The sequence below is a fragment of the Diceros bicornis genome, chromosome 18 (assembly GCF_020826845.1).
Source record: "Diceros bicornis minor isolate mBicDic1 chromosome 18, mDicBic1.mat.cur, whole genome shotgun sequence".
NCBI classification, from domain to species: Eukaryota; Metazoa; Chordata; class Mammalia; order Perissodactyla; family Rhinocerotidae; genus Diceros; species Diceros bicornis.
The window spans coordinates 39,569,905-39,817,579 of NC_080757.1; the positions used below are offsets into that span (position 1 = coordinate 39,569,905).

The 247,675-nt window shown below is 48.2% G+C and overlaps 11 protein-coding genes and 1 non-coding gene across 21 annotated transcripts; 9 read left to right on the forward strand and 3 right to left on the reverse strand.

Annotated features, from left to right (window-relative positions):
- The first annotated feature begins 4,504 nt into the window (after positions 1 to 4,504).
- Positions 4,505 to 14,790, forward strand: GSDMA (gasdermin A). The gene is made up of 11 exons (XM_058560896.1): positions 4,505 to 4,718; positions 4,899 to 5,079; positions 8,489 to 8,654; positions 9,519 to 9,615; positions 10,122 to 10,169; positions 10,579 to 10,605; positions 11,127 to 11,147; positions 11,814 to 11,968; positions 12,434 to 12,548; positions 13,604 to 13,677; positions 14,191 to 14,790. Exons 1-11 carry the CDS (start codon positions 4,505 to 4,507, stop codon positions 14,431 to 14,433), a joined length of 1,341 nt encoding a protein of 446 aa, XP_058416879.1. The 3' UTR covers positions 14,434 to 14,790.
- Positions 14,791 to 17,704: 2,914 nt separating this feature from the next.
- PSMD3 (proteasome 26S subunit, non-ATPase 3) lies at positions 17,705 to 30,975 on the forward strand. 2 transcript variants are annotated; one of them, XM_058560889.1, is made up of 12 exons: positions 17,705 to 18,015; positions 20,491 to 20,681; positions 22,026 to 22,163; positions 23,402 to 23,538; positions 24,481 to 24,671; positions 24,838 to 24,941; positions 28,292 to 28,406; positions 28,510 to 28,629; positions 28,766 to 28,869; positions 29,144 to 29,299; positions 30,293 to 30,343; positions 30,532 to 30,975. In XM_058560889.1, the coding sequence occupies exons 1-12, from the start codon at positions 17,802 to 17,804 to the stop codon at positions 30,607 to 30,609; spliced, it is 1,599 nt and encodes a 532-aa protein (XP_058416872.1). In that variant the 5' UTR covers positions 17,705 to 17,801; the 3' UTR covers positions 30,610 to 30,975. The 2 variants fall into 2 exon arrangements, with proteins under 2 accessions (XP_058416872.1, XP_058416873.1); XM_058560890.1 differs by lacking the exon at positions 30,532 to 30,975 and having other exon boundaries at positions 30,208 to 30,295.
- Positions 30,976 to 36,870: 5,895 nt separating this feature from the next.
- On the forward strand, positions 36,871 to 38,718 carry CSF3 (colony stimulating factor 3). The gene is made up of 4 exons (XM_058560898.1): positions 36,871 to 37,315; positions 37,707 to 37,814; positions 37,957 to 38,103; positions 38,430 to 38,718. The coding sequence occupies exons 1-4, from the start codon at positions 37,106 to 37,108 to the stop codon at positions 38,592 to 38,594; spliced, it is 630 nt and encodes a 209-aa protein (XP_058416881.1). The 5' UTR covers positions 36,871 to 37,105; the 3' UTR covers positions 38,595 to 38,718.
- Positions 38,719 to 41,138: 2,420 nt separating this feature from the next.
- On the reverse strand, positions 41,139 to 65,088 carry MED24 (mediator complex subunit 24). 4 transcript variants are annotated; one of them, XR_009222717.1, is made up of 27 exons: positions 64,446 to 64,843; positions 64,274 to 64,356; positions 55,973 to 56,011; positions 55,553 to 55,626; positions 54,957 to 55,189; positions 54,756 to 54,812; positions 53,197 to 53,308; positions 52,888 to 53,038; positions 52,480 to 52,593; positions 51,884 to 51,931; positions 51,374 to 51,456; positions 50,996 to 51,082; positions 50,419 to 50,530; positions 49,774 to 49,916; positions 48,998 to 49,035; positions 48,475 to 48,557; positions 47,909 to 48,087; positions 47,692 to 47,791; positions 47,201 to 47,376; positions 44,993 to 45,257; positions 44,423 to 44,604; positions 44,152 to 44,242; positions 43,718 to 43,817; positions 42,717 to 42,797; positions 41,907 to 42,055; positions 41,525 to 41,746; positions 41,139 to 41,219 (listed from the first exon to the last, which is right to left on the reverse strand). XR_009222717.1 is itself a non-coding variant. In XM_058560883.1 (27 exons), exons 2-27 carry the CDS (start codon positions 64,573 to 64,575, stop codon positions 41,630 to 41,632), a joined length of 3,027 nt encoding a protein of 1,008 aa, XP_058416866.1. In that variant the 5' UTR covers positions 64,576 to 64,656; positions 65,048 to 65,088; the 3' UTR covers positions 41,247 to 41,629. The 4 variants fall into 4 exon arrangements, 3 of the variants coding, with proteins under 3 accessions (XP_058416866.1, XP_058416868.1, XP_058416869.1); XM_058560883.1 differs by lacking the exon at positions 41,139 to 41,219 and adding an exon at positions 65,048 to 65,088 and having other exon boundaries at positions 41,247 to 41,746; positions 64,446 to 64,656; XM_058560885.1 differs by lacking the exon at positions 41,139 to 41,219 and adding an exon at positions 65,048 to 65,080 and having other exon boundaries at positions 41,247 to 41,746; positions 64,446 to 64,634.
- On the reverse strand, positions 48,637 to 48,740 carry LOC131418004 (small nucleolar RNA SNORD124). The gene has a single exon (XR_009222801.1). It is a non-coding gene; the product is annotated as a small nucleolar RNA SNORD124 (small nucleolar RNA).
- An 8,521-nt stretch (positions 65,089 to 73,609) lies between the features above and the next one.
- THRA (thyroid hormone receptor alpha) lies at positions 73,610 to 94,853 on the forward strand. The gene is made up of 9 exons (XM_058560900.1): positions 73,610 to 73,761; positions 84,148 to 84,494; positions 86,877 to 86,944; positions 87,529 to 87,629; positions 89,532 to 89,679; positions 90,316 to 90,521; positions 91,520 to 91,666; positions 92,278 to 92,536; positions 93,090 to 94,853. The coding sequence occupies exons 2-9, from the start codon at positions 84,442 to 84,444 to the stop codon at positions 93,338 to 93,340; spliced, it is 1,233 nt and encodes a 410-aa protein (XP_058416883.1). The 5' UTR covers positions 73,610 to 73,761; positions 84,148 to 84,441; the 3' UTR covers positions 93,341 to 94,853.
- A 1,811-nt stretch (positions 94,854 to 96,664) lies between these two features.
- Positions 96,665 to 104,236, reverse strand: NR1D1 (nuclear receptor subfamily 1 group D member 1). Its single transcript, XM_058560899.1, has 8 exons — positions 103,641 to 104,236; positions 100,648 to 100,983; positions 100,278 to 100,366; positions 100,031 to 100,175; positions 99,016 to 99,659; positions 98,522 to 98,707; positions 97,800 to 98,010; positions 96,665 to 97,151 (listed from the first exon to the last, which is right to left on the reverse strand). Exons 1-8 carry the CDS (start codon positions 103,669 to 103,671, stop codon positions 96,952 to 96,954), a joined length of 1,842 nt encoding a protein of 613 aa, XP_058416882.1. The 5' UTR covers positions 103,672 to 104,236; the 3' UTR covers positions 96,665 to 96,951.
- Positions 104,237 to 121,359: 17,123 nt separating this feature from the next.
- Positions 121,360 to 133,568, forward strand: MSL1 (MSL complex subunit 1). Of its 3 annotated transcripts, none has more exons than XM_058560901.1 (9): positions 121,360 to 122,439; positions 124,998 to 125,221; positions 126,292 to 126,674; positions 128,587 to 128,634; positions 129,085 to 129,149; positions 129,798 to 129,865; positions 130,270 to 130,394; positions 130,563 to 130,635; positions 131,036 to 133,568. In XM_058560901.1, the coding sequence occupies exons 1-9, from the start codon at positions 121,672 to 121,674 to the stop codon at positions 131,124 to 131,126; spliced, it is 1,845 nt and encodes a 614-aa protein (XP_058416884.1). In that variant the 5' UTR covers positions 121,360 to 121,671; the 3' UTR covers positions 131,127 to 133,568. The 3 variants fall into 3 exon arrangements, with proteins under 3 accessions (XP_058416884.1, XP_058416885.1, XP_058416886.1); XM_058560903.1 differs by lacking the exon at positions 121,360 to 122,439 and adding an exon at positions 123,649 to 123,948; XM_058560902.1 differs by lacking the exon at positions 128,587 to 128,634.
- A 2,183-nt stretch (positions 133,569 to 135,751) lies between these two features.
- On the forward strand, positions 135,752 to 156,746 carry CASC3 (CASC3 exon junction complex subunit). The gene is made up of 14 exons (XM_058560904.1): positions 135,752 to 136,028; positions 136,395 to 136,422; positions 136,748 to 136,785; positions 148,053 to 148,211; positions 148,304 to 148,455; positions 148,994 to 149,170; positions 149,525 to 150,207; positions 151,495 to 151,559; positions 152,152 to 152,266; positions 152,506 to 152,604; positions 152,850 to 153,064; positions 154,016 to 154,138; positions 154,284 to 154,348; positions 155,011 to 156,746. The coding sequence occupies exons 1-13, from the start codon at positions 135,798 to 135,800 to the stop codon at positions 154,305 to 154,307; spliced, it is 2,109 nt and encodes a 702-aa protein (XP_058416887.1). The 5' UTR covers positions 135,752 to 135,797; the 3' UTR covers positions 154,308 to 154,348; positions 155,011 to 156,746.
- A 3,592-nt stretch (positions 156,747 to 160,338) lies between these two features.
- RAPGEFL1 (Rap guanine nucleotide exchange factor like 1) lies at positions 160,339 to 174,197 on the forward strand. Its single transcript, XM_058560905.1, has 15 exons — positions 160,339 to 161,029; positions 163,797 to 163,872; positions 164,776 to 164,917; positions 165,150 to 165,247; positions 167,238 to 167,350; positions 167,608 to 167,775; positions 168,868 to 168,965; positions 169,077 to 169,199; positions 169,773 to 169,951; positions 170,043 to 170,133; positions 170,706 to 170,756; positions 171,104 to 171,191; positions 171,379 to 171,443; positions 171,796 to 171,850; positions 172,069 to 174,197. The coding sequence occupies exons 1-15, from the start codon at positions 160,510 to 160,512 to the stop codon at positions 172,191 to 172,193; spliced, it is 1,992 nt and encodes a 663-aa protein (XP_058416888.1). The 5' UTR covers positions 160,339 to 160,509; the 3' UTR covers positions 172,194 to 174,197.
- Positions 174,198 to 185,956: 11,759 nt separating this feature from the next.
- Positions 185,957 to 228,155, forward strand: WIPF2 (WAS/WASL interacting protein family member 2). 3 transcript variants are annotated; one of them, XM_058560908.1, is made up of 8 exons: positions 185,957 to 186,125; positions 208,245 to 208,376; positions 215,214 to 215,346; positions 216,276 to 216,392; positions 216,736 to 217,392; positions 223,864 to 224,073; positions 225,405 to 225,506; positions 225,744 to 228,155. In XM_058560908.1, the coding sequence occupies exons 2-8, from the start codon at positions 208,314 to 208,316 to the stop codon at positions 225,782 to 225,784; spliced, it is 1,323 nt and encodes a 440-aa protein (XP_058416891.1). In that variant the 5' UTR covers positions 185,957 to 186,125; positions 208,245 to 208,313; the 3' UTR covers positions 225,785 to 228,155. The 3 variants fall into 3 exon arrangements, with proteins under 3 accessions (XP_058416891.1, XP_058416889.1, XP_058416890.1); XM_058560906.1 differs by having other exon boundaries at positions 185,957 to 186,100; XM_058560907.1 differs by lacking the exon at positions 185,957 to 186,125 and adding an exon at positions 186,344 to 186,427.
- A 5,464-nt stretch (positions 228,156 to 233,619) lies between these two features.
- CDC6 (cell division cycle 6) lies at positions 233,620 to 244,266 on the forward strand. Of its 2 annotated transcripts, none has more exons than XM_058560911.1 (12): positions 233,620 to 233,746; positions 234,554 to 234,744; positions 235,862 to 236,143; positions 236,268 to 236,467; positions 236,723 to 236,895; positions 237,294 to 237,400; positions 237,860 to 237,999; positions 238,790 to 238,890; positions 240,048 to 240,112; positions 242,497 to 242,699; positions 243,133 to 243,273; positions 243,576 to 244,266. In XM_058560911.1, the coding sequence occupies exons 2-12, from the start codon at positions 234,567 to 234,569 to the stop codon at positions 243,663 to 243,665; spliced, it is 1,680 nt and encodes a 559-aa protein (XP_058416894.1). In that variant the 5' UTR covers positions 233,620 to 233,746; positions 234,554 to 234,566; the 3' UTR covers positions 243,666 to 244,266. The 2 variants fall into 2 exon arrangements, with proteins under 2 accessions (XP_058416894.1, XP_058416893.1); XM_058560910.1 differs by having other exon boundaries at positions 233,621 to 233,746; positions 236,720 to 236,895.
- The last annotated feature ends 3,409 nt before the right edge of the window (positions 244,267 to 247,675 follow it).

Here is a 247,675-nt window from a genome sequence, read left to right on the forward strand (position 1 = left end):
CCCTTCTGAACTCCAGTAGCCCACCCCTCTCTCCTCTTTGGCTCCTTCTTGAGGAGAAACTCAACAATAATTAAAAGGAAAATGAGTAAGGAAGTAACACCCTGTCCCAATGTCTGTGTCTGTCTGCAGTGTCTGCAGAACACTCTGTGGGTCAGAAAGACATTCAGGTTCCCAGCCAACAGGTGGCTGGTGCTTTCTCCTCTAAGTCAATTCCCTTCCCAGATCCCCATCTCCTAGCAAAAACTCACAAATCGCAAGCTTGGTCCGCACATTCAGGGTTGATTATCGTCCATTACCTCCCGTGACTGACCACCAGAGGGAGATAGAGAGCAAAGCCTGCGGCCTGCATCAGCACCGTGCACCACCCAGCCTCCTGTTTCAATAATTGTCGCTTTTAATTAACCTAAAGAATTCTTACATCTTAGTCTAACTTAAATCTCTTCCAGTGCAATTTACATTCTGTCCCAGACTCCTCTGAACAAAACCCAGGACTCAGGAGAAGGAGGCTCTGAACCCTAAAGGGATTCTGTGGCCTATCTCTAAAACTATGGGAGTAGATGAAAAGAGGAGGGTGATGAAAAGACAGGGCATCCTGGATGGGCAGGAGAAGCAGCACAGGGACAAGTCTGAACATGGATATTTTCATTCCAAAATCACAAGACCTTCAACCTGGCTGACCCCACAAACCCTTCTCTCTTCTCTCTGCCTTGAACCCTCAAAGCCTCCTGCTTGGAACACCATTAGGTGGTTTGGAGGATGGTGCAATGGGACAGAGGCGGGGTGCAGGCAGGACGAGGAGAATGAGGACAGGCCTGGCAGAGTTCAGAGTGAATGAAGGAGGGCAAGGGAAATGAACCCAGCAAGCCTTCTGGGTCAGAGGAGAGAGAGCTGGCTAGATGGACTTTTTGGGTCCTCAGGGAGAGCAGATACACGTGTGGCTTCTTGAAACCACTGTCCACCAGATCTCAGAGGATGAGCATGACTGGAAACCTGTAACCAGTGGGAGGAGGGCAGACACCAGGAAGAAACTCCCAAGAGTCTGACTGAGGCAATGGTGGGCTGGTGAGAGGGTGGAGAGTGGGGCTGCCTTCTCTGGAGCTGAGGAAGGGATGGGAGACTGCACAGCCCAGGACAAATGCTGGGTTGCAGTGGTGTCACAACAATATGCTGATTAAGAGATACAGAGAGGACGAGACGGAAATCCAGGAAAACAGATAGAGCTGGAAAGCACATCACACATACAACATGTTTCTGCATACATGTGGACGTGTGACAGGGACCGAATGACTAATGACAACCTTCCTACATGCCCAAGCTCCCACTCTGCCTCTCCTAAGGAGGAGGGATGTTTGGTTAAGGTAATGATTAGAGCTGTGGAAGGAGGAGTATTAGAAAGCTGCACAGGGAGGGTATGGAGAGGATGGGGAGGGAGGAGAGCCAAAAGATAGGGGCAGGGCCCAGAGCCCCAGAGGGGCGAGGTCTTGTTTCATTTTGTTTGAAGACATAGAGAAGAGAGATTTGAGAGCAGCTGTCACATTGAATGAGACTTTGGGGACAGAGGTGGAGTCATAATTACATTTTTAGGGATTTTTGCTGAGTGTGATGTTGTCTGATCACTCCATTCACCACCAGCCCCTCAAGAGAACCTCCAGCGAAGAACTAACTTACTCTTCACAGCTTTCGAGGTGGCATCTCATTTTGGATGAGTGATGCTGAGGAGAGCCTCAAGGTGAGTGCTTGCAGGCTCGGTTGTATTCAGGTTACACATGCACATGTACACGCGTATCCCAACACTGTAAGAGCCTTGCTTGTAAAGGTCTTGATTTGTTGTCTAGAGACCTGACCATGTGTGTGAAGTCCCCTTTAAAATTCCTTCCAGGCAAGGGTTTAAGATAAGAGCAGGGGCCGGCCCCGTGGCTTAGCGGTTAAGTGCGCGCGCTCTGCTGCTGGCGGCCCGGGTTCAGATCCTGGGTGCACACCGATGCACCAATTCTCCGGCCATGCTGAGGCCGCGTCCCACATACAGCAACTAGAAGATTGTGCGGCTATGACATACAACTATCTACTGGGGCTTTGGGGGAAAATAAATAAATAAAAATTAAAAAAAAAAAAAGATAAGAGCAGGACCTGAGTGACCTATGGCGAGACATATGAATTTCCGCGGCAGACATGCATTTGGGGCTTTTCCACTAACTCTGCTATGCCTCTGTCTATGTACATGTGTGTATGTGTATGTACAATACTCCATGAGGAGCAGAGACGCTGAACAGGAAACAACAGAAAACCATTTGGTCTGTCTCCATCTCTGCCTACACAGACATATGCTTCTGGCGGTGCCATAGATATGCATATGGAGCTAAAACAAATGGAGTAAGGTAGGAAAATGCAGGCTGGCAAGCAAAAAGATGGAGGATAACTTTTTAGCTGCTCTGCTTTCTGCTGGAATCTGAAGATACACAGGATTTCTTATCCCCTGATCACATCCTCAAGGCCTCATCATGAGTCCTGGATGCTTCCTGATGACCGTGATGATGACAGAACAGAGATGCCTTCCCTCATCACACGCGCGCACACACACACACGCACACCAACTCCCACTGCATCTCTCTGCAGCCCCTCCCAAGGGTGCCTTCCTGCCTCTCCTCTCAGCCCATCAAGCCAACCTTCAGTTACCACCTCTCTCTCAGCCTTGGCTCCCCCCACCCACACTGGCCCCTGCCTGGCAGCTCCCCACCCACCCACCCGCAGCCCTCAGAAGGCCAGGGCCCAAGGCCTGGGGCAAAGCACATGTGGAACAGGTTGATGCTGTTCTCCCAGAAGTGGAGCAGGAGAGGGGTGGGGTCACTGGGGCAGGCGGGGTCTCTGGAGCCTACATCCTTGCTTCCACAGAGGCATAAAGCAACAGCCTGTCCTGGTGCGGGACAGTCACTCTCTCAACCCACAGACCGTGTGAGCCCGGGCCCTCATCCCAGACCCAGCGGCGGGACAGGACCTAGCATCACTCCCTGGTAAGGTGAAGCCAGCAGAGGAGGCAGGGGTGTTCTAGGGATGAACAAGAACATGAGTGGGACAAGAAGGGCCTAAGAGTCCCCTAGAGCCCAGTGGGGTGGTATCTTGATGGGCTTTGGGGAGGGAAGGGGAGCTGGCCCTGTGAGCACCTCTCTGGTGAGGAGGAGACAGCAATCACCTGAGCCCTTCCCAGGGGCATCCAGCTGGCCTGAGGAGGTTGTCCTGTCCCATCCTGGCCCTCTCAAGAATGAGGGGTAAAATAAGCACATTGGAGCTCATGTGGTTGGCAGAACGCCCCACACATCTGTGTGTGTGCCTCCTGCTTCCCTGACTCTGTGAGGTGTCCCGGGGGGAGGAGAGGCGGTTCCAGACCAGCTGGTGTGTCCTCTTCCACCCATGGGGATAATCCGGCTGTGCCAGCTGGCCACCCAGCCAGAGCACCTGGACTTGAACCTCCAAGACAGAGAACCAAGACCGTGAACCTCAGGCTCTCACAGGCCCCACATTCTCCAGGGCTCTCTCACCCTGGCATATGTCTCCCAGCTGCATTCATTCATTCATTTGTTCATTCATTCTTTCCACATATATTTGTCAAGCTCTAAGTCTCTGCCAGGCACTGTGTTTGGTGCTGATGCTACAGAGATGACTAAGACCCATTTCCTGCCCTCTGGGAGGTCACAGTCAAGTGGGCGAGACAGTCGGGTGAACGGATCATAACAACATGAGGTTGCAGGTGTTTCAGAAGGGCATGTACACAGTGCTTTGGGAACTCAAGGTGGAGTCACTGGCTACCTGAAGAGGAGAGGGAAGGGGTCACAGAGGAGGTGACCTGAATTGAGTCTTAAAGGATGAATAGGGATTCTTTAGATTGGGAGGGAGACATTATAAACAGAGGGAGCAAAGGCAAAGAGCATTAAAATGCCTGGATCTATTGGGCGGTACCTGGAGGGAAGTGGGTCTACCCACACCCGTGAGCCAGGAGGTGGGCACAAAGGAAGTAAGGGTAGAGGAAGTGAACCCCACCCAAAGAAAAGGCAGCTGAGGCAGATGAACGGCATCTGCCTCCCCAGACCCTTGGCACCAGTGGTGGCTACCTCCCTGCCCTGGCGTCCCCAGGTCCTGGCTGTCACAGTTCTCTGGGGAAGACAAGGCGGGCATAGCTGTGTGAAAGAAGTTTTACTTCCATCGCTAATGAAATGCTTCAGCCAGGCTCCAAGTCTGTGAGGAAAATGAGTGTGGAGTGAGAAAAGAGCCCTTGACTAAGAAAGGGGAGGTCTGGCTTCCCTAGACAGCTGTGTGACCTCGGGCAAGCTGTTTCAGCTCTCATCATAAAATGAAGACTCCTTTGGTTCCTTTCAGCTCTAATATTCTGAGAATCCAGGCATCTTTAAGGGCGCCCCTCCCCCAGACCTGGGTGATCTCTCTCTGCAGGGGCCTTACCGTGTCCTGGTCTCCCAGCTTGTCACTCTCCTGTCTCCCTCTTCCCACAGAGAAAATGACCTTGTTTGAAAATGTCACCCGGGCCCTGGCCAGACAATTGAACCCTCGAGGGGACCTGACACCCCTTGACAGCCTCATAGACTTCAAGCGCTTCCATCCCTTCTGCCTGGTGCTGAGGAAAAGGAAAAGCACGCTCTTCTGGGGTGCCCAGTATGTGCGCACTGATTACACCCTCCTGGATGTGCTTGAACCTGGCAGCTCACCTTCAGGTCAGCCTCGGGCATGGGGTCGGATACTGAGGGATGAGGGCCAGGCACCAGCCTACAAGGAGGACTCTGAAGCTCCTCTGCCCAGATGTGCTTAGGTGTCATCGAGCTCAAAGTTCTCACAGGAGGTGGGGGAAGAGGGATCCTCTCAGCCCAGACCCTTTCATCTTCTCCCTCCTGCAGACCCAACAGACTCTGGGAACTTTGGCTTTAAGAATATGCTGGATGCCCGAGTGGAGGGAGAGGTGGATGTGCCAAAGACAGTCAAGGTGACGGGGACTGCAGGGCTGTCCCAGAGCAGCACCCTGGAGGTCCAGACACTCAGTGTGTCTCCCAAGGCACTGGAGACCTTACACCAGGAGAGGTGAGAGTGGGCAGGGCTGGGGGCTACCGGGATGGGGTGGGTAGTGCATGGAAAGGGTGCTTTGGGCCCTGCATTAAAGAGTAGGGCCTTCACACTGACCTTTACCTGTGTGGTCACCACAGGGAAGCTCTTGAAGATAACCCTTCTGGCCTAAGGGTGCATCCAGGCCATTTCCTAACCACTCCCCTCACCGGCTTCTCACTACCTCCAGTACCACCTCCCTCTATCACACACACATGAGGATGAGTGTTTCACATTAACTTGCTGTGCGACCCTGGAAAAGTCACTTTTCCTCTTGAGACCTCAGTTTTCTTTCCTGAAGAATGATGAGGTTGCATGAATATCTCTAAGGCTCATTTTTAACCTAAAACTCTATGAAATACACTAAAAAGGGAAGGGGTCTTAACTGCTCTCTACTGCAGTTTGAGCACAGCGTTCTGCTCTCATAAATGAAGCCTCCGCCCGGCCCCATACACACACAGCAGGCAGCCCTCGGGAATGCTGCCCCAGCAGCACAAGGGGTGTGGCAGATGCCACGTTGATGCTGGGCACCTCAGATGTTTGGCTTGACTGGGAATTCACTTTTAAGTCGTTAAGTAGTAGTTGAAAGAAATAGGTGAGGACTGGGGAGACAGGAAGGAAGGGCGGGGGTGTTTGGGAAGTCATCCAGTAAACATTTATATCGCCTCACTGAATGCAAAGAACCCTACTAGGTGCTGGGGTGCACTAGAACATCTTGTCTAAGAATCTTGCGATCTAGAAATGTGAAGAAAAATGTACAACAGTAACTATAATCCAAGGCAAGCAGTGGGACGTGCCATAGGAGGGCTCTGCCTGAGTTTTGTGGCAGGTCAGAGGGGCTTCTGGCTGGGGAAATGAAGAAAGACCTCACGGAGGAGGCAGCCCATGATCTAGGCCTTGAAAGATGAGTAGAAATTGGACATGCAGGGCTAGGAGAAGGACATTACAAAGACACACAGGCGAGAAATCACAAAACCTATAGGGACCATGAATAGCCAGTTTGGCAGGAGCAGAGAGCTATGAGTAGAACGAGTGGGAGATGTAGGGTAGGCCTAGATCATCGAGGACCCAGGTGCCCAGTCAAGGACATGGAACTATTCTGTAGGCACCAGGGAAACCCTGACTTGTGTTATGGTTAATCTGGCCAGATGGGGGAAGCGTGTCAGATGGAGGATGAGGGACAGGGGTTTGAAGCAGGCAGACCAGGCAAGACACTGTTCCACTATCCATCAGAGAGTAAAATGAAGACCTGAGCTGGGAAGAGCAGTCAGAATGAAGAGGGAGGAAGGGATGCTAGGCCTCTGGGGCAACAGAATGGGCTGGACTTGGCAGCTGATTGAGGCTGAGGAAGAGGGTTTGTCAAAGATGACTCTGACAGAGCTCTAGTGTACAGCGTGATGACTATAGGTAGCAATTCTATATTACATCCTGGATATTTGCTAAGAGTAAATTTCAGGCAGCCTCACCACACTCAAAAAAATGGTAACTATGTGAGGAGACGCATATGTTAATTAGCTTGACTGTAGTAACCATTTCTCTATGTATGTGTATACCAAAACATCATATTGCGTACCTTAAATATATACAGTTTTTATTAAAATAAGTCAATAAAATGTATAAGAATTTAAAAAGGACTCTGAGATTTGACCCAAGTGATGACATTAATAGAAACAGGAAGACAGAGTTTAGAAGTGTCTTTGGAGAGAAAGATTGTGAATTCCTTTTGGACATTTTGAGTTTGTGGCTCCACTCAGACATCAGCTGAGAGTGTTCCAAAGAGAGTTGGGGTGAACTATAGTTAACAATATTTGTATTGTTTTTATTGTATTGTATATTTGTAAGTTGCTAAGGGAGTAGATCTTAAAAGTTCTCATCACAAGAAAAAATTTGTAACTGTGTGTGATGATGGATGTTAACTAAATTCATTATGGTGATCATTTCACAATATATTCATATATCAAATCATTATGGGCCGGCCCCGTGGCTTAGCGGTTAAGTGCGCGCGCTCTGCTGCTGGCAGCGCGGGTTCGGATCCCGGGCGCACACCCACGCACCACTTCTCCGGCCATGCTGAGGCCGCGTCCCACATACAGCAACTAGAAGGATGTGCAACTATGACATACAACTATCTACTGGGGCTTTGGGGAAAAAAAAAAAAGGAGGAGGATTGGCAATAGATGTTGGCTCAGAGCAGGTCTTCCTCAGCAAAAAGAGGAGGATTAGCACGGATATTAGCTCAGGGCTGATCTTCCTCACAAAATAAATAAATAAATAAACAAATAAATAAATAAATAAATAAATAAAAAGTACCTTTAAAAAAAATCATTATGTTGTACACCTAAAACTAATACAATGTTATATGTCAACTATAACTCAATTAAAAAAATTTTTTAAGGTAGTTGGAAGTGAGGGTATGGAGCAGCTCAGGAGAGAAGTCCAGGTGAAGTACACGTATGGTGATCAGCAACATAAAGAGGAAAACGATATGAATGGGGGAAAGCTGTTGGAGGGAGTTCAGAGAGCAGAGAACTGAGAACAGAATCTTAGAGAACATAAGATTTCAGGGAAGGAAAGAAACTAGAAAAAGAGATGCAGACAGAATGGATAGGATTTAGAAGCCGGAGAGATAGGGGCAGAACCAGGGTGGTCCAGTGTGATGGGAAGCCAGGAGGAGACTGTTGCACGACAGTCTTGGACAGCAGGGACCAGTGTTGCACAGTGTTAGAGAAGGTCTTTGAGTCTTGTGGGTGGGAGGTCGTTGTGATTTCCACTGAGGAGTGCAAATAGAAGCCAAATTATAAAGAATTTAGGAGTGAGCAGTGGGGAAGTAAAGACTGTGGGTATGAGCATATCCTTTGAGATATTTGCCAACGAAGTGAAGGAAAGAAGCAGAACGGTAATTTGAGAGAGGAGCAAGATCAAAGGACATGTTTTTATATATAAGTAAGTGGAGAGGAGGAACTGGTGTTAATAGCAAGAGAGATGATAAGAGATGGAGAAGAAGGACACCAGCAGAGAAGAACAGGGCTAAGAACAGGGAGCAAAGGGAGGGGAATCTACCCCCAGGCCGAGGGAAAAGGGAGACAGAAGTAACCAGAAGGCTTGTTCTGGGCCAGGTGCTCTGTCAGGTGATTACCCAGTTTCTCTCTCAACAACCCTGGAGGTAGGTGTCATTATCCCCATTTTAGAGATGAGGCAACCAGGAATAAGAGAAGCTGCCCTGCTGGTAAGTGGGAGACCTGGGTTTGCACCTGGGTCTCCCTCCAGAGTCCTCACCCTTCCCCTGACTCCACCATGCCTTGCTCCTGGGAATGGCAGAAGAAAAGAGAAGGGCACGGCCCAGGCAGGGAGAAGCTCTGAACGATCCCTTTCTGTTTCTCCTCCACAGGAAGTTGTCAGCAGAGCACCCGTTCCTGAAGGAGATGCGAAATCGAGGAGAGAACCTGTATGTGGTGATGGAGGTCGTGGAGACCGTGCAGGAGGTCACTCTGGAGAGAGCCGGCAAGGCAGAGGGTTGCTTCTCTCTCCCATTCTTCGCCCCGTTGGGGCTACAGGTTTGGCTCACACACACACACACACACACACACACACACACACACACTTACATTTACCATCTCCTCAGGGGCTACGTGAACTTTGCCCCATCAGTGCTCACCCAGGATACTGAAAAGGACCCACTCCTTCTCCCTGCTCTTCAAGATTCTGGCCCCAGTTGCCATACAAAAATCCCCTCTCTGGTCGATGGCGCCCAATGTGGACAGATCCCTGTGCCAGATGCCACAGGGAATATCGGGCAAGGGGAAACGCATAGTCGTGGGTCCCGCCCCGCCCCCCGCCGGTGCTCCCACCCTACAAGAGAGACATCCTTGCTCTCAGAAAGCTCTCAGTCGCATGCAGGAGACACATAGGCTAAACCCCAGAGAACACAGGCTTGGAAAATTCAACGTAAATAAGTAATGCTCTACATACCCATGTCTATTTTGTATAACTATTCAAGGGATGAGTTGGAACCAGGAATAGGGATTAGTCATGAAGGGCTTCCTGGAGGAGGTGAGCATGGGACAGATGGCAGAGAGAAAGAAGGAACCAGGGCGTGGATGGAAGCTCTAAGGTGGGACAGGGATGCACAGGCAGGTGATGGAGCAGGTCTGCCCAGTTCCTTCATGTCTGAACCACGAAGAGAGATCCAGAGGTTAGAGGGACGATCAGTGGAAATGAGCAGAAGGGCTTTGAAGCTCACTGCAGGGAGTGCAGACTGGGTGGGAAGGCAATCAGGGACACCAGTGGAGGGTTCCCAACTACTTATCTCCCCAAAGGTGCTCAGGCCTCGACTTCCACTTACCGCCCCCAACCCTCACTCCCCACGTCTCATACTTAGAATCTCTGTAGAGTCACAAATACTCATTGTCTAATCCTAGGGATCTATAAACCGCAAGGAGGCTGTAACCATCCCCAAGGGCTGCATCCTGGCCTTTCGAGTGAGACAGCTGATGGTCAAAGGCAAAGATGAGTGGGGTGAGCAGAGACCGGCATGTTCTCCCCTCACGACAAGAATTACCCTCACCAGTACTAAGGCATTCTGGTCCCCTCTTGTCGCAATGTCAGGGATTGAGTGAAGGAGTGTATTGTATTGTGGTTCAGCTGCCAGGTGCAGGGGCTGCTCTGGAGAGGGAGTGACGGGACTCCTGGGTCTGAGCATCTCCTGTGTGCTAGGAACTGTGTTAGCTGAGGGGAGGGGACAGAGATGAACAAGCACAGCCTCTGCTTTCAAGAAGTCTGTGGTCAGTGGAGGAAACAAACACAGACACCAGCACTAGAATGCAAGGGAGAAAATAGTGTTATCATAGGAAAGGATTTACAGAGGAAGAAAAGATTACTTCCAGAAATAGAGATACAGTAGGGGATTAGGTGAGGCGTTTGGGGGCGGGGTCCTTGCCCTTAGCAGAGCCCATGGACTTGAGACTAGAGAAGGAAAAGTGGGGCCGCTGTAAATGGTCCTCTCCCCTCCCCCCTCCTTACAGGTATTCCACATATCTACAATGATAGCATGCAAACCTTCCCTCCCGGAGGTAAGCGAAATTGCTTCCTGGCTCCCCACATCTTCTGCCCTACCCCTGACGTTATCTGCTAAAATCCTGCACCCGCTAATGCCATATACCATAATACCCCAAGGAGCCCCTGATTTTTTTCCAAAGTCCCTGAAAATATCTATCCTCAACTTTAGGAAAGACAGATAGAGGCATATAAATACTGCCCAAGAGAGACAGAGAAACAGAAAGACAGAGACCGAAAGCACAATGGGAGAAAGACATAAGACTTGGAGACAGTGTATGTTCCCAAATTGTGGGGGTGGATGAGCTAACAGAATCTCCATGTGTTTTTGTAATGATCACTGATAAAGCTGCCTTGACAACTGCTCTAGATAAAAAGGCACAAAGAGGTTTTATGCTAACATATGTGCGTTGTTTCTGTCTTCAGAAACGCCGGAAGAGGAGAAGATCATCCGTAAGTGTCCCCTGTCATTTCACTGCAACTTTCTTGACTCAGAATTTTAAAACTTCCACCTTTCTCCTCCCTTCTCCGTGGGACTGACAGGGAACATGGCTGAGCAGGTCTCAGCAAACAATTGTTCCTGAAACGTGCAGAAATTCTGACAGCTTAGGAAAAAGCAGTGGAAGGGGAATGTCTTTGGACAAGATACCCAGGTGGTCTGATGCTTCAGACCCCTGTCCTCGAGGGCCTAGCAGCTGTAACCTGTTATTCACACATCTGCAACTCTGCCACCCAGCGCAGGGGGTGGGAGCCGCTGAGTCACAGCGAGGCCAACTCAATCCAAGTGCCCCTTTTCACACTGCATTAGCTTCTCTCCTGACTCATTCCTGCCTCCCACAAATGGAGCAAGAATATCCTTAAGATGGCTAGGATATCCCAGAAGACAGGATCTATTTCCTAACCCCCATTAATGTCTCATCCCCTGAGTATGCCTACTGTTTTGGAGGATTACATTCTTATTTTTTTTTCCTCAGTTATCCAGGCATCTGATGTTGGTAAGGAATTTTGTGAGTTTCTCCCAAGGCGTTGGCATGAAGGCAGTGGAAGAAGCATTGGGATGGAGGGACGGGAAGACAAGTGCTGAGTCCCAGGTCCTGGGGACTGGAGCCACTTCCAGGAAGCCACTCTCTCCAAAGCAGGCTGAATGTATTCCTAGGATTCCACGCTCCTAGATGGTCAGGCCATCTAGGTTCAAGCTATCCCTGATCCACCCATATCCCTGGATAGAGACCCACTGCTCTCTGGAACAGTCCCATCCTGGCCTTCACTCAGTCACCAAAGTCATTCTTCTTTGCCAACTAACTCATGAGAAGGAGAAATAGATCTTCCTTCTCAAGGTTTAGCTGAAGTCTAAGAGAGAGGGAAGTCAATTGTCTACTGATACGGGACGGGGCCTGGGATCTCAGGGAGAATTAACTGCTGCCTTAGATGGTAATAGGGGTCCTGATCCACCTCCTCGCCCCCTCCCCCAAAACCTCAAGTCAAGGCTAGTGGATAAATTCATAACCACGTTCCTTGGTCAAGAAAAAAGAGAGATGAGGCTCAAGCTGGGAGCAGTGCAGGGGGACCTGAGGAGGACTGAGTGTCCTGCAGAGAGAATGCTGACTGAATGGGGAGGGTGCCAGATGGTGGTTTGTTTGCCCTGTTTACTGTCCCCATAGGGGAGGTACACAAGGACTTCAAGACACTGAAAGAAGAAGTTCAAAGAGAGACCCAAGAAGTGGAGAAGCTGAGCCAAGGAGGGCAAAGCTCCCTGCTCACCTCCCTCAGCAAACTTCTAGGGAAGAAAAAAGAGCTACAAGACCTGGAGCTCACAGTGAGGCCCAGCGGAAGGGTGGGAGGCATGGGAGAAGGCAGGTTTTGGTGGAGGTGTGGGCGGGGCGTTGCAACTGGGGGGGGATCTGACACTAACAGAAGGTGGATGTTAGTGGCCAAGGCTATCCCCCAGGCTGCCAGGCTGCTGCTGCTCACTTTGTGCCTCTGGAAAGGGGCCAACAGTGCAGATTTCCCCAAGGGTCCCTTTTAACATGCTCCCTCCTGAAGGACAGAGGGTAGGCAGCAGGCCCTCTCCTGAAAGGGGGCTGGAACCTTTCCTTTCCAGAGTCCAAGGCTTACAGACCAAAGAATCCAGGACTCCAATACTTTTCAGGACTTGATACCTTGAAACAGAAACAAGGAAATGGGAGCCAGTTAATACATCTCAGGGGATTGTTATGTGCCAGGCACAGTGCTGGGCCCCTCACTCATGTTATCTTAAATGGTCACCCACCTTTCCCCACAGCTTGAGGGGGCTCTGGACAAAGAACATGAAGTGACCCTGGAGGCACTCCCAAAAGATGTCCTACTATCAAAGGAGGCTATGGGTGCCATCCTCTATTTCCTTGGAGCCCTAACAGGTAAATGGAGAATAAGGTCAGTTACATACCTTTTCAGTGATAGGAATGAATCACTGAATGAATTCCCAAATATATGAATGAATGAGTAAGTGAATGAATGCCAGGCAAATTATACCACAGTTAGGTAGTTTATATCTACATTTAAAAAAATTTGTTTCAGGGGCCAGCCCCGTGGCTTAGTGGTTAAGTGCACGCACTCCACTACTGGTGGCCCAGGTTCAGATCCCCGGCACACACCAACGCACCGCTTGTCCAGCCATGCTGAGGCCGCGTCCCACATATAGCAGCTAGAAGGATGTGCAACTATGACATACAACTATCTACTGGGGCTTTGGGGAGAAAAAAAAGGGGGGGGAAGGAGGAGGATTGGCAATAGATGTTAGCTCAGGGCCAGTCTTCCTCAGCAAAAAGAGGAGGATTGACATGGATGTTAGCTCAGGGCTGATCTTCCTCCAAAAAAAAAAAAAATTTGTTTCATTCCTAAAGATTCACTCAGTCACCTTGGATAGTCTGAGAAGATGGCCTAGTCTTGTTAACAGAGGTTGGGAAATAACCCTAGTTTTATCAGCCACATATTTAAAACATCTACATATAGCTAAGCTCATCACTTGGATATCAATATTTGTTAGCTTTAATTTCAGAGGGTGACATCTTCTGATCTTGCCCCTGAATTCTCTTCTTCTCTCTGCATGAAACATTCCTCCACTTAGAAAAACTCTCTGGTCCTTCAGGTGAAGCTGAGACGTTTGTTCCCTTAAGGAGCATGCCCTCAAACGCCGAGACCAAAGCAGACCCCTCAGCTCTGGCTCCATTACCACCCTGTATTGTAACTGCACGTTGCTTTGTCTCCTCCACTAGACTACAAGTCCCTTGAGTGAAAGGAGTACGACTTTTACCTAACACACCTAGCAAAGCTGCTTGGCATAGAGCAGTTATTCAACCACGGAGGAATGTATGAATTAATTAATGCTGAAATTCTGGAAGTGCACCCATTTGGAATCTGTAGTCCCCTTTGCACCAACAACACACATCTCCTTCTCTACTTTTTCCTCCAGAGCTAAATGAAGCCCAACAGAAGCTGCTGGTAAAATCCATGGAGAAAAAGATCCTACCTGTGCAGCTAAAGCTGGTGAGAAAAAACGGCAGATGCTCAGGAGAGTGGGAGGGAGTCAGCTAGAACCAGTGGAAAGATAGAGATTTAGCCTAATGACAGAACCGTCCTAGAGGGACTCTGTCTCATCCCAGGAGCTCTTGCCCACTTCTCATTTCTCTCCATGTTTCTTCCTTTTTGCTATTTCACAACTAGAGGTAGAAGAGTGAATTCCTGGGCAATTATCTGGGTTTTTTAGCCTGATCTTGGGAAAAGAGACAGAAAACTCTAGCTTTGTTATTCCTAGCCAAGTGATGTGAGCAAATCTTTTAATGTCTCTGAGCCAGCCTCAATTCCCCGTTCTGTAAAATAGGGCTGAGATAAATGTGCTGCCCACTGTACAGGGTTGTTAAAAGGCCCCGATGGAGTTGTAATGTAATGTAATGAAAGGAGTTACAATAAAAGGTAGCCCTCTTTGTGGTTTCTATGAGTTAGGAGAAAGGAAGAGAGGTTTCCAGTTCTTTCTTTTCATGCTATTTTGGTTCCTTCCAGGTGGAGAGCACAATGGAACAGAATTTCCTACAGGATGAAGAGGGTGTTTTCCCCCTGCAACCTAACCTGCTCTCCTCCCTTGGAGAAGAGGAACTGACCCTCACAGAGGCCCTAGTGGGGCTGAGTGGCCTGGAAGTGCAGAGATCAGGCCCCGAGTACGTGTGGGACCCAGACACCCTCCCTCGCCTCTGTGCCCTTTACGCAGGCCTCTCCCTCCTGCAGCTGCTGACGAAGGCCTCCTAACTTTCCTTTTCCATCTGCTTCCTGCTTCCCTAATGCCTTCCCTACCTCATTGTGTTGTGTCCTTAACACCCAAGGGCATTTTAGAGCCATCAGGCTGAGGAAGCCCTACCTGAGCACCCAAGATAACCAATTTCCACTTGTCCAACTCTATATCTCCTCCTGCCCCTCCGGCTCTGCAACCTGATAAGCCCATCAGCTGATGCTTAAATCTTCTAAAAGTAGAAACACTCAAACTTTTAAAACTATGAACCCCTCCCAAAATTTAATTAATTAATAATCAATTTCTTATCTCAATCCCTCTCGCTTATGCTTCCAAAAATCAAGCTTTGCTGGCCTTAGTGGAAAATATTATTTCACTTTGGAAGAAATGTCTTTTGTTGTTTTTCTTTAAAGAATCTATCATAAGGGGGCCGGCCGCGTGGCGTAGCGGTTAAGTGTGCACGCTCCGCTGCTGTCGGCCCGGGTTTGGATCCCGGGCGCGCACCGACACACCACTTGTCAGGTCATGCTATGGCAGGCTCCCACATAAAGTGGAGGAAGATCGGCACAGATGTTAGCTCAGGGCCAGTCTTCCTCAGCAAAAAGAGGAGGAATGGCAGATGTTAGCTCAGGGCTGATCTTCCTCACAAAAAAGAAAAAAGAATCTATCATAAGGAAATTCTTAACTTGTGCCAGAAAAAAAAGACTTTATCATACTACATACAGATCATATGTACATGAGTACTATTATACCGTCTTCAGGCCAGCTGGAAAGTGCTCAGAGAAGAACTAGGAGGGTATAGAATGTGGAATCTAGATTCTAAAGTGAGAAGATCATCAAAGCAGATTGTCTTTAAAAAGGAGTCTTGGGGGTCCTCTGAACTTGGGTTGAAGGATTGGGAAAGGCAAAGACCTAGAGATACATGGTACAAGCCCAAAACAAGAATAAGACAACTTTCAAGTTTATTGAACAGAAAATGCAGATAAGACTTAACAAAAATAGTACCCCAAAAATAAGACTGACCCAAAACTTTTGAAAAGTAATTGTGATATTATCTTCTTATTTCACTTTTCCCTCTTGTGCCCTCAATCACGGTGGTTGTGGGAGGAAGTGATGTGGGTAGGCTTGGTAGATGGACCTGCAAATATGGATATTGTAATCTCATAAAACTGCTGGGTTCATACCATCCTCCTCCGCCTAAAGCTGGGTTTTAACATCTTTCACCAATCTCTTTTAAAATAGTTTTATAGGTGGAATAATTTCTCCAAGGTTTTAGGCCCCAGGAGTCAGACTCTCCCCCTTCTTAGCCACCCCCCTGCCCAGACTAGTTCCCTCACTCGCCAAGAATTCATGAGCAACTGCCAAAAGCTTTGTGTTCAGCCATCCTCCCCATTCTGGGGCACCTTCCAAGGTCTCACAATATTGCTCAAGGACATATGAGTAGTGATCTGCTGACTTGATTGTTTTTCTCTTGTGATGTAAACTTAATAAAGAGGTGAGCTAACACCCTAACTATCCAGATGGGTAACTTCATAAGGATGAACAACAAGGCTCGTCTGTTTTCTTCCTTTATCATTCTCACCCACCTTCAGTCACAGATGGTGTTAGGAAGAAGAGGCTTTAGCAAGTTTATTCCAGTGATGATTCAAAAGTCCTGTTATCCTTCCCCCAGCCCTAGGGGCAGGGGGACAGTTAGGGAGGAATTGGTCAAGGCAGTTTCCTAGGATTGGAGTTTCCTAAAAGTGGAGCACACATTTTTCTATTTAGCAAGTGGCTGTTTAGTGCAAGGAGCTATTTGCTGCAATAGTATGAAAAGGAAGATATAAAGAATATCCTCTCTTGGGACCAGCCTGGTGGCGTAGTGAAGTTCACGTGCTCTGCTTCAGCAGCCTGGGGTTCGCAGGTTCAGATCCCAGATGCTGACCTACCCACTGCTTACTAAGCCATGTTGTGCCAGGCGTAAAGTAGAGGAAGATGGGCATGGATGTTAGCCCAGGGCTAAACTTCCTCAGCAAAATAACAGGAAGACTGGCAACAGATGTTAGCCCAGGGCCAATCTTCCTCACCACACACACAAAAAAAATCCTCTCTCTACATAAATATACAAGAGAATATAGTCAAAACATATTCTCTGCCCTCTAGGACCTTACAACAGGACTAGATTATCTTGTAAGGTCTGACCTGGTCTAAAACTTAGGACTTTCATTTATGGAAGAAATAAAAATTCCAAGATAGGGAGAGAGCTTTTGTTTTGTGTCTTAAGAAATTGGGACCTGTATCCTCCTCCTGCAGAATCACTGGAGAATTCCTTTGAAAAATAAGTGGACAGGGTTCCGGTCCAATTTCCTCCCCCTGGGAGATTCTTAGGCTCTCCTTAGGTACACAGTTATTCTGTTCCCCATTTCACTACAGTGTCTGTCTGGATGCAGTATAGGCGTCCCAAGGGACTCCCTGAAGCCTCTGCCAATGGGAGCTTACACCCTCTCTCCTCTGGCCCCACAATACACGGCAGCCCAGAGCGGAGCTTCCAGCAGACTACATCCCGGAGCTGTCCCCCTACGCCCCCCAAAATGTGCTAGCCCTGGGCCGTATGGAGTAGGCCCGTATCTTTGATTAAAATGGAGTGATTATAGACAAACACACTCTACCCTCGAACCGCACTCCCAGGCTGCAGAGATTTTACGTCTTCTTTTCAGCACTAACTAAAATCTGACAAGGAAGTCTGAATCCTATAGGGTTCTTCCTACTCTCCAGTTCGGTTTTATTTTAAGCCCAACAACTTAGCTCGCAGCTTCTTTACTTCCCTCGCGCCGGATGCACATTGCACAGCCTTTCAGGACAAGCCTCATGGATCTCAAAGGCGACCACAGCCGGGGGCAAATTGAGCGAGTTTGGGCAGGAAACCCGCCCGGCAACTCATGATGTCATCGCGCCCTGCGCTCCGATAGGCCCAACCCACTCCACGCTGGGTGGGGTGCTTTTAGAGTCCAGTATAACCGAGATCGGAGTCTTGAGGGGACCTCTCACGGACGTACGCGGAAATGCACTTGAGAGGAACGTCAAAGAAAATCAACACCAGAGCGCTCCAAGAAAGTCCCACAAACCCTTACAGGCTCCTCCCCGCTCCTGCCTCGAAGATCCGCCTCCATCCTGCACCTCGGCTGTTGATTTCTTTCCCCTTTGTTGACTCGGCCATCGGCCCGCCGGGCCTGGCATTTCCCAGAAGGCCCAGCGCCGGGAAGGGGTTTGCAGCTGCTCCGTCATCGTGCGGCCCGACGCGAGCGAGCCCGCGCTTGTGTGCATTCCGGTTCAGTTCCTGGTCTCTGGTGCGAGGGTTCACTCGAGGCCCCGGCCTCGGTCTCCGGACTAGGCCGCGACCCCGGGCGCCATGAAGCAGGAGGGCTCGGCGCGGCGCCGCGGCGCGGACAAGGCAAAGCCGCCTCCCGGTGGAGGGGAACAAGAACCGCCGCCGCCCCCGGGCCCCCAGGACGTGGAGATGAAAGAGGAGGCGGCGACGGGTGGCGGGTCAACAGGGGAGGCCGACGGCAAGGCAGCGGCGGCTGAGCACTCCCAGCGAGAGCTGGACACTGTCACCTTGGAGGGTACGAGAGCCCGGGCCGGGGACGTGCCATGATCACGGGTGACAGCGTCCCGGTGATCCAGCCTCTCCTTGGGACCCCAGCGCAGCCTCCACCGTCCCCGCTTCCTTAGGATCACCGCTAGTGCCCGCCCCCGCTGCCCTGACACTCCCGACCCCAGCCCCAATAACAGTCTCTCCAGGCTCGGGACTCCTCCCTTCACACACACCTCCTCCCCCCACCTGGGGTTGCATCTAGAACTAGGTCTCACTGGGCCCTCTTCTAAGTCCTCTCCTCTGACCTACTCCATTTACATCCCACCAGACTGATTCTAGCTCCCCTAATGTATGATTGATCTCTCTAGAACCACCGGTGGTTGTACGTCTTCACGTGTGTAAAGGGAGCCCGGATGACGCAGAATACTGATCCCTGAGTTTTGAGAGTGTACAAAAAGTTTATGTTGTCTTGATTACCTTTAACAAACTCCCCTAAAGGAACCATTTCTACCGAGTAGCTTGCTTCCTTATTTCTCTGATTCCGGTGCCCAAACAATCCCATTGCTCTTTTCCTCTCCCTTCAAGCTCTTACTCCTACTTCTGTTTCTAAAGGGTTGAAGCACATGCCCACTTTCAGCTTTTTAGGTGTCATCTTTGTTTGAGTTCCCAGTACTCACCTTCGACCTAAACTATATACCAATCCCATTTCTTTTTTCCTAGGTGCCCATTCTCAATTTCCTACCTTCCTCTTGTTCCTCCAAGTTCATATGTCACTCTTCCTGCTTGGAGCCTCCTGCCCACATTTGGAGTGGGTAGAGTGAGAGCTTCCCAACGTCCCCCTGGTGCTATTTTCCCGGTTCTAGATCAAGTGGGACCTGACTATTTATTGGATTTTCTCTCTACTTAACTGCATGAGAAACTAGCTCAAAAACGTTGAGATAAGCCAAGTTATGCCCCTGGGTGGTGCTTTTGAGGATATGATAGTGATGTCTGCATCAGCTCCTACTCTCAAGTTGGGCAACAGGATCATATCTAATAAAGATCCTTTTATCTAAAATAATGTCAGCCAGTGGTAAAGGTGCCATGCAGCATTACTTACTGCGTATATACATACGTTTCTTTTAAACACTTCGTATTCTTATTGTAAAATCACTCGTTCATTTTAGAAATTTTGGAAAATATGAGAAGTCTTAAGTAGCAGGAAAAAAAAAAACCATGGTTAACATTTTTTTCCTGTGACTTTTTCCTGTGCTTTCTCATAATTGAGATTGATTTATATATACAGTTTGGAACAGGCATAACTAAATACAGATAATTTTGTGTGTTTTCATTTAACTCATCCATAAACAAAGCATTCAGTTATTCCAGAGACATTTATTGAATACCTGATATAGTGGTTAAGAATTCAAGTTCTGGAATTAGTTTCTTCATCTTTGTAAATGAGAGTAATGGTACCTATTTCACTGGTTTATTATGAAGAGTAAAATGCATAGAACTGTGTCTAGCACATGGTGAACACATAGTAAACTCTCCATAAATACTAGCTATTATTGTTATTATATCGTTAATGTGACCCAGGCATCCTGTGCTAAGTATACAAAGGTCACTAAGAAACTACCAATTGATTGCATTCCTTTATTCCTGGACGTTTAAGTTGTTTCCAGTTTCTTACTATTGTAAATAGTTCGCAACAGTTATCTTTGTGCCCAAGTTTTTAATTTACCTTTAATAAGTATTTCTTCAGTATAGATTCTCTATATGCCTGAATCAAAAGGGTGAACGTTTTTAAGGTTTTTGGTAGGTGTTGTCCAGAAAAACTGTACTGATTTATATTATACCAGCAGAAATGTCCTGTTCAGCCCTGTACTCAATCATTTTTAAAATATTACTAATTTATTAGTTGAAAAATGTTTCCATTTGCACTTACTCGAATCCCAGTGAAATGTATTTTTCATGTCTGTTACCTGTTTGTCATTTGTCTTTTTGTGTTGTCTGTGTTCATTTTTATTTGTCTTAACCATTTGTACAAGCTCCTTGTAGAATAAGAATATGAATCTTTGGTTGCATTTGTTGCAAATATTTTTCTTTTGTTTACACAATTATTCAGAAGGATTTTTTTATGAAGTTAAGGTCATCAGTCGTGTGTGTGTGTGTGTGTGTGTGTGTGTGTGTGTGTGTGTATGTATTTCTCCCGTTGCTTACATTTCGGAAGTCTTTTCCTGTTTAGAGATCTGACAAATCTTCACGTTTGTTTTATTTCTCATCTTTTTTCCTTTCTTCCTCTTTCTGTCACCCTCTACCCCTTCCCTCACCCCATCTTTATTTTTTGTTGTCTCCTAGGTCTTAAAATCAGTCTGTGGAATCCATAAGTGTTGCTTAATCTATTAGGGCAAAAGAGGTGATTGGCCACATAAGAGGCTCTCTAGAGCTACTTGCCTGGAGTGATGGGGGACTAGGAAGGCTTGGAAGTAACCATATTTTTTCCTTCTCTGGTCCTCCGCAGACATCAAGGAGCACGTGAAACAGTTGGAGAAAGCAGTTTCGGGCAAGGAGCCTCGATTCGTGCTGAGGGCCCTGCGGATGCTGCCTTCCACATCACGCCGCCTCAACCACTATGTTCTGTATAAGGCTGTGCATGGCTTCTTCACCTCAAATAATGCCACTCGAGACTTCTTGCTACCCTTTTTGGAAGAGGTTAGTGGGTCCAGCCAGCTTAAAGGGTGTGGGCTTGACCTGAGACCTCCCGGATGTAGCTGTTTCCCATCCTGAAGACCTGTCTTATTAGCTGCTGTCGCAGAGCAGTGAAGCAAAGCAGCCCATTTTATTACTCATTTGCCCACTAACAAGGGAAATCATCCTTCTGCCCTGTAGTGTCATTCTTCTGAGTCAGGGAAAGAAGCTAGGAATCAGGACCCTTCCAGCCAAACTCATTTACCACTACCCCCCAACATGGATGCTCTCCTCCAGTTGGGTGACGTCTCCGTTGCCAGCTCCTTTTTGCCTCCAGAGCTTCACCATGGAGGACGTATAGAACAGTGGTTAAGTGCACAGGTTTTGAAGATAGAGTTGAATTTGAATCCAAACTCTACCACTTGGTACCTGTGGGGCTTGGGCAAGTGACCTAACCTCCTTTTCTTCATTTGTTAAATGTGATGAACAGATCTTGAGGGCGAGGGGGGAGTGCATATAAAGCTGTTGGAACAGTGCCTGACACAAAATGAATGCCTCTGAAGTTAGTTTGACGGTGGTAGTGGTCTCCGTGCCAGGAGAGACCTCTCCTTTTCCTTTCTGCTGTGAAATCCCCCTCATCATTCGTGGTACAGTCCAAGTCCTGCCCAAACTTCATCAACCCTTCCAGCCACCTTCACCTCCCTAAAATCCTGTGTGCTTGCAGCCTGTTACATAGATGTAAAAACTCAGAAAATCCCTTGAGGTGGAACGAGGAAGAATTTATTGTCTGGAAAGGGGAAAGCGCCCTCCTCCAACCCCACCTGGAATGGTTTTAACCTTGACATCTGTAGATTCACCCAACATGATCACTTTTTGTGCTAACTATAACACATTATTCCAGTTTTGGTGACTAGATATGAAAATAAATACTATGTATATGTCAATTTCCTCTTTTCCCACCAAAAAAAATTTTTTTGTCTAGTTATTCTTGATCTCATTTCTAGAATTATATCACTTCATTAAACCCTGTCTGATAGAATTTGGAGTGGTTCCACGTGTGGTGGTTTAATCCCTCTCTTTGGATTGTAGGCTCTTTGAGGGATCCTTACATCATGCTTTCTGTTCCCATTATCATCTGTGAAGATGTCTATTATATTCCTGTAACCCTTTATTGTAGTTATTGTATTGCCAGCTTCCTTGACTCCCTAGAGAAAGAGATTGTGTCATCTTTACAAAATATCCCCAGCATCTAGAAAAATCTTGGCACATCATAGGCACTCAGTAAATATTTGTTAAAATACACAAGTGCTTAATAAATTCTGATTGACCTGACTGAGCTTTTGCACGGTAACTCACATCCTCTCCTAGCCCATGGACACAGAAGCCGATTTACAGTTCCGTCCTCGAACAGGAAAAGCTGCGTCGGCACCCCTCCTGCCTGAGGTGGAAGCCTATCTACAGCTCCTCATGGTCATCTTCCTGATGAACAGCAAGCGCTACAAAGAGGTATCCAGGACCAGTGGGAGCGTTAATGTGCCCCAGGCAGTGCGAGGGGTTTGCAGGGGAGGTTGTCTCTAGTGAAGAAATGGACATAATCACTGTGTTATTAACTGTCCCCTAGATTCTCCCTCCATGTGGCCTGACGGGGAACCCCTCAACTCTTGCCCGGGCACTGTGGGAAAGGGCTGGCACTGGTTACTCTGTACCTGTCTGTGGTACAATACCAGCATAGTTTATTCTTTTGGGAAAAGTAGGGGATTTGGAGACAGAAAGACCTGGCTTCAAATCCCAGCTGTACTTGAGGCAAATTAATTTCTCCTAGCTATATGTAAAATGGGGAAAAGTGTATAATTTACAAGGTGGTTATTAATATTCAATAAAATAATATGTTTAAAAATACTTAGCACAATGATCTGCAGATAGTAAGCTTTTACAATATTTTAATAAATGGCAGCTATTATTATGGGACTGAACACCTCCATTTTGGATACTACAAATACTTCCTCCACTCCTTCCAGCTGGGGCCAGCTTTTTTGTCAGCATAGCCACTGTCCCAAGAACACACTCAAGAAATGGCAGGTCCCACTCCTCAGTTCCCTATTTTGTTTTTTCCTTGCCTTGCCAACTGGTTGGTTTTTGTTTTTTTGTTTTAGATATAATTCAACTGCCTTTAAAGTGTACAGTTCAGTGGTTTTTGGTAAATTCACAAGGTTGTGCAACCATCATCACTGTCTAATTCCAGAACATTTTCATCACCCCAGAAAGAGGCACCATACCTATTAGTAGTCACTCCTCATTCTCCCCTCACCCCAAGCCCTGGCAACCACTAATCTACTTTCTCTCTCAGGCACTTTCCCTATCCTGGACATTTTGTATAAATGAAGTTATACAACACGTGGCCTTTTGTGTCTGGCTTCTTTCACTTAGCATAATGTTTTCAAGGTTTATCCATGTTGTAGCATTTATCTGTACTCCATTCCTTTTTGTGGATGAATAATATTCCATTGTATGGATATACCACATTTTATTTATCCATTCATTGGGTGATGGGCACTTGGGTTGTTTCTACTTTTTCGTTATTATGAATAATGCTGCTGTGAACATTTGTGTGCAAATTTTTGTGTGAACATGTTTTCAGTTCTTTAAGATACATACCTAGGAGGGGAATTACTGGCTCACATGATAGCTCCATGTTGAACTTTTTGAGGAATTGCCACTTAATTCTCTATGGGCTGCCTCCCCAGGCACAGAAGATCTCTGATGACCTGATGCAGAAGATCAGCACTCAGAACCGCCGGGCCCTGGACCTTGTGGCAGCCAAGTGTTACTATTATCACGCCCGGGTCTATGAGTTCCTGGACAAGCTGGATGTGGTGCGCAGGTACTGGTGATCAAAGGTCTCACTCGTGGCCCTTGGGGTCAGAGATGTGGTCAGTCACTGCCACAGAGTGTGGGCTTGCAGAGGGGGTAAGCTGGTAGATACCAGGTGCCCAGCAGGAAATGGGGGTAATGGTTAGCATGCCCTGAGCCATGAAGGGGTTGAGAGAGGGACTGAAGAAAGATGAAGAAATGGAGATAACCCCTGGGCTGTATGAACTGTCCCCAGCTCTTCCCTTCGCTGCACATCAAGGGAAGACTGATTGGTAGGTGAAGAGTGGAAGGACAGGCTGGAAAACATTTCACCCCTATGCTGAAACCCTGCAGTGCCTCCCCTTTTCCCTCAGGGCAAAGCCAAAGCCCTCAAGGCCTGACATGATCTGGCCCCTGTTGCTCCCTCCTTGACGTTATCTCCTACTGCTCCCGTGACTCGCTCTCAGCCACGCTGGCCTCCTGGCTCTTCCTTGGGCAAGCAGGCACACTATTCCTTAGAGTCTTCGCATGGCTTGTCCCTCTGCCAAGAATGCTCTTCTCCCTACGTCCTCCAGGTCTTTGCCTAACTGTTACTTTCTCAGTGACTCCTACCCTGACCAAGCTATTTAAAATCAACCCCATACTTCTCACCTCCTGTCGCCCCCATTGCACTTACCCTGATTTCTCCATAGCCCCTACCACCTTCGATCGTACGACGTAATACACCACTTACCATGATCGTTGTCTGGCTCCCCCACTAGAGTCCAAGTTCCCCAAGAGCAGAGTTTTGTCCTTTTCTGTGCACCTAGAATAGAGCTTCTCTCAGTAAGCGCTTGATAGTAGAATATTTAGTGAATAACCAGAAAAGCAGTTTGTATCACTTTTTAAGGAATTGAGAGAATAGAGAGGTCAAAGGCAGTGCAAAGAGTTGTGATTTGAGGCCTTTGACATCTTTTTTCTTTCCTTCTTGAAGCTTCTTGCATGCTCGGCTCCGGACAGCCACCCTTCGGCATGACGCGGACGGGCAGGCCACCCTGCTGAACCTCCTGCTGCGGAACTACCTACACTACAGCTTGTACGACCAGGCTGAGAAGCTGGTGTCCAAGTCCGTGTTCCCTGAGCAGGCCAACAACAATGAGTGGGCAAGGTACCTCTACTACACAGGTGAGCAGGGGCCCAGCCCCCAAGGCAGAGGGGTCTCAGGCTCGCTTGGTGCATATTTTCTAAAAGTGGGGTGCACTTGGTGCGTGAGGCCCACTTGGCACTCTGCTTTACAAGGGGGTTTGGATGACACCATTCTCTTGATCCACTCTGCTCCTCTCCACACCAGGGCGAATCAAAGCCATCCAGCTGGAGTACTCCGAGGCCCGGAGAACAATGACCAATGCCCTGCGCAAGGCTCCTCAGCACACAGCCGTCGGCTTCAAACAGACGGTGAGCGGCAGTTCTCGTCCCTTTGCCGCTTACTCACCTGCTACCACTTTAGTTCTGTTTCCCTGTATGAGGGGCCAGGGAAGCCCTCCTTAGTCTTCATTATCCAAGAGGTTGCATCACATGTCTGTCTGTGCATAACATTGTTCAGAGCTCATCAAGCAGACGTGATCCACATCTCTAGCAGTTTCTGTTCCGCATATTCTCCTTGGTAGATGGGTTTAGAATAGTCCTGATTCCCCAGCACTCCTTATAGTCATTCTAGGCGTGGGTCTGGATTGTGTTGATAAACCCCAGACTTGTAACTGGTCCCTCACATGCTCGTTTGGGAGCAGTGTTGTGTGTGGACAAGGTACCCAGAACATCTTCAGCTGGCTGACTGACTCAGGTGGAGATGAACGTTGGCCACCTAAGAGCTGTCAGTCACCATATAGTCTTTGAGTGAGGGATAGAAAAGAAGGATGAGAAGTGGTGTTTGCCCTTGAAGAAACAGATAAAGAACACTGACCCAAAGTCTGTGTAAAGTCACAGAGACTGGTAGGCAGAATTTGGACCCAGCTTTCCCAACTACAAACCTCTGCTCCCACCTTAATACGACATCCACCTCCTAGTGCCCTTGCCTGGAGCACAGGATGAAAATGTGCAATGATAGGTCGGTGTAGTAGGTTTGGTTTGTTTCTGTTCATAAGTTCAGAGACAGGCAGATTTGGTTTTGATCAAATAATTAGAGATCTTAAAGAAAAAAGTTGAATTTGGTCTGGTTTTTGAAAGATAGGAGGAATTTTCACAGAAAGGAATGGCTTTTGAGACACACAGGGTACATGTGTAAAATGTTAGATTGCTTACAATATAAGGCACACACTAAAGTTTCTTCTAAAAACACAAATAATTAACATATAGACTGTGTCATGTACCAGGGGAGAGGCATTGTGGGGTAAAGCAGTGTTTTCAAACCAGATTTTACTGCAGTTGGATAAGGTTTCAAAGTTTGCTGTGGTGGAGCCAGGTGGCAGGAAGGAGCAGAGAGAGCTGGAGTGAGGTCTTTGGCCTGTGGACTATTGGTGAAGGAGCCAGGAAAGAGATGGGATGGTTGCTTAAGAGGAGAAGCAGCAGAGTTGGGGGAACTTTCCACCCCGAGAGACTTAAGTAAATAGATGGTGGGCCAAGGCCTTGGAGGAGATAGGAGGGAATGAGATAAAGAGCACAGGTGGAGAAGCTAGCTTTAGGTAAAAACAGGGAGGGTGAGAATGGGTGAAGAGAGACATTAAGTTTAAAGTGGAGTCCACGATAGAATCCTTGGACAGCTTATCCATCCAGAGTAAAATCCACACTCTCCTTGGGTGATCTCACTTGCTTTCATAGCTCAACTCTCACCTCCATGATACTTCACCAAAGTCTGTTACTGACTGTCTAAGTCTACTCGGGCTGCCATAACAAGGTACCACAGACTGGGTGGCTTAACAAGAGAAATTTATTTCGTCACAGTTCTGAAGGCTAGAAGTCCAAGATCAGGGTGTCAGCATAGTTGGTTTCTTCTGAGGGCCTCTCTTTTGCTTGTAGATGGCCATCTTCTTCTAATGTCTTCAAATGGTCTTCCTGCTGTGCATGTCTGTATCTTAATTTCTTCTTATAAGGACACCAGTCATACTGGATTACGGCCCACTCATATGACCTCATTTTACCTTAATTACCTTTCTAAAGGCCCTATTTCCAAATATAGTTACATTATGAGGTACTGGGGGGTTAGGGATTTCAACATGAATTTGGGGTTCACAGTTCAGCCTGTAATACTAATTTTGAACCTGCTCATGAACACCAGACCTACAAATCCAACTTCCGCCACACATCTCTATACAGATACTCGCTGACTCCTCACACTCAGCTTGTCCAGAACAAACCCCCTTGGGCGCCCCTTACCAGTTGTTCCCATCCAGACGAGCCTCAGGATCATCTCCAACTCTTCCCCACCCCTCTTCCCCATTACTGAGTCATCTGTTGATTTGCCCCATGTCTTTTGTATTAGCCTCCACTCTGATATTGCCAGTGCCCTTATTCGAGCCCCTAACATTTCTGGTTCCGTACAACTGCCTAGCTAAGCAGAGCTCTAGGCCCGTCTTTGCCTTGCCCCGGAAGCTTGCATTGCTCTCCATTGCCTGCCCAGTAGAGTAGCATAAGTCTTGTGAGGTGGATAGGCCAGGTATTATTGTTATTATGCCCATTTTAGGGATGAGGAAACCAAGGACTCAGTTGCCCAGCATTTCCTAGCTATTGACTAGAGACTAAACCTCAGTATTCTGTCTCCAAGCTCTGAAGCCAGGCTGGCTTTCAAAACAGCGCATCCCCAGACTGGCCCCAGTCGTCTCTCCTGATAGCCCCCGTACTCCTCAAGGGGTATCCTCACCCTTGCCTGTCTCTCTTCCAGCCTGTTCCCTTGACTGAAACGTTCCCACTCCTTTCTCTGCTTCATCCTAATCCTTAAGGCACATATTAACTGCTACTGTTGCCATGGTTTTCTCCTCTCTTGTGGATTACTCCAAGGGACAGGGCAACTTCGTGGGTGTATGTGGAGGGGTGAGGAGTCCTTGCCCAGATGTGGACATGATCACCCACCACCGTTGGGTGATTTAACCCTTTACCTCCCTCGCAACACTTGCTATTGCATGATTCAGCTGTCCGTGTTCCTTTCCCTCCTACTTGGTGGGAAGCTCCTTAATTGCTGGGCATCATCCCCTCCACCATAGTTTTCCTTGCACAGTGCTGAATCCACGGTAAGCACTACTCAGAAACACTCACAGGTTTATGGAGGAGGAAGGCCTGATTGCCCAGCCAGCCCTCTAGGTCCATACACGGCTCGTTCACTGAGTTTCTGCCAGGCCCATTTCCTGTGCTTCTGCTTCTACCCAGATAACTAGGTCTACACAGTGTTCACCTCCTCTCCTCCAGGAACAATCCACTTCCCTAACTGGCATCTTTGGCTGACTCGCATTCCACTCCCTAGGCCTGTGGGCCCTGTTCCCTCACCTCTGAGCCGCAGAACCTGCCCACCTGACCTATACTTTAGAGCATTGCCCTTTCAGAGCAGTGTGTGCACTGACTGGCCAGATAAAATGGAGCTTAGGGCTGAGTGTGGTCAAGCCCTAATTCCCAGTAATTCCCACTACCTGGCTACAAAGGCAGGGCTTCGATGCCATGCCCAGCACAGGTGCTCAGGGTTTCTTCCTCTCTACATGGGTCTAATCACAATGCCACTTTCCCCATTTCTCAGTATGTCTGACTGAATCAAAGCCCCATTTCATTCTCTTCCACCTCGTGGGGCTCCTTGCCCACTGCATTCGTGTGTCACACTCTGCCAGGTGCACAAGCTTCTTATTGTGGTGGAGCTGTTGCTGGGGGAGATCCCGGACCGGCTGCAGTTCCGTCAGCCATCCCTCAAGCGCTCACTCATGCCCTACTTCCTTCTGACCCAAGGTAAGGTTGGTCCCCCTCCCAGAGCTTGCCAGACCCCCTGGCACTGCCTCTTTGATGTGTGTGCCCATTTGCATCATCTAATCCACTCCTCTCCCACCTGCAGCTGTCAGGACAGGAAACCTAGCCAAGTTCAACCAGGTCCTGGATCAGTTTGGGGAGAAGTTTCAAGCAGATGGGACCTACACCCTTATCATCCGGCTGCGGCACAACGTCATTAAGACAGGTCTGGATCAGAGTCTGAGGACCCCCTGGAAGAACAGGACCCAGACTAGGTTTCTCCAAGGGACAGGGACAACCCTGTGGGTGTCCGTGGGCAGGTGAAGGGTCTGTCCCCACCCCACTGCTCCTTCCTCTCCCAGGTGTGCGCATGATCAGCCTCTCCTATTCCCGAATCTCCCTGGCCGACATCGCCCAGAAGCTGCAATTGGACAGCCCAGAGGATGCAGAGTTCATTGTTGCCAAGGTGGGGCTGGTTCAGGCACCGCGGTGGCCCAGGTTGTCACCTTCTGCCTTAGTTCAGGGGTGGGAGTGGGTGGAGATTGGCCAAGGAGAGGATGGGTGAAGCAGTGGCATAGACTTTTCAGGGAGGTCCCATCTTCAGTGAAGCCAGGAGGTTGCCAGAGAGAGAGTATGAGGGTGTGTGTGAGAGTGGAAGGAGGACGAAGGGATGGGACAGGATGTTCTAGGACTTAGAAGATGGGCTTTCTGGTGACTTTTCCTCCCTTGGGGGCCTGCAGGCCATCCGGGATGGCGTCATCGAGGCCAGCATCAACCATGAGAAGGGCTACGTCCAGTCCAAGGAGATGATTGATATCTATTCCACCCGGGAGCCCCAGCTCGCCTTCCACCAGCGAATCTCCTTCTGCCTGGATATCCACAACATGTCCGTCAAGGTGAAACACCCTTGTGCAGAGGCGAGCTTGGAGCAACGTGCCCCTCCCTCCATACCTGGGGATTCCTCGGAGAAGATGGGCTTGGTTTGGGTCCAGTTCCCAGGCCATCTCTGTAAAATCATTGAATGGCAGTGCAGGGGGCCCAGAGGGAGCAAAGGACTTTGCTGTGGGACCACACACCTTTAAGAGGTCTGGTCACCAGAGAGGACAAGACAGGGATTCTGGGTGCAGGATTCTAGATCTGGCTCCAAATTTGAGGCATTTGCCTTCTCTGAGCCTCTTTCCCCATCTGTGAAGCTGATAATGAGATGTGACCTGCCCTGCCTGCTTCTCGGGTGACAAGCTTCAGTGAAATCACTGTTAGGGCACTTAGTGAAGTCTACACCGTGTAGAAGGTAGGGCTGGTATCTGGTTCCACAAAAGGCTATTAAGCCCTCGTCCTGTCAGGCAGTGAATTAGGCGCTGTTACTATTTGATTGCCGAAATTTTTCCTGGTCTCCTTCCCCCAGGAAACGAGGGATATTGCTCCCTTGCCTAAAATCAGCCGAATGCCGTGCTCCATGGGACACGCGAGGCCCTTTGTGATCTGTGCCCATGCCTCTAGCCTCACTTCCCATGACTCTCCCCACCGTTTCCTCCCCCACACACTGCCCCACTGGACCTGGCCAGGCCTTTTCACAAGTTGACTCCTCTTCTGGAATGCCTTTCCTCCATTACCACAACCAGTCCGTTCTTCCTCCTTTTCCTCCTCTCTGCAGTCCCCCTCCCTGCCCAGTCAAGAGGGTTGGTCATTCGTACCTCCAGATTCTCCTAATTTTCCTTTTTTAGCATTTACCGCATGGTGGTGTAATACTTAGTTTCCACGCCTGGCTCCCCAACTAGACTAAACCTATCTTGGTCCTATCTAGTGCGTGGTACACAGAAGGAGCACAATAAATGTATGTTAAGTTAATGCCTGCTCTTCATCTTGCTCCTGTCTCAACTGTGCTTCAGGCCATGAGGTTTCCTCCCAAATCGTACAACAAGGACTTGGAGTCTGCAGAGGTAAGCTGCCTTCTGCCCTGGGAAAGACTGAATGCAGAGAGGGAAGAGGGAGGTTTCTGGAAGGGCCGGGGGCAGCTTTGAAGCTTTGGCAGCCCCTGGCCTTGGGGTGGGCCAGGCTGGGTGAAGCACCAAGTGAGTGAGCGAGACGGCTAGTCCTCAGCAGCCCGCCCTCCCCCATCCTTCCCCAGGAACGGCGGGAGCGAGAGCAGCAGGACTTGGAGTTTGCCAAGGAGATGGCAGAGGATGACGACGACAGCTTCCCTTGAGCTGGGGGGCTGGGGAGGGGTGGGTGAGTGGGGACTGGCGTGTCGTCTTTCCCCCTTGGGGGTCCCCTGCCCAGCGAACTGGCCCCTTTTCCCACACACGGCTCACAGACTGCATGCATGCAGGGGCTGAGGGGAGCAGGGGGCCAGCCCCCCCGCCCCCCACCCAGGGCCCCTCCCCAGCCGGTGGCTTAGCACATGGTGGGCAGGAGGGCGGGGTCCTGGCTAGTGGTGTGGGCAGCAAGACGGGAGGGAGTAGCCCTGTGTCTCCCCCAGTGAGTAGAGGACTGGGATTGGGACGTGTGTTGGGTTGTACGTTTTTTGAAGCTTCAGTTATGATTTTTAAACAATAAAAAATTCTGCAGAGCTTTTTGTGCATCAGTTTATGACTGTACTTTGCTCTCACACCTGCTGTGTTGACAGGCTCTGATTTTGTTTCCTGGTCTTGGAGTACTAGCCCCAGGTGCAATATGGGGACCTGGTGCGGCTGCAGCTGAGGAGGAAGCCGAGGACTGGGTGAAGGACACTGAGCTGGGAGCAGAGGGGCCTGGGTTTACTCCGTTTCATACCTAACCGGCTCTCGAATATTGGGCAAATCACTAAACCTCTCGGGCTCCTTTCCCACATGGGTCAAGTAAAGGATTAGACTCAATGACCTCTGGCTCTAAATTTGGAATCTAGACTTCTAGAGGATCAAAGAAAAGGCAAGAGTCTGACCCTCGTGTGAGGTTCGCAGAGAGAATGGTCTGATGAGGCTGCAGTAGGTGGAGAGCAGGGTTTTGCCCAGTTGACCCTGATGGAATGGGAGATGGGCTCCTCCCTGAGAACAGAGTTGGGGTCAGGCAGCAGGGGGCTCCCTGTGGCCCCAGCCCACCTGCTCCAGCTGCGTATGGTGGGAAAGTGCACCTGCCCGGGTCTCGAGAGTCCCAGCCGCCAACGGCGATGCTCTCTGGGTTGGGTCACTAGGATTCTTCATGTGTTCTCCAGCTGGCCCCTGGGGCGTTGCGGTACCTGTGTTCTTTGTTCCTGCCGAGCTCTCTGTAATCTGAACGATGCCTTGTAGGTTTCGGCCTCCCCTGTCCTCCAGTGCTCTGAGCTCTCTGTAATCCGAACAATGCCTTGGTTTCGGCCTCCCCTGTCCTCCAGTGCTCTGAGCTCTCTGTAATCCGAACAATGCCTTGGTTTCGGCCTCCCCTGTCCTCCAGTGCTCTGAGCTCTCTGTAATCCGAACAATGCCTTGGTTTCGGCCTCCCCTGTCCTCCAGTGCTCTGCTCTCCAGCTTGCTGATTTCTACACAGCGTCCCGGCTTCCTGCCTCACAGTGATCTAACCCCCTGGCTTCTGGACCACTCACTCGATAATCACATACTTTTCTTAGGAGGTAGTTGGTGTGAAAGCTTTACCTTCCCAGCTAGTTTGTAAATTCTTAGTATAGGCCGTTTGTGTCCTCCTGGAGCCTGGCACTCTGGGTTCAGTGAAGTCTTGTTGGTAGAAAAGGCACTCTGTTCATACCAACTGAAGATTTTCATCCCGTCATGTCCCTCATTTCCATTAAAGGCCTGTTTGAGGTTGGCCTTGCTTTGGCTCCTGATCCCACCCCAGCCTTGGTTACAGTGATTTGGCATTGCCCGCTTCATTTAAGCTTCTGCCACCTCCCCATGTAATGAAACTCTTAAAAGAGTTTGCTTTGTGAAACAGCACTTTTTTCCCCAAATTCTCCCCTCAATCTTTGTGGAAGATGTTTTTATTCCAGCGTCCAAGCTTTTCATTTATTTTAAGGATTCCAATCCTTTCCTCATTTTCCAGGTGAATTCAGAAATCTAATAGGAGAGCTGTAATTCCCTTCCAGGAAGAGTGGGGCAGGGACTAATAGTGAGCACCCACTGCGTGCCCTTCCAGGAGGCGAGGACAGGCTTAGTGGGACATGAACCCTGGCCTACGTGATACCAAGTTCAGGTCACACTCTGTCAGGCTGTGCTGCCTTCCAGCCTCAGTCTGTGGTTCTGTTACCTGGTTAGTTGGTTTTTGTCTGCACATTGCTGTCCTTCTGGCCCTTGGCCACTTCACCTGACCTCTAAAACTGACTTTTTTTTTTTTTTTTTTTTTGCTGAGGAAGATTAGCACTGAGCTAATGTCTGTGCCAGTCTTCCTCTATTTTGTATGTGGGTCGCCACCACAGCATGGCTGATGAGTGTTGTAGGTCCATGCCCGGGATCCAAACCCACGAACCCAGGCTGCTGAAGCAGAGCATGCCAAACTTAACCAGTAGGCCATGGGGCTGACCCAAAAAAACTGACTTTCTTTTTGAGTGTGTGATAAGGAGACTTGTATACTGAGGGCTGGTACAGCTGCTTGAAGCTCTTTCTAACCTAAGTAACATGTCTCATTGGAATTAATACTATTCCCAATGATGCCCAACCTCGCATGAGGTTATAAATCTTAAAGTCAGCACCTAGCCTGAAGTGCCTCAGACCCTTTCTTGGTTGGTAACAGATTGGAGAGTGTATCACCCTGTTACAGAAAGTTGGGGTCGTTTGCCATGATTTCCTGGTTCTCACCCACCTTGAGTCTGTGAACCATTTTTTTGTCTGCTCGCTGTCTGGAAGTTTCCTGTAATTCATCCCCATTGGCTCGGCTTTCTTTTCCGGGAGAAGCTTAGTGTCATTTTTATGCTTGAGGGGTTCACTGTGTTCTCCACCTTCCAGTTTTGTTTTTTAATTAGAAAACTACAGAGAAGTACAAAGAATAACATAACAAATACCCATGTACTTTCCACCCAAGTTTAATAAATGTCAGCATTTTGTTATCTCAAGTTTTTTAATCCAAGAAAAAACATTACAGATAAATTGGAAACCCATCTGGTTCCTTTCCCAGGCCCTTCCCCTCCTTCCCTAGGGGCAGCCACACTGACGAAGTCAGTGGGTAGCCTTCCAGGTTATGTTTTTATACTTTTATTACAAAATATAGTATTGTTTTGAGTTTTTAAACCTTTGTAAATTGTGTGTCACAGGAATGTAACTTGTTCTTTTCACTCAATATTGGTTTTGGAATCTAATGTTGATACCCGTGCCCAGAGCTGTTCCAGGCACTGAGAATAGGACTGAATAAAACAGACCCCTTTCCTCATGGAATTTTCATTCCCGGGGGTATGGGGAGGCATATGAGGTATGAATGGACCGCAGTTTACTTGGCCATTCCCCAATTGGTGGGCTCAGGTTCACTATTACAAACGACACTACAGAGGACATCTCTCTGTGCCTCCTCGTGCTTCTGTACTGTGTACATCGTTTGCAAACTTTTCTTAAAGGGCCAAGAGTACATTTTTCAGGCTTGTAAGCCATAATGGTCTGTCACAACTACTCGCTTCTGCCCTTCTTGAAAGCTACTATAGACAGGATGTAAACAAATTATTTATGAACACCAGGGATTTAATTTCATATGATTTTTACATGTTGTAAAATATTCTTTTGAATTTTTTCCAACCGTTTAAAATTGTAAAACCCGTTCTTAACTTGGGGTGTACATATCTTGGCCCACAGGCCGAGTCTGCAACTAATGAGTTACTCCAGAGCATTTATAAAGGTGCTCCAGGGCCAGCCCAGTGGCATAGTGGTTAAGTTCAGTGCACTCTGCTTCAGCAGCCCGGGTGTGGTTCCTGGGTGCGGACCTACACCACTCATCGGCCATGCTGTGGCAGCGACCCACATACAAAATAGAGGAAGTTCAGCAACAGGTGTTAGCTCAGAGTGAATCTTCCTCAGCAAAAAAAAAAAGATGCTCTAGGCCCAGTGCCAGATGAAAACAGGAAGTGTGAGGGGAAGTTGCTGACCAGTTCTGACCATTGAGAAATACCTGGGAAAGCCCTTAGGAAGCTGGAAGGATGAATAACAATGAGGGGTCTCTGGAGCCAGGCCCTTTGCCGGAAGATCATTTTGGTCCAGCTCAGCCCATGTGTGTCATGACTGGTAACACTCTCTACTTGGTCTTTACTCTCCCAAGGGTGGGTCTGAAGTCTGGATTGAGCCATTATCCAAGAAGTATAGCTATCTGAACAGGAAGGTAGGGTAATGGGAATGGCAGGGGCTTGGGGAACCTGACAGCAAATCCTGCCTGGCTCCACCACTGACTGGTTCTATGATCTTGGGCAAAGCCCTTCACTTCTCTGAGGCCATCCCTTGTCTATAATGGGAATAATCCACACCATTCCACTTGGTAGGATGAAATGACAAAGTGTAATGGAAAGTACCTGACATAGATGAAGTGTCCAATAATTGCCAGCCAACACTTCCCGGAAGAGGCAGCTCACTTCCTGTGGAAGCAGCCCACTCCATCTTGAGCTGAACACTGGCTGGCTGTGGCTTCCTCTCCCTGTCCCACTTCTAGCCCTTGAGACCACGCAACAACCCCCTCCTCCTTTTCCCCAGACAAAACAATTTGCTTTCTTCATATCATGATTTTGACTCCTTTCACCATTCTGGCCACCTTTGTTAGAATTAACATATTTTCTGAACCAAATATCTGACACACTTAGACTGTAGGTGAAGATAAAAGTTTGGGTCTAGAGCTGGCCTGGTCATTGGCTAAGAGATTCGATGGTTAAGAGTTTAAGACTTGGGCACAGGGCAGGCCTTGGTTGTGCTACATGGGCCAGTTACTTGACCTCTCCGAAGTCAGGTCTGTCTTCTGCAAAAGGGGAAATGCTTCTATTACCTTCCTCATAGGCTTATTCAAAGGAATGCATTCGATAATGTATACAGAGTGCTCAGCACAACGTCTGGGGCAGGCTGAGTTCTCAGAGGTTCTTTGGGGGAGGGGAAAGGAGCATGTTTGCGAATGTGAATCTTCTTCCCTCTACAGTTCTGTTAAACCCTCCCCTCTACTCCCGCGGAGCTGGGCATGGAGCTGGGCTCAATCAGTGTGTGGTGGCCAATTGCCTAGCCTGAGATGGAGTAGCGGGCCAATGCCTCCGAGCAGGACGAGGACCAGAGGCTGGATGTGAATAGACCAGCAGGTGAAGTTGCTGCCAGCTCTGGCCACCAGAGGGCGCCCCTGCCCCAGAGATGGCCTAGCCCAGTCAGACACACCCACTCCTCGCCCAAAGATGTCTCTGTGCCTTGGCACGTTGTGGGGTAAATTGGGACAGAAAGTGACAGCCTTGGGTGCAGTCTGTCATACTGCCCTGGGCAGGCCCCACGGCCTGTGGAAAACTCTCAGGCCCAAGGCAAACGTCTGGGTGTATCTCTGACTCTATTACCTATGACCTTGGGCCAGGCACTTCCCGCCTTGGCCCAGTTCACAGAGTTGGAACAGACTCCAAGGTCCCTTCCAGCGCTAACTGCGTGGTTCTAGGATCCAAAGCCGGAGCAGTTTCTTCTTTCTCACCCCCAGCCCTTCTCCACCTCAGGGCAGCACACACACTCTGGCTGGCAGTGAACCTGACCAGGAAAGCCACATGTCACAGACCCCCAACTCCAAAGCCCTGGGCCACTGCTGGGGGAGGTGGGTAGTGTGGGAGGAGAAAGAAGAGAAAGGTCAGGTGAACCAAGAGCCTTGAAGGGTCTTGCTTCATTCAGCACAGACATCCGGTTTCCTCTGGTCTCTGCCAGGATTCCGGGGGCTTAGAGGAATGAGTCATGGGGGGATTGGGGAGTTCCCAGCTAACCAATTTGGAACAGGAACCTTGGATGGTGCCTATCAGAGCGTAGGGTGGGGACAGGAGGCATACCCCAATATCCCAATCTCAGGCCCCTGGCCCCACAGGAGAGGACTCAGGAAGGCAGCCTCCTGGGAGTTTGGGGATAGGAATGGGGGCAACTAGCTTCTTCCCTCTCAGAACTGGGGGGGCGGGGGGGGCAGGGAGGGGGCCTAGGAAGCAGGTGGCTTGAGAATCCCTAGAGAGAGTGCCAAAGGGAGCTGCCCCAGCAAGTCTCCCCAGGGAGGGAGGGAGGGGTCCCCTGGGGGCCTGCCTCTTCCCTGGTCAGTCTGACTCTGGCCTGCCTGGCTTGTATCAGAGGCTCAGTGCTCATTCAGCGGTTCTGTTCAAACACCCTGGGGCAATTCAGGCCTGGGTGGGGCTGAGGGGAGGAAGGGAGTTTGAGGGGGACAAGACGACGTCAAAGAAAGATCAGAGATTCCACAATTTCACAAAACTTTCGCAAACAGCTTTTTGTCTCAACCCCCCTGCGTTGTCCTGGACACCAAATTTGCATAAATCCTGGGAAGTTATTACTAAGCCTTAGTCTCAGCACCAGGTAATTTCCTCCCAGGCCTCCATGGGCTTATGTATAAAGGCCTCTGGGGCTCGTCCCTGACAGAGCCCAGAGCCTGCAGACCCACCTAGACCCTCTGCTGAGCCTGCTGCCCAGAGCCCCATGGAGCTGATAGGTGAGTGTCCTGGCCCAGGATGGCAGAGCGGCCTGCCCTGGGCATGGGAGGGAGGCTGGAGTGGCAGAGGGGCTTGGAGTCTCTGGGCCCCCAGAAAGGGACCCAGGTGAGAGCGGATGGCATGTCTCCTGAGCCTCCGCCTGCTCCCAGTCCTGCAGCTGCTGCTCTGGCACAGTGCACTCTGGACCGTGCAAGAAGCCGCCCCCCTGGCCCCTGCCAGCTCCCTGCCCCAGAGCTTCCTGCTTAAGTGTTTAGAGCAAGTGAGGAAGATCCAGGCTGATGGCGCAGCGCTGCAGGAGAGGCTGGTGAGTGAGGGAGGCTGGCGGGCAGAGAGACAGGGAGGGGACATAGATGCTGTGGCAGGGAGTGTGGAGGAAAGACCTAGAAGGCAGAGCTAAAAGGAGAGAGGAAGAGGGTAAGAGCTGAGGGAAGAGAAGGGAACCCTGCGGAGGACATCATCAGGAAGAGACTGGGAGAGGAGAGACATAGGGGAAACGGAAGAAAATTAGGAGAGGTGGAGCTGTGGGAGGCTGGGAAGGGACTGGGGAAAGAGAAGCTCTTGGGGACAGTGCTGGGAGGGGCTGGCTAGGGTGGCAGTAGAGGGTGGAATGAGGCTGAGAAGCCTGGCGGGACATGGAGTGAGGGGAAGACTCAGAGAAATAGGGGAGCAGCGTGGCCCTATCGGGTCCCCTCACTCACCACCCTTTCTATCCCCAGTGTGCCACCCACAAGCTGTGCCACCCTGAGGAGCTCATGCTGCTGGGGCATGCTCTGGGCATCCCCCAGGCTCTCCTGAGCAGCTGCTCCAGCCAGACCCTGCAGCTGGTGAGTGTCTGGAGGGGAGGAGAGCGATAGGGAGGGGGAAGGATGATCTGGAAAGTTCTCCAGATCTCCAGGCTCCAAGCTGGGGCCCTGAGAGGAGCATCCCAGGCTGCACCCCGTGACTCTCCTACTCTGTGCCCCCAAGACGGACTGCCTGAGCCAACTCCACAGCGGCCTCCTCCTCTACCAGGGCCTCCTGCAGGCCCTGGCAGGGATCTCCCCCGAGTTAGCCCCCACCTTGGACATGCTGCAGCTGGATGTCACCGACTTTGCCACCAACATCTGGCAGCAGGTAAGCCTCTTTGGGAGCAGCAAGTGTTAGGGGCCTAGACTGAGTTGGTCCACAAAGGTCGTGCTGCAGGCCTGGGGATCTGGAAGTTCTTTAGGGCTGGGGTGGGCGCATTCTAAGGGGCTGTATGTAGGGAGCTACCACCCCATCCCAGGACCCTCTTGCTGCTGGCCCTCCCCCACTCCCCGCTGCGGAGGACAGGAGCCCCATCACTGGACCATGAAGTCAACCTCATGATCTCCCGCAGCCCCTCAGCCCTTTGCATTTCCTCGTTTGTAATAACGTCCACTCAGCAGGGCCTGATTGCTGATCTCATCTTTCCCCCACAGATGGAAGACCTGGGGGTGGCCCCTGCGGTGCAGCCCACCCATGGCACCATTCCTACCTTCACTTCGGCCTTCCAGCGCCGGGCAGGAGGGGTCCTGGTTGCCTCCAACTTGCAGAGCTTCCTGGAGCTGGCGTACCGCGTTCTGCGCTACCTGGCAGAGCCCTGAGCAAAACCCTGCCCATCCAGTGTATTTATCTCTATTTAATATTTATGCTTATTTAAACTTAATATTTAAAGACAGGGAAGAGCGGAAAGGAGCCCTAGACTCCTGGGTCCTTCCCTCCACTTCCAAGTTGTTTTGTTCTCCTGCCTGTAGCAGGGAGAAAAAGCTCCTGTCTTCCTGTCCCCTGGACTGGGAGGTAGATAGGTAAATACCAAGTATTAATTCCTGTGACTGCTCCCTGGCCCGGCTCTGTGGTGGGCACTGGGAAGAGCCCCAGTGAACCCCCTACCCTGAGGTGGGGCCCTTGGAAGCATCAGGAAGTCTCCCACGTGGGAGACAAGACAGGCCTGTTTAATATTTAAACAGCAGTGTTCCCCAACTGGGTCCTCGCATCCCTGGCTCTGGCCTCAATTAGGCTTGTGTTTGCCAGGTCGGCCGGGCCTTGCCTCCCTCACGTCCTTCCCCACAGGCACTAAGCCCAGCAGAGGCGGCCAGAGCTGGGAGCCTTGACCCTGGGGCCCCATGAATTTGCTGGGGATTTTTTTTAAGATTTTTTGGATTATACAATGTTATAAACCAATGTTACTGCAATTTAAAAAAAAAAGATTTTGGGGGACATGTTTTGACTCCCAGCCTGGGAAGGCCAGGCATCAATGATGTCCCCCTTGCTTTTCTGGATGCCCTATAGAGACACCAACAGGCTTGTGACGCCTGCCCCACCCCCACTAGGGTCAGGATTCTGACTCCCTTTAGGGCTAGGCACACAGTCATCTCTCTGCCTTGCTGGACTGGGATTGGAAATGTGGGAGGGAAAAGATGAGGGGGAATTATGTGATGGGGTGTATGAGAGGGAAGCTCAACTGTTCACCCTCCACCTCTGCCCCCACTGCCTCATTGTGGCCAAACTTCACGATAATAAAGTGTTTGTCTCCAGTAAATGTCCTTCCTCCTTCTTGAGTCCAGCTGGTGCCTGGCCAGGGGTTGGGGGCGGGGCGTTGAATGGTGGGTGAGGCCAGAGGGAGGGAAAGAGGAGGGGCAGGGAGGAGAGAGGCAGTTCTCCAGCCCATCAACATTCATTTCTTAACCATGCATTTATCTTGCACCTACCGCGTGCAGACACTGGGCTAAGTGCTGGGAGCACAGCAATGAACAAGGCAGGCATGGTCGCTGCCCTCATGGGGAGACAGAAAGCAGATAGGTCACTGGTACCAAGACAGGAGAGAGCGTGGGGGTGGGGTGGGGGCCTAACAGGCTAGATGCAGACAGACACTGGCCTGAAGCAAGGGAGTATTTAATATTTGCACAGGGCTTGTCAGTGTACCATATTCTCTCAGCTTTAGCCCATCCACACTCGCAGATGCCCACCAAGACAGAATTATGAAGTGCCTTTTACAGATCAGGAAGCTGGGGCCAGCCTGGTGGCATAGTGGTTAAGTTTGCACGCTCTGCTTCGGTGGCCTGGGGTTCTCAGGTTCAGATCCCAGGCACAGACCTACGCATCACTTATCAAGCCATGCTGTGGCAATGTCCCGTATATAAAGTAGAGGAAGATGGGCATGGATATTTGCCCAGGGCCAATCTTCCTCAGCAAAAAGAGGAGGATTGGCAAGAGCCGTTAGCTCAGGGATAACCTTCCTCACCAAAAAAAAAAAAAATACAGATCAGAAAGCTGAGTTCAAGGTGACAGATTCGGTCAGAACTCAAATTTCAGGCTCTGCACGTCTCCCTCATCAAGCTCTGCCTCAGATCTGCAGGGAGCAGTCTCACACCAGCCTGTTCCTTCCTGCTTGTCTCAGCCTCATGGGCTGAAGAGATCTGAACTCACACCAGGGAGGGGTGAGACGTGGAGACTGGAGGTTCGAGGCATGGCTGTCTGTGCCCCCAGCTGAAGGTCCAAGGCTGCTTCCTGGCTGCCTCCACCAGCCCGTCTCCCTCCCACGTCTTCCCCATCCTCGGCTCCTCAGTCACCTCTCACTTCCCTGCCCCATCTGGCCTCTTAGAAAACAGGGTCTGGCTGAGCAGGGCTAGAACCCTCAGCTGTACGGCTCAGGGCTCCCTCTCTGGTTGGTCCTGAAGAAATCGGGGCTTGGAGATGTGGGAACAGGCAAGGAAGGGTTAAAGAGAGTATCTGCCCCTCATCCCCCAGGTCCTCTAGTGGAGAGGGCAGATCAAACTCTGAGATAGTCAGACTCAGTGGGGTTGGGCCCGGTTGGGGAGTGTCAGAAGAACAGGACACCCTAACCCCAGCACCAGTGGGGCCTTTAGCCAAAACCTCTCCCTTTTCAAAGTCTGACTTTGAGAGGGTGGGGGCAGGTGGCAGGTGGGCGGGTATTGACTCGTTATCACCCAACACAGACCTGAGGAAGGGAAGCTGTTCCCATTGCCCTGCCCTGCTCAGACTGAGCGGATGAACACAGGACTCTGAGCCCAGCCCTGCTCTGCACACCTCTCTCTCCCTCCTCACCCACAGGAGCCTCTCCCTGGGCCACAGCACAAGGGACTCCAAGGAGAGGACATTGTTCCCCGCCCCAGTCAGACACAGGCACTGACGGCATTTAAACAGTCAGAAAGGCATCCACAGGGATCTTTATTTACAAGTGAGCTGAGGTGAACTTCCCTCATGTATTACTAAAAAAAAAAAAAAAAAAAATATATATATATATATATATATACACACACACACACATACAGACACACACACACACATACTCTGCACCTGTAAAGTTCCTCAGAGGTAAATCTGCTCTTGGAAGGGGGTCACAACACATGAGAGGGGGGTGTAGTGTGACCGCCCTGAGCTAAGGAACCAGGCTGCTCATACTCTTCAGGTATTGGCAGCGGGGAGAGGAAATTATGAAAGAAATTGGGAGACGTCTTAGAGGTCAGAAGTCAGGAGTAGGGGAAAGATCTGGAAACTGACAGAGGACTCTTACATCATGTGGATATGAGCAATGATGTCTCATCTTTCCTCATTGTTCCCTTCTGAGGTGCCTGGGGCCAGGACCCCCCCGGCCTCCCCTGCGGCCACTCCAGGCCCCTCAGAGTGCAGCAATGGCTTTGGCAGCGACTTGGCGGCCCAGGGGCAGGCTGAGGTCCGTGATGGCCAGAACCACCTTTGGGCTGGACATGGTTGACACCTTCACCAGTTCCGATACCTGCCACAGACAGAGAGACAGACAAACAGCTGCTCACCGAGGCGAACTCGTGGTGGGTGCAAAGTTCCGGGAAGAAGGAGCCCCTCTACTCTGAGAGCTGGCTGCTGAACCCGGCTGGCCGAGAAAGTGGGCCAGCCCTGGCCCAGAGGCGAGTACTCACGGTGGTGAAAGGCATGAACTGCAGGATGCTGCCCCGGCTGCCCTGCTCCAGGCAGTCCACACATTCCTCCATGAACCATTGCACGAACTGAGTGTGCGGGCCAGCGGTCCGTGAGCCCAGGATGGAGGAAATGAGCAGGAACAAGTTGGCTGTGCAGAATGGGGGGAGGAGAAGGAGAATTCCAGGAGAAGGTTTTTTGTTTTTTTTTTTTTTGTGAGGAAGATCAGCCCTGAGCTAACATCCATGCCAATCCTCCTCTTTTTGCTGAGGAAGACTGGCCCTGGGCTAACATCTATTGCCAATCCTCCTCCTTTTTTTCCCTTTTTCCCCCCAAAGCCCCAGTAGATAGTTGTATGGCATAGCTGCACATCCTTCTAGTTGCTGTATGTGGGACGCAGCCTCAGCATGGCCAGACAAGCAGTGCGTCAGTGCGTGCCCGGGATCAGAACCCGGGCCGCCAGTGGCGGAGCGCGCGCACTTAACCGCTAAGCCACGGGGCTGGCCCCAGGAGAAGGTTTGAGAAGAGGTTAGACTCTGGGAGAAGGTGAGACTGAAAAGGGAATAGAAAGAAGTGCTAAGAGTGTCCCCCAAAGGTGGATGTCAAGAAGAGGAAGTGTCAAAGGAAAGTCGGGGCCGAGTCAGAAGAGGGACTAAATGGGAGCCTGGGTGGGACGGGAGAGCCGGCAATTAGGGGAGATGGAGGAAAGAAGTGGGGAAACATGGCAGAAGGGGCGAGGGGGCACCAGGAGGCCCCCTCCCAGCTGACGAAGTCTTCACCCCCAGTCCAGGAGCGGGGACGGAAGGACTCACCCAGGACTCGGTTCAGCGGGTCTCTCATGTTAACTGTGTGGAGCTGGGAGGCCGACAGGGAGCTGCTCATGGACCGGTCGGCTGCGGGGCCAAGCGGAGGGAGCACTGAGGAGATGGCCTTTCCCAAGGGAAGCCCTCCCCCATCAGGTGCAGAGGGCCCGCACGGAGAAGGTCATTGGATCCAGAGTCACAGAGGGCCCTCAAATACAGAGATCCCCGTGAGATGAGAGAGGAGAACTAACATTTGGTGAGCACCGCCAGGCAGGGGGTGCCAATCTGGGGGCTGTACATGGATTAAGCCACTTAATCTTCACATCTCCATTTTACAAAGGAAGAAACTGAGACTCAGATTTGCTAAGTAACTAGCCAAAGGTCACAGGGTTTGTAGGTGGCAGACCCAGCATCTCTCCTCTGCTCAAGCGCACAGTTGGTCCCCTAGTCCCTAAAAGGCCTCAGAGACACTTCTAGGCTCAGGAGAAATCTCTAGAAACAGAAAAAATTACATGCCACAGGAGGCCTTGGCAGGGAGAGGTAGTGACATCTAGGGAAGTCAGGTGGGGGAGGGGTGCTCTTCAGGCAGGAAGAGTTGGGAGCAGCCCCAAGTCCCAGCCCAGGCTGCTCCAGGCCTCAGGGCCTGTTTCAGGGGAAGGAAGGTCAGAGGAGGTGAGTCAACGGCACAGACTGTGCCTGAGGCAGTGGACTCACTTGGGTAGCTTGTCAGTCCCTCAACCTTGGGTAAGTAAGGGGTGGGGGAGGGACCATGGTGTGCCCCCGGCTGGGATGGGATCTGGGCAGCAGAGCTTCCACTCTCAGGGAGAGATCCACAGGAACCTTTGGTCTCTCCAGGGGTAGGAAACAGAGCAGCCGGAGGGGACAGAATGGGACAAACTCCTGCCACACCCTCTCTGACCAGCCAGCAAGGATGCCTGCGGCTGTGGACTTTCTTAGGGAAGAGTGAGTTCCCAGGAAGCTACCGCCAAGCCCCCCATCCACATGCTCACTGGGACTCGAAAGGATGTTGGCGTCCTCCTCATTGGAGCTCAGCAGGCGCATCAGCTTCGAGGGCTGCATGTCGTCCAAGGGGAAGAGGCTGATATAATCCTGGAGGGCGGGAGAGCCACTGTTAACCACCCCTGGGTCCCCACATTGCCCGTTATGGGGGGAAAAGGATGGAATTCAGATCAGCGTGGGGAAGAGCCACTCCCCACAGGCCTCAGGCAGCAGCTCCAGTGGGGTCATCTTTGTCTCCATCCCTCTCCTCACCCCTCCCACAAACCTAGTGAGACCCTCTGCAGATGCCTGACCAACTGATGCCTGACAAGGGCCAGGGACCATGCCTGATGGCCTTTGCCTGGGAAGGTGCCTCTTATCAGAAAAGTCTCGGTAAACATCTGCTGAACACACACACAAACAAGTGAATGGAGAGGTCCTCTACCTCGATGTCCTCACGGTGTCTCTTTTTTTGGCGGGAGGAAGCCTGTCCCTTGTGGGAGGAGTAGGAACTCAGGGCACACCAGACGGCTAGCCTGGCAAAGCGTTCCAGGAAGAGAGAGTATAATTAGAGGGGCCCCAAAGGGGGTTTCTGTGCCCATGCTGATTAGGCCCCATCCGACAGGGCTTCCCCACAGCCCAGCTTCCCAGGGTGACCCCAGGCGAGGGACGCCAACTCTGGCTGTGAGGACTTGAAGCTCTGCAGAGAATCCTACTTGGCAAGAGCAGTGCCAGGGGGGTCCATGAGGCTGTGCCACTTGGAAGAGTCGGTGAGCAGGCCAGGCAGGATGTGGCCCAGCAGGACCAGGGTCACTTGCTGCATGTCCAGACAGAAGATGGAGTAGAGCAGCTCCACCGCCCGCAGCGTGTGCTCCTTCCGCGTCTCCTTCAGTAGCTCCTGGATGGGCAGGGAAGGGGGCTTTTAGGAGCTCAGGGCCCTAAATGTGGGGCTCTGACATCCCTGCCATTCCAGCCCAGCTCTCTGGGAGGGCATACAAGGCGGGCCTCGTCCCTCCCTCCGCATCAGAGCCTCTGGCCAGAGCTACCTGAGGAGGAAGCAGAGGCCAGGAGCTCTTGAGGCGAGGACCAGCCTCTATATGCCAAGGAATCTTCTCACAGCCTTTAAGACGCCTCTCAAAGAAGCCCGGCTGACCAAGCTGGATGTGTGGAAGTCAGAGGACAGGACCAAGTTTGGTCCTGTCAGGTATGTTCTCAGAGGTCTCCTGGAGTCTGAGGATACTGACTCCCCCAGCCTATGTGTCTGGCCACATACCCACCCCAAGTACCTTAATCAGGTTGTTGCAGAACCAGTAGACACCTCCCATGTGCAACAGGGTGTCAAATATGTGGATGGAGCGGCTGTCCACCCATCCCTTCTCCAGCACTTTGGCAAATATGTCCGTCAGCACCTCCTTGATGGGTCGCTTGGGGGGCAGCAGGTTCCAGTAGGGCATGGTGTCCACGCCCGTGGACGGGAATTTGATCTGTGTGGCTGTCTGCTGCAGCACGTCAGCGCACATATGCTCCAGGATGGAGCTCATGATCACCACCCTGGGGGATGGGGAGAGGACCTGAGGTGCAGGCAACAGCAGGTTCAAGAGCCAGGGTGGGGAGGGGAGGAGACGCCCAGGCCACACTTTTCTCAGGATTTGGGTTACGGAAATATTCCTGGGGAATTAATCCCATTCTATGCTGAGGGAGGAGACAAAAGGAAGTTGCAAACCCCTAGCAGACCTGACGCTACCAGTCCTGCTCCTGGCAGGACTCTTACCTGCTGGGCACAAAGCCTATCAAGGGGGGTGGGGGGCGCTCTCCTCCCCCAGGTTATTCCAGCAATATATTCCTATTTTTTCCTCTCTCTCTCTCTCTCACCAACTTCCCCATCCCCCAGGCCTGGGCCCTGCCTACCTCTGGCATAAATAAATACAATCACTTCCCTCTGGGCTGAGCAATTGGGGGGGGGCCCCCATTCAGCCCTGGCCTCCTCCCAAAGTAAACTGTTACTTCCAGGACAGGGGCCCAAGGGCTGCCCCATAGGACTCTTCCCGGCCCCTGACAGCAGGGCAAATATAAGTGCATATCCAGGAATTTCCTCATGAAGTCTTTGACGGTGACTACAGACCTGGGTCTGAGTGCTAATCGTTCTGGAATTCTGAGCAGCTCTGGGAAAGTCGCTATGACTTTCAGAGGCACTTTTGCCACCTGCATGATGGAACCACAGATTTCTCACTGTTCCTTACCCAGATAGGGGTCAGAGTGCTTAGAGCAGATTACATCAGAGCAAACTCCATTACTCATGGGAAGAGGAGGATGAAGGAAGAAAGGAATAAAGGAGGCAGCAAGGGAAAAACAGGAGCGGTGAGTTTGCAGGCCCTCTCCCCTCAGTTCAGCTCAATGTATCCACTTCTCCCTTATAAGACATCCTGAGGGCTCCCCTGGGGTCATCACTCATAACTCATTGGTTGGTGCCTGTCCACGTTCATACACGTCCATGTTCAGCACTATTCACAATAGCCAAGAGGTAGAAGAAACCCAAGTGTCCATCAACCGATGAATGGATAAGCAAAACGGGGTGTATATACACACAATGGAATATTATTCGGCAGGAAAAAGGAAGGAAATTCTGACACTTGCTATAACATCGATGAACCTTGGGGACACTATGCTAAGTGAAATGTGCCATTCACAAAAAGACAAATATTGTATGATTCCACTTACATGGGGTATATAAAGTAGTCAAATTCATAGAAACAGAAAGTAGAATGGTGGTTACCAGAGGCTAGGGGGAGGGGAAAGGGGGAGTTGTTGCTTAATGGATACTGAGTTTCAGATTTACAAGATGAAAAAGTTCTGGAGATCTGCTTCATAACAATGTGAATATACTTAACACTACTAAACTGTACACTTAAAAATGGCTAAGATGGTAAATTTTATGTTATATATTTTTTACTACAATTAAAAAAGAAAAAGCTTATTGGATGGATAAATGAACCAACACCACTGAACCCAAAATAGCTAAGTGGCCAGGGTGGTCCTCCAAGCCCCTGAAAAGCCAGGGTAGGAAAATGTCACAAAAGACAGCCAGGTGGGGAGGTGACAGGGGTGGGTAGGCCCAAGGCCTCTAAAATCTACAGATGGGCTCATAGTTCCTAGAACAGTGATATAGCTAAGATGATCACTTTGTTCTTCTGGCAAGCTAGTTCTCTGGAACTTAAGCTCTTTGAGGGCAGGAATCATAGCTGTTTGAGGTGTGTATTTCTGTATAAACCAGTAGATGCTGGATTATAAATGCTTCTGGCACAGAGACACACACTAAATATTGCTGAGTCAGTGAATGATTACGTGAAAAAGAACATGAGTGAGCGAGGAAGTGAGTGAGTGGGTGAGCAGCGTGTTTGGGAAGGCAAGAGAAGAGGGGGATATTGGTTACTGGAGCTGTTAACTTCTCATGACAGACCTGCAGAGTTCCAGAAAGGAGGGGACGGGTTACTGACCTCTCATTGTAGAACTGCAGGGTGTTCTCGCTATACAGTGGCCCTGCCAGCTGGCGGATCATCTGCAGCGACTTCTCACGCTCATCCAGCCCCAGCATCCGCACGTGGGCGACAAGCCAAGCCACAGCACACACAGCCAGGCTGCACACCTTTCCCTTGATGTTATCTGTGATTTTCTGGGGGAGGGGAAAAGGGTACTCTAGCCACCATCTCCCCGTCCCTGGCCATCACTTTCCCTGGCCTCTGTGGGCAGCTAAGTGCAGCAAGTGGAGTCCTGGGTCACATTCCACACCTCTTTCTTCCACAAGTTTGATTTTCCCAAAGTTCGCTGGTGGGATGGAGTAGTTAAGACTATGATTAAAAGTAAGATCAATATCCAAACATGAGCTCCTGGATTAAGGGTCTTCTTGTTCTTACAAATTAGAACAAGCTATCAAAGATGGGCTCTGTGTCTCAGGGAAGAGGGAAGGCTGCTGGAGAGGTGGCGCTACCTGGATAGACTCGAAGGCCAGTACCCCATTCTCCCAGGCATTGAGGATTTCCAAGATGGCCGCTGAAATGCTGAGACAGGCTTCATGCCACTTCATCTGCCTACAGGGGGTGGGGATGGGAGAAGAATCACCATAGGGGCGTGTAGGATGGGAAAAGGGAGAGGGTCTTGGCCCTGCCCCCACCGCCACCCTTGGAGCAGGCACCCAGGCCACTGACACCAGCTTCATCTCTGAGGAGTTGTTGAGCAGGGCCACCAGGGACTCCACTTTGGTGGAATCGGGCCGGAAGCAGGGGTGATCAGGGTTCAGGATTTTGCCCTCCTCAGGCATGCAGGTCTGCATCCAGGTCTCAAAGAAGGGCACCTCTGCTCCAGTGCTTGACTCGGACAGAATCACCTGGGAAAGGAAAGGAGAATCATCAGCCGAGTGAGGAGGGCGCTGTGCCCTGCACCTCAGTTTCCTGCCCACAGCTTCTCCCTTCCAGGCCTGAGGAACTGGGAACAAATTGGTCTGAAGGAGAAAGACGGGGGGTATGCTGCCACCTAGTGGTCAGTGTGAATATGGCACTGAAGGATTCGGGATGTGACCAAGGGAACATCTATTGATTTTTCCCAGGGTGGGTGTGTGGGTGCCTGATTTTTGCAGCCAGCAAAACTAACTGGCTTGGGAGCCTGATGGGGGTGGGGGTGTTGACATGAGGTGGGGGAGAGTTACTGGTTGTTTCCTTCCTCTTGGCCCCACCCACTTGGTGCCCCTAATCCTGAGGGCTCTCCTCTCACTCACCTCTGAGCCATAGGTCTGGGCCACGTGGCACAGCATGAGGAAGGAGATGTCAAAGAGCAAGGCTCGAACTGAGGCTGCTTTGGCTGTGAAGGATAAGAAGGCTGACCCAGCAGCCTACAGCAGGGGCCCAAAGCCTTTGTCTGGGTTGGGAGGGCACCAGGATTTGCCTCAAGGAAGGTCAGGGACCAAGCGGCTCCTTCAAAGCTCTGAGGCTCAGAATCCTTTTCTTGAGTCTCAATTGGAACATCATCCCTTCCTTGAAATCAAAGACTCCTGACGCCCTCCTTCCCCCCAATACCCAACCAAATCATAAAAAGGGAGAGAAAGAGACAAACAGGTGGTTTTAGAAGAATCCTTTTCCCAGCATTACCCTCTCTCAAGCCTCCCCTTCAGTCAGTCATCACTCAGGGGAGAAAACAGCCCCCCAGGATGAGCAAAGATGTCCTTTTCCCTCCCCTGTTCTCTCCCTCTAGACCCCTCCTTCAGTGCCGGCCGGGTCTGGGGATGCACAGAGCTGACTTACTGCTTTCTCCACTGCCATGCGTCGTGAATTCATTCAAACTGTGGAAGGAAGGGAGACAGGTCACATCAACCAGGGCAAAGGTTGAGCAATAGCTGGGGTCAGGGGGCTACACCAGCTCAGAGACGTGCTCATGAAGTCTGAATTAGGGGCTAAACTTAAAATGAACACCAGTGCTAGTGGGCCGGCCCTGTGGCTTAGCGGTTAAGTGCGCATGCTCTGCTGCTGGCAGCCCGGGTTCGGATCCCAGGCGCGTACCGACGCACCGCTTCTCTGGCCATGCTGAGGCTGCGTCCCACATACAGCAACTAGAAGGATGTGCAGCTATGCCATACAACTATCTACTGGGGCTTTGGGGGAAAAATAAATAAAAATAAATAAAATTAAAAAAATAAAATAAAATAAAATGAACACCAGTGCTACAGAAAAAAGAACTCTATCTATTTTTAAAAGATTTCCAAGGCCTAGAGAATGGCTTACTGAATGAAACAATGTTCTATATATCAAAATCCAGGTCAACCAAAAAAGTCAGCAGAACTTGAGAGCCCCTTATTAGTAACACAGAATCCCTCCACGCCTACTGTTGAACACCTGGTCACCTCATCAAACTCCTCCACTTCATCCTCAGCTGAAGAGAAAAGACCACTTCACGTCCAGAGAACCAGCCCTTCCCCCAACGTCTCCAGCTGGGGAGACCCAGACACCAGGGCCTTGCCCCTTTCTGCTACCTCCTCCTCACACATGCCCCCCCACCCCGATCAGGTCTCTGCCTTCCTTACTTGATAAATTTCCGGGCGAAGGACTTAAGTTTCCCAGTGGCGGCAGCAGCAGCCAGCAGCAAGTCTAGACTCTTCCCAGACAGCATGTGGCCCAGGACCCCCAGCAGCCCCTCTGGGGACTTGGAGTGGTCTGCATCCATCGTCTGGGGACACGACAGGAAATCATGTCCTGAAGAACACTGAAGACCCCCCGAGACACAGCCTAGCCACCATTTCTCTCTCTGTGTGTCTCTGCTAAATGGGATACCACGACCTGCAACTTAATCTACATCTTTCTGACTCCAGTCTGGGAAACCATTCTTAAACTCTATGCCGGCTCTCTGACACATCCCTCTCGACTAAACTGGGAGAATGGCAGGGTTGGGGTGGGCGAGGTCACTGCTGTAAGATGCTCCGTCGTTTCCACCTGAGACAAGGATATACGTGAAAGCATCTGCCACAGAGCCTGGCTTACAAGTGATGCTCAGCAAATGTTAGTTTTCGATGGCGGCTTCCCTTGCCTTCCCCCTTTCTCTACTTCCAAAGTAACTATGTATAAAAGCCAGGAGACAGGGGTCTGTGGCCTCTGTTTATTTACCTGGAAGTAGAGGGAAAACTGGAAAGAGGGAAGAGATGACCCTGACGGCAAGGGAAGGACGCACTCACCTTGAGGATGTTCGTGACAGTGGGCTCCGCCCGGAGGATCAGCCCGGGATTGGGCTGAATGTTGGCATTCTCTGACGATTTCAGCTGGGGTACGTGCTTCCGGTCTGCTGCACTGCAGCCATAACCAGTTGGCCAAGAGAAGGGAAGAGGAATAGAGATAAGTTCCTGACACGCTCCCCAGTCCAGCCCCAGAAGCAGAGGCACAGAGAAGGTGGGAAGCACCTAAGAAGCCTTGGGGTTGGGGTGACGCTTATGAAAGCGTATCCAATATTGTAACTGGTTCAATTTGTCATTGGTCATTACATCTACTTTGAAAGTTCATTTAAGATTGAAGGAAGATTTAATATTTTTACTTTGATCACAAATGAGGGTGAGAGTTAAAGCACAGCACCTAAGAGTGCAAAACTCTGGCGCGCAGAAGTCAGTGTTTCCTGTCCCTGGTCACCCCAGGCATGGTCCCAGTCACCTGCAGCCCAGACTCTAGACACGGGGAGGAAAGGCACCCAGCAGCCCAATCTGGACATGAGAGAGGGAGGTCAAGGGGTCCTCAGGCCAGCCCAAGGGAGCTCACACTTACCGCTTGGCCACAAGGTTGTTTACACTGGCTTCAGACAGAAGGCCCTGCTTGCCACATTCCTGGAGTAGGAAGTCTGTACAGTCACAGCTGGGAGGGAAAAAGATGATGAGGGGACTGGGCATCCAGCAGGGGTTATTGAGGGGTGGGAGCAATGAGTCCCTGCCCAGGATCCTCCCTCCTGAGGATGAAGAACGTTTTGAGTGCCTGAGGGAAGGAAGAGGGGCTCGGGCACTCGGCAACTACGGGGCTGCTGCCTCCTGCCCCTGCCAAGGGGAGTGAACAAGGAGGCAGTCCCCAGGGGCTTATCTGGCACAGAAGAGCAGGGGAAGAGCCCAGAACACCTTCTAGGAAAGTGGGGGTGAGCAGGGGAGTCCGTACTTGTAGCGCTGGTCAGCTTTGTCCAGCAAGGGTGTGAGCTTCAGCAGGAACTCAAAAGCACAATTGACATCCTCAGTAAAGTCCTAAAAAGAGCCAGAAACTGCCACCTGGCTTCTAGGTCCTCCACTCCCCCACAGCCTGTGATGCAGGCTCACAAGGACACCCCGCTGGATGTAAAAGCCTACAAGTTGGCTGTGTCCACCACTGGCTTCCAGTGACTGGACGGGGAGAAGTATGGGCACCACTGCTCCCTGCACGGCCACCCCGGCCCCTGTCATCTTGGGCAACCTTGCCTCCTGAGCGGCCTGGCTGCCTTCTGTCTGGAGACGGTGCATGTGCGTGGATGCATGCAGGTGCTCAGGAACACGCACACTTCCGGCCTCCCCTGGGCACGAGAGTGCACTACTGCCCAGCTAGGGCCTAAGTGACCCTTCCCTTGCCCTTGTTTCTCCAGGGTGGAAACAAGGATTCACCTGCTCCCATGCGCCCCATCTCATTTCTTCAACTCACCTTGTCCCCATGAGAATATTTCTTCAACTTCACCAAAACCTGTGGGATCTAGAGAGTGAGGCAGGGGGAAAAACAAGAAGCTCAATTTCTCCTCTCTTTCACCCAGAACTAAAGGCATGCCCTCCATCCCCCTGCTCTGGGCAGAGAGACAGGAACACTCCCGCCCTGAAGTGAAAGCACTCTTAGAGCCAAATCAGACAGCTGACAGGTACTCAAGTGCCTGGTGCCCTCAGCCTACAGGACACAGGGACCCCTCACTTCTGCTGGCTCAACAAGGAAATGCCATAAGCAAAGGTGGAAGCCCTTCAAGGACTGGGGCCCGCTTCCTCGGCCCCTGAAAGTGCCCTGCACTAATCTGGCTGATGACTGAGTGAAACAGCACCTGTGTGCTAAGAAACAGCAGAGGCCTGCCAAGTGGGCTAAATATAGCCCTGGGACTTTCAGAGAAAAGAATCGATGGGAACTTGTGCTGGGGGACCTAGCAGGCTGGACATGATGCCAGCGGGGAGAAACATAGTGCAAAGGTCCGGGTTGTGCCCTCTTTTCCTGAGAACCATTCCTAGACTGGCTCTCTGCTGTTCCCATGTCCCAGGTACCTTGAGGAAGGTGAAAGCTGTCCACTTGAGCTCCTCTGTACCCTCAGGAGACTCGATGAGGCCCACGAAGCAAGCTTTCCAGATCTCCAGGACAAAAAGTGGGGTGGGGATATGCTGTGGGCAGATCCCAGGGTGAGGCATAAGAGCATGCCCCACCCCCTTTCATCTTCTGAAGGCCCCTGGGGATCAGGCTGGGTCACAGACTGCACAGCACAGGCACCTCCCCCACCCTAATGTGAGACCAGGGACGATAGGTGAAATGGCAGAACCACGCAGGACTGGGATCCACTTTCCACCCTGAATCAGAAGAAACCCTATTTCCCCCAAGAGGGACCAGGAGCATTCTCCCTTCTGCCCACAAATGGCCAGCCCACCTTGGGGACAGAGAATCAACCCTGGCCCTCCCACCTGCATGCGTTTCACCATCATCAGCTGTTCCACCAGGGGCTGCATCTCGCCTGTCAGGTTCATGGTGCCCTCGAGCAGGACCACTGCATGCACTGTGGGGAAGCCGGTCTTGTGCAGCTGCTCGGAGTGCACAGATAGCATCGTGGGGATGCTGAGGGGAACAGAAACACAGGGGACAGGAAGCTAGGGGAGCTAGGAAGAGCTGGAGAGGTGAGAGCACAGGGGTTGGGGCCAGGTGCCACATCTTCCCACCCACACTCAGGGCCTTTCCTCTCTCCCTTCACCAAGACCACCCTGGGAGCTGGGTACCTCCTAATGAGTGCGCCACATTGCTCAGCCTGGCTCCGGAGCTGAGGGTTGCTGAGATTGGCCAGGATCTCCCCAAGCTTCAAGAGAGAATGCTCAATGGCAGTCCAGGAGGCTGGCAGAGAAAAGAAAATGCAGAAACATGATGGGAAACAGAGGAGAAAGAGAGACTGGCCCCAAACTCCTCGACTTTGGCACCCGCTAGGCCCACAAAACCACGCAGGAAGGCTTCCCCTGAGGATGACAGGGAGGTGGGGGGCCTGAGGGCAGCATGCACCTTTCTAGAAGGGGAGTGAGCACCAATGGTGAAGCCCCTAGAAACGATTCCCAGAAACCAAGCTTCTAGGGGACGCACAAGGCTGACTTTAGAGACTAGGCACAGCTTAACACAGGCAGTGGCAGAGAGAGGCAGACGGGGGTTGGAGTCCAGTGGCTAGAACAGGTAGGGTGGCCACAAATCACTTCAGGTGTGGGCTAGCCTTGCAAGTGGCCATCACACTCCACTCCAGTCAAGCTAGGTTCCTTAACAGCCTTCTGTGTTCACCCACTCCCTGTCTGGGCCTTTGCTCTAATGTTCTCCCCTCTGAAATGCCGTCCTACCCATCTTCACCTCTCAAACCCTCACTATCCTTCAAGTCTCTGTTTAAGCCCCAGCTCCTTTAACAACTTACCCACCTGGTCCAACCCACTGATATCTCCTCCTACACGCCTGCACTCATGGTCTATACTGCATTAGTTATCACTTAAGTATAAGTCACTTATCCTAGTTACAATTCCAGAGGGTCAAATGATGAATAATGGTACCAACTAGCCCATTAACCTCCATGTAGCATAGGGAAAAAAACCCAAAAAGATAAGACCTGAGATCCACTAAAATTAAGTTAAAATTCATTCATTTTTCAGCCAATAAACATTTGTCAAGTGCTCAAGATAGGTAAGAAACTGTCAATAGCCCATTTTTACATAGTGATCATCTTTCTGGACTTTTCACAGGCAATAAAACATATTTTGAGAAGTAATAAATATACTAATCCTATAACAAGTTCTCCAACCAGGTCCTGAAGACCTGAGTGTAACCCATGCTAGCATTCTCATTACTGGAGAACAAGAGCTCCTTACGTGGTCCTAAGCCACAGCAAGACTGTACCCTTTGGGCCCCTTGTCCAGAAATACCAGAGTCTTCCCTCCCACGGGGTGATCTGTATGATCTCAGGGTCTGGGGCTCCAATATTTCACATCTGCACTTGAGTTAAGAGGTATATGGCACAACAGGCCTGACAGCAGACAGGTACCACGTTTAAAGGGACATTTTAAGAAACACTCAAACACAAGAGTCATTTGCTTTCAGATGATGAGTAACAAAGAGACAAACACAAGGACGGATGGTGTGCTCATCTTGTCCTCTAATTTTTTCCATGTATATTACGTACTAGTCTTGCTTCCCACTAGCATGTATGTTTGTTGAGGGCAGGGACCCTGCCACATGCTCCTTCGGTAGCCCCCCACCCCCCACCCCCAGCACCTGGCACAGTGCTGGGCATACAACAATGCTCAGTAAATACCTGTTGGTTGATTGGCTCGCGTGCCACCCTGCCCAAGTCCCTGGGATGTATGCAATGCTTATAGGGAGAAAAAAAAGGAAGTGGGATGATTTCAGATCCTCCTGGAAAGAAGTGGGATGGCAACCTGCCTCTCCCCTCTCAATCAAAGAACCGGCTATGGGAGCAGTGGCAGGTGGGGCTCAGGGAAACCAGGGGACATACAGGCCTCCTCTAGTTTGGCGATGTGGAGCAGGGCCCGGTTCTTGGTGCTGCTGAGGGTCTTCTCCAGGCGCTGTAGGCACATGGCAAGCTGCTTCTCCCCAGTGGCTGGATTGCCGGCCTCCAGCCCCTCCCGGAGCCGCTCTGCAGAGGCTGCGGTGCAGCGCAGCAGCCAGTGGAGGGCGCTGAGAAGGGCCCGGCACAGCCCGATGCACTCCTCCGCTTTCCCATGACAGCTAGGAAAAGGATGCAAAATCTGTCTCTGTTCCAAAGGCTGAAATCCGACCCACACCAATGTTCCCCAGAGGGCCCAGCACTCCCCTACTAGAGAAGAGAGTTGGGAAGCTAGCAAAGTCCTGGGGTAGAGAGCCCTGTCTGCTTCCACTGGAGAGGTTTCAAAAGAGCTACTCAAAATAGACAAGAGGCATTTTTGTCTGAAGGGAGTAAGTAGAAAAGGATGGGGATGTCTGGGTGCAGAAGAGCAGGTGGGAAGAAGAAGTGTGGGAACCCAGCAATTGGTCTCAATCTATGTGCTAGGAGCTTCCCCTTTACACTAAGATAATACTGGAAGGTTGCAAGTCCCCTACCCCTGCCATTACCTCAGTCGGTCACAAAACATGTCCATGATATCCAGCAAAGCCTGGACACACAGCTCCCGGGAAAAGTCATCAAACTGTGGAAAGAACAGCAGCGATGCTACGGAATGCCCCAGTCAACCCCAGGTCTCACACATGAGGCAGATGGTACGGTCAGGACTCCCGCTCATCTTTCCTCCAACCTCAGGTTTCAGATTCAGCATCCTTTCAACACTGGAAATCTGCTTCTAAATGCCAGCCCCCACTTCCCAGGATCCCCCTCCCTCCAATGGAAAGCGCAATGCCAGCCAGGGGCACTGGTGTGCTGCTGTCCAGCCTCAAAGGCACATGATGGGAGCAGTCAAGGAGATGGGGTCCCTTCTGTCACTACCATATCTCTGTCCCCCCGCCCTCCCCCTGGCTCGTGAGTGGCTGTGGTCATACCTTACTGATAGCTGTGAGGACAGAGGAGTAGGACACCATCTGGAGGGAAAGAAGAAAGATAAAGTTCAGACAACTAGTGTTCCACAGTTGAGAGGAACAAACACTGACACTTCAAGTTGCTGCAGCTCTCCTAAAACCTCAACCCCCTCAAGAGGCCTTTCTCAACCCACTAGAAGAGAGGCAGTAACACTAGGCATTGTCCCCATTCCTGCTTCTATCAGACTCACTGTAAATGATATCAGCATAAACCCACTGAGAAGATGATTCTGGAGTATTCAAAGGTGCCATGTTTCATGCTCACATGCCACTCATTGTCCACTACATAAAGATTTAACTGACTGCTAGTGGGCAGAAGAATGGACAAGTGAGATTACATTACTTTACTCCTACAACCTCTATCAAGAGTGATTTTATTTGGTCAAGAACCAAAGACAAACATTTCCTGCAATGAGTAAGTAGTACCCGCATCTTGACATAGGTAGTGAATTTCACTACACACACTCTTACTCACTCTCTAGGACTTAATCTCTAGGACTCCTCCAGGACACCTCCGATCAACACCAATCTCCCACCCAAAGCTGAAACCCTTCCTCTGTGCTCCAAGTCATCCCCTTAGACCCATCATGACGTAGTGGGTACCTGTTGCTCACACCAGACTAGGAGCTCCTTGAGGACAACGATGCTTTTAATCAGCGACCACCATAAACTTGTTGATAATGTTTATAGAATGAATAAGTAAAAACACACCCTTAGATCAGCTTTTCCCAAAGTAGCTTCCAAAGCTGCACTGTCCAATAGGGAGGCCACTAGCCACACGTGGCTGTTTAAATTTAAATTAAATTAAATTAAAAATTCAGTTCCTTAGTCATATTAGCCACATTTCAAGTGCTCAACAGCCAAATGTGGCTAGTGGCTATTGTACTAGACAGCATAGATATAGAACACTTCTATCATTGTAGAAAGTTCTATTGGATGATGTTGTTCCAAAGGTTCCTCAAGATGTTAAGAAATTTTACATGCACATAAACACACACGGAGCTTCTGTGTGATATGAATTTGAGAAACCCTGGAATAAATATATATAAAGAGCTTTCTTTAAAGTAAATGGTCCTGGGGCCGGCCCGGTGGCGCAAGCAGTTAGGTGCGCACGCTCCACTGCGGCGGCCCAGGGTTCGCCGGTTCAGATCCCGGGCGTGCACCGAAGTGCCACTTGTCGAGCCATGCTGTGGCAGCATCCCATGTAGAGCGGAGGAAGATGGGCATGGATGTTGCCCCAGGGCCAGTCTTCCTCAGCAAAAAAAGAGGAGGATTGGCAGATGTTAGCTCAGGGCTGATCTTTCTCACAAAAAAAATAAATAAAAATAAAGTAAATGGTCCTTTTAGTAAAGAGCTTTCTTTACTGTAGGACTTCTCTGAACCATAATACACTTGTATACAATGAGAATCTCTAAGATGACTGGAGAAGAAGCAAGCAATACTTTTCTAACTTACTTGACCAAGGAATCTCATTTAGTTAGTATTTCCAAAATACTTTTTGGGAAATTCTACCTGAACCGTGGACTCCTTGAGAACAGAAATAGTGTTGAATTTACATGTTTCTCTAGAACCTAGCCTGGGGCCTAGCACACAGTAGGTCCTCGGTAAGTTTTTATTGCTTCGGATTAATGAATTCTAGTAACTAGCATCCTGAAAAAAATTTACCTTAAAACAAATTTCTATTAGTAAAACCTATTCATCACCAACATAAGATTGGAGATGTAACTCAAAAAATTTAATTTGGCCTGAATGAAATTAAAGCCTACAGAAAGTCTCTTAAGTTGTCATATTTTTAAAAAATTAAAGGGTGCTGATAAAACATGAATAATACTATAGAAAACAGTTACAACTGTATACTCAAAATCAGTGGCAAAATACACCAAAATAAAAAAGCAGAATACAATGACAGAAACTGTCAAGATAATCACCTGCCTCATGGGTTATCTTCACTAGAGGAACAGAAATATCCAAAGATTTAAGAAGAAAGCCAAGTCAGCCTCAATGATCTTAGCATGGTGAATTTTACATGCATGGCAATGCCTTCCCTGTATAATTGCTCCATCACATGAACAGACTGCTCACTGTCAGGACATCTTTAACTAGTATTCTTGGATACACAGGAGCAAAACACACAGAGGACTTAAATATACAATTAGTGTTTAGTGCCACTCTCAGCGGAACGTACTGTGAAGCCATAGCTTGTGTCTGACAGCGATCAGAAAGTTGGGAGCCTGCCTGGGCAGGATGACCATAACGTTCCAGGCGAGTGTTTATTTATAACTGATGTCCCCATAGCAAGAGCTTGGCAGAGAACTGAACCTTGTTGGATACCAACCTGAAGGGGGAGCTGGATGTTCCCACTAGAAACTGACCCCAAACTACCAGGAGAAACAACCCCAATTCTGTATATTCTGAGGGATGCCATTGGTTACCATAAATTTATGGTCTCCAAATTCAGAACTCTGTTCAGTAAATTTTTGCTAACAGTATCGATAAAGCATTGCTACTCGAGAGACCTAAAAATACTTTCCACATGCTGAACTGTTTTACACGGCAGGATTCAACCTATTCCAGTCTTAATATATCTATCAACACAGAAGCTCTAAGTTACCACCAGCGTGAGGCTGGAGACTGTCTATGCAGCCTGATGCCCACCTGGCTGGCCCAGACTGACACTGCAGCTGCTCTCTAGTTTCCTCTGCTCTTCATATCAACACCCCCAACTACTCCTAAGTGCCCTCTACATGCAGAGCACTGGCACAAAGAGCCTCTTGACCCTGAAGGAAGAATAAATTCCTAATGTTGCATGGCACTTTACAAGTCATGAAGGTCTTTCATATATATTTATTTCACTCTCACTGTTATTTCACTATTACTTTCTCCCTCTTGCCTTTCCCATCAGTGTTTACACACCTTAAGATTCTTGTTTTTACAAGAACTTCCCACAGACCCCACATTTCTAAGTAACCACCACCCTCTCTCCTGCTCTTCACAGACATAAAAGAGTTCTCTACACTCTACCTCCCCATCTTCCATTCGCAATTCAATCCACTCCAATCACTTCTGTCCTTACCATTCCATGAATCTTCTCATTAAGCTCACCAACAAGCTCTTGTTGTTAAACCCCATGGATACTCCTCAGTTCTGATCTCACTGACTTCTGGGCAGCATCTAACCCCAGGAAACACTTCCTCATTCTTTAGTCCTCTCCTCCCTTGGCTTTTCCAGATACCACACTCTTTAGCTTTTCTTCTCTCCTCATTGACCCCTTCTTTTCAGACTCCTGCAAGGAATTCTTTTCCTATGTGTGTTCCTTAAATGTGACTGGCTCCTCAGGAATTTGGCGAGGGCTGCTTCTTTGCTCACTCTCCACCCTCTCTCTGGGCAATCTCACCCATGCCCATAGCTTCAATTACCAGCTGCAGCTGACGACTCCTAAATCAATAGCTCCAGTCTAGACCTCTCCTTCCAGTTCCACACATGTATGTTCAACTTCCTACTGAGTATCTTCTCTTTAGCAGCCCACACAGGCACCTTAAACTTAACAAGGCCCAAATCAAACATGTCATCTCCTCCCCTTACCTGCATCCCAACCCTAACAACAGTCCTACTCTACTCCCACTGTCTCTTTACGATCCCATCAGCCATCTAGTGGCCCAAACCAGAAACCTAGACACCAGCCTTGATTTCTTCCTCTCCCTCATACCCCTCATCCAGTTACTCACCAAATCCTTTCAATGCTACCTCCTAAGTTTTTCTTGAATTCAGCTTTTTTTCCTGCTGCCATTTCCCAAGTTTATGCTAACATCATCTCTTGCTTGAATTACTGCAATCGCCTAAATCAAGGGTTGGAAAACTATAGTTTGCAAGCCAAATGTGGTTCATCACCTTTTTTGTAAATGAAATTTTATCAGAACACAGGCATGCCCATTTATTTACATTTTGTCTATATCTGCTTTCAAGCTATAATGACAGAATAGTGGTGACAGAGACCATACGGCCTGCAAAGCGAAAAATATTTACTATCTGGTCCTTTACAGAAAAAATATGCCAGACTAAATGGTCTCCCTGCCTTCTCTCTCACCTCCCTCCAACTCATTCTTCAAACCACAACCAGAGTGATCTTTCTCAAATTAACCCACAAATTCCTCAAATCCACAAAGTCAAGGAAATCCAATCAAAATACAATAGGATTTTTTTACGGAACTTAAGTTGATTCTAAAATCTGTCTGGAAAAGAAAATGCCTGAAAACAGCCAAGAAATTTTTGAAAAAGAAAACAAAGGCAGGCCAGCCCCGTGGTTTAGCGGTTAAGCGCGCACACTCCACTACTGGCGGCCCGGGTTCGGATCCCGGGTGCGCACCGAGGCACCACTTCTCCAGCCGTGCTGAGGCCGCGTCCCACATACAGCAACTAGAAGGATGTGCAACTATGACATACAACTATCTACTGGGGCTTTGGGGGAAAAAAAGGAGGAGGATTGGCAATAGATGTTAGCTCAGAGCCGGTCTTCCTCAGCAAAAAGAAGAGGATTAACATGGATGTTAGCTCAGGGCTGATCTTCCTCACAAAAAAAAAAAAAAAAGAAAACAAAGGGAAGACTTGCCTAACCAGATATCAAACATGCTCTACAGGTATAGTAGTTAAAACAGTAAAGTATTGGTGTGAGAAAAGACAAAACTATCAATCAAACATACTAGAATGTCAAGAAACAATTTAGGATACAACAAAGAATGGCCTATTCAATAAAGGCAGTTGAGCCAACTGTCCATCTATTTGGAAAAATAAATAAATAAATATGGATCTCTTCTTCACACCTCAATAAAGTCTAAATGGATTAAACAAAATAAATATAAAAAAGAAAAGTAAAATGTTGGCAGAAATCAGAGAAGAATATATCTTGATCCTCAGAGCAGGGAGGCCCTCAAGCAAGACAAAGCCATATAATGGAAAAAAATGGTTAAATCTGACAACAAAAACATTAAAAATTTCTGCATGCTAAGAAAATAAAACCAACAAGTCAAAAAAAGTGATAGAAAATTTAAAACATATATAAAAGATAATGATTACAAGATAGATTATATTAATAGACACTTAAAAATCAGTAAGAATTCTTCTTGGGATGATGAAAATGTTCTAAATTGATTGTGGTGATGGTTGCACAAGTCTGAATACACTAAAAACCAGTGAATTGTATACTTTATATGCGTAAATGGTATAGTTTGTGATTTATATCTCAATAAAGCTGTTACCAAAATAAAGAAAACAAACAAATGACAGAAAAATGGGCAAATGATATACATAAGTAATTGACAGAAGATATACAGAGAGCCGATAAACATACGAAAAAATACGCTCAACATCGCAATCATGGAAATATGTATTATAATGTGATGTAATTTTTTGCCTCTCTGCAAAAGAGTTTTAAGAGATTCTATCCAGCACTGGAAAGGTGTGGGGAAATACTATCAAACACTATGGAGAGGGTATAAACTGATACAATCCTTTTTGGAGCACAATTTGTAGGACCTACTACAATTTAATGTGTGGGTACTCTTCAAATCAGCAATTCCATTTCTAGGTAGTTCCCTATCCTAGGGAAATATTCTCAGATATGCAGAAGGGTGAGGATAAGGTGAGTATAAGGATGTTCAGTGAAACATTGATTATAACAGTAAAAAATTAAAAAACAACCTAAATTACAGTACATATGGAACACTATGCAGCAGTTAAAAAGAATAAAGGACGTGAATATGTACTAACATGGAAAGCAGACATAACGCCAAGAGGAAAAAGGAAGTACGAGAACTACGTGCCAGCTGAAGAATACTACTCAGCAATTAAAAAAAAGGAAGTTCTGACATACACAACAACATAGATAAATCTCAAAAACATTTATGTTAAACAAAAGAAAACAGTATACAGAACATATATGATTCCATTTCTATGAAATCCAAATATTAGTCTATGGTGATAGAAAACACTTAGTGGTTATAAGAGGATGGACTAGAAAGGAGCACAAGAGAACTTTCTGGGAGAATGAAAATGTTCTGTATCTTATTTTGGATATCAGTGACATGGTATATACAATTGCTAAAACTCACTGAATTAATCTTAAGATCTGTGCATTTTATTGCATGTTAAATATATATATATCTCCTATCATACTATTCTTCCACTTAAAATCCTTTAAATGATTACTTGTCACCCTAGGATAAAGTCCAAACTCCTTAGCATCACTCACGGGTCCTTTATGACCTAATCTCTATCTCACTCTAAACCAGTGTCCTCCTTGAAGTGCTAGCCCAGCAGTTCTCAAAATATGGTCCAGGAACCCCTGGGGTCTGTGAGGTCAAAAAATAAATACGACTAAGATGTTATTTGCCTTTTTCACTCTCATTCTCTCACAACTGTACAAGGAGTGTCCCAGAGGCTCTATGATATGTGATGATATCATATAATTAAACGTGTCAACTGGAATATCTGTGTAACTCAGTAACGGATATTTTCCAAATGACCAATTCATGATATGATAAAATCATGCATGGGTAAAAGATATATTCAAAGTGCAAGAGAGAGACTAATGGATTTTAATGTAATGGAGTATAAAAAGTTGATTCATGTGGTTTCACATCACCTGTTGAATTTTAGTGTATCAAAGAAGAATATGCAATTATCTGAAAAGTTTATTAAAGTACTGCTCCCTTTCCAAACTAAATATTTGATGTGTGAGGGCAGATTTTCTTCATACACTTCAACCAAAATAGCCTATTGCAACAATTGAATGCACAAGATTTGAGAATTCAGGGGCCAGCCCCACGGAGTAGTGGTTAAGTGCGCACGCTCCACTGCTGGCGGCCCGGGGGGTTCGCAGGTTCGGATCCCGGGCAGGCACTGATGCACCACTTGTCAGGCCATGCTGTGGCGGCATCCCGTATAAAGTGGAGGAAGATGGGCACGGATGTTAGCCCAGGGCCAATCTTCCTCAGCAAAAAAAAAAAGAGGAGGACTGGCATGGATGTTAGCTCAGGGCTGATCTTCCTCACACACACAAAAAAAAAAGATTTGAGAATTCAGCTGTCTTTTATTAAACCAGACATTAAAGAGATTTGTAAAAACATAAAACAATGCCACTTTCCTCACTAATTTTTTTGTTTTGGAAAATACAGTTTTCATTAAAATGTTATTTATATTAACACGTAATGGCTTTATTTTTTGTTACTTTTAAATAAATTCATAAATATTTTTAAATTTCTGTTTTCATTCCTACACTGGTAAATATGGATAGATGAAAAACATATAAACAAAGCAGTCTCAATAATTTTTTTCTTGGAGTCTTTTCTTTGTTTCTTTGTTGGATTGTCACCGGGGACCTTTTCAGTTTTGCCCAGTGGATCAACAATTTTTAAGAGTATAAAAGGGTCCTCAGACCAAAACTGCTGCTCCAGCCATACTCAATTATTTTCATCATCATGCAACTTTTGCCTCCCAGCCTCTTCACATGCTCTCCTCCCTGCTTTGTACAGCCTCATCAACGCGCCTAGCTAACTCCTACTTACCATTCAGGTCTTGGTTTAAACATCATTTCCTCTAGAAAGCCTTCCCTGATTCCTCAGACTGGATCACGTACCCCTCCCATATACTCCCATACTACTGCCCTAACCTAGATCATAAACCCATCCTGCGACCGACTGCTTATTTATATATCTGTATCACCCACCAAATTCCTTCTGCGCTGGGATCAGGTCTTGTTCACAGCTATATCCCCGGAGTCTGCGGCACTGTCTAGCACATACAAGAATTCAGGAATACTTCTTGAGAGAATAAGTTAATGTAATATTCATCATAACCAACGAAGCGTTATCTTTTATTTTGTGTGTGTGTGAGGAAGATTAGCCCTGAGCTAACATCCGTTGCCTATCTTCCTCTTTTTGCTGAGGGAGATTGGCCCTCAGCTAACATGTGTGTCCATCTTCCTGTATTTTATATGTGGGACACCTGCCACAGTATGGCTTGATAAGTGGTGTGAAGGTGCACGCCCAGGATCCGAACCTGAGAACCCTGGGCCACAAAAGCAGAGCCAGGAACTTAACCACTACGCCACTGGGCCAGCCCCCAATGAAGCATTATTATTTTTACGAGAAAACTAGGGCTCAGAGAAGTGATGTATTCAAACAAATTCACCTAAAAAGTATGAGCTGACAATTGTACTCCGAGTCTTTTACCTTCAAACCCTCACTCTCTGGAATAGGTGGGGCAGTTTACCTGGGAACTAATGGCATACTTCAGGTAGGACAGGATGAGAGGATTGGGGGAAGGTCCAATCATAGCCTGCTCCAGTAGTGCTTCTGCAAGCGGAATAACAAAGCAAGACTGAGTGGTTACAACTTTTCTGAGTTTAGCCCTCCCATCCTTCCTTCCTATTTCACTTGAGAACCTGCTAAGTTGAGAATGTCCCAGGTGGCTCCCTTGGGAAAGAATTTCTTCATGTTGATTGCCCACTGGTAGTCACTCCATCGCTCCTTCCAGGCTTGCAAAATGGCTTGCTTCAGGTTCACCACCTTCATGATTTCACTCTGAGGAGGCGGGGCCGGTGGCGGTCACCTTTGAGGTGGGAGAAATCCAGCTGGAGAAGAGAAGAGGAGATTCTGAGGAAAAGAACAGGGGAGGGCAGAGTTAAATGCAACGGAGAAGATACAAGAAGATTTAAGGGAGGCAGAGGAACTAGAAAGGAAAAAAGGGGAAGGGGGCAAGGTAGGGATCCTGTCAAGTTCTTCCCTCCTGAACCATCCTTCCTTAAACTGAAGCACTAAGAAGAGGGTGTCAAACGGGCTTAATACAAAGAGTAAATAGGGCAACAAGGGGTTAAGCCAAATCCAGTTTCCTAATTACGCCCTTAGCTCCGGCTGCGTCCCTCAGCCAGCACCACCTCGAACGCACATTCCCTCCCCCCACCCCCATTTCCTCCACCTTCCCTAACCCTAAAACTACAACTCCATATTTCTTTTTCATCCACCACTTGCCCAAATGTAAGCCTACCGGACAATCAAGCCCTAGATCCTAGGTATCGCCATTTTGGCACTTATCAAAGGGCTAATTTTCTATTGGCTGGGAATAATAAACATGAACCAATAGGAATGTAGCAAGAGACCGGTCACGCCACGATGCCTTCTGGGAATTGTAGTTTCCTGGACTGGGCTAGCCAGGAAGCTAAGGGACTAAGCTAGTAACCGCGCATTGTTTCTCTCCTTTAGGGAAGGACAGGGAGAGGCTGAAGCATCACGGAGACTCAGACCGCTGAGCGGGGAGGGCTCTCGAAAAGCGGTTCGCGATCAGACGTGGCCCAATGACGTCACTGTCGACCCGGCCTTTAAATTATATTCCGACACCCTTTCGTTACCCGCTACTTAGTAGGCACAGCTAGTGTGTGGCGTTGATTCAGCAATACGTTTTCTTTTTCCTGGCCTTTTCTTGCTCTCCTAAACCCCTGCGCCTATCAGAGTTGTTCTCATTGCCACACCTGTATTCCAGAAGCGACACTGAGGCTTGGTCAGTTGCACACACATAACTACTTCACCCCCAAATTTGGCAGTCCTCCCAGAATCTCCTGGCCCTGCAACTGCTTGAATACAGGGAGAAGCAAGGAGGAAAGTAAGGAGGAAACTGAGGTTAAGGTTATCAAAAATAAGGAAAGTCTGAAAAACCGTCATAGCCAAGAGGGCCTAAGGAGACATGATGACTAAATGTAACTCGGTTCACTGGATGGGATCCTGGAACAGAAAAAGAACATTAGGTGAAAACTAAGAAATATAAATAAAGCATGGACATTAGTTAATAATAATGTATCAATATTGTTTCATTAATTGTAACAAATGTATCGTACTAATGTAAGATGTTTAAAAAAGGGGAAATTAGGTGTGGGGTATGTAGGGATCCTCTACTATCTTCAAATTTTTTCCTGTAAATCAAAAACTATTCCTAAAAATAATGTTTCTTAAAAACAATGTGATGTCTTGGGCTGGCCCCGTGGCTTAGCAGTTAAGTGTGCGCGCTCCGCTGCTGGCGGCCCGGGTTCGGATCCGGGCGCGCACCGACGCACAGCTTCTCCGGCAGTGCTGAGGCCGTGTCCCACATACTGCAACTAGAAAGATGTGCAGCTATGACATACAACTGTCTACTGGGGCTTTGAGGGAATAAATAAATAAATAAAATTAAAAAAAAAAAACAATGTGATGTCTCACTTATCCTTTGGAACCATATTGTAGATAATTATGTCCAGGGTTTAAGGCATTAGCTCTTGTTCCCCCACTTCCCACCCCACAGTGGGAAGCCCAAAAGCAAATGCTACCCACATCTGGCGCCAACATCTTTTTTTTTTTTTTAACTTTATTTATTTATTTTTCCCCCCAAAGCCCCAGTAGATAGCTGTATGTCATAGTTTCACATCCTTCTAGTTGCTGTACATGGGACTCGGCCTCAGCATGGCCAGAGAAGTGGCGCATCGGTGTGCGCCCGGGATCCAGGCCCGGGCCGCCAGCAGCGGAGCATGCGAACTTAACCGCTAAGGGACAGGGCCGGCCCTGGCTCCAACATCTGAGCCTCCCTATACACAGCCTTCATCCCTGCCCTGTCCTGTGGACAAGTCGTCCCTAACATTTACAACTACGGACAAGAATAATCATGGAGTCATCCGCCCAATGTCCTGCCACCCCTATTTTGAGCCTTCCCATCCCATACCCCCATGAGTCCAAGATCCATCCATATTCCCCAACGACCATTCTTTGGCCACCCTTTCAGTGGTAAAATCAGTCCTCAGAAGGATGAATCCGGGAGAGCAGCCTACTCAGGCTCTAGAAACAAACTTGTGGCCCTTAGGGCAGAGAATAACAGGATCCTGAGTATCTGGAGCATAGCCTAAACAGGGAGAAAAGGACTCCTGTTCTGAAGGGGAGACTGCAGCTGGAGGAGGGCCAAGTCACATCCCTCTAAGGTCATTACTGCCTATGGCCTTTTTCCCTCCCCATACACCCACCCATACCCCCCTCCATTCTGCTCCCTTTTGTGCCTGCCCAAGTGACACCAGTGGTGAATAGTGTTTATATAAAACAGCTGCCAAATATGTGTAGCCAAAGCTTCCAAAGCAGGAAGGAGGGAGAACCCATACTCCTCATATTTAACCTCCAAACTCCCCCAGCCACACAGACACACTTGAGACGCCACCAACCCTGTTTCTCTGCAGTCTCTCACAAATCTGGGCTCCCTTCTTCTCCCAGGCCCCTCACTCTACCTTGCCGGCTCTCTTCCTCTCATTCTTTTCCTGCTCCTGAAGCCAAGGGTCCCCTACCTTGAGTCATTCCTGGATCCTACAGCTCCTTTCCCATCCCTCATAGCCCAGACTGCCCCTCTTGGAGAGAGGCTGTCAACTTTGTGACTGTTCCTAACCGAGTTAGTAGGTGTTGGGTCCAGTCCACATGAGAGTGGGGAATACTTGGGCCCTGAGGATAGTGATATTCTGAGCTCAAACCATCCCCCTCTGACAGGAAGGGTGGTAGATCTCTGGGGGGGAGGATGCCTCTTCCCCACTTTACAGTGACAGGGAAGTGGCTTTTGTAGTCAGGCCATCTGCCTTCCCTGTCCCCCCACCTCTCACCAGTAGTCCTTTCTCTAGGCTTGGCAGGGTTTCCCCAAGGACTGGACTCCTAAGGGAGTACAAGGACTCTCTTAGTTCTGGGCAAGGGCCATTTTCAATTTCTCTACTTTGTCCTGACTATCTAGTCTGCAAATATCAGAGACAGCCTTTCCCGTACACCACCTCTTCCCTGCACAACACAATAGCTTCCTAGGACCCGCAAGCTCTCTGGCTTGCTGACCACAAAGACGGGACTCTATGATGATCCTCCACTGTGTGAGTGAAGAGATGCTGACATCCCTTTTGGCTATACAAGGAACTCTCCGCCCATACAGCCCCTCTCAAAAACCCCTCTTACTTACTCCACTTTCTTTTGCTGTCCATTTCTTCTCCCTCAGCACTGATAGCGGCTGAGCTCCCACCTCTGCTCTCTTAACCCTGAGCCCTACCCTCTTCATCTTGTTGGCTGATCTGGCTGGGGAAGGGGTCTGGCTAGAGAAGAAGCACAGGTGGAAACCAGCCAGCCAGAGTGACATGGCAACACTGGAGCAGTAGCAGCAGAGGAGCTAGGCCAGAGTGGGGACTTGGGTTGGGGTAAGAGGCTGGGAGGAACAGGGTTTTTTGTACTCAAGGGGACAGGGACATTCATTATCTAGGCTAGAAAGAAGTATCCATGGCAGATTGGTTCCAGGAACTCTCGCATATACCAAAATCCATGGATACTACACTTACACTATAAAATGGTGTAGTACATTGGGCTGGCCTGGTGGCGTAGTGGTTAAGTTCACGTGCTCCATTTCAGCGGCCCGGGGTTCGCAGGCCCAGATCCTGGGTGCAGACCTATGCACCACTCGTCAAGCCATGCTGTGGCAGGTGTCCCACATAAAATAAAGGAAGATGGGCACTGATGTTAGCTCAGGGCTAATCTTCCTCACCAAAAAAAAAAAAAGGTGTAGTACAATGAATACAGTCAGCGCTCTCTATCCTCGGGTTTCCCATCCTTGGATTCAACCAACCGCGGGTACTAAACCTGCGGACAACAAGGGTCAACTGTATAAGGAAAAGTGGCAAGAGTCTATACCCAGAAACACTGAAATACTTGGTAAGCATACAAGGCACAGAAGGTTTCAGCTTCCCTTCTCTCCACAGGGAAACTGAGTCATTCCCCTCCCCTAACTGGAACATTTTCCTTTGGAAGCTTGCCTGGGTCTCCCCACTATGGGATGGGGAGTTAATTGGCAGCAGGTGGATGGGGAAAGAAAGAGTCGTTCCCACACACTCATACACAGCTGGTTCCAAATCAGCTCCCTTCTCCCATCGGTCCCCACATCAATCCCTGCTTTCTCTCTATCTGGGGGAGAGGAGAATGGGGGAGAGACCTACATGGTGGCCCCACCTCAGGGACAGCTCCTGGACCCCCCAAGTTCCCTGTCTCTATCTTCCCACTGCCCCCACAGAAGAGCTCCAGAAAGAGACCAGCCAGGATGGTGAAAAAAAGAATTTGAACCAGTCCTTGGAGTATTTCTTCTCTAACACCCTGAAGGATGCCTTCCCTCTCCACATTCCCAGCGCAAAGAAGAAGTGAGGGGGCTGGCCCCGTGGCTTAGCGGTTAAGTGCGCGCGTTCCGCTGCTGGCAGCCTGGGTTCGGATCCCAGGCGCGCACTGACGCACCGCTTCTCCGGCCATGCTGAGGCCACGTCCCACATACAGCAACTAGAAGGATGTGCAGCTATGACACACAACTATCTACTGGGGCTTTGGGGGGGAAAATAAATAAATAAAATCTTTAAAAAAGAAGAAAAGAGGGGCTGCGATCCTGAGGACTGGACAGTGGCAGGGAAGGGAGGCCAGTCTGCCATTTCTTTTTTTTTTTTTTCTGAGGAAGATTAGCTCTGAGCTAACATCTGCCAATCCTCCTCTTTTTCCTGAGGAAGACTGGCCCTGGGCTAACATCCATGCCCATCTTCCTCTACTTTATATGGGACGCTGCTACGGCATGGCTTGACAAGCGGTGCGTTGGTGCGCACCAGGGATCCGAACCAGCGAACCCCAGGCCGCCGCAGCGGACCACGCGCACTTAACCGCTTGTGCCACAGGCCTGCCCAGGCTGCCATTTCTTTTGCACCACCTCTCCCTCCAGGCACTGAGAGCTACTCTATCCTCTTGGCCTCCACACCAGCCTGTCCCATCATCCCCTTTAACTGGACCGAGAGGGCTGCAGTGTGGTAAGGCCCAAACTCTATGGTAAAGGAGACTGCCCCCCGTCTCTCCTTTCATCTCTCCTCCTGGCAAAGGCAAAGTGAAACCAGAACCTGGCACATAATAAATGCTCAAAAAAATGAATGAATAAAAGTAGGAGAAACCCTGAAAGACAACCTGGAGAAGGTGTCGGCTTCTTTTTCCACTTCTTGCCTCAGCTATCAAAAACAAGGCTCAGCCAGGCCTGAGTCCCTTCCCTGGCTACCTCATTTGTGATTCATAACCAGGGCACCTGATGGGACAAAAGTGATTGACAGGGGGGCATTAAGTGGCCACTTTACTCTTAGCAGGGCAATTGTTGGCTAACTTCCCAGTCTTTCATCTTTGCTAGCCACTTGATCCCCAATTCCCATAAAATGGCCCCCCTTTCCTCCATTTCCACCATTTTTTCTTGATTGAAAGATCACTAAAGGGTGAAACACCTGGGTTTGAGGTTCTCTTAGCTGGTGGTTCCTCAGTTTCCTCTGTTGTCTTTTTTTTCCCCCCCAAAGCCCCAGTAGATAGTTGTATGTCATAGTTGCACATCTTTCTAGTTGCTGTATGTGGGACACAGCCTCAGCATGGCCGGAGAAGCAGTGCGTCGGTGTGCGCCCAGGATCCGAACCCGGGCTGCCAGCAGCAGAGCGTGTGCACTTAACCGCTAAGCCACGGGGCTGGCCCTCCTCTGCTGTCTTTCCAGAACTCCCCAATAAGGGGGGCTGTGTCTGCAGAGTCAAGGGGTGTCTGCTGGACACCTTATCACTTGCTGACATCACCCAGAGCCCAGGTGGTCAAGAGGAGATGGGGGAGGGGAATTATTGAGGCCCAGGCCACAGAGCTAGTTCCAGGGCAGGCTGGTAGAGGGACTGTCCCCTGTTCCCCCAAACTGCTTGGGGCTTATTGGCAGGGGTAGAGGATGCTGTGTGGGGTCTTGGCTTCCAGGCTTATAGGGGAAGCTTTTCAGGAAGATATCTGGATCCCCTGGTTTCTAGGGGTGGGAACATTGAGAAATCTTGGGGTGCTTCCTAGCAACAATCTGGGAGGGAGGGAAGGAAGAAGAAAGAGAAGGAGGGGCTTGGGCATAGCTGCTCCTATGGGAGCCCAGAGAACAGGCTGTTCCTGCTGCCTCCTTGGCAACCAAAATCTAAGAGGGAGAGGGCCAACAGGCATATCCCCTTGGAGGGTCTCTATCCATCCTCACTTGTGCCCCACCCTCCTGCTCTCCTGATGGACTCAGCCCTGAAGCAGAGGTTGGTGGGGGAGGGGGTGGAGAATGGGAGGAGACAGCTCTGGTGGGGTTTCACAGCAAGGAGAAAACACGAGCTGAGAATGAAATGGCTCTGAGAAGAGCTAGAAGCTTCAAGAAATGGGGGTAGGCAGGGCGAGTGGGGTGGAAATAGGGATGATGCAACACTGGCAGGGGCTATAAGCCCAGACCTGGGCTGGATCCTGGCATCTGGCCAGATGCCTGTTTTGGAGGCAGTGTGCCCTTCACTTTGCCCTTGCCCAGGTCTGTTAGCAGCCCATACTGGGAGCCAAGGAAAGGGAGAGAGATAAGGAAAAGATGGGAATGGTAAACTCTCGTCTTTGAGTTCAAGGCGCCCTATTCTGCCCCTGGGGTAAAAAAAGGTGGATCAGGAGGCACTTCATTTTCTATGGCTCTGGGTCTAGGATTTCAAAAAGTCTCCCTTACCCAATATCATTAGGGCCTTTTGTCAAAGAGAGATGTGGTGAGGGAAGCCAGAATGGAGAGGAGACAAACCATTACACTTTCATCTGCACCCTCTGGACTCTGTCACCCTGCCCTAATCCTCTGCTAGACCTCTCCATTGCCCCCTGGTTCTGCCTGATTGATGCAGAGCATAAATGTAGCTCATCTCATAAATGTATCCTACGCACTGGGATTCTGTCCCAACTACTTGGGCAGCCCAATCTCAAGAGACTATTTCCACACAGGGTAGAGCACGCACCCTGAGCATTGCACACGGCAGCCTTGCTCCCCAGGGTTTCAGCCAAACCTGGTCACCGAGGAGGTGGCATCGACTGGCAGACAGCCACCCTCAGTGCACCTCACAGTGCACACTGCCCTGACTCTACACGATGCAGCCTCCTGCCCCACACTGCAGCTGTTGCATGTCCACTGCAAGCCCAGGCTGAACCCACAGGTTCACTTACTACATGCTGACTCTGCACACTGCAGCCTCAATTCCCCGCTACGGCTGCCACTGCACAATGTAGGCTCCCTTCACCCACTGCATACCTCTTATCACCACCACTCTACTCTGCATCCCGTGGTTTTCATCCCAGCTGCCTTTCTCATCCCCATGATTCTGGGGATCCCAAGAGAAGCACTCCCTTCTCCCCCACGCATTGCAAACCCCAGTACCCCCTGTAAGAGAAGTGGCTCCAACAGAGCTGAGGATGCAGGTGGCTGAGACTAAGACGAGCAAGGGCAGCCCAACTCAGACAGGCTGTTGGTCAGAACGCCACACTAACGAACGGATTCTGCCCAGGATAATCTGGGCGACTGGTAGAGTAGTTCCCATTAACACACACATAACCCTCCCCAAGAGTGAATTGTGGAGACAGGGCCCCGCCCTGGGAGCCATGGGAAGGCTGTGGCCCCTGCTGGTAAAACTGGGCTAATGACAGCAGGGGAACCGGTGGGGCCAGGGGGGTGCTAGGGTAATTAGAGCTCTGCCTGGCGCTGGGAGATCCTGAGATGAAAGGGGCTGTGGCGTCCCTGGGATAGCTTTATGTCCATGAATGCAGGTGTGTGTGCGCACGGGGGGTGGGGCTGGCATGGTGGAGACCTGTCCTTTGGGGAAGGGGATCCATTTTTATGCAGCCTGCCATCCTCCTTAGATTGGCCCTGGTACCATTTGGATTTTGATGGGGGCAAACACGGAGGAAATACCACCTTTGTAAAGCTGAGACTGAGGGGATAGGGCAATCCTTGCCCCCTCCCCAGCTCAGCAAGGGGACCAGATTGTTGAGGAAATGGCTGGTGACAGTGAATAGAAAGAGCCTATATTGGAGGAGGGTGACATTTGAAAGGGGAGGCGGTGGATCAGGTAATGACGTTAGAACTGAGGGGGGAAGAGAGGTAATAGGGAGGAAACCTTCAAAAGGATTAAAAGCATAGGCTGATTGAAGTTAAAGGACCTCAGGGGTCACCTGCCCAGCCCTCACATTTTAAGGTTGAGGAAGCTCTGCCCCCAAGAGCAGTGGTGATCTACTCAAGGTCACAGTGAGTTACTGGCAGAGGAAAGACCCGAACTCAGAAACAAACTCTAAACCTCCTAGGGTTTGGTATTTAGACTTTCTCCCGGACTTAGAAGGTGCAGGAGGCTCATCGATACTCCCTTCTCCATCCGCATGGTGCAAACCCCAAAACCTCCAATTCTTCCAGCAAGCGAATGCTATTTTTTAAATGACATCTTTTCTAAAATATGTCACCAAGTACCACTCCTGCCGGAGACGCCTGGAGTGGGGAGGGCGTGTGCGAGGAGGGCGGGGGCAGAGGCGGCCGAGGGGCGGCCGGGCGCTGGCCGGGGTCCCGGGGCGCGGCAGGGGGCGGGGGGCGGGGGCCGGCGGCGGCGAGGCGGCCTGCAGGGAGCAGCCGAGAGCCGGCCGGGCGCGCGGAGCTCGAGCCCCAGCCCGAGCGGGGCGGGGGAGGGAGGAGCCAAGAGCGACCGCCGCCTCTGCCGGAGGAGCCGCGGGGCCGCCACACTCGCCCCCCGCCCCCCCCCGCGCTCACTCGCACTCACACCCGGGCGCAGGAGGCGGGCGGCCCGGGCCCCACCAGCCCTCCATGGACGCCCCCAGCACGGGGCGCTGAGACCCCGCGTCGCTGCCCAGCCTGGTCCAGCGCGCCACGCCGAGGTACGGGGGAGGGAGCGAGGGGGTATTAATATGCAAATGCATCGCGATTGATTATGCAAAGCCGCGGGGCTCTAGGGCCAGCTCCCAGGCGGGCTGGGGGCGCCCGGGGGTTACCCGCTGCCAGCCTCAGCTTTCCCCGGCGCCCCGGTGACCCTGTCACAGCCCGGGAGCTTGCAACTTACGCCCTGGGGAAGGGAGGTGTTGCTAGGAGGTCGGTGGGCCCCAAGGTTCGCCGGCGGAGATGGCGTCCAGGCCTCCCCCTCGAGGGCCCGCCCGGCCTCTGTCCGGCCCGTCCGCTGAGCCTTCCCGGGCCGGGCCCCGCTGCTGGCCGCCGGAGCTCCCCCGCCCGCCGCGCCGCGGTTTGTTTACGGTGCGCGGGAGGCCTGTCCCCCCAGCCCCCACCCCTAGCCTTCCAGGCCGAGGCCGAGTGGCCTTTGCAAAGCTGCCTCCAGCTGGGGAGGGCAATATGAGTGGGGTGGGGGGTGGACTTGCACGGGCCCCGGGAGAGGAACGTCCCCGTCCCCCCGCCAACCCCCCCCCCCCCGCCACTTCATCCGCCTCCCCAGTTGAGCATGGCTCTCTGGTTGCAACACTCCTAATTGCAAAAAACGCTGCTGGGGGTGAGGGAATGTATTTGAGGGTCCCTAGATGATTAGGGTTGCAAGCTAGGGTGGTTGGGAAAAGGGAGGGAGGAACGGCCCTGTGTTTTGTGTGCCCCCCCCTTTGTTTCCCCCCCCTTGCAACGTGTCTCTGGTGCCCCTTCTCTGGCTGGGGCCCTGCCTTGTCCGGTGTGAAAAAAAGGCATGGGGGTGGGGGGGATGATAGGGGCAATGGAGAGAGCCACCATTTCCAGGGGTGGGAGTCGCAGAAGGAAAGCCAGTGGGCTGGGAGCCCACCCCTCAATGCTGGCTCTGGCCGTAGGAGGAGGCAGGGAAGAAGGGGGCTGTTGTCCAAGATGAGGGGGGAAGCAAATGTGACATGCGGACACAGAGATATGCCCATACAGACAGCCACATGCACACCCAGGGACACCCAGGCAGACTCAAGGACAGGAGCCGCTGGACACACCCACATGGGGACAAGGGGAGAGGCAGGCTGCGGCTGCACGCGGGTGCTTGGAGGGGTGGGACACACCCATGGGAGACCAAGAGCAGGGAGACTGACCCATGCACATACCCACGAACAGGGTCACACAGAGATGCTGTCACACACAGAGACAAGAAGGAGTCACTGTCACCCACACAGAAAAAGTCACTATCGCACGCATGCATGAACACAGAGCAATTGCACACAGCCGCATATTACAAAAGACCCTGTCACTCACAGGCACACACGTGCTCGCATGAGCCCAGTCACACAGGCATCATCGCCTGCTGTGACAGTGATTGTCACTCAGTCAAATGCAAACGCAGTTACACATCAACACATGTATACACAACTTAGCAACAAGTATTTTCCTGGACTCGGTGAGGCGCCTAAGAAAATTAATCTGTCTGAATGAAAAGACTTTACTGCATAATGGTGCAAGGTATGCATTCACGATAACATTCTCGGTCTCCGTCACTTGTCATCCCACCCTGCTAGATGGTGAGCTCCTTGAGACCTGGGAGAATCACTGGAAGAGCTCTGGATCCCATCCAGAGCCTAGCACAGGAAGTGCTCTGTAAATACTTGTTAATTGATTGACTGTGGGAACTCCGGACACAGGTGCACTCATCTGCACACAGTCCCTGCACCCACGGACTCAGGTGCAGAAGGCATTCACAAGGCTCAAGTCCACACAGTCACAGGTCCACGCCAACAGTTGTGTCCAGACAACCCCAGATGCACACACTGTAGCTGTGCAGTCAGACACACCCCTAGATGCACACATAGTCATAGACTCTTTCCCCCAAGCTTCCTCCTGTCTTCTTCCTTTAGGCTCAGCTTTTTTTTTTTTGGAGGGAGTAGAAAGTAGAGCAAAGAGAGTAGGGGGGGCAGGGGGGTTCCAGAGGGCCGAGTCATGGGCCTGAGCAGTTTCCACTGACTTCCAGCAGCTGGGATTATCCTGGCTGCTGGGGGAGGGGGGTGTCGGGGAGAGCTGGCTCCTAGGGAGCGGTCCCTCTCCCCACCCTACAAGCAAACGAGGGGTCTAGCTGCCTCTGCTGGGGTCATTTGTCTGAGCCTTTCCTGGGGCTGCTCACTCGCCCCCAGCTGAGTTCCTGCCTCCCACCAAGAGTCTGGCCCCTCTTCCCACCTCTGCCCTCCTGTCTAAACTTGGAAGCCTTCTTTAGGAGGCCGTATGCTGGTGAGTGTCTGGGTGAGTGATGTGTATTTTTGACTTGGAATATCTCTCTAACGCTGTCTCTCTGCTGCTCTGTCTTGCTGTGTCTGATTCTCCCTCTCCTTGTTTCTCTGCCAGTCTGTAACTCGCTCTCACCCTGTCGCTACCCTGTTCTTGTCTCTGTTTCTGCCATAGTCTCCTTTCTCAGAGCTGGGAACTGGCAGTGATGGTCTTCATACTTTTCCAGTTGTTAATGCTCAAGCCCCACCCCTCGCCCCGCCTGCCCTGCCTCTGGGGTCACTGGGAGGCTGGGGTGGGGGGCGGGGGGCTCAGCTGGCTGCTCAGGACATCCTGCGCTTCCTCAGTGCTGCAGCTGCAGCCAGCAAGTTTTGGGGGCTGGGAATGGGGGGAAGGGAAGGGGGTCAGTTACACCTATGCTGACCTCTCAGGCTGGCAGGCTCAGCCAGGGGACACCAGCTCTGTGGAAGCCCTGGGTGTGCAGGCTGCAGCTAGCTAGCTCCTAAACAAGCCAGTGAGAGGCTCCCCACCATGCTGACCCGCTGGAAAATAATTGCCACCACGGGCAGTGGTGGGAGTTGGCAGGATCCAGCTGAGCTGGGTCCATGGCAGGACTCACAATGGCCTTTCTCCACACCCCTGGCAGCTGAGACCCACCTCAGAGAGGCCCAACAGCTGTGTCCTCTTTGCCCAGCTGCCCAGACTATGTGCAGGACAGAGCGAGGCCCTCTCCCATGAGTGCAGGCTCCAGCCCAGAGTGGCAAAATGGGCAACTCTTCCAGAGAGGGAATTTGAGCAGGGGGCACTGGGGCAGAAGGCCCAGAGCCTAGGGGGCACTGGGCATTTCTGGCCAAGCTCCCCTTGAGCCATGGCCTATTTGGTAATGATTCTACCATAGAGAATCCACGGGCTGCTACAAAAGGGAAACTGAGGATTGGTCACAGGGAACACATAGCTGGATGAGAGAAAAAGGGTATTGTTCCTCTAGCAGTTAATATGCTGTAATGGTTAAGAGCAGGGAATTTTTTTGGAGTTAGGCTGCCTGGGTTTGACTCTCAGCTCTGCCACTTGCTGATTGTATAACCTTGGGCAAGCAATTTAACCTCTCCCTTGCCTTATCTGTAAATTGGGGATAATAATACCTACCTCATTCAGCTTTTTGAGGATTAGAGGAGTTAGAACATGTAAGATGCTTTTAAAAAGTGCCTGGTGCGTAACAAGCACATCCATCCATACATTGTTAGCTGTTACAATGGGAGAGCCTGTGGGTCTGGGGTCCCTTGGATTTCTTGGAGAAGCTTGGTGGAGAATTGGATCTCCTAGACATCAGAGGAATGGGACGGGCCCAGGGGGTGGGGGGGGAAGCATAGTGAGTCCCTAATCTCCAGCTTCCTCACCCTTCATGTCACCTCTCTCTCCCCCACAAGTTTTGGTAACCTGGAGCCCCTCTGCCTTGCCTTCCTCTACCCTCCCCTTTAGCTGCTGCTTAAAAGGAGCCCTTGGCATCTCAGCCTGGGACATCCCTCCCCAGTTACGGCCATGTGCATCAATGTTTGGGTGTCACTGCATCTCTGTCGGGACAAGTCTGAGTACTGGGAGTAGGGGAGAGAAATAACAAGGAAAGCAGGCTCATCTCTCCAACCCCCCTCTCTTCTTATGTGTAGAGTACAGCACCCTTCCTCTCTCCTGGGGATGCAGCATCCCAGCTAGCTACCATCAGTCAATCAACCAGGACCCAGCCTTGGCTGACACCAGATTCCCTACCCCTGCCCAAGGGGGCATTAATGTGAAGGGCAGTGGCACTGAGTAAAGACCAGTGTGGTAGACATGGCACCTTGAGATCCAGGGTCTGTCCTGGGTTGCCTCTTTCCCTTTGTGAGTCTGGTGATAAGACTTCTCTCTTCCCCAAATCCCTTTTAATTCAGCCCCTCCCCTTCAAGGTGCAGCAAGGACAAGGGAGCGATGCTCTATGGTGGGCCACTGGGGAGCCTCTGGAATGGGGGTCTAATCTCAACTCTAGTTCTCCTGGTTGCAAAGGTGCTTGGGGGACTTATGTGCCTCTTGGGGAAGCGAGTCAAGCATGACCACAGTGGAAAGAGCACTGGCTGGGAGTTGGAGGCTGGGTTTCAGCCATTCACCAGTTGGTGACTTTGGGCCTGGGTTTTCATTATCTGGACACATTGATGCCTGCCTCACTCAGAGTGATGGTAAAGGACGTAACATGGGATAACACCTCTGTTCAACCCATGTCACATCCTGCGATGGGAAGCAATGCCTGTGGATTCTCCTCCCAGGGCCTGGCATGTTCCAGGGTGGGGATACACATGCCGCCTGGAACCAGAGAGGATTCTCAGTCTCTCACAGAGGCATCTGGAGCTGGTGTGTGGTGGGGGACATATGGTTTTCAGGAATATGGTGTTGCCCACCCTCCTCCCTGGCAGGCCAAGGCTGGGGTGCCAAAGGGGACCTCCCTTTGTGTGAGGTGGTCTAGAAATTCTCTGGGTAGACAAGGGGAGCAAGATGGAACTTACTGGTGCCTAGGAAATGCTATCCCTGCTCCCCAGCTTTGGGGGTGAGCACTCAGTGTGGGAGACCAAGGACTGGGGTTAAAGGTTAGGGCCAAAGGCGCAGCCACACCCCGAAGCAGTGGCAAAGAGCAACGTATCTGGCCAAGCCCCCAGCCCACCTCTTTCTCCTCTCCTCCTCTTGTAAGGAAGAGATGAGCTCTTGGCTCCCAGAGTCTTAGCTGCCTGTTTCATTTTCTCTTTTAGCCAGGAGCGTGGGCGGGAGAAGGAGAACGGGACCCGAGGCTTTGGTGGCTATCGGCGTTTTTGTACACATCAGTGAGTGGGTGTGTTGTGCGCGCAACCATGTGTGCGTGTGTTGTGCATGTGTGGGTTGGGGAGGGCTCAGAATATCCGCTGGAACCGGGTACTGGGAGCCCGTGGCTCTGCGCATGCGGAGTGAGTGTGTGTGTCTGCACGTGTCCGTGTGTGTGCCGATTCTCAGCTGCATTCACTTGCTCGCGCGCGCGCGCTCGCTCGCTCGCTCGCCCGCCTGCGCGCTCGGCTCTCGCTCTCTCACTCACACACACACACACAATTTTCAGTCTCTCTCTCTCCCCCTCTTCCTCCCTCTCTCTCTCCATTCCCTCCCTCTCCCCCCTTCCTCTCTTCCTCTCCCCCCTTCTCTCCCTCACTCTCCCTCTCTCCCTCTCCCCCTCTCCCAGGTTCGCTCTCTCTTCCTCTCTCTCCCTGCCTCTGCCACTTCTGCTCGGGTGGGGGCTAGCTCCCGCCTCCTTCGGGTGGCTGAGAGAACATCCTTGCCTTTCTTTTCCCCTCCATCATTCCCTTCCCTCCTGGGTGATGCTCCCCAGGGCTTGCAGACAACTCCTCTCTAAGTCCTCCCCTGGGAAGGGGGAAGTGGGGAAGGGAGGACCCCAAGCTCTGTGCCCATGATGCCATCTGCAGCAAGCGCCTTGGCCCCGTGACATTCATGCCTCTAGCATTCAGCTGCCCCAGCTCCCAGCTCCAATTACCCGCTGGCTGCTGGGGGTGGGGGGATGGGGAGAATGTGCCATGCCCAGCGTGGGGTGTTACTAACTCTGCCTTTTGGGCTTCTTGGATCTCCACCTCCATTCTTGAGAGGAATTGGGGCAGGGGGCATGAAGTTCTGTGGGCTGGCGGGGAAGGGGCTGAGCTTTGGGGTGTGGGTGTGGGTACAGCCGTGGTCACTGGGCATGGGGGATGGAGGTGACCTCCAGACCTGGGCACCCACCTTGATACCTGACTGGAGCTGGCCTGGGGTGGGCAGAGGGAAAGGAGAGCAGCAGGTGGGTGAGGTTTGGGGGGTGGGGGGAACACAGCCTTTGATGTTAATACTGGGCGTCTGGCCCAAGTCAAGGCTGCTGTTTATGTCTTTCTGTTTCTGACCTGCTGGGGGGAGTTTCCTGTTATATTCTTTTGGGGGAGAGGATCTTTTGTTTAAGTAACCAATCTCCCCCTTATGTCATATCCCCCACCCCCATCTCCCATTCTCTAGCCTCCAAGGCCCCACAGTGGCTAGGAGATCAGACTTAAGGGTCACTGCCCTTAAGCTCCAGAATCCCATCTCATGGGGGCCCAGTGAGAGCCCACCAAGGAGTGCTGCCTTCCTCCCTTCCCTCCCTCCCGCTTGCCAATCTGGTGCCTGCTCCTCTGTCATCTCACACCTGCCAAATAGTACCTTCCTTCCTGCCTTTACTCCTCTCTTTCCTGCACTAGGATAACAGCCAGTTGGGTGGGGTAGTCCCACTCTGTCCATACCTGAGAATGGAACAGGGGGATCTGGGGGAGGAGAAAGAGGTCCCAGCCCCGAGGAGCATCTACCCCTCAATGTAGGGGCCTCTGTTGCTGCTGCAGCCTCCACCGTCAAGACTCCCAGGGGCTGTTGGTGTTTGTGGCTGCCCACGGGAGCCCACGTTGGCATGGGCGGCAGTGTCTGCACACAGATGCCTGTGTTTGCCTGTGCATGCCCGTATGTGTGTTTGGGCTACAGTGGCCACCCGGGCCCCTTAGCATCACCCTTCTTGGCTCCTATAGTTTGGAGTCTGGACATCAATGTCACATAATTGGGAGTAGGGGGAAGTATCTCCCCCCACCCTAGCAGCAGGCAGAGGGGAAGGGGAGAGGGAGGTGTGAACCTACCCACAGCACTATTAATAGCCCACATGCCAGGCCACCAAGAACCAGCTGTCACCGTGGAAACCATTTCTATTCTCCCCTCCCCCCAGCCTCCATGGGGTGGGACTTAGGCGGGGCATGCAGCACCCCCCACCCATCTTTCTTTGTCACCTTTCTCTCTTTGTCTCCCCTCTCCTCCATTTGTCTCTCCTCCCCTTCTCTGTCCTCTCTACCTCACCCGTTCTCTCCCGGTCCTCCATCTCATTGTGGCCTTTCATCCTCTCCCTCTACTTCTTGTCATCCCTGCCCAACTCTTTGTTCTTGCCCCTCCTCCTCTTTCTTCTCCATCATCCCTTCTACCCCTTTCCTCCTCTTCCTCGCCTTCTCTCAGCTCCCTCCCTTGTGTGTGTGTCTTTCCCTCTGTAGTTGGCAAGAGGAGGCCTGAGCTTTCTTTAGAGCATTGAGGACAAAGTTCAGGGGCCCACACAGGAGGGGCCAAAGCTAAGAGGAGATACTCAGGGGAGTAGTGTGTGTAGAATTTGGGGCTAGATTCTGGGGGCTGGAATCCCCTCTGGCAGCCCCAGGAGTCCTTTGGGGGAGTTCCTTGGGTCTGCAGGACTATGGAGTGGGACAGTCCTGCAGTGGGAACCTGGCATGGTGCCTGTGGATGCTGCATTGGCCTCTTGTCTCTGTCCCCCCATTGCAGAAGCACTTAAGCTTAATGAAATGCTTCCCCCTTCGCGGGCACCTTGCCCACACTGCCAACCGGCAGCTCTTATCTGACAAAGAGGGATTTGGTGGCCAGGCCAGCCAACAGGTGGGTCTTGTGTCCAGCTGTTCAGCCTAGTCTCAGAACCCCATAGCTCCACTTTCTCCACTTCCTTGGGGCTGAGCCTCCGCCTCTGCAGGGGATGTGCCAGGAAGGAGCTTGGGGAATTAAGCTGGACTCCAGGAGGAGGGGAGAGAGGCCGCTGTTCAGGGTGGGTATCCTTGTCCCACCCCCTTCCATGCTGACCTTTTTCTGCCCACAGCTAGCACAGGCTCACGTGGTATGTGCCTCCCTGCATGCTGGGCCCTGTGCTTGCTCTCTGTGCCTCAGAGGCCCAGGTACGTCCCTAGAGAGATGATGAAGAGTCCCAAAGGGTTCCAGCCTCTTGCTAGGTGCCAGGTGAGGGTGCCCTCAGCAGTGAGGGCAGCACTTTAGTCCTCTACCCACTGCCAGGGGCTCAGCCTAGCCTGGGTTGCACGGACAGGCACCAGGGCACCATTCAGCTCAGCACAGAGGTGGGGCAGAGAAGGAGCCTGCCCCTCCCCCTAGCAGGCACGTGCAAGCCCTTGGCAGTGCCCAGACACATTTGGAGTTAAGGCTGGACTGGGGAGGGGGAAGGGAAAATAAACATGATGGCTTAGGTTGGCACTGCCCCAGGTGTGCCCTGTAGCAACTGGCAGTGGAAGGGGTACGTGGTGGAGGGAGTCCTCCAGAGCTATGGCCTGGGGCAGGAGCTGCCCATGCCATGTGGCTGCTGCTGGTGTTCCCTGCCCAGCTTCACCACAGCTGCTAATGCCCATTCCCACACACCATGACCCTCTTCGCCTGTCCCCAGGGCTTGCTCCCCAGGGTTGCCCCTCTCTCAGCATGCCCACTCCTGTGCCTGTCTCCTCCCCTCCCCGGGGGCGCTTGGGCCTCTGGCTGGCGAGTGGATTTTTCCAGCTTCTGTAAACAAGTGGTGGCAGCATGCCAGGTGGGCAGGAGACAGGCGGGGGCAGCACCGCAGCCAGGGTGTGCCAAGCACCGAGGCACAGCCTGGGGGGAGACAGGGAGACACTCAGACCCAGAGAGAGAGAGACATTCAGATGCAGACAGACAGACCAAAGGAAGCCTCGCTGGGCACAGATAGAAGTGGAAACAGAGGCGAGAGAAAATAGCCCTCTATTGTCCAGCCCAACCCCCACAACTGCTCTGGCCCCCTACCTCTCACTGCTCTGGCTGAGAGCAGCAGGCCCCACTGCCCAGTCCCTGGGCATCCCCACCCACTCCTTCTCCTCCCCCTACCTCCACCCCTAGGGCTGGCTACGCCATTATAAATTTATAACAGGAATTTCTCCACAAGCCAAGAAAAACTTGACCTACTTTCTTGACAGCTCCCTGGGCTAAGGCTCCCTGCTCGCGCCCCCCCCCCCCTCCAGCCCCCAGTGCCTAGTCCTTGTCTGTGGGGGTATCAGTGGCAGAATGGGCCACCCTTCTGTACTCCTGCCACGGTCCCCGCACTGGGGGCTCGCCTGAGTGCAGAGGCCCTGTCCCACTGCCCTGCCCAATGGCCTGACTTATCTCTCCCTTCCCCTCCCACCCTGGCTCCTTATCAGTTCCTGGAGGTGGGGCCGGGGGGCCCAGGGGCGAGGTCCCTGGTACAGTAGGCACGTGATGGAGGTTGTGTTTGGGGAGCTGCACCCTTTGTCCCCCTCTCACATACCCACACCTGCCTGTGTGTGCAGACAGTAAGCCTCAGGTCTGTAGCCTGTGGTCAGAGGTGCAGTGTAGAGGGAATGGTGGGCCCAGGTTGGTACTACGCTGGACCCCAGGTAGCGGAACACGGCTAGCATTCCAGGGAGGCTGCGAGGTTTTCATCCCTGAGTGACTTGCTTACTAGCTGTGTGAACTTGAGTGAATGATCAAGCTTTCTGAGACTCAGTTTCCTCATCTTTAAAGTTCTCATGCCCACTTTGGAGGGCACCTACTATCTACTCAGTTAATGAGTGTTAGTTTCCTTTCCCCTTCTCCTTGCCATCCCGATGGGTGACAGCTCAGCTAAACCAACTGGGAAGTCTGGTCCTCAGACTGGGAAGTGTGATTTGGGACCTTGAATGGGAAGCTCTGGCGTCTTTGAGGGGCTAGAGTTAGGGACCCACAACTCGGTGAGCAGCAGGGAGGTCAGCTCCCCACTATTTTCAATATCTCTCTCCCTTAAGGCACTTAGGTGGGCTCATGACCCCTGTGTGCTGCCCCCATGCCCCACCCTTCCTTCACATTACCCCCCATGCCTGAGCTGAAAACTGCTTCTCTCTGGTCCCCTTTTGCCCTATAATACTGATGAGTTTTGGGAAAACTTGGCTAGAGGGATGGTAACAATAGCTAACATTTAATGGACACTTATTAAGGGCCAGGCACTTGATCAAATGTGAAGATTGAGACATGGTATATGGATTACCTCATTCTTTCCCTCCATGCTTTTCCATGTCTGGGGCTTAGGATGTGGATCACCAGCCTTGCCTGCTGTACCTGTTGATCTGAGCGGTTAGCCTGGTCCTCTCCCTGTGCCTGCCCTCCATGCCCACCACCATCTTGTTATGAGCCCCAAGAGCCCAAAGTGTTGCCACCAAAGGAATCCTATCCACCCACCCCTGCCATGGTGCCACTTTATCCCTGCCTCTCTCCTCTCTCTGCAGGACATTTGGACAGGACAAGACTCTGAAACTACTCCCCCAGCCAAGCACCCCCCCACGGACCCAGCTTGCCCCCCAACCTTACCACCTGCCACTCCCTGGCCCCTCTCACCGCCCGCCCCCCTTGGGGCGCAGGGCATGGTGTGAAAGGCCAAGTGCTGAGGCAGGCACCATGGGTGCTGTGCCCTAGGGCCTGGGTGGCGGGGGGTGGGCGGCCTGTGGGTGTGTCGGGGGGGCCAGTGTGCCCACCCCAGTCTCTTGGCGTGCTGGAGGGCATCCTGGATGGAATTGAAGTGAATGGAACAGAAGCCAAGCAAGGTGGAGTGTGGGTCAGACCCAGAGGAGAACAGGTAATGGGTCCAGCAACGAGGTCGTGCCAATTCCAAGGCAGCAGGCATGGTCCCCTGGCTGGGCAAAGGAGAGCAAACTTGGGCCTTTTAAGCACCTCTAGGGGGATGGGCATGAGGCCAGCAAGCCTGCTGCCTACCTTTGCCCAGGAGATGAGGTCATATTCACATGTGGCAGGGAATTAGGCACCTGGAGTGTGAAATGCCCATTTCGGAGCCGGGAGGTGACGCAGAGCAGAGTAATTCAGGCAGCAGGCCCCCTTGACAGCGCCAGGCAGTATCCAGTGCCCTCAGTGTCCCCTCAGCCACCCTCACCTGAGCATATAGAATGCAGACAGCTTGCCATTTTCCTCCTCTCCCACCAGCCCGTTCATATCTGACCACTAGTGTGCCATCCATAAGCCATGGTGCATGTGACGTGACGTTTCAGGCACGTGCACCAGTAACTATTGGTCACAGCCCGCACTTATATTGGGAACCTATTGGGAGCCCCACAAGCTCTTCCTTGTTCATGGGCAAGGGCGGGCACTGCCATGGGACTCCTCCCAGGAAGTGGAAGTGAATGCCAAGTATGAAGGTTTTACTCACACATGGAAGAAGCATCAGCCCTGCACGCAAAACTGGGGGTGGGTTACTTATGACCTGCATTGCCCTTGAGAGCCCTGAGGGTCTCTGCCTCTCCCATGGGCTCCAAGTGGCACAGAGCTCTGTGCCAGTTGGCGTGGTGCCCCGAGATCTGGGTACAGCCTGTGCCTATGGCCAGGGAGAGGGTGGGGGGAGGGGGTGCTCTGGGGAGCAGTGTGGCTGTTGCCTAGGAGACCAGATCCTGAGCCAGGAGGCCGGAGGCCTGGCCAGGCAAAGCCCTGGGGCCCAAGACTGGGTCCCTGGAGGGGTGGAGGATGTGGGTGGATGGGGCTGGCAGTTGGGTAGGGCACCTGGGGTACCCCCGCAAAGCATTACCCCAGGGGGGGACTCTGAAAAAGATGAAGCCTATCACTGCGTAGCTCTCGCTTGCAGCCTCTGTACCTCCCTGCCCAGACTTCTGTGAGTCTGGGAGAGTCTGCTCAGAGAAAGGCGGGAATGCCAGTTCCTGGTCCCCCAGAGCTGCAGCCCCTCCCCTGTTTTCCTCCCCTCCCCCATCTCCCTGCACCACCTTGTGGCTTTCCCTGGGACTGCACCCAGAGGCTGTGAGTCTAGTTAATTGCTGAAGACTGCCAGCTCAACTGGAGCCTTGGTGGCCAGGAGATCCTCCACACCCACCACTCCTGGAGGCGGGATTGAGATCTGACCCTCCAACCATTATAGAAATCAGACAAGGGTAATCTCCAGGGTGTGTGGAACATAGAGCTGTCTGTGACTGTGACCCTGGCCAAGGTCACTGTGTCAGTGTGTTGGGAGCTGCTTTGGGCTCCAGGGGGAGGGGCCCTGCAACATGCACACTCAGGTTATGTGTGGGAGGTTATACAATCTGTGCATGCATGTAGAAGGCTGTGTAACTTGTGTGTGCTACAGTTATGTAACACATGTGGAGAGGCTGGTGACATGTATGTGCAGTGGCTGAGGATTGCTATTACCTTGCATGGAGGGGCCCAGGGTCCTTGTCCTGGCTCAGACTCCAGTGCCCAGTGTCACCAGGTTTGCTGCTCTGTTAAATGGAGGCTGTGGACACGGACTCTGGAAGTCCCTTCCTATTCTCATATTGTTCGTTCTAGCTTCCAGTTGCTAGGCACTATATGTTTTCAATCACTGTGGTTATTTAGCATGTGTGCATGACCTGGAAATCAAGCAACATGTTCACTGGGGGTGGGGGATGGTATTATTAGATGCCTGTCCATAGGGTTGTGTAACACATGGGCATATTCTAGAGGTCATATACCACATTTGAGAATGCCCTGAAAGTTGTACAGATATGTAGATCCTGGTGCTTAATTCCCGTGCTTGGGTTAATATTGAAGGCTACATAGTTATTCATATGCGCTGGTCTTATATTGCACATATGTGTGCGTGTTCTAAAGATTATACAGCTTTAAGCATGACTTGAAGATTCTTTCTGCATATGTGTCATGTAATGAAGGCTTAAATATGTGGATATCTTGTGGATTATGAGTGTTTAGGACTTTATAATGCGTGTGTGTGTATGTGTGTGTGTGTATTGGGGCCCTAGAACATGCTTGTGCCCCAGCCAAGCCCCTTATCTCTCTCCCCAAAGCTTCTAGATAACTGGATCCTTCTCAGTTTTGTCAGCTGACCTGGGTTGGGAATGGGAGGTAGAATGAGGACACCAGATGGAAGGAGTTGGGCCTGGGGGATTCTATAAGCCTATTGGATGAGGAGGGGGCTGCCCAAAGACTGCTCTGTGATTCTGCCCACTTTGCCCCCACCCAGTGCCAGGTCACCAGATGGAAAGCGAAAAAGAAAGAACGGCCAATGTTCCCTGAAAACCAGCATGTCAGGTGAGCCTGGCTATGTGTGCCCTTTCTCCCTGCCCTCAACCCCACCAAACCAGGCCTGGGCTCTGCTGGGGCCTGGGCGCATACCAGCAGCTCCTGTATCCTGTGGGGAGAGCCTCCTAGAGGGCTTGGGATGGATTTGTCTGGAGGTGAGAGGGGTGATGTGGGCATGCCCCAGCCTTTGAGGATGGATTGGGTCAGGAAGGGCCTCTTCCCTTCTCCTATAACGCCCTCGCCTGAGCCCCGCCCCCCGAATCAGGGCCTGGGCTAAAGGGCCGAAGGGCTATATTCCCCTGAGATGAGCTGCTGACGTTTGCTTCTCCTTCTCCCACATCCCCTGCCCCTTTGATGCAGCAAGAGAAAAGCCCTGAATGGGCAGTCAGAACTGGGATTCTCCATATTCTTAGGGAAGGGGATGGACAAGATGACCTCTGATGTGTCTCCAGGATTCTAACTGGACACAAAGAACCCTTCAGGGAGGCTGGGCTAGGGAATGGGCCAGGAAGGAAAAGTTGGGGGTTGGAGAAAGTGTAGGAGCCTCTCTGCTGGGGGCCCAAGCCATGCCTGCCTCCGTTCCTCCCTCCCAGGGTATATCCCTAGTTACCTGGACAAAGACGAGCAGTGTGTCGTGTGTGGGGACAAGGCAACCGGTTATCACTACCGCTGCATCACTTGTGAGGGCTGCAAGGTATGGACCAGCCAGCTCCTGCCCCTCCCTCACCACCACCCCATCTCACTCCCTTTAAGGCCCCCACAACCTGGCACAACAGACAGCTCTATAAACATGTAACCTAAAGCCCACTGTTACATCATCATTTCTCTTCTCTTTTTCATTCATTCATTTATTCACTCATAATCCCTGCTCTGCCACTCATAGGTAAGATGCTTAATCTCTCTGATCCTCAGTTTCTTCATCTGTAAAATGAAGATAATCATACTACCTACCTCATAGAGTTGTTGGGAGAATTAAATGAGATAATTCACATAGTGTATTTACAATAGTGATAGGCACATAGGAAGCACTCAATAAATGTCAGCTATCATCCATCCATTTGGTGTATTAGGTGTGAGGGGTGTGGTGTATGCCCTGCCCTCAAGCTGCTCACAGCCAACCAGAGAGAGACAAACATCAGCTGAAACCAACATCAGTGTTTTTCAAAATGTGGTTCATGGACCACCTGCAGTACTAGTTAAATGCAGATCCCCAGAATTCATCCCAACACTACTCAATCAGAACCTTTTGTGGTGGAGCCCAGGAATCTGCCTTGGAAGAGGCTCCCCAGTTGCTTCCACTGCACCTGGAAGGGTGAGAACCAGTGCTGGGGAACATGGTGGGGTGCAGAGGAGAAGAGGATGGCAGAGTCTCCTTGGGCAGAGGGGACAAGATCGTAGACTTGGGGAGGCTTAATTAGATTTCGCTTTGGACATTTCAACCTGCATGGTTTTTCCAGGATCATCATCACCTCCTGAAAATGTAAGACCTTTCAAGAAACAGAAATATTTAAAAATACGTTAAGGCTTCAAGTTCCTTTCTTTCTTAGTATCAACCAAACCAAGACCACCAGAGATTTAGAGTCCCAGAGCAGTGTTCCTGGAAGCAATACAAGCAGTGTAACATAGAGCAAGGAGCCTCACCCTCAAGGACGTCTGAGTCCCAGAGGAGCATCCCAAAAGGACAGAGATGCCTTGGCCCCCACACTAGAGTTCAATGTTGTAGGTCTAGAGTGAGTCCCAGGAATCCGTATTTGTGGTAAGTCCCCCAGGTGATTTTAATGCACCCCAGAATCTGAGAGCTCAGACCTTGGTGTCCATACCTCAGGTCCAGTTCTGGCTCTGCTCCCCATTTATTCATATGACTTTGGACAAATCGCTTAGTCCCTCGAAGCTTCAGTTTCCTAGTTGGCAAAATGGAGATAGTAACAGTTCCTCCCCATGGGGTTGACACGAGTGTTAAATGGCATGATGCATGAAAGAAAAGGCTTCTAAGGGCCTGGCACATATGAGGCATTCAGCAGATACTAGCTCTTCATGTTAATACTACCGTCTTGATTCCTGAGGTTTTTCCTTTAAAAGTAAAGACTAAACGTGATACATAGAATTGAAAATTTTCTTTTAAAGCTACCAGAGTTCATACCCAATGCCTTTTCTTGACTTTTTTACCCCCTATTTCATGAATTCCACCTGTATGGGCAGCAGGCAGCATGTATGAGGATGGTTTTTGGGTCAATGTTGTTTTTAGAGTCATTTAGCAAGATGGAAAATAAGGTATTAATTGGACTTTGAAAGCTGCTATTCTTCAAGCCTCGCAGCCCCTCACACCATCTCAGGCCCCAATCTTCCTACTGTGGTCGTGATCCTTACTTCCACCACCACCACCACGCATGTACCCCCACCCCTCAGCGGCCTGGGGGCTGAGGGCATGTGTTTCTAAGGTCCTTCTAAGTCCTGGCAGAGCCCAGTGACCCTGGGCTTGCTGTGTCAGGAGGACGCCAGGTTCCCTCACTAATTCCCTTCCCCTCTAGTGAACTGCATGGTTGATTCAGGAGGGGGGAGATCATGATCACAGCATGCTTGTCTCCCCCTACCCCAGGGCTTCTTTCGCCGCACAATCCAGAAGAACCTCCATCCCACCTACTCCTGCAAATATGACAGCTGCTGTGTCATCGACAAGATCACCCGCAATCAGTGCCAGCTGTGCCGCTTCAAGAAGTGCATCGCCGTGGGCATGGCCATGGACTGTAAGGGGATCGGGAGAGGGTCGGGCCAGGTGGCTGCGAGTGGGAGTGAATTCAGATATGGCAGCTCCCTTCCAGGGTACCCTCAGGACCCCCAGGGCAGAGGGACAATCCAGGTCAGGCCGATGGCCGAATGAATGTTGAGAATCTTGGTCCCTGCTGCCCTCGTCTTTGGGGAAGAAGAAACGAGATTCTTCTGTGGGCCCTGCACACAGGCCCCAGTGCTTACCTGCCTTGCACCACTCCAGGGCCTTAGAGGGAGTTGTTAGGTAGAAAAAAGTCCTGAGCACCCCACCCCACCCTAGCACAGTTCCTAACTGCCAGAGAAGGCACCCCACTTTGGGGTGAGAGAGGGCATCTTTCATTGGCTAGGGATTGGATGGCAGGGTCATCTAGTAACTACTGTCACCATAACCCTTTAGACCAGAACGTGCAGTTCCTCTGGATCAGCCCAAATTGGAGTTGATGTGGTCCCAGTGATTATCATGGTCCAGGTTGTGCCACCCAACTGCTAGGTGATTTGGGAAGTCACTTAACCTCTCTGGCCCTCAGTTTCCCCAACCTGTACACTGGGAAGAGTAGTTCCTGAGAGATTGTGGAGAGTGTCATGCACACTTTGTGTCTGTCTGTTGTTGACAGTGGTTCTAGATGACTCGAAGCGGGTGGCCAAGCGCAAACTGATTGAGCAGAACCGGGAGCGGCGACGGAAGGAGGAGATGATCCGATCACTGCAGCAGCGACCAGAGCCCACTCCCGAAGAGTGGGATCTGATCCATGTTGCCACGGAGGCCCATCGTAGCACAAATGCGCAGGGCAGCCATTGGAAGCAGAGGCGGAAATTCCTGGTAAGGGGAGAGGGGACGTGGGGAGAGCGGCAGCCAGGTGGCTGAGAGAGGAGAGCAAGCTCAGAGTCTTGACTCCTCCGGGAAGCCGCCTTAGTTTAATCTGACCCAAAGCTGACACTTTTCACACCTTGGTGGTCCTGATTCATACACCTGTATATGTGTCGCTACTGTCTGGGTCCTGCCTATTCCATCTGATTGGAAGCTCCGTGAGGACAGGACCCTGCCTTCCTCATCGAATTTCCAGTGAGCAGGGGCAACCTCTCCCTCTTTTTCCTGCCCACAGTGACTGGGCGGAGAGGGTGAGGACACAGTCGTGTAACAGTATTTTTGGGCACCTGCTGGATGCCAGGCATTGTGTTAGTCCCTGGCAAAACTGAGTACCAAGTGAACAGTCAGCTTGGGAGGAGCTGGACAGTTGGTCATATCTGGTGGGGGAAGCTAGAAGCATCTGGTTCCTGGTGGAGTATGCCAGGGGGTAGAACAGTGCACTGTTAAGAGCATGGGCTCCAATACCAAGCAGATGTGTGTGTCAGAAGTGAGACAGCCTGGGTTCAAATCTTGGTTCTGCCACTTACTAGTCATGTGACCTTGGGCTTATTAGCTGCACTATGCCTCAGCTTCCTCGTCTGTGAAATGGAAATAATTATAATATCTTCCTTATAGGGTTGTGGTGAGGGTTAAATGAGATAATGTGTGTAAAACATGTAGCCTAATGCCTGGCCACATATTAAATACCCATTATAGCTTCTATTATTACGACATTACTTCAACTACTGTTATGATTATTATTACTAGCAGACTTGGAGCTCTGGCTCTCTTCTATTCTCTGCCCCAAGGTGAAGGAGAAGCCTTAGGCCTGGGACACAGCAGTCCCGAGCTACGGTCCTGGCGGCCCCCGTTCCCCAAGCTGCCTTGGAGCTCCCCCTGGTGGGCAGGGAGCCTCAGTGAGAGGTTGAAAGGGGTCTGCAGCCCCAGCTGACCCCCATCTCTCCCTCTAGCCGGATGACATTGGCCAGTCACCCATCGTCTCCATGCCAGATGGAGACAAGGTGGACCTAGAGGCCTTCAGCGAGTTTACCAAGATCATCACCCCGGCCATCACTCGTGTGGTGGACTTTGCCAAAAAACTGCCCATGTTCTCCGAGGTGAGTAGCTGGTGGGAGGAGACATGGTGCCACACTGGAGGGAGACCTGGCACTGCTCCTCATGTCACCCAGTCCCAGCACGTGCTCATCTGAGGTTCTCTGAACAGGGAGCAATTCCTGTAGGTCAACACACCCAGGGTGTGCACACACATACACACACACACAAACACACACTCACTCTCTGGGCTACCTGATTCCTAAGAAACCAGCAGGCTCCAAGTACCCAGTCTCTCCAGCCCCTCCTGGGCCCTCCCTGCCCCTCTCCCTGCCAAGGGTACGTGGCCACCCCAACTCTAGGCAGCTTGAAAGTTCTCCTCATCTTAGGGCACTAACTCTGGGAACAGCTGCCCTACTATCTGTGTGACCTGGGCCATGTTTTCCAACTCCCCTACCTCAGTTTCCTCATCTGCAGTGGGGATGGAGATAATGATAGGACCTAACTCACAGCATAATTGTGAGGTTTAATGAAATAGGGCAGCACAAGGTTAGCTATTCAGAGTACACATTACTGGCTGAGGCCAGCAGTGGCCTCGCAGCTCTCAGAGGGCACTCATGGGGATACTGGTGGTGAGGGGCATGCTGAGTGTTCCTGTGGCCCTGCTGCTTTGCAGCTGCCTTGCGAAGACCAGATCATCCTCCTGAAGGGGTGCTGCATGGAGATCATGTCCCTACGGGCGGCTGTCCGCTATGACCCTGAGAGTGACACCCTGACGCTGAGTGGGGAGATGGCTGTCAAGCGGGAGCAGCTCAAGAATGGCGGCCTGGGCGTAGTCTCCGACGCCATCTTTGAATTGGGCAAGTCACTCTCTGCCTTTAACCTGGATGACACGGAAGTGGCTCTGCTGCAGGCTGTGCTGCTAATGTCAACAGGTACCTGCCGATTGGCTGGGAGGGCTGTCGCTCTCTTCCTTCCTTAATCCTACAGTCTCTCTCTGCTCCTCAGCTTCTCTGCCCCCAAGCTTACCTCTGTCATTCAGGCCATATCTGTCACCCAGGCCCATCCTCTGTCCCCTCTCCCCTGCTCTGTCACCTATTCCCCTATCTGTTCTGCTCCCCAGGCGCATCTCTTGCCTCCTTATCTCTCCCCTGCTCCTTATCCTGTCTTCGCCCTGTTCTCTCTCTGCCCCTCATCCCCTCTCTACCCCCATTCCCACCCCACCTCTCTGACTGCCAACCCTGCTCTCTGCCCCCTAGTCCTGTCCTGTCTCCAAGTTTCCTCTGTTCCCAGGCTACCATTTCTCTGTCGTTCTGTCCGTCTGTCCTCTTATCCCTCCATACCCTGTCCCCTCACTCTTCTCCCTCTGCCCTGCCGTTGCTCCTACACCCACCTCCCACTGTGTTTTTCTTCCCTCGCTCTTCTAGCCTCTCCGCCTCGGGCTCCCTTCACCCACTCCCCCTCACGCCCTTCCTTCCTTCCCTGCAGACCGCTCGGGCCTGCTGTGTGTGGACAAGATCGAGAAGAGTCAGGAGGCGTACCTGCTGGCGTTCGAGCACTACGTCAACCACCGCAAACACAACATTCCGCACTTCTGGCCCAAGCTGCTGATGAAGGTGACTGACCTCCGCATGATCGGGGCCTGCCACGCCAGCCGCTTCCTCCACATGAAAGTCGAGTGCCCCACCGAACTTTTCCCCCCTCTCTTCCTCGAGGTCTTTGAGGATCAGGAAGTCTAAAGCCTCAGGCGGCCAGAGGGTGTGCGGAGCTGGTGGGGAGGAGCCTGGAGAGAAGGGGCAGAGCTGGGGGCTGAGGGAGACCCCCCACACCTCTTCTCTCCTCCCTCTCATCCTCGGATAGATTCAGCTCCCACACACCCCTGCACTGCCCCGTCCCTCCTCAGAACCTCCAGCCCTGGGACAGGGCAAACCAATGAACTTGCTATGAAAAGGACAGTGTCAAGGCTGGGGGGCTGTGTCCTCTGAGAAGGTAGGGCAAGGGAGGGAGAGCTAAGAGAGGACAAGCCATCTTGACCGTAGGGGACAGAGGATTGTGGGGTGGGGGAAGATACCCTCAACTCACCCCCTACACACACACAAGAGAGAGCCCCCTGCCCAGTTCCTTGGCCTAGGTTCCCCCTCCAGGCTAAGAGCCTCTCTGTTTCCCCAGATGCCTGGGTGCAAAGGAAGGCTTGGCTTGGCTCCTTCCCTGGAAGTTAAAAATTATAGTCATTCTAACTGCACTTTGGAAACCAGGCAAGGGGAGAAGATAAATGAAGAAAAACTAGACAGAAAAAGAAACAAAGAGAACGAGCAATTGATAGAGAGATGATATTAAGTTATTAACTGAGGCTGGCCAGAGGGGAGGACCCCCCTACCACCCCCATGCACTTTGAGAACTGCCCCTCCTCCCCCCAAATCAGAGAGAACTGCCCCCCACACCAGGTCCCAAGGGCAGGGCTGCCAATCAGAGCTGTGAGTTAACACCACAGGGTCCTGGCCACCCCCTCTTGCCTTGCCCCTCCCTCTGTGCCCCTTTGGCACCCCCACCCCAGTACTCCTCTGCTCTCTGCCACTCGTGCCCGCTGAGTTCCATCTACCTCTCACGCTGGATGCCAGCTGGCCCCTCACCAGCCTGCCCTGCTGCCCGCACAGCTCCCCTTTCAGGTGCCCAGCCCCAGGGGCCTTCCCTGTCCCCTCCACTCCGTCTGCACCTTGGCACCCACACAGGAAAAACTGTGGCTCAGGCTCCCGCCCTCTTCACATCCTGCAGTATTAGCTACAAGCCAGATGCTGCTGCACTGGGGGGCAGGGGGGGTGTGTGTGAGCCTCTCCCAGAGCCTCCGCCCCCTTAGGACCCTGTTTCCCATCTGTCTCCTGGGCTCTCTCTAACCTCTGCCCTCCTCTTTTCCCACTCCCGCACAATGCACTAACCCAGACTCTGGGTGGGCAGGCACCGGAATGGGGGTGCTTAGATAAATGGCACTTAGCTGGGGCCCCAGGGGAAGGGGCGGTTGGTGCTCCTCCTTTTTTCTTTGAAGCTCTTTAGGCCAGCCGCCCTTCTGCCCTTGGGACCCCTTTCCCCTCTTCTTTTCTCTAATTCAGGGACTTTGGCTTGAGCCACCCCCCACCCTCCTGGGGAGGAGTGCTCTGTGGGTCTGCATGTGGGTGAGCTGCCCTCCTCTTCCTCCTCTTGACTGTTGCCCACTCCGCAGGGGAGAGAGGGAGAGAGGAGGTGGCCCTCCCGTGGGTGGGGGAGGGGCGGGTGGGGAGGGACAGCGCAGACCAGAGGGCCCTGGGCTCAGGGCTGCATGTCGGCAGGGATGGATGGGTGGACACAGATGCCCCCGGAAGCCATGGGGAATGGGGCAGGGGGCGGGGGGAAGGGTGCCAGGGCTTCCTGCGCTTTGCACTATTGGGGCAAAAATGTCTTAAGCAGTGGGGAACCTGCCACCCCACCCTGACCCTCAGCCTGCCACAGCCCCTACACATATGCACGTGTGCGCACATACACACATGCGCGCACACACACACACATACACACATACACACACACGGGAAGGCAATGCTATGCTGCCCATCTGGGCATGTCCTTCCCCCACTGTTCAGGTGTTCCGACAGGGGTGGAGGGTCTGGAAGAGCATCCGCTGTCACCTGTGCATGTGCCTGCCCCTTCCCTCTTGGGCTTGTGGGCTGCCCGTGCTGTCTTTGTCTCTATCCTCTCTCTCTCCTGGGGTACTGATTCCTGTATTACTCCAGTCCCATGGATAAGCCCTCTTGTACCCTCGTTCTGCCCCTGGGGGCCCAGTGGAATTCCTGACCTGTCTGCTGCCTCCCCCATCCCTCCATCCCCACCTCTACCCCTCCATCCCCATTCTCAGCCATGGACATGGTGGAGAAAAGGCCTTGAAGAGGCTTGGCCTCATACAGGCACTTGGAAATCCCCCCACCCCTCCCAATCATATGAGCTGTGATCCCCCACTCTGACCCCTGACCCCTCCCCCCCCACTCTCAGTGATCTGGAGTGTATGTATGCGTTTCTCTGCGTGAATGTGTGAGCAAGTACACGTGGTGGGGGAGGAGCCAGGGGGACTCAGGAGCGCCACGCACCTGCTCTAGAGAGGCAGCTGTCCCAGTCCCTGCTTTGGAAGTGAGGGACAGGGCCCTCTCCTGGGGGCCATTGGTGCTAATGAGGGGGATGGCCTTGATGTGGGTGCTTAGCATGCCTCCCCCAGTATTGGCCCGGGGCACTAGGGCAGGCAGGGTGGGGCAGCAGGTGCAGTATTGGTGGGGGGAGGGGCTGCTGGGAATAGGATGAGGGGGGCCAGGCCAGGACAAGGGGGTGCCAGAGCCATGACCACTACCCCGCCCCCACCACCCGCCTCTCCATCTCAGTATTCCCCCTCCCATCACTCATAACACACATACCTCATCCAGCCTCCTCCCTGCTCAGACTTGGGGAGGGTGGGGGTAGAGGAGCCCCTACCCCTTCCCCTGGTGGCGGGTCTACAGGGCTGGGAGAGGGCAGGGCGTGTGACATAGACACCGTCCATAAGGGGGACAGTAATTCCTGCCCTGGGAACTCCTGGGTGGGGGGAGGAGGACACTTCCCTGGAGGCGCTACTGAATGTATGAGAAGCTGGTGCTGGGGTGGGGGGAGGGGGGTTGTGGCCAGAAACAGGGGCGGAGGTAGGTCCCTTCCCTAGGGAGAGGTGGGGCCGGTAGGGATGACTTGGAGGGGCTCCTACTCCTGCCCCACGTTGACAATCAGTATGTCTGTTATGTGCGATTTTTCACCCCGTTGTGTTTTGGGTCAGGATTTTAAAGAAAGATATTTTTATGGTAATTGTTGCTCGTCTATTTTACTATATATTTATGTAATAAATATATGATGAAAATAACCCCCTTGGGCACCCCCCTTAGACTTGCGTGATGTTTCCCTGTATCCTCCCATCTGCTGGCAGAGTACCCACCCCACAAACTGACCAGATGGAGAGGTGTGCCCCCAGCCTTGGCAGTATTTCCACCCCCACCCCCAAACGAGCACACACCACAGAAGCCAGCTCAGCTGTGAACTACTGGATTTGAGACAGGAATAGAACAAATCGGGGGGCTAGAGAACGAGGAGGGGAGAGAGTGGTTTAAATAGGGGAGGACGGGGAGGTTCAGTGATGGGGGAGGGAGGCAGGTATTTACAAGAAGGCTCGGGGGGCCAGAGGCTCATCTTGGAATATTTTATAACAATATAAATAAGATTCTGGTTTGCTTTTCCTTTTCGTCTCGTAAAGGAGAGAGAAGTGCAGAGTTCGATTCTGTACAAGGGGGCAGCGGCAGAAGGCCGGCCGGGCGGGTCACTGGGCGTCCACCCGGAAGGACAGCAGCTTCTCGGAATGCATGTTGTTCAGGGTCCGCAGGTCCGGCAGCTTGAGCAGCAGCTTGGTGAAGCGGGAAGTCTCCGAGGGCCGGTTCTTCAGCACCAGAGCCCGAAGAGCCCGCAGCAGCGTCTCCTGGAGCTGCTCCACCGAAGCGGAGTTCTCCATGCCCGAGCGGTCTGTGGGGAAGACGACAGCAGTGAGGCAGGCTCCCTGAGCTCCTCTGACGAGGAACCGGAGGTCTGCGAGGACGTGGCAGGCAATGCAGCCTCTCTCCTGGAAGCCCCTCAGAGGGCTGATGGGGAAGGAGGAGGGAGGGAGCACAACTCCCTCTCCCAGGCCTCTGCCCCAGGAGCAGGAGGTGTCTGAGAGCTGGGAGCACGGGCTCAGCAGGGCTGGTCACCTCCCATCCCACCAGGCCACTCTCCTTCTCTGAACAGGCCAAACATGTCCAGGCTCCCTTGCTCTTTGCTCCGTAGTTCCCTCTGCCTGGGATGCCCTTCCCCCTCTCTCTGCCTGGCAATATCTCACTTACCCTTTGAGGCCCCACTCAAGTATCACCTCCTTCCCCAACTCCCCCAGGCAGAAATAGTTGTCTGTGTTTCCAAAGCCCTTGGTTCATGCTTCTACTGTGACACTTATCTCACTGTTTTATAATTAGTTGGGCATGAGTCTGTCTCCCAAGCTAGACTGTGTCTGAATTATGTCTGTATCCCCAGTGCCCGGTGCAGGGCCTGGCCTAGAGTAGGTACTCCATAAAAGGTGTGTTGAATTGAACTGCGTCCGCCTCCTCCCCCGGGTCGGGCTCAGGCGAGAGTTTGACCTACCTGCAGAGACGAGCACCACCGCGGTGAAGAGACCCAGCTCCTCCTCGGTAAGCGCCAAGGAGTTGAGCTTCTCGCTGAAGTCGAACATGGCATTGAGCAGGTCTCCCATGCCCATGGCACCAAGCTCCTGCAGGCTGTAGGTGGTGCGGCTCAGGAACATCACTGTCTGATCCTTCACGTTGAACAGCGATGCGAAGCGCACCATCAGCACCTAAAGGGGGGATAGCCATCCTGGGTGGGGTGGGAGGACCACTTGCCAAATCGCCCCTAAAGTTTTTCAAAGGGTTTGCTGGTGCTGCCTTATATTTCTAAAGAATGGGGTAGTTTCTGAATGGGGAATGGGGGGTTGGAAGGATGGGGAATATCCCACTGGCTTTGGAATCCAGCAGGCCTGAATCTGACCTCAACTTGGTCACTACCTGTGACCTTGGCACTTGACTGAAGTGAATTTGCTTATGCCTAGAATGGGGGTAGCAATGTACCCTAAGGTGTTATTTTAGGGTGATGGGATGTGATTAGACCCCAGCTGAGATGACAGAAGTCCCAGCCATCCTGAGGCAGGAATGGGAGGGATTCTGCCCTCTCCTTCCTCAGTCAGAGTCTGTAAGGACAAAGATACTGGGGACCCAAAGCCTTTCAGAGCCCCTGCCTACCCCAGACACCAAGCCTTTCTGCTGGATCCTTCCCAAAGTCAAGAGCAGGGAGCACAAAGGGTCACTCACCTCAAAGGTGCCAGCCTTAAGCAGGGTGACCTGGTCATGCTGAGAAAGATCACGGAAGCCGGGGATGTGCTTGGCAAACTCTACCACCTCCCGCACAGCGGGTGTGAAGCTCATGGAGAAATCCTCCCAGATCTCTTGCACGGTTCGCCCACTGCGTCCGTGCGGGTACATGTTCATGGGACATGCCTGGAGGAGGGAAGGATTTGGGGAGGGAAGTATCAGCCAGGCTGGCTCAGATGGGCTCCCCCAGCAGGGATGGGCCCCAGATTCTGCCTGGGTTCGGGGCTGTGGCCCTGGAGGATGGGTCTTTCAAGTAAAGGAGCAATCAGGTGCCAGTTGGAGATCAGGGATTCCCAGGTAGAGCCCTGACTGCAGGGCTGAGCATCCTCCCCTGGGAAGAGAATATCCTGCACTTAGCCTCCAGGCACTCCCAGCTGCCCTATGCTAAATCCAGTCTTCCAGGCCCCCTGCCCACCTCTCCCCAGTGCCCTCACCAGCAGAACATTCTTGGAGTTGCCCTGTCGTGGACTGTTGGCAGGTGCTTCGTCTCCTGGGGCTGGGTACACGTGGGTGGGGCATAGACGGTGCCCGTTGCTGTTGGGCTGGTGGCAGCTGCGGTGGGCAGGGCCAGGGGGCCAGGCGGGAGGGTAGGAGGAGGGAGCCTGGTGTAAACCATTCAGGGCCTCATTATGACGCTGGGCAGCCATGATGTTGTTGTCATTGGGGGCAGGCGGGCAGCCCTGACTTTCCCAGCGATGTGGGATGGTGGCCGGAGGGCTGCCTGACACACGGTTGGCATTGAAGTTGCCAGGTGAGGTGCCCAGCTTGTCATGGGCGTAGGTGAAGATTTCTCGGTGGGCCCGGGCCACCTGGGATATCACATCCTCCACTGTGGGCTCAGGACTTGGGGACCGGGGAGGCGTCAGCTGTTGTGGGAACTGGGAGAAGCCTACCAAGGGTGAGGGGGCCGGAGCTGGAGGTGGGGAGGGGCCCATGGGACCTGGGGTCGGGTGCTGGGTGGGTGAGGTCTCCAGTGGGCACTGGCTGCTCAGCTGGTTGTTGGCTAGGTTCATGGCACTCTGCATCTCAGCAAGCATCCGCTGCTTCTCTCGTTTGGGGATGCGCCCAAAACGCACAGCTGTGACAGGATGAGAGCAGTGTCAGGAAGTTTTCATACACACTCACATGCTTCTCTTCCTTCCTTCCTCCTGAAAGAGCAAGACCCTAAAGGCTTGGGGTTCCACATCAGAACTAAAACCAGCAAGGCCACACCCATCGAGGGGGTTTTCCAAGTAGGGACTGCAGTAGGAGGTGACCGGAGGCACTAATGGGAAAGAAGCGTGTGTTTACCCAAGAGGATGAAATGTGGGCATCCCCTATGCAAATGAGACTCACAGTATGATGTGTCTCCATTTGGGACTTTTTTTTAAGGGAGGGATTAATTCAGAAACTGGGTGCAAGGAAGGGAGAGGGCGTGGGGCTGGGTATGGGACGACAGTGCCGCCTCACCATCTCGAGACATGCCCACGGAGAGACACTTCTTGAAGCGACACTGCTGGCAGCGGTTTCTATTGATGCGGACGATGGAGCAGTTCTCATTTTTTAGACACCTTTTGTACTGGATGTTCTGCTGGATGCTCCGACGGAAAAAGCCCTGGAGGGCAGGGGCAGCGAGTGAGCATCTCCGTTTAGGCCAGGCCTATGCGTCCTGTGCGAGGAGGTCACCTGCCCCTGCCCTTACCCCCACCGGCCTTACCTTGCAGCCCTCACAGGCATGCACACCGTAGTGGAAGCCCGAGGCAACGTCCCCACACACTTTACACAGTAGCACCATGCCATTCAGCTCTGTGGGAAGAGAGGGGCAGCGGGTGAGCAGGAGGGCTGTCTGAGTGGCCGGGGATGGAGGTTTCTTGGGCTGGAGATTCTGGAGGAAAAGCTGAGGAGGAGCTCCAATATCTAGGGGGCACTCGAATGACCAGACTGGGCTGGACAGGGGCTGGTGCAACTCTAGGAGAAATCCCCAAGGCCAGGGTGGGCCCTGTGAATAACTGTGTCACATGAACCCCAACTCCCAGCCTAGGCCTGGCCACCTTCCCTTCCCCTAAATCAGCTGGAAATTTACTCACTGGTGATGTTGCTGGTGCTCTTGCTGGGGGACACTCGGCTGCTGTCTTCCAGGGCCACTTGTAGACCCCCTGGGGGGCTTCCATTATAAAAGGATGAGGAGGACGACGACGAGGAAGATGAAGAAGGGGAGCCATCATCGCTCAAGCTGGGTGGAATGCTCCCAAAGGAGCGGGCTGGGTCCTGGGTGAGGGAGCCAGTGGGTGACGGTGGGAAGTAGGCGGGGCAGCCTTGGGTCAGGGACTGGAAGCTGCCATTCGAGCTGTCACTGTAGAGGGACTCAGGGCTGGTACGGCTGGGGGAGGAGCCACTGGAGCCAATGTAGGTGATGACACCACCTGGCAGAAGAACACAAGAGAAGGGGGTGTCAGCCGCCATATATCTGTGGTCCTAGGGCACCACCCTGCTCACTCCCCACCTGCTTCCCCCAAACACTGCAGGACACTCAGAAGTTAACCATGTGGAACCCTGAATCGTCGAGTCCCCAGAAGAGCCACAATAAGCAACTCTCCAACACATAGCACACATGGCATGGCCAACCAATACCCATGACCCTTTGCAGGGTACATTCAGCTTCTGCCTTGGATGTGAGGTAGCTTCTTAGAGGATGACCCCTGTGGGCATCTCACATATGTGCCCCCTGCCTTAGATGCCTTCCTTGGGAATACTGACTGCAGCTAATGACTGACTTGCCAGCAGCAGACCAGGGGATGGGATGAGCAGCTGAGACCCATTCATAATGCCCAGTCTTCCAAAAAAAACAGCTGCCGATTTTAACACAAAGACCATTCCAGGGATGAGACCATGGAGGGGCAGCTAGCCAACAGTGAGGAGAATGGAGGTCTTACAAGAGTAAGACAGTCACATTCCCCCAAAACTGAAGGTACTCAACCTGGCCTCCAAGAGCATCAGTCCAAGAAAGACTTAGCAGTACAAGTTGCAGGAGGTGGAAGTGAAGAACAAATTGTTCAGCCTAAGGCTTTGGAATTCCCCCCTTCCAGATCTCTCAGCCTGTGACAACGACCTTGGCTCTCTGGCCACTCAGGAACTTTGGCCCTCTGGTTACATTGCCAAGTAGGTGGCTGTGTTCCCGTGGTATTAGCAGGAGATAAAGGTGACCTGCTTGCCACACCCTTGCCAAGCACCTAGTTTGGCGTGCCATGGGCGGAGTGGGAGAAGGGAGGATCCCAGGACACGTGTGAGCTGATACAGGCCATACCACCATGTTTCCAGAGGCACATGTCTTGCTCACCCACTGACACACACTAAGCTGGGCAGGGCAGCCCTAAAATAGCTCAAGGTTGGTCAGGGTGAACCCAGCTCCCTGTAAATAGTTGCACAACAGATCATCAGCTCCTACAGTTTCAGGGCTGAGGCTGGGAGATGGGATATTTTTTTGGTGGTAAATGAACTTGACCTAGTTCACTCATCCTGAAAAGGGGAGTAAGACCTTCATCTGAAGAGACTTCGAACCTGGAAATGAGAGGACACTCAAAAGAGCCTAGTTCTAGATCTAGGTCTATCACCAACAACTTGATTTGTGACCTAGAGGAAATCAACACCCCTCTAGGAGTCTCAGTTTTCCTTTCTGTGAAAAAAAAAAAAGATGAAAGAGACTTAATATTCTTTCAGCTATGATTCTGGGATATAGTTGTTTGAAGAAGTCCTTAAGAGGCAAACTGCTGCTTGTTCGGTGGGGGTGGGGGTAAGACAGTGTTTGCAGGACTAAGGAAAGAGATGCTTGGGGAACAGAAAGAATTTGGAATGTGGAGAAGCTGAGTCTAAAGGCAGTACAGTGAAGTAGGTGCAAACAGAATAAAGAGGAAAGGAGTGAGGAGAAGGCTGGCTACACATGAGGTCCCTTTGAGGAGTGTAAACATGAGGCCAGGAGAGGTCAGGGATGGCTCCATCTTACTCTGCTTGGGTGATGGGGAGGAGGTAGGGCCCGGGCAGGCGGACAGGAAAAGGAGGTAGGCGGGGGCAGTGAGTCAGCCCAGCTTCACCCAGATCTCGGCGGGGCGGGGCGGGAGCCGAGCCCTCAGCCGGCCTCACGTCGCCGCTCCACGTGTGCCTTTTGCACGTGGCTCCCCAACGAGGAACCCGAACTCGAGGCCCCGCCCTCTCCACTTCCCGTCAATCCGGAGCAGCAGCCCCGTCCCCGTCCCGCCTCTCCCCGGCGACCGGGTTGTGGGGTGGGCCCCGAAGGCGAGCCGGGCCGGGACTTCTGAGGGGAGGAGAGAATGGGACACGCGTTGCCCGGGCGACCGGGGGGGCGGAGCTCATTATGTAACGGGACCGGAAAGCAACGACCAATGGGGTGGCGGCCACGGGTTCTGCTGAATGAAAACAAACGCAGCACGTGGGCCCGGCTCCGCGGCCATGTGAGCCCTCCGGGACTCCCGGGTGCTGTGGGTGTCCTCCCTGGGGCCAAGCACCACTCTCCCGGCTCCTCCAGTGCCGCTCCCTACTGTCACTGAGGATACCCCAGTGAGATCCGACCCATTCCCCCAGCCCCTCCTGCCTGGAGCCCCGATCGCCCCACTGCTTCTCAGGTTCCCTCGAGCCTGCAGGAACTAGGGGAAGAGGAAGAGAGGAAGGAGCGGGTTCTCTTTCCGAGAAGGCCAGGCATGTCACAGCTGCAGGAGGTGGACAGATGGGGGCGTCTGGGGGCACTGCTCCAAAGCTCTCAGTCCCTCTAAATTGTTCATCTCACTACACGTACCGGCTCTTCATTTCCTCCTGCCCGTGATCCGAGTCCTTCGGGCTCAAGGGAGCTTTGGGACTCTGAGAGGCGGTGGTGGGGCGCCTCTGGGCGCATTCCCAGGCCGAACAGCCTGCGCTGGAAATCCCAGCCTATGGCCCCTCAGCACGCTAGCAAATCACCGGGCCGAGGGAGTCCCCAGTCCCTTACAAAGTTCCTATTGTTCTAAGGCATAGATGGGAGTGAGGAGACAGTGACAGAGAAAGGATCACGAGGATAAAAGAATCTCAGTACCTGTGTTGTTGTTGGAGTCCAGGGTCGTCATGTCTTCACCGGCTGAGAGCGGTCATTCAAACGGGACCTTGACACAAACTAGAGGTTGCAATTGCCGCTGTCGCCCCTTGGGCACTGGCTGAGGGCGAGGAGTGGACCCCGCAGCGCACGATCAGGATCCGAGGCACCAGCAAGCTCTTGGGGTGGCCGGACTGCAGCCCTGCAGAAGGGGAGGACGCTGAGGCAACGGAGGTCTGCTTTGCATGGGAAGAGCAGAGAGTGTGGGGGAGGAGGAGAGAGGGGAATCAGCCTGCAGTAGTTCTGGTTAGAAGATAGCAAGGAGGGTCAGGTCTCTGCAGTGCACGGGGTGCCACTGCCTGACGGCTCCGCAGCGCTGCAGGGTAGCGAATCTGGAGTTCCCAGTGCAAAAGTCCCAGAGGGAGAGAGGTTGCAGTCAGGAAGTAGGTAATGGAGAGAAACGGGGCACCCAGGCGCAAGAAGCGAGACGTGTGCTCTGCTACGTCCCCTCGGCAGCAATATTTCACTCTGCCAATCTCAGCCGCCTTTTGCCCCAGCCTTTTTCCCTCGGACAGAGGGCTCTGCGCAGGCGCCAGCAACCCAGGGTTCCCGGGCCGCACGCGGCACTGGAGCAGGTACCATGTGATCCCAGGGAGCGCCTCGTGCCCCAGTGACACACTTTTCCAGCAGCAGGCACGTTGAGCTCCGTGCGCCTGCGTAACGCCAAGGCTATTGGGATTTGTAGTCCACTGGCAAAGTGGGCGGATTGCGTATATTTTCCCCTTTCTGTCTTGCAAAAGCCGTTGCTGAGACCGGGGAGGAGCTGAGAGCGGGGTGGGGTGCACTGAAGAGTCAGGGTGGAGTGTTTGGAAAGCCTGTATGGCAGAGGCATGTGAATTCCTGGGGAGGGGCTGGCAAGCACGTCTGCTCCCTGGGAGATCAAAGCTAACAGGCACTTTCTGCAAACCTTGCAAACGTGAGGGCTTCGCGTGATGGCAGGACTGACCTCGCCTTGAGGTTACTGGTGACACGGGGAGAGACGACAAGTAGGGGAGGGAGATATCCCTGGAGTCAGGAGCTTGAGCTGAACTTCTGCTGCAGGGCCAAGTCCTGAGACCAAAAGGAAATGTGACCCCATTTCCCTTCTACTGCCCTTAGGGAGAACACCCCCAGGGAAAGGAGTTGCCATGGGAGTGAGGATGTCCCTAGGGACTCCCTGTTTGCTTGTATGACACCACCCCACCCACTCGAGGTGACTTTGGGGTGAGTCATTTCCCTTTGTCTGGGAAATAAAAAGGACAAGGGAGGGGAACTTTATGGTGAAAGTGCTTTGAGGTCCCAAAGTAGTGTGGCCAGAGGTGAGGCAGGGGCCTGGGGCAGAGTGACACCCCTGTTCCCCTACCCCCAGTGCTTGAGGGTAGCAGGTAACTAAGAAAGGAACATGAAGATCATCTTAACCCTCCCTCCTTTACTGATGGGGAAAAGGAGGCTTAGAAGTGACTGGCCCAAGGTCAGACATCCATTGCCAGTTTCACCCACCCACCCTAATCATCAGGGAGATGGGCAGATGTGCCCGTGAAACACTGAACAGGGGTCAGAAATAGCCAGCATCTCCCTTCAGAGCAGCAATTGCCCCATTGGTGAAAACAGGTCTCAAGCAGAGGTCTTCTTGTTTGAGGATTTGGGTTGTGGAGAGAGATGGGAGCCTCTTCAAGCAGCCAAGTGAGCCTGAGCCACCTGCTGCTTCATGGTAATACTTCCTCAGTCCCAGAGCTTCTAGGGAGGATACCCACCCCCCCCCCCACACACACAGGAGGCCCTTCTCCACTTGTTCACAGGCCTGGGCAGCACTGATGGATGCCTGGAAACACGACAGCCACCAAAGAGGTAGAGAAAAAGAGTGTGGGCACCAAGGAAGGAGGAAGCTGGATAGTGAGAAAGCTGAGAGGACACTGAGGTAGACTGAAGGGGAGGCAGCAGCTGGGCAGCTGGCCTGACCACCGACCCTCTGACTCCTGACAGAAGACAGGCTCCCTAGAATGGCCTGGGCTTTAGCTTTGTTCTCCTGCTCCCAAAAAAGTGGGAGAGAGAGGGCAGTGGGCTCCTCCCTGGCCTGCGCTGGCCTTTTGGCCCAGAGCTGAGAAGCTGCAGCAGAGCGTGGGAGGGACTGGGAGGGGCTAGGACAAACAAGGAAAGAGGCTTTTCAGGAAAACTTGGTTCTGAACTCAGCCTCCACCCCCTCTCCTTCCTCCGGCTGGGCTCTGGAGGGAAAGCTGGGAGGTGAGCTGCCATGTCTGGCGCTGCATGCTCTCTGCGCCCTTCCTGACTCTCCATCACAGCCAGGGCCAGAGCCCAGGGATCTGCCAGAGCTGGACTCAAAGTCAGGGCCCTTGGCAGGAACTCTCGCTCCCCCCCAGCCCCAGCACCACCACTGGCACCTCCCTTTAGTTGCCCTGGATCCTCCCCAAGGCCCAAAGCTTTGTTTGCTGCTGTGGTGATCCTGTCCACCCCCTGTTCTACTTGCTGGTGTTTATCCCTAAAGGGGGAGGGCCAGAGGTCAAAACTCCCTCCCTGAGTTTGCAGCCAGTGAGAGCGAGGAGGAAGCAGAGGCAGCGAGAGCTGAAATTCAGTCAGCCTAATCTTGGCAAGAAGCTGGGTTGTTTTGCAGTCTGTGTGAGGTATGAAGGCAGAGGCTGGGAGGGAGGAGGCAAAGGAGGGGGGTTGCCTCTGCTCCCTCCTTCCTCTGCACTTCTTATAGGGGCCCTCCTCTTCTCCCTGACAAAGAAGTAACTTTGGGATCCTCCTGGAGAGAAGGATACAGAAGAATGAAGAGGCAGGACTTTCCCTTGGCACCAGAAGCTTCTAGTCTATCCACCCTGCTCCTCTCTCTGCCAACAGCTGCTGGAAGAAGGACAGAGACTATGGAACCCAGAGCCACCAAAGGGAGGGAGAAAGGCTGAGTTGTCTGGCCCTTGGGGACCTGGAGTAGAATCTAGCTTTGGCCTCTCTTTGACTTCAACCTTGACCTTAAGACAACAGGTGCATCCCAATACAGCCTCCCACCCCTCCTGCCAGCTGGACATTCCAGTTCACTTCTACACACACACACACCATTCTTCCCATAGCCAAATTCAGCCCAAGAAGGAACAGGACCCTTAATAAACAGTACTCAGATTGGAACCGTGTGGAACGGATGCGTATCAAAGACCTAGCACAGCAAGGAACAGCCTTGGCTCCATGCTGCACACACTTCTACTCAGATTCCTCAGAGTCTGGGATTCTGTGGACTGACCTCACCATTTAGGGCAGGGTTGGTTAGATCCTGTGTGTGTGTGTGTGTGTGTGTGTGTGTGTGTGTGTTTCCAAATATGTCTTTAATTCTCCTGGATTTCTCTGGACTGGGGAGGACAGCAGAGTTAGAGTAGAGGGAGGAAAAGGCTTGAGAGCTCTAAGGTCTGGCCAGAGTGTGTGTGTGATCTTATGATTGTGAGTGAGAGACTACATGTGTGAGTAAGTGTGAATGGTGTGTGTGTGTGAGTGTACGTGTTTGATCCCAGATCTATTCTCCTTGACAGTAGGTTGTTCTGGGTAACAGGGCAACACCCTGTACAACTCCTGGGTGGCCTAAATCTTGGGCTGACTGCTTGACTGACTGACTGACTGACTGACTGAAGGTGGGTCCTTGCTGGAAACCAGGTCAGGCTTCCATAGGTGCCTTCCCTTCCCCCTCCGTTCTCACCAAGCGAACCACTGCCCAGGGGAATAACCTACCTTCCCAGGTGATGCAAACCTGGGATAGAAACCCTGGGGATGCCCCAGAATCAGGGAACCAGCCCTGTGACTGAGAGAGACTCATTCCCTGCCCTTCTAGATTCTTTTCCTATTCTCTAAAAGGTCAGCTAGCTTTCCCTAACCCACCCAGGGCCTTGATGTCTTGGGGAGGGTTAAAGTGAGAGAATTTGTTCTTTGGGAGAGATGGAGAAAGAGAGGGTGAGGCATGATCCAGGGCTGAGTTCCATGGATGTCGGTTCTATCTTTCTCACTAATCCTTTTTCCAAGGAAAGGAAATAATAAATATGTGTTAAGTACCAACTGTATGCCAGGCACTGTGCTAAGTGCATTACACACATTATCTCCTTGAATATCCACAACAACCCTATGCTGTAGGTCTCACTCTTATTTTAGAGATGGGGAATCTGAGACTTAGAGATTTTTATTAACTTGCCCAGGATGCTACAGAGACTAGGCGATTTGTTTTGAAGTTGTATTTGCGTAGTACTTTACTTAAGATTGAGAAGATATCACATCAAAGAATGGTGGAGTTAATGGAGGTTACTGAAGGGGCTAAAGCTTCCCCAGCTCTCTATTGGAACATCCACTATCAATGGGACAATGAAAATGGCAATGTTGAGAATTCAACCCCAGGCCTGTGGATAAAGCTCTTTCCACTAGCAAGACTGCCCTTCCTGGAGGGAATGATTACATCGGGCGGAATGTCTGAGCAGCGGGCTCATCCTCGTGTTTCCTAAGAAATGATGGTGCTTGGAATTGAGAAGAGAAGTCTGAAGCACCTTGCTCCTGCCCCTTGCTCCTGCCCCCACAAGGACCTCAGCTTCCCAGACCCTCTTTTAACTCTAACCACATTTTCTCTTTCTTTAAACTCCTCCCTCTCTCCCTCCTACATTCCCCTCTTCTGATCGTAAAGGTGGAAAGGGGCCAGAATAGGATGCAACAAACAAACAAACTGCCACATAAACTGCTACAGAGGTGATAACTGAAGTAGGCATCTGAACTCTCTTCGCTGCCAGACCCCGACTTTGCGATCTGAAGCTGGTGACGAGGGGAGGGTGGCAGGTAGGTCTGGGCCCTTTAAAGCACCATGGTGCTTCCTTCCAGGGACTGTATTAAGAAAGGACTGGTTCGGGCTGGCCCTGTGGCCTAGTGGTTGAATTCGGCACGCTCCACTTTGACAGCCCAAGTTGGGTTCCCAGGCACAGAACTACACCACTCGTCGACAGCCATACTGTGGCAGTAACCCACATACAAAATAGAGGAAGACTGGCACAGATGTTAGCTCAGGGTGAATCTTCCTCAGCAAAAAAAAAAAAAAAAAAATGGATTGGCTCAATGAGAGTGTGGAAGGCCACCAAGGACAGACAGAAGTTGTGTAAAAAGCCCTAAGGAAACAGCATCCTGCTTCCCCATTCACCTCCTTGAGCAATGGGCACCTCTAAAAACAGCCCTCCAAAAGCCATCCATTATCCTGGGCCAGTCCTGCTTTAGCAGATGCTTTGGGGAAGGAATCCAAAGAAGGGTCCCCCTGTCAGAGCCCAGGATCCCAGCCACATCACAGGATCCAAGAGGTGGCATGGACTGTCCTTGGCAGTGGAATACTAAGCTCCAGATAGCCTTCTTTCTGGCATGGGGTCCCTCCTCCATGGGGGTGGTGGCATCCAGCATATGCTATGCCAAGGCCATCCTGTTCAACTTTTGCTATGCTGCTGCTGGAACCCACTGGTGGTGTCACCTTCCAGGTCCCTGCACCTGCCCATTGGCTGTCCTTGAGCCTCTCTAGGACTGAGATGCACGGGAATGTGTGTGTGTGTGTGGGGGGGGGGCGTGCCTGTGTACCTGCCTCAGTCTCTACCCCTTACCCCAGGCTCTATCGCAAACTCTCTCCTTATCTAGCGTCTCCCCATTCCTTGAGCCTCTGCAGATCTCCATGCAGCTGCCTGGGGAGGCCAGAGACTCATGACAGTCCTCGTGAGCAGGATGGACTTCGGAGGAGCCTCGGCCTGGGCAGGCATTAGGGGCCATGTGTAGCTTCTGGGAGGCTTACATAAACACTGGCTGGGATGGGGAGGGAAAGGGGGTTGCAACGGGCTGCCCAGTAAAAAAAGCAACCCCCGCCCCGCCAGCTCAGCCTATGTGGAAAGAAGGAACAAGGCTCATTTTCCCTCCTCCCATCCCTCTCCCCGGGTCTGCAGCTGTTAGTTGGGCTGGAAAGACTGCAGTATCTTGGGGGGGGGGAGGCAGGGGAAGGAGAGAGAAGATGGGACTTTACAAATTTGGGATCCCTCCCCTTCTTCTAAATTGGGGGGGAGGGGGGAGAAGCAATTTGCCAAAGAGACTTTCAATGCCGCAGGAAGGAGCTTTGGCTCATTAGAATGCGCAGTTTGCACCCTGAAAAAAAAATCTGTGCTGGTTGCAAAAATGCAGACGTGTGTAGGGGCCCAGTGGAGATTAAAAAAAAAAAAAAAGCGCTAGCTCTGCAATGCAGGATCTGCGAAGTTTTGGTGCGATGAGGAAATGTGGGTCGTGCTCATTTCATTTGCTTGTTCCTGCTAACCTACTGTCCGCCTGACTCCAGCACAGTCTCACATCCCAGCAAGAGGCATCGCTGCTCAGAAACGGGGTCACAGGCAGGGGGCTGGAGCAGAGGGCTAGAAGTAGGGGTCTGGGGTTAGAGTGCTGAGAGAAGGACTCTATGGGGCTGGGAGGGCTGGGCGGATGGGAGGGGACACTTCCATGAGGGATGGAAGCTGAACTTGTCTTTGGCACCTCGTTTGTTCTCCAGCTGGACCCGAGTTAGTGGGAAGTTCTTCCAGATCTCCCCCAGCCCCCCACCGGCCCGCCCTCAGCTCCTCCCTATCCCCAGTCGGTAGAAAGACTTTCTCCTTCCTGTCCACTAACCCCACAAACCACTGCTGCAGAAAGAACCCTTGCTTCATGTCCCTGACCCACAAATCCCTGAATGCTCCTTCTAATCCTGGAATGGGCACTTGCTGCATCTCTGTGTGGCATCTTCCTTCCTAGAAAGAGGGGACCAGGCAGCCTGATTAGGGGAGCCCAGGCTGCAGGGAAACCAAGTCTTGGCTCCAGGCTGACATTAGACATCAACAGAAGGGCTGGTGCAGACCATTCTGTGCTCTTGGCTTGGGGAGGCCCTTTGTTCATGCGGGGCCTAGGGCTCTGGGTTGTGTAAGCGCCAAGGGGCTGCCTGGAAGGAGAATATGCCTGGGGAAACTGTGTTTCTTTCCTGGGTGTTTGCTCCCCTGGTGGCTCGGGAGAGACAAAAGGAGACAGCAGCAGGATAAAGAGACAGGAGACAAGGAGAAGGGAGCCCAGTGCCCTTTCACCCCTTCCCCATCTTTCCTCCTGTTTCTCCGGCCGGCTGAGGACAGGGCCCAGTGTGTTTGTGTCGGCTCGAGGCTCACGCGGGCTGCCGGGGTCACATGGCCTGGGCATGTGCAGCCTGCTCCATTTCTACCACAACAACTCGCTCATAAACAGCCCGGCTGCTGCGGCGGTGGCGGCGGAGACATGTGCAAGCGAGGGGGTGGGGCACGTGGCCCTGCCCGAGCCAAGGGAAGGCGCTCGCTCAGCACTGCCTCTCCCCTCCCCATGCTGGCGCTGCCTCGCCACAGGAAATTCCTAGTGCTCCGCTGCTGCTGCAAAACATGTTTTTGGGAAGTGACTTTCAATAAGGATGGAGTCAAAGGACTATTTGAAAAGAGATAGAACGGATAATCAGTCCGGGACCGACTTCTGCTCGCCTTTGCCCTATCTTTCTTAGATCCCCGTACACGTTGGGGTGGAGGGCTGAACAGGAGTCACTTGTTCTTACTTCTCACCTGTTTCTTCCTCCTAAACTATATAAAATTGAAACCAACCAGGTGCCCATGGTGCGCATTGGGGTGAAGGGCTGTCGTTCCCTAAGACAGTGGTTCTCAGGATCCCCTGGTGGTGCCAGGATTAGTAGCAGGGTCAGCAGCATGGGTTCTAACAGGGGAACCTGTTAGAATGCAAATTCTCAGGCCCCATCCCAGGCTGACTGAATCAGAAACTCTAGCGGTAGAGTCCAGCAATCTGAGTTTTAACCAGCCCTCCAGGCGATGATGATGAGCGCTGAAGTCTGAGAACCACTGCTCTAAGGTCTTTGTTCCCCAGCAATCAGTCCTGTAGGAGAATCTAGCCCGGGGTCTCGGGAATGTCCGCTTTCATTGAGAGAGCATAAACAGATTCAGTTTGACTCAATGTAAAAAGCATTTATTGAGTGCATACTGTGTGCAAGAGTCTGGAAATAAGAGCATGAGTAATGGGAGGATGAGGAGCTGAAATCTGAAAGGGGAGGGGAAGGTATTGGGGGAAGAATGAGAGGAAGAGAAAGCTAGGACTGTAATTATTTATCCTTTCTCCACCTTACCTACTTTTCTTCCTGTCCTGAGTCTCCTATTAGAACAATTGATTGTGACTTAAATTGTTTTGAGGCTGGAGGTAGAAACTGGTCCCTTGTCCATTTCTGCTGGCCATGGGGACCCCAAGCCAGTTACAGCCATAGGTTCTTGACCCCCCTGCATAACTAAGAGAATATGATCGCCATGCACACACACACACACACACACACACACACTTTCTCTCTCTCTCTCTCTCTCTCCTTGGGATCTTGGAGGCAGGGATAGGGAGAGCCAAGAAAAGGAATGAGGTCCCAAAGGGTTGGAAGTACCCTGGGCGAAATGAGTTTAACAGATAACAAGCAGGAAAAGTCTTTCAATGGGGGAGGGTGGGGACAACCCTGGCCTACTCCAGCTTCCTGAGACCCAGAAACTGTGACCAGAGGAAGCAGAGGGTCTCTAAGGCAAATCACAAAGACTCCTGAGAATGAAACCTGAGCCTGCAAAGCAAAGCGACTGGAGAATGGGATTTGGACACCAGATCAGAAGGGTTCCCTTACACAGGCAAACAGAGCAGGGTGGTGCCTGCAGGGAAAGCCAGGGATGGGAGCCATGCTCAGCCCCTCTCCTCTGGCCTTCCCTTGTTCATCACATGCAGCCCCTTAGGAGCAGAGCTCCCATTACTGTCTTAAGTGTGACCAGTTGCCCCTGGCCTCTCCCTGCTGCATTTTTTGAGGAATATGCTTTCCTCTGATTCTGACCCTTTCTCTCACTTCTCTGTAAGTTTTCCTCTCTGTGCCTGAAAGGCTCTGGGCTCAAGGAGCAGACAGCCCTGCAGGCTCAGCTGCAGTGACCTACATTGGCTCTCCCCTAGGCCCTGGGTGTGGAGGCTGAGGTTTCAAGATAGGAACTTGGGAATCTGGCACAGGTCTACAGATGACGACGTCAGGGAAACAGGCTGCAAAAGTGGCATTGAGGGACCTCGAGGCAGGGGGCGCCACAAGACCAAGTTCTCACCCTGTCTTTTGTGGACAGTATCAGAAGACTCTCCAACCCCTAAATGCAAAAATATTTCTGAGCAGTGACCCCTTGGATAGGAGCCAGAGGTCTCTGACAGGCCTGGCCTCTATTCATTAGATTTGGGAGTGGTTTCTGCCTGCTCCCTGTTCTTGCTGAATCTACCTCAGTCTGCTGCAGCTGGCTGGAAAGATTTCCTCGGCCTTGATGTGGACCAGGGAGTTCAGATTGCAGCTGATTTATTTCAGGGACATGGAGGCTGAGTAGAGGTGGTCAGATATGAAGAAATTCACTCCCAGGCTTTACTATACAGAGATCTGCATACTTCGTTAGAACTAAGGGTTCTCAGAAGGATCCAGAAGGAGCCCCAGAGCAGAATTACCATTTACAAACCCTTTATTTCAGGACTCTGGGAGCTGAATCTCTCCTTTCAGCTACAAGCTTTCTGGAACAGGGAAGGCAGGTTCTGAAATAGGTGCTTCCCCTCCCTCATGATAAACCACTCTGTTTAGGATGCCCACTGCCTCCAGATTGTGGATGTTTTGCTCTGGCAAGGAAATCTTATTGTGGGGGGGAGGAAATTAGGTGGGTGGTGACAAAGAATGATAAATGAGCCTTTTTGCTTACCAGACAGAGAGAGCGCGCGAAAGAGAGCGCGAGGGCTGGAGAGAGCAGGCTGTACAGGACTGGGTGGCTCTCCTGTCCAAAGGGCTTCCCCTTGGCCAAGCCCCACCCCAAAGCCCAGGAAGTCCACAGCTTGGCACCTAGCCAGGGTGAGAACATTCCTCAGGACTCTGATAGGCTGGGGGGGGATGGTGGTGGTGTTCCCACCACCAGGATGGGGGAGGGGAAGGAAACGTGCAAGGGAGGAAATGATCACAGAGAAGAGGGCGAGGGTAAGAAGGGGGGAGCTAGTTCCCACTGCCACAAGTCCCTTTTAGAGAGAAGGGTTGAGGCTGCGTGCCTTCCCAACGGCAATGCGAAGGGTCTGCATCTTCAGAGCAGATGACCCCTAGGTCACCTCTCTGCTCACGGTCGTCACTGACGTCCCACACTGTCCTCTGGAGATTCTCGCTCCCTCTCTTACTCCGGGGCTGTGGTTGAGCTCGGGAGCCCCCGAGTGGCGAAAATCTGGAACTGCAGCTGGGCTGGGGGAGGAGCCCATCGGGTCTCCTGTCTCTCCACTAGGGCCCCTCCCTTTTCCTCCACTAGGCCGAGGACTCTGGAAATAGCACCTGGCAATGGGAGCGCTGACAGATGCTGAGTTATAGGAGAGCAAGTGTCCCTAAGTCCTTAACGTTCTAGCTTGATGGCTTTTGGGCTGTTTCCCTTGAAACAGGACTCTAGGACTCCTCCCATTCCCTTCTGCACATTGCTCCTTAACATGCCCCTGGGTAGTGTGCTTCTTGGCTACAATGAGGTCTCCCTCCAGAAGCCCCAAAACTTGTATCTCTTGGGTTATCTACTACAATCTACACGACCTGTGTGGCTTTGGAGGGACAAATGGCCCCGCGATAATTCTGATTTTCAATTTACTCGTCCCTACCTTTCCTCCTCTGAGCACTGCCTGAGGTACAACTCTTTCTCCCAGTCAGCCTGTAACCACACACCTTCCATCACCCCAATTCCCTACCCAATCTCTCAACCCCACATCTCAAGTGGGCAAAAGGAGTGAGGAGGAAAATGAAGAAAGCATAGGGCAGATTTTTTCCCAAGGAAACCAGTTCCCTCTGTTTGACTTCACTTGACCTATTTTCTAGCTTTTCCTGGTTAGTCCTCTTGTTCTATGCATCAAGCCTTCCCACTGGACTAATTTTTGCTGTCCTGCTCACTCCCCCTTCCTCCAACATGCTCTCCTGGGACTCTTTCCATCCAGGGCAAATGTTCCCAATGCTGAGAGAGGAAGAGACTCCGTTTCGGAAATAATTTACGTCATCTTGAAGAATATGAGCCAATAGAGGGAGAACTGCTTCCAGGGTTGTTGGGGAAGGGGAGGTGGTGACGGAGGCAAGAAGCAGAACACGCACCCTAGGCAAGGCCATGTTCCCATTATCCAGCCCATAATTAAAGAACTTTTGATTCTTGTCTGGTAGATGAGGATCTCAGAGAGCTCTGCCAACATGATGAAGAACTCTAGGAGAAATAGATTTGGAGTAGAGGTAACTAACTTTGCAGCTTAGGGACTAAAACTTTACCCAACTCCACCCGTAAAGTAGTTTTCTTAGATAGTATCCCTTCTCTTGAATTTGCCTCATCTTTTGTGTGAACCTTAGTGTTATTAACCAGAGTTATGTGAATATGAAATCATTTCAAGCAGAAGCAGCCACGTTCCCCTATTGTACTCCAGCTCTCAATCCACTTTCCTCTCCTCCCCAGGCTGCCACCCCACATTCACCCTGAAGGGGGCACTTTTGTTCAGTCGTTGGTTGGTGCCAGCGAAAAGGGAGCCCCAGGAAGGAAGCATAACAGTTGGTCACGTGTTGGGGGTGGGTTTCTCGCAGGGGTTGCTGGGACAGGGAAGGGAGGTCCACGTGGAGTGGGCGGAGCCCGCTGAAAGTTTTGGCGGGGTTAGCAAAGGGAGAAAAATACCCAAATTTGAGTTGTGATTTGATTTAAAGACAAAAAAAAGGCAGTAGGGAGGGTGTGTCCTGCCCTCAGAGAGGTCCTCGCAGGAGAGAGAAAGAGAAGAGCGCACGAGCATCCTAATCGCGGAGACCTGGAACGCAGGGCAGGGTTTCTGCCAGAAAGAGCTCTGAGCCGGGGCCGGGCTTCGGAGCCGGAAACCTCTGTGGCTCCATGCTGGTTCCCCATCCCCCAGCCTCCCAAAGAAGGGAAAGGTGGCCTCTCCACCCGTGGTCTCATTTCGGTGCCATGTGGGGCTGGGCTGATGCCAGCCACGCAACCCCACCTTTCCAAGGGTCTCAGGAGGCCGCCCAGATGAATCCTCTCTCCCTTGGAAGAAGCCGAAACAAGCCTCTTTTTTACTACATAGTTATGCCCCACTGTTAGCAGGAAAACACAGCTTCATACTGTCTTTAAGCCGGAAAGGGCTTTAAAGATGATCTATTTCAATTTTCTTTTTGGTCTGGGGAAACCAAGACCCAGACAGGTAAAAGGGCTTGCTTGCTGCATGCTCTCTGCACACGATAGGCATTCCCTTCAAAGAATGTAGGTCATAGAAATGGAATCCCACCATTCTAGAAGCCTTAGAGGAATGGTGAAAGTGTTGGCTTTAACTCCAACCATACCTTTAGCCAGAGGGCAAAAGGGACTGGTCATTATCTCATTAGGGATAAAATAGGCAGAGAAGTGTTAGGGACTGAATTTATGGGTCCCTCCGTTTTCCTAGGCTCCCTCACAGCTAGCAGCTCCACATTCTCCCTCTTGGTCTTTACTCTTTGATATGGCTCATCCTTATATTCTTTAGTTCAGGGATTACTACAGTTGAAAACCTAATGGTTTGGAAGCAAGAATTCTCTTCCCTTCTTAGAAGAGCTTCTCTTCCCAGGTTTCAGTTTTCCAGTCATTTATCCACCTCATCCTGTGAATTGAGATCAAGATCAGACCTCCAATCCAAAAATTCCAGCCTTTTGGCTTTGGGGGAGAAAAGCATGTTTACTTAGTCTGGAGCAGTGAAATCCTAGACTTTGGATTTCAGAGCTGTAAAGTTTCCAGAAAAAAAAATGTGGGGGACTGATGTAGGTTGCTAGCTTTTGTTTTTGCCAAGTAAGGACATTAAAAAACTACCACTACCAATTGCTATTTACTATCACCATTTCACAAAAGAAAGTCCATTTTAATACACACAAAATGGGAAGCATGTAGTCTCAGAATAAATAACAGTTCTAAGCTACCCTGCATTGACATACATGGGTACTATATAGTGCCTTTTTCTTCTTGTTCATTTTGTTGTAGGTAGGCTCCAGTTTGGTCTGTTGGTCTCTAGACCAGGGGTAGGCAAACTACAGCCTGAGTGCCAAATGCAGCCCAATGCCTGTTTGTGTATGTGCCACAGCTAAGAATTTTTAATAGTTGAAAAATCTATAATAAAATTTCATGACACATGAAAATTATATGAAATTCAAATTTCAGTGTCCCTAAGTAAAATTTTATAAAATAGTGGAGTCTTACACAAGAGCCTTTGCTTTTAACCATTGAGTCTCTCACCTGACATTCCATCTATATCCCCACACCACTAGCAACTTAGGTTAACCACTCATCATTAGCCATACTCACTCATTTATATATTGTCTTTTGTGCTACAATGGCAGAGTTGAATAGTGTGAGAGACCCTGTGGTTATCAAAGCCTAAAATATTTACTATCTGGCCCTTTAAGAATAGGTGTGCCAACCCCTGGTATAGACTCCAAAGCAGTGGTTCTCAAACTTGAGGTGCATCAGAATCACTTGGAAGACTTGTTAAAATACAGACTCCTGAGTCCCACCCCAGTTTCTGATTCATTAGGTCTAGAGTGGGGCCCGAGAATTTGCATTCCTAACAAGTTGCCAGGTGATGCTGATGATGCTGGTCCAGGACTACACTTGAGGAAGAAAACATGTGCAATTTGCTCACGGAATTGCCATCTGTCCAGCCTTAGAAATTTTGACCACAAAGTCCTCCTTGTCCCTCACCCCCTCCCCACACTTTTCTATTGATCAACAAATTCTGCCTATTAATAATAATGTGATAACTACACTATCAAGCATTACCAGGTGCCACACGCTATGAGAAACATTTTACATGGATTATCTCATTTAATCTTCACAATAACTCTGTGAGGTAAGGTATTATTATCATTTTGCAGATGAGGAAACTGAGGTAGAGAGGTGAAATAATACACAGCCAATAAATGGTGGACTGTGAGTGCTGCTTGCAGTCTCACACCAGAGCCTTTGCTCTTCACCTTTGAGACTCCCACCTGTCATCCCTCTATATCCTCATACCATAGTGCCTTAGATTAACCATCCATCATCTCACACTGGACTAACAGCCTTCAAATTGGTCTCCTGCCCTCAGTGCAAAGATACAAATGTTGAAGGTAGCTTTCAAAAACACAAATCTGAACATTCCACACTTTGCTAGAAACTCTTCAGTGTTTCACCTTGGCTGATAAATTATCCATTCCTTAACTGGGCCTTCAGACCTTCATAATCTGGTCTCAAACCACCTGACCTGCTTTATCCCCTATACTCCCTACTATGCAAGCTCAACTCCAGCAAACTTCTCCCATTTACTCCAATAGGTCCTTTTATCCCATGCCTTTGCAACGTTCTCTTGTCTGAAATATCCTCCTATGGTCTCAACCTTTAAGACCCACCTCAGTTGTCACTTCCTCAGTTCCTTCCAGATAGTATATTCCACCTTCTCTGTGCTCCTAGACAACTTTATTCTTGCCGAAGTTTCATTATTTTTCATTAACTATATTAATGTTATATGACTGTCACTCTCAACCAAGCTAACAGTCAAGGATAGATGCTTTCTCTTAATATATCTAAACAGCTCATTTACTCATTCAGTCAATATTTATTAAGTGCCTACTTTGTGCCAGGTTTGGGTCTGGGTGCCAAGGATACAGCAGTGAACAAAAAATGAAGCTTACATTCAAGTGAGAGAGGACAATAAACAAGGTAAATTACATCTTAGATGGTAATAAGTACTATAAAGAAAAATAAAGCAGAAAAGGGGGAGAGGGAGTTTGGAGGAGGTTGTGCATTACATAGGATGGCCAGAGAAGGTCTGATGAAAAGATGATATTTAGTGAAGAGCTGAATGAGGTTAGAGAGGAAGGCACATGAAGGCACATGAATATCTGAAAAAAGAGTGATGCAGGTGGAGGGAACAGCAATGAAAAGACTTGAGCAGACACATGCTATGTATGTTTGAAGGACAGCAAAGAGAAGAGTGTGGCAGGAGAGGAGTGAATAAGGGGGAGAGCAGTAGGAGTCCATAATAATGATTTTGTTTTTACTCCAGGTAAGATGGGAACAGCCAGCCTAGTGGTCTAGTGGTGAAGACTGGGTGCGCTCACTGCCGCAGCCGGGTTCGTTTCCTGGTCAGAGAACCACACCACCCCTCTATCGCTTGTCTGGTAGACATACTGTGCTGGTTGCACGTTGCTGTGATGCTGAAAGCTATGTCACTGGTATTTCAAATATCAGCAGGGTCACCCGTGGCGGACAGGTTTCAGCGGAGCTTCCAGACTAAGACAGACTAGGAAGAAGGACCCGGCCACTCACTTCCGAAAAAATTAGCCATGGAAACCTTATGAATAGCAGCAGAGCCTTGTCTGATATAGAGCTGGAAGGTGAGAGGATGGTACAAAAAGACCGGGCAGGGTCGCACTCTGCCGTACACAGGGTCACTAGGAGTCAGAATTGACTCAACAGCACTGATGACAACAAAAGACCAGAAGCCATGAGGGTTTTGAGCAGAGAAAGAACATGATCTCACTCATGTCTTATCAGGATCACTATGGCTGCTGTGCTGAGAACAGACTTAAGTGGAGAAGGCAAAGGTTGCAACTGAGAGACTAATTACAAGGTTACTGCAATAAAAAAAAGTGAGATATGATTAAGGCTTAGACCAAGGTGGAAGCTGTGGTGTTGTGAAGGTGTGTGATTTTGGATATATTTTTTGAAGGGCAATGGGACTGAAGACCATATGGGGTGAGAGAGAAAGAGAGAAAGGCTGTAGAAGAAGCAGGATTTGGGTGGGGGGAATTCAGGAGTGTGATTTTAGATGTAAGTTTGAAATGTCTATTAGACATCCAAGTGGATATGTCTCCTACACAGTTTGGATATACGCTTTTGGAGTTAGTGGATGAGTCCCTGAAGAAGATAAGAAATTTGGGAGTTGTCAGTATAGAGATGGTATTGAAAGTATTGACACTGAAAAAGATCAACATATTCTATGTGCCTCCCACCACATCCCCGTTCATTGGTATCCCTAACCCCAATACTTTCCTTGCAGATCTGAGGCCATAGAGTCTGGTCAAAGGGGGCTGAGGCTCTCCTGGCTTCTTAACGCATTCACCCTCATTTGTTTCAAATTTCCAGTGCTTTATGCTTTGGGCCCACAAAGCAGAGACACAGTTTTAACTAGAGGCTTTTTACATTAGGCCAAAGAATGACTGTCAACTCCATTTCCTACGGATTGCAAAAAAATACACCTCAACAGAAAAGGAAAAAAACCATCAATTAAAACTAGTTAAGTTTTTCCACAAGGAATTCTGTGAGGACTTGTTGGCTAAAGTTGCCTGGAAATTAAGACACACACACACACACCACATACATACAAAATGAACGTGGCTAGGAAGAAGTGCTCAACATAATAGAATACCCTCAAGTATTCCTATTCCAGGTAAAGGTATAAATCCCCTCGCAGATTTGCTTTGCTTCAACCCTTCACGAACCTCCAGAAGATGCTAGAAGTGACTTAAGAAGGCTGGGGAGATGGCCGTTGGGAAAGAACTGTTGGTAGTTGGCAATACTTCATGCCAGGGAGGTTGTGGCAACAACTCCCTGGGCTGCAGACATCATGGATTTTCCTCCCTCTGGGAACCAGAGGTCCCTCCGTTTCTGGTCTGGATCCCTTAGAGACAAAGAACTTCATTCTCTCCCATACCAGTGTGGAGCTGCTGGGGAGTGGAGCGGGTGGAGGGGTTAGAATTCTACCCCCAGGAAACACGGACAGGCTCAAAGAGGAGCCTGAATCCTGACTCTGGTCCAGGAGGCGTGCGGGGCTGCGGGGCCCCTCTGACGAGGGCCAGGCCGGTTGCCACGGTGCCCGGGGAAGGGGCCGCCCGGCGCAGGCGGGGTACGTGGAGCGCACGGTACACTTCCACGAAGGGCGCATCTGCTCCCGAAACCCCCTTCACCCTCTCAGCTCCATTCTCTCGCGCTCCTTTTTCCCGGGGAGCCTCCGCATTCCCCATCTACCCATTGCACCCTCGCCCTTTCTTCCCTCCTCTTGACCCTCCCCCGGCTCGCCCCTCCCTCGGCAGCCCACCTTCACCCCGCTCCTCCGCGAGCTCCTCGGTCCTCGCCCCTTATCCCCTGCCTCCCCTCGCCGGCCCCCCGCACCCAGGGCCCCCGCGGCCCCCTCCCCGCCGCCTCCGGCGGCCCCTTTCACAATAGCGCGGACCGCCTCCCTCCTCTGCGCTCCTGGTTCGCTCCCGCCCGCTTCCCTCCCGGCGCATGCGCCCTCCGGTCGGCGGCGGCTGCGGCGGTGGCGGCTACGAGCGGCTCCGTTTTTTTAAAGGGAAACGCTGAGGCGCCGGGGGTGACTGTGGGGGAGGGGAGCCCCGAGCCGCGGAGACCCCCAGGGGAGGCGACAGATCCCCCTCCCGGAGTAGGAGGGCTTTGGGCGGACCCATCCCTCCCACCCCCTCCTGAGGAGGAGCGGGGGGGGGGAAAATGGAGGCTCGGGGCGGCTGAGGCGAGCTCCGGGGCGGGGGGCCGGGGCGGGGAAGGGGGGGTGTGGGGTGGGGAGACGAGGCGGGCCCGGCCGGGCCAGGGGGGGCCGAAGCGAGCTCCGGGGATGAGCTCGGGGGCGGCTGGGTGCGAGCTCCTGCCTCTGAGGCGAAGGCGGCGGCGGCGGCAGCAGAGGCGGCGGCGAGGCCCCCATGGGCCGGCGGCGGGCCTCAGCCGCGGCCTCCACTTCTCCGCACGCCGGCGGGATGGCGCCCGGGCCCCGGAGGAGCCGCGCTAGCCGAGGCCTGCTGCCGCGCTGCTGAGGCGAGCCCGCCAAACTCCCCTCCCCCTCCTCCGTCCTCGACCCCCCGCACCTCGCCCCTTCCCCACCCCCTCCTCCGCCTCGGTCCCCGGCGCTGCTCCGGACCACTATGACCATGAGATCCGCAGTGTTCAAGGCGGCCGCGGCCCCTGCCGGCGGCAACCCTGAGCAGCGACTGGACTACGAGCGGGCTGCGGCGCTGGGCGGGCCCGAGGACGAGCCCGGGGCGGCCGAAGCCCACTTCCTCCCTCGGCACCGTAAGCTCAAGGAGCCGGGGCCCCCGCTGGCCTCCTCCCAGGGCGGGAGCCCCGCGCCCTCCCCGGCCGGCTGCGGCGGCAAGGGCCGGGGCTTGTTACTCCCGGCCGGGGCGGCCCCCGGGCAGCAGGAAGAGAGCTGGGGCGGCTCGGTGCCCTTGCCCTGCCCGCCCACGGCCACCAAACAAGCCGGCATTGGGGGGGAGCCAGCGGCAGCCGGAGCCGGCTGCAGTCCCCGACCCAAGTATCAGGCGGTGCTGCCCATTCAGACGGGCTCTCTCGTGGCGGCGGCCAAAGAGCCTACGCCCTGGGCTGGGGACAAGGGTGGGGCGGCTCCCCCAGCTGCCACCGCCTCGGACCCGGCGGGACCCCCACCACTACCTCTGCCCGGGCCGCCACCCCTCGCGCCCACCGCCACCGCCGGGACCCTGGCGGCCAGCGAGGGCAGATGGAAGAGTATGAGGAAGAGCCCTCTCGGGGGTGGCGGCGGCTCGGGAGCCTCCAGTCAGGCCGCCTGCCTCAAACAGATCCTTCTGCTGCAATTGGACCTCATCGAACAGCAGCAGCAGCAGCTGCAGGCCAAGGAAAAGGAGATCGAGGAGCTGAAGTCAGAGAGAGACACGGTACGGGAGGGGTTAATCTGCGTTCGGGACGAGGAGCGAGTTGTGCGCATGCTCAGGGGAAGGGGGCCTGTAGGAGGTTAAGGTATCCCTTGGTTAGGGGTAAGGAGGTTGGCCACCAGCAAAGGAGTAGCTTAGGTGCTGGGTCCCTGGGAGCCAGGCTCACAGACACGTTGGGTTGGAGGGAGGGGTTAAAGGGCAACCTCCCCGAAGAGGGGGAGGGGAGGTTTCAGGTGCCAAAGGGTTAATTTAAAATGACAGCCCCAGACTTGTGGGAAAGATGTTTAGAGTGGGAAAAGACCTGATTTGTGAGGAGTTGAAAATGAAAAGGTGGGATGCATTTGTGGTGGCTTTGTGGAAGGGGTTAAGTTAAAGAGCTTTGCGTTAGAAATGCATTCTGGAGGAGAGGGATAGAGCAGCTGTTGCTCTAACCACTGCTGTAGCATCCTTAGGAGGATAGTAGGCCTTTTAATTGGCAGAGGGGTAGAGGTGATTCACAGTGGAATTCTATTTTAGTTTTCTTAAATGATATTAGGGGAATCACTGTCTTTGATTTCAGGCAGTTTTTAATAGGAATCTGATTTATCAAACATGACCCACTGACCAGCTCCCTTGTATAAGCGTGATATTTAGAGGCTGGAAGATTTTAAGGCATCAGGGGAAAGTAAGCTTATTAAATGCATTAAGTAGACCCAAAAAAAAAATCTCTATTTTAGAATCTTAAGGTATTAGGGAAATCTTTTATTATTTCTTTGTACTTATGAGGAGCATGACTATATAGGCTTGTTTTTACTGTAGCAGTAGTTAAGGGCACCTTATGCATTAAAACATATTGCTTCAGATATCAGGAAAGCTGTGGTGGTGGGGTATTACTGTGCTAGCATACCTTACAGCTGCCTAAAAATAAACATGGTTTCTACAATTGTGTTCAGGCTGCAGCAGTCTCCCTCTCCCTCTCTCCCTCCCTCCCTCCCTCCCTCCCTCCCTCCCTCTCTCCCTCTCTCTCTCTGTCTCTCTCTCTCTCTCTCTGTCTCCCTCCCTCCCTCCCTCCCTCCCTCTCTCTCTCTCTCTCTCTCTCTCAGGCGTTGTGTGCGCCAAGGGCTGAGCAAGGGAGCAGAGGGCTATTCATTTTGTTTGCTTTCCAAATGATTCAGGCAGCGGCTGTTTTATTGGAGAATGCATTCTGCAAGGTGGAATGGGAGCTGGAGCAGGTCTCATTAAAATATCTCACGGTGTTGATTTGTGGAAGTTACTCAACATGGAGGTGGCACTGCTCAGCTACTGTACTGCAGTCTAGGGGGTGTGATGGTACTGTAATTACAACACATCATGTCCTTACATGGGGGGAGCAGGAAGAGAAGGACCAGTGAAGGAGAAGAAATCAAGGAAATGTCACCCACAAACCGTGGTTAAGTAATGTTAAGTCTGTGAATGAAAACAGAAGATGAAATGGGAGTATGGCTGACAGGGGTTCTCTCTGCTGATTGTGGAGGTTTCTGCTCAGTTCCTGAGGTAATGGCCCGTTTGCAGACTTTCCTAGGCAGGAAAAGTGGGGTGAGTTAAGGATAGAGTGTCAGCCTGAACTTGGCATTCACTGCTTCTGTTGTGTATTGCAGTCTTAGCGTTGCTTAAGCTTGTTTCTCTTATTCTAGTTGTTTGGCCTCTACTGAAATCTGTGCAGCTAAGTGGATGTAATGAAGGCAACATTCATATCACTGTCTAACCCAAATAAAATTCTTATTATAGGGTATAAGTAGCACGGTTGGCACCTTTTCTCAGAACATTTTAATGTGAAGGTTTCTGTGGTAATTGACGTCCATTTTTTGTTTGTTTATGTAGTCCTCCCTTTAATTAGAGTTTAAAAGACTTTGTTTTTAATCAATATTTAAATAAATAGGTATAATTTTTTTATCTCAAATGCAAAGCAATATGCATATTTTATGATCTTTGGGATTTATGGGTGCTGGTTTCTATTATAATTCTTCCAAATTGAGTGTTCATTGTTTAGATGGCAACCCCGCACACACACACACACCCCTTTTAAATAACACTGCAATCCCTAGTGGCACCGTGCTATGTGAGCTTTTAATTCCTTTTCCAGGTACTATTTGGACTTTGTCCTTGGGTATAGCATTTTGGAGTGGAAGTAGAGAAGATAGGATTTGGAGAACCTTAGGGTCTCCTACAAGAACATCAAGTTAATTCTGGAAACTCCCAAACTGACTTGGAGCCACATGGTTAGCAATAGCAGAGACCATGCCATTTAAAAGGCATGTTGTAGCCCCTCCCAGTGAAGAGGATCTTCTTTCAGAAACATGAACTACAAATTCCCCCATGCCCTTCCCCAACTAGGTTAGCCCCTAAAATTAAGCAGTGTAGCTTGTCTTCTCTATTTTGTTTAAGGAAAACTATTCAGATTAATGTCAGCCTCTTAAAAATAAGTTCAATTGCCATGTTCCATGGCAAGAGGTAGAAGACCATACTGATTCCTAAATGGGGCTAAGTACCTGTGTTTAATTTTTTTGTGTTTTGAGTCTGCATTTTGCCACTCTCTCTTTTAGCTCCTTGCTCGGATTGAACGTATGGAAAGGCGGATGCAGCTGGTAAAGAAGGATAACGAGAAAGAAAGGCACAAGCTGTTTCAGGGCTATGAAACTGAAGAGAGAGAGGAAACGGAGCTATCTGAGAAAATTAAACTGGAGTGCCAGCCGGAGCTTTCCGAGACATCCCAGACTCTGCCTCCCAAGCCTTTCTCCTGTGGGCGGAGTGGAAAGGGACACAAAAGGTGTGCTGATAACTTTGTAACAATGTCTGGACATGATGAGGACACTTGTTTCCAGTGACTGAGAGTCTGGGATTGGGACTTATGAATTAGTTCTAATACAGTCATCTCCTGAATTATGAGGTCTTCCCTGCTGAGAAACTATCTTGAAACATTCTTGTGTGGCCTATAAAAGTCTGTTAGGAACATTTTGGTCACAGTAGTAATTACAGAATGCAGAGTACATCATAAAGAGAATGGGCAACAAATGTGACAGCTGAGTTTCTTAAAGAAAACTATAGCAGTTCACTTCAAGTTAGGAAGTATTAAGTTCCTCCATTGTGTTAGGCACTGGTAGATATAAAAAAGTAAGATCTAACTGTCCTTGGACTCAGAGAGATTAGTCTAGCTGTAAGGATGGCATAGATTTTGAAAACTCAGAATTCAACTACAATAAAATATGCAGATAGACAACAGTGATACAAACTAAGTTTTGTAAAATTTAAGGATATTAAAGATTATTCTGAGTTAGAATAGTGAAACTTTAAGGAGAAGATGGATTTTGAAAAAGAAGTATAGAATTTAAGTGGGTGAAAAGGAAAGGAGATGGCATTCTAGGAATGTGGGGATCAGGGGAGGGAGAAATTGGTAGGAGAGAGAGCGCCAGCAGATAGCAAGAAAAAAGCAATAGAGGTTGTAATTAACATGGTATGGGATTGGGGGAAAAATGAGACTAGTCTCTGGTTGACAGCAATGAAATAGGCCACAGAGCAGTGGCACCTAATGTTAGCTAAAGGATCTTGAGTAAAATAGGAACCTTTTTAGGTTTAGTAAGCAATAGGATACCATTAGAGGTTCTTAAGCATGGAAACTCACTTGTGCAACAAGCATTTACTAAGGGCCTATTGTATATACTGTTAAGCATGATGTTGTTCCTGCTCATGACTGCGAAATAGAGCCAGATCTTTAGATACTTGAATACTGGTCATTTTGGGGCCTGAGAACTACCTTGTTCTCTTGCCCCAAAATGTAAACAAATCAGATTTTCTTTAAGAGTCAATAAATTTTATAATGTTTTCTTCCCTATCTAATAGGAAATCCCCATTTGGAAGTACAGAAAGAAAGATTCCTGTTAAAAAGCTGGCTCCTGAATTTTCAAAAGTCAAAACAAAAACTCCTAAGCACTCTCCCATTAAAGAGGAACCCTGTGGTTCCTTATCTGAAACTGTTTGTAAACGTGAATTGAGGAGCCAAGAAACTCCAGAAAAACCCCGGTCTTCAGTGGACACCCCGCCAAGACTCTCCACTCCCCAGAAGGGACCCAGCACCCATCCCAAGGAGAAAGCCTTCTCAAATGAGATAGAAGATTTGCCGTACCTTTCCACCACAGAAATGTATTTGTGTCGTTGGCACCAGCCTCCCCCATCACCGTTACCATTACGGGAATCCTCTCCAAAGAAGGAGGAGACTGTAGCAAGTAAGGCATAGAGAACACTTGCTCTTATACCCTAGTGGTGGCGGTCAAGCTAACAAGTGTGAAAATGCCTTTGGCATTTTTAAAAAAGTGCAATCAATAAAGCAGAGTTCTGTCAAGAATGAGTAAGTTAACAGCCAGAGACAGACACTGTGCAGGCATTGCAAATAGATGGAATTACAGCAAAATGTGCTCAATGTATTTGCCTGCTTACAACACTGGGAGATGTGTTTGCCAGTAAGTTGCTCATCACAGGAGCACCAGACTTGGGGGTGTAATCTCCGGCAACTTGCATGCCCTCTGAAAGAAGGGTTTTCTGTGCTGTGAAATGCATAGAACTTATACTTTGCCATGCACGACTGTTCCTGCAATTGATATTGTGTGAAACCTGGGAGGGTGGTCTTTGGGTGTTCTCAGGGGCCAATGGTAATTTTTGGGTTGGGGAGCCAGCTTGGGGTGGGGAGTTTCACCTGGGCCTCCGCTCTTTAACTATATAAACACTTATCTGTATCTCTATGTCCCGGTCTGGGGGGCAGGAGGAATCTGCCAAAGACCAACAGTCTTACTTTATCTTACTATACTTCACAAAGGTTCTAAATGTGAAGAGTTTACTTGGATTGCAGTAGCCCATTGGTTGTTCATATATTTAAATAAAATGGTCTACAAACTATTTTTCAAACAATAAGGACTATCTTGGGATATCTGAGCTGCTTGGGGAGGGTGTGGGGTGTGGGACCTTGGTCTTCATTCCCTTTTTTTTTCTTCATGGCTTCCACACAGAGATGCTCCCCTATCTCCTACATCAACCAGTAACTGGAATGTGCCCTCAATCATATAATGTTAGTCTATGACAGTCACTGCGGATGCTCCGGGGTGATGGTGGGGGAAGCCTTCTTGGATAGAGCTGCAGCCCCAAGTTTCTACCACTGTGTCTTGCCCTAGCAGGGATGGGGATGGGAATCCATTCCAATAAGACAAGAGCATTCTCCAGGCTTTGTTTGGCTGTTCTGGTGACAAAATTAAATGGGCAAGATAGATTACTCTTCTTAATTATCTAAAATTCATTAGGCCTCACACTTGAGTACATAAGATAGACCAGGACCCTGATCTAGGTTCAAGTTTTTTGTTGGTTCAGTCAGTTGAATAGGTTCATCCTTAATGGTTAACCTTCTTGCTGCCATGGCAATGCTGTGTAACAACTTAAGAGAAACCGTGAAGCAATTTCCCATCCGGGATTGGGAAATGGCTTGGTCCGGAGCTGTTCTGAGTGACTGGCTGTTTTTGAAAACCCTATCTGCCCTAGTATAGAAAATTCCAAACACCTCTGAGATTGTGGGCATAGCAGTACAGAAAGAGTCTGAGTGGGGGGATCCCAGCCCTTTGAGGAGCCTGAGGTGTGAATAAACGTGTGAATCCTTATTCTTGATGTCCGTATCTCAAGAGGAAGTCTCAATGGCTTGTTCTAAGGAAGCCAAAGTCTTTGTGCATGTTGTTCAGGTTGGACCAGCAAGGTAGTTTGTTTGGAGGGAGGAGGGAGCTGTTTAAGAAGACTACATGTGTAAGTTTTGAGAACACTGATCTTTTATTTGAAAAATAGGGTCAACTTTTACTCACCTGCCATGTTCTGAGTTTAAGGTTTGATATCCTTGGCCATCAACTGTTGCAGGGAAACCACCCTAAATAATGAAGAAAAGAAGTCGTCTCAGTGTAAAAAAAAAAGTGGTGGGCTTATTTTCTTTTCTTTTGTCTGTTGTTCCCTTTTCCCCTCCCCCAGAGAGAAATTCTCAAAAGAACAACTCAAAAAAACCAAAATGGCTTCCTAGTGAGAACTTCAGTGATGATCCTTTCCTCCATTTTGGGTATGGGCTTTTTTTCTTTTTACACTGAGATGATTCTTCTTTCCTGCATTATTTAGGGTGTCTGATGCCATCAAGTGTTGCAGGAGAAACTTCAGTCTTGGCTGGTGAGTAGAATAGGAATTGTGCCGGCTGGGCCTGGGGTGGTGGTTGGTGGGATGGTGGATGGTTGGGAGCTGCATTCCCCATCAGTTGGATGTGGGAAAGTGAGATTCCTTGGTGTATGATTACACTATAGACTTCAAAATGACTACAAATTTCAGTTGTTTTTCAGGAACTGCAATAGCATCCATTATATGAATTGTCAGGTATTGGTGTAGGGTTTTTTGTGATCCTGTGTTTGGCAGACTGCAATGGCATTTTAGGTTCTTTTATCCTATAGCGAGGACACTGAATATGGCTTCAGGTGAGGCCATAGAATGGATTCCTATCACTTGGTAACTTTGTCTTATCTGGGGAGAGACCTCTTGTCTTAGTGAATAGTAAGAGGGTTGTGACCTTGGATTTAAGGGTGGTTCCACCCCTCCTCCCTTTCTTTTTCTTTTTTTTTTTTTCAGTTCCTTCTTGGAGGGACCATTCAGTAGAGCCTCTAAGGGACCCAAATCCTTCAGACCTTTTGGAGGTAGGTACCCAAGACCTGTCTGTGGAAGGGAGTGAGAGAAAGAATAGAAATGGGGGTGTAATTTGAATATGTCTTAGTAACTGTATGAATGAGTTAAATAGAACTTTAAAGCCAGAAGGGAACTTGAGAGATTATCTAGTCCAACTCCTTTGTTGTATAGATGAGAAAACTGAGATCCAGAGTGGTTAGGTGATTTATTCAAAAATAAATAGCTAGGACGTGTTAAAACAAAGCTAGATTTCATGCTAAGTAGAAAAGTTAGCATGTACCACTCAGCAACAAAATTATATATTCCAAGCTCATTTGACTCTTAAAAGTTGGGTATTTATTTTAAACTTATACTCTTACAATGTATGGAGGTATGGGGGGTTTACGGCAGTCTCAAGGGTTTCAGTTTGACGTGACTTTCACCTTGGAAAGTTAGGGAAATGATTTTGAAATCTGGAGATTCTACAAGGGTAGGGGTGGGGAAAGGAGTGTGCGTTTTGTTGATTTTGTTACCAGGAGGTTCCCATGATATCCATAGAACTCACAGACTCAAGTGGGACCTGAAGGTGAAAGATTTTATGTTCCTGGAATCTGGAAATGAGTTAGTATACCTGTGTTACATAGTGATAAAAAGCTTATCAGCATCTATTCTTTACACAGAACCTGGATGACAGTGTGTTTTCAAAGCGGCATGCAAAACTGGAGCTGGATGAGAAGAGAAGGAAGAGGTGAGGCTAGAGATGTTCATCCTGGGAACAACTGAGCCCTAGGACCCTGACCTCTCTCATCCATGCTGTGGAGAGTCCTGGAGCTCTTCACGCTCTTAAATTACTGGCTTCCCAGTTGGTTGAGTATCTTAGTTTGAAGTGGACACTGTTATAGGTAAAGATGTTTGGCTTCTTTTTCTTCATGTATGCCCCTCCTCAGTTCCACTCTCTGGAACACCAACACATGATCTAGACTGTTAGGCCTAATTCCCTAACCAGGCAGGCAATTCTCTTTACCTCCTCATCAAGAAGAGTCAGCAAAGATCTTCCTAGCATCTGAATTGTATGAGTTGCTTTTATAGAGCAGGTTTTCACTAATGTTGGGTTTGTTTGTTTGTTTTGTTTGTCTGGTTTGTTTTTCCCAGATGGGATATTCAGAGGATCAGGGAACAAAGAATTTTACAGCGACTGCAGCTCAGAATGTATAAAAAGAAAGGAATTCAGGAATCTGAGCCCGAGGTTACCTCATTTTTCCCTGAGCCAGATGATGGTAAGTTTTGCTTATGTAAAAGAGTAGGTTTTTCAAAGAAGAAAAAGGGTGCAAGGCTCCAGGATACAACTTGCTGTGAATGAATTAACAGTATTTTGGAGCAGGTACAGTTGCTAGACATTTCCCATCTATGTCACTAACGAGGTCCCATTTGGCTTTCTTCCATAGTTGAAAGTTTGATGATTACTCCCTTCTTGCCTGTTGTAGCATTTGGACGACCATTACCAAAATTAACTCCACAGTAAGTATAATGTCTTTTTCCCCTCCTCTCTCAGGTAGCCTGCACTTCCCCTCCCTTTCAGACTTCATGAAAGCTTATATATAAGGTGGAACAGGTGGCTTAGGGATAGCCATGGCTCCTTAACGGAAATGAGGCTACCTGGGCAACTAGCTTTTACAATGCTAAAATTCCCAAGCCAGGAATTAGGAGGATTGCTGTTTGAGTTAGAAATAGATTATTCAGTCGTTTTAATAGCACACTGTTGCTCTGGCTTTGAGGCAGGAAAGACAGTACAAACTTGGGACTTGGGAATCAGGGCTAGGATTGGTGAGGGGCATAGTGTCTTTTTTGGAGTTACTCTCATGTCTGCACTGAATCCTTTCTAGTCTTGAAGTTGATTTGCTTATCCTTTTTTTCCCAGGAATTTTGAGCTGCCCTGGTTGGATGAGCGTAGCCGATGCAGGTTGGAGATCCAGAAGAAACAAACACCTCACCGGACGTGTAGGAAATAGCTGTGCTGGCAGGAACCTTCTGTCTTCAGATAGTTGTAGCATGCCATTCCCAGAGAGTGGCAGAGACCTGTATATGTGACCTATGTCCTCATGTATGTTATCATTCGCTGATAATGCCCTTCCATACTCCCTTGATCTTGGTTTTGTTTTCATCACTCTGATTTCACAAAGACTCTCATTGGGCTAATTGTAAATTATGGAGGGTGATTGGGATTTTCTTTCCCTTTTTGGGGAAATGAGCTCTCAAGCTAAATCTATAGGATGGCAGATTTGGAAGCTTCAGGGGTCTGCTTCTATACATTTGCCTATGTTAAAGGGGTAAAAGGGCTCTCTTCATTAAGTTTGTGGAAGATGAAGCAACCCCTGCCTTTAGAGCTGTGCCTGCATGGCACTCTTCTCACGGTGGTATACCCTTCCTTAAAGTTTGCGTAGAGTGGTTTTTACCCTAAAAACAAAACAAAAAAGCCTCACCACGAGCTTAAGGACCAGATAAGGAATAACAAGTGAAGTGATGAAGCAAGTCATCTTCAGGGTAGAAAAGGGATTGGAGAGTTGGTAGATAAATATCTGAAAAGACAACTGTTCTCTTAAAACTATTCTGTGATATAGCCATGTGGGAAGGGATGTTTGGCTGTGATTATTTTCTTAGTTAATGGGTAACTGAATTTCTTCCCTCATCCCTCAAAAAATAAAATATTTGGAAAAGAGAATGGGGATGTTTAGTTTTGGACAAGTTATGGCTCTAAACAAAAGCAGTTGGCATTTGGGGATGGCATGCCAGAACCTGTATAGATGTCCTTGTGTCACATCACTTCTCAAGTATTCCTTAGTTGGGCTTTATTCTTTTAGCTGAGCTCTTGGTGGTGGGAGAGAGATTTAGGGAGGGTGGGGGTGTATGTGGAAATACGTGCTTCCTTTGGCTGGCAAATGTCTACATCTTGAAACAGATGTACCTAATGAGCTTCTCCATTCACTTTGTAAAAATAGATTTATATGTGTACCATCTTCGTTCCTCCCTCCCCTCCATTTTGTTAAAAATTTTCAGGACAGCACTCCAGGCCACTTTGGTCTCAGTGTAAGATCCCTGTAACTATCTGGAAGGAAAATAGAGCCAAGACCTCTGGTCTTAAATATATAGGAATTGCCTTTCTTTAGTCTTCAGGACTATTGTGTGAAAACAAGTAGGGGTCTAATCTCCTAGAAGGTAGGGGCTTTTATCCTTGAAGAGAATATGTCCCCAGATTATTAGCACTTTTAGAGGAGAAGCCAAGGTATGTAGGGTGTGTGGCCGGCCCATCAGTGGAGCATGAGAGAACGGGATACCATTGTGGGAAGAAAAGAAAAGTTCCTCAGGGGCCTCCCACTGCTAAAGCTTTTTGTGAGATGTTCATCTGTGCTCCCTGGGTTTGACTTTAAAAGGAACTATTCCGGCAGCACATGTAGTATTCTTGAATGATCTTGCTGCTCTTATTTCTCCTTTTGTGTGTGTGTGTTTGGCTATGGATTTTCATTTGTAACTCCATCTGCTTAGGAGAGTGGGCTCTCCACAAGGGAACCTGCTGTGAACTTCACTGCAGCAAGAATGTAGAGAGAAATAGGACTTATTCCACTAGGGGCTCTCATCTCACACCTTAAGGAGAGGAAGGAGATTTCTAGAAAAACTGGGCCAGATTTTCTTTGTTCTCCATCATTTTAATATGGCAAGCTGTTCGGCTTTCCTACTCTGACCTATGTTATGTTACTTAGAATGTGCCCAAGAAGAAAAAAAGACCAATCAGTGTCTCTTTACTTTATTCCTTGATTCCTCTCAGTTTCTTCTTGACTTTCAGCATTTGTCGGATTCCTAATTTGGATATGGGTTAGCAAATTTAGCCTTTGTGTTTGTGCCCTACCCAGGGGACTCCCCAGATTCTGAACTTGAGCTAGACTAAGAGGAATCCATGAGGTGCTATCTGGCCAGACTTAAGTGGATTCTGTTTCCTTGGTTCTCCCTCTACCTAGGTAGGACCTTTTAGTTTATTGTCCTGTCTTCTAGATCAATTCTCCTTTGATTTGGATGTGTTGAGAAGGAGGTTGGAGAGTAGATTAGCAAAGTTCCAAGAGCGAAATTACAGTGTGTTAGAGTGTGGGGGGAAAATTAGTTTTTTTCCCTACATGGGATACAACACTGTGAAATTCAATCTTCAACAGAAGGCCCTGCAATTCTCCTAAAACATAGTTCTTTGTTTCTTTCTTTAACAAGGTTTAAGCTAGTGTTAATAAATTAAAAAGAGAAATTGCTTGTCTGTCCACTTCAGCTTTGTTTTATGCCCATTTCATATTATTGTCTGTGTTGTAATTCATACTTTTGATACCATTTCTGATGTGTAAAATTGGTTGTCTTGTAAATATCTTATAAAGAGTTCAATTGTAAATAAACTATTGTGGCTGTTAATTTTTGAACTTCTGCTCCAGTTTATTAGATTTACTGGGAAGCATTAAACAATTCTGCTTGTATATTTTAAAAGATTAGAAAAAAATCAATTTTCACAAAATAGAAAAACACACCATTTTCCGTTTTTTATAAGGTATTCACTTCCATTTGTGTATGAACACAATGTATGTTTCATCCCTCTTTGTCCTGTGTTCTTCCTTACACATAATTGGCAACTTGAAAAACAAGACATTATAGGATACTTGGTGCCTGGTGTCTAAATTAATAAAACCTCATAGTTGGAAAGACCTTAGAGGTCATTTAGTCTGACTTCTAATACATGATTTCCCCTTGGCAACATTCCAGACAAATGAGGTCCTGCTTCTTTTTTTCCTATACGTTTTTTTTTCTGAATGTTAGAAAATTCTTCCTTGTTGATAAAATCTAACTTCTTGGGGCCGGCCCCATGGCGTAGCTAGCGGTTAAGTGCGCGCACTCCGCTGCTGGCGGACTGGGTTCGGATCCCGGACACGCACCGACACACCGCTTGTCAGGCCGTGCTGTGGAGGTGTCCCACATAAAGTGGAGGAAGATGGGCATGGATGTTAGCCCAGGGCCAGTCTTCCTCGGCAAAAAGAGGAAGACTGGCATGGACGTTAGTTCAGGGCTGATCTTCCTCACACACACACAAAAAAATGTAATTTCTTGTGACTCGAGCCCATTGGTTCTTGCTTGGCCTTCTAGGGTGATGAAAAAAGATCAATTCCTCCTTTTCCTCATAGTCCCTGGAATAACGATGGCTGTGGCTATCCCAAGACTGCCCTACAAACATTCAGAGATCTCACAATTTTTCCTCAAAAGAAAGGATTTTGAATTTTTCACTTCCCTCTGGATGATGAACAATTTGCTCATGTCCATTTAAAAACTGAACCTAGACCAAACAACTGAAAAGCAAAGTGGCAGACTATCATTTTCCTTATTTACGCTAAACTTGGCAGCCTTATTTTGAAACATGCTGTATTGCATCGGTTTACCTTGTGATCAATAAGATCTTCCAGGTCTTTTTTTTTCTTTTAAAACTTATTAAATCATACATCTTGCATTTTAAACTTAGGCAGTTGGTTTTTGGAGCTAGATTTACAAGTTGTCACATTTGGCCACTTGCTTAATCAGTTGAGATCTGTTTGGATCCTGATTCTATCTCGGAAGGCATTCAGAATGCCTTCTAGTTTCATATTGTCTATAAATGTGGTAAGCATCAGGATCCTTAACCATACAATTTGTAAAAATATTAGGACAGAATCCTGTGCTATGCCATAGTGACCTTTATGTTTGACAAATAATATTACTGTGCACTCCTGTAGGTGCACTAATATCTTAGCTCACGTATCTTGCGTGTCTTTATAATAATCCAAAGAAAATAAACTGATTTCTTTCATTGCTGACAAACGTCTTGCCAAAGTCAAAATCAAAATCCCTCATCTACCTGTCTGGTAATCCTTAACAAGAATGAAAACATATCAGGATATTGAACCACGTCGGTTCCTATGATCATCTCTTCTTTTTAAATCGGTTCTAAAATCTTGGTAAGACTAGCATCATACCAGCCTGCACTTCGGGAGAGGTGATGGCTGGGGTGAGAAGACACATGAAGAGGGAAGAGGAAATGAGAATACAGGGAAAACACTGTAGTGCTGCAACACTAAGTCCTCAGGCTTCACTGCAGACAACGGGTTCCTTCTTCGCCCTTCAGCTTAAAATGGGCTCGTGTGGCAAATCTGATGCAGCACAACGGCTTTAGAGATCTACCTTGATTCGTGATTTTACCAAAAAAACGAATGCAGTAAAATGATCTGCTTCAAACGTAGGTAGAAACGAGAAATGTACCTAGAAAACCATTAAACAGCTCCAGTGCCGCAGTAAAGCAGTGACAGCTCGACGCCTTCCACTCGTAAAGCCCAAGATGGCCGGGCGAATAACCTCAGAAAGCCGCCCGAGCGCAGCTCCCCTCGCCCGGGGCCTACCCAGGGGCAGTCTGAAGCCTGGTCTGGCCCCCACCACGTCACGGATTTACGTAATCCCGTTTGCCCGCAAACGTGCCGCAGGGCGCCAGCCCCGCCCCCAGCCCCGCCCCCTGAAAAGCGGGGCGGCCAGCGCCGCACGTGAAGCATGCTGGGACTAGGTTTCGAGCCTCCCGGCAGCCCCCGCGACGGGCGCGGTACGTCAGGAGCTGGCTGGTGGCGGCCGTTCTCCGTAAAATGGCGGACCGGCGGCGGCAGCGCGCTTCGCAAGACACCGAGGACGAAGAGTCTGGTGCTTCGGGCTCAGACAGCGGTGGTTCCCCGGCACGGGGCGGCGGGAGCTACAGCGGTAGCGCTGGAGGCGGCGGTAGCGGCTCGCTGCCTTCCCAGCGCGGAGGCCGAGCCGGGGCCCTTCATTTGCGGCGGGTGGAGAGCGGGGGGGCCAAGAGCGCCGAGGAGTCGGAATGTGTGAGTGCGCGCGGGCGGGGCGGGCCCGGGGGCGGGGTGTAGGTGCTGATGGGAGGCTGGGATTTGGTGGTAGAAGCCGGAGCATGTTGTGTTAGAGAAGAGGAGAGCTGTCCTAGTGCGGTGTGCATCGGGAGCCCCAAGGGGAGAGGAAGGGTTGGAGGTTTCTGGGGGGCAGCAGAGCCGCCGCGGATGGAAAGCGGATGTTTATTCGGAAATTGGGGCTGGAAGTGAAGAGATCAGACCCCTCGGATACTGTTTGTTAAAGACATACCTTTTCTCATCTCCCTTTTCAACCATTTTGTGTTGAGTCTTCAGCTCTCCACTCTCTGGAAATCACAGAACTAACCCATGTCTTCTTTCCTTCAGGAGAGTGAAGATGGCATGGAGGGCGATGGTGAGTAGCATCATGACAAGAGTTTTACCCATAAACTTGTCACCTATTTCCAGCAATTGACCTTCTCTCGGACTGTTAGGAATTGGGAAAGGGTGCCACAAAGTGACTCTTAGTAGCATAGTGCTTAAGAGAATACTTTTGAGCAGTATGATCTTGGGCAAGTCACTCCTTGAGCCTGTTTCCCTTGTGTAAATGGGGACCGCCTCGTAGGTTGGTCTCTGAATTAAATGAAAGTCTTAGCCTGACCCACAACAAGCAGTCAGGAAATGTAATTATAGTAATTTCTGTTGCATTTTTTTCTTTACGTATTTCTATTTTCTTTCAGCTGTTCTCTCGGATTATGAAAGTGCGGAAGACTCAGAAGTGAGTGTGATAGGTTCTTTTTCCTGTGGTGTAGGTCGCAAATGTATTTTAAAAACACATAGTTGTGTACTATAACCTGCTTGTTACTTCTCTTCTGCATTCTTCATTTATGCTTCTGAAAAACTGTTACAAAAGGTCGTCTTCAGTTAGAGTGAGGGCAGGTTTTGATGCAAGCCTCTTCAGGCCACGTGTGTTACACTGTTAAAAGGTGGCTTTTCACTGTATCTGAAGAAAATAAGGTTCTAAATAAGAGAATGGGAACATTCTGAAGCCCTTCACAGGATGTTTGACAGTTTGTTTTATGCTGCCTAGGTAGTGAAGCCATCCAGTTGGATGTTTTTTTCCAAGTGTATCTGAAGACCTTGAGGGGGCAGGATTCTGAGTGTTTTGTGTCAGAAACATCCCTCAGTTTATAGATGGGGCTTTCTCTCTCTGTCTTTAGGAGAAAGTTTCCCTAAGCCTGTCTTTTGTGAGTTTACTTGTTTTGATTGGATAAACTACTAGAGATGCTATCAGCATGACTCTTTCCTGGAGTTGTTAAATAGAGTTCTGAGTTCTGGATTTTGATCTTGGGGTTATATACAGGAAGAATTGGATTGTGGATCAAAGGTTCATTCTATAAATTTTACAGCACTGTTACTGCATATTAAGACTTTCCATTAAGCCCTGGAGATGCAACAGTGAACACTATAACAAAATTCTTATCTTTAGGAATGTTACGACTTAGGAAGTCAGACAAACATTCAGACAATCATAGGACTTAGTGACAGCTGCTGGGGTATAGTGTTAAGTAGGGTGTTAATGACTGGGCACAGAATCCTTTTAGGCAGTCAGGAGTTGCCTCCAATAAGTTGGAGTTAGCCAGGCAAACTGTGTTCTAGGCAGAGGGAACAACAGCTGGGAAAGCCCAGAGATAGGAGAGAAGATTGAATATTTGGAAAATTGAAAGTAGTTTGGTGTGGCTGGAACATTGTTGGGATAGGATGGATACCAGAAATAAAGGCAAATGAGTGAGCAGGGGCCAGATCGTGAAGGGGCTTACTTGTTCTTTCTCTTTGTTGAGTACCTGCTCTGTGCCAGGAGCTGTATTATTCACTAGAATAAAAGACAGGCATGATTCTGCCCTCGTGGAGTTTATATTCTGGGTCAGAGGGAGAAAATAGATAGTTAAGCAAGTAATTACAGTAATGTTTGGTGAGTGCCATGATATTGGAAGCATAGAGTGCTTTGGGAGCACATAGCAGAGACAACTCATTGGGTTTAGGTTGTTTGGAAGTGCTTATAGGATGGGATGTTAAAATAGAGACCTGAAGGATGAGTAGGAAGTTAGCCAGGCAGAGGTTTATAAGCAGAGGGAACAGTGTCTGGGAAGAACGGCTGGAAGGGATGGACTGTGTGACGAGTGGGAGAATATGAAAAGTTTAGTATGACTGGTGGTAAGTGATGAGTCCGAGTCCAAATCTTAAAGTACCTTATAAGCCAGGTTAAAAAATATTTGGATTTTATTCTGAGGAAGTGCAAAAGTATAACAGGGTTTTAAACAAGAGTGTGATAAGGATTAGACGTAAATTTTCAAGCACTGTTTGTCAGATCCAAGGAAAACACGCTTTAGAAAATCTGATTGGCCAGTCCTGCTGAAACAGAATCTTAGAGAGGGAGGGGAGACTCAGACATTTATATGTTAACAAGTTTCCAGGTTGATGCTTACGCACAGTAAAATTTGAGAATTGTTATTTTTATAACAGTTATTTTGTCTGCAGTGGGGAGAGTTGATCTGAGGGGAGCAAGATTGGAGACAGAAAAGCTAGTTAAGAAAGCTATAGGGGAGGGGCCGGCCAGGTGGCATAAGCGGTTAAGTGCGCACGCTCCACTGCAGCGGCCCGGGGTTCTCTGATTCAGATTCCGGGTGCACACCGATGTACTGCTTGGCAAGCCATGCTGTGGTGGCGTCCCATATAAAGTGGAGGAAGATGGACACGGATGTTAGCCCAGGGCCAGTCTTCCTCAGCAAAAAATGAGGAGGATTGGCAGATGTTAGCACAGGGCTGGTCTCCTCACAAAAAAGAAAAAAGAAAATAAAGCTATAGTGGAAGTCTAAGCAAGCGGTAAGTGTGGAATGGGTGGAGCGGTGGCAGTGAAAATAGAAATGGAAAGAATTCAAAGTTATTTAGGCTATGTAATTGACAGAATGTGGTGATTGATGAGATGACTTTTATTTTCTCTGAAGTCAGTAGTAAAGTTATCTGCAAAGAGTAAAAGGGAGACGAGGTTGAAGAATGTTTACAGTAATCACTAGAGAATGGAAAGACTGCCAGGCAGTGTGGAGTGTTCAGTGAGGTTTGGTGATTGTGAATTTATAGCAACTTACCATTTTGTATGTAAATGAGTTTGGATGTTATCCTAATAGCAAGGAAAGAAAGGCTACTGAAGGCTTAAGTGTGGAGGATGAATTGTGGATGAGGCATGACTGGAGGCAGGGAGAGCTGTTATGAGGTTGTTAGGATAGTCCAAGGAACATGATGGTGTCCTAAAGGGACCTGGCAGTAGGACTGGCAAGACATAGACATATTTGAGAGATTTTTAGGTGGTGCTAAAAGAACTTGAGTGATTGAATGTGGAGCCTGAATTAAGAAGGAGTCAAAGGGATGCCCAGGTTGATGAATGGTGTTATTCACTAAGAAAGGGACCACAGGAGGAAGAGATTTCAGGAAGGACAGCATTGGGTTAAGTTTTGGATATTTTGAGATTGAGGAACCTGTGGGACTTGGAAGTGGTGGTATCTAGTATATATTGTCTGAAGCCTAAGAGACATCTAGTTCTGCTTTGTCCAATACAGTAGTCAATAGCCAGATGTGGCTATTTAAATTTAAATTAATTAAACTAAAATTAAAACGTCAGTTCCTCAGTTGCAGTAGCCACATTTTAAGTACTCAGTAGTCACATGTAGCTAGTGACTGCTGTATTGGGCAGCGTAGATGAAACATTTCCATCATCCCAGAAAGTCCTTTTGGACAGCACTGGTCTAGAGTAAAGAAAAAGACTTTATATCCTGACTTCCATGGTAGTCCGTTACTTGCTTGCATTTCTTCTTTGTTACTAACTGTATATACCTAGAGACTACAGTTTAATCCTGCTTATTTCTTAAAATTTGATCTGTCTCTTAGTCTCCAGGTTAGTTTTTCATCTCTTTCTTTTCCTTACAAGTTATCTGTTGAAAAGATTTTGATGATTGCTCACTCATGGTACAACTCAACGTGCTGCCTCTGTCTTTTGTATTTTTTGCGAATTGGTATTTCTAGATCCATGGAAAGACAATGTGAGGCGAAGATTTTATCTTGAACAAAACTAAATGATGATCACCTAATTTCCTTTCCCATATAAGTCATTTGCTGTTTTTGTCTGGATATTCCCCGTATATTTTTTTTAAGGTCCAGTGATTCTATTAGAATTTGTCTTGGTGTTGGTCATTCTGGGTCAGTGTTCACAGGTATGAAATGTGCTCTACAGTATGTCATGGAACTCCTATCCAAATAATTCTTTGGGGTCTGGCCCAGTGGCATAGCAGTTAAGTGCACACACTCCGTTTTGGCGGCCGGGGGTTCGCAGGTTCGGATCTAGGCACACACCGACGCACCACTTGTCAAGCCATGCTGTGGCAGCATCCCATATGAAGTAGAGGAAGATGGGCACAGGGCCAGTCTTCAGCAAAAAAGAGGAGGACTGGCATCGGATGTTAGCTCAGGGCTGATCTTCCTCACACACACACACACACACACGCACACACACACACACAAACCAAATAATTCTTTGCCCGTCTTTGGTATCTGATCCTTTCTCCCTAATCCTTTTTATCTTTTTCTTCATTTCTTTTTGATTTTTAAATATTTTCTTCCTTTTCACTTTTTATTTCTCTCAAGGCATTATTGTTGTGTTTATTCCCTCTTCTCTTCCTTCCAGTTTTAGACTTGGTATTTGAAGTGATTTTTTTCTTTAATTTCTTTTTTTTTTTTTTTTTAAAGATTTTATTTATTTATTTATTTTCCCCCCAAAGCCCCAGTAGATTGTTGTATGTCATAGCTGCACATCCTTCTAGTTGCTGTATGTGGGACGCGGCCTCAGCATGGCCGGAGAAGTGGTGCGTCGGTGCACACCCGGGATCCGAACCCAGGCCGCCAGTAGCGGAGCGCGCGCACTTAACCACTAAGCCATAGGGCCGGCCCTTCTTTAATTTCTAATGCCTCCCTGAGTTCTTTCATTTCATTTTTGAGTTTTCTAATTCTGATTGATGTTCTTCATGCCTTATATACTTTTCTTAATGTCTTTTTAGCTCATTTTGAAATAGACGTTACAATTTTGATATGTGCCTGTCTTTCTGAAATGCTTTCATTGTAGGAATGCTCTTCTACTTATTTTTTTTCCTCATAATAAGTTTATATGGGATTTGACCTCTGTATTTTTCTGTTGTTGATTTTTATGTAAAATTAGTTTTCCTGATCTTTTAGAAGGAAGTATGGCTCAGAGTAGCTTTTTCTAACTTCATAGAACTCCCTCTTCTGTTGTTTCCCTATAGCATTAAAAAATTATGGTGGCTTGCTTTCTGAGATTTCCTCCCTTTGTTCCCTTCCCTACCTTGTTTTGGACTTCTCTTTCCGTTTTTCCTTTTGTCCCTCTCCTGCTCCCTTTGATTCTCCTCTCAACAGTTTCTCTTCAGTGTGGGACCCTATCCTAGAAGGGAACCCTGGCAGCCAGCTCAGTTTCAGGATCTCAGAGGGGTTAGCCTGCTCTAGCCCCTTCAGACCTTCTTACTGCAGGACCCTGGTGCTCACATGCTGTTGGCAGCAGTAAATCCCCTCCTAGTTTCTTTATCCTTTCTTTATACGTGTGAGGAAGATCAGCCCTGAGCTAACATCCAATGCCAATCCTTCTCTTTTTTCTGAGGAAGATTGGCCCTGGGCTAACATCTGTGCCCATCTTCCTCTACTTTACATGGGACGCTACCACAGCATGGCTTGACAAGCAGTGCGTCGGTGTGCGCCCGGGATCCGAACCTATGAAGCCCGGGCTGCTGCAGCTGAGCATGCGCACTTAACCACTGTGCCACCGGGCCAGCCCCCCGCTCCTAGTTTCAACTGTTGTTCTTAGTTTTGCTTTCTACTGAATACCCATTGATTAGGTAAAGGGTTCTCCTTTTCTCAGATCTGTTTACTTCTCTGTGCTTTCTTAGCACTGACGCCAATCTGATGCAGGTCTTGTGGCTGTTGGTGCTTTGTTCTTATGTGCTTGTATTTTGGGGTCTGGGGGATACCTTGTCAGCTAGTTTTTTTGTAACTGTTGTCCAAAGGGTTTTGATTTTGCTGTCTAGAAGCTTTCATTTCATGTGGAGATTTGTTTGTGTGTGTGAGGAGATCAGCCCTATGCTAACATCCACCAATCCTCCTCTTTTTTTGCTGAGAAAGACTGGCCCTGGGCTAACATCCGTGCCCATCTTCCTCCACTTTATATGGGACGCCGCCACAGCATGGCTTGCCAAGGAGTGCATCGGTGCGCGCCCGGGGCCTGAACCGGCAAACCCTGGGCCACTGCAGCGGAGTGCGCACACTTAACTGCTTGTGCCACCAGGCCAGCCCTCATGTGGAGATTTGAAGAGTTCAAAAACTATGCTGCTACTATTTTCCCAGAATCTCCGAGAAAGTTTTTTAAAAGAAATTTGACTGTGAAAGGGGAGGCTAGAGAGATGGTAGGTGGAATGCAGGCTATGAGGTCAAGAGAGGGTTTGGTAGTTATTTTTTAAAGTTGGAGAATCAAGTATGGTTAAAGATTGAAGGAACGAGTAGAAAGGGAAAGAAAAGGGAGGGGGTGGGTAATAAGTGTACTGGTGTCCTTGTCTGAGTACGTCAGAAATAGGAACCAGACAAGGGAAACATCTACCATTGTAGTTATAGAGAAGTGGGAAGGAAAGGTGTGTAGGGAGGAAGCTGATGTTCCTTTCTTTGTTTGGTTTTCCTTGTGAAATAGAAGGAAAGACATTGAGAAAGAGGGTTGGGAGGGGTGTTGTAGGAATTGTGAGACTAAAGGAGGTGTGAGTAGCTGAGGTTGTAGGTGGCACTGATGTGTGAAGTTGTATTTTTTTTTTTTTAACTACATTCAGTGATGATCAGTGGTCTGGTTGTAGGCCTAGAAAAAGCAGATGTTTTAGTTGATCCTGTCCTGGCGCATGGGAGTGGCATGGGACTTGAGGGTGTTACTAGTAGTGATTGAAATGAATGGGCTGTGGAGTCTAGAGAGAGTGGAATGTGAATGTGGGAAAGGAGTGATTGATGGGGAGAAAGTGGTATGGTCAAGGGAGTGGATGTCTTAAGAACGTTGGAGATGAGAGAGTAAGGGAATAACTGGATAGGAACAGGAATAATAGGCAGGGTTTTTGTTTGTTTGTTTTGTTTTTTTGGTGAGGAAGATTATTCCTGAGCTGACATCTGTTGCCAATCTTCCTCTTTTTGCTTGAGGAAGATTGTCCCTGAGCTAACATCTGTGCCAGTCGTCCTCTACTTTGTGCGTGGGGCCCTGCACATGGCTTGATGAGCAATATGTAGTTCCATACCCGGGATCTGAACCCGTGAACCCAGGCCGCTGAAGCACAGTGCAAACTCAACTGTTACGCCACCAGGCTGGCCCCTAAAAACAGTTTTATTGAGATATAATTTACATACCATATGATTTATCCATTTCAAGTGTACAATTCCATGGTTTTTAGTATATACACAGATATGTGTGACCATTACTGCAGTCAGTATCAGAACATTTTTATCACCTCAAAAAGAAACCCTATACCCTTTAGCTGTCATCCCCTCAGTTCCTCCATCCTCATCTCCCTAGCCGTGAGCAACCACAAATCTACTTTCTGTGTCTAGAGATTTCCCTATGCTGACCTTTCGTATGAATGGAATCATATAATGTGTGGACTTTTCTGACTGGCTTCTTTCACTTAGCGTAACGTTTTCAGGATTTTCATCCAAGTTGTAGCATGTATCACTTTCATTCCTTTTTATGGCTGAATAATATTCTATTGTATGGATATAACCCATTTTATTTATCTATTCATTCATTGATGGACATTTGGGTGTCTATTTTTTTTACTATGAATAATGCTGCTATAAAATTAGTGTACTATAAGTTTTTGTGTGGATATATGTTTTCATTTCTCTTGGGTATGTACCTGGGAATGGAATTGCTGAGTCATATGGTAACGCTGTGTTGAATCATTTGAGGAACTGCCAAACTGTTTTCCAAAGCAGCTGCACCATTTTACATTCCCAACAGCAATGTATGGGGGTTCCAATTTCTCCACATACTCAACAGCTCTTGTCTTGATTTTTTGATTCTAGCCATCCTAGTAGCTTTGAAATGGTATCTCGTTTTAATTTGCATTTCTTTGATGACTAATGATGTTGAGCATTTTTTCTTGTGCTTGTTGGCTATTTGCGTATCTTCCTTGGGGAAATGGCTGTTCACATACTTTGTCCATTTTTTAATTGGGGTATCTTTTTATTATTGAATTGTAAGAGTTCTTTCTATAGTCTAGATACAAGTTCCTTATCAGATAGATGATTTGCAAATATTTTTTCTCATTCTGTGGATTTTCTTTTCACTTTCTTGTTAGTGTAAGTTTTCAATTTTTATGAAGTCCAATATATCTGTTTTTCTTTTGTTCCTTGTGTTTTTGGCGTCATATCTAAGAAGTCTTTGCCAAATCCAAAGTCATGAAGATTAACCCTATGTTTTATTAGTTTTAGCTCTTAACATTTAGGTCTTTGATCCATTTGGAGATAGTTTTTGTATATGGGGTGAGGTAAGGGTCTTACTTCATTCTTTTGCCTGTGGCAGTTTTGATCAAAGTCTGGGGTATTTAAATTTAAAATTTTTTAAGGTAAGCAGGTTTACTTTTAAAAAACGTATGGCAGTTCCACGTAAGACTGGTGTGGAGTGTAGCCATCGAAATGGATGACTGAAGTGGAGGTGAAGACTGAGCTCATTGCTAGTCTTCAAGTCAGTGACAGGGTGGGCCCGGGTAGAGGCATAGAGGTGTAGCTAGGTGATAGGAGCCTCAGAGGAGTACAAGTTTATTTGTTTGTTTATTTATTTTTCCCCCAAAGCCCCAGTAGATAGTTGTAGGTCACAGCTGTACATCCTTCTAGTTGCTGTATGTGGGATGCGGCCCCAGCATGGCCGGAGAAGCGGTGCATTGGTGTGCGCCCGGGATCCAAACCCGGGCCGCCAGTAGCAGAGCGCGAGCACTTAACTGCTAAGCCACGGGGCCGGCCCGAGGAGCACAAGTTTAAAATGAGGCTGGAGAAGTTAAATCTGGAAGAGACTTTGAGGATGAGGGAGATACCAGCTCTACCTCTTACTCTGAAATATGTAAGAAGTGGAAGAATGAGCTAAAACCTCTGCGTGAGAATTCTGCCAGGGAAGCAATTGCTTCAGGTCAGAGCTAGGCTTTAGAGTTGAGAAGAGTGTTCACTGGATGGTAGAATCAGCAATAGGGGAGTTTGTGTCTGGAATAGGGTTTTGATGTCAGCCCTTAGCCAAAGCAGGGGCATATTTAGGGGCATGTGACCCTAGGGTAGCACCTTGGCTTCAGTTAGACCAAACTTTGACTCTAATTTGGAGTCTCCTCAGCACTATGCTATTTGTATCTTTCTGTCCTGCCCTGGAAACAAAATTAGTTTCTCATTTGGAATCAAAGAGTTGCCTCATTTGACATTCCACCACAGACTAGAGGAGGTGGAGCATAAAACAACGTTCCCTCATTAATCATGTTGATACTATTTTAAGATGTTTGAATTCAGTCAGTGTGTGTCGGGGGTGTGTGTGTAATGAATTAAGGTCATATATATACACCAAGCAGGATTCTTTCAGTGTCTGCTTCAGAACCTCCAGGGAACATGGGATCAAGGAAAGAACTGAATGATTACCACCTACCTAGAGGAGGGAAAACTTGTGATTGAGAGAAAATGGGAAGAATCAAGGGTACTTGGTTGTTAAAAAGCTATGGGTAGGGGCCGGCCCGGTGGCGCAAGCGGTTAAGTGTACGCGCTTGGCTGCGGCAGCCCGGGGTTCGCGGGTTCGGATCCTGGGCGCGCACGGATGCATCGCTTGTTAAGCCATGCTGTTGCGGCATCCCATATAAAGTAAAGGAAGATGGCCACGGTTGTTAGCTCAGGGCCCATCTTCCTCAAGGGAAAAAGGGGAGGATTGGCATCAGATGTTAGCTCAGGGCTGGTCCTCCTCACACACACACAAAAAGCTATGGGCAAAGGCCTGATTCTCAGAGTGTGGGTGTGGTCAGGCAGTCTCCTTCAATTCTCTGGGTTTCATAGCAGATTCACCTTTCTGGAAATCCTAACCCAAAACACTTACAGGCCAAAATACCCAGGTGGTGAATAGGGAAGAATGGGAAAGAGGAATTAATTGGCTTGTTTGGGCCAGTCAGGCAGACTCAGCTCCATTTGAAGAAAAGGCAGAAACAGAGCTTGAGAGTTTCTTGCTTTATCAGGAATCTCACAGTGAGTCTCTTTGATCAGATTCCTGAGGCCACGCTGGGTCTGGAGTTGAGAGGGTCTAGTTCAGGTCAAGTGTCAGATCTAGCAGGAGAATAAGAGACCAGTGTACATGTATCTGCCAGGTGGGAGAGGTGTATTGTTACCTTGACATGTTAACCCCAGCAATGGGGACTAGACCACCTTCTCTTGAACTCATTTCTTTATGTTTTGCAGGTCTCTGAACCTACCTCCTTAGCCAATAGCTCTCTGCCTCCTTAGGTCCAAATCCTGGGAAGACAAGGAGATGAGAGTAACTCTGTTCTAAAGCCGGTCCCCCTAGCGTGAGCCTTAGCTCCTCCTTTTCCCTGCCTAGAACTAGCCACACCTCTCTTACCTGACCCCTTCTAGTGGCCCTTATTTAGAGGATGGCCTAAGGACCCTCCTTTGTATGGACAGACCCAACACTTTCTCTGTCACAGACAGGATTATCTAATCTTGATGTGGCAAGAGAGGGAAGAAGATGGAGGAGAGGAGAGAGAGTGCTTAGGCTTTAATTTTTTTCATTTCTAAAATGCAGTGGTTGTACAAGTTGTTCTCTAAGGTTTTCCAAGTCAAAAATCTTATAATTATGTAATTCTGAACAGAGTTGTTGGATAAAGGGATCTCATGCTGCAAAAAATTTAGTATGCATATCGTAGACATCAAAAATGTAAGCCACTATTTCCCAATTTGAGGGTAATAGTGCCTTGGGAAGTCATGGAGTTATTACAAGGAGTTTGCAAATTTGTTAGCTCAGCTTTCATCATCTATAGACTAAATATACATCTCCCACCTTTATGTGCTGCTATTTTGAATATATATAAACTAATAAAATGTAAATATATTTTATGGTATTATTAGATGTATAGCAGTTGTTTGTCATCATATGTTTTCTCAGTCAGTGGATACTTTACGGAGCTATTATCTCATGGGGCTCTGTGAAAATATTAGATCCTAAAAAGGGGTCTGTAAGGTTGGGAATCTCGGCTCTAAGCCATTTTGAGATGAGCAAATTCACAACTTGAGTTAGAGTGTAGTTATTAGGCACTGATGTTTAAGAGAGAATTTATGGAGACGGAGAGAAATTATTCACAAAACTTAAGCTCCTTCTTTATGCTAGGGACTTTAAAGCCTCCCATCCAGAGCCAGCTCTGATGACCTAGTGGTTCAAGTTCAGTGTTTGGAGCTCCGCTTTGGTGTCCCAGGCTCCCAGTGGCAGAACCACACCACTTGCCTGTCAGTAGCCATGCTGTGGTGGCGGCTCACGTAGGAGAACTAGAAGGACCTACAACTAGAATATACAACTATGCACTGGGGGGAAAAAAAAGAGAGAGGAAGATTGGCAATGGATGTTAGCTCAGGGCAAATCTTTCCCAGCAAAAAATAAAAAAATAAAGTGTCCCATCCATATCCCCTGGGCTCTTTCCCCAGAGGCTGCCACTGTTAACAGTTCCTTGTACATCTTCCTGGAAAACTTACATGGATCTATATATAAGCACCTGTATGTATTTTTTAATGTGTTTTTTATCCTTATCCTCTAGAAATTTTAGTGAGAATGTTGGTATGTTTGCTTTTAATTCTTACATTGTAGTAAAAGTTTGTTGGAAAATGTTTTCCTAAAGAATGGAAAATAAAAGGAATGCACCGTTCAGACCTTACCTCTACAGCTGACAGGGAAGTTTTTTTCAGGGTGAAGAAGGGGAATACAGTGAAGAGGAAAACTCCAAAGTGGAGTTGAAATCAGAAGCCAATGATGCTGCTAATTCTTCAGCAAAAGAAGAGAAAGGAGAAGAAAAGCCTGACACCAAAGGCACTGTGACTGGAGAGAGGCAAAGTGGGGATGGACAGGTCAGTACCCACCAGAGGCCTCCATTTGGGGGCTGGTATAGTGGTAGCTCTTAACCTTGGAGGGAGTAAGGAGCCCTTTATCTGTCCTCCAGGAGAGCACAGAGCCTGTGGAGAACAAAGTGGGTAAAAAGGGCCCTAAGCATTTGGATGATGATGAAGATCGGAAAAACCCAGCATACATACCCCGGAAAGGGCTCTTCTTTGAGCATGATCTTCGAGGGCAAACTCAGGAGGAAGAAGTCAGGTAACAGCCACTCTCTGCTATTTAGTATGTGTTTAGTGTTACTTACTATATGCCGGACACTTTGCCAAGTGCTTTACCTGTATTATTTCATTTACTACTCACAAGGTTTTTAACGTACGTATTACAATTCTCCTTCTCATACAACTGAGGAAATTGAGGCATAGAATATTTGGTAACTCTTGTTGGAGGAGTTGGGTCCAGACCCACATTTCCACTGCCTGCCTTATTCTGAGGCTCAAGGCCTCCAGGATATGAAGTACTTGCATAGGCTGCCTTATAGGAGAGAGATGTTTCCAAGGTGCTGAGTAGTTTGAAGTGAAGTCTTTCCTCGTTTCTGTTCCTGTTAGATTTGAGCCCATCAGGCTCTGTGGTACTATGATTGACTCTTGCTGTTCAAAGGCCCATTTTGTATAATCTGGGAAGATGGGGAGACTACATGAAGTTCCTACTGTTTCCCTGCCCAACCCTGTTTGTTTCATGAACATCTTTACTTTGCAGAGTCTGTCAACCTAAAACACTTTTCCCTGGTTTTATCCAGACCCAAGGGGCGTCAGCGAAAGCTATGGAAGGATGAGGGTCGCTGGGAGCATGATAAGTTCCGGGAAGATGAACAGGCTCCCAAGTCCCGACAGGAGCTCATTGCTCTTTATGGCTATGACATCCGCTCAGCTCACAATCCTGATGACATCAAACCCCGAAGAATCCGGAAACCCAGGTGAGGAAATTTTGGAGTGTACACTGTTGATATTTGTAAAAAGAACTACTGCTTTTTAAAATGCTTTTCTAGCCCATAATTGAATGGGTGAGGAAGATCAGCCCTGAGCTAACATCCGATGGCAGTCTTCCTCTTTTTGCCGAGGAAGACTGGCCCTGCTCTAACATCTGCGCCCATCTTCCTCTACTTTATATGGGACGCCGCCACAGCATGGCTTGACAAGTGGTGCCTCAGTGCGCGCCCAGAATCTGAACCTGCAAACCCGCACTGGAGCGCACACGCTTAACCGCTAGGCCACCGGGCTGGCCTCCTGTTATTTCTTTTCTTAAGACTTTCTCCATTCCATTTATTCAGGTTTGGGAGTCCTCCCCAGAGAGATCCAAACTGGATTGGTGAGCGGCCAAACAAGTCCCATCGCAACCAGGGTCCTGGAGGCACCCTACCACCAAGGACATTTATCAACAGGAATGCTGCAGGGACTGGCCGCATGTCTGCTCCTAGGAATTACTCTCGACCTGGGGGCTTCAAGGAAGGTCGTGCTGGTTTTAGGTCTATGGAGGCTGGTGGGCAGCATGGTGGCCGGTCTGGTGAGACTGTTAAACATGAGACTAGTTATCGGTCTCGGCGCCTGGAGCAAACTCCTTTGAGGGATCCATCTCCAGAAGCAGATGCTCAAGTGCTTGGCAGTCCTGACAAGGAAGAGGCAACCTCAGAGGTACCAGCTGCTGCTCCTGACACTGCACCACCGGCCCCTGACAGGCCAATTGAGAAGAAATCTTATTCCCGGGCAAGAAGAACCAGAATCAAAGCTGGAGATGCTGTCAAGGTTGCAGAGGAGGTGCCCCCTCCACCCGAAGGGCTGACCCCGGCACCTTCAGTCCCAGAAGCTACCCCTCCGCCTGTTAAGACTGGGAACTGGGAGCCTCCAGTGGATTCTACTACAGGTGGACTTGAGCAAGACATGGCACAACTAAATATAACAGAACAAAATTGGAGTCCAGGGCAGCCTTCATTCCTGCAACCACGTGAGCTTCGGGGTAGGTACCTCAGAGTTAGTGACTAACCTTTTTCCATTTGCGTCATTGGGTTTAGGGGGCATGTGACTTCTGTCTCTCAGGGATGTGGTGATTGACAAATATTTACATTTTCATTAACTGAAAGAAATGGATTCATAGGTATATTCTTTTGAAGACCTCAGAGCAGTTTTATCTGTTACCCAAGACTGCGCCACTACTTTGCCTACTATTAACTGATCAGTCATTAATATTGAGCTCCTGAGTGCAGAATCCTTTACCACTCTCTAGAAAAACTGGAAGAAAAAGGCAACGTTATTATTTGAGCTAATGGTTAAATGTTTGAAGGCAGAAACTTACTCATTTGAATTTGGATGAGTATCTTCTAATCTCTTTGAAAGGAAAGCCTCTCTAATTTCCTTAATCTTCTAGAATCAGGCTGCCCAGTAGAACTTTCTGTAATGATGGTGCTTTTGAATACTTGTAATGTGGTCATCGAGACTGAGGAACTGATCTTTTAATTAATTGAAATTTAAATAGCCACCTGCGGCTAGTGGGTATCATATTGGACTGCATAGTTCTAGAGACTAGGACCTGTTTACCATCCCTCTTGCCCATTCTTTGTCGTCTTCCTCCAATCAGATAGATCAAAGGATTTTTTCTTTAGTTTCTGAAGTCGAATTTGAACTTAAAGATTGGAAATCCTCTTTTGGGCTGGGAGTTTCAACATCCTTCTCTGGTGTGCATGATTTTAGAACACCAAAACCATTGTAGCCTAAATGGGACCTGGAACTGATCTTTGGATAGAGGAGTACACCTCCTACTGATATCTTATTACCACTGGAAGATAGTCTGTAGAATATTCCTTTTTTGTCCTGAGTCATTTTCAGCCAGAGGGGAATCTCTTCCCAAACTTGAAGCCCAGACCTCTGTGGCCAAGAATAATCAGTTGTTGCTCAGAAACTTTAGGGCTGAGATTTTTCAATATGTTTGATAATGTAATGTGCTAATTATAACCTCCTAGGGATTCTCTACAGGGAAGTATTTGGTGGGAAAAATTTGAACTTGCATTTTCTCACAGAAGTAGTTTTTTTCATGTTATTGCTGTATTAATGTGGTGGGCACTCGGGGCAAATTTCCAAATGCTGGTGTTGACAGGAAGCAGAGATAGTTTAAACGGAATTTTGTTAGCTTAAAAGAAGAAAGCCATTCCCCATGTTGGATTCTTCAACCTGTCATTTTCTTGATGGTATCTTTAGTCCCACTCACATCTGTCTGCTCTGCAGCAGTGACTGTTTTGGTGTATTACAGGTATGCCCAACCACATACACATGGGAGCAGGACCTCCACCTCAGTTCAACCGGATGGAAGAAATGGTACAGAAGGGGAAAAGGAAAGGGGTAGATGGGGAAGGGGGCTGCGTGTAACAGCTTGTTCACTGTTTAAACCAAGATAAGGTCTTAAAGTTAGTTTTCCCATTGATTACCCGTGTTTTTTTTAATTTGGGTCTCCAGAAAGGTAGAGTAGAAGGTTTAGGTTCAAATCTTAATGTTTTTCATTGGTTTTTCAATTCATTTTGCAAATACTTTTTAAAGACTTGCCATGTACCAAGTAAGTGTTTTGTAGCACCTAAAGGAGGGTGGGACTTGGTATGAGAGTCAGCCCTCTGGAAGTCTTCTTGCTCAGACCTATTTCTTTTTTTTTTTTTTTTTGGTGAAGATCAGCCCTGAGCTAACATCTGATGCCAATCCTCCTCTTTTTGCTGAGGAAAATTGGCCCTGTGCTAACATCTGTGCCCATCTTCCCTCTACTTTTTATGTGGGACGCTGCCACAGCATGGCTTGCCAAGCAGTGCATTGGTGTGCACCCGGGGTCCAAACCTGCGAACCCCAGGCCACCGAAGCAGAGTGCGCGCATTTAACCACTGCGCCACTGGCCAGGCCCCTCAGACCTGTTTCTTTATTTCAGGGTGTCCAGGGTGGGCGAGCTAAACGCTATTCATCTCAGCGGCAAAGACCTGTGCCAGAGCCCCCTGCCCCTCCTGTGCACATCAGTATCATGGAAGGACATTACTATGATCCACGTGAGTGTTTTTCTTATTGTTGGGGTACCTTTTTTGGCAGGGTGAAGTGAACTAAGAGACTAGCCTCCTGCCTCCTGAATTTCCCTTCTGACCTCTCACAGTGGTTATCATTGTCTGGTTGCTGTTTTCTTCACATGGAAAATAGAGAACATCTTTTAAAGAGCTTGGGGGACAAGGAGACTTGTCTGTGTCATATGGAGAGTGAGGGTTTATGAGAGTCCCAATGTGATATCTTACAGTGCAGTTCCAGGGACCAATCTATACCCATGGTGACAGCCCTGCCCCACTGCCTCCCCAGGGCATGATTGTGCAGCCAGAAATGCACCTTCCCCACCCAGGTAAGCTTTGTACCTCTGCTTGTATGCTTCCAGTACGTGAGGATGTTTGTTTGGGGCTTCACAAATCCCATCCTCTTGAGCTCTGTGCTGCTTGCCTATGAGGCTGGCCACTCTGGCTGCTTGGGCAACAAACTCCTCTTGGGTCCATCCTGAGGACTTCCATCCTGAGCCTGTTTGTGCTGAGCAGGCCATCCTATGGAAATGGTGTTATCTTCTATTTCAATTTTTGTTTTCCTCTTGTCCAGGTTTACATCCCCACCAGACACCGGCACCTCTGCCCAATCCAGGCCTCTATCCCCCACCAGTGTCCATGTCTCCAGGACAGCCACCACCTCAGCAGTTGCTTGCTCCTACTTACTTTTCTGCTCCAGGCGTCATGAACTTTGGTAATCCCAGTTACCCTTATGCTCCAGGGGCACTGCCTCCCCCACCACCACCTCATCTGTATCCTAATACACAGGTGAGATGGCTAATGAGCAGATTTTTCTAGGTACACATCCTTTAAATCAGACAGGAATGTGGTACGGGGAGAACACTCAAGGAATTTTTTGTGTGTGTGTGAGGAAGATCAGCCCTGAGCTAACATCCATGCCAACCCTCCTCTTTTTGCTGAGGAAGACCGGCTCTGAGTTAACATCTATTGCCAATCCTCCTCCCCTTTTTTCCCCAAAGCCCCAGTAGATAGCTGTATGTCATAGTTGCACATCCTTCTAGTTGCTGTATGTGGGACGCGGCCTCAGCATGGCCGGAGAAGCCGTGCACCGGTGCGCGCCTAGGATCCGAACTGGGGCCGCCAGTAGCAGAGCGCGCGCACCTAACCACCAAGCCATGGGGCCAGCCCCACGCTCAAGGAATTTGAGAGAACATTTCGATGCCACTGATTTGCGTGTGGTGCCAGGACGCCTCTTGGTGGTCTGGAGCTGGAAATGCAGCTTATGTAATGCCCGTCATCCGTTTATTCCCTTCTGTTTCTTTGATGGTGTTTTATTCAAGTGTTTTGGTATATCTCAGGTGGTCATGTCTGCTATTTACTCACCTGCATATAAAAAAACTGTTCTACTTACCAGCCCTGCCCCTCCTTGTACTGCTTAACTCCCAACAGGTTGATACCATCTGGTATCTGGAGTGTCAACACTGAGCTCAGCCTCTTCCATTTGTCAGTTGATGATAGGAATTAGAGAAAGCTGGACAGTACTTTGAAGAAGTAGGAACCAGAGCATAATTAGGACATTATTAAGGCGGAAATGAATAATCACTTTATTTTAAAGAGGGGCGCTTAGAGAATTAAAAAATTATAAATTCCCCAACACTCTTATTTTTGTGCCTTAATAATGTTTCCTGTTCATCATAGTATGGATGAATTAATTTCTAACTTTTTCTTCTCTTGGCTTATTGTGGTGGGGAATCCCAGGCCCCATCACAGGTGTATGGAGGAGTGACCTACTATAACCCTGCCCAGCAGCAGGTGCAGCCAAAGCCCTCCCCACCCCGGAGGACTCCCCAGCCAGTCACCATCAAGCCCCCACCACCTGAGGTATGAGAGCTCCTCCCCATGCTTAGGGCACATCCTACTCAGTGGGCTTTCCGTTTCCATTCCTTTTCGGGGTGTGTTTCTGTGGAAAACAGTCTTTTTTTTTTTTTTTATGACCTGATAACAAATTCCAACTTTATTATTTCAGGTTGTAAGCAGGGGTTCCAGTTAATGTGAATTTCTGAATATTTTAAATGTAACATCATATAAAAAGTAAGTGCACAACTTACTGTGACTCTTATAACATTCTTAAAACTAATGCTCACGCTTACTTGCTTAACAAAAAACCAATTGCCTAATTAATTTTTTTTCTTTTTTTTTTTTTTTGTGAGGAAGATCAGCCCCGTGCTAACATCTGCCAATCCTCCTCGTCTTTTGCTGAGGAAGACTGGCCCTGGGCTGACATCCATGCACATCTTCCTTCACTTTATATGGGATGCCTCCACAGCATGGCTTGCCAAGCGGCGAGTCGCTGCGCACCCAGGATCCGACCCGCCCAACCCCAGACCGCCACAGCGGAGCGTGCGCACTTAACCGCTTGTGTCACTGGGCCGGCCCCTAATTAATTTTTTAAGTTATAATCATGGGATATCTTGGGAGAAGGCTCAAAGGAGTACCAAAATTTGCCAGCTTCTTTGTTTTGTGAATGCATTGAGTAGGGCTGACGTAGAAACCATTGTTAACTTGGCAGAATTTCATTTGGGAAGCTGCAAGGAAAAAATGCAGGAGGGCATTCTGTTGTTGTTTTGGTTTTTTTTAGGGACATTACTTTAAAACACGTTATTTAGAAATGTGGCTCTTTGAAAACAGCTTGGAAATGCCCAGAAGGTCCATTTACAATTTGGTGGTTCTTCCCTTTTCCCCATCCCTTTCAGAAAAGCAGAGGTGAGAACCCAGGAGAGAAGAGAAATACAACTGGCTGTCTACTACCATGAGGGCTTCAAAGATATAGGGTGGCTCCTACCAGCAAGCAGTTGAATGAGGAGGACCCTTGCCTTCCTCTGAGGACAGGCTCTTCTGGAGAAAGGGAGAAACAAGTGGACTTCCTCTCATCTCCACTCTGTACTTGAGTTGGCTGTGCTCAGAGGAGCAGGGATCCAGACAGCCCAGGCTTCTTGGTCTGCATCTAGAAGCCCATGTCTTTTGCTCTTCTTCACTTTCTCCTGGGAAATTCAAGTGTCTTCTGCTCCCAGGGAAGCTCCTTCCTGTTTGTTTTGTTTTCTGAGATGTTCGTTTTTAAAGCCTGGCTTACTATTCTTAAATTAATATTCTTTTAGTCTTTCTCTCTATGTCTGTTTCTCTCTCTCTGCTTTTAAATGAGACAAGTTCATTCTTCTGGTTTGCTAGCTCCTCTGGGTTCCCTTTTGGCTCTACCCTGCATCCCAGATAATGGAGAATGTACCAGCCAGACTTCCCCCACTAAGTCTACAAAGAGCTGGCCTTTCGTTTTTGGTTGGCCTTTGTTACTGTATACTTGGATTTTCTTAATTTCTTTAACCCTATGGAAATGTAGCTGTCTGCATGGTCTCCCACTGTGGAGAAAAGCTCAAAGTTTGTGGTAGGAGCCCTTCTTGACTTCGGTTTTTAGGAGTCTGAGTCTCCATTAGTCCCTGTATTCTGGTAGGCTTCAGTGCTTTGCTGAAGGCAAAGTCTCTGCCGTGGGGAGAGATGGCAAACCAGATGTTTTTGTGAGAAAGGGATGGTGGAGTGAGAGCCTTTGCATCTTAGGGATATGTATTCACCCAGTCCTCGTGGCTCAGTCTTTGAGGTAAGTGGAATTAGAGGGCTCTGCTTCTCTTCTTTCCATCCCTCCTACCACACCTCCTTTCCAGTTTCTGTGGACCAATGCATCTCTCTAGAGGCAAATATTACCCAAGAAGCAGTCTCTCCTGTCCTTTGCAATTGCTCTTTCCCACGTCTTTCTTGCTACAGGTGTTTTAGATGTTACTACCGTATTTTTCCCAAGTTCTACTGTTGTCCTTGCAAACAGAAGAAGATACCACACCTGGGCTTAAGGCCTTAGGAACCCAGTCACTTTTGGGGCAAGGGCTCTTCCCTCTTTTCCTCCCTTCCATGGCGCTGAACCACTCTTCTGTTGCCTCTGCGGAAGAGATTCCTATTACTGCAGCACTTGTGTCTGCCAGGGGTAACTTGGCCCCTGTCCTTGTCCTTCTACAGAATCTGAGGGAGAAGGTGGTGGCTGTGTCTCTCCCCAAGCAATGTCACTGTATTTCTGTTCCTTCTCTCTAGCAGCTGGCCTAACCACTCTTAGTCACAGGTGTGGGGCGGGGAGAGGGGAGAGGCACTCAAGCTGTAACCCCCAAGGAGGAAATAACTAAAAGATTCTTCCAGGGGTAGCTGGTGGTTGTGCCTTTTGTAGGCTGTTCCCTTTGCCTTAAACCTGAAGATGTCTCCTCAAGCCTGTGGGCATAGCATGCCCGGATTCCCAGACCTTAAGACACTGTGACAGTTGTCTCTTTTGGTCCGCTGTGTTTCATTGCAAAGATTTCTCCATGTGTGTTGTTGTTGTTTTTTGTTACTGTTTTAAAGGGTGCACATTTGTGATCAGCATTGTGACTTGGAAATAATAAAATTTAGACTGTAAACTTGGCTTCTTTACCAGTGTTTTGCATGAGTCTTGATTTAGAAGGGAGGGAAGAGGACTCCCTGATTCTCTAGAGTCACAGTCACTACTCGAGCCAGCTCAGACTTGTGAAATGGAAGCCCAAAGAGGTGAGGAGCCCCTTTGAGGCCATAAGTGTGTCTGCACTCCCCATCAGTTATCTTTCCTAACCACCTTGCCACACAGACACCAGGATATCATGAGTCCCTTAGATTGGAAGTGTCAAGGACAGAAAAACTGGTGAGATGCTGCTTACCCACATGAACATCTAAGCATCCCTCGTGTCTTCCTTTGCGTTTGGCAAGTAAGTTTCCCAGGGTAATGTGCCAGAGGTCGATACAACTAAACCAGGTACTGACAAGGGGGAGGCGCAGGTAGCTAGCTTTTTTAAAAAGTAAAGATGCTGGCACTGAAGTATCAAGGACCACAGTCTAAAGAGAGAGGCTCCTATCAATCTTAGTACAGGTAAAGAGGAGGGGCAATTGAAAGACCACCAGCTGGGCTCATCCTGCTGATTACCAAGGCCACTTGGCCTCTGATGTGTACAGGACAGTTCCTAGCTTGAGTTGACTGTTTCTTCCTCCAGGGCCTTGGGGTGGAAGTTGACTGCAGAGGCTGTCCCTGGTATGGGAGAGCAGTTGAGTTTAATGTGGGTCCCACAGATCCTTGTACACTGGGGGCATGGGCATTATGGTGCATCTTAAAATGACAGCTGGGACTCTCCCTACACCCCATGGTGCTGCTACTACAGCCTGAGGACCATGACTCTCCTGATCTCCATCCCTAATTCCACTTCAAATCATGTCAGTTTGCTTCCTTTCTCTTCTCCCACAGGGTGATGGGTAACTATAGGCCTGGTCTCCTGGGGTCATGCAAAGAAAGCCAGCCAGCTTTGGGGGTGGGTTAATAGGAGGAATGAGCATGTTAAGATGCTTCCCTCTCACCCCTGCCTCTTGCTTCTCCAGTCCTGTGGTTAGATGCCATTGCTCTCTCTGTTGCCCTGGTAACCAGCTCAGCAAGAAGAAATTCAAGCTCAGCAAAGCCCCCAGGTTCTCTCTGCCCTCCCAGCCTGCCTCTCGGTGGCCAAAAAGAAAGGGAGTGTAAGGGGCAGACAGATCAGCCTTAGGTAGCCCTGCCCAGTCCTCTTCTAGAAGTCCATGGGCTAGGCGCTCAGTGAAAGTTTTTTGTCCCAATCTCCTCACAGTTGTTAATTATACCCCTCTCTCCCTCTATTCCTTCTATGATGCCCTGCCAACCCTCCTCCCGCTTGGGGTCAGCACACAGGCTTGATACCTTGTGGACAACTGAGAACAGCAAGGACTTAGAATCCCAAAGTTATCCCCCAGCATCTGCAGCCTACTTGGGTTGGGTTGTCTGTCTAGGGCAGTGATTTTCAACCCTGGCTATTTGAATCACTTGGGGATCTTTTAAAAAACACCATAGGGCCGGCCTCATGGCATAGCAGTTAAGTTCGGTGCACTTGGCTTCAGTGGCCTGGGTTCGCAGGTTTGGATTCCAGGCATGGACCTACAACACTTGTCAGCCATGCTGGGGTGGCGACCCACATACAAAATAGAGGAAGATTGGCACAGATGTTAGCTCAAGGTGAATCTTCCTCAAAAAAAAAAAAAAAAAAAACTTTGGCCCCACGTCAGAGATCTGATTTAATTCACTTGGGGTGTGGCATGGGCATTGAGTGTTACTGAAAAGTTCCCCTGGGATGCAGTTAGGGTGAGAACTACCGCTGTTCTAGGAGGACCATGACTCGAGGCTGGCTTTCCTCTCTGATTCAAGGTCTAGAACTTAGTCTTTGGCTGATATCCTTGAGTAGTTGGAGGGGTGCTGGGGTCCTGCTCCCCAAGCATCCAGTTTCTAAAAGTCTCTGCCCCTTTTACTTCCAGCCCCCACACCCTCCACACTCCCCAATTCTTCCCCCTTCATAACCAGCAATCCCAAATCCTGTCCAGAGAGGAGGTTACCAAGGCAACCAGCTTAATCTGGTAACTGTGGCATGTGCTGAGAGTGGAGCCCTCCCCTCTTCTTATTCGGTTCATAAAATGCCTGGGGAGCTCCAAACCACTCCAGCCAGTTTCCCCTCTTAAATAACCCCAGGGATATCGGGGTATCCAATAAAGGGAGCCCAGGAATCTGATACTCAGATCTCTATTCTAGGTTCTTAGCCAAAATTGTGCTCTCTCCTTTTTACTGTTCCCTTTCCAAATCCACAAACAGATGGGTGTGCAAAGCGTTATTTCTGTGAACACATGCTCTAGCACACATAGGACCAGATATGCACACACTGACATGTGTATAGTACACACCCTGTTCAGTTCTAACACCACTCCCAGCCGTTAGCATTCCTGTCCCTGCCTGGGCGGTGCACAGTAAACAGGGGTGGGGCATTGTCCAAGGAGCCTCAACCCATCTGGAACATGGTGCCACTCCCCCACCTTGTTACCTTAACCTTGATGTGCTTACACTGAGCGTGTCTCTATACATCCCCTCCTTCTGAGGCAGTGTACCCTTAAGTACTGAATGCTCTTGGCATAGGCATCAGGAATAAGGATTATTTGGAGTGCAAATTTGGCACCACTTTCCCCACTCCATGGCTATGTCAACTCTAGAGGAGCTCTTTATGTTTGATGATGTTGGTTGGCAGTTCTGGAGCTTATCACCCATCTCCATGGCCCTGCTTCCTCCTCCTGCCAGCTGGGCTCAGGTGCCCTTGTGCTCTTGGTCTCCTCTGCCCTACTACTGTCTCTTCTCTTCACCCCAACTAGACCTGCCACAACCTGCTGCTCCCTGCCGGGCTCCTACCTGCCTGCCAGTACCTGCCTCTCACAGGCCAGGCCCTCACCACCTATTGTGCCCTACAAGAAAGGGCACATGGGTACTGCCCCCAGTGCCAATGCCAATTACCCAGGGCCTTCCCAGCCCTTCTTACAGAAGGAAGATCAAGACCACATATTCCTGTGAGTATGTCAACAGAGCACATTAGCGGGGTTGAGAGTGATGAACACTCAATCAGCAATCTTTGTAGGCCTTACCTGAGTTCAGGTAGGTGGGTCAAGCAGTGCAGGCCACAGACCTGCCCTGGGTCTTTGAAACGATACTAAGAGTCCCTGTAAGCCCCGGAGCCAGGAATCCCCCTCCATTGGTAAATCACTCCCTCACGTTTGCCCTTAATTTCTGCGTCTGCTCTGAACCCAATTCCATTCAGCCCCTTACTGTTTCCCTCTCTCTCGGTCGGCCCCAGCGCCCAAATTCAAGCCTCGCGCGGCCCAGGGGGCGGGCCCGGGAGGGGCAGGGGCGGGGACTGGGCGGGGACTGGAGGAGGGGGCGCGGTCTCAATTCTGCCACCTTCCCCCGGGCCAGGAGCGCAGCCGCCGCCGCCGCCGCCGCCGCCGCGTCCTCTCAGCCTTGCGCTCCGCCCGCTGCCTCTGCCGCCGCAGCCCGGCCCAGGAGCGCAGAGCCGGGGGCACTGGCCCGGTAGCCTACCCACCTTCGGGCCGCGTGCTGGCTGCAGCCCGCATGGGGGGCCACTAAGAGCGGGCACTCCTTCGCTCTGGCACCTCCCCCGGCCACCGGACTCCGGCCAGCGAGCCTCGGGCACCTCTGGCCCCCAGTCCGGCGCCTGGCACGGCCCTCCGCTCTGCCCCTCCGCCTCTGAGCATCGTGTCCCCGCCCCCCCCGCCCGCGCCTGGGACACCTGGGTCCCCCGGCGGCCCCGAGGAGAGGGGCGGGGGGGGGCATGAAGCCGCTGGAGAAATTTTTGAAGAAGCAGACGTCGCAGCTGGCGGGGCGAACGGTGGCGGGAGGTCCCGGCGGAGGTCCGGGGAGCTGCAGCGGGCCTGGAGGGGGTGGTGGACCTGGTGGGGGCGGCGGTCCAACCGGGGGACCGCGGCCGCTGCAGCGGCGTCAGAGCGTGTCTCGCCTGCTGCTCCCAGCTTTCCTCCGGGAGCCCCCCGCCGAGCCGGGGCTGGAGCCGCCCCTTGAGGAGGAAGGTGGAGAGCCGGCGGGGGTCACGGAGGAGCTAGGTAGCGGGGGCCCCTGCTGGCTGCAGCTAGAGGAGGTGCCGGGGCCCGGGCCGCTCGGGGGAGGGGGGCCCCTGCGCTCCCCTTCCTCGTACTCCTCAGATGAGCTGTCCCCGGGTGAGCCCCTGACTTCCCCGCCCTGGGCCCCGCTGGGCGCCCCCGAGCGGCCGGAGCATCTTCTGAACCGGGTTCTGGAGAGGCTGGCCGGAGGGGCCACAAGGGACAGTGCTGCCTCAGGTAAGAAGTCGGCTGGCTCATCCATCCCAGAGTAGGGGGTGGCGCTATGCAGAGCCTCGGTGTGGGCTTGAGTGGTCAGCTGAAGTGGGGTGGGGGCCTATAGGAGGAACAGACCCTTCTGCAGAAGAGAAGTGGCAGTGCCACCTGCCTCCCTGTAGCAGCCTCACCCACGGCTGGAGAAGAAGCTGAACCTCTTTCTCTCCTTAAGCCACCCTTCCTTTCCCCTGGAGATTTTATCCAGACTCGCATGGGTCTCTGATGTTGACTACCTACCTCCTTCTGTGGCCCAAAATTAGGACCTGACACACTAAGATGGAAGCTGCCCAGAGCAGCTAGTGCTGCCCCCCTAGAGGGCCCAAGCCCTGAAAGACCTTCCAGGAGTTCCTGATTCTGTTTAGAAGCCCCAGAGCACAGGGCTGGCCCACTCAGTGGGGCAGTGCCAGACAGGCACAGGGCCCAAGCTGCCTCTTGAGCTTGGGCAAAGGGATGCATTGTCCTTAACAGCTTTGGGGGAGGGAGGCGTTCTAGTTGGGGGCTGACTCAGAAGGTGTTTGCTGGGGGAGAGGTGGCTGGGCAGACATCAGGGTCCTGCAGTATCCAGGGGGTCTGAGCCTCTCCAACTCCCGCCCTTCCGGTGGCAGGCCTCAGCACACGGCCTCTTTAAAAATAACCACACCCTGAGAGGCTTATTCCCTAAACGATGATGCTATTTCACCACTCCCCACCAGCACCCCTACTAAGGGGACTTTGAGGAAACTGAGGCCCCAAATTGCTGGTTAGTGGCTGAGGCAGAAGACTTGCATGTCTTTAGGTCTAGCTCTTGACATGTCACTCAGCCCAGCAGGGTCTGAGGATTGGGAGCCCTGGTTGAGGGCCTAAAGATGGGGTTTCACACTTGGCTCTCAGACCTCTGCAGGGAGCCCTAACCTAGTTCTGTGGAATGGGGCTCCATTCCCCTAGACTTTTCTCAAGACCTGGGTCCTCTCCTTGGCTCAGAATGTAGTTGCCCTGGAGAGCTGACACCTTTTGGATTTAATTAGAAAAATATCAGACACACACAGCTCTCCCAACCATAACTTCCCGCCTACACCATACACCCTGTGTCTCTATGACACATCCCCTGGGGAGGCTGTGCTTTGGACCAGAGCCTGCCTTAGAAGGGACAGATGCCAAACTGGAGCCCCCATAGCAGCATCTCTCCGACTCTGCCCCATGTTCCTCTTCCTTTGCTCTGGCTTTAGCTCTCCTATGAAGTAAAGAGATCATATAAGAAAGATGTTGGGCATCCCTATTTCTAGTCTCATCCCTGGAGCTGAGGGTCAGGCTGGTAACTCTCAGATTCACTTTATGAAGATAGCAGGATAGCTAGGCAGAGAGGAAAAGGGGGAAACTGTCTTTCCCCTTCCACAGGGGCTTGGTGCCACAGACCCTGCTCAATCTCTCCTGGGGAAGGACTCCTGAATTGATTGTCACTGTATTATCTGGCCTGGCAGGCTGGATCCCCAGAGTAACTGGTTTGGGGGACCCCAAACCAGTCCTAGAGTGAGTGAGAATCAGCTTAACCTGCCACTCTGATATTCTCCAATATCACCAATGTTCTCAAGCTATCTTGGTTCCCTCCCAGGGTATATGGGAGAAGGGAACTTACAGAAGGTACCCCCAAACTAGCTAAAGTCTCTCAAACATCTAAGCAGCACCATCTGACCACTGACCTCTACCCTGACCCTCTGCTTGTCTCAGGCATATTGAGAAAAGAACAAAGACTCAGGAGTCTGTGTTCTTGTTCCAGCTCCAGGCAAGTACCTCCCAGCTCTGGGCCTCAGTTTCTCATTTGTGAAATGCAGTAGTTGAAGGAGAGGATCTTGTGTTGGTTCTCCTCCTCCACCTTCATGGCTAGAATTGGAGGCCAGGGGATGGTGAGCCAAGGGCCGTCAGAAGCCTTGGTTTTGTCCTGGGGCAGGGCCTGGGGACCTGGCCCTAACCTGTCCTGGTGAGGACACCTGGCTCCCTCCCTGTGCCCTACCTGTCTGTGTGTGCCAGGCTGCCCTGCCCCACCCCAGGGCTGGCTGCAAGTCAGGGCGACCTTGTACCTGGCTGACTGGCTGAGCCAGGCCCAGATGGGGGTGTGGAGGGGAAAAGGGTGGTGAGAAGAGCCACTCCTCTCCACCCTTCCATCATTAACCCTTCCATCTCTGGGCATTCAGAGGACACAGGGTTTATATTTAAAGGTTTTGGGATCAAACAGATGGCAGTTGCTCCCTCTCCCTTTTAATGGGCTGGTTCTCACCTGCCTAGTTGGAACTCAAAGCTGTTAGGTAGGGAGTGGGGAAGAGAGGAGGGATACACACACACACATACAAACACACACACACACACACCCCGCAGACCCTAACCACTGTGTTTGGAAGTTCTCTTTGTCTAGAGACAATTCTGTGGGCTACCTCTTTTTTCAGGCAGATCTCAAGCTTGGTGTATTATCTGACCAGCTTCCCACACATTGAAGGGATGTGGGCGTGGCCATTGAAGGGTGCCCCCTCCTTCCCTCCAGCTGCCTTGGCAGCTGCCAACCCCACCCCCGCAGCGGCTGCCCAGAACCTTCACACATGTGTGTGTGTGTGCGTGTGCAGAGCATGACAGGGCAGGTGGCTGGGGCTCCAGCCTGGCTCATGAGAACTCACCCTCAGAGGCAAGAGAGGGGGGTGGTGAGTGTCCAGTTGGGTCCTAGAAGTGCCCTCCTGACATCAGTGGTGCCAATTGATCTCTACAGATATCCTGCTGGATGACATCGTCCTCACCCATTCTCTCTTCCTCCCCACGGAGAAATTTCTGCAGGAGCTACACCAGTAATATCCTTTTGTGGAGCTTGCGAAAGGGGAGGTCGGGAGGGAGCCACTCCCCCCACCCCACATGTGATGTCAGGCTCTAAGCTCTTCCCTAGAAAGCACACCTGGGTTTCAATTCCCAGCTTTTTACTCACTAGCTGTGTGACCTTGAGCAGATCACCCAACCTCCTTGGGCCTCAGTTTCCTCTTCTGTAAAATGGGGGTAAATAGCACCTGCCCTGCCTACAAGAATGCTGTGGAGATCAATCAGATAGCAGATGTGGGAGTGCTCTAGAGACTGCAGAGCCCTGTACAAATGTAAAGTGTTATTGTTCTATTAAAGGTGCCTCTCCCCACTGAATTGTTGCTCTAAACATCTGGTTGCCCGTGAGTTATTACAGGGTCTGATGTAAACATCAGGTCATGGCTGTGCTTTAGTAGGGTCTGCTAGAGTCAAGCCACTGGCTGGGCTATTCATAGGGTCTCATGTAAGCATAAGGCCTCTCACTGATTTATTTTAGAACCTAATTGTAAATGTCAGGCCGCTGAATAGAATATCATAGGCTTTCTTAGAAACACTAGGCCTTACATTATTGAGGTATGGTCAGGTTAGTGGCAAGCACCATTGGCTTTTATTAGCCTGCCATGAGCTCCAGGCTGTGGGCTGGTCAGAGGTTGGGTGGGTCCAGGCAGGGTATCCTCAAGGCAGGAGCTGGATGTGGTCAAGTGGCTGCCATCCCCACCTACTCCGAGCAAAAACCTGAGCTGGGGCATGAAGGAATCTTGGTTCTAGGGATCTCTGGGCCTCCTTCTCCCTGGCCCCAAACCTAGAGAATATTTGGGGGTGGTTTAGCCTCCCATTGCCTCCCATCCCCTTCACAGTTTCCTCAGATCTGCTTGCCCAGGGCTTTTTCTTAACTTAGGGGTCAGCTTTGTTTGGGCAGGAGGCATGGAGGGCCCTGAGGGGCTGGGCCGGAAGCAGGCGTGTCTAGCTATGCTCCTTCATTTCTTGGACACCTACCAGGGGCTGCTGCAGGAAGAAGAGGGGGCTGGCTGCATCATCAAGGTGGGCCTGGGGGAAGAGGGCCTGCGGGTGAGTAGGCTATTAGCTCTGGAAGGGGGCCCCTTTGAAGGAGCCATACTCCTCAAGCTGGGTACCTGGAAGGAAAACATGCCAGTGGGCCTTAGCTTATATGGTTCTTCTATGCTCGAAGGCTTGGAGATCCTTCCCCAGCCCTTGCAGAGACTGATGCTTGGAATAAGTCCCCTGCCCTCACCTTCTCTCCTCCTCTCCCCAGGATCTGTACCTGCTGATTATGAAGGATGAGTTCCTTTACCAGGACCTCCGAGAGGACACACTGAGGCTGCACCAGCTTGTGGAAACAGTGGAGCTAAAGTGAGGGAATGGGTTGGGGGAGGGGACAGGAAAGAGGTCCCCCATGTTCCTCTATTAGTGGGGCTGCCTCTGGCCTTTGAGCTCCAATATGGTTTTATTCAGCCCCTTTTCTTACTGGAGAGTAGCACAAAGCACTGTCTGCAGTCATTGTTTTTGTCCATTCTTCCATCCATTTATTTGTCAATCCAATGGCATACTGGTAAATATTTAACAACCAGCACTGCAGGAAAAAGAGCCCTAATTTGTAGCTTTTGCTGATTCCCATGGTGTAAATTCTCTCACCATGGCTGATTTCAAGCTACCAACATGATGTCACTGAATGTGAAGTTGGGAAGAGCTGTGCAGTTGCAAGCCATTATATAGTATTTTTGCCATATAAATACAACAGATATAAATAACCTGAAGAGCATAGATAGTAGTAAAACAATTAGGAAACTACATTTTTGGTAATAATTTGACTGTGAATTTATAAAACATAAGTATATATTTTAATGGCTGTGTTTAAAAACCAGTTGGCAAAATTCCCCAAAATTTAACAATCTACTCTCATGAGCCAGTGTGAGACAGCTTCAAGACACCACTGCATCCATCCATCCATCCATCAGTCCATCCATCCATCCCTCCCTCCCTCCCACTGTCCCTCCCTTTGCCCTTTCAGTTTCTCTCCACTCTATCCCCACCATCATAACCCTCATTTAGGCCTCATTATCTCTCACCTGGATTACTGCCACAGCCTCCTATCCAGAGCTTCAGCTTATGGTCTTGTATCCTCCTCTCCCTTCTAATGCTGACACGAGAGAGATCTTTCAACCTTAACAACATCATGCTTCAGTGCCAGAAACATCCATGGCTCCCCATTGTCTACAAGACAGAGTTGCAACATCCTAGCACAGCATTCAATGCCCTTCTCTTTCTGCCTTCTGCTGATCCTTCCCATCCCATCTCCCACGTCCCCCTCCACCCATGACACTCCCTATATACCCCACCATCCCTTGAACTCCAGTGCTTTCCCAGCTTCCCTGCTGTCATTTATATGGTTCACTCCAGAAGGACCTCCTCCCACCCCCTTCTCTTCCTGTTGTCCTTCAAGCCCAGGTCAAATGCCATCTTCTTCTTTCTTTCTTTCTTTCTTTCTTTATTTTTTTTGTGAGGAAGATCAGCACTCAGCTGACATCTGATGCCAATCCTCCTTTTTGCTGAGGAAGATTGGCCCTGGGCTAACATCCATGCCCATCTTCCTCTACTTTATATGGGACATCGCCACAGCATGGCTCTACAAGCAGTGCGTCGGTGCACGCCCGGGATCCGAACTGGCGAACCCCAGGCCGCCGCAGCGGAGCGCGTGCACTTAACCGCTTGCGCCACCGGGCCGGCCCCCTCAAATGCCATCTTCTTAATGAAAGTTCCCCAGATCCTCCTTTCAGAAGTAGCTTTGTCCCTCCTCCATACCAACATAACTCTCCTTGTACCTTTGTTATATCACCTAACACCTCCCGCCTGGTGTTAGAAGTAGCTGTATGCACGTCTGTCTCCCTCCCAGACTGTGAAATTCTTGTTGGCAAAATTCATCAAACAGCTGAGGACCTACACCTACCATGTGCCAAGCAGTGTGCTAGGCCTGGATGATGAAAAAAAATTCAGTAAGAACTAATCCCAGCCCTCAAAAGCTCTCAATCCTGTAAAAGAGATAAGACACACACATAAACAAATATTAACCCAATGTACTAAAGCAGTTGAGGCAAAAAAATTACCTTTCCTGTTGGGTGGGGTGGATCAGAGAAGAATTCATGGAAGAGGTGGCATTTGATTTGTGTCACTTGGACAGTTGTGCCATGCTGGTCATTGTCCTCTCTTCTGACCTCCTTCACCACTTTCTGAACCTGGTGCCAGTGCATCCTTGACCCAGTTCTGATATCCCTGCTTGATGTTGCCTGCCTGGCGCTCCACATGCCTGGCAGGGCTCCCTGATGCCCAGCTGTGTTCATGCCAGGATCCCAGAGGAGAGCCAGCCACCCAGCAAGCAAGTGAAGCCACTTTTCCGCCACTTCCGCCGGATAGACGCCTGTCTGCAGACCCGAGTGGCATTCCGGGGCTCCGATGAGAGTGAGTATGGGCATTTGGAGGGGCGGGAATCCTGAATGGCTCAGGGCCCCTGTGGGGTCTCTGGGTCTTGGGCACCCTCAGTGGAGTCTCCTTGTGTAGTAGAGCCAGTCCTTTTCACAGCATCTTTTTCAGAGGCCAACCAATTTAGGGTTGGGGGTGAGGTGGGGTGAGGAACAGATGTGCCCTGAAAGGGACTGTACCAGTCCATTCTGCCATTCTGCCCTCTGATGAAAAGCCACCTTCTTTTATCTGTCCAGTCTTCTGCCGGGTCTACATGCCTGACCACTCTTACGTGACCATACGCAGCCGCCTGTCAGCGTCTGTGCAGGACATTCTGGGCTCTGTGACTGAGAAATTGCAGTACTCGGAGGAGCCTGCAGGGCGTGAGGATTCCCTCATCCTGGTAGCTGTGGCCTCCTCAGGAGGTGAGGGTCAGGAAGAGCTGGGCCACAAGAAGAGAAACTGACAAGTCCAGTGCCCTGGGGCAGGGGTGAAGACTGAATTCTAGGCCTGGGCTACTCAAAGTGTGGTCCTGGGCCAGCCACATGAGTATCACCTGGGAGCTTGTTAAAAATGCAGCATCTCAGAGCCCTCTCCAGACCTGCTGAATCAGAATGTGCATTTTAACAAGATCCCCAGGTGATTCCTTTGCACGTTAGTGTTTGTGAGGCTCTGGTCCCAGACACTTGGATTCTGATCTGGGTGCTTGCCTCTTACTCACTTTGGGATCATGTTCTGGTCCATTAACCTCCTCGAGTACCTAAGGATGCTACGTTTTTGAGGCTCAAGACAGAGGGTGGGCCTCCAATCTCTGTGGGAAGGCAAAAAGCCTGCAGTGTAGTCATGGCCTTATTTTCCTCTAAGATGGGAAAAAGAGTCCTGCTTTTCCAGTGTCACAGGGATGATAGAGTGATCAAGAGCTGTGAAAGAACGTTGGGAGCAAAAAGGAGGTTATAAATGTAGAAGGAATCATTTGAAAAATTTCAGATAAACATGGCTTACCCTGGTGATAGTACGAATCCCATTAATCTAAAATGTGCCCGTGTGGGGAGCCGGCCTGGTGGCGCAAGAGGTTAAGTGCGCGCATTCTGGGTGCGGTGGCCCGGGGTTCGCCAGTTCAGATCCCAGGCGCGCACTGACTCACCACTTGGGGGGAAAAATAAAAAAAAAAAAAAAGAAAGTATAATATTTGGGCCGGCCCTGTGGCTTAGCGGTTAAGTGCGCACGCTCCGCTGCTGGCGGCCCGGGGTTCGGATCCCGGGCGCACACCAACGCACCGCTTCTCCGGCCATGCTGAGGCCGCGTCCCACATACAGCAACTAGAAGGATGTGTAGCTATGACATACAACTATCTACTGGGGCTTTGGGGGAAAAAAATAAAATAAATAAAATTAAAAAAAAAATTTTAAATGTGCCCGTGCAGGGTTAGGCATCTCTGGATGGGATGGCAACAGTGGCTGGGATGTGTGAGGGTGTAGGTGGCCGGGGCTGAGGCAGAGCAGCTTGTTCTTCTTCAGAGAAGGTCCTTCTCCAGCCGACTGAAGACTGTGTCTTCACCACGCTGGGCATCAACAGCCACCTGTTTGCCTGCACCCGGGACAGCTATGAGACCCTGGTAAGACCTGCTTCACAAGGCCTTGGCTGGGAGCAAGGGCTGGGAGGGGCTGTGAGCAAAAACTCACAAGCCCAGGATGGCGCCAGCCTCTGAGCCCCTGCCTGCCACCAGGTGCCCCTCCCGGAGGAGATCCAGGTCTCCCCTGGAGACACAGAGATCCACCGAGTGGAGCCTGAGGATGTCGCCAACCACCTTACCGCCTTCCACTGGGAGCTGTTCCGATGCGTGCACGAGGTGGAGACTGAGGCTGGGGCTGGGATGGGGGCCTGGAAGGAGAAATGTACCGGTGTGGGGGCCTGGAGGGAGGCAGTGTCTGCAGCGGAACTTCCTGGTCAGGATGCTCACTTGCAGCATGCCCTCGGGCAATGCACAGCTACAGCCTCTCTAAGCTTTTGTCCCCTCCTCTGAAAAAACCAATAAAGAGACAGACCCACTAGCAGAGTGGTTCAGGGCCCAAGTGTTGCTTACACAGAACCTGACCCATGGTTAGTATTTAAAAAACATTCACTATTAAAGACATAAAATAAGGCAGCGACAATAATATCTATCAGTTGGTTGTCTTGAGGATAAATGAGCCTCCCGCAAGGGCTGGGCACCTAGTGAGTGCTCCGTAGATGGTAGAGTACTATTAATGTTGGTTGTTTTTTTTCCTCCCATCTCTGTTGCATCCTGTCCTGTCCCCGTTTGTTCTATTTTCTACCCCTCCCGCCCCCGCCCTCCTGCCTTTCCCTCCCCACCGCCTTGTACTGCCATCTTCCCACTCACACCCCCCACGCCCTGGCGGCCCCTCCGCCAACGTGGGTGCAGCTGGAGTTCGTGGACTACGTGTTCCACGGGGAGCGCGGCCGCCGGGAGACGGCCAACCTGGAGCTGTTGCTGCAGCGCTGCAGCGAGGTCTCGCACTGGGTGGCCACCGAGGTGCTGCTCTGCGAGGCCCCGGGCAAGCGCGCGCAGCTGCTCAAGAAGTTCATCAAGATCGCGGCCCTGTGAGTGCGGCCTGCAGGCGGAGGGGGAGGGCGGAGGCCGGGTGGCCACCGCCACCTGACAGCCCGCTGACCCTGCCTCCCACCCCCGCAGCTGCAAGCAGAACCAGGACCTGCTATCCTTCTACGCCGTGGTCATGGGGCTGGACAACGCCGCGGTCAGCCGCCTGCGGCTCACGTGGGAGGTGATGAGAACTCTTCTCTTTCCTCTCCTCTGGTCTGTGCTGGCCCACCACGGGGATCTTGGCCCCCAGCCTCAGTCTTGACATCCTGAGCTCACCCAGTGCGGCCTCCTGGGACTGCTGCTAGCCTATAGGGAGCCTTTGTGCCAATTGGAAGGAGGTGCCCCTTCTGGCAGATCCAGCCCCAGGGCACACAGCTTGGCTAATAGACCCTGTCCTAGTCCAGATTAGTCAAAGGGCGGAGTCCCCACCTGAGTGGGGGCAGGCAGCCCAGGCCAGGTCACAGACTTGGCTATTGGATTTCAGCCAACATTCAGTGAGGCACCTTTGTACACAGCACATGCATAAGCAGAGGCCTGCATTTCCCCAGAATAATTTATTCCTCTGGGCTGCTTCAAGCTCCCCAGACTTAGCCAAAGGCTGACTCTACTTCTCCAGCTACCAATTTCCCAGCCCCCTGCAAGACACACCCAGGGCCTTTCCCCCTCTGACACCTGGAGATTAGTCAGAAGCTCTCATGAAACCCAAGGAGCTCCGGTCTGACATTCCTTTTCCTACCTTCACACTCTCTGCAGAAGCTGCCAGGGAAATTCAAGAACTTGTTCCGCAAATTTGAGAACTTGACAGTGAGTAGGTTTGGCTCTTTTACCTGCCCCTGGACTTTCACCCCAAAGACTGTCTGTTCCCGTAAACCTTCTTCCTCAAGCTTCCCTCTCAAGGTTTTTAGTGCCTGGGAATCCCCCTCCCCCTGCCCACCCCACCATGCTGGGAGTGGCAGAATGCGAGACTTGCTACCCTGTTTTCCCTGGAGGAGAGATGAGAGCAGTCAAGCCCCCACACCGACACCCTCATACCCACCCTTATCTGATTGGAGATGTGTGTAGGACAGGGGGATGAGGGAGGGAGTTTGGGGGATGTCTTTGGGATACACTGGGCCTCTCCATCCCTTTATCACTCTTCTGTGGAATGCTAGGACCCCTGCAGGAACCACAAAAGCTACCGAGAAGTGATCTCCAAGATGAAACCCCCTGTGATTCCTTTCGTGCCTCTGGTCCTCAAAGGTGAGTTGTTCCCAAGGTGTGCTCTCCTCTCCAGTTCTCCATGCCCCAGTTCTGCCTCTCAGTCCTCTCTCAGCTCAGCTCCGAGTGCCCACCTAGGGAGGAGCCCCCTAGATTGAGTGGGTTCTAGGGGAGGGGAAGGGCCCTTTGGACCTCCTCTCTTATCCATTTGCTTCCCCCCATCCCCTAGACCTGACTTTCCTACACGAGGGGAGTAAGACCCTTGTGGATGGCTTGGTGAACCTTGAGAAGCTGGTGAGTGGCACTGCCAAACCCAGTCCCATGAGTGGGGGGCTGGCATCCTCCCCATCTCCTGGCACCCCCCTAGAGACAGCAGCCTTCCTCCATGGCACCCAGCTTGCCTGACAGATGCCTGACTGTCTCCCTGACTGCCAACCCGCCCATGGGTGGCCAAACTGACAGGCAACTCTACCTTCCTCTCACCTGGCACCCTGTTACACTCCCTTCTTTGGTCCTTCTGAGACCCTCCAGAATTGGAGACTGGAGGGAGTAAAACCAACCAAGTTTGAGAATGGAGGCAGGGGAGCACGAGAGGGAAAGCATCATTCTGTGCCCTTTTTGAGGCTCATTCCTTGTCATCTCCCAGCATTCAGTGGCTGAAAAAGTGAGGACAATCCGCAAATACCGGAGCCAGCCCCTTTGTGAGTACCCAGGGCTCTGAGAGCATCACAGGCTGAGCAGAGGGAAGGTTCCGGGGAGAACTCCCTGCCTGAATGTTCTCCATTCTCTCCCTGGCCTCCTCAGGGGGCCCCCTGCCCAACACCTGTCCCTATTTGCACCCTTCTTCTCTGGCCCATATGTGTGTAGACAGTGAAGGGAGGCGAGGAACCTGATGGCCTCTCTCTCCTTACGCCCCCAGGCCTGGATATGGAGGCATCTCCCCATCACCTGCAGACCAAGGCCTATGTGCGCCAGTTCCAGGTCATTGACAACCAGAACCTCCTCTTCGAGCTCTCCTACAAGCTGGAAGCTAACAGTCAGTGAGAGCAGAGGTTCTGGTCGGCCCCCCACCAGGGTCCTCGGGCACCTGGCACTCAAGCACTTTGTACGATGTTCCAACCCACCTCTGACATCTTTCCCCTGGAGCAGCTTCCCACCCCACGGGAAGGAGTTGGGTGCACTTACCCCTGGACTCATAAGCCTGTTCATCCTGCTGAAGTCCTCTCCCGCTTGCTCCTTCAAGCCAAAACCACACTCTGCTGGTTCCTGCCCTCCTAGGGAAAGGGGGCAGAGAGCTCCTTCCTCTGTCCCCTCCTATCAAGGTCTGTTCCGGAGATGGAGTTTCCAACCTCCTCTTCCCAGACAGGAAGGAAAGCTGCCTACCCTCCCGTCTCACAGAACAGAATTATGGGAGGGGTTGGCAGCCTTTTTCTCTGCCACCTGTCCACCATCTCCCTGGTCGGGACTGGGATCCCTAGATGTACCCCCTGAATATTATATTGCCCTTCTGTCTGTGTGTGTATGTGCGTGTGTCCCCTTTTAAGGAGCAGGAGTGCATCTGGTAATTGAGGGAGGGTGTTGTGTGTGCTGGAGGGAGAGGTCCTTCTGTTTGGTGCTACCCTTGTCTCCTCTGCCCCTGGGACGGTACGGGGTGCTTTCCCCACCCACACCACTCCCTGCTCAGCACCTCTGCTGCCCTGCATGCCCAGGCTTGTGGGTGAAGCTGCTCGTGAGGGCAGGAGCAGCCGCAGGTAGGAGGGGTTACCCATCTGCCCTTGTGAGTCCGCCACTCAGGCCTCCTGAAGGTCCCTGGGTGGGCTCCCATGAGAGGGTATAAGATGCTCAGGGAAACACAGGCCTAAGCTGCCTACTGGACCCTCCCTCTGCGTTGCAGTGGGATAGGGTGTGGTGGTATCAGGAGTTAGGGGTGCATGCTGCCCACACTCCTGCTTTTGGGGTATATCACTGCTAAGAAGGGAGTTGTCACCCCCTTCTGGCTCTTGTGTCGGACACCAACAACATGGTCTCCATCCTTCTCCCTGTCTAGACTCCCCCTTTGTCCTCCCCATCAGAGCTGGGGTAGGGCAGACCCCTGTACCTGGACCCCGGTACCTGGGGAGGGCAGCCCCCAAAAGTAGGTGGAGGGAACGGCGGAGACTGTAAAGGCAAAACTGGACACTGGTGATGCCCTTATTACCTCTCTGTCTCCCTTCCCTCTCCCATCACAGGCCTCCAGGGCTGAGAGGCACAGGGGCTCCTGGCAGCTACTAGGTGGGGTTTCCTGGCACAGCCTCACCCTCCTCTCTGGCACCATCTCTTTCCCTTCTGAAGAGGCAGCAGCAGCAGCAGCAAAAGCAGCTGCTGCTCCTGCTCTGGAGGTGTATATATTTTTTACCAAAAGCTCTGGAATTGTAAATTTATTTTTTAAAACTCAAAGAGAGAAAGAGCCTTGTATCATATGTAAACAATGTATCATAGGTTATGTTGTACAGTCCCTTTTATACAGCGGTCTGTCTTGTTCCTGCTGCAGAAAATGTCTGTGGACTCCCCACCCCCCCCACCCATACAGACACAGGCGCTGTGTCTCATCCTCTCCATCCCCTGTAGACAGTGACCATGGCCTCCCTCCTGCTCCCCACCTCCTCCTTGCAACTGCTAATGCGACCCCCTCTCCCTGCAGCCGCCCTTCCTCCCGACCCCTCTCAGCAGCCTTCTCACTCCAGCTGCCACAGCCCTTCTTGAACACTGGGCCCACTGGGCCAGTCTTGGCTGCTGCCCACCCCTAGCCTTGATGCCTGTCTTGCTGCCTCCTAGGGGCCTCCCTGCCCCTTCCCTGTGCCCCACAGCTTTAACTGAGTGAACTGTGTGTACTGTACAGGCTCGGTTGTCTTTGCAGAAACCTCTGGGTGGAGTAAAAGCCGATAAAGTCTATGAATCAACCCGCCTGCTGTTCTCCATTCTGTTTCTTTCAGCCTGGGGAAGGGCTGAAGGAGGCAAGAGGGAACTATGCTGGGCCCCTCAGCAGGACAGTTCTGGAGTGACTTTGAAAATGTGGATGAGAGCAAAAGGTGCCAAACTCATGAGACATGTTACTTAGTGTCTAGAACTTGAGAGAGTGAATGTTTTAGTTCTTCCATGTTCCAGGTGCCATAGATATGTGATCTTGTTTAATTCTAACACTGTAAGGGAGAAGATGGAAGCTGGGCAGCCCCAGTGTAAGGTCCAAGTTACAGGGCAAGTGAGGGGGCAGAACTGGGCCCCTAACCCAGATTTACCAGTTACACTAGGTATGGGGCATCTAGAGCTTAAGCTCCGGGAGACATCACGTACCCAAACAGCTACACATGAGGCCTTGACCTTCCCTCATCCTACATCTGTTGTTCCCTCAATCTTCTGCATCTCAGAAAATGGTCCTCTCATCCGCCCAGGTTTTCAATGCCTCTTTCTCTCATCCGTCACTCATCTCTTGGCCAGTCCTATCGGCTACAAATCCAGAATATATCCTGGATTGGACCACTTCTCTGTGACTTCTCTATTACCACCTAGGTCATAGTGTAGGTGTACACTCAGTTTTAGTAGATACTGCCAAACAGTTTTCCAAAGTGGTTGCACCAATTTACATTCCCACCAGCAATGTATGAAAGTTCCATTTGCTCCACATCCTCACTGATACCTGGTATTGCCACTCTTTTTAATTTTAGGCATGCATAATCTGATTTAGGCTTTTATTTTATTTTATTATTTTTTGTGTGTGTGTGAGGAAGATCAGCCCTGAGCTAACATCCATGCTAATCCTCCTCTTTTTGCTGAGGAAGACCGGCTCTGAGCTAACATCTATTGCTAATCCTCCTCTTTTTTTTCCCCAAAGCCCCAGTAGATAGTTGTATGTCATAGTTGCACATCCTTCTAGTTGCTGTATGTGGGACGCGGCCTCAGCATGGCCGGAGAAGCGGTGCGTCGGTGCGCGCCCGGGATGCGAACCCGGGCCGCCAGCAGCGGAGCGCGCGCACTTAACCGCTAAGCCACGGGGCAGGCCCAACACTCCCCTGTTTTTGACAACACTTAGATTAAAAAATCAAAATCCTTCCTCTCTGACCCTGTCTCCTACCCCTCTCCTCTCACTCACCCCACTCCAGCCACACTGACAGCTTTACTGTTCCTGCCACACATGACACTCATTCTTGTCTCAGGGTTTTTACCTTTGCTCTTTCCTGAGCCTTTCCTGACCACTCTGATCCCACACCACCCCTCACTCTCTGTCCCCCAGTCCTCCTATCTTTCTTTTCTTCAAGACATTTGTCACTACCTGACATCATACATACCGCTTTGTGTATTTGCTTTGTGTTTACTCCCCCACCAGAATGTTAGCTCCATGAGTCTGTCTTGTTCACTCTCCAGTACCTAGAACAGTACCTGGCAGAGAGAAGACACTCAATACATATTTGCTGAATGAATAAATTAGGTTGGTTAAGTAGGAGCCATAAGAGTGGGACAAGACACAAGATGATAAGTGCCCTAGGAATTAAGCCAAGGAGATTCACTAATGGTCTGGGGACCAGGGGTCGAGCCCAATAAGAGAAAACTTTTTGGAAGAGATGATGTAGGCGTTGAAGCAGGCATAGAGTTTGATAGCCAAAATGTGGAAGTGAGAAATCAGGAGGGCAGAGGAAGAGCTATGGGTCACTCCCCTCATCCCTATCTCTCTCAGCCACCGCCAGACCCATTAGTCATCTGCTCCCTTTCAGAGCTGATGATAAGGGTTGACCTTTGGAAGAGTGTCCTTTGTCACTCACTATGCTTGGCTTTACATGCATTCTTTCATTTAATCTTCTCAATAAACCCAGGAGGTTGGTTCTATCAGCTCTATTTTCCAGATGAGAATTGAGGTCTCGAGAGATTTCTCATCAGAGGCACAGAGAGGCCAAGTCCTCAACCCTAGTCTCACAGCTAGCAGGGATTTGAACCCAGTTATTCGGACTCCAGAGCCCACAGTTTAAGCTCTGCACAATCCTGGGAGCTTAAATAGCTGAGAAACGTCCACCTTGCGCTCACCAGGCTGCAGTGGCCACTTGACTGTAACTGGGGTGACTATCCTTTCTGGTCCCTTCTTCTGCCCAACCTGTGTTCTGCCTTCCTGTGAGGAGTGGCCGAGAGACACGAAAGGTGATCAAAGGTCTTTGTGGGCAGTGTGGGGGAGAGGATGAGCTTACTTAGTAGCATTGCACTTCCTAAGCTGGTCTAGCAATAAACAAAATAATTTGAACATAATTTTATATATATAATAATTAAAAATAATTTGGAGTGGTTAGAAGACCAGCGTAATGCCCTCCTGGTTGTGAGTGTATGTACAGGAGTGTGAAGAATTTAAGCAGTGCACTTTGAATCCACTAGATGTCGCCACCAAGACTACTTTCTCACCATGCTTGGGGGATAGGGAGGAGCCATGGGACAGGGAGAGGGGGGTAGAGCATTTCTTGGGGGTATCTTGAATCTCTCTCAGAGGGTATATCCCCAGGCATGGGTCAGAAATCTGACCAGCATAACTTGTACCTTTTATTCTCTTCCTCTCTACTGGCTCTTTCCCAATTAGCATTTAAAACCTCTCAAGTCTCCATTTTTAAAAACACTTTCCTTGACCTTACATGCCTGCTGTAGCTACTGTCCCCTTTCTCACTTCAGTTCACGGCCAAACTTCTTGAAACGGTTGGTTCCACTTACTGTCTCCACTTCCTCATCTCCCATTCATTATTTTTTAATTTTGTCTTGTTTCCCCAACTTTTCATCGTAAAAAATTTCATACAGAGTTTAAAGATTAGTACAATGAATATTCTTAAACCATTCTAGATTCTATAATTAACATTTTTCTAAATTTGCTTTTGTTCTCTCTTTCTCTCTCTGTATACACACACACACACACACACACACACTTTTTCTTTTGCCAGCTATGTGAAAGTAAGTTGCAAAGATTATACCACTTCACTCCTAAAAGCCTCAGCGGGAATCTCCTGAGAACAAGGACCTTCTCCTACATATCCACCACACCATTATCACACCTAAGAAAATCAACATATTTATATAATATCATCTAATATCCAATCTATATTTAATTTTCCCAGGTTGTCTCAAAAATATCTTTTAAGGGGCCGGCCCGGTGGCTCAAGCGGTTAAGTGCGCGCGCTCCGCTGCGGCGGCCTGGGGTTCGCTGGTTCGGATCCCGGGCGCGCACCGACGCACTGCTTGGTAAGCCATGCTGTGGCGGCGTCCCATATAAAGTGGAGGAAGATAGGCACAGATGTTAGCCCAGGGCCGTCTTCCTCAGCAAAAAAGGAGGAGGATTGGCGGGTGTTAGCTCAGGGCTGATCTCCTCACAAAAAAAAAAAAATATCTTTTAATAAACTTAAAAAAAAAAACCTGATCCAATCAAGTTCCATGCATTCCATTTGGTTGTCATGTCGCCTTAGTCTCTTAATCTAGAACAGCTCCTTTTCTTTACTTTTCTTTTTTCCAATGACATTGACTTTTTGAAGTCTAAGACAGATGTCTTGTAAAATGTCCCAAATTTTTCACTTGTCTAGTTGTTTCCCCATGCCCCTGTTACTTGCACCTTCATCCCCTCTATAGAGTATAAGATATAAGTTCTGTCTAGAGCATCACTGTCCAATACAAATCTTTTTTTTTTTTTGTGAGGAAGATCAGCCCTGAGCTAACATCCATGCTAATCCTCCTCTTTTTGCTGAGGAGGACTGGCTCTGAGCTAACATCTATTGCCAATCCTCCTCCTTTTTTTTCCCCAAAGCCCCAGTAGGTAGTTGTACGTCACAGTTGCACATCCTTCTAGTTGCTGTAAGTGGGACGCGGCCCCAGCACGGCCGGAGAAGTGGTGCATCGGTGCACGCCTGGGATCCCAACCCGGGCCGCCAGTAGCCAAGCTCGTGCACCCAACCACCAAGCCACGGGGCCGGCCCTCCAATACAAATCTAATGGAAGCCACAGATGTAATTTAAAGTTTTCTAGTAGTCACATTAAAAAAGTAAGAAAAAAACAGGTGCAGTTAATTTTAATAATATATTTTATTTAACTCAATATATTTAAAATAACATTATTTCAACATGTAATCAATATAAAAATATTAATGAGATATTTTACATTCTTTTTTGTATTAAGTCTTTGAAATCTGATGTGCATTTTATACTTACAGCATGTCTCAATTCGGACTAGTCACATTTTAATTGTTCAATAGCCACAGGTGGCAAGCATCTCCCAAATGGACAACACAGTTCTATTGGTTTTCTGGAGCTTCAGTATTCTAGAGGAGAATACTCTATAGGTGATGCTGTTAATAGCATTACACTGGGAGACGGATAATGTCAGGTTGGCTCACATTAGTGGTGGCTGAGTTTGACTCCTTGGTTAAGGGGAGACTGCCGGATCTCTCCATTAAAAAGACACTTTTTTCCTCTCTTTGCAGTTAGTATGTGATGATTTTTGCATGTTGTGATATCCTGTGTATCCCAATCACTCACCCTTGTTAAAAAGTTATTTTATTTTAATTTTTTAACATTTTTTAAAACTTTATTTATTTATTTATCCCCCCAAAGCCCCAGTAGATAGTTGTACGTCATAGTTGCACATCCTTCTAGTTGCTGTATGTGGGACGTGGCCTCAGCATGGCCGGAGAAGCAGTGTGTTGGTGCGCGCCCGGGATCCGAACCCGGGCCGCCAGCAGCGGAGTGCGTGCACTTAACCGCTAAGCCATGGGGCCGGCCCTAAAAAGTTATTTTTTTATTTATTTATTTTTTTAAATTTTATTTATTTATTTTTCCCCCAAAGCCCCAGTAGATAGTTGTATGTCATAGTTGCACATCCTTCTAGTTGCTGTATGTGGAACGCAGCCTCAGCATGGCCGGAGAAGCGGTGCGTTGGTGCACGCCCAGGATCCGAACCCGGGCCGCCAGCAGTGGAGCGCACGCACTTAACCGCTAAGCCACGGGGCCGGCCCTAAAAAGTTATTTTAAAATGTGTTGTGTAATATTTCAATCATACAAAAAGTTTAAAGACTAATGTAATGAACACCTGTGTCTCTACCGCTCAGCTTAAGAAATGAAATCTTACCCTACAGCTGAGCCCTCTGATACTCATCCCCAATCACATCCTCTTCCTTTCTCCCCAGAGGAAACTGCTTTCCTGAGTGTGGGATCATTTCCATGCGTTTCTGTCAACTTTTACTACATATGTATAAATCTCAAAACAATATAGTGTTTTGCATTTGGGGGGTAACAGTTTTATTGAGATATAATTCACATACACTATTTAAAGTGTACAGTTCAATGGCTTTTAGTATATCCAGAGTTGTGTGACCATCACCACAATCAATTTTAGAACATTTTCATCACCCCAATAAGAAACTCTCTGTACAAGAATGTTTATAGCAGCATTGTTTGCAATAGCCAAAAAGTGGAAACAACTCAATGTCCATCAACTCATGAAAGGATAAACTAAAATGCGGTATATCCATAAAATGGAATATTATTTGGCCATTAAAAAAATGAAGTACTAATACATACTATGACATGGATGCACCTCGAAAACATTATGCTAAGTGAAAGAAGCCATGCACAAAAGGCCATATTGTATGATTCCATTTGTCCAGCATAGGCTAATCCACAGAGACAAAGAGTGGATTAGTGGTTACCAGGGGATGGGAGGAGAGCAGCATTGGGAGAGACTGCTAATGGGTACAGGGTTTCTTTTTGGGGTGATGGAAATGTTCTGGAATTAGATAGTGGTGATGGTTGCACGACATTGTGAATATACTAAAACCACTCAATTGTACACTTTAAAGTAGTTTAAATGGTTTCATGTTATGTGAATTTTTGTTGCTTAACTTGTAGATACATCACTCCAATCTCTGCCTCTGTCTTCACATGATGTTTTCCCTTGTGTGTATCACTGAGTCTCTTATAAGAACAGCAGTCATTGGATTTAGGGCCCACCCTAGTCCAGTATGGCCTCATCTTAATCTAGTATGACCTTAATGTAACAAATTACATCTGCAAAGACCTTATTTCCAAATAAGGTCAAATTCTGAAGTTCTGAGTGAATGTGAGTTTTTGGAGGACACTATTCAACCCACTACAAGATCATTTGCCCATTTTTTAATTGAGTTATTTGTCTTTCTATTATTGAGTTTTAAGAGTTTTTTATAGTTGTGTGTTTTAAACTTTATACAAATACGGTCCTACTGGATGCAACGTTCAGCAATCTTCTCACTTCGACGTTATGCTTGTGAGATTCATCCAGGTCAATATATCTAACAGTAAAAAAAAAATACGTGTAACTCTAGTTGTTTGGTTTTTTTGCTCTTTGTTTCCCTTTCATTCTTCAACCCAGTGCACGTGGCATCCGCCCTTATTACTCACTGAAACTGTTCTTGTCAAGGTCACTGAAGCCCATGTCTCAAATCTAAGGGACACTTATCTTACTGTTCCTTTCTCTGGCATTTGATATTTCTGACCGTTCCTTCTTGAAAACTCATCACTGCTTCCAGGACACTACGCTCTCAGGATTTCCCTCTGTCCTCTCTTTCTCAGTCTCACTTGCTGGCCTTCTCCCTCAGCTTGGTCCTTGCACATGGAGTTCCTTGGCTCTGTCCTAAGCCCTCTTTTCTTCCCGCTATACACCCAGGCTTATATTTCATCAATATATTTCTGTTTGGGGATCTAATGCCGCATAACATACTTTTCTAAAGTTAATGGCTTAGGGCCGGCCCTGTGGCTTAGCAGTTAAGTGCGTGCGCTCCGCTACTGGCGGCCTGGGTTCCGATCCCAGACGCGCACCGACACACAGCTTCTCCAGCCATGCTGAGGCCGCGTCCCACATACAGCAACTAGAAGGATGTGCAACTATGACATACAGCTATCTACTGGGGCTTTGGGGGAAAAAAAGGAGGAGGATTGGCAATAGACATTAGCGCAGAGCCGGTCTTCCTCAGCAAAAAGAGGAGGATTAGCATGGATGTTAGCTCAGGGCTGATCTTCCTCAAAAAAAAAAAAAAAAGTTAATAGCTTAAAACAACTACCATTTTATAACTTCTCATGATCCTCCGGGTTGATGGGGGCTCAGTTGGACAGTTCTGCTGTCTCACTTGGAGTGTCTCATATGACTGTACTCAGAAGGTGACTAGCTGGAGTGTCCAAGATGGCTGGTTTACCCTGGTGGTGAGCTGGAATGCTGGATAGCTGGACTTCTCTTTCTCCAAGTCAAAGCTGCTTCCTCCAGGTGGTCTCTACAGCAGAGTAGATGACTTCTCACATGGGAGCTTAGGGGTCCCAAAAGCAAAAGAGTGGAAGCTGCCAGGTCTTCTTAAGGCTAAATTCTGGACCTGGTATAGCATCACTTCTATTGTATTGAAGGGAGTCACAGGCCAGGCCAGATTCAATGAATATAAGGAGTCCTGGGTTGATGCAGGCTGTCTCTGGAGACTAGCTACCACAGTTTATAAGTCCCAAATTGCTAGGATTGCTTTGCTAAGTTCCAGACCCAAACATCCAGTGGCCTACTGGACCTCTCTTCCTTCCCTCTCCCACCAGGCTCCTCAGGTTCCTTCACGGCCCCAGCCCCTTTTCCTCCTCAACTCTCTCCAGCTACGTGTTAGCATCACCTGCACACAGGAATTCAAGCCAGAAACTTGGGAATCATTTGGCTCCTCCCTCTCTTCAGCTCTCAACTTCCATTTATTAAATATCTCTAGAATTACTTCTCTCCATCTCTACTGCTGATATCCTAATAATGATCATGGGTAAGACTGTTGAGTGCTTTCTAAGTGCATACACACTTCGGATACATTCCATTTAGTCTTATCTCCATTTTGTGGATGAGGAGCTCGAGGCTGATGGGGGTTGAATAACTTGCCCAAAATTTCACTTTATTCAATAGTGGGGAGAACTAAGACTTGAGGCCTTGGGCTCTGCAGACAGGCAGTTGTGCCTCCAAAGCCTTTGCGTCCACCCGGTGCCCAGCTGCTACTCAGTGCAGGCAACCATCACCTGTCACTTAGACTTCCACAGCAGCCTCCCAACTGGCGTTCCTGCCTCCAGCTTGGCCCCATCTGATGCATCCTCCACGCTGCAATCAGAGTGATCTTTCTAGAAGGCAAAGTGGGTCATGGCACTTCTTGGCTTAAACTTTTCAGTGGTTTCCCTCTTGCCCTCAAGATAAAATCTAACTTTTTACAATAGATGATAAAGTCCTTCACAAATTGTCCCCTGTCACCTTGACAGTGTAGCATGGGGCAGTGATTCTCCATGGGGGCATTTTGGAAATTTGTGGAGGCCTTTTTGCTGATCACAATGATAAGGCATTTGGCTGGAAGGGGTCAGGGATGCTAGAGGCTGCAATGCAAGGGACGGTTCCACACACCCAACAATTAACCTGGGTTCCACATGACTTTCAATGTCCCACTGGACATTCTATGTGAAAAATCTATTTATCATCATCTGACCCTACAATCTATCTCCATTAACCCTACACCCAAGGGAAGAGGGGACAGGTTAATCTCTGGTTCACCCTTACCACAAGGATGTAGTCCTTTGAGATCCCATCTTTATGAAGGAGAATCTCCTGTTAAACTCCTCTGTTGAAGAGGTGCCCCATGAGACCCTGACAAATGTTCAATTTCACCTAGTTAGGCAAGTATCCTCAGAGCAAAGCTTGCTTCAGTGTTCCACTTACCTCTCTCTACATCATCTGCCTTCACTTACTTTGTTTTGCCCTGAAAATTCCTTACTTTTTCATCAAAGCATTTACGATTTTTTTAGTTTTTTTTTTGGGGGGGGCGGTGAGGAAGATTGGCCCTGAGCTAACATCTGTTGCCAATCTTCCTCTTTTTGCTTGCTGAAGATTGTCCCTGAGCTAACACCTGTGCCCATCTTCCTCTTCTTTGTATATGGAATGCTGCCACAGCATGGCTTGATGAGCGGTACAGAGGTCCGCGCCCAGGATCTGAACCTGTGAACCCCAAGCCATGGAAGCCAAGGGCAAAATTAACCACTACGCCACCGGGTGGGCCCTGATTTTTCAGTATTGTATCCAGGATTTTTAGTTGTTTTTACGGAGAAGTTCTCCCAGGTACTTAGCCTGTCATATTATGGGAAAAGTAAAGTACAGACACAAAATATTTTTGCACATATTTAATAAAACCTATGTTTTTTAGGAATACAACTACTGTGTTGTTCAGAACTTTAACAAGAGTTGTTCACCATTTTGGAAAACCACAAATGACACTGCCCAATATAATCCCTTAGGTCAGTCTGCGTTTGTCACTGTCACACTCTTAGTGATTCTAGGTATGAGTGCAAGCATCTGACTATTGTACTATATATCATCCAGTGTAGTGGTGCTTGAACATTGCCATATTGAAATGCCTTCCTCTTGTCTTCTGTATAGTCAGGGCATTCTATTGATTTGTTTTCTGAAATCATGTATTCTGAAATCAGATAGGTTGTATAATCTGTTAATTTCACTTCAGGATAGTAAAGCTGAGTTACAAAATATTGTTATAATACAGGGACATTGGGTCTGGTAGGGCGCAGGATCACTTGGTATGGGCATAAAGAGAACAGACTCTAGAGGAAGTTCTGCTACTTTGTAGGTATGTGACTTTGGGCAAGATGGTTAACCTCACTGTATCTGTTTCTTCATCTGTAAAATGAGGGTGATATTACCTACCTCAGAAAGTTCTTGTGAGGATTAAATGAGTTATGACATGTGAAGTTATGATAGTGCCTGGGACATGGTGTCAATAAATGTCAGATGTTATGATTACTTCTTTGACTTAATTTCTTGCTTCTCCCATAAGTTCTAGCTCTAAGCACATCAAAATGCTTTCAGCTTTTGGAATGTGCCATGATACTTCTGTTTTGCACGTACTTTCCCTCTGCCCTGGAATGCTTTGCCTCGCCTCTGGCCAATTCCTGCTTACTCGTCAGGCCTCACTTAGATATTACTTTCTTCATGAAGTATTTCTTCACCCCAATTCTGGGTGAGATGTCCCTGTATTCCACCCCAGTGGCTGCCCTCATCATGGAGTGATGTCACAGAGAATGGGGGGCTTACATTAACTACAGTGAGCAGGGAATGCCCTCTGAGGAGGGAACATTTGAGCTAAGGCCTGGAAAATGAGGAAGAGGCAAAGTACAGCCAATACAAAGGCCTTGAGGAAACTCTTGGTGTATTGCAGTGATAGAAAGCAGGTCCACACAGTGTATAGTGAGCCAGGAGGGGACAGGATGGTGATGAGGTTGAAGAACTAGGAGTTTAGATCCACCATCTCCCTGGCCCAATCACCCCGCCTTCAGGCATGCAGGACTACATACCTGAAAATCTTTACCTTTGTATCCATAATCCCTATGTCGGGAATGTGTTTCCTGCCTTCTCTGATTAATAATAAAATTCTACTCATCCTTCAAGGCCCAGTTCAAAACCATTTACGAAACCTTCTCTCATTCTTTAGCAGGAATTAATCGCTCCCTTGTCTGATGTCCCACAGCAGATATGTCCCCATGGCACTAATCACATGCTGACTTGTATCTCAGTTAGCTGTTTACATGCCAGTCTGCCCACCATGAAGGGAGTTCCCTGAGGGCAGAGGCGCTGTCTTAGTCACCTCTGTAGCCATCTCCTGGTGCCTAGCCCAGTAGCTGGCCTACAGCAGCTACTCAATGAACGCTGCGACATTTATTTGACTAGGGTGGTGCCCAGCACTACTCATGGCAGAACAGAAGGAAAACAAAAATAACAATTTATGGTTTGTCATATGCCTTCCCATTCGTTACCTGATTTGAGCCCTCCAACAACCCTATGAAACAGTCGGGACAGGCACTATTAGCCCCATTTTACAGATAGGGTAGCTGAGGCCCAATGGTACATGTTAAGTAGTGGGAACTAAGTCCCAACCCTGTCTGTTACTTCGGATTCAGCGCAAGGAAGGATGATGGAGAGACCTGAAGAGCATTTTGAGGATATAAGGCAATGAGATTGGCTTCAGTGGAAAATCACTTTTGCGGGTGGACTAGAGAGGGATCCTCAGTCAGCCAGGACGGAGTTAATGGCAGCCTCACCACGAAGGGCACAGGATTCCTCTCCCTGACTCAAACAGCTGGAGGAGTCCACAGCACCATCCCCCAGCCCTGGAAGCTGGGGAACCCTCAGCCGCCAAAGAGGAGATGGATATTCACGGGTGTTCAGCTCAGGTGGCTAAGATGACGTTAAGGATGATTTGTTAGCAGGGGCCTGTCTGTTGCTATGACAATCGGAGCTTGAGTACTGGGCCCTTGCGAGGTGGACTGAGGCGAGTTCTTCGTTAACTTGAACCTAAGAAACGACGTTTATGGTGTCTGGTGTGTATGTGTGTGCGCGCGCGCGCTCGTGCGCGGTAGAATAAAGACGAAAAAGAGGTATATTCAAGACTTTAGCTCAGTGATTCTCCACCTCGGCAACGTGTTAGAATCACCTGCACACTTTTAAAAGTTCTGACGCCTAGGCCGTACCCGAGACCAGTTAAATCAGAATCTCTGAGGGTGGAACTCAGGAATTACTATTTAGTTAAGTCTTCCCAGGTGATTCCAATTGCAGTCAAAGTTGCAAACTCCTCTCTTAGGTGGTAAACGGAGTTCTTACGACCTTCCCACGATGGCTGCCACCAGACCGCTTCCGCCTTTACGTGCTTTCCAGGGGCGCATGCGTGTAGCGTCTCTTCGCTCCCTGCTCCCTCCTCCTTTTTCCCCCGCCTCCATTTTGTTCACGGACGCTGAGGACGGTGGGAGCAGATCCATTTCCGGGTTGGCAAAAGGGGCGGCGGCGGCGAGAAAGGGAGCTTGCTGGGGGGCGAGCAGGACGGGACGACGGTGGAGCGGATTTGGCGGAGGATTCGCTCCCGGAGCCGCTGCGGCCAGGTCGGAAAGAGGCCGAGGAGGCTGGGTCTGTCGCTGAGATGACCTGCGGACCTGAGTGGGAGGGAGAGCCAGGGGAGGGGGGTTGGGGCGGAGCGTGAGGAGAGGGGGCATTGGAGGAGGGGCCTAAGAGAGCGAGGGGTCTTGGGGGCGGGGCCTGAGGGGAGTGGGAACTGGGGCTGGGTCTGAAGAACCTGGAGGAGAGGGAGCGTGGGGAATCGGAGTAGGGAGGAGTGGTCGGGAATTGGTGTGGGGCGAGCGCTGACTGTGAAAATGGGGAGGAAGGTTATTGAGAGACAGGAAATAAGGGATCCTGAAGGGTTGGGTAAGGTGAGTAAGACGGCAACTCAGGGTGAGGAACGAGGTAACCGTGCGCAAAAAGGGAGATGGGGCGGGAGGACCTGTTGGGAACAGGTAATTAACAGGATGCCCGGGTGAGGAGGCCGCTGGGACATTTTGGGGACTGAGTTGAGTGAAAACCAGTGGTTGAGAGGATGACTCGGGAGACGGCTTACACTAGAGGGAATCTTAAGAGCGTTAGTTGAGAAGGAGTCAGAATTGAGTTAAAGGTCGGCTTGAGAAATGTTGAGATGCACTTGGGAGCAACCTAGAGTTGAGAGTTTAGGTTGGAGTGGTGTGAAGTGAGGAAGATGGAAATCTTCAAGTGTTAAACTTGGGCAGTGTGCTGTTGAGTTACTGATCAGGAAGTAAAATTTTTAGAAGATAACACTGGGGTGAGGAACTGGAAGAAGCTGATGTCTACTGGAATTCATATTTTTAAAGGATTTGAGTAATTTGTTACTGCTTTGGGCACTCTCAGGATCCACCTCCTTTTTCATGCTGTTATTTTTGCCTTATAGTTTCTGTTTCTGAATGACCTACTGAATGTTTTGGTGACTTTTGTCTCCTTTTACAAACCAAAAGAGAAACTCAGGGAATAAGGACAGTCCTAGCCCACCTATGGATTTACTAACTTTGAGGCAAATCATTCAACTGTCTCATGTTTTCCCCTTTGAAATGTAGGTGTGGTCCCTCTCTGCCTCTAAAAGATTGTGTTAACCAAATGGGATCTTTGAAGTGGTTGCAAAGAAGTGATCCCCGAAAACAAGATTGAGATACTGATATTTAGAAGACAGGTCTTTCTCAGTTTCTTTCTCTCAGCCTTGTTGCATTTTTTTTTTGTACCAGGGCATAGTTGATTTTGATTTGATACGTGTCCAATTTTTTAAGTTTTCTCAAAGTCAATGTTTAGTAGCCAAAAATTTCATATTATTGTGTTACGTTGTATTGACAGCCAACAAGATGGAGATAGGGAAGTTAAGAGTTGGGGGTGAATGAGGTCGGTTGATGGAGAATGCGGAAGAATGCAGTGTTTTATTTTCTAGCCACCAGTGTATTTTACTCCTTGACAAACACTGACTTTCCTCATGAACTCTTTGAGAATTCACTGAGAAGTAGTATTTTAGACAGTTGAACCCTGTGATTTGGTCCAATCACTTTGCACCGGTTGCCGGTTGGGGAGGACCAGTGTGCTTCTGGACAATTTTAGCTTCTTTATTGTTAATCCTTTGAAATCTTGACTGTTTCAGCTTTTCTTTGGACATAGGTGAACTTGTTTAGCTTAGAAGAAGTGTCCTGAAAGTCTTGGCATTTCTGAGGTCTGATGTGGATTTGCTTAAGAGGGGGCAGTTTCTAATTCTACCTCACACTTGATATCTGAGTAGTGTTTACCTTAGTTGGTAGTGATTAGTTATGTGATGTCAGCACAAAGATGAAATGCAGGGGAATGTGGAAGGGGTTGAGAACGTGGAATTTTCAGGTTTTACCGATGACTTTTAAGAAGGGAAGAGAGGAGTCCTATTGAAGAGAAAATTGTCAGATGTTCTTTCTTGACTTCTTGGGTTCTTTGATTGGGAGAGTGACCTGGTACACTGAGTCTGTTTTCCTTTTGCTCTGAAATAGTTCTGAAAATCATGGGCTGCTGCTTCAGGTTGTTTCAGCAGCCATAGTCTTCATACTAATCCCAGGAAGAGCTCCAGGCTATGATATATATACACTTATTTGGGGGTGAAACCTGCTTAATATTTTGCTGTCATTTCAACCTACAGTTTGTCTTTTTGGTTTGTTTTTAAGAGGGTTTTGAAATAAAGTATGGAGGCTCAGAGCTCTGGGCAAGCTTTTGGAGTAGTCTGCTTCTTTAACATAATGATTTTCCGTTTTTCCTATCCTGTCCTGTTTTTCCATTACTCTACTTGAGCCAGTCCTAGGTGGAAAACGGCAAATTACACATTTTTTTCCTCTTTAGTTTCTGTTGGACATCTTGTCTGTGTCACAGTTTGATACCGCCAAATTGAAAGGATTTTTGACTGCTTCAAATGGGGAGAGTTAACAGAAGCTGAGCTGGATTTCCTGGGCCAGAGAATGGACCCTGTCAAAGCAAAGAATAGTTGCTGAGACACAAACTGGGACCTTGAAGCTGTGACTAACATTTTGGCAACATGCTTCACTTTGCCAAATAACTTCTTTTCTTCTTGAGCGTGATTGTTGATCTCCTTCTCAAAGTAGGCTCTTGTTGCTACTGTTCTTCACACAACTCCAGAGCAGAAGTTGGCAGAGTTCCGGTTGACTGACTGTCTCTTGAGGGATATGCTCCGGATTAGAGTAGATGGAGTGTTCCGTGTCGAAATGAGGTTCATTGGCAGATCCTGAGAGCTGCTCTGCAGGGGGACAGAGGCAGTGCTCTTGACTGAATGTTCTTGCGCTCCTTTATGGTTCTTCTTAATTCAGACCTGTTTCTTATTCATCTGTGATTAAATGCAGAATCATTGCCTTTGCTGAGCTTTGAAAGGCCAGGGCATCAAGGAAGAGAGAGAGTATTTCTGACTTTTTTTTTGCCCCACTCTCATGGGCTTTTGAGCCTGGGGAGCCACAGGCTAAACTTACGAGCACTTCTTGGTCTTATTATAGAGGGGTATTTAAAAATGCTGAATAGAGGGCCGGCCCTGTGGCTTAGCGGTTGAGTGCGTGCGCTCCGCTGCTGGCGGCCCGGGTTCGGATCCCGGGTGCGCACCGATGCACCGCTTCTCCAGCCCTGCTGAGGCCGTGTCCCGCATACAGCAACTAGAAGGATGTGCAGCTATGACATACAACTATCTACTGGGGCTTTGGGGGGGGAAAATAAATAAAATCTTTAAAAAAAATAAAAAAATAAAAATGCTGAATAGAACTTTATGGAGAAAAACTGTTAGTAGGGAAAAAAGGTGATATGTTTTCTAATGCCTGTGTCAGTCTTAGATGTCTTAAGAAGAAAGAGCTGGTGGAGGCAAATAAGTTATCGTATAGGGAAGCCAGGAATTGGCTCCTAACTTGCCATTTAGACTTGGCAAAACAATTTAGGATGGCTGTACTAAATACTTAGTTCTACTTAGTAAATGCCCTTTTCAGTGTGTTCTACTTAGTAAATACTCTTTTGTTTTTCAGAGAATAATTAGTTGAAGATAACTGTGTCTCTGATAAGTCTTGGGATGGATTGTGAAGATCATTTCTTACGGTATATGACAGCATAACATTGGAGAAAGCCCCAACACAAATTGTCTCGGTGGTGGCCCTGGATTGAGCTTTCTCCTGCCATCATTAGTCCAGGGTATTCTGTTCCTCATATGCAGGTTTGGGAAACTAATAGGTTCAGATCCAGAGGTTTTGACTCTGGTCCATGGCTTTGATTGTGGTAACAAATATGATTGTTGGAGTTGTGTTTAGTCTCAGATCTTTCTTTCTTGAAGAGTGTCTTGAAGTTTGGCGAATTTGTATATCTAAGGAATGTGTGTAGATTTCCTCCCCATTCTTATAATTGGTTTTCAAAAACATTTTAGTTTCTTAAACTGTGGATTCACATTAAGCTCCATTTAGATTTTGTGGCCCCTCAGTGAAAACAATTTGTTTTTAGTCAGTATTTATGATACTTCTTCGGTACAGATTCATCAACCTACTTTCTGTGTTTATAGAAATGCTGAATCCAATAATCCCTTTTTTTCCTCCCAGTAATCCCTTCTGACTATGAAAACATTCTCCATATGTCCCGATTGGGACAGTTGGTTGTTAAAAAAGAAAAGGAATTGTCTTCTAAAATAGTACGGGCTAGTATGGGGCAAGCTGTCTGAGATTTGTGGATAAGTGAGTTTTTCTTCTTTCCACTTCCACCCTCCCACTGTTCAGCTAGTAGGCAGGATGTTTGTCATTAAAGGTCTAGGTATGAGATATTTAAACTCTTTCCATCATTGTCTTAGAAATAAGGACAGGATTGTCTTTAGCAAATTTTATTTTTTAAATGGATAATACATTCACATGGTTCAAAAATTGAAAGGTAAAAGGGTATATACACTGAAGTCTACCTTCTACCCTTGTCTTCTTATCCAGTTCATCTTCCCAGAGGCAACTGATATTATCAGTTTCTTAAGATCCTTTCTGGAGATACCATGTACTTATAAAACAAATATATATATTTCTTGCTTTTTCACTATCTACATTGTTTTTAACTTATTTTGGCAATCATTTTGTATAAGCAATAAAGAGATTTGGCATCTGCCCTATACTGGTAGACGTTTTAAATGTTTCCAGTCTTGCTATTACAAACTGTGCTCCAGTGAATAACCATGTATATTTGGCCGTTTGCATGTGGGACTTTATCTGTAGGGTAAATTATAAGTAGAATTACCAAAGCTGATGGTTTTTTTGGCCCTGTTATTCATTTATTTGACAAGAATTTTTGAGCTCCTACTGTGTGCTGAGCACTGCTGGGTGCTGGAGATACAGCAATGAACAAAGCTGATTCAGTCCTTGCACTCATGCGGTTATAGTCTTGTGGGGAAGACATCCATTAAACAAGCAATTAATTACTATTGCTATAAATGCTGTGGACAGCTAATGGGAAGCCTAACCCAGGTTGGTTGGGAAGGAGAGCAGTCAGGGAAGGTCCCTGAGGACTTTTAAAAAGGCTGAAACCTGAAGAATGAGAGGGGAGGACAAAAGACTGTTCTAGGTGGAGGGAATGGCATAGGTGAAGGTCTTGAGGAGAGAAAGAACATGGCTGTTTTGAAGAATTGAGGGAAGTTCTAGTGTGTTTGGAGCTTAGGGAGTGAGAAGCAGAGAGGTAAGAAGTAAGGCTTCAGAGAGTGTGAGCTCTCCCAAAAACCAGATAAAAAGCATAGTGAATTTTGAGCTCAACCTTTATAGTAGAGATTTTTTTCTGTCAGTTCTTTCCACAGATACTAATTTACTAGTGTAGATGCTGAAGCCATCAACATCATAAGGAAATATGATGCTTGTACAATGGAACATGTTTTCTATAAGAACTTTCCTGAATAAAGGCTCTTCTTTTAGTCTTGATTTCTTTTAGGTCCTGCAAATTAAACTTGCATGGCTGGATTAGGTCTTAAAATTTTAGGATCTTGAAAATTGGTTTGGAGATTAGTGATTCTCGGGGAGCAATTCTTAGATTGTGGCGGATGATGGATTGTTAGTTTGCCAGAACTGCTATTTAGGAAACAGAAAACCTGTTCACTTCTAGGGAATATTAACTGTTTTTCATAAGCCTTATAGGGCTAGCGAGAGAGCACAGATGTTCTTAGTATGAACTGGTGAGTATAACATTCTGTTATACCCGTCATCTAGGCCATATGTCTTAACAAGACGCATAATTCTTGTTGGACATGCATATGAATCAGTTGCCCATGGGCTAGTATAACTTTGAATATATGAAAGCATTTTTATCTGCAAGTATATTGATTTTTGTTCAGAAATCACAGCACTCTTCCTCAAAGCCCAGATGGTCCTGTTTGATTTAGTACCTTTCTTGTGTAATTGGATCAGCTTGCCCTGTTTTCATAACTTAAAGTAGACTCCCGGTTTAGCAGCCCATCACTGGTGATCAAGGAATGAAAACGTGCAAATTTTTCTAGCATTTCAGCAAGGAGCATCTGTGTATCTGATGGCTTAAGGGTATTAGAGTGAGAGAGGAGAGACTCCTCGACAATGAAAGTCACAACTTTGTTATTAGATTATCTGTGGTGAGTTGGGGCTTAATATATTATCTTTGAAATGAGGCATGACACTCCTCTCTATGTGAAGTCTGGATCAACATTTTATGGAGCATCTGCTTAAGTTTTCTTTCAGGCCTTTTTTTTTTTTTTTTAAATAATTTTATTTATTTATTTTTTTCCCCAAAGCCCCAGTAGATAGTTGTATGTCATAGTTGCACATCCTTCTAGTTGCTATATGTGGGACGTAGCCTCAGCATGGCCAGAGAAGCGGTGCGTCAGGGAGTGCCCGGGATCCGAACCTGAGCCGCCAGCAGCGGAGCGTGCGCACTTAACTGCTAAGCCATGGGGCCGACCCAATTCAGGCCTTTTCTTAATGGCAACTGTCATAACTGGATTTGCCTTACTTCTGACTGTTCTGTGTATATGCTTTTCTACTTTTATGTTTGGGGTGTGCAAATGAAGGATGGTGCATGAAAGTTGAGGGTTGGTGATATGAGATATGGCTAGCCTAGAGTGAGAAGAGCCGTTTTTTGTCATCAATGACTAGGTTTCAGCCTACCTTGTAATCAGCTTTTAATCTAATTAACAGTTTCTTAGAACTTCTGAAGACGTTTTGACAACCAATGTTGGTTGTTTTTGTTTTTTGGTTAGTTGCATTAAATTGAAAACAAGACCTAAAAAGGAGCTAAGGTAGTTGATTTTAAGATTTATCCCTCTATCTTTTGTGCTTACCTTGCAATTAATTTTGGTCGTGATTTCTTGTAGTGGCCTGGAAGTTCCTCACATATTTGACCTATGGTAGAGTAAGCTCTGGGGTGGTCAACATTGTTTAGTTACACCCAGGTTGTGGCAGAGATTCAGGTCATATTAGACAGCCTGCTTCTATTAGAGTTGGATCTGAGACACAGGTTCTAGAATCAAGCATAATGGCCTTGTAATTATTTTGGTTTGTTTGGGATTTTCTACTGTCCTTAACTGCATTGGTAACAGATCCAGTAATGACCTTATTTTTTGAAATTTTGGTCAGTCTGAAGTTTGGTTTTTCTTAGGCAGTATTAGGATTTTTTTGGTTTTTAGTAATTTTTTTATCAAAATAGTGAGAATACGTAGTTTAAAGGGTCAAATAGTACTACAAGGCTTATAATTAAAAAACAGCTGGTCCATTTCTCCTTATTTGTCCTCAATCACTTTTAATACTTTGTGTTTTTTTCTGATATATATTATCTCCATATTTCTTTTTTTAATTCACCCTTTTATTTATTTTATTTTATTATTATTTTTTAAATTTTATTTATTTATTTATTTTTCCCCCCAAAGCCCCAGTAGATAGTTGTATGTCATACCTGCACATCCTTCTAGTTGCTGTACGTGGGACTTGGCCTCAACATGGCTGGACAAGCGGTGCGTCGGTGCGTGCCCGGGATCTGAACCCGGGCCACCAACAGTGGAGCGTGTGCACTTAACCGCTAAGCCACGGGGCCGGCCCTATCTCCATATTTCTACATAGTATATTTATAGTATGTGTATACTGTTATTTCTTGATTTTTCTGGTCTTAGATATTATCTGTTGAATTTCTACTATGGAAGATGATTTTGCATTCTCTTTTTTAATGATATTCTGTCATTTCTTCTTCATTTATTGGCTGGAATACTTTTTCTTTCTTTTTTTTGGGGGAAGGGTGGCCCTGAGCTAACATCTCTTGCCAGTCTTCCTCTTTTTCTTTTTTTCTCTCCAAAGCCCCAGTACGTAGTTGTATATCCTAGTTGTAGGTCCTTCTAGTTCTAGTGGGATGCCGCCTCAGCATGGCTTGAAGAGTGGTGAGTAGGTCCACACTCAGGATCCGAACTGGCCAACCCTGGGCCACCAAAGCAGAATTTGTGAACTTAACGGCTACGCCACTGCTATTGGGCCAGCCCTGATTTTGCATTCTTTTCCTATTATCCACCCTCAACCCTTCCTGCTATCCTCCTAAAACAGATACATCACAATCTTGGTTAAATCAAGATTTTCTATGTTTTTAGGTTATATATTAGGGTTCAAAAGGAAAAATAGACCATTCTTGATATTTCAAAGAGGATATTAGATGCTTACAAAACCATTGGAAGGCCGTGGGGGCATAGGTCAGGGAAAGCCACTTTCCAGGGGTTACAAGAAACTGCTACCATTAATAATCTTGGCTGCCTTAAACACCAAAGCAGGCAGTTTGTAGAATACTGAAAAATGCTGCAGACCACATGTCTGCCATCCCTTGGAGCCCACATACCTGCTCATTGCAACTGGAGGAGCAACAATGACATCTACCTTTCTTCCATCTTCCAGATCTTGAGTGAATGACTCATATTGGTGGAATTTAAACTACAACCCTGTTGACAGGGGATTCTGGGAAATTTAGTTCCAGCCGCCTCTCCCCTCCCCCAGGAGTCCAGAAGGGAGCAGAGGTGATTATTACCAAAAGAAGAAAAAAAAAATTAGCATCTAATATAATGACTGTGTGTACTATGATTATATTTCCTTCCTTATAAATTTTTCCCCTAAATATAATTGTTATTCTATTCTTTCACTTGGTTTATTGAATATCAATCACTAATTCATCCCTAAACTCAGAAGTATAAATCTCCTTTTAGTACAAACACATCAGTGGAGCCTCTTCCAGAAGCTCTATGGAAAAAGAGTCCATTGGAGGGAGTGCATTTTTTGTGGTCTTGCATGTCTGAATTTTCTCTTTTCTACCCTCATGCTGGTTGCTAGTTTGACTAGATATAAAATGCTATGTTGGAGATGGTATTTCTTTGGAAATTTTACACCTTGCTTTGTGGTTTCCTAACTTTCAATCGTAGTATTGTGAAGTTTGATGCTATTCTGATTTGGATTCTTTGTATGGGATCTGTTTTTTCCCTAAAAGATTTTAGGGTCTTGGGGCTGGCCCGGTGGTGCAAGCAGTTAAGTGCGCACGCTCCACTGTGGTGGCCTGGGGTTCACCAGTTTGGATCCTGGGCACGCACCGACACACCGCTTGGCAAGCCATGCTGTGGCGGCGTCCCATATAAAGTGGAGGAAGATGGGCACAGATGTAAGCCCAGGGCCAGTCTTCCTCAGCAAAAAAAGAAGAGGATTGGCAGATGTTAGCACAGGGCTGATCTTCCTCACAAAAAAAACCAAAACAGATTTTAAGGTCTTGTCTTTACCCCCGGTATTCTGAAATACAATGATCTTGTGCCTTGGTGTGGATATTTTAAAATTCGTCATGCTTGGCATTCAGTAGGCCTTTTCAGTTGGAAGCTTATTTCCATCTATCCTGGTAAATTTTCTTGTATTATATCTTTGATAATGTACTTCCCCTTTGATAATTATCTCTCTCCTCTCTCTTTCTGGGAACCCCTGTTGTCCAGATGGTGAAATTCCTACACTGGTCCTCTAATTTCTTTTTCCTTGCAAATTTTTCAATTTTTCCCCCTCATTCGATTTTCAAATATCCTTAGCTTTTTCTTTCAACTCTTATATTTTTAATATTTGCTATCAATTTTTAGATTTCCAAGAGCTCTTTTTATTCTCAGAATTTTATGTATAACTATTTTTGCAGATTGTCAGGAATTGTGTTTTGTTTACTTTGATTCCCGTCTTTCATGTTAGAGGTTCTCTTCAAGTGTCTGATAATTCTTGGCTATCTGTTCATTTTTAAGAATGAGGCACCAGAAAGCTCTGAGTATGGAGCCCTGGCTCATCAAGTGGTGGGCACCAGTTTAGGGTGAATTGGCAGCTGGTCAGTTTCCTCAGCGAGGACTCCTGCAGCCTCCTGCCTAGAGAGTAGAAGTCTGGCAGCAGATGTTTTTGGAGCCAAGTGGTAAAGGAGAGCAGGGGAGGGGAGAGAGGTCTCATTGTTAAGTAGAAGTTAGACTTCAACTTGATCTCCCTGTTTTCATTATGGCACTCCCTGCCCTTAGCTGTGCCTGATCCCTTGGTTCAGAGGCCCTCTGGTTCAGCTTCGCCAGTCTTCTGCCTGGCAGCATGGGGAGGGGAAAGAGGGGATGGAGGAATCTATTTCTTATACAGACTTTCAGCCAATTCTCCTGTTTTAGCCCCTCCTGTACCCTTTCTTCCAGAGGTACTAGGGGCCTCTAATTTCTGAGATTCTATGATGGGAATCCGCTTGCTTCTTTCCACTGCAAGCATTTAGCCTTTTCCTTTCTGTGAAGTTGTTTATCACTAGTGCATCTGCTTTCCAGCTTCCGAAATTTTGTTGACATTTCTGTTTCTACTGTTGTCTCCTTTCTCGTTTTCTTTTTTTTAGGTTTATGCCTTTAGAGAAAATTCCTTTGGGGCCGGCCCCGTGGCTTAGCGGTTAAGTGCGCGCGCTCCGCTGCTGGCGGCCCGGGTTCAGATCCCAGGCGCGCACCGACGCACCGCTTCTCCGGCCATGCTGGGGCCGCGTCCCACATGCAGCAACTAGAAGGATGTGCAACTAGGACATACAACTATCTGCTGGGGCTTTGGAGGAAAAATAAATAAATAAATAAAATTATAAACACACAAAAAAATCCCTTTGCTGTAATTTTGTGTGTGTGTGTGTGTGTGTGTGTGTGTGAGGAAGATGGAGCCTGAGCTAACATCCGTTGCCAATCTTCCTTGTTTTTTTCTCCTTTCTCCCCAAATCCCCAGTAGATAGTTGTATGCCATTGTTGTACATCCTTCTAGTTTCTCTATGTGGGATGCCACCACAGCATGGCTTGAAGAGTGGTGCGTAGGTCTGCACCCAGGATCCGAACCGGCGAACCCCGGGCCGCCTAAGCGGAGCGCGTAAACTTAACCGCTATGCCACCGGGCTGGCCCCGTTTTACTGTAATTTTAATGGTGTTTTATGAGGGAACACTGGTAAATGCATGCATCATATTCATGTTTAACCAACATATTCATCAGCTTTTTCTTGCTGATGTCCATTCAGATAATGTCTTGCCCCATGTTTGTTTGATAATGTAGTTGCCGCATGTTTGTTTTTTAAACAAATGCCCTAGGATGTGTGTTATCTTTAGGCAAGTTTGAAAACTGTTTTAGAAGGGTCTTCTAAACCATTTGTTGCTGTCCTAAGTCTCCAAGGCAGACTCTTTAGGCTTCCTCTAATAGTGCTTTTGTATTCAGACTGTGTTTTAGTCTGTCTGGCTTTGGTCTGGATTTTTAAATTAGAATGTGTGTCCTTCATCTGATTAACTCTCTTCTCTAGTTAAATGCTGGCTGATGGTAATAATAACTTTGGCCTTGTGTGACTCTATTTTTTTAGCCGACATTTCTAAACCTACTGGTTCCTGGGATGTGTGGGTGGGGAGGAAATATTAATTATGAACATTGAGCTACTCTCTGCATCATTTCACTGTCCAAATCCAGGAATCTGTTAATTTTTTTGTTGAAATGGGAAATTGGCTCAGGCTTTGAAACAGATGTACTAATTAGCTGCCTTGGGTTTATGCAGCATCATTTTTGGAGATGATAAAGTACTGTGATTTGAAGTTTGCTTTTAACTTTGACAGTATGAAAGGGCACATTCTCGTCTTCTTTTTGTATTATAGATCCTGGGCCTAGAAAGAAAAATGCTGTATCGTCTACTGCCAGTCTGTAAAGCATCTGGAAATGAGATGTTTGCAGCTGCTCCCTGGTTGCTATAAATTTCTTGGAGGTCAGGAGCCAAATAGTACCTGTCTTAGTAATGTTGTAGAGGCCAAGCGTAGGACCCTAGTTCTCAGTTCTTTGAAATCTTGTGGCTGTTATTAACTAAAGTACAAGTCATGTGTCACTTAACGATGGGGACACGTTCTCAGAAATGCATCGTTAGGCGATTTCGTCATTGTGAGAACATCACTGAGTATACTTACATAAACCTAGATGGTATAGCCTACTACACACCTAGCCCATGTGGTACTAATCTTATGAGACCACCGTTGTGTATGTGGTCCATTGTTGATCAAATTGTTATGTGGAGCATGACTGTACAGCCTGAGGAAGCCATGTTGGCTCTGACAGAGAGCTGATTTGCATTCTAAGATGAGCAGCTCTATAGAAACAGCCCTAATACATTTTTACAAGTTCCATTGAAACAGTTTTAGTGAATGAAGTCACAAAACAGTGCTAAATCTAAAGGGTTATTGTCTCGTTGATTATTGATCACTGCCTATGTTATAAGGCACTACTATGAACTTTTACTGATTTACTGCAGTTGACTATTTTCTGTACATGTTCCCCCACCTTCCCAACATTGAGTTTTCAGGATAACAGGATTTTCTCTTTGCTCTAGGGGAGATGTGGTAGGGGGTGGGGATGTTTGGTGAGGTCATTCCCTAATCTCTGTTTAGGATGATTTTCAGACATTTAATTTATAGTTGCTCTTGCGTTAGTTTATCTCTCATCATCTTTTTCATGGAGCCATTCTTTGCAGCTGTCATTATTTAATTGAACACACAAGTAGACTTCACATGGATTTGTCATCATTTTAGATGAGAGGACTTGTCTCCTGGGTTACCCTGTATCTGAGAATAAGCCATGGTACCTAATATTTACCACATCAAGTAGTATATGAATAAGTAGACTTCTGAGTTTACGATTTTAGGGCTTTTCAAAAATAATCGAACACGAGGAAAGAGTCATATTAGGGGGAAAAGCTGTATTATTGGGATGAATACTTATGTTTTTATTGGAGAAATTATATTTGAAAGGATTTCATCATATAGTTATATATCTTTTCCTGCCTCTTTCCTTTTCTCTTCCAGCGTTGTGTGCTGCTTTTAACAGTGAAAATCAGTGATGTAAAGAGTAAAACATCCAGGTTTAGTTGTAGAAGTCCTAGGATTTTAAGTTTAAATATTCATGTGTAAGTAATTTTTTATTACTTATTGGATCAATCAGATTTGCTGCATAGTTGAATTTCCACGATGGAAAATGCCTGCAGTTGGAAAAATGATTTTTTCCCCTTCATGGAGTAACCTTGGAATTTTAATTAATTCCATCTTTACACATTAGATGGAAATCTGTTTCACCAGAGGTTTGACTGAATTGAATTTCAGGGGGAGGTAGCACCTTCTCCATTGAGAGAAGAGGGCTGTGGATTATTTTTAAACTGTATAGGGCCGGCCCCGTGCCTTAGCGGTTAAGTGTGCGCGCTCTGCTGCTGGCGGCCCGGGTTCGGATCCTGGGCGTGCACCGACGCACCACTTCTCCGGCCATGCTGAGGCCGCGTCCCACATACAGCAACTAGAACGATGTGCAGCTATGACATACAACTATCTACTGGGGCTTTGGGGGGAAAATCAATCAATCAATAAAAATTATAAAAAAAAAAACTGTATAAAGCCTTTTGGGGGGGTGGTAAAATATGTTTAACCTGAAAGTTATTCTCGTCTGTTTCCTTGTATTTTAGAGAAACCAAAAATGCTTTAGTAGAAACCCTCTGCTGTATTCTTTCCTAGAACACATGGAGGTGTGTTCATAATTCTGTGTTGACATCAGTTCCCACGTAATTATAGGAACCTATTTGGCTCCTGCTGTTTGTTAGTCTCCTGGAGTGGCATGTGAATACTCTTAGCTCCTGGCTCTTCTCCCATGTTGGGGTTCTTTGGCCTAGGAACTGGATGCCATTGTGACACTGTGCTAATGAGCTCCTACCTCCCTATGCTGTACTGCTTTTCAGGAGCAAAGTTGAAGGGCAGGTGGACAGGCAGGCAGATTATCATCAGGTGACTTTTAACCCTGGAAGTCTTCCAGTTAGTACCTAGGTCCCTGGCTGTGCTTAAACCAACAGATCAAGTACAATCTGTGGGATTAATGAGATAACTGATTGAACTTGTTTACTTTGGGCTTGAAGCTGTTGGTTGGTTTAGACTTCTTTGGTGTTATAGGCATATTGGATGGAGAAGGATACTACTTTTTGATTTGGAGGATGGCCTGTAAGGCCTCAGATTTCATCTCCTACCACTCTTCCTCTCACTCTGTTCTAGCTACCCTGGCTTTCTTACTAGTTCTCTAACACATCAAGCTCATTCCTGTCTCAGGGGGTTTTCGCTTGCTGTTAATTCTTTCTGGAACGCTCTTCCCCTAGATGTTCCTAGGGCTTGCTCTGCTCATGGAGACACTTCTTTGGAGTGCCACCCCCCACACACCTCCAGGCCCCCCTCCCTAGCTAAAAGAACACTCCACCCTACTCCTGTGTTCTCCCTTTATGATTCTCTCTCTCTCTTTTTTTTATTCTTTTTATCAGTAACTGAGATACTGAGATTATATTTGTTTTCTTGTTTATCTCTTCTACTAGAATGTAAGCCACAAGACTAGAAACTTGTCTTGATCAACCTCTAGAACAGGGTTTATCAACGTCAGCATTATTGACATTTTGGACCGGATAACTTCTTTGTTGTAGGGAGTTGTACTGTGCGTTATAGAATGTTTAGCGGCATCCTTGTTTTGTATTCACTAGATGCCAGTAGTACCCCTAGTCATGACAATGCCGAATGTCTCCTGGGGGCACAAAATCACCCCAGCTGAGAATTATTGTTATAGAACAATGCTTTGGCACCTAGTGGGTGCTTAATAAATATTTATTGAATGGATTAAGTGGTGGGTGTTCAATAAGTATTTATTGGATGATAGATGAATTCATGAATGAATGAATTCAGCAAGTTAAAAATTTTTGGAACATTGAACTATACGCATAGCCGCCTGTTTCTTCTTTCCGTAGTTATCCAATTCTGTCTTTTCTGTTTCTGGCACAATGATCCATCCTTCGCTGCTTTTTTCCTCCACTCAGACTTGCTTGTTCTTTCAGACAGTGCTACTCTTAAATTTATTTTTGTTCAGTTCAACAAGTGACTATTGAGCATCTACTCTGTGCTCTAAAATAATAGGAAAGAACTATAGAAAGATATGATCCTGTCTGTGCTTAAGAGCTTGTTGGGTTAAATGGACACAGAGAAATGAAATGTTCCTTTAAAGTTTAATTCTTAGTTCCGGGTAATGTCTAAATTGATGCTAATGGGCCATCATAGGGTTATTTGTGTCGGTAGTTGTTAAGTGCTCATCAGAATGGGGTGAAATTGCTGTTGAATTTGGAATCCAGTTTTAGCAAAAGCCTACCTACTCACTTTTTACTTATTTTCGATAGAAAATAAGAAACCTTTGGTCTCTTGCTATTAATTCTGTTTGTCTAAAACCTGGTTGAGAAATATGCAAAGTGGACTTGCTCATTTTGAACTTGTCTGATGTGAATGTTTCTAGGGTTTGTTATTTCATTTGTTTATGGTTGTGGGGCCGGCCCGTGGCTTGGCGGTTAGGTGCGCGCTCTCCGCTGCTGACGGCCCGGGTTCGGATCCCGGGCGCGCACCGACGCACTGCTTGTCCGGCCATGCTGAGGCTGCGTCCCACGTGCAGCAACTAGAAGGATGTGCAGCTACGGCATACAACTATCTACTGGGGCTTTGGGGGAAAAAATAAAAAAAATTAAAAATATTTATGGTTGTGAACAGCTGATTCATCAGTGGGTTTTTAATGTCCGTGCTTGGAAAGTCTTGCCACCCCACCTACCTGGGTTATTGAAGCCACATTAGGCATGGCTGGAGTTCCTTCTGGCTGGGATTAAAATACACCAAACACACACCCCGTTCTCTATTATGTGACTTTCTTTGTCCTAGAGCAACTGGTTTTCTCTTTGTGCCAAACATTCTATGTTCCATCTTTGATGCTGGTTTTTTTTTTTTTTTTTTTTGTGAGGAAGATCAGCCCTGAGCTAACATCCATGCCAGTCCTCCTCTTTTTGCTGAGGAAGACTGGCCCTGGCCTAACATCCGTGCCATCTTCATCTGCTTTATATGGGACGCCGCCACAGTATGGCCTGACAAGCAGTGCATTGGTGTGCGCCCAGGATCCGAACCCGGGCCGCCAGCAGCGGAGTGCAAGCACTTAACCGCTACGCCACGGGGCCGGCCCCATAGAAAGATTTCTTTTGATTTGAACTATGGGATCAGAAAAATTCCATTGTGGGGAATATCTGGAACATTGTCCTCTTGAAGACACAGCTGTCTTTTCTTTAGATTATCTAGAGACGGCGTGGGCAGAGCTATTGGTCTTTCAGAGAGGATCTTGAAATGTCTCTTTTACCTCTCTGTTTCTTTATATTGGGAAGAGGTTTAATAGGGTGTTAAAGAACTGAACATGTATTTAAGAAAGGAGAGATAATTTTCTTGTTGACATCCCAAATTCCTGTTCATATGACTGATTCTTGTAAGGCGGAGCTAAGGCCCTTGAGACTTTGCTGAGGGAGGCAGCCTACTTTTTAAGGTCAGTTTTTTCGCCTGTGGGATTTTGTTGGGTACTTTAATACAAAAACTGTAATTTACTCTGTAATCAAAGCTGAGATCAAAGGAAAGTGCAGTTACCTGAAGTCTCTAAGCATGAAAGTAGATGGCATTAAGGTTTAGAATTAAAAAAAATTTTTTTTTCCAAAAAATAACTTGCAATTGAAAACTGGGTTTTCTAACAGCAGAATGTTGTTTGAGAAGAGACCCCAAATTGTAGTGGTTACTAGGATATCTCTTAGATCAACAACTAAATTGGATTTTTCATTTATTAAATGTAAAAGGCAATAGTCGATGTCTTTGCATTCAGAAAGTCTCTTACTCTTATTTATTTATTTATTTATTTTGTGAGGAGATCAGCCCTGTGCTAACATCCGCCAATCCTCCTCTTTTTTTTTTTTTTTTGCTGAGGAAGACGGCCCTGGGCTAACATCTGTGCCCATCTTCCTCCACTTTATATGGGACGCCGCCACAGCATGGCTTGCCAAGCAGTGCGTCAGTGCGCGCCCGGGATCCGAACCAGCGAACCCCAGGCCGCCGCAGTGGAGCGCGCGCACTTAACCGCTTGTGCCACCGGGCCGGCCCAGAAAGTCTCTTACTCTTAAAATGTAGAAGTATTTGGAATGAAACATTAGGAAATTGAATAGAAAAATAAGTTTTGTCTTTTGAGGAATAGACGAACACTTTTTAAAAGTGCATTGCTTGAATTTTATGAAGACTTATTTCTAAATTTTATGATAAATTTGACATCAGGAAGATTTGAAATAATGCTCTCTGATCTTTATTTCAAAGAAACTGACTCTTGAGGATGTGAAAAGTTTATTATATCATGGTTTTTAAGATGGAAGGGCTTAAGGGAATGAGAATTGCTGTGTTGCTGAACTAGAGGCAACCTCAAAATATTTCTGAAAATCAAGGACTGTGAAGAGCACAGATGGTGAGGTTTGTAGTTCTCATTTAATAGATCAGAAAGGAAAGACTTAAAATTCTGTAGAGAACCCCTTTTTTCTTTTTCTTTTTTTTTTTTTTTGCTGAGGAAGGTTCACCCTGAGCTAACATCTGTGCCAATCTTCCCCTATTTTGTATGTGGGTCACCATCACAGCATGGCCACTGGGCAAATGGGGTAGGTCCCCACCCGGGAACTGAACCCTGGCTGCCGAAGTAGAGTGTGCTGAGCTTAACCACTAGACCGCGAGGCCGGCCCCTGTTTTTTTTCTTTTTCTTTTTGTGAGGAAGAGTAGCCCTGAGCTAACACCTGTTGCCAATCCTCCTCTTTTTGCTGAGGAAGATTGGCTCTGAGCTAACATCTATGCCCATCTTCTTCTACTTTATATGGGACGCCGCCACATCATGGCTTGACAAGCAGTTCGTCAGTGCACGCCTGGGATCTGAACTTGCAAAGCCTGCGCCGCGGAAAGCGAAGTGCGCGCGCTTAACTGCTGTGCCACCGGGCCGGCCCCTCCTCTTTTTTTCTTTTTAAGTTTAATCTTGGGTTTAACCTCAGGGATGTAAGGTTCTTAAAATTGTAATAGTGCTTCCAGAAGAGCTGAATTTGTCTTTTGATTAAAAATACTTGGTCACTAAAATTTATCTCTCTGTCTTGAGAGAGACAAAAACTTGATGAACTGTTTTTGGTTCATTTGTTTTTAACTAAAAGCAGTTCTCAAAGCAGACGTCTGCATTAGATTAGTCATTGTAAGTATCAGTACTAACTTGGTTTGAATAAAGCTTCTTTTGGGGATTTTCAGGGAAAGGAAAGTTGTATTAATTTAGATTTACATAAGTTGGCTGCTCTCGGAAAACCGAGAGCTGTTTGTATTCTATCACTAAGATAGAAATTTGGAGTGGGTTGAATTTTCATTTGGGGAAAAAGAGTAGAAAATTGCTAAACCAAACCAATATCCAGTAGAGATGTTTTTCATAGTGATTTGTGAAATAGAAAGAGATCAGAAGACCTAGGTTTGAGTCCTAACTCTGCAGTTTACTCCTGAGTGGTCTTGGGCCGTTGCCCTTAGATCAGTGAGTCTCTGTCTCTGTCTAATTTGCATGCATACACTGCCACTCCTGGAGCTTCAGTGTCTTCACCTGTAAAATGGGAAGCAATAATACTCTCCCGTAGTGTATTCTATACTAAATGTCACTGATAGGAGTGTGTCACACATGCAGTCTTTATGGAAGCAAAAGAAAGGTTGAGGGCCACTGCCGCTTTTCAACACTAAAGTCTGTCACCTGATGGTGATTTTTTTTTTGGATGGATCTGTTTTGAAATTGAAGTTTGAATTGAGTGTTTTTTTTTTTGGTGAGGAAGAGTGGCCCTGAGCTAACACCTGTTGCCAATCTTTCTCTTTTTGCTTGAGGAACAGTGGCCCTGAGCTAACACCTGTTGCCAATCTTCCTCTTTTTGCTTGAGGAATGGTGGCCCTGAGCTAGCATCTGTACCCCTCTTCCTCTATTTTATATGTAGGACGCCACCACAGCATGGCTTGATGAGTTGTGTAGGTCCGCACCTGGGATTCGAACCCACGAACCCCGGCCGCCGAAGTGGAGTGCCCTGAACTTAACCACTAGGCCACCGGGCCAGCCCCTGAATTGAGCCTATTTGAAGAAGGTGTCTTTGACTGTGTAATATATTAGTGGTCTTTTCCGTGGGGTTGCTTTAAAAAAAGATTTGCCTTGCTAGAGAATTAGTGCTTTGCCTAATAAATGGTGCTTACTGTCCTTCATAAGGTTGTTCCTTTAGGTCATTTCTTACTCTGTAGCATGTAGGTTGGATCACCTGTGAATATGGAGAAAATTAGAAACTTGTCTGAATCTCTTTTCCAGCTCCTTCTAGGAGACCATTTCAACAGTGGCAATAGACAAAGGTAGGTAGAACTGGAAACCCAGAAAAGACTGGAAACTGAGGTGACTGGAATTAGTTGAAAATACTTGTTTCTGAATAGACTATTACTTTTCCTATTGTTTACTACTAGCTTTTTAGAAGAATGCTGTGGGAGCTGGAGTGGAATGGTCATAATGACCCCAGACAGAAGAAAGTTTTCTTCTTTTTCATATGTTTCTTTTATTTTAAATTTGCCCCCCCCCCCCAGTGATAGATGTTCTGCTTATGAGGATTTACTATTTTGATCAATTTTTAAAGCCTAGTATGTTAGATTGCTGGCAAAGAAAGACTAGACTTAGCTTTGAAACCAGAAACGAGAAGATATTTCCCTTGGAGGGGGGTCAGCTGCTTGTTTTTTAAAGTGAGTTCAGATACCATTCCCCATGGGAACCACTTAGCCAAAGTACTGTCCAGTTCTTTGTGATTGGAGCAGAAAGCTCTATTGGACAGCGAGCCTATAGTGGCATTACGCTGGAAGGAGTTGGAATTTTGAAGACCTCCACCGTCATGTTTCTTATCAAATTCTATCCGCCTGCAAACGTTCTTGGTTTTATAGAACCTCTGGAATATTTGCCTTTTCCTTTCATCATTCCCAGGGCATTGAGAGAAATGTTTAAGTGGTTACTCCTTTATTCGCAGAGAGATTTTGATCGTCCCTGTAAAGAGTTCAGAACCAAACCTCCCCAATGGCTTGCCATGCTGGTTTGATCTTTAAGTCTTGGCTTGATACACATGGTCTCCCATCTGTGCTAAGGGGTACCTGTGAATTTTCCTATGTCCTAATCTTATTAATCACCTTACTTGGAAGCAGTTCTTCCATGGATTAATTGGTGAGGTTGATTACCCAATCTTCACCCTTTCTTGTCATCTGTAAGTTATACTCACGGTGGTTATGTTATTTTGGCTTTGATTTTTGGGGGGTCAGGAAGTGGGATTTCCTTGGGACAGTTTTTTGGGGGTAGTGACTCTTCTTGAGTTTTGATTTTATCTTTGCCACCTACTTAAATGTTTTAGGGTAAGACAGTTCTCTGGTTTTAGTGTCATTTGTAAAATGAAGATCACTTACAGACTATAATAGGGAGACAGCTGTATAGTTTTTTTGTACTTAATAGGTAATAATAGTTTTTACATTCCCCCCCACCCAAAGCCCCAGTAGATAGTTGTATGTCATAGTTGCGCAGCCTTCTAGCTGCTGTATGTGGGACGCGGCCCCCAGCATGGCCGGAGAAGCGGTGCGTCGGTGCGCGCCCGGGATCTGAACCTGGGCCGCCAGCAGCGGAGCACGCACACCTAACCGCTAAGCCACGGGGCCGGCCCTACGTTTTTAAAATATTGTAAAAATCAAGAGAATGAGAAGACAAGCCACAGACTAGGAGAAAATATTTGCAAAAGACACATATGATAAAGGACTGTTATCCAAAATATACAAACAGCTCTTAAAACTCAGCAATAAGAAAACAAACAACTTGATTAAAAACTGGCAAAAGACCTGAACAGACACCTCACCAAAGAAGATATATGCGATACCACTACACACCTATCAGAATGGCCGAAATCTAAAACACTGACAACACCAAATGCTAGCAGGGATGTGGAGCAGCAGGAACTTGCATTCATTGCTAGTGGGAATGCAAAATGGTACAGCCACTTTGGAAGACAGTTTGGTAGTTTATTACCAACGTCTTTACCGTATGATCCAGCAGTCACACTCCTTGGTATTTACTCAAGTGAGCTGAAGACTTAGGTCCACACAAAAACCTGCACAAGGATATTTATAGCAGCTTTATCCATTGCTGCAACCTGGAAGCAACTAAGATGTCGTTCAGTAGGTGAATGGATAAACAAACAGTGGTACATTCAGGCAATGGAATATTCTTCCACACTGAAAAGAATGAGGTAGCAAGCCATAAGAAGACTTGGAGGAACCTCTAATGCATATTACTAAGTGGAAGACACCAGTCTGAAAAGTTATATTATATGATTTCAACGTATTATATGATTCCAAATAGATGGCATTCTGGAAAAGACAAAACTATGGAGACAGTAAAAAGATCAGTGGCTGCCAGAGGTTTAGGGGAAGGAGGGATGAATAGGCAGAGACAGGATTTTTAGGGCAGTGAAATTATTCTGTATGATACTACAGTGGTGGGTAGTTGTCATTATACATTTGTCCAAACACATAGAATGTGCAACACCAAGAATGAACCCTAATGTAAACTATGGATTTTGGGTGATAATGATGTGTCAATGTAGATTCATCACTTGTAACAGATGTACTCCTGCAGGACTTAGATAGTGGGGGAGGCTTTGTACGTGTGTGGGGAGAACAGGGGTCTGTGGGTACTCTGTACTTTCTGTTCAATTTTGCTGTGAACCTAAAACTACTCTAAAAAAGAAAAGTTTATTAATTTAAAAAAAGTTGTCAAGGGGCCGGCCCGGTGGCGCAAGCGGTTGGGTGCGCGCACTCCACTGCGGCAGCCCAGGGTTCGCCGGATTGGATCCCAGGCGCGCAGCGACGCGCTGCTTGTCGGGCCATGCTGTGGCGGCGTCCCATATAGGGTGGAGGAGGATGGGCATGGATGTTGGCCCGGGGCCAGTCTTCCTCAGCAAAAAGAGGAGGATTGGCAGATGTTAGCTCAGGGCTGATCTTCCTCACAAAAAAAAGAGAAAAAAAAAGTTGTCCAAGAATAATTTGCGACAGAGACTATATATTTCCTACAAAGCCTACAGTACTTATTATCTGGCCTTTTACAGCAAAGTTTACCAAGCCCTGGACTATATCACAGTGGGACTAGGAGATGAGGTGCTTAGTTTCTCTCTGGTGTCATAATCAGTCTTCTAGTTCTGGGTACTCAGTGTCTCTAATGGCAAAGTTGTTCTAATGAGTTTCTGTTTCATTTGCAGGTATATGAGTGACCTAAAGCTGCAAATTAAAACGGAGAGAGAGCAGTGCCAACTGCGAGCAGGGCAAGGATGCCAATTCCTCCTCCCCCTCCACCCCTGCCTGGTCCTCCTCCACCTCCCACTTTTAACCAGGTAGGTAATCCTTCCACCTGGCTATCTCAAAACCTTAATGAATACTTAGGGCTTCCTGGTATAAGACAGCATACTCAAAGATGTGGTGTAGTAAGATGGAGAATTAATAAGTCTGTTTTCATCAAGTAGTTGTGATTCCTGAGAGGTCCTTTTAAGACTATAGTGGCTTATCTAGTTTTCTTGTCCTGGTTCAGTCTAAATGGAGATTTGGACGGGTGGCATCAGAGTAGGAACTAGTGTTTCCCTCCTCAAACTGTTTTATAAAGGTCAGTGTTTTATAAAGGTCCTTTCTCTGGCATCCTTGAGAAAAGGGATGGCAATTCCTGATGGTTGTTTCTTGCTATCGTTTCATCTCCTTCTCATCTACTCCAAATCAGTTCATTTTAAAGCCAAGTCCCTCAAGTCTAACACCACCCCATCAAGAAAGAAAGGAGTTTATGAAATGTATTTGTAGGAAGACTTAAAGGTTCGATAATGGGAGAAAAAAAACAGTGTGGCTTCTGAACCAAGGAGGCAGCCACTTTTCCAGTTGTCCCTCGGTATCTACGGGGGATTGGTTCCAGGACCCTCATGGGTCCAAAATCCATGGATGCTCAAATCCCTTATATAAAATGGCTTAGTATTTGCATATAACCTATGCATATCCTCCCATATACTTTATTTTATTTTTTATTTATTTGTTTCCCCAAAGCCCCAGTAGATAGTTGTATGTCATAGCTGCACATCCTTCTAGTTGCTGTATGTGGGACTTGGCCTCAGCATGGCCAGAGAAGCGGTGCATCAGTGCGCGCCTGGGATCCAAACCCGGGCTGCCAGCAGCGGAGCTCACGCACTCAACTGCTAAGCCATGGGGCTGGCCCTACCATATACTTTAAATCATCTCTAGATAACTTATAATACTTAATACAGTGGAAGTGCTATGGAAATAGTTGTTATACTGTATTGTTTCGGGAATAATGACAGGGGAAAAAAGTCAGTACATATTCAGTACAGACTCACCCATCGTAGACCCTTCGATCAGCAGTTGGTTGAATCTGCCCCTGTAGAACCTGTGGATACGGATGGCCAGCTGCTATATCTGGATTGTGATATCTGATGTCACGTGATAAAGAAGCAACCTGAGTGCTTTATCTCATTTTTTTTTAAATTTGGAAGCAAAAGTAACTTTAGAGAATGAATATCCCGGGGTGTGTGTGTGGGTGTGGGTGTGTGTGTGTGGGTGTGTGGGTGTGGGTGTGGGTGTGGGTGTGGGTGTGGGTGTGGTGTTTAACAGATGAGAAATTGTGTGTGTGTGTGTGTGTGTGTGTTAGGTGTTTAACAGATGAGAAATTGTGCCCTAAAGAGGAAAAGTGACTTGCATAGCTAATTTATTTCAGAAGTAGGACTAGAGTTCAGGTCTGCAAACTTGTTTTTTCCCATAACTTCTGGTTTTCAGACATTTTGTTTGAGGATGTATGAACCCTCCTTTTGGATGATGAAATTTTATGTGGAAGCTCAATAAGTAGATAAAAGTAGAGCCGTTCTGGTTATAGTGGGATTCAAGGACCCAAAGTATATCGTTGGATCTCTATAACTTCTTGGCTTACTGCCCTGCATCATGCTGTCTCAGTCATTTACTCAATAGCCTTTTACTAGAAGCTTAGTGTGTGTCAGGGACTTGGCTAGGCATACAATTTTTAAAAATCCAGATAATTTTACTCTGTACTTATATTATATTGCTTGACTCTTTTACAAAAATAATGTATTTACATAATTAAAAGAAAGAGAAAAGGGGCCGGCCCCGTGGCTTAGCGGTTAAGTGCGCGCACTCTGCTACTGGAGGCCCGGGTTCAGATCCCGGGCGTGCACCGACGCACCGCTTCTCCGGCCATGTTGAGGCCGTGTCCCACATACAGCAACTAGAAGGATGTGCAGCTATGACATACAACTATCTACTGGGGCTTTGGGGGAAAAAATAAATAAATAAATTATTAAAAAAAAAAAAAAAGAAAAAGAAAGAGAAAAGAAATATGCAGATAAGCAAAAAAGAAGCAAACAATATCATCTGTAATACCATCGCCCAGAAATGAGACAGTTTCTGCCTTCAGGGGCTCCCAGTGCAGTGACTGAGACAGACAAGTCAACAGGCAGATTCCGTACTGTGCAGGAATAAATGTGGCCACAAAGAAGGGTACCTCACCTAGTGGTTGGAGGGAGAGGAGGCAGTCAGAGAAGGCTTCTAGTAGGGAGGTGATACTTGAGCTGAGTCTTAAAAGATGAGTAGAGTTTAGCCAGAAAGAGGAGAGGGAAGGAGGGCACTTGAAGTTGAGGAAGTAGACTGTGGAAGGGTGCTGATTTGTGAGAAAGCACACAAAGGTTTAGATTATTGCTTGAAAAGGGTGTGTGGTGAGAGATGAAGCAGGAGGGAGTAGGCTGGGGTTTGGATTTTTCTTCTAATGATGATAGGGAAGTGGTATATTTTCAGCAGCAGGGGTAATCTGATTGGGTCGTTCTTAACAGTATGGGCAGTAGTTTAGGGGCTGAGACTGGAGACAGGGAGGTCGAGACTAGAGACAGAAGCCTGTTGCAACTGAAAATTGAGGTTCTGGACTAAAGCAGTGAGGATGGAGAGGAGATGAGAGACGCTTAGAAAGTAAAACCTTAAAGAGTGATGACGGAAGAGTGAGGAAGAGGAAGGAGATTTGAATGACTCTAGTTTGGGGGATTGATTGAATGATGGTGCTATTTATAAAGAGAAACAGGTTTGTGGAGGAGGATATGAGCTCAGTTTGGACATGTTTAGTAATATTTTAATAATATTTTTCTCTTTGCAAAAGTAATATGTTCAAGAAATGAAGGAACTATGGATGAGCAAAAAGGAGCAATTACCCATAATCCAACCATTCATAACAGGCTTTGTATATATTCTTCCCTTCCTCCCTCTCTTTTATCTATCTACTTTTTTAAAAAAGAGGTTGTGCTTTATATGCATACTGATTTCTAATCTGCTTTTCTTACTCATTAGTACATTGTAAATGGCTTATCATGTCATTAAATGGTTAGTGATATCATTAAAAAATTTTTTTAGTGTACTAAAAATGTGGAAAAAATTAGAATACCAATAAAAATAGAAAATGTTAAACTATCTGTAATTAACCTTTGTTAACATTTTATAAATTTTATATATTTATTGTGGGAAAACTAGAAAATACAAATAAACAAAGAGTTACTACCTGAAATTACGTTTGCTAGTATCAGTGTATATCCTTCAAGAAATTTTCTGTGTGTTTACCATTTTTTCTTCCAAATATAAAATTTGGAATCCAAATTAACCTAGCTAATTGTTTACTGAGCTCCTATTATACACCAGGCACTGTGCTAAGCTCTTGAAAAGTGTTATATTTCGTTTAGTTCTCAAAACTACCCTAGATAGTTTTGATAGGTTCTATTGTTAGTCCTCTTCTATAGAGGAGAAAACGAATCATGCTGTATTTATTATTTTACAATGTTTTTTACTTGATTGTGTCAAACATTTACTGCTATGTAAAGATATTTACTTTTTTTTTTTTTAATTTTTATTTATTTATTTTTTTCCCCCAAAGCCCCAGTAGATAGTTGTATGTCATAGCTACACATCCTTCTAGTTGCTGTATGTGGGACACGGCCTCAGCATGGCCAGAGAAGCGGTGCGTGGGTGCGTGCGCGGGATCTGAACCCCGGGCTGCCAGCAGCGGAGCGCGTGCACTTAACCGCTAAGCCGCGGGGCCGGCCCAAGATATTTACTTCTACATCTTTAAGAGTTTAACTGGCATCCCATTGTATGGTTATACCATCATTGTTCCTGTTGGTTGAACTTTTAGATTATTTTCAGTTTTATGCTATTATAAACTGGTTTTTTTGCTATTATTAACATCTTTGTGCACTTCTCCAATTGTTTTCTTAAAGTTAATTCTTAGAAGTAGAATTCTTATGCTAGACTTTTTAAGGGTGTTTGATACATAAATTACTTTCTGGAAAGATCATACCAATTTATCTTACCCTAGGAAGTACAAAAGAGTACTTGTTTCCCTGAATCCTTGTGACCACCATAGGATGGTTATTTGTTCTACACATTTTTGAGCATCCTCAGTATGCCAGGCATTGTACAGCGGACCCTGCCTTCATGAAGCTGACAGTCTCTTTAATTACAGTTTTAACCTTTACCAGCTTCATTGGTAAATAATGATACTGTGTTTTAGCCTGCATTTTTTATTGTAGTTGAAATTTTTTTTTCATATTTGCTGGCTCTTTGATTTCTTTCATGTGGTGTTCATATCCTTTGCTTATTATCCTATTGATTTATAAGTCATCTTTATATGTTAATACTCTACAGATTTAGGACACTAACTCTGTGTCTGTTACATTCATCATAGATGATTTTTCCTTCCAGGATGTCATCTACTTATTATATTCCTAAGTAAATAATTTGTAATAAACAAGTCTGTCAGTCTTTTCCTATATTTCAGTTGTCATGCTTTCCTATATTTTAGTTTTTATGTCCTTCCCCTTACCTAATTTTTTATATACAGTAGTCCCACCCTCATCTGTGGGGGAATACGTTCCAAGACACTGCACTCCCCCGCCCCCCTGTGGATGCCCAAAACCACAGATAGTACCGAACCCTATATGTACTATGTTTTTTCCTATACGTACATACCTATGATAAAGTTTAATTTATAAATTAGGCACAGTAAGAGATTAACAACAATAACTTCTCTTTGGCATATCTGAATTGCCAGCATCACTACTTTTGCAGTTTGGAGCCATTCTTAAGTAAAATAAGGGTTACTTGAACACAAGCACTGCGATACCTCAACAGTCAATCTGATAACCCAAGGTGGGTGGGTAACGTATACAGTGTGGATATACTGGACAAAGGGGTGATTCACGTCCTGGGCAGGATGGAGCAGCACAGCATGAGATTTCATCATGCTACTCAGAATGGCATGCAATTTAAAACTTACGAATTGTTTATTTCTGGAATTTTCCATTTAATATTTTCAGACTGCGGTTGACCATGGGTAACTGAAACTGTAAAAAAAAAGAAACTGCAGATAAGGGGGGGGACTACTGTAGTATTTCTGTGGTTTATTTTTTTTAATTTACGTTTTATAATTCAGCTAGAATTTGAGAGTAAGCTACAAGGCAGGGATTTAACTGTATTATTTTTTTCCAAAAATTAACCAGTTTTTATTAACAGCTTGTATTTAAAAATCTATGCTTTCTGCAGTGATGAAATACACTTTTATTATTTTTTATATAGACCTAGGCTTGCTTGTGGACTTTCTGTTTTGTTCCATTTATCTAGCTGTCTGTCCCTGTGCTCCTATTGTCGTTGGTCCTAGCTTTTAGTAGTGCAAGTGCCATTTTCATAGTTTTTTTTCAAATGTTTAATCTTCCAGATGGATTTTAGAATAATTTTTTACTGGTTTCCAAAAAATTCTTTTGGGTGTTTTAATTTGAAAATTTTGTAAGGAACATGATATTGATGTGTTGCATTTTAGGTATGTGTAGGAAACTCATTTGGAGATGTCCTGTATGCATTGGCATATATGGGCATGAAGCTCAGGTCAAGGAGTGGGGACAAGATATAAAGATTTGAGATTTTGGGGCTTATAGGTGGTATTCAAATCCTGGGACTGGATGAGCTTCCTTAGGGATATTTAGATGGAGACTAAGGATAGAACTCTGTGAAATGACATTTAAGAGGTAGGTAGAGGATGAAGGACTTGAAATATGATTGTTGTTGAAAGAGACAGTAGGGAAAGTGGAAAAGGCATGGACTTTGACACAGTCAGACCAGCATTCAAATCTCAGCTCTACATTTACTAATCATGTGGCATTAATTTTCCTAAACTTTTATTTCTTCTTCTTTGGAATGGGAATAATACAACCTATTTTATAACATTATTTAGAGGATAAACTGAAGTAATAGGGAGGCAATAAGGTATGTTAGGTGAGATAAGGTATGAATTTTAGAGTCACTGTCTGGTTTGGATCCTTGCTTTACCATTTACTGGATTCATGGCCTTGGGAAACTATTCAGCTTCTGGCCCACACTTTCCAAATGAGTAATGATAATAGTACCTTTCTCATAGGAATATTTCAAGATTTAATTGAGATAATGCAAGTAATGTTCTTAGCACAATACCTGAGGCATAGTAGGGACTCAGTGAATGTTTGCCTTGTTGATGATGATAGATATAAAGCATCTAATGCACAGCCTAGCACGTAGGTACTCAGTAAGTATTAGAATAGGCCTCCTGTCAGAAGCTTCTGAATAGGAGGGAGACCAATACCCTTCACAGAAGGTACGACAGGAGAAAAAGGATGAGGAAGAGTGATAGTGCACATTGCTACTGTCATTTGGCACATACCTGATTGGGTTAGAGAGGCATCTTATGGCATCCAGTTTGGCTTAAGGTATTTATCCCAAGCTTGTGATGAAGGAAACTATTTATTTTTTATTTTATTTTATTTATTTTTTTTGCGAGGAGGATCAGCCCTGAGCTAACATCCGTGCTAATCCTCCTCTTTTTGCTGAGGAAGACCGGCTCTGAGCTAACATCTATTGCCAATCCCACCCCCCCCCCCGCCCCGCCAAAGCCCCAGTAGATAGTTGTATGTCATAGTTGCACATCCCTCTAGTTGCTGTATGTGGGACGCGGCCTCAGCATGGCCGGAGAAGCGGTGTGTCGGTGCGCGCCCAGGATCCGAACCCGGGCCACCAGCAGCGGAGCGCATGCACTTAACCGCTAAGCCACGGGGCCGGCCCAAGGAAACTATTTAGGATGAACTTATATTTCCCTCTTCCTCCAGGCAAACACAGAGCTGCCCAAGCTGAGTAGAGAAGAGCAGCGGGGTCGAGGTGCCCTCTTACAGGACATCTGCAAAGGGACCAAGCTGAAGAAGGTGACCAACATTAATGATCGGAGTGCTCCCATCCTTGAGAGTGAGTCTCAGCTTCATTTCCTAGTGAACCACCGGGATCCCAGGATTGACGTGGAGACTTGACTGGCTTGTCATTTTTATTGTTGGGCCTTGAGTTGGGAGAGTTTTGTCCTTTGGGAGAGTTTTCTTTGCCTGTCTTCCTATCTGTTCATTTTATTTTATTTCTTTGTTTATTTATTTGTTCCCCCAAAGCCCCAGTAGATAGTTGTATGTCATAGCTGCACATCCTTCTAGTTTGCTGTATGTGGGACGCGGCCTTAGCATGGCCAGAGAAGCGGTGCATCGGTGCACGCCCGGGATCCGAACCCGGGCCGCCAGCAGCGGAGCGCGTGCACTTAACCACTAAGCCATGAGGCCGGCCCCGTGTTCATTTGAATAACTTAGAAATTTCTTACTAACCTTTGGGAAGCATTCTCAGGATTAAGACTCCTATCTCCTATTGTAATTGGTGCTGGTTAAGGCACGTCTTTGGCTGTTCTCTGAGGAGACCACCACGTTCCTAAAAACCGCTAAGCTAAAGCCAGTGAGGTGTTTATAATTGCTACAAGTGTCCATTCTGGTAGGCCTCGGGAGAGTTTGCTCACACCTGGGTCCCTGAGTCATTGGCGCCCTTAGCATCTGGGACTTGGAGAGGAGAGCCCAGAGAACTCTATGGAACATGTCTTTATCCTGGTTATCCTTCTGCCCTGAACAAGGGAAGATTGGCTCCTTGTTTCTTTTGTTCTGTCTCTTTCATCACAGCAAAGAGTATCATCCCCACACGAAGCTGTGGAGCAGAGAGGCCTAGCTTTTGTTTTTAATGGAAAGGCAAAAGAAAGATTGATTTGTTTGCAAATTAAAACCCAGATAGAGGAGGGGTTTCTCCTCAGAATTGACTTGGTCATCAGGTCAGAGTATATGAAGTGAAAACCCTCATGGTATGCTTTCCAGAACCTAAAGGAAGCAGTGGTGGTTATGGCTCTGGAGCAGCTGCCCTACAGCCCAAGGGAGGTCTCTTCCAAGGAGGGGTGCCAAAGCTCCGACCTGTGGGAGCCAAGGATGTTTCAGGTACCTGATAAGTACTTTCTTACCGCATTAATTTCTGACTGGTCCCGAGTGGGCCCTCTGGGGTTGAGGAGTGTGGTAGAGGTGGGAGGAAGGAGGTGTGGAAGGAGGAGTGGAGTTATAGAGTGGAATGAAACAAAAGCTGAGGAATTAAATAAAAATGTATTCAGCTTATATCAGCAGTATTGATTAATGGGCTCTGAGCCCGAAACCAGATTAAAACCCAGAGCTGTACAGCTCCTTTCCCTGCTGCCGTGCAGATTGCACTAGGAGGCTGGGTGAGGTAGGGATACTGACCAACATATATCTGGCTCTGTTGATCCAGTGCTGTCTGGTGTATTTGTAGAGAACCTAGCTGGTAAGCCAGCTCTACAAGTCCCCAGTTCCCGAGCTGCTGCTCCAAGGCCTCCAGTGTCTACAGCCAGCGGGCGCCCTCAAGATGATACCGACAACAGCCGAGCCTCCCTCCCAGAACTGCCCCGGAAGCAGAGACCGTCGTTACCGGACCTCTCCCGGCCTAATACCACCAGCAGTACGGGCATGAAGCACAGCTCCTCTGCCCCTCCTCCGCCACTCCCAGGGCGGCGTGCCAATGCACCCTCTACACCTCTGCCTATGCACAGCAACAAAGCCCCAGCCTACAACAGAGAGAAACCCTTGCCGCCCACACCTGGACAAAGGCTTCACTCTGGTCGAGAGGGACCTCCTGCTCCACCCCCAGCCAAACCACCTCCTTCCCCTGTGAATGTTAGAACGGGACCAAGTGGCCAGTCTCTGGCCCCTCCTCCTCCGCCTTACCGCCAGCCTCCTGGGGTCCCCAATGGACCCTCCAGTCCCACTAATGAGTCAGCCCCTGAGCTGCCACAGAGACACAATTCTTTGCATAGGAAGACACCGGGGCCTGTCAGAGGCCTAGCGCCTCCTCCACCCACCTCAGCCTCCCCCTCTTTACAGAGTAATAGGCCTCCTCCCCCAGCCCGAGACCCTCCCAGTCGGGGAGCAGGTAAGTGCCTGGAGGCACCTTTTTTCCCCATCATACAGAAAGTTGAGTTTATCTTTCCTCTTTACCCTTTTCCCCAAAGCTCTCCTTCAGTGATTGAAGAGAATAAGAATTCACTTACTCATTCAGCAAGTTTATCAAGTGTCTTTTTATGTGTCCAGACTCTGTTGTTAGGTAAACAGCAATAAATAGAAAAGACAAAAAATTCCTGTTCTCCTGGATAGTCAAGCAAATAAATTAGTAAAAAATGTATGAATATGTAGTATGTAGGTGCTTTAGAGAAATACAGAGCAGAGAGGGGGAATAGGATATACTGGGGTAGGGATGGAGTGATGATATTTTCAGTTGCGGGAATGGGGAGTGAGGCAGGGTCAGGGAAGGCCTTACTGATAAAGTGACCGTTTGGCAAAGACCTGAAGAAAGTGAGGGAGTAAGCTAAGCAGGCATTGAGAAAGCAAATGCAAAGGCCAGGAGACTGGGGACAGCAAGGAGGCCATTGTGGCAGGACTAGAATGACTGAGGGGAAAAGTGCCAGGATATGGAAATCAAAGAGCTGGGTTTCCACGGGAGAACATTGTAGGACTTTGTAAAGACTTGAGGTTGTACTCTGTGTGAGATGAGGAGCCACTGAAGGGGTTGGAATAGAGGAGTAGCGTTGATTGATCTTTTAAAAAGATCACCAGCTCCTGAGTTGAGAACAGACTGCAAGAGAACAAAGGTGGCAAAAGGACACCACTTAGGAGGCTTTTGCAATAAACTGGGCAGATGGGTAGGACCACAGCAGGTTTGGGGGAAGGTAGGTGTTCAGGTATGGACAAGTCAAATTTGAGATGCCTGTTAGACATCCAAGAGGAAATAATGAGTAGGTGATTGGCTGTCAAACTCGGAAGTTCAGAGGAGAGGTCTGGCTAGAGAGAGAAATTTGAATGATATTGAAAACCACATGCTGGGTGAGATCACCTAGGAAGTGAGTATAGAGAGAAGAGATCTGAGGCCTGAGGTCAGAGAGATGAAGAGCGCCAAGCAGAGGAAGCTGAGAAAGAACCTCTAGTGAGGAATGAGGGAGGGACACCAAGAGAGTAATGGAAAAACTCCAAGATAGAGTGACTGATCAGCTGTGTCCAGTGCTGCAGATAGTCAGGTAAGTTGAAGACGAGAGTGACATTGATCTTAGCAATAGGGGAGTCATTTTTGGGGACCCCCAAACAACATGGGCCCCTTTTGAGTAGTTTTAGTGGAGTGGTAGAGGAAGGGTGAAGATGGAAGTCTTAATTGGGATGGGTTCAAGAACGCAGGTATAGGAGGAAAGGAATTGGAGATGGCAATATAGAAATCCCTTAAGGAATTTGCTGCAAAGGGGAGTAGGGGGTGCAGATGAATGGTTGCTGGAGGAGGATGTGGGATTAAGGGTTGGATTTTTTTTCCCTCCATGATGAGAGAGAGTTTAGTGTCTGTATACTGGTGGAATGATCCAGTAGAGAGGGAGAAAATTGCCTGAGTAATGTCCTTGAGGAGGCAAGAAGGAATGGAATCTGATCCATAGGTAGGTAAGGGCTTGATCTTAGATAAAAACACAGTTCTTCTATGGTAACTGGCGGGAAGGCAAAGCATATAGGCATAGAAGCAAGTGGGTAGGTGGATGCAATGGTAGGAGCACGTGGAAAGTTTCTTCTGATTTGCTTCTGTTTTCTTGGTGAAATAGAAAGCAAGGACATCTGCTGTGAATGAGGGAGGGGAAGGAGAGGGAGATTTGAGAGAGAGAAAAGGGCCTGAAGTGGTCATCTGGGAGCGTGGGAGAGTGAACGGAGTAGGGAAGTGTGCTAGGATAACCAGCAACAGGAAGGGCCACTCGAGATTAGAGGCCGTACATTTCAAGTGAGGTTGATTAGCTCGGTGTGTGTTCAGCTTTGCATTTGCAGGTACTAAGTAGGGGTAGAGTTGTATTTAACCAAGGTTAGCATTTTTTAGGCACGTGTGACTATAAGGGAGAGCTGGGCAAGGAAGTGTGTAAGGGAGTGATTGTAACAATGGGCCATGGTCCTAAGCTGGGTGAGGAGGGGATTAAGGAACCCTAGAAAAGGTAGACAAGGTTGTATAATCTTTTTACAAAATAGCATGACTGAAATGAGAGGGTGAAGGAGACCATGGCAGCTGTCTGGAGCTTTCTTAGAACCAGGAATTTTGGGTTCCATATCCTCTTGTATCATTGGGCTTTCAGCCACACATGGCTTTTGAGCTTTTATTTTAAACAATCAGTCTTTGCAGGTATAGATCATTGGTTAGGAAGTTATGTCCTCAGGAAGCACGTATTAAAAGCCCGTTAACTTGTCTTGCTGTTTGGTTAGGTACATAGAGATTTGTACTCCAGGAGCTGGCAGTCTGACATAAGGCAGTCATGCAGCAGCCTGCTGCGTTCCTGACCCCGTATCTCCTTGGCTTTAGCCATAAGGATACAGTCCTAAAGTGGCCTTTGATTCTACAAAGTTTAGGTTTAAAATTTTTTAATTTTTAATTTAGGGATTTTTTTTTTTTTTAAGATTTTATTTATTTATTTTTTCCCCCCCAAGCCCCAGTAGATAGTTGTATGTCATAGTTGCACATCCTTCTAGTTGCTGTATGTGGGACGCGGCCTCAGCATGGCCGGAGAAGCAGTGCGTTGGTGCGCACCCGGGATCTGAACCCGGGCCACCAGCAGCAGAGTGCGCGCACTTAACCGCTAAGCCATGGAGCCGGCCCTATTTAGGGATTTTTTTAAGACCCTTTATCTGAGCAGAGCCCATATGTTTCCAACCCCATCCAGGAATAGAAGCAGAGAAAAATGTAATTTCTATGGGTTGAGCTGAGTAGTTTTAAATGTGCAGACTTCTTATTTTCCACTTCTCAGTTCTTTCTCTGTGGTTTCTTTAGAAAAATGTGAAGTTATGAGCCTTGTTCTTCTGTCCATTAAGCATCACCTACTTTGAGGGCTGGCAGAGGCCTCAGCCTGCTTTCCTTATCAGTAAACAGAGCAGCAATTCTTAAGAGTGACACACTGGAAAAAACTGAGATATTTTAGTCAGAGATCTTTTGTGTATTGGCTCTATTTGTTGTGTGATATAGGGCAAATCACTCTGATTCTCTGAGTTTGTTTCCCCATCTGTGAGATGGTGTTCACAGTACTTTCAGAGGTGGTATGTATGAAAGTGCTTTGTAAACTATAGTATGCTGATGGACATGAGTGGTTTCATGCAAAGGGCTTCCAGGTAGTTCATGGACTTATCTCTGTTATTAAATAATGTTATGACCATATTATTTGATAATGTACTTTTGTTTTCATATTATTTACATTTGAAAGAGCATGGAGTCTTTTGCCTTTCCAGGGTGCTCAGGGAGCAAAAAAATACCACATTATTGGTCTGTAGAGTTTGTTTCCTGAGTTTTTTCCTTTGCAGAATAAAACACGGTCTATTTTTCTTTTGCTGAGGAAGATTCACCCTGAGCTAACATCCATCACCAGTCCTCCTCTTTTTGCTTGAGGAAGATTTGCCTTGACCTAACATCTGTTGCAAATCTTCCTCTGTTTTGTAGGTGGGCTGCCGCCATAGCATGGCCACCAACCAGCGGTGTAGGTCCGCACCTGGGAACCGAACCCGGGCTGCCAGAGCACACCAAACTTAACTGCTAGGCCACTGGGGCTGGCCGAAAACACTGTCTATTTTTAAGAGAATTTTTTCTTTTCAAAAGAATATATACCATCATGCTTTCCTCAAAATTGGGTTTATCTTAGATTATAAAAGGTGATCTCCCACCCCAAGGGTTTTTACAAACTGGTTATTTCTTGGGGTCCTGGGTTCTGATTCTGTCACTTGAAACAGTCTTAAAACCGGTTATGACAAAGAGCTCAGAAACTTATTGGAGATGGCAGAACCTGGTTGGGATGACTGTCCCTGAAGGAGGGAGCCGAAGGAGCCAAGCAGGTCGCTCTTGGCCCTGCTCTGTTTTGCCCGTCCAGGTTGGCTCTAATCACTGCCGCCTGCCCAATGTCTAGCTGGTATCTTTTTGAGCCTGGTTAACCCTGTCTGCTTTACTCTGTCTGGCCCTGCCCTAGGAATACATACAAAGTCTCAGGGTCCTCCAAAATCTGGGTTTTAGGGAGATATTTTGAGGATGACCCGAAAGACCTTTGGTTTGGGCAGATTTGGAATGAAAACAAGGCTCAGAGATCTGCTGGGAGGTGTTAAGGAGATTTCTCTTTAATTATTGCCTCTAATGGCTGCTGTACATGCTTAAACAGACCTTGAAAAGAGTGAGGGAGAGTTGACATTCTGAGTGTGTCTTATAGGAAGCAAAAACTAACGTTTACTGGGCCTACAGTGCTGGATTCCTTATATATATATATACATCACCTCATTACTGTTACATGCTTAACTACAGTTACTCTACAGAAATTCTGACAGTAATTCAGAAGGAATAATAAGATGTACTTTTATTACTAAAACAGTGTTGTCTGTTAAGCCAAGTAGTCTCTCCATGTACTATTTAGGTAACTACTATTTATTGGACGTGGCCTAAGTACGAAAAGACGCACTGTTATCTCGCTGGACTGTATATTTGTTGGGGAGATAAGATACGTAATACTTGCAGTAGTTATGGAGGAGCAGTGTGGGGGTGCTGGAAAGAGCAGATGTGTGCTGGGTCTATTTGTATTAGCTCTGTGACCTGAGTCCCAGTTTCCTCATCTGTGAAATGGAGACAATACCACATACTTTGCAGGGGTGGCTGTAAGAATTTTTTAAGATTTAATGCATATAAAGCGCCCAGGAGAGTGCCTGGAACATAATGGATACCAAATAAATGGTAGTTACTGTTATTATTAATGTAAAGCATAAAAGTAATACAATTTAAACACATTAGAACCTATTGCAGTGATGCTGCCATTTTTTCAGATAGGCTTTTGACGTTACCTTCAACTTGGTGGCAAATTTTTCTCTTTTAAGGGTGAATTTGACTTTTGAAAACAGCCAAAAAGCGGAGTCAGCCATAGGTACGAATACTTTTGTTGTTGGTGGTGGTGGGGCGACCTCAGAAATGGGATGTGACCATCATATAATATTTATGGATCTGTCTGATGAACTGAGTTTGGTGGCAGTTCCAAAAGAGGTATTGCCAATTTTTTTTCAGCAAGAAGACTATCATTGGAGATATGTAACTTCCTCAAATGAATCCTACTATAGATATTTTGAAAATCACTCATTTTAGTCTGTACTATTCAGTGCTAGAATAAGTGACATAACCTTTATATGCTGTGGGGGAGCAAAGAAGGAGGGGATCAGAATAGAGTGGATTGCTTTGGGAAAATCACTGGAGAAGATGAGACTTGTTGAATCTTAAAGTTTAGGTAGAATTTGGTAGTAAGGGAAGAGGGATCATATTTCAGAGTATTGTGAGAGAGTCGCAAAAGCAAAGCATATCTAATTTGGTTAATTCAGCAAACGTTGATTGAGTACCTACCTTGTGCTGTACATTTGTCTGAGCTTGGGGATTCACATGAATGGACACTGCTCTGACTTTAAGGAATACCCAGTATACTGGGAAAGAGGCACATAATAATGAATAATTATAATACAATATAGTAGAGTGGTGGCGAGGTACAGAGATACAGAGTTACAGTGGACATGCAGAAGAGGGTACCTCTCCCAGTCTAGGAATTAAGAAAGTAAGAGGAGAAGGTGAGATCAGGCAGACTGATAGGGGAGGTTACTGTGTAAGAAAGGAGGATAATTGGGTGAGACTCAACTGGGGACGTAGGAAATGCAAAACCCTTGAAAAAGTTTGAGCAAGTTATTTTGGGGAGATTAGTGAATTGGTGGTATGCAGAATGCATTGGAAGGGTAAGAGATTAGAAGCAAGGAGAACGTTTGGGAGGCTTTTTGCAGTGGAACAGGCTAAATGGGAGAAAGCCCTGAATTGTGGAGGAAGGCGTGGAAAAGCGGGAAAAAAAATCATCAAGAATAGGTAGACTGGGGCCGGCCTGGTGTCGTAGTGCTTAGGTTCACGTGCTCCGCTTTGGCGCCCCAGGGTTCACAGGTTCGGATCCCGGGCGTGGACTGACGCACCGCTTATCAAGCCATGCTGTGGCAGCGTCCCATATGGAGTGGAGGAAGGTGGGCATGGATGTTAGCCCAGGGCCAGTCTTCCTCACAAAAAAAAAAAATAGAAGAGGAAGAAGAGGTAGAGTTCTTGACTCGATTTGTCATGGGAAATGAAAAAGGGTCATACCTTTATTCTGAACTTTGGTTTCTGGAAGAATCTTGGTGATGTTAAAGGAAATAGGTGTGAGAGGAAGGTGAAAATGGTATTTAACATGCTCCTCAGAGGCTCACAGAGCCCGGTTCTTTGGGAAAGCACCCAGGTGCTCTTTTAGCCCATTTCTCTCTCCTTCTACCCCTTACCATCTGTACATCCAAACCTCACTGCTTTGGATTTTAATTGCAGCTCCTCCAGCCCCGCCACCCATGATCCGAAATGGTGCCAGGGATGCTCCCCCTCCCCCACCACCATACCGAATGCATGGGTCAGAACCCCCGAGCCGAGGAAAGCCCCCACCTCCGCCCTCCAGGACGCCAGCTGGGCCACCCCCTCCTCCTCCACCACCCCTGAGGAATGGCCACAGAGATTCAATTACCACTGTCCGATCTTTCTTGGGTGAGTAGCTAGCTGTTTTAGTCTCAGTTCCTGTGGTGACTTCACTAATTCCAGTGGCCACTGTAGAGTGGGATGGTCACTCGGTATCCTCCATTCACAGCTGTTCCTCTCCTGACTTTATCTCAGACTTCTAGGCCCCATCAATTGACATCCCTTTCCATATGCTGGGCATGGTTGCTTTGGAATAGATTGAAGTAAAATCAGCAGGTGTTGTGCTAACTCTAAAGCCATCCTCTTGCTCCCCTCCATCATTCTCTGTGGTTAGCCTTTAGGTCAGAAACCGTATCCTCTTTAGGATTATTCAGATAGGAATTACATACCCTTCTAGGAAGAAGAGCTCTTTTCTGGCCCTTTAAAAACAAAACAAAACACTGTGTACACATTTATCTAGTAATCCAAAACCACTAACTAGCTGTGTTACTTTGAGGAAGTCACTTCCCTATCTGTGAAACGAGGAGGTTGACTAGATTAGGAGTGTTATCAGATGAATTTTTCCAAGGTTGTAAATGAGTCTTAGGCCACACCTAAGAGATTCTAATTCTTTAGATCTGGGATGGAGCCCCAGGCAAAGGTTGTCCAGAGGGTACGTTAGACCCTCTATTGAGAACCTCTGGAAAGATCTGTATGGTCTCTTTCAGCTCTAACACTTTAGATTCTTTAGTGGTTGACTTTTCTCCACGCCTGCTCTAATCTGTTCCTATTAGGTGGACCAGGGTTTTTGCTTTGAAGATAGGTCCTTTGGAATGTGATCAAGCTACACCCGTAGAAAATTTGAGCCCTCTTGTAGAGGGGCATGGAAAGTGGTAGTGGGGGTCATGAGATGGCTCTCCCAGCTGTGTTGCAGAGCTAAATGAGGGTGACCTGGGCCAAAAGAGAATTATCTGGTCAGCTCTCTCACTAGCTGGTGACAGATATTCCCATTTTAGGTTAATTTCTACCACTTTGTGGATTCGGTTCATTTGGTTTCCCATGGTGACAGTCTGTAAGATGATGATGTTATAGAAAAACAGAACTGTATTTCTTTCTGCTCTCATGCAAACAGCTGGGCTCCTTTCCTGTGATATGCCTGGTTTTTGATGGGAAGATTTAAAGAATCAGCTCAAAGACTTATTCCTTAATGTAAAGAGCCTTTGAGCACATCCTCTGTACATACGAGGCATGTAGAGTGATGCTGTTACTGTCTTTGGGCACCTTGGTTTAGAGGGCAAGGCAGGCCCTCATACTACATAAGAATGCACGGGAGACTCATAAGGGGAGGATCACAAGTGGTACAGAGGTGTGTGGGAGCACAAGGAAGGGTGATAGGAATTAATATTCTGTTCCTTTTGCAGATGACTTTGAGTCAAAGTATTCTTTCCACCCAGTAGAAGACTTTCCTGCTCCAGAAGAATATAAACACTTTCAGAGAATATATCCCAGCAAAACAAACCGAGGTGAGAGGAGGATTCATGAAAGTTTTTCCATAATTGCATAGAATGTAGAATTGGTATGCTTTTCTTAGGTTAAAATTTGCTTTTCCTCATCTTCATTTTCTTAAAAAAACAACAAAACATAATCCCCAAATTGTAAAGGTTGGTGTAGAGAGCCTGTCTCTCATTTCAGGAATGATTGGGTTGTTCAAGGTCTGGTGGGTGACCTTGGGTATGTGATTTCTATTTTATTTTTTTCAGCTGCCCGTGGAGCCCCGCCTCTGCCACCCATTCTCAGGTGAAGCCTGGCTTGGTCCTGTTCCTCAGGAAAAGGATGGACCCTCTCCTCTTCTCAGATGGTCCCTTCCATTCCCCTGAAACCTGCATGAGAGCTCCTAACATGTTTCTCCAGTGCAGCCAACCTGTAGACTCCAAGCGTCCTCCCTGCTCACCTCCATCTATGCATCTTGTCTCTGGACTTGGTGATCAGACTCTTTATATTGACAGTGGGGTCTCAAACCCTGCATCCATGTATCCTCTAGCAAGCTTTGCTAGCCAGATGAGGAAAAAGCTTCCATGTCTCCCTCTTTCCTCTTGGGGAAAGGTGCCTTGTTGTGATGAATTAACTCACTGGGGCAGGATGGAGAATGCTACTCCTGCCTCCTCCTACCACTGTGGGGGGAACTTGGTGGGTATATATTAGATTTCATCATTTGGGAGGTTGGAGGCTGGCATGGCCAGGACTTCTGGGGAGTGGGCATTTTTAGTGAAACAGGAAGGGAGTTTGCAGAGAAGTGATCTGTTTTAAAGGTCAAGTTTGGAGAAAGGGCAAGGAAATGGGTCTGCTTTATTTTTAGGGGTATTTTGGTTTTGCTCTTGCCCCATGGCTCCCCCCCGCAGAGATAAGTTGGATATAAACACTAAATACTAATCAGTTGAACTAAACATCTAATAAAAAGAGAGGATGAAATAAACTGGGGATCCTTTTAGAGCTAGTCAGTTCCTCTGAAGCAAAGGGACCAGGAGCCATTTGAGTCCTCTGGGCCTCCCTACCCCATTTCCTCAGGGCGCTGAGACTGAGGGATGTTTTTCCTCCGCCCCTTCACTCCCCAAGAGAAAAGTTATTTTCATTCATTCATTCCAGATTCACAAATCCCAAAAACCTCCGGTGGGAGATAGGAAGACAGGGCCTTGGCCTTAACCTTAACCTTGAGTCTGCCTCAGTCTTTTCTGACTGGCCCTGAAGGCCACTGGCCCTTTCAGTCCTGTCCAGAAACTTCAGCCCCTGGTGGGTGCTCCAGAATGACAAAGAAGGGAAGAGTGAAGCACCTTGTGGAAGGGACCAGCTCTGTGGGCTACGAAAGACTTTAACTAAGGCCTACTCGTTCCGAAGTTCGCGGCCCATCTGACTGAGCAGGATCTTCCTGTTCGTTTCTCCACCACCCTTGCCTTCCCAAGACTGCAGGGGTTAACACAGCAGAGTAGACAAGGGTGAGGAAGTCTATGGGGGTAGTCAAAGATTCCTCGGTGCCAAGAAGCACAAAGACTTGGGTGAGGTGTGCCTAGTCCAGTTGATCTTCCTTGGCAGCCAGCAATATGTTGTTTCTTCTTCTTCTAAGTCCTAGGTAAAGAGCACAGAGAAAATGAGGGTTCCCTAAGTAGGAACTGAGCTTGGATGATGGGACAGGGACTTCTCCAACAGCAGGACGGGGCTCCTGGGCTCCACACACCAGATGGTTTAGTTTGCGACTGCTCTTGCCAAATGTAGAGACTGCTCAAAGCTTGCAGTGAGAGCAGGGAGGCTGTGGCTATTCCTTCAAATGGATAGGGAGAATCAGTTAAAAAACTTCACCAGATGCATCGTAGGCTCAAACCCTCTTAGGGGCCTTTCCGATTTATTGGATCACAGACTAAGGATCTGTGCATGGTGCCCAGTGAAACCAAAGTCTTTCCAATGCTAGATGAGAGAGGGTTCAACCTGGGTTATTTGTATGAGGGCTGCTATCCTTTGCCATCCCTGGACCACATTGACTCTCGGGGCAAACCATGATTAGGTCTGTCACCAAACTTTTTCTAATCATTCTTTTTTTATCATTCTTATTTTCAAATCTGTTAGCAGTTATCTTCCAGCAGTATCCCCAGCATCCTGAAGCCAGTAGAGCTGTGAGAGGGGATGCTGGTGGAGGGAAAAGGAGAGAGTACAGAGTTGATACTGCAGCAGAGTTCCAGGGTAGATACTGACCACTTATTGAACTTGGACTGTGAAATTTTCCCATTTATTTTTTAAATGGGAATTGATGCCTTTGTACAATGTTATCAAAGTATATCTTTTTCACCCCTTTCCTCAAACACAGAGCGTCAAAATAAGTATCACAAGAAAAAGCCAAACCCCAGCTTTTCACTGGGGCCGTCTTCCTTCCCTGTGACCTGCTGCCCCTCATATTCCACTACATTTGGACTGTGTCGCGTGGGTATTGATTGTATTTTCATATTCTTGGCCTCATGAAAAAAGGCCTCTGCCTAGATCTAGTCGGCTGGATTTTCTTCAGAACATGTTGATGACATAGTACCTATTTAAATGTCTTTGCCTTATACGTTATTTGATCTCTCTGTTAATAACAGATTTATTATCATGTATATTTACTATTGAAGAATGGGAATGTGATCCTCGTAGTTATTAATCTATTTTGTATGTTGTAGAAAGCTTGTAATATAGGTTTAAGGTGGGCTGGCTGCAAGAGCACTAAAACTTCTCACCTTTTAAACTGCTCTTTTTATCTGCTTGTGGGAATGTTGTCTCTTCAGTGGAACATTGGGTGGTCTCATGTTGAGGCTGTTGCCCAGTCCCATTAACCCCCTTATCCTCTCCCAGAAGGAAGAGACATTGCCCAACTAAGCATCAGGAAGCCGTGTTAAAAGCCCTTGTGTGGGTTTGGTTTTATGATGTTTTTCGCTAGTGGGAAAAACTAAATTCTTGCTTACTGCCCTTTCTGGGAAGCAGGGCAGTGGCTTCCAGGTTTTCAAGTGAGCTAGCTGCTCCTTTTCCCCCTCTTCTCTGGTCACCAAACGTGGATCAAAGCACTTTGATATTCCAGGTGTGATTTTCTCTGTTGTGGAGATTTCCTCCAGCTGCAGAGCCCCATCGTTTTCACAGCCTGGGCCCGCAGAATGAGCACACTTAGGGCTACCCCACCCAATGGATGTGAGGCTGCTGTCTCCAGAAATTCACCCCAGCCCTCCCAACTAGCAAAGGCAAGGAGACTAGCCACTGGCCATTGCACTGGGGGCATCCCCTCACCCCATAGCTTCCCAACTTGAAACCCAGATTTACCTCCAGGGAGAGGTGAGAAAAAATTGTAAATAGACTTGCTACAGAGCAACTCAGGGTTGAGGTGTGTTTTATTTCTCCTGATCACTTGAAATAATCTGTAGGCTTATGGGAGTGGGGGAGAAGTGTGACTCCAGGGTCCTTCCCTTCTTCGAAGCTCTGGGGGTGGAGTATAGGGCATCTGAGGCCCTTTGATCGCACTACACTGAGCTGTCTGTCCTTCTGGAAACCCAACCTGCAATCAACTGCAAATCAGATTCTTCACATTCCAGTTGTAGTCTTTCTTTCCCTGTTGAATCTCAGTCCCTGGCTATGTGGTCAAGATGGCTTCCTGTAAACCACCCTAACTGCCTTCAGAACCCATTTCTTAAAAGCAAAAGGAAACAAAACTACAACCACCCTCAAAACACATACAAAAAAAAAGGGTAACTGTTTAACCGAAGGAAGGGTTTGGTTCCATTCAACTCCACGTTCATCGTGCCTTTACTTGTGTTAGATTTCTGTGCTTTCTTCCTCTCTCCCTCTTTGAAGCAATTAAAATCTTCCTTAATAACTGCTGTTTCCTTCTTTCTACTCATTTCTGACAACCTAGTGGGTTCCCTCGTTAATTGTCTTAAACCTCATTCCCCTGGTGGCAGAGGGGTTGTTGGGCCTTCTTTTCTCATGTCTAACCTTTGTCCTTCCCCACGGTGACCAGCGTGGAAGGCATAGTTAACACTGAATAAAAGACTAGAGTGATCTATGTGAAGAGCGTGTGTGTGTGTGTGTGTGTCCATCTTTGCATGTGGATCAGTTTCTTTTAAAAAAATAATTTATTGTATGATTTATTTTGGAGTTATATTCTGATTACAGCACTCCCTCTCCCAGTTAGCACTGATTATTTTTCCCCCTCTACAATGTATAATCTGGTCTCAGGTTGGATTCTTTGGTACATTTATTTCTTCTGGATGCCGTGCAGTTTAATTAAACCTTGCTGAAAAACAAAAACACAAAACTGAAAACTGTGTACTCTTGTCTGGAATACCACCCCAAGTGGTGGCATAGAGAGGGGAGAAAATCTGTTGCCTCAGGTTGGTCTAGGGGTTTGACTCCAGGTCCTTTGAGAAAGCAGATATACTGACTTGGGCAGAAGCATCTGTAGCTCCTGGAGGGTTTTTTTCTCCTTTCCTCCTGCTGTGTTTTGAAAATCACGGTTCTAGTTAGCCGTGCTGACTGACTGATTCTGATCCAGTTGGTAATTATTTACATTTGCCACCTAACTCCGCTTTGCCACTGATTTCAGGGAACCCAGGAGACCTGCTGGCCTGTGTCCTTTCCTTTTATCCCTTATGATTCTTTCCCTTTGTGTTGCATGGCAGATTCTCACACTGGAGTGTGGAAGAGAAGGTGGGGGCAGAGCATACAAGATTGTGTGTGTCTATTTTTATGTGGGTGTTGCCTTTTTTTCTTCACTGCTTTTTAAGTTGAAATCTTAGCAGGCTTTCTTGAACTTTGACTTTAGGTGTGAAAATTGAACCAGACATTCTCTGCTTACTGTGGTCAGCTGACATAATCACCACTAAGACTTAATGAGCTTAACTTGCACTTTCACCACTAGCAAAGGTCTTGAAATTATTTCCCATCCTGATTCATACTGGGTGTGTGTATGAATCACTCACATAATTTAGATGTAAAAATCTATGAGGATAACGGAGGGAGGGGGGACAAAAGGCCCCCTTTCATTTTCACTCATATGTGCCAGATTGGACAAGTTCCTGATTATTTGACCCACCATTGTTATTAATATGATAAATAAACTATGTATTTATTGATTTAATTATTCTTCCTATGACTTTAAATAGCTCTCAAATGGAGCTTGCCTAAATGACCCTCAGCTTCATAACCCTATAAGCTTTCTCTGCCCTGTTGGGATGGTATTGCTAGTCTGCACATGCACATGTGTGTGTGTACACACACTAAAGGATGCTGAACAGGTCCTTCCAGTGTGATCTGATTCCTTCCCCCATGATACTTCGTATGAATTAGTGGGTGATTAGGACACTAGTTTGCCCATTCTAATTATTACTGGGACATGGCTGCTTATTGTGAATGTGCCTCTTAAGTATTTCCTGGCCCACCCCACCCACAAACTGTGCGACTCACTGCAAGGAAGCTGCCTGTCTCTGACTTCCTATTACTCTGCAGACAGTGGTAAGAGAACTAAAATGGCAACCTCAGGATCCTAACCACCCCAGAGGATAACTGGGGAAATGCTTCACCTCTGATACCACTGGAGCCCAGTCTGGGTCACTTTTACACGTAATTGAATTCATCCTCCACTCGTAGGTTTAGGGGTGTGCCATTTAAAGGACTACATAGTATCCGACCACAACAAGTGTTCATGAGAAATGTGTATATCCACTTGGCAAGAATGTACTTTCTGTTCATTCAGCAATCACTTATTGCATACTTTGCTCTGTGCCAGGTACCTACAATATGAAGATGAGTAGGACCTGGTCTTTGCCTCCAAGAAACTCAGAGTCTAGTAGAAGACTTCAGGACAGCTACCAGGAGAAACCTATGTAGGGTATTAAAAGGCTTTATGGTAATTAGCCAGGGAAGGAGGATGGTGAGCAGAATTTCAGAGGAAACAGCAAGGACAGAGGCACAGAAGCAAGAAAGTGGTGGTATGTGCATCACGTTACTGGAGTATTGGAAGGGAAAGCTTCAAGTGTAACCTTTTAGAGACCTGTCAATCCTGATGTTCTGTGATTCTCTGCCTGCTTTTATAGTGGTCATTTAACTTTTGTAGGCTTTTCTTTGACCAGTGCTATATTTCCTGGTGAGTGTTTTCACAGGCTCCAACATGCACGTTAAGTTCTCATAGCTTCCTTTGCTCCCTCTATCCCACTGTAACTGAGGGAGGTTGTTCACCACCATCCCTTAAAGCTGGCTAGGCATATTACCATTTCAGGTTATTAAGGACAATTTTAGATGCCCAGGTGATAAAAATAACTATGAACAGTGAAGGTTGCTTCCTGGTCTCTCTTGCCCTATTAAGAGATCTGAAGTACCATTTGGTCGAAAAGCCTCCGTTCTGTGGTAATCATTTTTCCATTCACAGCAGCCTAATGTCTTCAGTCTGTAGTGTTCAGCTCCTAGAAAGCCTTCCCAAAATGTGCTCCTTCACCATCTCTTCCTATTTAAAAGGCCACTTTAGAACCTACATCTGTCTAATCCTTTCCCTGTGTTAAAGTGGTCAAGAGTTTGATCTCTTGTCAGACTTCCTGAGTTCAAATTCCAGCTCCTCTATTTACTACTTGTGTGACCTTGGGCAAATTTACTCAACCCCCTCGGTTTCAGTGTCCTCATTTGTAAAATGGAAATAATACCAACTTCACGGGGTGCTTGTGAGAATAAGGGGATATAGGTAAAATACAAGAGCTCAACCCTTGGCATACTATTAAGTACTTAAGCCTCTTATCTCCTGTGTTAGCCTCCTCCTAACTTAACTGACGATTGTAATATTGTTGTTTTCCTATTTCTTGGCTTTATTGCTCTATTTCATTTGTTGTTGAAGGATGAAAGATAAATGCTTACCATTACCTAGAATTGGGTTCCAGTCTTGAATGGAACTTGAGGTAGCTAGGTTATTAGCTTTGGAAGCTGGCCTGTAAATTTATTTATTTATTACTGCTCTAATTTATATTTTTCATTAAAAGCTCAGCTTGCCTCTTCTATCGCGGTCTTCTCTGGCCTTGAAACCCTAGTGTTTAGCCATAAAAAAGATTTTAAAATTAAGGGGCCGTAATTCTCTCCACTCCCCACAATGTGTGGATTAATGGGATGAATGATAAGGTGCACAGAAAATCATATTCTTACCTTTAACAAAATAAAAGCAAAGGCCTGGCTCTATTTCTCACCTTCAAAACACAAATCAGGGAGGATACTGTGATGAAGTGTAGTGTATTTCTTTATGCATGTGTAGAACTTTACAAAAAAAACATTGGGGGCGGGCCCAGTGGCGCAAGTGGTTAAGTGGGCGCGCTCAGCTGCGGTCGCCCGGGTTTGGCGCCTGGGCGTACACTGACGCACCGCTTCACAAGCCATGCTGTGGCAGTGTCCCATATAAAGTAGAGGACGATGGGCATGGATGTTAGCTCAGGGCCAGTCTTACTTAGCAAAAAGAGGAGGATTGGCAGATGTTAGCTCAGGGCCCATATTCCTCACCAAAAAAAAAAAAACACATTAGTTTGGGTGTCAGGAAATCTGGTTTGTAGGCCCCTCACTGCCACCAAAATGCTGTGACCTTTAATTAACCCTCTGCACACACGCTTTGTGCCTTGCCGTGTTGAACATTAGATAAGTAAAGCGCCTAGCATCATGCCTGGCACCCTGACCCGCCCCCAAAATGGTAGGTATTATGTAGTAGCTCGTTGAAGATCCAGCCCATTAGGATAATAAAAATGGGTACGAGCAACAGTGAGAATGGGCAACCACATCTTTACACCGCCCCTCTAAAGAAGGGCATGGAAATAGAGTCTTCGCGGCAGACTACATTTCCCGCCGGCCTTTGCGGCGTGGCAGGGCCGCCTTACCCAGAGTAGCCGCCGCCGCCACCGCGCGTCTTTCCACGGAGGCCCCGGATGTAGATGCCGTCATGGCTCAGTGGGTGTGACCTCACGGTGGCGCTGAGATCTGGGGCTGTCTTATTGGTTGTGGGCCTTCCAGCTGGATTGGACGCCAAGGAGGGGGCGTTGGCCAAGGCGTGCGGGGCTCTGGCGACACCCAATCAGAAACCTGGCCGGGCCTTGGCGGGAGGCGGGAAAGCTGCGGCGGTGGAGATTTGGCGCGAGCGCGGCTGGGCTTTGCTGCTGCCGGTGTGTGGTTCACTCAGGAGCTTGTGGAGAATCCCTGAAGCCGTGTGCGAGAGACGTGAGAGGCAGCCGGCACCGAGGTGACGCAGGCCTGGGAGATGGAGAGGAGAGGATTGCTCGGGGAGGCCTGGGGTCTGGGAGGCAGCGGAGTAGGGTGAGGGGCTGTGGCGAGGACCGCGGCTTCCCAGCAGGCCCGAGGTGAAGCGAGGGGAGGAGAGCTCACCGCGGGAGGTCTGAGGTCGGGGCGAGGGCAGGGGGATGTGCGCCCTCGGAGTAGTCTGGCAGTGTGCGTGGGGTAAAGAAGCTGAATGTGGTAGAGGAGGGCGATGTTCCCCGCGGGGGCTTAAAGTTGTGTGGAGTGGGGACCCCGTGCAAAGTGAGGGCTTGGGGAAGACTGAATGTGAAAGGTTGCTGGGCTAAGCTGGTGATAAAGATCTGCCCCCTCCGTGGAGTGAGGGCATCGGGAGTAGTCTAGAAATCAATTAAGGTAAACTTCTTATTGCATTGCTCAACTGGTTGAGAACTTGGGCCCTAGAGCCAGAATGCCCGGGCTTATATCCATGCTTTGCTGTGTCTTTGGGCCTCTGTGCCTTTCGGTTTTCTCATCTGGAAGATACGGATAGTAATAATAGTACCTACCTCTAAGGTATGTGTAAAACTTAAACGAGTCAATACCTAAAATGCTTATAACAGCGTCTTACACATAGTAGGTAGACAACAAGTGTTCCCTGTTATTGGATGTGAAGCAGAACTGAAGGCTAAAATATTGTTATAACATAACTTACTTATGAAATGAGTGTTGATCATCCGTATAAATTCCTATGTTAGTTATTTTCCCTTCACTTTTACCTGTTGACTGGCTGTCCTGTTCTCTCTTTTGTACCCAGCTGTGTTGCCATCATGCCTCAAACCCGATCCCAGTCACAGGCTACAATCAGTTTTCCAAAAAAGAAGCTGTCTCGGACATTGGACAAAGCTCAAAACTCTAGTGACACCAAACTAGAACTGACAAATGTCCAGGCCACATCCCGTTCTCCTTGTGTAAAAACTCTGCCTCTCAGCCCCAGAAAACGTCTGGGTAAGCTATCCGTTATATACGTACAACTTTTTGACTGGTAGCTGTTGACTTCTCTTTCCTCAATAAGATGCCTAGTCCTTTGAAGCCGCTTTCTAAGTTCAGTTAAGACCACTCTATTCACTTTGGTTATTTTCAGAATTGTTGCTAAGTGCTAACTGAACTTCCGAGTTAAGCCACTTATTGAGATCATTTTCTGAACTGCTTAATACATCTGATCTTCAGTTCCTAAATACTGAACTTGGTTCTGTCAGTGTTTTATTTATTTATTTATTTATTTATTAAAAAGATTTTATTTATTTTTTTCCCCCCAAAGCCCCAGTAGATAGTTGTATGTCATAGCTGCACATCCTTCTAGTTGCTGTATGTGGGACACGGCCTCAGCATGGCTGGAGAAGCAGTGTGTCGGTGCGCGCCTAGGATCCGAACCCGGGCTGCCAGCAGCGGAGCGCGCGCACTTAACCGCTAAGCCACGGGCCGGACCCTGTCAGTGTTTTAAATGACCTTGCAGTTAGTTATATAGTATTTCAAAACTTGCCTCAATAATTGTGAATAAGAGAAACAGGTGACATTCTTGTTTTAGGACAGTGGTTGGTAATCCGTTCTTGTTTTAGATCATCTGTTTTTAGTGAGGGGTGATTTGATAGTCTCTGGAGATGTTTTTGGTTGTCACAACTGGGGGTTGCTACTGGCATAGTGGGTAAAGGCCAGGGATGCTGCTAAATATTCTACAATGCACAAGACAGTCCCCCACAGTGAAGAATTATTTGGTCCAAGATATCAATGGTGCCAAGGTTGAGAAACTGTGTTTTAGAACAATCTTAGAATTTCATCCCACTAAAACCCATTTGGCTTCTACCATATAAGATTCAGTAGTGCCATCTGGTGGCCAATATGTGCTTCTAGATAAGAGGCATTTTATTTTGGTGGTTCTGAAGTGTTAGAGGGCGGCAGAGATCTTTTTTTGTTTTGTTTTTGCAGAGAGACGGTTTAATCACAAGGCAGCCAAGTGTAGAAACGGGACAATGAATCTCAAATCCGCTTCCCCCGGCAGAGATCTTTGCAAGTCCTTTTACTATCCTTTGCTATGAATGACCATGTTTTGATTTTAATGTTTCAGGTGATGACAACCTGTGCAACACTCCCCACTTACCTCCCTGTTCTCCACCAAAGCAAGGCAAGAAAGAGAATGGTCCCCCTCGCTCACATACACCTAAGGGGCGCAAATTGGTATTTGACAATCAGCTGACAATTAAGTCTCCTAGCAAAAGAGAACAAGCCAGAGTTCACCAAAACAAAATACATTCCTCAGTTCAAAAAGGTCAAGACATCACAACAAATTCTGAGCAGAGATGTCCACTGGAGAAAGAGTCTGCATGTGTAAGACTGTTCAAGCAAGAAGGTTCGTTCTTACATGGCAGCTGTTAGTGCAGCCTCCTAAACAAGGGTCGTGACTCCAAATGAAACCCAGTGGGTCTTCTCAGTCACCACTGTTGTGTCTAATTGTCCTTTCATGTCTGGCACAGGCACTTGCTACCAGCAAGCAAAGCTGGTCCTGAATACAGCTGTCCCAGATCGGCTGCCTGCCAGGGAAAAGGAGATGGATGTCATCAGGAATTTCCTGAGGGAGCACATCTGTGGGAAAAAAGCTGGAAGTCTTTATCTTTCTGGTGCTCCTGGAACTGGAAAAACTGCCTGCTTAAGCCGAATTCTGCAAGACCTCAAGGTACATTCAGAGTCTCAATTATGATGCTTTTGCTAAAATGACACTTTGTTATTAAGGGTTAAGAAAGAGTAGAAATGCTTTGGGGATTGAAGGTTTCCCCAAAAATAAGATGTTTTTAGTCTCATTGTCTAAATCTTTCCAAATGAAAGTAGAGCTTATTCTCTTATATGCTGTTAATTCCTCAAAGACACTTCAGGTTCCATCATATCTTTATTCGAAGCCAAAATAATGCCCATGTTTGCATTTTTCTAGAAGGAATTGAAAGGCTTTAAAACTATCATGCTGAATTGCATGTCCTTGAGGAGTGCCCAGGCTGTATTCCCAGCTATTGCTCAGGAGATTTGTCAGGAAGGAGTATCCAGGCCAGCTGGGAAGGACATGATGAGAAAACTAGAAAACCATATGACTGCGGAAGAGGGCCCCATGATGTAAGTATTGCTCTGTTGCGTGTTGCTCTGTGAAAATCTGCAAGATCTATTGCCCACAAACTCACACTCTAATCTCTTGAATTTATCAGTTTGCTCATAAAAGGAACAATTCCTATATTCTATAAGAGGTAGTTATGTAGACTTAAAGGGAAAGAAGAAAGGAAAAATCCACCTTCTAATTTTAAATTAGAAAAAATGTTTTTAAACGAATTGCTTGATTGTATATTACTTTTTCGTGGTGGTGGGGGTATCACATAACAGTGAATGGAGATAGGACAGATTAATGATCTTCAAACTGGTCTCAGCTTTAGGAATGTGACCTAGAGGCAGCCCAGATCAAACAGATTGGAGAGTTTAGAAGGTAAACATGGATGCTAATTGTTTCTCTCTATATGTAGTGTATTGGTGTTGGATGAGATGGATCAGCTGGACAGCAAAGGGCAAGATGTATTGTACACACTGTTTGAATGGCCATGGCTAAGCAATTCTCGACTGGTGCTGATTGGTTAGTGCTCAATTGTTAATGTTACACGGTGGTTCTAAAGAATTCTTTTTAATCTCTTCAGCTTATTATTCACCTATTATTTTTCTTAAACCAACTTTCTGCTTTCTTGTCAAAATAATAAAGTTACTATAAAATAATAATAATTTTAATCTAAGGCAAATCAATTTTGTTGAGTCTGAATAGAAATGACACAATATTGCATTTCAAAGACAATCGAATTTTGGAGTATCCGGTCTTGCTTATCAGTGAACAGTTCTAAACCTAAATTGAAAAGAGCACTCTATGATGACTCTGTATGTCTTACCTAATGAGTATTGGTGGGGGGTAGGGTGGCCAGTGGGAAGCAACAGTTGGAATGCTGGATTATAACTGGGAATTTTATTCAGCTTTCAAAAGGTTTAGTTTTCCTTTTAGGGTGATTTGATCAGTGATGGTTAGTGTTATTTATTTCCTCCTCAGGTATTGCTAATACCCTGGATCTCACAGACAGAATTCTGCCCAGGCTTCAAGCTAGAGAAAAATGTAAACCACGGCTGTTGAACTTCCCACCTTATACCAAAAATCAGATAGCCACTATTTTACAAGATCGACTTAATCAGGTGAGTGCCGACCAGTGTACCAAATTATGTGTTCCTTGGATCACCTGTGTTGGGGAAACCTAACAATAGTTCTAAAATATTTTGCTTTGATTGCTTTGCTAAGCAGGGAGTTCCCATGGGCCATAGTGAGACCATCTTATGTGAATTTCCTCGCATGGCTTCATTTATTGGATGCCTCAGTGTTGGAATAAAAATAAGAGTTAGAGGAATCACTCAACTGCTTCTTTAATGGCCTTTAAAAATAGGGCCTATGGGGGCCGGCCTGGTGGCGCAAGCGGTTGGGTGCGCGCGCTCCGCTGTGGCGGCCCGGGGTTCGCTGGTTCGGATCCCGGGCGCGCACCGAAGCACTGCCTTGGCGAGCCATGCTGTGGCGGCGACCCATATAAAGTGGAGGAGGATGGGCACGGATGTTAGCCCAGGGCCGTCTTCCTCGGCAAAAAAAGAGGAGGATTGGCGGGTGTTAGCACAGGGCTGATCTCCTCACAAAAAAAAAAATAGGGCCTATGAAAAATCTTTCTGTTTTGAAAATGACCAAATAGAGTTTAGTTTAATTTTGCTAATTTAAGTTCTGATTGCTTTTTTCCATTCATGAATCTCGACCACATTCCTACAAAATATTTAAATGTGTGAAATTTCCATTTACTTATGAGCAGAAAAAGTATCTCTTAGACCCTAAAGGGTAGCCAATCAAGTTTAGACTTAAGTGTGAAAATATTTATGTCTGGGACCTAAATTACAGAGCGGGGGAATCTGCTAGTTCAAGTTGTCATCTGCTATGTCTTGTCCAAAGGTATCTAGCGATTGGGTTCTGGACAATGCTGCGATTCAGTTCTGTGCCCGAAAAGTCTCTGCTGTTTCAGGAGATGCTCGCAAAGCGCTGGATGTGTGCAGGTGAGTTATGGCACTGTTGGCCATTTTTATTAAAAAAAGAAATGCTGTTAATTGTCTCTTGTAACTCAAGTGAATGTAGCTGAAGAGGCTCCATTCTGCCACTTTTTACGCTCAGAAAGGAGGACTTGTTTCTCAGTGGGGAGCTCTGCATTTCCACCGTGTTAATGTCTGAAACATTATCAGTCCATTACCTACAGAGGGAGAAACAAATGAGATGTTGCTGGCACTCCCTGTGGTGATTATAGATTGGTTAATTACATTTGTATTAAAAAAAAGACTCCAGTTTACTTTTCCATTAGCTAGTCTCAAGCAGGTTTATTTATGGACCTGAACCGTCTTTGCCTTTAGACTTTTTTTTCCTTCCTTTGCTTTTGTGAGCACCCCTTCCTCCACTTGGTGGTCCCCCATGGTTGTACTCCAGACCTCTCTCCCTTCCCATCCCCCTGCCCCTCCTGCTGAGGAAAGCCTCTGTGCTGACTGATGAAATTTCTTCCTTCCCAGTAGGGACACTGGGTCCATTAAAATGATACTAGCTGTGCTGGCCCGCTGGTCTAATCTCCCCCTACTGCCATGCACAAGATCCAGGTCTGGCTTATGGCTTCCTGTGGGCAAAGTACTTTGGAGAGAGCAGTGGGAGAGTAAGCTCTTCCTATTGCTAGATGGCATGATCCTGGATTTGAAAGTTTCCCCTAGTCAGCAAACTACTTGGATAAAGACTGCAGCTGTGAGCAATAGTCATGTAGGTTGCTGTGGTTTAGCCTACATGTATATAAAACTGAGGACTCCCCTTTTAGGTCTGGTGTGTATGGGTGGTACTGGCTGTCTTTAGTCAGTCACCCATATTACATATCCTCTCTCCTATCCATGACATTTTCTCCTCATCCAAAATGTTATCATTGGCTGAGTGTATGATGACCTACTTGGCATCTATAACAGGAAACCATGGTGTGTTGAAGTTTCTCAGATTGCATGGTCCAAGAATTATTACAAGGCAATTAAGTCCTCTTTAGCTGAGACATAACCCAGTTTTGTTTTGGGGGCTTTAAAATTATAAAACATACTATTTTTTGTTAATGTATCTATATTTGAGCTTGGTGGTTTGATGTAGTGTTTGGTTTGGCTCAGCCTAAATTAATTTTAGAAATATTTTTTTACAGGAGAGCTATTGAAATTGTAGAGTCGGATGTCAAAAGCCAGACTATCCTCAAACCACTGTCTGAATGTAAGTAGTTTATCTCCTTCCCGTCTTCTTTTATAATTGGAAGCTTAACTTTTCTTAGGAAAGAGATAGAAAGATGAACATAGTTAAATTCACACTCACCCATTTTTGTGTGTCTGTGTTTTTGGTCAATTTCCTCTCCTTTATTTCGATCTTGCCTGCCAGTACTATAGTCCATCCGTTACTGGAAATGAGTTCCCCAGAGTGTTACATAAATGGCTGAGACAGAGTAAGTTTTCTTCCCAAGTTCTAGGAATGAAAACTATAGACAATGTTGGATCAGCTTCTCTCTGTGTGCTTATGTTGAGTGCACTTCAGATCTCCCTATAGGTGAAAGCAAAGCCTGGTAAATAAGAGTCAGACAGTGAAAGAATTGAGTTCAACTTGCAATGTCTCAAGACTTGAAACAAGTCTAGGAGGGTTGAGGAACAAAGATGATATTGCTACAGTAAACTGTGGGCTATTACAAAAACAACAAACTTAATTTTCCTTTCCCTCAGCCTTGTTCTCTTAGTTATGCCAGATGTAAAATGGCCATGAACTACATACATATCTTGTCAATGTTTAATATCCAGTGTTAATTCTTTAGAAACAGGACAGTCTGATTTTATTATTTTATTTTATTTTATATTTTATTTTTATTTTATTTTATTTTTTGTGAGGAAGATCAGCCCTGAGCTAATATCCATGCCAATCCTCCTCTTTTTGCTGAGGAAGACCAGCCCTAAGCTAACATCTATTGCCACTCCTCCTCCTTTTTTTCTCTTTTTCTCCCCAAAGTCCCAGTAGATAGCTGTACGTCATGGCTGCACATCCTTCTAGTTGCTGTATGTGGGATGCCACCTCAGCATGGCCAGACAAGCGGTGCATCAGTGTGCACCTGGGATCCGAACCTGGGCCGCCAGTAGCGGAGCACACGAACTTAACCGCTAAGCCACGGGGCCGGCCCCATGATTTGATTCTTCCTTCACTCCTGCAGTGGTTGAGAGTTATTAAAATTGTTTCTAACACTGTAGTTTCACAGAACACACTTTGTTTTTTTCATCAACTTGTTGAAAGAAAACTAATAAAAATATTTCAGAAGTAGCCAAACTTAGTGCTTAGGCTGATGCTAGGTAATATATGCCAATGCATAGATTATATACTGGTTTCTCTTCAGCTTTTCAGATTATTCCCTTTTTTCTCCTTCCCAATAACATTTAGGCTTGTCAGTGGCCCCTGTGAGCACCACTGGCACACATAGCTAAAAGACATTGTAAGTACCTGGCATAAATTACTAGACAGAACCTAATTTCTGTCATTTGATCTCTGATATGTGTGATTAGCTTTTAATAGCTCTAGAAAGCTATAGGGAGACTGACTTCAGCTAAATATAAGAAGACACTTTCTAATAAATAGCACTAACTGGGCTTCTTTGACACATAGTGAATTCTCCAGCGCTGAAGATATTCAAACAAAAGCTAGATAGATGACCACTTGGTTGGGATTGTTTTAGAGGAGACTCAGCCATTGGGTAGGGAGCAAGAACAGACCTCTAAATTCCTTTCAACTTTAAGATTCTGCTACTTGATCAGTGGTCTCTAGTTTCTCCACTACTATTAGTCCTCTGCAGCATCCTGTTTGTGGTAATGAAATAGAAGCAAATTGTTGTGGGGCGACTGCACACAGTCTCAGGAAGTAACTTTAGGCAAAGGTTGTTTCAGAGCAAATCCCTCCTCTGTCTTGCAGTTCATGCATCTCCAAACAATGAGGCCATAGTCTTGTGCAGCTGTTGGCAGTTGCCCAACCTCCGGCCTCTGAGATGGTGCTATCTGCTAAGATATCCAATGACTTTTTCTCAAGTGTTGCTCTACTGTAGATCAGCTTGGGCAAGTGAACCAAACCTCAAAGGTCATTTGGGGAGGCTATCTAGAGGACTTATGTAGGACTGAATTGACTGTCCACATTTAGCCACTCATTTGATTCAAAATATTAGGTAATTTTTCCAACTCTCAGGCACGGTCGTCTTTGCTTCAAGGTTCTGTTCTTCTTTACCTTTGAGATAGGAAATTTCCAAGGCAGAATACAGTAGTTCTCTGTCTGGTCCTTATTCTTTCTTGAGGTGGATTTTGTCTCTCTGGCATTAAGTTGCATTCTACAGGACAAAATAGTTCACCATGCTGCCCAGGAAAAGGATAACCCTACTTTCCAAGTTATCTCACGTTATTTTGGCATCTTCGTAAGGATAGCATTGTGTCTCCTCCTTTAGTTTCTATTAAGAGTTAGAACCTCTGCTTTGCCACCATATGACTGCACTTGAATTTCCTTCAGCTAAAACTTAGTATCACCAGTCTCAATACACACAATATTTAAACAATCTAATTAAGCTTGATTCATTTACTTTATAGGTAAATCACCCTCTGAGTCACTGGTTCCCAAGCGGGTTGGTCTTATTCACATATCCCAAGTCATTTCAGAAGTTGATGGTAACAGAATGACTTTGAGCCAAGAAGGAGCACAAGATTCCTTCCCTCTTCAGCAGAAGATCTTGGTCTGCTCTTTGCTGCTCTTGACCAGGCAGCTGAAAGTTAAGGAGGTCACTCTGGGGAAGGTTAGTTGGGAATCTCAGCAGATGGAGCTGGGGTGGAGATGAGAATCTGCTTTGCAGAGCAGATATTTTCCAAAAGGTCTATCAAGCTCCAGATGATGTGAATTAAAAATGGATTTTAAGAGTAAAAATAAAAACTGGTACCATATAAAAGGCAGCTGACTTTATTTCCCTTGGGTTGTGGTTGAGAATTTACCATTAATCTTCTCCCCTTCATTTCTGCCTCTCTCTATGAAATCTGTAAAGCCCCTTTCCTGCATTACATTGTAGGTTTTTGGCTATATCTACAGAATGCCTGTTCAAAGATTTTATTGAAAACAGGGAGAATTAGGGTATTCAGATAACTTTTTGCAAACCCAAACTCACGTTTTAAAAAAGATGATAAGGTTGCAAGAGATATGACTCAAGCAGCTTTGTTCTCTCTTTTTCCTCCCAGTTATATGAAGCCTATAGTAACGTCTGTCGCAAACAGCAGGTGGCAGCTGTGGACCAGTCAGAGTGCTTGTCACTTTCAGGGCTCTTGGAGGCCAGAGGCATTTTAGGATTAAAGAAAAACAGGGAAACCCGTTTCACAAAGGTACAGCTAACTGCTTCTTTGTGATATTGCTTTTAATTGTCCTGCTCTGGAGAGCTTATCTTTTGCTAAAGTAGATTTAAAAATGACCACAATTAGGTAATTTGTTTTTTGTTAGGTGGGATTTAAGATCTGTGAGGATGAGACTGTGGTATGAATGAGATTTTTTTTGCAGGCCATTAAAAGAGCAGTGTTTAACTTGCTTGCCTGTTGTGACAAAAGTTTAACATGGTAGAAGTTTATGTAATAAAAACTTTGCTTTTGTGAGTTCTCCACCATGAAAAGTCCTTTTCTCTTCTTTCCAGGTGTCTTTGAAGATTGAAGAGAAGGAAATAGAGCATGCTCTGAAAGACAAAGCTTTAATTGGAAATATCTTAGCTATTGGATTGCCTTAAATTCTTTTCTTTTATACTAATCCCCCACCTGAAATTATCCAGCTGGCATTTAGAGAGCTGTGGAGTCTTCATTTTAGTACTTTTACACTGAGGTCTGAAAACAAATATAATCTTTTTTACTTGAAACTGATAAATTTTAATCCATAGATTCATGAATATCAGCACAGAATAATATCTTTGGGTCTTATTATTTTTATGCATTAAAAATTACCTAGTAGACCCTTTTTAATTACATTCACTACTTTTACCACTTGTGTGTCTCTAACCAATATGCTTGCAAGTATACAGATTTATTTTGTGCAATGTGCATATATTTACCTCTTAGTTTCCTCAAACTGTGTATTTTAAAGAAGTTTGGGGCTAGAATAAGAAGAATGAAAAAGGATGACCGAGGAAAATAAGCAAATCCACATGGAGATTTGGAGGACACTTTGATCAAAGAATTTATTTCTTTTTGGAGTATACTGTGTTCACGTTGCAGATATTTCCACATTGTGACATTTTAAAGACTACTTGAATTTCTTGGGCACTCCCAAGGTTGTGGGGGTGGTAAGGAGAATGTAACTCTTCAGATTGTGAATATATTTATTTTCAAGTTGCATTCTTTGTCTTTTTAAGCAATCACATTGCAAGAGAGCTCAAATTTTCAGAAGGCAATGTGAAAATTCCTCCCCAAACTGTCCCACAGTCTTAGCTGCCCTAGATGAAACCACTTGTTTCAAGACACCTTAGTCTGGGCTTTGATTTTCATCTAAACCTCATATTTTTCCAGTCTTATTAGATAAATTAATCCATATGGTTACTCAAGTCTCCCCTTTTCTGGCTTTGGTTTCCAGTGGCATTAAATGGCAGTTTGTGATGGGGACACCAGAGGGCACTGACTGCCTTGAAAGTGGAAGCATGGGGCTGGGGTAGTCTTGAGGGAAGGGGGAAAAAGCTAAGTTTGATTCGTTTGGGAGATTGCTGTACTTTTATAACTCAAACATGTGCTTGGAATGCAAACCATGTGTGATATGAATGGTCTGAGAGCCAGTGACGAAGTCTGTGCTTCTCCCTGAGCTCTTCTGACTCCTTCTACCTTTCTGATATGGACTTGAGTTTGGGAACTTGATATGTGTACAAACGATCTGTTGGCCACTGTTTCATTCATGCTGCCCACTGTATCCTTGCAATGTGATCTGGGCTACAGCAGGTGGTATGGGATAGAAGAAGGGCACACAGAACCCTCTGAAATGCACACTAGCCACTGGTGTATGTAGCAGAGCATAGTCTGTAGACAGGAGTCTGAATGTCATACTCCCCCTCACACTCCTTTATTAGAGCATTCATTCCCTCTGAAGGTAATTTGCAAGTGGAAAACAGTTCTATACCTAGAAGCTTGGAAAGTGTCTGGGGCTATAAGGGTTAACAAGCATAATTGCAAAGATTGTCCGAAGGCTGATGGAAAGCAGAGACTGAATGGGATTGAGAACAGATGCGAGGCTTGATTTAAATTACATTTTATTGGATGCTGCAGCCTTAAGAGACGTGACTGCTTTACAGTTTGTTTCCACACTGTGGGCAGCTGCTGTCTGTTCTGTGTCCACAGTAGGATCCTGCCCAAAAAGGAGCGGCCTCCCCACCTCGTTGTGTTTGAGGCTTGGCGCCTTCCTCTTAACTTTAGGGCTTGAGTCAGGAACATGGCTTGACTCGCAGTGGGGCTGCTATGTATCCTCCATGGCTCTGAGCCAAGATTGCATTTGCAGATCCAAGGGGCCAAATTTTTTTCCCCTCTACCTCCCTTCTCTCCCTTTCCCCGGGTATTTGGAAATAGGGTTTTCTGTGTACTGGTTTGTCAGTTTCCTTTCCTTCAGTTCTCTCCCCACCGTCAATTTCTAGGTCATTGCTGCTCTTAAGACTTCAGCAATTGGAACAGGGTTGGTTCTGTCAATGATGCGTGAAGCAGACTTAGAGTCCCTGCTTGGCTTCCGCTGCCCTTGTGGGAGCAAAAGCTGATGTATGTTTGTCAGTGAAGTCTTAAGTGTAATTCAAACAGCCGAGGAGCAGATTGAGGGGAGGAAGAAAATCCTTTTCTTGCTGAAGCTGAGAGCTATGGGAAGGTGCTGGGATTTTTAGTGGGATGGGATGGGTTTGTGGTTACTAGTTTTTGCCAGGATCATAGGCTGTTTCACATAGAGTAGTGGCAAAAGATGCTGACCTACATTCTTCCTTTTGAAGGTGGTGGGGTGTGTGTCTATATCCTGGTTTATTTATTTTTCTTCAGAGAAGCAGATTAAGCTTCCATAGAGCGTTGGTGGGTATTGCCATGGAAAGAACATAGACACAATAAAATTGGTGTGAGTTTCAACCCCAGAGCTACCGCTGACATTTCTGGCTCAATGAAGACTTGCCTGTGGCTAGATAACTGGCAAGAGTGTGTGAGGTCCAAGCTACCCAGAGATCAAAAAATGTTGGCAGAGCTCTGTTCTCTCTTCCCCACTTTGGTCCCTGCCTTTATTAAGTGCCCTTTTAAGATACACCAATAAGAACTGGGAAGTAGGAATGAGACACGACTTGGAGATTTTTAAAAATATGTTTTGAGAGGTGTTACCTTGACTGTGGAGGAAGACCAAAAGAGAGAGCCAAGATTGAGATTTTATTTACATTTGTGTCTGTCTCCAGCACTTAGTGCAGAGCCCAGTACCTGGTAGGTATTCAGTAAGCAATTGTTGAATGAACAGAAATGAACCAAGTTGCTGCCGTTCCTTCCGTCTTGAGGACAGTTCTGATCTGGAGGTAAACATGGCTGATGCTTTTGCACTGACGTAGAACAGGCCCCTGTAAAAGAAGGGTGCTCCATCTTACAAAATGTGGAGGATTTATTGGCCTCACATATGCGTTCCAATCGCTCCCTCTGATGTAGTGGTATTTTGCTTAAGGCAACTTCCATGTTGCTCCCAGGAAGCCTTGCCTATGGGGAGAGTCCTACCTACCAGGTGGGAGGAGGGGTACCTGTCTGGATGTTACCTATGTCCCTAGAGATTGGCCAGAAGCTGTGCCTCTAGGTGGCAAGGGATTAAGAAGGAACCCACCTTTGATGTCCCACATTTTCACTTTTGGGGAAAGTTGTAATCTTGGGTTCCTCCTAAAAAGATAAGGTGCTCTCTAAGACATTCTCTTTTAAGCTACCGACAGAGGCAGGTCTCCCTCTTCTCAGAAGAAAGGCTTCTGTAGGGGAGAAGGCGTGACCTCTGGCCTCTTCTTCATTTTTAACCCCAACCCCAAGGTACTGGCAGTAGAAGCTAACTGGGTGCAAGGGGCCTGGGTAAAGGCTGTCTGAAGACTGGCGAAAGGAGAGAGCCAGCTCCTTTTTTAAAAAGCTCTAATTGAGTTCTGAATCAGCCTCACTCCCTTTGATCCCTCCTCTGTTTCCCACACTGCCTGAAACAGCTAGATCAGCATTTTATAACAAGGGTGCGCCTGCTCCCCGCACCCGCCCCCCCTCCTGACGCTCTCTGCTGCCGCCATCCACTGCTTGTCTCCTTCAGTTAAGATAATGAAGATGCTGAGAGATAAAATGTGTATTTAATAAGGGTGGGGGTAGGGAGGCAGAAAGGGGCAGCCAGGGCCTTCCCTAGTTTGGGGCCTAGCCAAGACTCAAGCTGAAAGCAAAGCTAGAGTAAAACTTGGCCAAAGGGTGTGGGGGTTTCTGGGCCTCAATCCAGCTGACTTCACTGCCTGCTGTTTGCCCTAAATTCCCCCACCTCCAGCCTCTCACCCCCACACTCCTTTCTTTCCTCTCTTCATCCTCCCAGTGGGAAAAGGGAGACTTGCTTCAACTTTATTTTCAGCTGGTAACTTGGCCTTTGGTGCAGCACCCCCCAACCCAGAGTCAGTTGCAAGGTCAGCTAGGGCAGCCCCCACTGGCCTAGGGCTGTAGAAGCTGTGGGTTCACAGTGGGGGGTGAAAAAAGCTAGAGTTAATGAAGACCAGCTGTTAGTCTGGGTTCTGCCTACAGTTAGCTGGAGACC

What these genes read in the sequence shown, in the direction of transcription:
- MSL1 (XM_058560901.1), top strand. Translation starts at nt 121,672, where the DNA reads ATGACCATGAGATCCGCAGTGTTCAAGGCGGCCGCGGCCCCTGCCGGC. An exon ending in TGAAGTCAGAGAGAGACACG is followed by an intron (nt 122,440 to 124,997) that starts GTACGGGAGGGG and finishes TCTCTCTTTTAG; the next exon opens with CTCCTTGCTCGGATTGAACG. An exon ending in GATGAGAAGAGAAGGAAGAG is followed by an intron (nt 129,866 to 130,269) that starts GTGAGGCTAGAG and finishes TGTTTTTCCCAG; the next exon opens with ATGGGATATTCAGAGGATCA.
- RAPGEFL1 (XM_058560905.1), top strand. Translation starts at nt 160,510, where the DNA reads ATGAAGCCGCTGGAGAAATTTTTGAAGAAGCAGACGTCGCAGCTGGCG. An exon ending in TGTTCCGATGCGTGCACGAG is followed by an intron (nt 169,200 to 169,772) that starts GTGGAGACTGAG and finishes ACGTGGGTGCAG; the next exon opens with CTGGAGTTCGTGGACTACGT. An exon ending in GCAAATTTGAGAACTTGACA is followed by an intron (nt 170,757 to 171,103) that starts GTGAGTAGGTTT and finishes GTGGAATGCTAG; the next exon opens with GACCCCTGCAGGAACCACAA.
- NR1D1 (XM_058560899.1), bottom strand. Translation starts at nt 103,671, where the DNA reads ATGACGACCCTGGACTCCAACAACAACACAG. An exon ending in ACTCCAAGAATGTTCTGCTG is followed by an intron (nt 98,708 to 99,015) that starts GTGAGGGCACTG and finishes TCCCTCCTCCAG; the next exon opens with GCATGTCCCATGAACATGTA. An exon ending in TTAAGGCTGGCACCTTTGAG is followed by an intron (nt 98,011 to 98,521) that starts GTGAGTGACCCT and finishes TCCCCCCTTTAG; the next exon opens with GTGCTGATGGTGCGCTTCGC.
- PSMD3 (XM_058560889.1), top strand. Translation starts at nt 17,802, where the DNA reads ATGAAGCAGGAGGGCTCGGCGCGGCGCCGCGGCGCGGACAAGGCAAAG. An exon ending in AAGGTACCTCTACTACACAG is followed by an intron (nt 24,672 to 24,837) that starts GTGAGCAGGGGC and finishes TCTCCACACCAG; the next exon opens with GGCGAATCAAAGCCATCCAG. An exon ending in CTACTTCCTTCTGACCCAAG is followed by an intron (nt 28,407 to 28,509) that starts GTAAGGTTGGTC and finishes TCCCACCTGCAG; the next exon opens with CTGTCAGGACAGGAAACCTA.
- THRA (XM_058560900.1), top strand. Translation starts at nt 84,442, where the DNA reads ATGGAACAGAAGCCAAGCAAGGTGGAGTGTGGGTCAGACCCAGAGGAG. An exon ending in CCTGAAAACCAGCATGTCAG is followed by an intron (nt 86,945 to 87,528) that starts GTGAGCCTGGCT and finishes CCTCCCTCCCAG; the next exon opens with GGTATATCCCTAGTTACCTG. An exon ending in TCACTTGTGAGGGCTGCAAG is followed by an intron (nt 87,630 to 89,531) that starts GTATGGACCAGC and finishes CCCCTACCCCAG; the next exon opens with GGCTTCTTTCGCCGCACAAT.
- WIPF2 (XM_058560908.1), top strand. Translation starts at nt 208,314, where the DNA reads ATGCCAATTCCTCCTCCCCCTCCACCCCTGCCTGGTCCTCCTCCACCT. An exon ending in GGGAGCCAAGGATGTTTCAG is followed by an intron (nt 216,393 to 216,735) that starts GTACCTGATAAG and finishes GTGTATTTGTAG; the next exon opens with AGAACCTAGCTGGTAAGCCA. An exon ending in TCCCAGCAAAACAAACCGAG is followed by an intron (nt 225,507 to 225,743) that starts GTGAGAGGAGGA and finishes TATTTTTTTCAG; the next exon opens with CTGCCCGTGGAGCCCCGCCT.
- CASC3 (XM_058560904.1), top strand. Translation starts at nt 135,798, where the DNA reads ATGGCGGACCGGCGGCGGCAGCGCGCTTCGCAAGACACCGAGGACGAA. An exon ending in CGAAGAATCCGGAAACCCAG is followed by an intron (nt 149,171 to 149,524) that starts GTGAGGAAATTT and finishes CCATTTATTCAG; the next exon opens with GTTTGGGAGTCCTCCCCAGA. An exon ending in AGGACATTACTATGATCCAC is followed by an intron (nt 152,267 to 152,505) that starts GTGAGTGTTTTT and finishes GATATCTTACAG; the next exon opens with TGCAGTTCCAGGGACCAATC.
- CDC6 (XM_058560910.1), top strand. Translation starts at nt 234,567, where the DNA reads ATGCCTCAAACCCGATCCCAGTCACAGGCTACAATCAGTTTTCCAAAA. An exon ending in CCTCAAACCACTGTCTGAAT is followed by an intron (nt 240,113 to 242,496) that starts GTAAGTAGTTTA and finishes TTTACTTTATAG; the next exon opens with GTAAATCACCCTCTGAGTCA. An exon ending in GGGAAACCCGTTTCACAAAG is followed by an intron (nt 243,274 to 243,575) that starts GTACAGCTAACT and finishes TCTTCTTTCCAG; the next exon opens with GTGTCTTTGAAGATTGAAGA.
- CSF3 (XM_058560898.1), top strand. Translation starts at nt 37,106, where the DNA reads ATGGCATGTCTCCTGAGCCTCCGCCTGCTCCCAGTCCTGCAGCTGCTG. An exon ending in TGAGTGAGGGAGGCTGGCGG is followed by an intron (nt 37,316 to 37,706) that starts GCAGAGAGACAG and finishes TTCTATCCCCAG; the next exon opens with TGTGCCACCCACAAGCTGTG. An exon ending in CCAGCCAGACCCTGCAGCTG is followed by an intron (nt 37,815 to 37,956) that starts GTGAGTGTCTGG and finishes TGTGCCCCCAAG; the next exon opens with ACGGACTGCCTGAGCCAACT.
- MED24 (XM_058560883.1), bottom strand. Translation starts at nt 64,575, where the DNA reads ATGAAGGTGGTGAACCTGAAGCAAGCCATTTTGCAAGCCTGGAAGGAG. An exon ending in GCGAGCCAATCAACCAACAG is followed by an intron (nt 53,309 to 54,755) that starts GTATTTACTGAG and finishes TTTCTCTGCCAG; the next exon opens with CCTCCTGGACTGCCATTGAG. An exon ending in TGATGGTGAAACGCATGCAG is followed by an intron (nt 52,594 to 52,887) that starts GTGGGAGGGCCA and finishes ATCTGCCCACAG; the next exon opens with CATATCCCCACCCCACTTTT.
- GSDMA (XM_058560896.1), top strand. Translation starts at nt 4,505, where the DNA reads ATGACCTTGTTTGAAAATGTCACCCGGGCCCTGGCCAGACAATTGAAC. An exon ending in TATCCAGGCATCTGATGTTG is followed by an intron (nt 11,148 to 11,813) that starts GTAAGGAATTTT and finishes CTGTCCCCATAG; the next exon opens with GGGAGGTACACAAGGACTTC. An exon ending in TACCTGTGCAGCTAAAGCTG is followed by an intron (nt 13,678 to 14,190) that starts GTGAGAAAAAAC and finishes GGTTCCTTCCAG; the next exon opens with GTGGAGAGCACAATGGAACA.